The sequence below is a fragment of the Rana temporaria genome, chromosome 2 (assembly GCF_905171775.1).
Source record: "Rana temporaria chromosome 2, aRanTem1.1, whole genome shotgun sequence".
Classification (NCBI taxonomy): Eukaryota; Metazoa; Chordata; class Amphibia; order Anura; family Ranidae; genus Rana; species Rana temporaria.
In genome coordinates, this window is record NC_053490.1 from 198,543,607 (window position 1) to 198,831,964 (window position 288,358).

A 288,358-nucleotide genomic window follows, 5' to 3' on the forward strand; every position below is an offset into this window, starting at 1 on the left:
ATACTGTCACATGGCAATGTATACACTCCGCTTCCATTCCCTCCCATAGAAGATCGGTGTGTGTACATTATACTGTCTGTCACATGGCAATGTATACACTCCGCTTCTATTCCCTCCTATAGAAGATCGGAGTGTGTACATTATACTGTCACATGGCAATGTATACACTCCGCTTCTATTCCCTCCTATAGAAGATCGGTGTGTGTACATTATACTGCCACATGGCAATGTATACACTCCGCTTCCATTCCCTCCTATAGAAGATCGGTGTGTGTACATTATACTGTCTGTCACATGGCAATGTATACACTCCGCTTCCATTCCCTCCTATAGAAGATCGGTGTGTACATTATACTGTCTGTCACATGGCAATGTATACACTCCGCTTCCATTCCCTCCTATAGAAGATCGGTGTGTGTACATTATACTGTCACATGGCAATGTATACACTCCGCTTCCATTCCCTCCCATAGAAGATCGGTGTGTGTACATTATACTGTCACATGGCAATGTATACACTCCGCTTCCATTCCCTCCCATAGAAGATCGGTGTGTGTACATTATACTGTCTGTCACATGGTGTGATGCAATTGCCTATATGCTTCAGTCTAATGCTCTCCCTGCTAACTTAATGCTGTGGGTTACAGGTAACAGGTGTTTTATGTGTGATTCATCTCTTTCTGTAAGGACTGTTCATATGTTAAATAAGGCTAGCTTTTGAAAGGCCTTTAATTATGTGACAACGCTGTCTACAACCTAGTGATTCTCAGAGGTGTTAATAGGTGTCAAACTGGAAGCAGACGAAACGTCTGCTTAGGAAACTCAGTGTGTGAAGGTGGTTTGTTGTTTAAGGAATGTGCAGTGATTAGACATGATAATTGTCGGTCAGTGCCGACCTGTCTAGAATGTTTTAGTAATTAGCCTTAGTGTGTGATTGGGGGCGGGTGGAGATTTCATTGTTGCTTCAATGTCTTGGACTGTATAAAAAGCTGAGAAGAAAAACCATTAAAGTCTGTGTTGTTCAAGCAGTAAGCTTGTCTCATGTGTGGCTTTCTGGGCGATTCCAGGGATATCCCTCCTCGTGGAATATTGGGGTGATTTTCGTTATGGGAAGAAGGGAACGTTGACGGGGATATCATACCGATACCGTCACAATTGGTTGGTAGCAGTGGGATTTTCCCTTCTATTCCCCTTCACACCTGGATTCCAAGCAGACACTGGAAGAACTACTGGAAGTTCGTGGAAGGATTGCTAGCAACAAAACCAAGCGGGTCATCATAGCAGAAGTAATGGAGCTAGACCAGGAGAACGTGATTGCAGCAACGCCAGCAGTACAAGAGATGGAGACACCAGGGATTCAGGAAGAGGAATCACCAGCCAACAAGCTAATGAGAGAGAAGCTAGCGTGGTTCGGCCCGAACCCAACGCCGGATGTGGTGCTGAAAGTGATGGACCTGTTAGTAAACGCAGAGCTACAGTTAAAACTGGCAGCAGTCCAACAAGCAGCCGCACATTCTCCAAACAGTGAGTACAGCACAGCAGACGCAAGGAAGATTCCGTTTAGCGCTTTTAAAGCTTTTGATGAAAAGGACTGTGAGATTGATAACTACCTGGCAGACTTTGAGCGACAATGTAACCTGCACCGAATAGCTAGAGGAGAGTGGGTTGCAATATTGTCAGGCAAACTGTCAGGCAAAGCTTCTGATGCTTTCCGGACTGTGCCAGATCAGGATATCCATAGCTACGCCCGGGTTAAAGAAGTGCTCCTGGCTCGTTATGCAGTAACCCCAGAGTCCCACCGACAGAAGTTCAGGGACTCACGCAAAACCACGAAAGACTCTTACGCGGAATGGGCATGCCAGTTGTCCCTGTCGGCCTCTAACTGGGTTAACAGCAGCCAGGCCACCACCGCAGAGGACATTTTGCAACTAATGCTCCTGGAGCAATTTTACAATCACATCCAGACGGATGTCAAATATTGGGTGAGAGATCGCAGGCCCATGACTCTACCAGAGGCCGCGAAGTTGGCGGATGAATATGCGGATACTCGCAAGACAAACCAGGTCACACCACGGGTACAACCTCCACGACCAACGGCGCCCTCACACCCACCAGCCGCTAGATACCAACCTCCAAACAGACCGATGACATCGAGCCCTCGCTATCCACGCCAGGAGGACAACGAACAACGCTGCTTCCGGTGCAAACAGTTGGGTCACTTCAAGCAGAATTGCCCCCTGAATGACAACACCAGATCAAATTGGTCTCAACCTGGGTACTGCCCACCAGCAGCAGCCCATTGTGTAGACTCGGCTTGGGATCCCCAGGAGCTGGGTCAGGAAGAACCATTGGGCACCCCTTACGAAGCCCTCATGGTACAATCTGTTATTACGGACAACAGGGAACACCATTGTCAGCTGGTCATGGGCGACAGCCATGAGCCGGAGGGGCCTTGGAGGGAGCTGGGCAGAAAGAGGCACCGCCAGCTACCCTCCAAGAAGAAGAGGTCCTGGAAGTCATATAACCAGCGGACCTGGGAGGAGAAGAAGCGACTGGAGGAGATGGAATCGCAGCGGGCGCCCCAGATGCGGGCCGAGATGTTCGCCAAGGGCCCACCAGTTCCTGATGATGAAGGACCACGTGGAGAGCCTGCAGGACATGAGCAAGCAGGATCTGATCCGTGAGTACATAGAGCTGGAGGAGTGCATAAGCCGCATGGAGGAGGAGAACAACCGCCTGAGGTCACAGCAGGCTGACCCCCCCAGGCTCCATGAACTGGAGAGGGAGCTGGAGAAGCTCAAAGAGGAGAACTGGCGGCTGCGGAGGGAGCAGAGGGTGGCTGACCCTATGGGGCCCTGATTGCCCCCCCCCCCAACTCTGAGCACCGGTGCTGCAGCATTTCAACAAATATAACTTTTTCTTTTTATGAATCTCCTGTGACTGTCACTTCAGAGCCATAACCTGCCCCTCCCATAGCGGGACACCTAGATGGCGGCGCACAGACCCATTCGCCGTCTTCACACTGACTTCTGGTGACTTTGCAGATCGCACAAAGACTTGGGGACTGACCGGCGTGTGATCTGACGACCCGGTGGCATACCTGAGTCTGAAGCAGTTGCCAAGGGAGGTCAGTCACGCCAAACGGAGTTAACCTCGGACTAAAAGCTCTGAACCCGTCAACCCTACTGGACCAGGGAAGGTCCAACCGGGTTTGCCGGAGCAGGGAGAAAAGGGGGGGCCATTGTGATGCAATTGCCTATATGCTTCAGTCTAATGCTCTCCCTGCTAACTTAATGCTGTGGGTTACAGGTAACAGGTGTTTCATGTGTGACTCATCTCTTTCTGTAAGGACTGTTCATATGTTAAATAAGGCTAGCTTTTGAAAGGCCTTTAATTATGTGACAACGCTGTCTACAACCTAGTGATTCTCAGAGGTGTTAATAGGTGTCAAACTGGAAGCAGACGAAACGTCTGCTTAGGAAACTCAGTGTGTGAAGGTGGTTTGTTGTTTAAGGAATGTGCAGTGATTAGACATGATAATTGTCGGTCAGTGCCGACCTGTCTAGAATGTTTTAGTAATTAGCCTTAGTGTGTGATTGGGGGCGGGTGGAGATTTCATTGTTGCTTCAATGTCTTGGACTGTATAAAAAGCTGAGAAGAAAAACCATTAAAGTCTGTGTTGTTCAAGCAGTAAGCTTGTCTCATGTGTGGCTTTCTGGGCGATTCCAGGGATATCCCTCCTCGTGGAATATTGGGGTGATTTTCGTTATGGGAAGAAGGGAACGTTGACGGGGATATCATACCGATACCGTCACACATGGCAATGTATACACTCCGCTTCCATTCCCTCCCATAGAAGATCGGTGTGTGTACATTATACTGTCTGTCACATGGCAATGTATACACTCCGCTTCCATTCCCTCCCATAGAAGATCGGTGTGTGTACATTATACTGTCTGTCACATGGCAATGTATACACTCCGCTTCCATTCCCTCCCATAGAAGATCGGTGTGTGTACATTATACTGCCACATGGCAATGTATACACTCCGCTTCCATTCCCTCCCATAGAAGATCGGTGTGTACATTATACTGTCTGTCACATGGCAATGTATACACACCGCTTCTATTCCCTCCTATAGAAGATCGGTGTGTGTACATTATACTGTCACATGGCAATGTATACACTCCGCTTCCATTCCCTCCCATAGAAGATTGGTGTGTACATTATACTGTCACATGGCAATGTATACACACCGCTTCTATTCCCTCCTATAGAAGATCGGTGTGTGTACATTATACTGTCACATGGCAATGTATACACTCCGCTTCCATTCCCTCCCATAGAAGATCGGTGTGTACATTATACTGTCTGTCACATGGCAATGTATACACTCGGCTTCCATTCCCCCCTATAGAAGATCAGTATGTGTACATTATACTGTCACATGGCAATGTATACACTCCGCTTCCATTCCCTCCCATAGAAGATCAGTGTGTGTACATTATACTGTCACATGGCAATGTATACACTCCGCTTCCATTCCCCCCTATAGAAGATCAGTATGTGTACATTATACTGTCACATGGCAATGTATACACTCCGCTTCCATTCCCTCCCATAGAAGATCGGTGTGTGTACATTATACTGTCACATGGCAATGTATACACTCCGCTTCCATTCCCTATGTGTACATTATACTGTCACATGGCAATGTATACACTCTGCTTCCATTCCCTCCTATAGAAGATCGGAGTGTGTACATTATACTGTCACATGGCAATGTATACACTCCGCTTCCATTCCCTCCTATAGAAGATCGGAGTGTGTACATTATACTGTCACATGGCAATGTATACACTCCGCTTCCATTCCCTCCCATAGAAGATCGGTGTGTGTACATTATACTGTCACATGGTAATGTATACACTCTGCTTCCATTCCCTCCCATAGAAGATCGGTGTGTACATTATACTGTCTGTCACATGGCAATGTATACACTCCGCTTCCATTCCCTCCCATAGAAGATCGGTGTGTACATTATACTGTCACATGGCATTGTATACACTGTGCAGGGACCGCTCTGTCAGATCGCCGCTCTCCCCTATGGGGGGATCGGATGAACACGGACCGCCTGTCCGCATTCATCCGATCCGCTCTGCAGACGGATGGAAAAATAGGATTTTCCTCTGTCTGCAGAATCGGAGCATAGCAGACACCGAGATCGGATGTTCATCCGCTGACACCCGCTATCCCATAGGGATACATGTATGTTCGTATTTCATCCCTAAACAGATGGATGAAAAAGCGGACATACGGTCCGCATGTCTGAAAGGACCCTAAAGGGGAGGTAAATAATAATTCATCTTTAATAAGCATGCTAACCTATAAATTCATATATGAAATGATTGTAAGAGCGTGCTTATTTAATCATTAGAATATTATTCTAGTGTCCCCTCTTAGGTGGAATCTTCATTGGTCCTTTTCCTCCCCTGTGGTTGCTGATATCTTCCTTCAAACACCATCTTAAGTTCAGGCCCCTTTCACACTGGGGTGTTTTTCGGGCGTTATTCAATTGTTTTTCAGGCGCTTTGGCGTTAAAAAAAAGCCTGTAAAGCGCCTGAAAGAAGCCTCATCTGCAATCGCAATGTGAAAGCCCGAGTGCTTTTAGAGCCCTTTCACACTGCCAGCGCCCGAAAAACTCTGGTAAAGCACCGCTAAGACCCTAACGTTTTTGCAGTGCCTCAGTGTGAAAGGGTAAGGCGTTTTTACATCGCTTTCAATTCATTTCAATGGAGAGGGGCGTTTTTGGAGCGTTTTTTTCAGCGCCCAAAAGCTGCTCCAAAGATGCTGCTTGCAGGACTCAGTGTGAAAGGGTCCATTGAGATGCATGGAGAGCGTTTTAATAGCGCTATTTTTAACGCTAAAACGCTGTAAAAAGGCTTCAGTGTGAAAGGGGTTGTAAAGGTTAAATAAAAAAATAAATAAATAACAAACATGTCATACTTACTTCTACTGTACAGTTCGTTTTGCACAGAGTGGCCCCGATCCTCGTTTTCTGGGGTCCCTACCCGGAAAAGAGCTAACCCCCCTCTGGTAAGTGCTCTCCCAAGGGGGTTAGCTTGCGGGCACGCTCCCATGATGCACTCAGCCCCGCCCCCCGGTTTGCCGTGTCATTGATTTGATTGACAGCAGCGGCATGACTGCGCTGCTATCAATCATCCAGTGAAGAGCTGTGGGAAAGCAACGCAGGATCGTGCCCACGGAGATTCGGGTAAGTAAAAGGTGGGCTTTACAACCCCTTTAAGAGTCTCCACCAGGGTAGTCTATTTTAGATATAGAGGTTGATTCTATTTCTCTGAGGACCTACCAATGAAGCATCAATTGTTTTGATTACATATTTTTCTTTTGTGTGATGATGTATTTGTATTTAATGTGTAGTGATTAATTAAAATTCCCTTTTGTAGTGCATGTGCAGTATCCATATAGGTTTATATCCTGAAGAAGCTACAGTATTTGTATAGCAAAATGTGTCAAGTAAACTGGATTTACTGCCGAAACACACGTAAAAAACATCTTTTAAAATGTTTTTACAATTTTGTACTAATAAAATTGAATAATTTTATACAACTTATGTTTGTTTATTACACTAGTTCAAAGCCCCATTTCTTCTTCTATTGGTTACTTGTGTGCTTTATAATGTTTACTGTGTGCACTGTGTGCTGTTTTTACTAATCACTGTGTCAGTTTTTACTACCTGCTTTGGCCGGGACCCTCTGTCATTCGTATAGCCGATCAGTGGGTCCCGGGCCATACATTTTTGGCCGGGACTCACTGATCGGTTTAAAGCGGAGGTCCACCCAAGAAAAAATAGACAAAAAGTCTTCCAAAAAAAAGTTTTTTATATACTTACCAGAAATGGCTGTTGGTAGGCAGATCGTCCTAATCTGCCACTTCCTATTCCGCGTGATCTTCTGTCTTCTCCTCCTCGCATTGTCTTCTGGGGAATGGGTGCAGTGTTTTCTGGGACCCGTGTGTCTCAGAAGACAGCTGACCATTCACGACTCGCGCATGCGCAGTAGGAATAGGGCAGTGAAGCCGAAACACTCTCTGTTTCCCTTACTTTGAATGGCGGCGCTGGGACCCGATCCAAAGGACAGATCGGCCTCGGGCGGCCGACATCACGGGCACCCTGGAGAGGTAAGTGTTTGACAGTGTTTGTAGTTGTTGACTTTTAAAAAATAAATAAATTCTGCTGGACCTCCGCTTTAAGCTGTAGTGCATTACAGCCCAAACTTCTGTGCGCGCACGAGCATGTGCAAGAAGACCAGGAAGAAAGCCCCAATGTACAGGTACGTTACGGCGCCTGTACAAGCCGCCCTGCTGCAGTATATGTACCGTACGGCAAGTGGTTAAAGGGGTTGTAAAGGTAAACAAAAAATCATCTTAATGCATTCTATGCATTAAGGTGAAAAAACATCTGCCAATTAGAGGCCCCCTGAACCCTCCCTTTACTTACCTGACCCCTCGAAAGTCCCGCGCCGTGAACGAGCAGGCTTCTCAGCTGTCTTCCCGGCTCTGTCATTGGTTGATTTAAAGCAGCGCAGCCATTGGCTCACGCTGCTGTCAATCACACCCAATGTTGAGTCCTTGTGGGGGGGAGCCGAGACAGCCGCCAAGGGACCCCAGACGACCAGGTTCGGGACCACTCTGTGCAAAACGAGCTGCACAGTGGAGGTAAGTATAACATGTTTGTTATTTAAAAAACTTAAAAAACTTTAGTGATCCTTTAAGTCACTGAGTGGTGTATGTATAGTAAAAGTGGGGGCTGGGGTTAGTTTGTTTTTATTTTGAGCATAGGTTTACAATAACATATACTGTATTTTTTATTTCTTTTATATATATATAAATTAATCATGTATTTATATATTTATTTTCTATTATGTCGTAGATGCTATTCTATTTTGGTTATAATTAAACTATCATTTTTTTTAAATCATATATTTATTAGATCAGGTCTTGGAAAACGTACATTTTAAAAATGGAAAGATAACAATATTAACTTATCAGTGCAAAAATGTGTACTTATGCAGCAGCTGAGAAACTCCTAAAATAGTTTGCTATCTATATATCCACACCCAAGCCAATCCCTTGCTGTGGTAACCCTGGATAGTTATACAGTCAAACAAACATCACTGGTACAGAACAGGTACAAACATTTCCTTTAGGCTAGGTTCACATTTATGCCTGTGCGGTTGATGCAGTTTTTGTTTTGTTTTGCAGCTCGGTTTCCACGTGTTTTGGATGTGCTTTCATGCTTCCTGTGTTTTTTGATAGGAGGAGACTGGTTGCTATACACAAAACTCTACCATAAATGAATGAACATTTTTTAATGCGGTTTCATTGTAAACTATGGAGCCAAAAATGCACTATTCTGCATGTAAAAAAGTCACCTGCACCCTTCCAAAAAATGCATTGCAGGAAACTTCAAAGATGTTAAATGGATTGTAGTGCGCTTCTGCAGATCTGCGAACGCACAAAAAAAATGCATAATGTGAACCTAGCCTTATGCATTAACAACATAAAATAAAGGCAGCAATAACGATCCACGCCCCTCTCCTAACACCTTACTAAACTGTGTAAGAAAGATGTATATAATTATATATTTTCAGGCTGCTCTGCTCAGGTCATGTGTTCCAGATCCCCTCTGTCAGCCAGTACCACTGCAGGGGAGAGGAGGAGGCATCAACAACGTATGGGCCATTGAAGCCTATGGGTGACATCACTGCTCCAGGCTTTACTAGCTGTTGTTGAGTGGGTTCTCCTCTCCACTGCAACCGCTGCAGGGGAGATCACGTGGCCGAAGCATGCTGAAAATAGATAAGTACTGTATACACTGTTCACCTTTCTTACACAGGTTAGTAAGCATTGGTGTTAGGAAGGGACAGTTTTAGAGTATATAAGATTATCCAGGAAATCTACTTTAAAGCTGAACTCCACCCAAAAGCTGTGACTAAAGTGTGACTAAATGCAAAACTTTTTTTTAGTTCTGGACAGAGTGGAGATGGATTAGAACACCTATTAGGTTCTAATTGCAGTCTATGCCCTCATTAGTGACAGTCACCTTCTCTATTTGTTCTGTTTTCTATTATCATTGAAAGGAAATGTCTCCAGACAAGCAATATAGGGTAAATCTTCCAATAGGGACTCTAGTGACCTGGGGCACCCAAAGAGATTCCCTTAATTTGCATAGCTTTCTTCTCACTTTCTGTTTGGGCTGCGAGACAGGAAGTGAAGGTAAATCTCCCCAATGGGACGCAGATGGGGGGAAAAAATTACAGAGGTTATAACCCCCCCTTGCCCTATTCAAAATAAAAAAAAATTGCCTATCTTAACCCCTTTTCCGTCCGGCATATATTATATATAATATGACGGCCGGGCAGGAGCCCTATCATCCTGGTAGGATGTCGTATGATGTCCTACAAGGATCGTGCCTCGCACGCACCCCTCAGGCATGCTCAGGCACCTGCTGTGTCCACTGGGCACAGTTAATTTAATGACAGATCACTGTATAGGCCTGCTGCCGGAGCCATGTGATCACTGTGGTCAATCACAACAGATCACATGACAATTGTACACAATGAAGGGCTTTGTTTCAAGCCATTCATGCTGTACTATTGTGATGGGCTCTGTGATTGGTCACAATGATCACATGGTACAGACAGGGCCAATCACAGCCCACCTGTACCATGTGATTAGCTGTGACTAATCACAATAGTAAACAGTGAATGAATAGTTTTCATTCAGAAAAAATGGTTGCTTATAACTGTAAAGTTCACAGTTATAAGCAGTCACAACGTGTAAAAAAAATCCTGGCTTTTTTTTTTTACATACTGTCACCAGTCAGTGTCCCTGACCACCTCCACACTAGTTACATGATGACACTGTACTGCAGTGGTGGCAGCTTGTAAACTAAGTTTAAAAAATAAATAAAAAATTCTTTCTTAATTTCTTCATTTTCCGATAAATTGTGACACAAAATTACAACTTCAAAAAACTTGCCATGCCTCTTACTAAATGCACTGGACTGTCTACTTTTCAAAAAGGGGGTATTTTACTGTCCTGGTATTTTCAGGCCTCAAGAAATGAGATAGGCCGTCAGTGCATCAGGATTGATCGATTTTCAGATATACTGTAAATACCATAGTTTGTGTACTCTATAACTTCCTCCCTACAGACTAAATAATATACACTGATTTGGGTTATTTTCACCAAAGAAATGTAGCAGTATACATTTTGGCCTAAATTTATGAAGAAAGATTATTTATTTGCAAAATGTTTTATTACAAACGAAGAAAAACGCATGTTTTTTTTAAATTTTTGTTTATTTAGCAACAGTGATTAAAGTGTTACTAAACCCAGGACCTTGGGTTTAGTAACTGGTCTCCCACAGTACACGGAATATGGAAATGCAATAATTTTAGTAAATATAAACTGCTAAATACATTGGGCAAGATTCAGCAAAGAATTACGCCGGCGTATCCATAGATACGCCACGTAAATTCAAAGCTGCGCCGGCATATCTACTTTCTGTATTCAGAAAGCTAGATACGCCGACATTAGCCTAAGATCCGACTGGCGTAATTCTCTTACGCCGTCGTATCTTAGGGTGCATTCTCACGCTGGCCGCTAGGTGGTGCTTCCGTCGTTTTCAGCGTAGAGTATGCAAATTACCTAGTTACGCCGATTCACAAACGTACGTGCGCCCGGCGGTAGTTTTTACGTTGTTTGCGCAAGGCTTTTCCGGCGTAACGTTGCTCCTGCTATTAGGTGGCGCAGCCAATGTTAAGTATGGACGTCGTTCCCGCTTCGAAATTTGAATTTTTTTACTTTGTTTGCGTAAGTCGTTCGCGAATAGGGCTGGACAGAATTTACGTTCACGTCGAAACCAATACGTCGTTGCGGCGTACTTGGGAGCAATGCACACTGGGATATGTACACGGGCGGCGCATGCCATCAGGTCATCATAGATTTACATAAAACACGCCCCCTTCCACATTTGAATTACGCGCGCTTACGCCGGCCCCTTTTACGCTACGCCAGTGTTTCCCAACCACGCAATTGCCATTAAAAGTGTGACAGCGCTAAAGGCTGACAAATGGCCTGAGCAGGAAGGGGGTAAAAAGTGTCTGGTATTGAAGTGGATAAAGAACAAATTCACAAATTGTTATATTTTCTCCGATCCCCACACCATAGTCCCCTTAATACAGTAAACTATGCCAGGGTTTCAATTAAAACATAAATACTCGTGCTACGTGACATTAAATTGGTAGAATAAACATACAGCAGCTGTCCACAAAGTGCTACAACCCTAAAATATAAATATACAGTACATATAATATTCTGCAAGTGTTGTTTATATGTATATTTATGCCAGGGCTTCCCTGGCTGATTTAGGCTGCATTCACACCTTAGCGCAGCGTTTTGTACCGCGATTTACCACGACAAATTGCAGCGTTTTGTACCGCGATTTGCCGCGACAAAACGCGTCGTTTTTTAACCTTGTTTTCGCTGGAGGGGTGATTTACACATTGTCGACTATGCCGAACGCCGAAGCCGCCTGAAAAAAAGGGTCAGGGACTTGTTTTGAGCTTCAGGCGTACGGCGTTTCGGCGTTCGGCGTGGAGATGTGAACCATCTCCATAGAGAACAATGTTAAATCACCCCTCCAGCGTATTTTAGGCTGCAATAGCGTCGGGCTTCAGGCGTTAAAACGCCTAGGTGTGAATGGAGCCTTACACTTCTGATGGCTGTGGTCTCTGTCATGTTAAAAATCTAGGGTTGCCTACTTCTGCACGTTAGTCCAATGGACATGAATGAAATGTGCCCGTACTGCAGGAGCAACAGCCAATTCAAGTTTATTAGTCTCATTCAGAGTTCACACAGTACATACTGATTCTTTCTGTATTTTCATTCTCGCATTCAGTATATAAACACTCACACGTCTCTATCTTTCCTGAAGTGTTACACATTTTTTCCTGGCAGGGCACAGCAATGGAAGGAAGTGGAGTCAGGGTGGGATGGAGCCTTCAAGAAACATCAAGAAGTTTCCTGCTTCTCCATAGATAGCTGAAGAGGAGAGCCAAGTGGAAAGCTCCTGGGGGAAACTCTTTGATAAGACTTCTAATGCTGCGTACACACGATCGGACATTCCGACATCTAAACTGTGGATTTTTTTTTCCGACGGATTGTTCGCTCAAACTTGTCTTGCATACACACGGTCACCCAAATGTTGTCGGAAATTCCAAACGTCAAGAACGCGGTGACGTACAACACTACGACGAGCTGAGAAAAATGAAGTTCAGTAATTCCGAGCATGCGTCAAATTGATTCCGAGCATGTGTAGGATTTTTGTGCGTCGGAATTGGCTACAGACGCTTGGAATTTCTGACAAGAACTTTTGTTGTCGGAAAAATTGAGAACCAGCTCTCAAACATTTGTTGTCGAAAATTCCGACAGCAAATGTCCGATGGAGCATACACACGGTCGGATTTTCAGGCAACAAGCTCACATCGAACATTTGTTGTTGGAAGTTCCGATCGGGTGTGCGCGGCATAAGGAAGTATTTTGGTACTATATGTTGGTAGTAAATGCTTTTGAATCCATATTACATGATGTGTACCATAACAAAGATGATTAGGTAGATTCAGGTACGTTTGCGTAACTTTGCGGCGAATTTAAGCTACGCCGCCGTAAGTTAGCGAGGCAAGTACATGATTCACAATGTACTTGCCTGCTAAGTTACATCGGCGTAGCCTGAATCGGCGGGCGTAAGGGCGCCTAATTCAAATGTGTTTTAGGGGGGCGTGTTTTATGTTAATGGCGATTGACCTCACATTTTTTGCGAACTGCGCATGCGCCGGGCGCCTACATTTCCCAGTGTGCATTGCGGTTAAGTACGCCGCACGGGCCTATTGATTTAGACGTGGACGTAAACGACGTAAATCCCGATTCACGGACGACTTACGCAAACAACGTAAAAAATTCGAATTTCGGCGCTGGAACGGCGGCCATACTTGACATTACTATTCCAATAGGGCCTAGCTCTAACTTTACGCGGCCTATCTCTTACGTAAACGGCGTAAAAGTACTGCGTCGGCCGGGCGTACGTTCGTGAATCGGCGTATCTCCTCATTTACATATTCTACGCCGACCGCAATGGAAGCGCCACCTAGCGGCCATCCAAAATATTGCAATCTAAGATAGGACGGCGCAAGCCGTCGTATCTTAGATATGTTTAAGCGTATCTCTGTTTGAGCATACGCTTAAACATAAGTCGGCGTAGGTTCTGAGTTAGGTCGGCTTATCTACTGATAAGTCGGCCTAACTCTTACTGAATCTACCTATATGTCTAGTAAGTAGGTTTGCAACTTAACTGCTTTCTGTAATATAGCTCCTGGTATTTTTTGTTTGCACAATAAAAAAATTCAGATCTTGTAAGCTAGCCACATCCTTTTCAATTTCCTCTACATGTGCACTGCACACCCTGCTGGGTACTAACGTTCATATTTAAAGTTATGCCGCGTACACACCATCACTTTATGTGATGAAAAAAAATGACGTTTTTAAAAACGTCACTTTAATTGACTGTGTGTGGGGGAAAACGTCGTTTTATGTCTTGTAAAAAACGACCAAAAAAAATTGAAGCATGCTTCAATTTTATGTGTCGTTTTTCAAAAGTGCACTTTTTACTTCACAGAAATTTACCGTGTGTAGCAAAAAACGTCGTTTTCTAAGACGTTTTTTCATCCACGCATTCCCAGAAGCTACTTATGAAGCAAGCTTCAATGGTAAAACGTGGTGGAACGTAACCTCACTTTGCAAGATCATTGTGAGAAAACGATGGTGTGTAGGCAACTTCGTCTTTGAAAATTGAAGTTTCAAAAACGTCATTTTTTACTTCACAGAAAGTGTCGTTTTTTTTCATCACATAAAGTGACGGTGTGTACGCGGCATCAGTCTTTAAAGAGACAAAATCCTAAAGTTTATTTGCAAAAGGTAGGTAAACCTTTGGTGTAATTACATGGTAAGACCTAAATAAAAAAAAAATTCTCTCGTGTGAAATGGTTGTAAATATTATATGCAAAATTTAGGCTGGTAGTTGACTCCTAGATCAAATTGTACACTAGAGTATAAAAAATGCTTTGCAAACACCCTTAATTCTACTTAATTCTACACGACCGCATACATGTTATCCAAATGGCTTGGGCAGTGGGCAATAGCAGTCTGCCCTGTCATAAATTGTACCCACAATCACTGCAGTCTGATTGGTGGCTAAGAGTGGTAACAGTAGCTCCTCCTTTAATTGCCATTTACAGGAGGGCAGACTGATCCTGTCCACTGCCAAGCCATTTGGATCAGAAAAAAACAATTAAGCCGTAGACTTGTGTTTTTTGTGCATGTAAATTATGCACAAGCAGGGGCAACGCTGCAAAAAAATGATCCTGCAGATTGATGCTACTGCTAACAGCAAGAATAAGACAATGGCAGGATCAACAGGCAATTCTTATCAAAAATCTATTAAAATAAAAAAAGGGCACACAATGATCTAAAGAATATATTGTAGGGATTCATTTTTTATTTATTTTTTTGCTTACTGACACTTTAACCACTTTAGCTCTGGAAGGATTTACCCCCTTCCCGACCAGAGCATTTTTTGCGATTCTGTACTACGGCGCTTTAGCTGACAATTGCACGACCCAACGCTGTACCCAATCAAAATCAACGTCCTTTTTTTCCCCCACAAATAAAGCTTTCTTTTGTTGGTATTTGATCACCTCTGCGGTTTTTATTTTTTGCGCTATAAACAAAAAAATAAGAGCGTCAATTTTGAAAAAAAGGAATAGTTTTTACTTTACTTATTGCAAATGCCTTGTTTACATAGGCATCTCCCCGTTCTGCCGCTCCATGTCACGATCGAGGGCCGCCGGTGAATATCGAATTTCGGGGACCGTGGGCACGCTCCCGCAGTGCGCAGCGCTGTTTACAAATTACGAATTACAAATAACTGCCAACATGCATGGGTGTTGGCAAATATAAAGATGATCTATATACCCATAAGTAAGGTATCATACTTATCTGCACCGTACAAAGATTTTGCACAGATTAGCCCCAATCCTCCTTTTCTGGGGTCCTCCACTGGTGCTCCTGGCTCTCCCCCCTTCTGAATGCACTTATAGCAAGCCGCTTGCTATGGGGTCACTTTTGCTAGCTTGATTCTGAGCCTGGCTGCCTGTGTCTATTAACATACACAGCAAGGCTTGGCCCTGCCCCTGCTCTCTCATCACAGACTGTGATTGACAGCAGCAGAAGCCAATGGCTCCCTCTGCTGCCTCCATATCCAGTGAGGAGAGAAAGAGAAAAGAGAGACGCATCTCTTTGGCAAAGCTGTTAATTGAGTTCAGGTTCATATAAGTATTTAGGGGGGCTGGGGGGAGATGAACACAGAAAATGTATTTATCTTAATGCAGAGAATGCATTAGGGGGAAAAATATTTTGCCTTTACAACCTCTTTAATGTTTTGGACAGAGCAAGAAAGGTACATAAAGCCTGTCAGGTTTTTATTGCTGTGGGCGATGCCATTTGGGAAATTCACCCTACTTTATCAATGCATTGTGTAATATGGGGAGCCTGGGATCACCAATGTGCCGCAGCTGGAGAAGCTCAGCAAAAAAGTATTTTGTTTCGTACACACGACCAGTTCTCCCGTCCCTTTCCTGGCTGTGTGTATGCTCCATGCTCCAGGAAAACCGCCGGGAATCCCGGCGGCAAAAATGAGAAAATGTTCTCTTTTTTTCTGCCGCGATTCCCAGCGGTCTTTTCCAGCAGTTTTCCTATGGGAAACACTGCAGTGGAGCATGCGCACGGCCGGGTTTCCCGGCCAAAGCTCTCATGGCAGTTTTCGTGCCAGGAAAACTGGCCGTGTGTAGGGGGAAAAAGCTGCCGAGCCGATTCTCGGCTTTCCCCCCGGGTTTCCCGACGTGTGTACAGGGCATTAGACATTACACATTTTATCAAAGCTGTCAACCACTTCACTCCACTGCCCAGGCAGGTGTTGACTTTTTCCTGCACCTTTTCAAGCTTCCCTTGCAGGTGGGAGGTAACCTTTTTGAGACAAAAGTCCCTGTAATTAGGGTTTGGGGACTCTTTCCTATCCTCTCCAAGTTTCAGGTCCCAAATTAGGATATACCAGTCCTGAGAGAGCTGCCAATCTTTCCAACTGAACTACCCCAGAAACCCCTCACCTTGCATGGGTGAGAACCTTCAGGTGCTCAAAAAGTGTCTGATCGTCCACCTTAAAAGGGACCACAACCCAAATAATTGGGACACAACATACTTCTGGACACGTCACTGGCATCCTGTACAATTGATAAACCTTAGCTGAAGAGTAATCCCCCTTTTCATTACCAAAGCCTACCAATTCAGGGCAGTGTTTACACTTGCGATATTTTCAGTGATTGTCTGAAAGGTCTCAAGTTTGCCATGTTTATCCAAAGAAAATATTGCCTATCCTACGGGCATGCATTGAGCTGGAGATGGGTTGTGGCCATCTCTCCTTATAGCTGTCCTTGGCACAAATGTGCTAACCTGGAAGTGGAAAATGTAATGATTCTCTATGGCAGGGCCCAGCACATCTCAAAAACTGTAGAATTGCAAAATGTAAACACTGCCCAATCCTGGGCACAACCCAAATGTAGTTCTGGGAACTGAAGTTGCTGGAGTTTTAAATTTCAGTAGCTCCACTCTGCATAACCAGGTATATAACCTGCTATGTACATTTACTATTAGAGCCCATTCACACAGGGGCAACACGACTTCCAGCACGACTTTGGGAGGTAACTTAGACACGACTTGAGTATGAATCCTCAGGCAACTTACAAGGCAACTTCAAGTTGCCTCCAGGACAGGAGGTCACTTCCAGTGGCCAATCAAACAACAATCGGCTCTGTGTGAGGGAGGGGTTTGCCTGAGAAATGTATGTTCTCTTCCTGTATTGTTGCTTCTGTTAAGACAGGGATCAGACTTCTGAGGCGACTTCCATTGAAATCAATGGGTACAAGTTGCCTACAAGTCGGATTGAAGTAGTACAGGAACCTTTTTTGAAGTCGGAGCGACTGCAGTAGTGTGCATTAAGACGGCTCCATTCAATTCATTGATTTTTTCATGCAGCGCGTCTTGGGGTGACTTGGGGCGGCTTGAAGTCGGATCCAAAGTCGTCCCTGTGTGAATGGGATCTAACTGATCAATAAACATTTAATAAACACTGATGTATCTGTTTTTTTCTATTCACTAATTGAAATCAACACCTAGAAGCCAATTTAATTTTTATTAATACGTTCATTATTTATCCACACATATTTTTGGTGAATACTTTTCACTTATTGTTTAACCACTTACCCCCCGGAACATATTGCTGCCTAAAGACCAGAGTACTTTTTGCGATTCGGGACTGCGTCGCTTTAACCGACAATTGCGCGGTCGTGCGACGTGGCTCCCAAACAAAATTGGCGTCCTTTTTTTCCCACAAATAGAGCTTTCTTTTGGTGGTATTTGATCACCTCTGCGTTTTTTATTTTTTGCGCTATAAACAAAAATAGAGCGACAATTTTGAAAAAAATGAATATTTTTTACTTTTTGCTGTAATAAATATCCCCCAAAAATATATAAAAAAACATTTTTTTTCCTCAGTTTAGGCCGATACGTATTCTTCTACATATTTTTCGTAAAAAAAATCGCAATAAGCGTTTATTGATTGGTTTGCGCAAAAGTTATAGCGTTTACAAAATAGGGGGTATTTTTATGGCATTTTTATTAATATTTTTTTTACTAGTAATGGCGGCGATCAGCGATTTTTTTTTCGGTATTGCGACATTATGGCGGACACTTCGGACACTTTTGACACATTTTTGGGACCATTGGCATTTTTATAGCGATCAGTGCTATAAAAATGCATTGGATTACTATAAAAATGCCACTGGCAGTGAAGGGGTTAACACTAGGGGGCGGGGAAGGGGTTAAGTATGCCTGGGTGTGTTCTTACTGTGGGGGGGGGGGGTGGCCTCACTAGGGGAAACACTGATTTTCTGTTCATACATTGTATGAACAGAAAATCAGCATTTCCCCTGCTGACAGGAACGAGAGCTGTGTGTTTACACACACAGCTCCCGTTCCCCGCTCTGTACCGAGCGATCGCGTGTGCCCGGCGGCGATCGCGCCCGCCGGGCACACGCACGGGAGTCGGGGGCGAGCGGGGAGCGCGCGCGCGCGCCTCCGGCGGCGCGCACGCGCCCCCTAGTGGCGGCTATACGATAGGACGTATAGCTACGGGCTCTCGCCCAGGAGAGCCGACCTGCCGCCGTATAATGACGGTGGCTGGTCGGCTACTAGTTAATGTGTGATAAGTATTGATTTTCTTTTTATTCCATTATCTTTATACATAATATACACAGCTGCTTTTTGGGGTGGTTTGGGGGCTGTTCACAGATATAAAATCAGCACATGATTATTGGTTTACAGTTAATTAACATGAATGTAATATTTAATGTAATGTAATATTTCTGTTTCATTCCTGCAACGTGATCCAATACATGTAGGTTTAAATAGCTTTTTTATATTTTATAGAAAAATATAACGCATTTATGAATATATCATTCCTTTCATGACCTAAACACAGAATCCTAGGAGCTACGTAATTTGTTTCAAATGTGCAATCGGTTATAAAAGCTGGCATCCTTCTCAGACTGACCTTTTTATTTTTACTGCTGTGAGCTTGTGCTATATTTAGAAATTAGGCTATGATGTAATTCCTGCAGAATAACAAGCAGACTGCATTTCCCCACGTTGCCAGCAGATGGCCAAAGCACTGCTCTCTTCTCTTAATGAAAATGGTGCCTTGAATTATGAACTCACCAAGTAGCTGCATAGATAAGCGACAGAATGAAATGTGTCTATAATGCCTTACAGTGCCTTGAAAAAGTATTCATACCCCTTGAAATTTTCCACATTCTGCCATGTTACAACCAAACATGTAAATGTATTTTATTGGGATTTTATGTGATAGACCAACACAAAGTGGCACATAATTGTGAAGTGGAAGGAAAAAGTGTTTTTCAAAATGTTTTACAAATAAATATATGAAAAGTGTGGCGTGCATTTGTATTCAGCCCCCCTGAGACAATACTTTGTAGAACCACCTTTCACTGCAGTTACAGCTGAAAGTCTTTTTGGGGATGTCTCTACCAGCTTCGCACATCTAGAGAATGACATCTTTGCAAAATAGCTCAAGCTCTGTCAGATTGGATGGAGAGCATCTGTGAGCAGCAATTTTCAAGCCTTGCCCCAGATTCTCTATTGAATTTATGTCTGGACTTTGACTGGGTCATTCTAACAAATTAATAAGCTTTGATCTAAACCATTCCATTGTAGCTCTGGCTGTATGTTTAGGGTCGTTGTCTTGCCGGAAGGTTCGAGGTTCACCTTCCATCAAGTCTTTTGCAGACTCTGAAGCCTCGTACACACGACCGAGTTTCTCTGCAAAAACCAGCAAGAAAATAGCTGGGAGATATTTTTTTGCCGAGGAAACCGGGCGTGTGTACATTTTCGTCGAGGAAACTGTAGAGAAACTCGACGAGCCAAAAAGAGAGCAAGTTCTCTATTTCTTCTACGGGAATGGAGAAACTTGCCTTGTCGAGTTCCTCGACAGCCTAACAAGGAACTCGATGAGGAAAACGATGTGGCTTAGCACTCTGAAATCCATAAAATGAATAAGAATCCCCTTGCGCACCCCTGTTTGTGTTAAAATAAAAATGAATAAAAACAGACAATAATATACAGTCCTGATCAAAAGTTTAAGACCACTTGAAAAATGGCAAAAAAATATTTTTACATTGTTGGATCTTAACAAGGTTCCAAGTAGAGCTTCAACATGCAACAAGAAGAAATGAGAGTGAGACAAAACATTTTTTGAGCATTCAATTTAATGAAAACAGCGAATAAACTGAAACAGGCTGTTTTTTTAGCTGATCAAATGTTTAGGACCACATGCCTTTAAAAGGCCAAATCTGTGCAAATATGTGGATTCATTGTCATTTTCTGTCAGGTAGTCACACGTTGTGATGGCAAAGGCAAAAAAACTCTCCCTTTTTGAACGTGGTCGGTTTGCTGAACTGCATAAGCAGAGTCTCTCATCTAGACACTGGACGATCCTCAACCCAAATTAGGCCCTTACTGGTGCTGACTGCAGCCCCATAACCATCAGACGGCATCTGAGACTGAAGGGATTCAAAAACAAAAAACTTCTTCAAAAACCTTGTCTCCTTGAATGCCACAGAACTGCTCGTTTGGACTTTGTAAGAGAGCACCAAACATGGGACATTCAAAGGTGGAAGAAAGTTTTATGCTCTGATGAAAAAAAATGTAACCTTGATGGTCCTGACGGTTCCAACATTACTGGCATGACAAGCAGATCCCACCTGAGATGTTTTCTACGCGCCACAGTGGAGGGGGCACCATAATGGTCTGGGGTGCTTTTTCCTTCAGTGGAACAATGGAGCTTCAGTAAGTGCAGGGGCGTCAAACGGCCGCTGGCTATGTCCAGATGTTGCAGAGAGCATTCCTCATGACTGAGGGCCCTCGTCTGTGTGGTAACGACTGGGTTTTTCAACAGGACAACGCTACAGTACACAATGCCCGCAGGACAAGGGACTTCTTCCAGGAGAATAACATCACTCTTTTGGTCCATCCAGTGTGTTCCCCTGATCTAAATCCAATTGAGAACCTTTGGGGATGGATGGCAAGTTCCAGACAGTAGATGGCCTTTCCATGAGGTGTCTTCACCACCTCATGGAAATGCTTACATCAAGCATGCCGAAACAAATTTTTGAAGTGATCAACAATAGCGGCCGAGCTACTCATTACTGAGTTCATGTTTGGAAGTTGGATTTCTGTTTTGGGGGGTTTAGTTTTTTTTTTTGAGGTGTGGTCCTTTTGGGGGGTTTAGTTTTTTTTTGGAGGTGTGGTCCTAAACTTTTGATCAGCTGAAAAACAGCCTGTTTCAGTTTATTCGTTATTTTCATTAAATTGAATGTTCAAAAAATGTTTTGTCTCACTCTCATTTCTTCTTGTTGCATGTTGAAGCTCTACTTGGAACCTTGTTAAGATCCAACAATGTAAAATATGATTTTTTGCTATTTTTCAAGTGGTCTTAAACTTTAGATCAGGACTGTATATATAACCACAGATGTGCTGCTGTCAATAATACAAACTCTAAGGCCCCATACACACGATAGAATTTATCCGCGAATACGGTCCAGCAGACCGTTTCCGCGGATAAATCCTCTCGAGGATTTCGGCGGATTTTCATGCGATGGAGTGTACACACCATCGCATTGAAATCCGCGCCGAAATCCTCTGGCGATGACGTGTCGCGCCGTCGCCGCGATTATGACGCGGCGACGTGCGCGACGCTGTCATATAAGGAATTCCACGCATGCGTCGAATCATTACGACGCATGCGGGGGATCCCTTCGGACAGATGGATCCGGTGAGTCTATACAGACCAGCGGATCCATCCGTTGGGATGGACTCCAGCAGATGGATTTGTTCTGCATGTCAGCGAATATTCGATCTGCTGGAATCCATCCCAGGGGAGAAATATCCGCGGAAACAGATCCGCTGGCGTGTACACACCATAGGATCTATCCGCTGAAACCCATCTGCTGGGATTTTTCAGCGGATGGATTCTATGGTGTGTACGGGGCCTAACTATGTACAGTTGGGAACAGTGCAGTGCCAAATTATCAGATTTTTCACTCTGAAATCCATATCCAATTAGGTAAGAGTTATAAAATTTCTAAGGTAGTGTGACAGGAAGTCACGTAAATCTGTGGGTGTTGTCACAGATGGGACATACATTTCTGCCTTGTTTAGACAATACACCAATTGCTATTAGGCGTCGGCTGCAACAGTAGCCAGAAAAGGCTAAAGGTGGTTGAAAAACTTCAGCTGTTCAGAATGAGGCAATTAAGGCCTCTATAAGTAGTCCAGAGGATTACCAATAAATGGCTGCATCCTGAGCCTTTGTGAATAAGGAGAGCAGTACTGAAAGTCTTCTGAGGAGGTGAGGAGATGATTGATTTTTCTGTGTGATAAAAATCAAAAGACTATTGTTTTTCTGCTGTATGACCAGCAGTGTCTGCCCAGCACTAGGCCGTGCCAGACTCCATAGATAGGTTCCTGTGTGGTGAAGATAGACGCCCCAAGTGGCCAGGGTTCATTTTATGTTTGATTTTGTTTATGCTGTTTGGATGCTTGCACTTGTTTCCAGCAAGATGGAAGAATAAACCAAAATCTTTGTTTTCAACTGTCTTCGACTGCCTGTCTGTATAAATTCAGTGTGTAGTGAACCCATCCAGGGGGTCACACACCCCGTTACCGAGTAACCCCTTACAGTAGTTATTGCTGTTTTCAGTTCTGGGACAAGTTAACCCAGCGCCCAGGGCAAACTTTGCCCCCTGTTCATGATGTGCAAACTTAGGGGATCCTTCACTCAGCAGTCACTCGCTTGTCAAAATCACTGCTGCTGTCACTACTCCTGTCAGCCTTGTAACAGAAGGAGGGTGCCCCATCCCTATAGTAAACCATTGCACCCAGGGCAGACCCTGACTGTCTGTGCCCTTACTGGGGAGATTGTCCAGGTAACCACTGTCACTTGGACAGAAAGTGTGGGAAATAACGTGAGGTCTTATTCACACATAATGTGGTGACTGAAATTTTTCTGCACTGGATAAACACCAGTCACCTATATGGAATGTGTTCTACACTGTATATGCCCTAGTCACATTGCGACGCAGCAGGGAAGCACGGTAAAGTGCAGGCATGTAGAATTTTACTGCAGAGGCAATACATGTTACCACACAGCAGCAAGTATCACTTTTGACATGTCAAAGATGGTCTATATTAAAGTTAAAAAAAGTAAACAGTTCAAAACACTAAAATGGGCATCACACTGCCCCATCGCCATGGCTCATTGTAACTACAAACTGTCTGTATCGTACGCGCTAAAAAGTAGCATTTAGTGTTTAAGCAGTATAGAAAAGTCCTGAGGATTTACAGCTTCTTTCTTAACGCTGTCTTTCTTAACTGCCTACCTCCTGGGCCGCACAGGTCATTGTAAAATGACACCTGAGCAGGAGCCCTATTATTTTGGGTGGACGTCATATGACGTCCTTCCCAGAACATACCTTGCACGGCCTGCACTCTGTCACTGTTCTGTCATTGGATGACAGATTGCTCTAGCGTGATTTGTCAGCAGATGACTGATCAGTGTACCAGCCCGCTGCTGGTACCATGTGATCCCTGTGGCCGATTAGTGTACCAGCCAGCTGCCGGTACCATGTGATCCCTGTGACCAATCACAGCAGATCACATGATAATTGTAAACAATAAAATACTTTGATTCATGCCATTCATTGAAGGTTATTTATGAAAGGCAAATCCACTTTGCACTACAAGTGCAAACTATAAGTGCAAAGTGCACTTGAAATTTCACTGCAAGTGCACTTGGAAGTGCAGTTGCTGTAAATCTGAGGGGTAGATCTGAAATGATGGAAGCCCTGCTGATCCAATCATGTGCAAGCTAAAATGCTGTTTTTTATTTTCCTTGCATGTCCCTCTCGGATCTACGGCGACTGCACTTCCAAGTGCACTTCCAGTGCAATTTCAAGTGCACTTTGCACTTGTAGTTTGCATTTGTAGTGCAAAGTGGAGTTGCCTTTAGTAAATAACACCCATTGTGTACACATGTGTCGCTTGCTGTGATTTATCAAATTAATCACATGGTACAGACAGGGCTAATCATAGCCCATTTGTACCATGTGATTAGATCACAGCTAATCACAAAAATACACACTGAATGAATCTATTTTACTCAGTAAAACATATTTTTTTATAGCAGTGAAATTCACTTATATGAGCAACCATAGTGTGTAAAAAAAAATCCTGATCACCTTCCACAAAAAAAGTGACAAAAAATAACAACTTCAAAAAATGCACCATGGCTCCTACTAAATACTTTGGAGTGTCTACTTTCCAAAAGTGGTAATTTGGGGGATATTTGTACTGTAAATTTTCAGATATACAGTGCATACCATAGTTTTTGGACGCTATAACTTTCCTACAAACTAAATAATATACACTGATTTGGGTTATTTTTTACCAAAGCAATGTAATAGAATACATTTTGGCCTAAATTTATGAAGAAAGATTATTTATTTGTGAAATTTTATAACAGAAACAAAGAAAAACTATTTTTTTCCTAACTTTTGGGCCCTTTTTCCATTTATTTAGCACAAAATACAAAACCCAGCGGTGAAAAAATACCACCAAAAGAAAGCTCTACTTTTGTGAAAAAAAAAATGATAAAAATGTCAAATGGGTACAGTGTAACTTGACTGCGCAATTGTCATTCAAAGTGTGACAGCTGAAAATTGGTCTGGGCAGGAAGGGGGTAAAAGTGCCCGGTATTGAGATAGTTAAAGGGGTCCAAAGACTGGCAAAGAGCTGACTCGGGTGAGAATGGCACTGGACCCCTGGACAGGTGAGTGTCCATTTTTTAAAAGTCAGCAGCTGACTTAAAAAAAAAATTCAGACAGGGCAAAAAACTACTTTGAGCAGAAAACTGATGGCTGATGCCCTTCAAGGCACTATGCATACAGAAGGACAAACCCACACCTCATCTCACACCTTCATACTGTCTTGCTTGCTCATGCATTTCCCCACACACCCTCCTTTATTTCAGCATTGGAAAGGGACCTTGATTGAATGCAGATATACAAAAGGTGTTCATTATGACTAGGGTTGTCCCGATACCGCTTTTTTAGGACCGAGTACAAGTACCGATACTTTTTTTCATGTAGTCGCCGATACCGAATACTGATACTTTTTTTAAATGTCATGTGACAGTTTTCAAACCACAATACAGACTAAGGATATTTTCTTTAGAATTATGAAGAACTCTAACTCAAGACATTATAAAAGAATAAAAATGAGTAAAAATGAATAAAAATGTTTTATTTGCTTGTCACGCAGTAGTAAAAAACTCAAAGAATTTTCATAGAACATGTTGATAAATACAAAAAAAGTATTCTATTTAGGTATCGGGAGCATTTGCGCGAGTACGAGTACTCCCGCAAATACTCGGTATCGGTCCCGATACCGATACTAGTATCGGTATCTGGACAACCCTAATTATGACTAATAAGACCAGTGTTTCATCTGCAGATCAAGAGAAAAGCTATACAATTCTTGTGTATCGGTACTGCTACCCTGTTACAGTCCACAGGATTTTCTCATCTGTATTGAGACTTTGCTGGAGATGTGGAAGTGAGGCCTCGTACACACGACCGTTTTCCTCCACAAAATCCATCAAGAAACTTGGTGGCAGAGCTTTTTTGCCGAGGAAAACGGTCGTGTGTATGTTTTTCGTTGAGAAAACTGTTGTGGATCTCGACGAGAAAAAAAGAGAACAAGTTCTCTTTTTTCTCGTCAGGAGTCTCAATTTCCTCATCGTGTTTCTCGTCGGGCTGGTTTACGACGAGAAACACGTTTGTGTGTATGCTTAGAAACCCACGCCGGTAAAAGTAGCGTTCGTAATGGAGATAGCACATTCGTCACGCTGTAACAGACTAAAAAGCGCGAATTGTCTCTCACCAAACTTTTACTTAACACGCAGCAACATGAGATTAGTAAAAGCAGCCCCAAGGGTGGCGCCAGTGGAATCGAACTTCCCCTTTATAATGCCGTTGTACGTGTTGTACGTCACCGCGTTTGAGAACGATGAGATTTTGTCTTGACAGTGTGTACGCAATGAAAGCTTGACAAGATTCTCGACAAGCCTGACAATGAACTCGTTGAGGACAACAATGTTTCTTTTACGACGAGATTCTCGGTCGTGTGTACGAGGCCTGAGCCGGGAACCATGTTGCATATGGTGGGCCTTTCCCCTTACACACTACTTTTGGTTCCAAGTCTTTCAAACTTATAACCCTCGTATGGGCACATGCATCTCCTGCTATTGTTTTACTTTCGATACTCCTAGGCTCTATCTCCGTTGCCAAAAAGGACCTAATTATGATTTTTCCTTTTGCCCACCAGGAATTTAATTCCAAGACACTGGAAAACAACTCTAAACTGGCCCATTTGCAATGCCTAGAAGAACTGATGGTATAATATCATAGCGGGTAATCTACTTATATTGCCTTATCGACAATCTGGAACATTTTCATGAGTTTTCTGAGCTTCCATGGCCTTATCTCCTGAATGATCTTATTGTGGATAATAGCAGGGGTTCTGCTCTCCTGGTCCAGTTACCCACTCCTGTCTCCTTTTCCCTCCCCTATATTCCCTTTATGCTTCCATCTCATTGTCTCCTCTCTCTTTTCTTAATACAAATGCCTCAGAATAGGTTTAGAACTGAGGCCCCCTACACACGACCGGTTTTCTCGGCAGAATTCAGCAAGAAACTCGATGGGAGACGTATTCTGCCGAGAAAACCGGTCGTGTGTACACTTTTCGCCGAGGAACCCGTCGGGAAACTCGTCGAGCCAAAAAGAGAGCATGTTCTCTATTTCCTCGTTGGGAAATGGGAACATTTGGCTCGACGAGTTTTCTGACAGCCGAACAAGGAACTCGACGGGGAAAACGATGTGTTTCGCCCGTCGTGTTTCTCGGACGTGTGTACGCGGCCTTAGACATGTTTCGAGATTCCTTCCTTTGAAATGCATCCTGTGACTCTGTGGTGTAATGGCCAAAATGTCCCGATGCATGACATTTTTTTCCTCTGTGCCATATTCCCAAAGACACTATGAAGGAAGGAACTTTATTCTGTAAAAATAAAACAGCAGTAACACAAATCTGATCTGTTTACAAATGGACAGGTAGAAACAATACCCTCAAAAAATGATGTCGCAAAGGATTGTTAGAAAATAAATTACCAGTAAAGTTAACGCAGAGTTCCACTCGTTTTTACGCTTTTTAAAAGTTAGCAGCTACTAAAAGTGTAGCTGCTGACTTTTAATAAACAGACACTCACCTGTCCCGCAGTCTAGCGATGCGGCCACCCGAATCCTCGCTCCTCTTCCTCTCCTATTTGCGGCGCCGGCATTGCAAGTGTGGGTACCCAGCTGTGACAGCCTGCGCACTGCGCATGCGTGAGTCGTGCTGTGCCTTCTCAGTAGCCGGGCAATCTTCTGGGACCTGTGACGTGTCCCAGAATATTGCAAGGAGGGAGGGGGAGAGGAGAAGTCGTCTAGGCTGCAAGAGCGGAAGTGGGAACTGGGTACCCGCCAAAACTACGTACCCGCTCCCACCCAAACAAATTGCATGCCAAATGTGGCATGTAAGGGGGCGAGGAGTCACTTTTGGGAGGAAATCCGCTTTGACTTTCAGGCTTCATTTCCACTGGCGTTTTTACAACCTACTTTTGTTAGCCTTTTTTACAGCTTAAAAACGCATGTCCATGTTTATTTTGTAAAAATAATAATAATAATAATAATTTTTTTGTGAGCTGGAGCTCAAAAACGCAGTGGTAGCGTTTTTGGGCGTTTTTGAGCGTTTTTGCGCGTTTTTGAATGTCTGGTGTTTTTACAGCTCTATTGCTGGAGCCACAGAACGCCCTGGTCCCGCGTTTTTTTTACAGCTCAAAAACGCCTTTGCCATTTGCAGCTCAAAAACGCCTATGTGGGCATGATGCCATAGAACAGGGATCCTCAAACTACGGCCCTCCAGCTGTTGAGGCCTTGAGGCCTTGTAACACACTAACATTCACAGACATGACAAGGCATGATGGGAATTGTAGTTCCTGAACAACTGGAGGGCCGTAGTTTGAAGACCCATGCCATAGAATAACATGGACAGGCGTTTTTAAGCTGTAAAAAACGCTCAGAAAAGTGGCTGTAAAAACACCAGAGGAAATAAAGCCTTAGTGTTCTGTAAAATAAATACTCAAGGCAAAGAAACACCTGCGGCTACAGCAGCCTTCTGTAAATTGAAATGGATACTAGAAAACTAGAAAACAAAAGTCATGAATTAATGCTTTTCACCTGAAATGATGGGTGTTTTTTTTTTTGTTAAACTGTCAATGGAGAGCCGACAATACTTCCTGAAGATCAAGCTTTTTGTAAATGTGATATTGAACTGTTCTGCTGCTCAAGGAATATAAAGTTTCCCATTGCAATGGATTATAAGTCATCTGAAACCATTCATGTGTAGCACCAGCTGAAAGACTGAGTGGATAAGTAATGATGTCTCGGCTCTGCCAAAAAGAAAATCAGATAATGGCCGACTGAAACATAAAGTACTTGAAGTAGGCTTTAAAAGGAAAATGAATAATTACATTACTGTACAGCAAACTATAAGACAAAAAGGCCAATACATTTTACATGTGTGTCTATTTGTATGAGGCCTCGTACACATGACGGAGAATCTCGTCTTAAAAGAAACGTTGTTTTCCTCGAAAAGGTTCTTGTCAGGCTTGACGAGAATCTTGTCAAGTTTTCCTTACATACTCACTGTCAAGACAAAATCTTGTCGTTCTCAAACGCGGTGACGTACAACACGTACGACGGCACTATAAAGGGGAAGTTCGATTCCACTGGCGCCGCCACCCTTGGGGCTGCTTTTTCTAATCTTGTGTTACCACCTGTAAGTAAAAGTTTGGTGGGAGACAATTTGCGCTTTTCAGTCTGTTACAGCGTGACGAATGTGCTATCTCCATTACGAATTCTACTTTTACCGAAGGTGCGCTCCCGTCTCATACTTTATTCTGAGCATGCGCACGTTTCTAAGCATACACACAAACGTGTTTCTCATCGTAAACCAGCCCGACGAGAAACACGATGAGGAAATTGAGACTCCCGACGAGAAAAAAGAGAGCATGTTCTCTTTTTTTCTCGTTGAGATCCACAACAGTTTTCTCGACGAAAAACATACACACGACCGTGTGTACGAGGCTTCATTCTGTGCAAAATTTTACATCAAGGAATAGTAGTAGGGCTTTTAGAATGATGTCATTGGAAAATAAAAAGATCACTATAATTTCTTTGCAGAACAACCATGCCGAAACTTGTTTGAGGGGGTAGGGTGGTGTTTTGGTTCCCTGAGTGACGATATGATTTACATTGGATCATTTTTAAAAGTAAAGTCCATCCTAACACTAAAATGTATACATTTACAGGCATTCACAATCTAAGACTGACCTATCTAGCCCTGTAAAGAAGAAATCGCTATACATATCTTTTCTGAAGCCACTCTGGTCCTGTCCGACGCTGAGCTGTCAGTGGCGGCTTTGCTGTGGAGGCGGGTGCAGAAGAGGCAGCCAACAACAGAAACCCCATAGTAAGTCTATGGGTGACGTCACTTCCCATTAATTTCACAGCCATTGTCGGCAAGGCTTCCGCCTCTGCAGACCGGACTGGATTGGCTGGAAAAAAGGTATGTATAGAGGTTAGATAGGTTAGTCTTAGATCGTGGATGCCTATAGATGTAGCACATTTAGTATTAGGGTGTACTTCCCCTTTAAGCTTTATTCTATTATTGTGCAAAATACAGAACATATTTATTGCCTTTACTAATTTGTTATGTTAAAAAATATATTGGCATTAGTAAAACTGAATATGGTGCAGCTCTGCATAGTAACCAATCAGCTTCTAGGTTTTATTGTGAAAGCTTAAAGTGGTTGTAAAGTCAGAAGGTTTTAATGCATTCTATGCATTAAGATAAAAAGCCTTCTGTGTGTAGCAGCCCCCCTAATACTTACCTGAGCCCCATCTCAATCCAGTGAAGCCCACAAGTGTCTCAGCCTTTCGGCACTCTCCCTCCTAATGTAGAAGAGCCACTGATGTTATGGTTAAGCATTTAAAGTGGCTGTACACCTCAGACATGAAATATGAACAAATCATATCCTTCTATAGTGTGTACTTGACTCAAATTAAGTGTAATTTCTGTCTTCTGATTTGCTCCTCTGCTATCAGCATGAATCACTTTTGATAATTTTTCCTGACACCAAGAGAAAGATGGTGACAGGGGAGGGAGCTCCAGCTGATTGACAGCCTCGGTTTTAAACCTATGAGCTGTGTGAAGAGGGGTTTGCCCCTTCTTCCAATCAGCAGTCAGAACTTTCCTCACTGAGCTCTGCAGAGTGTAACTTCAGCTCTCAGACCCCTTTTTTTCTGAACATTCAGACAAGCTTTATAAATTCAGCACATCCTCTATGGATGTAGAGTATATAAGACTGCAGATAAACCGGTACACCTTATGCAGGAGGATTTGTTTCATATGTGTGTATCCCCTGAGGCCAGTCACTCCACTGGGTATATGTGAGGAGTTAAAACCACTTTAACCAGTTGCCGACTAGCCACCAACGCTATACGGCGGCAGGTCGGCACGATCCTGTGTACCATCGTAGCTGTACGTTGGTCCCTTTAAGCGGGATAGCAGGCACGCACCCACTGCATCGCGGGGGTGATGATGCTCGTGACTGGCGGTCGCGATGACCATGGGCCACGAGCCTAGTTAGAAACACACTAGGGAACACAATTAACCTAATTTTTACAGTAATCTGTGCATTTTTATAGCACCGATCGCTGTATAAATGCCAACGGCCCCAAAAATGTGTCAAAAGTGTCTGATGTGTCCGCCATAATGTTGGTGTCCCGATAAAAATCACAGATCGCCGTCATTACTAGTAAAAAAAATAATAATAAAAATGCTATAAATCCCCTATTCCCCTATTTTGTAGATGCTATAACTTTTGCGCAAACCAATCAATATACGCTTATTACCAAAAATATGTCGAAGAATACATATCGGCCTAAACTGAGAAAAAAATAGCTTTTTTTTACAAAAAAAAATGGAAAAATATCTATTATAGCAAAAAGTACAAAATATTATGTTTTTTTCAAAATTGTCGCTCTTTTTTTGTTTATAGCGCAAAAAAAAAAATGGCAGAGATGATCAAGTACCACCAAAGGAAAGCTCTATTTATGGGGAAAAAACAATGTCAATTTTGTTTTGGGTGTAGCGTCACATGATCGTGCAATTGTCAGTTGAAGTGACTCAGTGTTGAATCGCAAAAAATGCCTGGGTCATTGGGCAGCAAATTCTTCCCGGGGGTGAAGTGGTTAAAGTAAAGGTGTAATTAAGGTAATATAAGGACTGTCATTGCTGGTCTTATCCTATTTTTTATTTATTTTTTAAATAAAAGCCAAATGTGTAGCATTACATTTAGGCAACTTAAACTTTCTCTAGGCTTACCTTAAATGGCACACTGCTGTGTTCTTTGATGGAAAAAAGGAATGTTTTGGGTTACAGAACCACAGTAATGCAAAATAACTAAATATCCATTGATTGTATTTAAATTGTTACTAAACCCAGGAGCCTGCATTCACTATATCTGGTCTCCCACAGTACACAGAACATGGAAATACAATTATTGTAGTCAATTTAAAACTGCAAAAAACTTTTTCTAATCAGCAGTATATAGCAGTCATGTGACTTCTATCAGTGTCTGGTTAAAGCTTGTAGGAGGAGTTTTCATTCTCCTCTGACTGTCCTATGAGGTTGCAATCCCCTGACCCTCTGTCTGGACAATGCTGATTGGCCCTGTTTGATCACATGCATTCTCCCAAGAAACAAAAAACTCACACCAAACTGAGCATGTGCAGAGTACCCCCAAGGCTCTGTTCTATCAGAAGAAGGATAGAGAACTGTGGAAGAAGGGGAGGATCAGAGAAGACAGGCTTAAACAGCTTTTTTACACAATGCGGAGGATTAACCCCTTAGGTTCCACAGTGAGTATAACAAGCATGGTTTACTGCATATACAGACTGATGTTACTGTTGTGGGTTTAGTAACACTTTAAGCATTCTTAATTGTCTTGGAATATTCATGTTAGAGATTCATATTTCCAAAATGACAAGTGATAAATACTGAAAAATAAGGCTGGGAATAATGAAAGGAAAAAACAGCTCAAGGATATTTCCTGCTAGTATAACAGCTGGCTCTAGAAACGGTAAAATTAGTCAACTAATAAGTGACAAAGCGTCAGCAGGAGGCTGAAAATAGTGCAGAGAACTTGGATGTTGTTCTAGTGACTCATAAGAACCACCTCTTCCTTCTCTGGGAAGAAATGTATTTTTCCTAAGACCTTTATATGAGGACATCACAGAAGGCAAGGCAGATTTTATTGTTTACTTATGTAGCACCAGAATACTGCTCTACTGTTTTAAAGAATTTATTTTGGGCACATCAGTCTCTGCTCAGCGGTCCCATGGGACGGAACAAGATCACTCTTGGATGCGTGGGAAAACATATAACAGTTGGCTTTTAACTAAACACTTGGGGCTGGGCAATGAACTTTCTAATGGTAGACTATGGACTGGAATCAAATCTTTGGGCATCAAGCTTTCCAGTGGGAACGGGCACTTCAATCTACTGTAGGGGTGTCAAACTCAATTTTATCGCAGGCCACATCAGCACAGTGATTGCCCTCAAAGGGCCAGTTCTATCTGTAAGACTATATACATCTATCCAGAGAATAGATGCAGGAACTCAACCATAGATGCAGGGACTCAACCATTGAATGGTGGGTGTGGCCAAATTGCACAGAGGGAGGATCTTATGGGGGCAATAACTACCAGGAGTGAATTATGTGTGGAGCTCAGGGATGCGCTGAGTACAGAGTTGTTCAGGGGTGTGCTACATACAGAGTGTCATGGATATGCAGATATGTTTGTCTGTCAGCTTACCTCCTCCATGTGTCCTGCTTTAGAGGCCAGCCACTCTCACCTGGCTGCTTAAGTAATCTCTGCTCTAGCATGGCTCCACCCCAGGTCCTATCAGGGAACTCTACATTAACCTGTGCACTGCAAGCCAGTCGTGCTGATCAACAGTGTTTGTTTAGCTAGTGTGTGTTTGGGTTCCTGCTTGCCGCGTGCTACATCTGTCTCTGGTTTACCGATCTTGGCTTGTTCTTGACTATCCCTGTCTGCTTGTGACCTTGGCCTTTGGCGTGTCCTTTGTTTATCCTTGTCTGCAAGTTGCCCCAACCTTTGGCTTATCCCCTCACTATATCTTGTATCCTGAGCTGCTGCTTCCCCCCTATCACTATAGCCTATTGTGAGCGTGAGCTGGGGGACTCTGGGGCCGCGACCTGGATCCAGTTGCAGTCCAGTCCATCCTCACCACTAGAGGCTCTGGTGAACATCTGCTGGATCTTAGACTCCGTGCCCTGGGGAATATTAGGCTCTAGCTCCCCGTGGGATCCCTGTTAGTGCTCCAGTGGACCTGCCTTTCTTAGCCACCCAGTGTTCCGTCCACAGCAGTCAGCCGTAGGGTCCACTACCTTTGCGGTGCACTCCTGACCCAGACGGTGTGCATCTGTCACCTGACCGCAGGTGACTTGACACAGAGTGCAGGGTTGAGAAGTGTGCTACATACAGAATGCAGCTTTTAGGGGTGTGCTATGCACAGCATGCAGGGTTCAGGTCTCTTTCACAGGCTGTCCACATCTCACTTCAACCTTTCCTCGGCTCTGACCTATGCACCACTCTCCCCCATCCTTAACCTCTGCACACATCTCCCTCCACAGCCCTCATTCTTCCCCCCCCAAAAGCTTCCTTGCAACTCACCTACCCGGCCGCCCAGCTCTAGAACCTTCCAGGCAGTGTAGGTGGCTTTGCCTATCTCTCTTACTTGCAGGGAGATCAGCTGGAGGTGATGAGCCATATTCCAGCTGAAACAAAGTCCTGGGTGCGAGGGCCACCTAAAATGGCCCGGCTGGCCATATTGTTTTTAACACATGTGATCAACTGGGAAGCAGAGATTAGGCAATATAGTCTGTTTTATTTTCTAGCTATCTTGGCAATTCTATGGTAGCTTGGTGGCTTTCGCTTTCAACCACAATAGTGTAATTTTTTCAGCTACTAAATGATTAAAAAGTATTCCTAAGCAAAATATTTTTGGATATATTGGGAAAGGATTAGATTCTCTGTCAAACTTTTATTGCTATCTGTGTCTTAGCTGGAGATATTAATTCCTCTATTTGTATAGGTGACCACTGTCACCATGAAAGAAAGGGATGGAAATCCAAATTTTTAGAGTTGTCCCCAAAAGAAGAGACCAGGGGAAATCTTCCAATGTTAACGGGTCAACTGTCTAAAAGGAGAAATGAAAAAATCACCTCCTAGTGGGAAATTTCCTCTAACATCATGTTACATCTCTGGGGCAGAAAGTGAAGGGAAATCTACCTAATGATATACAAAGGCAGATCTCATATTTAGACTTAAATGCAAAAAAAAAGGAAGAAGCATGGGCGGAACTGACGTTTTGACGTCACTTCCGCCCTGCTATGCTATGGGGACGGGTGGGGGCCATCTTGCCCTCACTCGCATTCCCGCACAGCACGAGAAAGGACCCGATCGAGGAGGGGGGCCCTCTCCCGCCGCCGATAACGGTGATCTTGCGGAGAATCCGCCACGGAGACCACCGTTATCATTTACAGGACCGCTCACGCTAAAGATAGATATCTCGGTTGTGACAGCAGCTGCTGCCATTACGAGATATCCATCTTTAAAAAAAGGACATATATCTGCGTGAGGGGGTCCTTAAGTGGTTAAAGAATATGTTTTTTGTCTGTTTCTCCAAGTGAGGGGTTAATTCCCACAAAAGTGACCCAGACAGCTGAAAAATCTGGCAGAGGTTCCTACCGTTTTATCAAGAAAAAAAAAAAAAAGTTTTAGTTAATCTTGGGCTCTAGTTCTGTTATCTTTGTATTGAGGAGATATGTATATTGTGTAAGGGCACCTAAATTGGACATGTTTGTTTTATTTTGTGACTCATTGGGGAGAGTTAAAGTCATTGTAAAGTCTTGTTTTTTTTTTCTATTTAAATAATAAACATGTTATATTTACTTCCTCTATGCAGTGTTTTTTTTTTTTACAGAACTGCCCAGATCCTACTCTTCTTGGGTCCCTGGCTGAAGCTCCTGGCCCCTCCCTCCTGTTGAGTGCCCCACAGCAGCTTGCTATGGGGGCACCTGAGCCAACCTGCAGCTCTGTGTATCCATTCAGACATGTAGCCCCGTCCCCTCTCTCTCCTCTTTAGTTAACTGAGTTTGACAGCAACGGGAGCCAATGGTGCAGCTGCTGTGTCTCAGCCAATCAGGAGGGAGAGCCCCGGACAACTGAGGCATTCGGGGACATAAATGGATAGAGACGGGGCTCTGGTAAGTATTAGGGGGGTTGAGGGAGGCTGCTGCACATAAAAGGCTTTTTATCTTAATGCATTAAGATAAAAAAAAACGTATGACTTTACAACCCCTTTTACTAAGACTGGAAGAATCTGGAGCAGCTGTGCATTGCAACCAATCAGCTTCAAGCTTTCATTTTCAAAGCTTAACTGAACAAGCTGAAGTTAGAAGATGATTGGCTACTGTGCACAACTGCACCAGATTCTGGCTGCTCCAGTTTTTATACATTACCTCAACTGAATATGACAATGACATTCCTGTTTCTTGTACCCTAAAATCAGATAAGCAATAGCACCACCTACATTCATTCCCTCACAGGTTCTCATTAAAGTGGACCATTCCCCTCTTTCACTAAAAATGTCATCAGCTTATAGCTCTACGTGCTGATATGCAATTATCTTACATTCATTAGCTAAGCAAATACTGTATTTTTGCTTTCACTTACACTTACTGTTTTTCACTTCCTGGTTACTTGAGGCCCTTCCCCCATAGGTGATGTGCATTGTCTCATGTTCTAGCAATCAGACCCTGAGTTTCAAAAAGTAAAGTGAGGTGCATTCATCTGGCCTTAGTGAAAATAGCCACCGTCAGATGATTTGGGGGAGGGGGAAGAAAAATAAGGTGTGCAAATACTAAAAAGCCTTTAATTATCTATAAGGCTAGCGGTTTGCAGTCTGGAGTCCAGTACGGTTTTGTTCACCGGTTCAGGCAATTCAGTGCAAATTTTTACTTGAAATCGCATCTAAACTGGACCAAAAATCACACAGGGCCCTCTTCAGAAATGGGCTGTGGCCGCCGCGAACATGTTTGAACCAACTCCATTGAAACATGTTATGTGAATTGAATGCGGTTATAAGCACAATTTAATTTGCATATATGTGAACCGAGCCTTAGCATTTGTTTGTAAATTGCCATTGCTAAACAGTTCTCAGGGTGCCTTTGTTGACCTTGTCGTTTCTCTAAAATAATGCTTTATGCCTCTCATAAACAAAAAATGCAGACATGTATGATTTAGAAAATAAATAATGAGGTGATGTTGCTAGAGGGGGAGAGTTGCTAGAATTTGCAGATTTAAAAGTGAAATTTGACCTACCTAACTCATACCTCTTTCGCTACCTCCAATTGAGACATGCTTTAATCTCCCAGTTTGGCGCCACAAAGCTGAAAATTGGGTCTTCAATTCGGGAGACTATTATATTGGATGAATCGATGAAAAAAACATCAGCACTATATAAAGATATTTTTCCTGTCTCTCCCCCCTCGGTAACCAGGTGCAGGGAGCAATGGGTGGCAGAGGAGTGGGACGATATGTGGAGTGTCCCATTCACTCACTTGGCGTCAGCTAAAGACCGCTTAATTCAATTTAATTTCCTACACAGGATATATTACACTCCAGCAAAGTTGTCCGAAATTTACACGGGCACATTGGCAGAATGTTGGCGTTGCTCACAATCTCCAGCCAACTTTAGCCACATTTTTGGGGATTGTCAGGTAGCCAAGGAGTTTTGGTCTGACGTTGGGTGCTGTGTGACGGAGATTACCTCTGTGTCTTTGATGGTGAAAACATGCTGGTGGAAGGCGTGGCGCACTTTGCTTAGCCCCTTACTGTTCCATGCGGGTAAGGCGCTTAATCTCTATTGAAAAAAAAAAACCATGACGCCCTCACTATTGTACTGGAAAGGGCTTGTAAATATTTTTTTTTTCTGTTCTCTAAAGCAACGTACCTGTGCAGGGGATGCCCAAAAAAAATTGACAAAGTTTGGAAGATTTGGATGTGTAGCGCTACCCCCGAAGGAGCCGCTGGTTGATTTGGGATCTACTCTCCTTCGGTTTAGCTCACCCCTATTTAACTAGCTCGAACCCTCCCTTGACACATCAGAAGTCTGGAGAATGAGATATTATGACCCCTGCCGAGCTGAGGTCACAATAGCAAACATGCAATATACAGTGGCAATATAGAAATGAAATTACCTGCGGTTATAGACGGTCCCTCCAGACTAAGGAAAAAAAAGTATACTCCACAGTGAATATGTTTGAATGTAAATTAAAGATAGGTTTACTGTATGGAACTTAAAAGGGCAAGCATACATTCAGGCATAAACACAACTAGCCAGGAAAGGATTGATATGATCCGCAAGGGCCCTTGCAAGGATCTACAATTTATGTAAGCAAGGAAGAACTAACCTATGAACGGTACCATTCATCTAATCTAATGGAAGGCAGTCTATGCTCGCGAGCGCCCTCTAACGGACAGTCCCTCAGAACAGTCAATATCCCCGTTGCGGCCGGTCAGTGCACGTTAACAATTGTAATCCACAGGTGGCAATCGGGGAAAGGGCCTAAGCAACAAAATGTCTAGGGTAGTTGAAAGTTGGTGGATTGTCCGCTCGTCAGCGTCAACCACTTCTGTGCAGCACTAGAACAGTTAAATGTGCCTCTAAGTTCCGGCTAGAGGCCGAACAAGTGTCTGTGGCCTGTGAAATGGCACTAGGTGTTGGTGTTAAACCGAGAGTCTGAAACCGAGCAAATGCTCTCTCACCCGACAGGCCGATCCGCCTGAGTTCTCCTCAGAAAGGGGCGCGCTGACAGGCACTGCTCCATGGCACACATGATCCCGGACGGAGGTACTCCACTGTTTCAGTGTCAGCTGGGCAGTCTCCTCAATCTTCAGGAACACGGGCCGGATGCTGGGGTCTTGCTTCCGTCTGGATGGCTCATCTCTCAGTGGATAGGCCCAGGCTTCTGACCTAACAGCACGACTGTGCTCTGTTAGCGGCTCCGCAGAGGAGAGAAGTGCAGGTCCCGAGAGAGAGAAAAACAGCCACACCCTTTCCTTAAGTAACCTCCCCCATAAGTCTGTGCGGAGGAGTCACATGTTCCAATAGTCTGTTTCTCTATGAGTCAATGGAGTCCATATCTCCTGCTACTTGCATTCCCACAATGCATAACTTTCTTAAAGGTATCCTAAGTATTTACAAAAAAAATGAATAAAGTTCCAGCGGGGATGATCTGTCGTAGGACTTTGGCAGGATGACCCCGCTACAGATGGATAGCCCAAGTAACCCAAATAGCCTAAATCAGTGGTCATCAACCCTGTCCTCAGGGCCCACTAACAGGCCAGGTTTTATGTATTACCTTGGGGAGATGCAGACTAAAATACTGCAATCACTGAGCAGCAAATGATATCACCTGTCATGTATTTCAGTTATCTTGCAAACCTGGCCTGTTAGTGGGACATGAGGACAGGGTTGATGACCACTGGCCTAAATGACTATAAAGATCATACTACTAGGGTGGAGGAAGTCTGGGTGGTGTTGGATACGGGTGCATACAGATGTTATGTGTGTCCTAATACTGGAATTATTTAGGAACTGATTGCTGCTTAAACAACTGTATGTAAGTTTGCTTGATCACCTTATTGCCTCAAGATGGAAATGCGAAAATACTCAATATTTTTGTTTATGATATGATGTTGGTATTCCTGTCCTATTTTTAGGGGACTTGTATCCGGGAAGGTGGAGTTGTCCACAGGGTGGCGTGCCTGGGCCAGGGAATTTTTTATTTTTTTTGTTTTCTGTTTGCAAATTGTTTTTCTAGGAATCCCACCTTGCGTGGGTTGTTTTTGGGTTGTACTTTTTATGTCTTTTGTCTAATGCAGCGTAAAAGTAAATGAATATAATCTGTATATATAATGGTACCAATGTGTCTTGATCACTAGTGAAAAGGTTAACATGTCCAGTACGCAGTATTTTTTGTACCAGTAAATATAATCTTTTAATTTTACAGTGATGTCTGTATAACCTATTGACAATAACTTCTCAGAATGTTTCCAGAGTCAGTATGTACAGTATGTATGAGATACGAAGAGAGGAAATGGATAGCCGCACTCCAATAACCAAAAAGGTTGTCTTTTTATTCAAACGAACAGCAAATGCATCACTGGGGAACAGCCGACGCGTTTCGCACTGAGCTAGTGCTTAGCCATGATTAAGCACTAGCTCAGTGCGAAACGCGTCGGCTGTTCCCCTGTTCCTTTGCTGTGACCTTGTGAAGTGATGCATTTGCTGTTCGTTTGAATAAAAAGACAACCTTTTTGGTTATTGGAGTGCGGCTATCCATTTCCTCTCTTCGTATTTCATGCATGGTCAGTGCATTGCCAGCACCCACGGTATCCTGAGTCAGTCTACTCCACATAGCGACCCACCTGGAGCGGTGATCCTCTTTTTTTCTCTATGTACAGTATGTAAGTCAGTATGTACAGTATGTAAATCAGTCTATAGCAGTGGTCTCCAAACTGCGGTCCTTTGCTGGCCTTTATCCGGCCCTTAGGGCACTGTTCCTCTCACGGATACGAGACACTATTGTTCCTAATGACATCAATGATGGGAAACTATTCCTCCCACTGACACCAACGATAGGTGACTATTCTTCCCACTGACATGAACTTATGGCCCCACTAAAGTCTGAAGGACAGTAAACTGGCCCTTTGTTTAGAAATTTGCAGATCCCTGGTCTATAGTACTGATGTCCACAGTTTACAGACATGATAAATAGAATAGTTAAGTAATTAAGAGAAACGCCCCAGCCTGTCACTTTGATTATAATGATATAATAACCCATAATTATTTATAATATTCAACATGTTTACTCTGCTAATGGAACTGAGAGTCTCTCTATGTGCACTTAAATAAGTGGGATTGCAGTGAAGAATTTGCCTTCTCTGATAGTGAATTAGGCTTACATTAACCACATAAGTTATACTGTGGCAGGTTGGCTCCCCTGGGTGAATCACCGTTCCTGTACGTCGGCCGTTTTAAGAGCTATAGGGTGTGCGTGCTCCTGACAGAGACAGAATGAAGATCCGCCAATGTAAATTGACAGATCTCCGTTCTGTCAGGGGAGGAAAGACAGATCTCCTACTGATTAGGAACAGCGATTGGTCTCCTCCAGGCAGTCCCATCCCCCCACAGAAACACTCCCTAGGTAACACATTTAACCCCAGATCGCCCCCTAGTGTTAACCCCTTCCTTGCCAGTGACATTTATACAGTAATCAGTGGCTATTTTTTAGCTCTGATCGCTGTATAAATGTCAATGGTCTCAAAAAAGTGTGAAAAGTGTCCGCTCTGTCCGCCGCAATGTTGCAGTCCTGCTAAAAATCTCAGATAACCAGCATTACTAGTAAAAAAAAAAAAAATGCCATAAATCTATTCCCTATTTTGTAGACGCTATAACTTTTGCGCAAACCAATCAATATACGCTTATTGTGATAATTTTTTAACCGAAAATATGTAGAAGAATATATCCTAAACTGAGGAAGAAATGTGTTTTTATATATATTTTTGGGGAATATTTATTATAGAAAAAAGTTTAAAATGTTGTTGTTTTTTTTCAAAATTGACGCTCTTTTTTTTGTGTATAGCGCAAAAAATAAAAACTGCAGAGGTGATCAAATACCACCAAAAGAAAGCTCAATTGTCAGTTAAAGCGACGCAGTGTTGTATCGCAAAAAATGGCCTGGTCATTAAGGGGGCAAATCCTTCCGGTTCTTAAGTGGTTAAAACATAACCAAAAAAAAAAAACATATTTGTATATTGCAATACTATGTAAATAATAAAGGTTGTTACCCTAATCAAATCCTAATCCACCTTTTACTTATTAATGAGCCATAAAGATGAATCTCATATCTCTCCCCAGTACGTGACCCTATTTTTTGCTTTGGGCTTCTGTGTTCAGCTATAAAAGGCTGGACACCCAGTACAATGTAAACACTGATGTAGCCAGGGAAGAAGGATATATTTATAGGTAATCAGCACAGGCAACGTTTGACCACTAGGTGGTGCTTCATTTTCACTTTGCAAGTGGCAATAGGCTTTGCATCGTTTGTGCAACTGAATTTGAATTTCTGCTCTTAAAAATTATAAAAAAAAAAAAAAAAGAATAAATAAATAACACTTATACTTCATTACTACAATAACTTGAATCCTCTATTCTCAAACAGGAAATTTGAAATAGAATTTGCATCATAATTTTCTCATTTTCATGAGCAGCACAAGATAGAGATGGACCACTTAAAACATTGAACAGTGAATGCGCCATCCCTCTCCCATCCCTTTGCAGCCTGTAATAGTGGTCATGTAGGCCTAAATTTGTAGTTTTGTAGAGGGGACTACTTTATTTCCCCCTTTGTTCATTTCTATCTTTATTTGTTTTTTTTGTGTGCTCAGTCTGGGATGTGGAGGTAGCCATACTATTTTTTCTTGTGTAGCCAAAGGACCAGAACATCACCTGATTATGGAGCTTGCCTATTCTATCTTGGGCACTTTGGTGTTCCCAGACCATCCAAGAAAACCCTCTGTTTTCTGCTTTTTTTTTATTTTATTTTGCTACTTCCCTCCCTAATCCTCATATCCACTGCTGCCTCCTTAAAAATACTTTTGCAAGTTTGATTGTGACTTTAACTGTGGGCGGCACAGGGAGTGTCACTTGTTGGCTCATAGCAGATTTTTGATGACTTCTGAAAGAGGATTAGGGTGGTGTAGGGACATGCGGAATCAATATAAATTCCATGAGGTTTAGATGCACAATGAGGGTTATTTACGAAAGGCCCATCCACTTTGCACTACAAGTGCAAACTACAAGTGCAAACTACAAGTGCTAGGTTGCACTTGAAATTGCACTGAAAGTGCACTTGGAAATGCAGTCGCTGTAAATCTGAGGGGGACATGCAAGGAAAATAAAAAAACAGCATTTTAGCTTGCACATGATTGAATGATAAAATCAGCAGAGCTTCCCCACATTTCAGATTTACAACGACTGCACTTCCATGTGCACTTTAAGTGCAATTTCAAGTGCACTTTTAGTGCAAAGTGGATTTGCTTTTCGTAAATAACCCCCAATATGTGTGGCACTCACGATTAGTTAAGGAGACTAAATCGGTGTATGCTACATAGAGGGTTATCTGAATGCATTGAGAGAGAGTGTTGATTTTCAGAAGAAACAATGTTAGGCTCCATGCACACAAGCATTTTTTAAGCTCCTGGAATCTGTTATTAGCAATGTTTTTCTGCTCCTAGAAGCTAAATAGTGTTATCCTATGTGTCCATGCACACTGCATTAGGCTATTAGCATTTTTGGAGCTTCAGCATCTAGAAGCAGAAAAAAAATGTTTTTTTGGAGCATTGTTCCAGCAGAAAGAACTCTAAGGCCCCATACACACGACCGAGTTTCTCGGCAGAATTCAGCCAGAAACTCGGTTCAGAGCTGAATTCTGCCGAGAAACCCGGCCGTGTGTACACTTTCGGCTGAGGAAGCCGACGAGGACCTCGGCGAGGAAATAGAGAACATGTTCTCTATTTCCTCGTTGTTCTATGGGAGAACTCAGCCCGCCGAGCTCCTCGGCGGCTCCAGGACTGAACACGCCGAGGAACTCGATGTGTTTGGCACGTCGAGTTCCTCGGCCGTGTGTACGGGGCCTTAATGCTCCTAACAGCTCTTTTGAGCTTTTTTTTCTTTCTTCATGTACTGTAAAACTCGAATAAAATGCGCCTAAAAGCTGCTAAAATGCTTACTACAAGCTGTCACATAAATGTTATTAACAGCATTTTTTCCCCAGCGTTTTTTTCTAGTGTTTTTTTGAGCTTATAAAAACTATAAAGTGCATGGAGCCTTAAAGGGATGTTTCCGTTTGTTTTTTGCCTTAAAGTATGCAATAAATACGTTTAAAATGCCGTGAGGATTTTATTTCTGTCTAGCGAGTCTAATCTTTGTGTGTGTGTAGTACTTGCTATCATGCACACTTGCTGTTTTGCCTAATCCAGGCAAAGTATACATTTTCTTTAACCCCTTCGAGCCTGCAATCTTTTATATAATGTTGCCCAGCATGATGCTCTGTGCTGGGGTTATTGTAAGGATGGATGGATTTGCTTAAGTGTAAGGAAACCAGTGCAGGCTTATGTGCATGCGCACCCTGTTGCCCATAGTTCTGTGCATAGGATAACTGCTGGATGTGCATTAACCAGTAAGCGAATGTGTGTTAGTGTACTCATGACAAAACATAGCATGCACCATCGGCACTGGTATTGGCACTCAGTGGCCTATATAAACTGAAGCACTGCAGAAGGAATTAGCTTAGTGGTCATCAGCTTATTTTTGCTTACCTGCGACCTGATCTACTTTTTTTCTGCCTTTCTGTGTATGACTTGGCATGCCGACCAACCTGCCTCTGGACTTCTCTGGACCTCGACCTGCCTTCTCAACTTTTCATACTGTCTTCTGACTGAAGCCTCGTACACACGACCAAGTTTCTCGTCAAAAACCAGCAAGAAACTTGCTGGGAGATATTTTTTTGCCGAGGAAACCGGTCGTGTGTACATTTCCGTCGAGGAAACTGTCGAGAAACTCGACGAGCCAAAAAGAGAGCAAGTTCTCTATTTCCTCGATGGGAATGGAGAAACTTGCCTTGTCGAGTTCCTCGACAGCCTGACAAGGAACTCGACGAGGAAAACGATGTGTTTCGCCCGTCGAGTTCCTCGGTCGTGTGTACGAGGCCTTATACTTTGTTTGCCTGGCTGTTTCTATCTTTGACTTGCTTCCTGGACCCCTGGACTGTTTTTGTTTCCTGGTTGTACTTTGTTGCTGATCCTGATCTCAATGTGTGCTCTGGGTCTGCCTCTGCTTCCTGATATGAAATGTTAATGTTGATGTCAAATTTCAGTATAGTTTTAGTCCTAATCTTTTTTTTACTAAAATGCCATTTTTATTTTAGTTATATTTTAGTCATATGAATTGTTTTATTTTTTGTCATATTTTAGTCGACTAAAATCTTCAGAAAGGTTTAGTCAACAAAAATCTAATGGGTTTCGTTAAATTGTAATGTATTATTTAAGCATTTCTCTAGAATTGCCAAACTCATTATATACTCCTGGAGTAAAAAAATCTAATAACATGTTATTATTTATGGTATTAAAGGAGTTGTAAAGGCAGAATTTTTTTCCTTATCTTAATACATTCTATGCATTAAGATAAAAATGTCCCCAGCACCCTCTAATTACTTACCTGACCACCTTCTCTCTCCAGCGATGTCCACAAGTGTATTAGCTGTCCCAAAAACTCCTCCTGATTGGCTGAGACACAGCAGCAGTGCCAGTCAGTCAATTAGGGGAGAGAGGGTGGGGAGAGGTAGGGGCTCCGTGTCTGAATGGATACACTGAGCTCTGACTCGTCTCGGGTGTCCCCTGTAGCAGGCTGCTGGCTGAGGGTCACTCGATAGGAGGAGGAGCCAGGAACAGCAAAGAGGGACCCGAGAAGAGGAGGATCCGGGCTGCTCTGCGCAAAACGAACTGCACAGAGGAGGTAAGTATAACTTTTTGTTATTTTTAAAGAAAAAAAAACAAGCCTTTGCAATCACTTTAAGGTTTGAACATGCACTACAGACACAAATGTAGCCATTGTGATATATAACATCTTTATAAATAAACAAACAAAAATATTTTTTTTAACCTGCCCGGTGATATTCCCGAGTACTCGGGGTGAATTTTCAGTACAAAAAGCGGTAACCCTGAGCCACACTTGGGATCGCATCGCAGGATCCAGGCAAAGTTACTTACCTTGTCCCCAGGATCCTACAATGTCTCCCTGCTGTGTGTGCGAGCTCTGTCCTCCTCCGCTCGATTCACACAGTGCCCAGCGAGCTTTGCAACGCACGGGGACAGGGCACGGCACCAAATTCAAAAAGTTAAAAACACACAATACATACAGTACACTGTAATCTTACAGATTATGGATCAAATTATTTCACATCCCTTTTGTCCCTAATGCTTTGTCCAGTGCCCTGCATGCAGTTTTATATTATATATACTGTTCTTTTTGCTTGGAAATTGGAGATTGTCCATGACAACCCAAAAGTGTCCCTTACATCAAAAGCGGTTTTAGACCAGCTAGAAAACAGTGATAATAAATTAGAATCACTTGCAGAATTGTGCGATAGTGATTTGTGGGGAAATTCGTCATCATGCCAGGTGAGACGTTGCCATGCTGTGCTGCGTCTGTTGTGCCTAGAAGACAAAAGCCACACTGGTCCTGCACTCCTTTCAGCTTTGCGTTCACAGGCAGATCAGTGGCTAACAACGCTCAATTTGACAGTTGGTAAAGTGGTGTGCGACAACGGTGCCAATCTGCTGAGCGTGAAACAGGGCAAAATTACACACATGCCATGCATGGCACACGTCCTGAACTTGGTCGTGCAGCGATTCGTTGCCAAATACCCTGGGCTCCAGGACGTCTTGCGGCAGGCCAGGAAAATCTCGGCCCATTTCAGATGGGCCGGGATTTGCTGACATTCAGCGGCGACACAACCTGCCTGTCAGATGTCTTATTTGTGACTGCCCGACGCGATGCAACTCAACATTGTATATGCTTTATTGCTGCTCCAGCAGAAACGTGCAGTTAACGACTAACTGTATGAACTCTGCGGCAGGACAGGTTCTGGGAGCTTGGTTTTTTCACACCGCGCCAGTGGCTGCTCATGCGGGACTCATGCAGACTTCTGCGGCCGTTTGATGAGATCACCAAACTGGTCAGTCGCAGCCAGGGCTCCATCAGTGACATCGTACCTTACACCATCTTTCTGGAGTGTGCATTGCGTCATGTCATTGATCAAGCCGTCGAGGAGCAGGAGCAGGAAGATGAGGAAGTTGCAATGCTGGATGAATTCCCAGGGGGGGCTACTCCACCTGAGACAAGTCAACAAGGGGAGTCTGAAGAGGAGTCAGAGGAGGATGGTGCCGGGGCGGAGGAGGAGGAGCAAGAAGAGCATGCATTAAACCTTTCTGGGATCCCTGGTGTTGTCCGTGGATGGGGGAGGAGAACGAGGACGAAATTATCCTGGATGATGAGCAGGAGCCAGGCCAGTACAGCGCTTCCAGTTTAGTGCAAATAAGGGCCTTCATGCTCCGGTGTTTTAAGAGGTACCCCCGTATAAAAAGCATAAAGGGCAAGGACCAGTACTGGGTGGCAACATACTTAGACCCCCCGTACAAACAAAACATGGCGGAAATGTTACCACCATCACAGAGGGCTATCAGAATGCAGCACTTCCAGGCCTTGCTTTGAGAAATGCTGCATTCTGCTTTTGCGTCCGCTGGCAGAGGAATTTCCACTCACAGAGAAACAGTTTCAGGTACCAATCCAACAGCGCCTGCAAGAAGAGGGCGGTTTGAAGATGTCTTAGTCACTAATTATATGAGATCATTCTTTTAGCCGACCCATCGACAGCTGTCCTCCGGATCCAGCATCAGGGAACACCTAGACTGACAGGTGTCCGACTACATCGGGTTAACGGCCCATGTGGACGCACTGAGAAGTGATGAACCCCTGGACTACTGGGTGGGCAGGCTTGACCCCTGGCCAGAGCTTGCACAATTTGCAATGGAACTGTTGGCTTGCCTCTGATCCAATGTCCTGTCCGACAGGACGTTCAGCGCAGCAGGGGGGGTCGTGACCGATAAGCGCACTCGCCTAGCTCACAACAGTGTTGATACCTCACATTTATAAAAATGAATGAAGCATGGATCTCGGAGGAATTCAACACATGTGACCAGTAGACCATGTTTCATTCAAATTCTGGTGAACGCCTGTGGGCTAATTTTTTGGGCCTGTACTGGCCGACACTTTATTCTGTATCCGGTGAATGCCTAATGTACCACCAGCCACACAATACAAAGTTGTTTGCTGTCAGGTGAACGCTTGTGGCTGTAGGCAAATTTTTGGGGCCTGTAATGGGCGACACTTACTTCTGTATCCGTTGAATGCCTAATTTACCACCAGCCACAGTATACAAAGTTGTTTGCTGTCCGGTGAACGCCTGTGGCCGTGGGCTAATTTTTGGGGCCTGTACTGGCCGACACTTACCTCTGTATCCGTTGAATGCCTAATGTACCACCAGCCACAGACTACAAAGTTGTTTGCTGTCCGGTAAATGCCTGTGGGTGTGCGCTAATTTTTGGGGCCTGTAATGGCCGACACATACTTCTGTATCCGGTGAACGCCTAATGTACCACCAGCCACAGAATACAAAGTTGTTTGCTGTACGGTGAACGCCTGTGGTCGTGCGCTAATTTTTGGGGCCTGTAATGGCCGACACTTACTTCTGTATCCGGTGAACGCCTAATGTACCACCAGCCACAGAATACAAGGTTGTTTGCTGTCAGGTGAACACCTGTCGGCTAATTTTTGGGGCTTGTAATGTCTGGCACTTACTTATGTATCCGGTTTTTCACTTAATACTTCTGGTAGGTCAGTGTCCATGTTGTGGGACTATTTGTGCACAGCTAGTAAGTATTTTGTGGCTGCAAATATGACCTGAAGGTTTTTAATATTCACCTGCCATTAAAGTCAATGGGGCCCGCCGTGAACTTGCGGTTCGCGGACATTTTCGATCGTTCGCGGTTAGCATTCGTGAACCGTCCCGTCGGATGTTCGTCCATCACTATTTAGGAGTGTTAGGCAGGAGATGCAAAAGAAGTTTTCTTATCTACTTGATCTCTACCAGGTAAAATTCTCAATTTTGAGAACCAGAAACTGACTATTCATAAGCCGGTGGCTCTCAATCCAGGCTGTCACTGAGAGCTAGGGATCCCTAATGACATTTGAGAACCAATAAGAGTGGTTCCCAAATATGTTATCACTATGACATAATGATCACATGCATACTGGAGGATTTTCTGACAAATAATTTCAGTTTGTGAAGAAACTGTGTCATCTTTGGGCTGCAGCATGATCTGCCATGCCATATTTTTATTACTGTAATTATCAGATTCATTTGCATAAAAAAAAGAGAAAAAACACATTAAAAAATATATATATATAACAAAATATAAAACTGTTTTGTTAACATTTTTGTGCATTTGTTGGCCTATAATAAAAACAGAACATGGTTTCTTTTTATTAAAAGAGTGTACCAAATAAAAGCTAAAAATGTCTTTAGAAAATATATAAAAATGATTAGGGTATGTCAATTAGCCATAGAGTTATTGTCAAGTTAAAGTGGTTCAAAAGGCTGAAGTTTTTTTTTTTTCTTACCTTAATGCATTCTTCACATTGAGGCAAAAAAAAAAAACGTATGTGTGCAGCATGACCCCCACCCAGCCCTTCTTATAGTTACCTGAGCCTGATCTCGATCCAGCACTGTGCACTAGAGCAACAGCTCTCCCCCTCCTCATACTGTAAGCTCAGAGACAGCAGCAGGATCCATTGGCCAGGATGCTGCATGTGTGTTTGGCATTTCTTTCCAAGCGTGCCATTTTCACATTTGGGGAGAAATGCCATAAACGCATGCACAGGTAAAATGCAGAAGCAATCTGCGTTTACCCAAGCATGACAGCATATGCCATTCATTTGTATCAGTGGCTGTATGTGACATATAGGGCTCCCAGGTAACAGGAAAGCACCAGGAATATTAAGCTTCTGTACAAAGCAGCTGCTAGGTGTCCACGTGCAAGATAAATATAACTGATGTCATGCTGCTGGCTCTGTCTCAGCATTGCCATCATATGTATAAAGATACAATTAAAGCACACATAAGGTTTGATTTACTAAAACTAGAGAGTGCAGCTTTACGTAGAAACCAATCAGCTTCCATGATTTTTTGTCAAAGCTTAAAGGAGTTGTAAAAACTGTTTTTTATTATTTTAATGCAATGCATTAAGATAAAAAGCCTTCTGTGTGTAGCAGCTGCCCCAGCACCCCCTAATACTTACCAGAGCCTCCTCTCTGTCCAGCGATGACCAGGAATCCCTCGACCCTCCAGGACTTTCCCTCCTGATTGGCTGAAACACAGCAGCAGTGTCATTGGCTCCTGCGGCTGTCAATCGAAATCAGTCAGCCAACCAGGGGAGAGAGGGGGGCGGGGCCGAATGGAAGCTCAGTGTCTGAATGGACACATGGAGCTGCAGCTCATCTCGGGTGCCCCCATCGCAAGCTGCTTGATGTGGGGGCATTCGACAGGAGGGAGGGACAAGGAGCAGCAAAGAGGCACAAGAAGAGGAGGATCCAGGCTGCTCTTTGCAAGACCAACTGCATAGGGCAGGTAAGTATAACATGTTTATTATTTTTTTTAACAAAACTTTGCAACCACTTTAATGAACAAGCTAAAGTTAGAAGCTGATTGGCTACCATGCACAGCTGCACTCTCCAGTTTTAGTAAATCAACCCCACTGTGTAACCATAAAATAAAAAAAACTAACAAACATGTCAAGATTCGTACACACGACCGAGGAACTCGATGGGCGAAACACATCGTTTTCCTTGTCGAGTTCCTTGTTAGGCTGTCGAGGAACTCGAAAAGGTAAGTTCCTCCATTCCCGTTGAGGAAATAGAGAACTTGCTCTCTTTTTGGCTCGTCGAGTTTCTCGACAGTTTCCTCGACGAAAATGTACACACGGCAAAAAAATATCTCCCAGCAAGTTTCTTTCTGTTTTTTGCTGAGAAACTCGGTCGTGTGTACGAGGCCTCATACTTACCTCCACTGTGCAGCTCGTTTTGCACAGAGTGGCCTCAATCCTGGTCTTCTGGGGTCCCTCGACGGCTGTATCGGCTCCTCCCCGCAAGAGCTAACCCCCTTCTGGGGAAGCGCTCTCCCAAGGGGGTGAGCTTGTGGGCACGCTTCCGTGAAACAGCCGACGGCTATAGCCGCTGAGTGTATCACTCGGCCCCGCCCCCTGCCACGCCGCGAGGCAATGGCTGCGCTGCTATCAACCATCCAAAGAATGGGCCGAGAAGAGCTGAAAAGCCCGGTTGAGAAGCCTGCTCGTTCACGACGCGGGACTTTCGAGGGCTCAGGTAAGTAAACGGGAGGCTGGGGGGCTGGTAAACATCAGATGTTTATTCACCTTAATGCATAGAATGCATTAGGGGGGGGGGAACATAAACCTTTACAACACCTGTAATTATGAAAAATATATATAACAACAATTTTCCTATTTAAACTGTAAAAAAAAACTGTATATAATCATAAGCAACAATGTATAAAAACTGTGTATAATCACAGGCAACAATGTGTCTATGCATTAAAATATTTGTGAAAAATAAAGTCTCCCAAATGGTAACAAAAAAGTAACAAACAAATGTCATTATACACATATTTTTTATGATCACAAATATGTTAATGCCTGGACACATTGGGGTTAATTTACTAAAGGCAAATACACTGTGCAGTTTGCAAATTGCCGTTGCTCCCCGCAAGTGCAGTTTCTCCAGAACTTAGTAAATCTCTTAGCTCTGCTGACTTCCATCATTCAATCATGTGCAAGCAAAAATGCTGTATTTTTTTTATTATCCTTGTAAGTGATTGGGTATTCTTTACAAAGTTACCTCATTTACTAAGCCCTAAAGCAACTGCACTTGCAGATTGCAACTAACTTTGCAAAGTGTACAGTTTTATTCGCCTTTAGCAGATCAATCCCATTGCTGCCTGTGATTATATCGTACACAGTTTTCATACATTGTTGCTTGTGATTATATACAATTTTTATATATTGTTGCGTGTGATTATACACAGTTTTTGTACAGTTTGAAATATGTTGGTGTTATTATACTGTAAATGTTCTTTCACAATTCATTTAACGGGATTGAAAAAACATATCGAACAAAGAAAAAATAATATAGCGTATACAATTGCGACACAATTATTGAATGTTAATAAAAATGACCTTTCATTTTCAATATGCAGCTCTGTAATTTTCTGAAAATGCAATATGTTATGGCTACCTGGAGACGTTATGTACACGGATAGCTAGATTCAGGTACGGCGGCGCAAATCTTTCAGGTGGCGTAGCGTATCGTATTTACGTCGCCGTAAGTCAGAGAGACAAGTGCTGTATTCACAAAGCACTTGCCTCCTAAGTTACGGCGGCGTAGCGTAAATGGGGCCGGCGTAAGCGCGCCTAATTCAAATGAGGATGAGGGGGGCGTGTTTTATGTAAATGATTGGTGACCCGACGTGATTGACGTTTTTTACGAACGGCCCATGCGCCGTCCGTGTACATATCCCAGTGTGCATTGCTCCAAAGTACGCCGCAAGGACGTATTGGTTTCGACATGAACGTAAATTACGTCCAGCCCCATTCACGGACGACTTACGCAAACAACGTAAAATGTTCAAATTTCGACGCGGGAACGACGGCCATACTGAACATTGATTAGGCCAGCTATTTGTTCGACTAACTTTACGCCGGAAAAAGCCATACGTAAACGACGTAAAAAAAATGCGCCGGGCGCACATACGTTTCTGAATCGGCGTATCTAGTCATTTGCATATTCTACGCCGAACTCAACGGAAGCACCACCTAGCGGCCAGCGTAAATATTGCACCCTAAGATGCGACGGCATAGGAAACTTACGCCGCTCGTATCTTAGCCTAATTTAAGCGTATCTGGTTTCCAGAATACGCTTAAATTTAGGACGGTGTAGATTCAGAGTTACAACGGCGTATCTACTGATACGCCGGCGTAAAGCTATCTGAATCCAGCTAAGAATGTGTACAGAACGCCCCCCAGAAACATCATTTCCTGCTTGTGTGATAGGCTCATTGATTTTCCCAGAAGTCTGCCTAAGATACAAGTCAGATATCAGCAATAAAAAAGTAATTTATGGTGAGATACTCCTAATAGAAAAAAACATCTAAAGAGATGCAGGCCCAGCAGCTTTCCTCATTAGAGCCCTGCAGGTGCAGCAGCTGATTGATAATTATGAAACCACTCCCATTAGATTCACTTTCCCACATGGACACAGACAAACACACAGGGATTTCTTCAGAATAACAAAAGATAGGAATCTGCAACAAAGTTTGTTAACCACTTCATTACCCAGCCATAGTAATATGACGTCCACAGATGGGATCTTCCATCCTGGGTGGACATCATATGACGTCCTGGGCTTTGTGGGGGGATATCTGAATGATGCCTGCAGCTAGAGGCATCATTCAGATATCATTCTTTTGTGGCGGCGATTCTGTGCACGATGATCATAGTGGCAGTTCCGCCGCTTGATCATTCTTATAGGCGGCGGGAGGGGACAGCCATCTGGGGCCCGGAGAAAGAATCGTCCGGCGCCGGATGGGAAGCATAGAGATGACTGGTGACCAGATGGTCACCAGTCATCTCTATGACCGTCGGAGGCCCGGGCGCGATGTGATGATGTCACTCCCGGGTTCCCAGAAGTAAACAAAGCCGCGATTGTGGCTAGTAAGCATGTGATTAGTGAAATTTTTTTCAAGAATTAATGCTTTCCAGCCTGGAGGAGAGATATGGGGTCTTATGGACCCCGCATCGTGCCATAAAGAGGACCTGTCACACACCATTCCTATTACAAGGGATGTTTACATTCCTTGTAATAGGAATAAAAGTGATAAAAAAATAAAAATGTAAAAAGAATTGTAAAAATAAAAAAAATAAGTAAAATAAAAATAAAATAATTAAAATTAAAGCGCCCCTGTCCCCGGTAGCTCGCGCCCAGAAGCGAACGCACACGTAAGTCCGGCCCACAAATGTAAACGCTGTTCAAACCACATATGTGAGGTATCGCTGCGTGCGTTAGAGTGTGTGCAAGAATTAGCACTAGACCTCCTCTGTAACTCTAAACTGCAATTTTAAAGCATGACATGTTAGGTATCCATTTACTTGGCATAACATCTTCTTTAATATTTTACAAACAAATTGGGCTAACCTTACTGTTCTGTTATTTTTTAATTCATGAAACCATTAAGGCGTTTGAAAAATTATTGCGCAAATACTGTGCAAGATAAAAAGTTGCAATGACTGTAATTTTATTCCCTAGGGTGTCTGCTAAAAAAAAACATATATAATGTTTGGGGGTTCTTAAAAGTAATTTTCTAGCAAAAGAATGATGATTTGCACATGTATAGGAGAGAAGTGCCAGAATAGGCCTGGTATTGAGGTGGTAAAAAAAACTGTATTGAAGTGGTTGGTAAATTCACCTTTACAGAAAAATCTGTATGATGAACTTACACAGGTCCCCCTCCTCGCCCCCTCCGGTTCTAAGCCCTGGTCTATCCGAGTCCAGGGCTTAGAAATCCTCAGAGCTGAATGTCCAAAACGTCCCTCATCAGAAGAGATGTTTTGGAGCATTCTAATTGGCCAGCGCCTTCACATGGGTGAGAAAAGAGGTAACCGCTCAAGAGAACCAGAGAATCAAACTCCTAGGATCCGAACCTAGGGTGCAGGCAATGCAATCAGAATGCAGGTTTGAATGAAAGAAAGGGCTGGGACAGCCGCACTCCAAAAAAACTTCTCCTTTTAATAAAAATGGATCACAAAATACATGCCACGGCCAAAAACAGAACAAAAAACTGACGCGTTTCGCACTGTGTCTCAGTGCTTATTAAAATATTTTTTTTTGGAATGCGGCTGTCCCAGCCCTTTCTTTCATTCAAACCTGCCTTCACATGGGTGACGCCGACCAATCAGCAGCCACATAGCCCGTCCTGTCAGCTATTGAGAAGGCGCGTGGATGCAGAGAGGATTTCTAAGCCCAGGACTCCTGGTGCGGATATACTGGGGCTTAGAAGCGGAGATTCCTGTGGTTCAGCTCAATGGGTCTGGGAGGTGAGGAGGGGGACCTGTGTAAGTTCACCATACAGATTTTTCTGTAAAGGTGAACATACACTTTAAAATCCTTGTAATGTACATAGATCATCCAGGGGGGAATGTTTTTTTGTCAACAAAAGTGGAGTTATGCTTTAAGTTTCTTGTGGTCGTGCTTTAGTTGGATCATTATACAGTTAGGTGTGTTGGTAGCACTTTTTATCAGTTACAAAAGCAGGAAATTATATTTCTGGGGGTGTTTCGTACACACACTGTGTACAGAAGGCCTACAGGTTGTCACATTGCATTGCATTTTACAGAAAATGACAGTGTTGCAGATTGTCAAGGAAAGGTAATTTGTTATAACCTTTAAATGAGAATATGGCTTGTGTAGCAACTGTATATGCTATATTTTTTCATTTACTATTTTTTTCCCATGAAAGCAGAGTTACCTTTTACATAGGGCGCTCAATATAAAGTGCAGTAAAACCAGTAACTTTTGGGGGACCATTTTCAAGTATGTGTTCTTTAGTTTCTGATCTCTGACAGAAAAGGACCAGAATACTGATGAATGGAAGGAAAAGAGGCCCAAGAGGGTGAAGGCAAAAGGGGAAGGGATGATATTACAGGCAAAAAAAATTCACCTACTTTTTGACATGAGGTGCTACAAATGCCATGACATGAGGTGCTACAAATGCCATGACATGAGGTGCTACAAATGCCATGACATGAGGTGCTACAAATGCCATGACATGAGGTGCTACAAATGCCATGACATGAGGTGCTACAAATGCCATGACATGAGGTGCTACAATACCTCTAAATGCTCAAGGGTGCTCAAGGAATCAGTGGTGGCCGTCAATAATTTTTTTGGGAGGGAGCGGCAAACAGTAGGGGTCTGGAGCACTTACCCCATTGCTTCTCTCGGGTTTCACCGGCGGCTTCCCCTGCTCGTCTGGGTGACTTCCCCTGCTCTCCACAGGTATCGCGGCAGCTTCCGTTTCCTCCCTCCTCCTCGGCGGCCAATTGGGACTCAAACATGCTTCTGATTGGCCGGATTGAGGATCAGTGTTTGAATAGCGAATATTAATTTGCTGTTGCAACACCTAGGTGGACTTATAGCGTACTGCACTGCGCCATGAGCCCACCTTATTTTGAAGCCTGACGCATTTCACACTATAAATTAGTGCTTAATCATACCCTTATTTATAGTGTGAAACGCTTCAGCTGTTTTACTCCCGTGTAGTGTGCTGTGACTTGTAGTGCATTTTTCCTTTTTTAAATAAAGACAACCATCAAGGTTTTTTGGAGTGCGGCTGTCCATATTTTCTTTTTCCATTTGTTGCCTTGTGCATTGACAGCACCCTTGATCTCCTGAAGCCTCGTACACGACCGAGGGACTCGACGGGCGAAACACATCGTTTTCCTCGTCGAGTTCCTTGTTAGGCCCCGTACACACGTCCGAGAAACTCGACGGGCAAAACACATCGTTTTGCTCGTCGAGTTCCTTGTGAAGCCGCCGAGGATCTCGGCGAGCCAAGTTTCCTCATTGACTAACGAGGAAATAGAGAACATGTTCTCTATTTGGCCCGACGAGATCCTCGTCGGTTTCCTCTGCCAAAAGTGTACACACGACCAAGTTTCTCGTCAGAATACTGCTCCGACCGAGTTTCTGGCTGAATTCTGCCGAGAAACTCGGTCGTGTGTACGGGGCCTTAGGCTGTCAAGGCAAGTTTCTCCATTCCCGTAGAGGAAATAGAGAACTTGCTCTCTTTTTGGCTCATCGAGTTTCTCGACAGTTTCCTCTACGAAAATGTACACACGACCGGTTTCCTCGTCAAAAAAAATATCTCCCAGCAAGTTTCTTGCTGGTTTTTGCCGAGAAACTCGGTCGTGTGTACGAGGCTTGAGACTACACTGATCATCCTAACACAATCCACCTGGAGCAGTAACTTTCTTTCTCTTATTTTGAAGCCTATTAAAGTCTCTGACTCTAATCAGATGCTTCAAAAAAACACCCCCGCCGCTGTAATCATGCGCCCAGCATCCTAAAAGGGGCCGGATGAAAGAATAGGGGGTGGCGGCTGTGGACTGGATAGAGTATGGGGATGGAGGCTGTGGATAGAGGGGGCGGCGGGCGGGTGCCCCTAATGGATGGGCTGCCACTGGAATCAAACATCACCCTAGATGAACGCTGGAATAAAAAGGGGTGAGGAGAGCAGAGATATACTTACCTAATCCACCAAGCCTCTGAGCCAAGACTGGTCCCTGCCTCTCCTGCCCTGACATGGACTGTTTCAGGCTTCATCATGCCCATAGACCAGCTCTGGACGTTGGAAAAGCAGGAACCGTCAACCGCTGGACACAGGGGAGCGCTGTTTTGCAGAGGATCGAAGGATCTGGTAAGTATAGCCTTTTTTGTGCTCCCCTGAACAAAACCAGTAGTTGTGCAGGCACAGCAACACTGCATGGAGACATTCTGCTTTAAATATCCTAAGTACTATTCAAATCAGTAGCATGAATAGGCAAAATTGTACAATGTGATTGTAGGCAGTTAGCTGGCCATACAGAGTGAATTCTAGACAGTTGCTAATGAACTAGCTGAAATTCTGGAGCAGGACTGAAAATTGTCAGATGAATAGCAGCTGCATCCAGTTAGATGTAGCCACTGTTCAGGTATTCTGAAAGCTCTACTGTCAATTGAATTTTTCTTTATTTTTTTCTCTATCTGTATTTGACCTTTCTGTACACAAATCCTTCTTCAAGAGAAATATCAAATATCTCCTGTAGCGTGTTTTCAGTCTCTGACCCTCTCATGTAATAGTACTTGTAGTCTCCTGTAACATGTTCTCAGTCTCTGACCATCCCGTTTAGCATGTCCTCAGTCTCTGACCATCCCGTTTAGCATGTCCTCAGTCTCTGACCGTCCCCTGTAACATGTCCTCAGTCTCTGACCATCCCCTGTAGTATGCCTGCCGTCTCTATATCCTGTAGCATGTCCTCAGTCTCTGACCATCTCCTGTAGCATGTCCTCAGTCTCTGACCATCTCCTCTAGCATGTCCTCGGTCTATGACCATCTCCTGTAGCATATCCTCAGTCTATGGCCATCTCCTGTAACATGCCCTCAGACTATGACCATCTCCTGTAACATGCCCTCAGTCTATGGCCATCTCCTGTAACATGCCCTCAGACTATGACCATCTCCTGTAACATGCCCTCAGTCTATGACCATCTCCTGTAGCATGTCCTCAGTCTATGACCATCTCCTGTAGCATGTCCTCAGTCTATGACCATCTCCTGTAGCATGTCCTCAGTCTATGACCATCTCCTGTAGCATGTCCTCAGTCTATGACCATCTCCTGTAACATGCCCTCAGTCTCTGACCACCTCTTGTACTATGTCCTCAGTCTCTGACCACCCCTTGTACTATGTCCTCAGTGTCTGATCCATCTCTTGTACCATGTTCTCAGTCTCCGGCCACCCCTTGTACCATGTCCTCAGTCTCTGACCACCTCTTAAACCATGTCCTCAGTCTCCGGCCACCCCTTGTACTATGTCCTCAGTCTCCGACCACCTCTTGTACTATGTCCTCAGTCTCCGGCCACCCCTTGTACTATGTCCGGCCACCCCCTGTCCTCAGTCTCCGGCCACCCCTTGTACTATGTCCTCAGTCTCCGACCACCTCTTGTACTATGTCCTCAGTCTCCGGCCACCCCTTGTACTATGTCCTCAGTCTCCGGCCACCCCTTGTACTATGTCCTCAGTCTCCGGCCACCCCTTGTACTATGTCCTCAGTCTCCGACCACCTCTTGTACTATGTCCTCAGTCTCCGACCACCTCTTGTACTATGTCCTCAGTCTCCGGCCACCCCTTGTACTATGTCCGGCCACCCCCTGTCCTCAGTCTCCAGCCACCCCTTGTACTATGTCCTCAGTCTCCAACCACCTCTTGTACTATGTCCTCAGTCTCTGACCACCCCTTGTACTATGTCCTCAGTGTCTGATCCATCTCTTGTACCATGTTCTCAGTCTCCGGCCACCCCTTGTACCATGTCCTCAGTCTCTGACCACCTCTTAAACCATGTCCTCAGTCTCCGGCCACCCCTTGTACTATGTCCTCAGTCTCCGACCACCTCTTGTACTATGTCCTCAGTCTCCGGCCACCCCTTGTACTATGTCCGGCCACCCCCTGTCCTCAGTCTCCGGCCACCCCTTGTACTATGTCCTCAGTCTCCGACCACCTCTTGTACTATGTCCTCAGTCTCCGGCCACCCCTTGTACTATGTCCTCAGTCTCCGGCCACCCCTTGTACTATGTCCTCAGTCTCCGGCCACCCCTTGTACTATGTCCTCAGTCTCCGACCACCTCTTGTACTATGTCCTCAGTCTCCGACCACCTCTTGTACTATGTCCTCAGTCTCCGGCCACCCCTTGTACTATGTCCGGCCACCCCCTGTCCTCAGTCTCCGGCCACCCCTTGTACTATGTCCTCAGTCTCCAACTACCCCTTGTACTATGTCCTCAGTGTCTGATCCATCTCTTGTACCATGTCCTCAGTCTCCGGCCACCCCTTGTACCATGTCCTCAGTCTCCGACTACCCCTTGTACCATGTCCTCAGTCTCCGGCCACCCCTTGTACCATTTCCTCAGTCTCCGACCACCTCTTGTACTATGTCCTCAGTCTCCGGCCACCCCTTGTACCATTTCCTCAGTCTCCGGCCACCCCTTGTACTATGTCCTCAGTGTCTGATCCACCTCTTGTACCATGTTCTCAGTCTCCGGCCACCCCTTGTACCATTTCCTCAGTCTCCGACCACCTCTTGTACTATGTCCTCAATCCCCCGACCACCTCTTGTACTATGTCCTCAGTCTCTGACCACATACTTTAGTCACAGTTCTGTGTATCATGCCATACAGGGAATATTATATGTGGCCCCTTGGTGATGCCAGGGGCCACACTTGCTCCAGCTTGCAGGCAGGCAGATGATTGATGGAGAGGAGGGTTCCAATGACAAAGGAGGAGGTCGCTAGAGCCAGTGGTGTGCTGTGCAGGTTGTGTGTGCAATGAGAAGGCACTTGTCAGGCTGCCAGGGAGGAGAGCGATGAAAGAAAGAGGGGGGAAGAGGGAGAGCCAGGAATAGGAGGAGGAGGAGGAGGAAGGAGGAGGAGGGGGGCCCAGGGAGCGGACCTGCTGCATTTCCTACAGCATCGAGGCGTCATCATCTGCATCTCCCCGAGAAAAGAGGAAAGGCGAAAAGGAGGGATCAGCAGCGGCGGAGCTCAATGTGAGGCGCGGGGATTGCCCAGGCAGCGCTACACTCGTCCCTACACAGAGGGGGGAAGGGGCTAGATTTGGGGGCCCCTGTCCCCCCCCTCAGCCATGAATTCAGCGGAGCAGACCGTGACATGGCTCATCACACTCGGGGTGCTGGAGTCCCCCAAGAAGACCATCTCAGACCCCGAGGGCTTCCTGCAGGCGTCCCTAAAGGACGGAGTGGTGCTGTGCAGACTGCTGGAAAGGCTTCTACCGGGAACCATAGACAAGGTAAGGGCAACCCCCCCCCCCCCCATCTACCGCCTAACCCCGTGACAGCTGGGCCACTCCGCACCGGCACCGCACGGGTTAACGAGCAGCACGCCCCCCCCCCCCAAGGGTTGTGGACAGCTGGGGATGGAGGAGGGGCCCCCCACCATAGACACAGGATAACCTTTACTCTCTTCTCTCCAATATGTATTCCTTAGAACACAATGGAGCTCCTCATTATACATGATTATAGAGTGGGGAGATGTGATCTGTGCCTATGGGAGAGGGGACTGGATCTGTAGGCCCCTGTTATAGATATGAGGAGGGTATGGAGGGGTCTGCATGCTTGTCCTGGGGGGTGGGGGGCGACTGGTGATCAGCCTTGGTATAGATATGAGGGGGGTATGGAGGCGTCTGCATACTTGTCCTGGGGTGATCTGGTGATCAGCCCTGGTATAGATATGAGGGGGTATGGAGGTGCTACATGCTTATCCTGGGGAGGGGGAGGGGGGTCTGTAGGATCTGGTGATCAGCCTTGGTATAGATATGAGGGGGGTATGGAGGCGTCTGCATGCTTGTCCTGGGGTGATCTGGTGATCAGCCCTGGTATAGATATGAGGGGGTATGGAGGTGCTACATGCTTATCCTGGGGAGGGGGAGGGGGGTCTGTAGGATCTGGTGATCAGCCTTGGTATAGATATGAGGGGGGTATGGAGGCGTCTGCATGCTTGTCCTGGGGTGATCTGGTGATCAGCCCTGGTATAGATATGAGGGGGTATAGAGGTGCTGCATGCTTGTCCTGGGGGGGGGGGTCTGTAGGATCTGGTGATCAGCCCTGGTATAGATATGAGGGGGGTATGGTGATCAGCCCTGGTATAGATATGAGGGGGGTATGGTGACCGATCAGCCCTGGTATGGATATGAGGGGGGTATGGTGACTGTTCAGCTCTGGTATAGATATGAGGGGGGTATGGCGATCAGCCCTGGTATAGATATGAGGGGGGTATGGTGACTGATCAGCCCTGGTATAGATATGAGGGGGGTATGGTGACTGTTCAGCTCTGGTATAGATATGAGGGGGGTATGGTGATCAGCCCTGGTATAGATATGAGGGGGGTATGGTGACTGATCAGCCCTGGTATAGATATGAGGGGGGTATGGTGACTGATCAGCCCTGGTATAGATATGAGGGGGGTTTGGTGATCAGCCCTGGTATAGATATGAGGTGGGTATGGTGACTGATCAGCCCTGGTATAGATATGAGGTGGGTATGGTGACTGATCAGCCCTGGTATGGATATGAGGGGGGTATGGTGACTGATCGGCCCTGGTATAGATATGAGGGGGGTTTGGTGATCAGCCCTGGTATAGATATGAGGGGGGTATGGTGACTGATCAGCCCTGGTATAGATCTGAGGGGGGTTTGGTGATCAGCCCTGGTATGGATATGAGGGGGGTATGGTGACTGATCGGCCCTGGTATAGATATGAGGGGGGTTTGGTGATCAGCCCTGGTATAGATATGAGGGGGGTATGGTGACTGATCAGCCCTGGTATAGATATAAGGGGGGTTTGGTGATCAGCCCTGGTCTAGATATGAGGTGGGTATGGTGACTGATCAGCCCTGGTATAGATATGAGAGGGGTATGGTGATCAGCCCTGGTATAGATATGTGGGGGGTATGGTGATTAGCCCTGGTATAGATATGAGGGGGGTTTGGTGATCAGCCCTGGTATAGATATGAGGGGGGTATGGTGATCAGCCCTGGTATAGATATGAGAGGGGTATGGTGATCAGCCCTGGTATAGATATGTGGGGGGTATGGTGATTAGCCCTGGTATAGATATGAGGGGGGTTTGGTGATCAGCCCTGGTATAGATATGAGGGGGGTATGGTGATCAGCCCTGGTATAGATATGAGAGGGGTATGGTGATCAGCCCTGGTATTGATATGAGAGGGGTATAGAGGTGCTGCATGCTTGTCCTGAGGGGGGGAGACATGACAGCTGGGCTCAGCTCTTTGTCACTGGGAGCTCTCCAGTCTGTGTGCTCGCTCAGTTTTTACTGGACGACAGCTGCGCAGCAGCCAATCACAAGCAGGGAGGACACTACAGCGTCACGTGCCCCTTGTCATCGCTGTCTTCAGTCTTCTTTTCACACAACACTCATCTGCTCAGCCCAACTTGTTTGCTTCTCATCCTATGAGAAACTGCGCTTTTACAGGCATTTGACTTGTATTTATTAGCCTGTAAACACACCTATAGCTTAACCACTTAAGGACCGGAAGATTTGCCCCCTTAATGACCAAGCCATTTTTTTGCGATAAGGCACTGCACCGCTTTAACCGACAATTGCGCATTCGTGCGATGCTTTACCCAAACAAAATGCATGTCCTTTATTCCCCACAAATAAAGCTTTCTTTTGGTGCCATTTGATCCCCTCTGCGCTATAAACAAAAAATAGACTGACAATTTAAAAAAAAAAAACAAAGAAAAATATCTTTTACTTTTTGCTATAACAAATATCCAAAACAAAAACAAAATTCTTCAACAGTATAGGCCAATATGTATTCTTCTACATTTTGTTGGTAAACAAATAAAAACGCAATAAGCTTCTACAAAATAGGGGATATATTTATGGTATTTTTATTAATTATTTATTTTTACTAGTATTAGTGGCAATCTGCAATTTTTAGTGGGACTGCGACATTAATGTTGGACAGATCAGACACTTTTGACACTTTTTTTGGGACCAGTGACATTTATACAGCGATCAGAGCTAAAAATAACCACTGATTACTGTATAAATGTCACTGGCAGGGAAGGGTTTAACACTAGGGTGGCAATCAAAGGGTTAAGTGTGTTCCCTGGGAGGTGTTTCTAACTGTATGGGGGCTGGGCTGACTGGAGGAAGAGATCGATTACTGTTCCTAATCACTAGGAACAGACAATCTCTCGCCTCCCCTGTCAGAACAGGGATCTGTTTGTTTACACTGACAGATCCCTGTTTTACCTGTCTCTGTAGTAGACACGGAGTCCGCCGGACCCGCTGGTTGGCTCCCCCGCTCGTGAATGGAACCGCACGCAAACACACAAATCGCCAGTACAACTGCGGTGGGCGGTTGGTAACTAGTTAAGCTGGATACCCATACATTTTTCTGTAGATTTTTTCCTTCAGATTTAACAAAACCATATAATATGGGATCAAACCTTAAGCATTTCAATGTGTATGCAATCAGGCAGGCCCTTTCACTACATGCTTTTGGTAAATCTAAAGGAAATCGGACAACAAAAGTTGTATAGTGTGTATGGGGTCTTAGTCCATGGCTTAATGCACACTCAACGCTTTTCCTAGACGCTCTTTCCTCCTGAAAGTGGTGTTTTGGCAGAAAAAAAAAATGCTTTATGTCAAGCGCTTGGGCAATAATGAACCATTTGCCCTGTGAAAGGTTTTACCCCCCTTTCGGACCAGGCTATTTTTTTGCGATACGGCACTGCGTTACTTTAACTGACAATTGCGTGGTCATGCAAAGCTGTACCCAAATAAAATGTTTTTTTTTTTCCCACAAATAGAGCTTTTTTTTGGTGGTATTCGATGCAGTTTTTTTTATTTTGCGCTATAAACAAAAAAAAAGAACGACAATTAAAAAAAAAAAAAAATTTCTGTTATAAAACATATTCAATAAAGAAATGTAAACAAACAAATTTCTTCATCAATGTAGGCCAATATGTATTCTGCTACATGTTTTTGGTAAAAAATCCCAATAGGCGTATATTGATTGGTTTGCGCAAAAATTAGAGCATCCATAAACTATGGGATATTTTTATGGATTTTTTTTTTTTTTTTTTTACTAGTAGTGGTGGTATTTAGTCAGATTAGGCGTTCCTTCAGATTTTGTAATGGAAGTGATGTTCCGTTGCCGCCACCTTGCTACACCCTGCACTCTTCCACAGTTAGGATACAGCGAGATGGCGGCAAGCGGACATCTTGTTACACCCACCAGAGTCTTGCATTTCACACTTATTTTTAACAGTAAGCTGAGCTTATATAGTGAAATATAGTGAGTATTTCCAAATCCATCTGACTTTGAATTTTAAAAGCAGCGGCAAGCCTTCTGTTCTTACAGCTTTGCTAATCTGACAGAACCCCGCTACTTTGAAAAATCAACATCAAAACAGTCTGATGGATTTCAAAATACTGAATTTCACTATATAAGCTCAGTTTACTGTTAAAAATAAGTGTAAAATGCATGACTCTGGTGGGCCTGCCGCCTTCTGAAGCCTCGTACACACGACTGAGGAACTCGACGGGCGAAACACATCGTTTTTCTCGTCGAGTTCCTTGTTAGGCTGTCGAGGAACTCGACAAGGCAAGTTTCTCCATTCCCGTTGAGGAAAAAGAAGACTTAGGCCCCGTACACACGACCAGTTTCCTCGGCAGAATTCAGCTTCCGACCGAGTTTCTGGCTGAATTCTGCCGAGAAACCCGGCCGTGTGTACACTTTCGGCCGAGGAAGCCGACGAGGAGCTCGGCGAGGAAATAGAGAACATGTTCTCTATTTCCTCGTTGTTCTATGGGAGCTCTCGCCCCGCCGAGCTCCTCGGCGGCTTCAGTGCTGAACTGGCCGAGGAACTCGATGTGTTTGGCACGTCGAGTTCCTCGGTCGTGTGTACGAGGCCATACTCTCTTTTTGGCTTGAGGGGATCCTCGACAGTTTCCTCGTCGAAAAATGTACACACGACTGGTTTCCTCAGCAAAAAAAAAAATCCCAGCAAGTTTCTTGCTGGTTTTTGCCGAGAAACTCGGTCGTGTGTACGAGGCCTGACTGTTTATTTACTGCGGCCGAGTGTGGGGTGTAGCAAGATAGTGGCGACAGAACGTCATCTCCATTTGTCCACTTCATTCGCTGACACCCACTATCCCATAGGGATTAATGTATGTCCGTATTTCATCCAAAAACGGATGGATGAAATACGGACTTACTGTCCGCATGTGTGAAAAAGGGGCCTTCTTTGAAGATTCTCTTCAGGAGTAAAAGTGGTAAAGAGAAAATAAACAAAGGATTCAGTTCTCACTGTGATTGTCCATGATGTATCTTACATGAACGCAGGCTAAGACGTTGTGTTTTTGCACATTTTGTTGTGCGTCTTGTTACAGCGTTTAAGTGTCTGGCCTTTTTGTATTAGCCTATAGAGAACAGTATCATCTGTGACATCACTTGTTGCTGTGTAGACATATTATGCAATATGGAACAATCAGCGCAAATACAATTTTATATCAGAAATTTTGCAAGCTGAACACTTTAGGTTAATCACATCACCTCACAGAATATACAAAATAGAAGTAAGTGCAGCACAATAATAAAGGGGTAGATCCACACTCAGCGGCGCATTATTCCGCTGGGCGTAGCGTATCAAATATACACTACGCCGCCGTAACTTAATTTTTTTTTAGAATCCTCAAAGAATCCGCGCCGTAAGTTACGGCGGCGTAGTGTATCTTTGGCGGCGTAAGGGCGCGCAATTCAAATCGTTGTGATGGGGGCGTGTTTTATGTAAATACGTCGTGACCCGACGTAAATGACGTTTTTTTTTTAACTGAGCATGCGCCGTCCGTGGGGGTATCCCCGTGCGCATGCTCGAAATTAAACCGGAACAAGCCAATGCTTACTACGGTGACGTCATTCTACGCAAATCCCTATTCGCGAACGACTTACGCAAACGACGTAAAAAATTCAAGTTTCAACGCGGGAACGACGGCCATACTTAACCTTGAGTACGCCACCATATAGCAGCTTTAGCTATACGCCGGAAAAAGCCGAACGCAAACGACGTAAAAAAATGCGCCGGCCGGACGTACGTTCGTGGATCGCCGTAACTAGCTAATTAGCATACTGGACGCGGAATTCGACGGAAACTCCACCTAGCGGCCGGCAGAAAAATGCACCTAAGATCCGACGGCGTACTAAGACGTACGCCTGTCGGATCGATCCCAGATGCAGTCGTATCTTGTTTTGTAGATACAAAACAAAGATACAACGCGGGAACTTAAAATTACGCTGCGTATCAATAGATACGCCGGCGTAATTCTTTTGTGGATCTGCCCCAAAATGTCCGTGAATACAATGTTCACAAAGGAACTACAAGTCCCAGGCAGAAGGAGATGAAGAAACATCGTGATGAATATCAGATTTCTGTGCGACACCACCTTCACCAGCTGATAAAAATTGGGCGCTTACCAGATCCGATGGACCTCTGAACTAACAGTAGGTCAAACAAGCTTGTATCCACAACGGGAGGAAAGTAACCAGCACTGCAATGGATCAGATCAGCCAAAAATGGTATAAAAGAAAGGGACACAATCTAAGTGCTCTCCGTCAAAAAATTTGTCATTTATTTAAAAAGACATATTACCAGGTTCCATACAGCGATAACAAGTTTAAAAAAAATCAATCGATCAGTAACATCCAGCGTGGATGTCCGATATTAACAATAGTAGCAACATGAGATACGATGACAGCAGGTGACGTCCACAAAATAGCTCCTACCCGTACGCGTTACGTCCTACGGGACTTCGTAAGCAAGGGCAGGGCTATCACGTCACCTGAGAATTTAAATACGTGGCTCATCTCCATGGAGACCGTGGGAAACAGGAAGTTCCTCTTGTAAACCACGATTGTATATACCAATGGGGACAGTGTAGACATATTAGCCTAAAAATGGGCATTTGTACGCACACCAGTGCAATTCCATGGTATTGTAAACTCCCCAAAACCCACCAATCTGCTCAAATCAAGCTACAAAAGTAGCTCCAAAACTTTGAGCTTCAGGCCTTTTTGAGTGGAGAGGTAAACCATCACCATAGAGTTGCATAGACTTTTTTCTCCCTGATTGTTTTGGAGCTTCAAGTTTTACACTACAAAACGCTCTGCCATGATTGAGGTCTAAGGTCTCTTTCACATGGGTGGAACGATCAGGTCCATTTGTCAGTTTTTCAGGCAGACCTGATTGGACCCTCCATTGTCCTCTATGGAGCGGCAGGTGTAAACGAACATGTGTCTGTATTCACCTGTCGACATCCAATCCGCTAAAAACAGACGTTCCCCATCCGTTTAGCGGATTGGATGGAAGTCGGGTGTAAACGGACAGGCGGTCCGTTTACATATCACCACCCATAGAGAGGAGAAGGCTGTGTCTGGTCTGCATAAGAGGATCGGACACGGACCATTCATCTGCCTGCTAAGAGGGAATTAGCAGACAGATTGGCTCTGAGCAGGCGGACTCCTAGCAGAGTCTACCCTGTGTGAAAGATGTAGACCTGTTGGAATCATCTCTATATACAATCTTTTACAATTTTTACCTATTTTCTTTGCAGTGCAAGAAAAGCTCATTTGCAATCCAGCATCTGGCACACTGAAAAGAATTGTCTTCCTCCACTACATCATGCTGACTGACAGCACAGCTAACGGAGGAAATTAGGGGAGGCAGTTATTGTATTGTGTGAGATGAAGGCTTTTTTCTGGTTTTGGATCTGCTCAGCTCTGACATCCCAAGCAGAATAGCAAGGGATGTCATTTTTTTAATTCTTCCTGTCTGATTGTTCGAGGCAGGATACCACACAGTAGTAGGGGGCTGTGTGTGTAAATAGGAAAGCCACGTGGACAATGGGGCATATTTATAACAAGCAGATATATTTCGGTACCTCCCATGGCCTAGATTTATCTTTATTTATTGTCCATTCACCTGACATCTTTGGAAAGGTTATAATCTCCTCAGGCAGCTGGTGCAGAGGGTGAACAGCTGTTAGGGAACCTCTTCACAAGTCACTGGCCCCACCAGAGTGGTCGCTACTGAGCACAGCTGGAGCAGAGAAAGGGCGCACTACACCAGAGTGGTCGCTACTGAGCACAGCTGGAGCAGAGAGAGTGCACACTACACTAGAGTGGTCGCTATTGAGCACAGCTGGAGCGGGGAGAGTGAGCAGCACCAGAGTGGTCACTTTTGAGCACAGCTGGAATGGGGAGAGTGCGCTGCACCAGAGTGGTCACTTTTGAGCACAGCTGGAGTGGAGAGCGCGCACTGCACCATAGTGGCTGCTACTGAGCACAGCTGGAGTGGAGAGAGCACACTGCACCAGAGTGGTCGCTACTGAGCACATCTGGAGTGGAGAGAGTGCACTACATCAGAGTGGTCGCTACTGAGCACAGCTGGAGTGGAGAGAGTGCACTACACCAGAGTGGTCGCTACTGAGCACAGCTGGAGCAGAGAAAGTGCACACTACACTAGAGTGGTCGCTATTGAGCACAGCTGGAGCAGGGAGAGTGAGCAGCACCAGAGTGGTCACTACTGAGCACAGCTTGAACGGGGAGAGTGCGCTGCACCAGAGTGGTCACTACTGAGCACAGCTGGAACGGGGAGAGTGCGCTGCACCAGAGTGGTCACTTCTGAGCACAGCTGGAGTGGAGAGTGCGCACTGCACCATAGTGGCCGCTACTGAGCACAGCTGGAGTGGAGAGCGCGCACTGCACCATAGTGGCTGCTACTGAGCACAGCTGGAGTGGAGAGAGCACACTGCACCAGAGTGTTCGCTACTGAGCACAGCTGGAGTGGAGAGAGTGCACTACACCAGAGTGGTCGCTATTGAGCACAGCTGGAGCAGGGAGAGTTTGCAGCACCAGAGTGGTCACTACTGAGCACAGCTGGAGCAGGGAGAGTTCGCTGCACCAGAGTGGTCACTTCTGAGCACAGCTGGAGTGGAGAGAGCACACTGCACCATAGTAGTCGCTACTGAGCACAGCTGGAGTAAGGAGAGTGCCCTGCACCAGAGTGGTCACTACTGAGCACAGCTGGAGCAGAGAGAGTGCGCACTGCACCAGAGTGGTCGCTACTGAGCACAGCTGGAGTGGAGAGCGCGCACTGCACCATAGTGGCTGCTACTGAGCACAGCTGGAGTGGAGAGAGCACACTGCACCAGAGTGGCCGCTACTGAGCACAGCTGGAGTGGAGAGAGCACACTGCACCAGAGTGGCCGCTACTGAGCACAGCTGAAACGGGGAAAAAGCACAATGTGTCAGAGTAGCCGCTTCTGAGCACAGCTGGAGTAAAGAGAGCGCACTGAATCAGAGTAGCTGCTACTGAGCACAGCTGGACCGGGGAGAGAGCGCACTGCACCGGAGTAGCCGCTACTGAGCACAGCTGGAGTGGAGAGAGTGCACTGTACTAGAGTGGCCGCAACTTAGCACAGCTGGAGCAGAGAGAGTGCGCACTGCACCAGAGTGGTCGCTACTGAGCACAGCTGGAGTGGAGAGAGCACACTGCACCAGAGTGGCCGCTACTGAGCACAGCTGGAACGGGGAGAAAGCACAATGTATCAGAGTAGCCGCTCCTGAGCACAGCTGGAGTAAAGAGAGCGCACTGAATCAGAGTAGCTGCTACTGAGCACAGCTGGAGTGGGGAGAGAGCACACTGCACCAGAGTAGCCGCTACTGAGCACAGCTGGAGTGGAGAGAGTGGGAACGGGAACGGAGATCGGCGGCACAGGAGGACGCTGTGTGAATCGAGCGAGGTCCCGCTCGCTCACACAGCGCGGTGACATCGCTGGATCCAGGAGAAGGTAAGCCAGCGCACGCTGCAGGCTCTGCATAGCTTACCCCGAGCGTGACTCGGGGATACAGATCGCAGCAGAAAAAATCAACCCCGAGTCACGCTCGGGGATACCGCCAGGGGGGTTAAGCTTTAACTAAAGTTATAACAAATGGAAAATGTGGCGAATAATGGCAAACATGGCAAAAATGAGCTTTTTAACCCCAGTGGATGATGGTGAAGAACTCAATAGTGGGTATCAACACCTAATAATTGGTAATGGTAATTCACAGCTTTATAAATATCTCCTTTTCTATGAAATAGCAAATACCATAAAGGGGGTTATTTACTAAAAATGGAGGGTGCAAAATCTGTTGCAGGTCTGCGTAGAATCTTCCAGGCTTATTGCCAAAAGCCTCGTACACACGACCGAGGAACTCGACGGGCGAAACACATCGTTTTCCTCGTCAAGCTCCTTGTTAGGCTGTCGAGAAACTCGACAAGGCAAGTTTCTCCATTCCCGTCGAGGAAAAAGAAGACATGTTCTCTTTTTGTCTCGACGGGATCCTCGACAGTTTCCTCGTCGAAAATGTACACATGACCGGTTTCCTCGGTGGAAAAAAAAAATCCCAGCACGTTTCTTGCTGGTTTTTGCCGAGAAACTTGGTCGTGTGTACAAGGCCAAAGCCTAATTGAGGCCGGGTTCACATATGTGCGAATTGGATGCAGATTCCCTCGCATCCAATTTGCATTACATGTGAGTGTGACCGGCTTTCAATGGAGCTGCTTCACATAGGGGGGCCGTGGTCCGAAATTCCAAAAAGGCCCATTGTGTGTGCTTGGGTCCGGTTCAGGTGTGAATTCAGACAACAATTTGGACCTGATTCGCACCAGAACAGGTTACTAAAACCGGAGAGTGCAAAATCTGCTGTAGCTTTGCATAGAAACCAATCAGCTTCCATGTTTTATTGTCAAAGCTTAATTGAAAAAGCTTAAAGGGTTTGTAAAGGTAAAAGTTTTTTTACCTTAATGCATCCTATGCATTAAGGTAAAAAAAACATCTGACAGCACCGCCCCCCCCCCCCGAGCCCCCGTTTTACTTACCTCACCGTTCGAAAGTCCCGGGCGCGTGCTTGTCATCCTGCTCGGTTCCCAGCCTGGCCGTTGATTGGCTAGGCTGGGCGGATTGATAGCAGCGCAGCCATTGGCTCGCGCTGCTGTCAATCACAGCGGATGACGCGGCGCGCCGGGGGGCGGGGCCGAGTGATACAGTCGGCGGCTATGGCCGCTGCTGTATCACGGGAGCGCGCTCGCAAAAGCTTTCCACCATGCGAGGGAGCTCGCATGAACGTGGAAAGCTTTTGCGAGGAGGAGCCGAGACAGCCGCCGAGGGACCCCAGAAGACACAGATCCGGGTCACTCTGTGCAAAACGATCTGCACAGTGGAGGTAAGTATAACATGTATGTTATTTAAAAAAAAAAAAAATTGTACCTTTAGTGTTCCTTTAAGTTAGAAGCTGATTGGCTACCATGCACAGCCCAAAAAATAACCCTAATAACTCTCAGTGTTGATGACCTACACATGTTAAACTTATTAGAATCTTTGAAAGGCAGTGCGTATTGGATGCTCAGAGATCAGAAAACAGAATATGCATTAAAAAGGCAATTATAGTCTTATTTTCCTTTAAGGATCATGTGATCCATAGTATGTAAATCAACTGTTTCCCTTTACATGTCATCTTCTTTGATTCATGGCAGTCTGAGAGCACTGTAAGTATTGTTATTACTAGAAATAGCTCACAGATCTTTTCTTGACCGACACTAGTTCTAAGTAGATTATATTTTCATTCAACATGATGAATTGATGTGTGCCTGGGGGCATCATTTCAGACGGTCCAATCTCATTGTCAGTGTCATTGATAAAAGGACATTTAAAAATAGCTCTGCTTTTTCAAAAGGTCAAATAAAAAAAAAATACATTTTTTTTTGCAGCCTTTTTCACATTTTAACCTAACAGCATATATTTTGGTGTTATTAAAAAATGAGAATGGATTTCATTAATCCAATGCAGTAACGCGATATTTTACAAAGTGAATTAAACTCTCAAGGTCAACTTCAAAAAATATCCCTATATGTATAGCTTTCTGCATGCATACTTTTACATATAGCCAGTAAAGTGATTGGCTTCAGGTGATACACAGAAATAAAACAAATTCTCCTACATAAGTTGTACCTGTTTGTACTCTCGGCAGCGCTCCTGGCTCCTCCTCTTCTTGAGTGCCCTGTTGGAGAAGCGCTCTCCCCGGGGCACTCTTGCGGGCGGCTCCCGTGTCCTGCTGCTACATCTATTGACACAGACAGCAGGACTCGGCCCCGCCACTCGGCTCCCCGTGTCATTCGATTTGATTGAAAGCAGTGAGAGCCAATGACTGTGCTGTTATCAATCTATCCAATCAGGACTTCTTCTCGGCGCTAGGAAGACCAGGTTTAGGTAAGTAAAGGGGGGCTATGGAGGGTGCTGCACTATAGAAGGTTTTTCACTTTAATGCATAGAATGCATTAAGGTATAAAAACACAAGGGTTTACAAGCCCTTTAACCATCTGAGCCCCGGGCCATTGTAAAATGACGGCTTCATTGTGGCTCTGAAAATCCAACAGGACGTCATATGACGTCCTGGATTCCTCCGGCCACTGGGTGGGCGCGCGAGCAAACGCACAGGCGGCGGCGCGCACCTGCCCGGCGCGTCCCCGAGATGCCGATGCGCGTGCCTGGCGGTCGCGATGTCCGCTAGGTACCCGCGATCGGTAGTGACAGAGCAGGGACGTGGAGCTCTGTGTGTAAACACAGAGCTCCACGTCCTGTCTGGGGAGAGAGGAGACCGAATTGTGTCCCTTGTACATAGGGACACAGCATTGGTCACCTACCCCAGTCACCCCCCTTCCCCCACAGTTAGAACACAATACAGGTACACATTTAACCCCTTCCTCACCCCCTAGTGTTAACCCCTTCAATGCCAGTCACATTTATACAGTAATTAGTGCATATTTATAGCACTGATCGCTTTATGAATGTGAATGGCGCCAAAAATGTGTCAAAAGTGTCCGATGTGTCCGCCATAATGTCGCAGTCCCAATAAAAAAATCGCAGATCGCCACCATTACTAGTAAAAAAAAAAAAAAAAATAATAATAATAATTCTGTCCCATATTTTGTAAGCGCTTATTGCGATTTTTTTATTTTTTATTTTTTTTTACCAAAAATATGTAGAAGAATATGTATCGACCTAAACTGAGAAAATTAAAAAAAAAAAAATCGGGCTATTTATTATAGCAACAAGTAAAAAATATTGTTTTTTTTTTCAAAATTGTTGCTTTTTTTGTTTATAGCGCAAAAAATAAAAACCGCAGAGGTGATCAAATACCACCAAAAGAAAGCTCTATTTGTGGGGAAAAAAAGGGCGTCAATTTTGCCACGTCGCACGACCGCGCAATTGTCAGTTAAAGCGACGCAATGCCGGAAGCTGAAATTTCACCTGGGCAGGAGGGGGGTATATGTGCCCAGTAAGCAAGTGGTTAAGGTACAATGCACATCTGCGGTGAGGACTTGGAGGGATGTTGGTATTTTGGACAGTCATACCATATATAGTTTGCATCTGTATTCCTATTGTGATTAAGAGAGCATAGAGTGTCAGGTGACCTCCTTCTTTGAGACCACTTGTCCCTACTTGTTCCATGATTCCTCACAACCAGCCTCTATTAGCTGCAGGTGGTGCATTGGGACTACTCATGCACAACCTATGTTGTGTGAATGCCTGTTCTTATCAACATCAGGGAGGCCTCTTAGGCCTCGTACACACGGGCAAGAGTCTCGTCAGGAAAAAAACGTTGTTTTTCCTGACGAGATTCTTAGCAAGAGTCTCTTGCCGCCCGAGTGTACACACTGACCTTTTCAAAAGAACCACGGTTCTCTTGAAAGGCAAGAACGCGGTGACGTCATTGCATACGACGAGCACGTGCTTGTCACATTCGATGCCGTCGCCGCCATCTTACTTCACCCTACCTATGCCGTGGAAGCTACCGCGCATGCGTCAAAGTCATTTAGAGCATGTGCAGGTTTCCACGGCGACAGGTAAGTATACACACTCTCAGGTTTCTCGTTGGGAAACAGCCCGACAAGAATCTCGACGAAAAAATAGAGCGCAGGTTCTCTATTTTTCTCGTCGAGATTCAGGCCAGATTTCCTGACGAGAAACCTAAAAGCTTGGTACACACGAACGGTTTTCTCGGCAAGAAAGCTCTGCCAGCAGTTTTCTTGCTGGTTTTTGCAGAGAAAAACAGTTGTGTGTACGAGGCTTTACCCTACAGCCCAAACTGTCCATGTATGCAGGTTCTAATAGGGGCTGCAACTCCCAGACCTTCAGAGTCTCGGCTGGGAGAGGGCACATCAGGGTAGATCCAGGGAGACTACATGCCAGTGGAGCCACCATACCAGGGCCATAGATCTTGTTGAACATTGGGGGTTACAGTAAAACCTTGGCTTGAGAATAACTTGGTGTTGAGAGTGTTTTGCAAGACAAGCAAAATATTTAAAGCAAATAAAAAAAAAAAAATCCATGATTTTTCTTCTAATCCCCTTGTGGAGGCTTCCATTTGTGGATGGACATTTTATGGTTACACAACCTATCACATTGCTATTATCTTTTTATATGGACTATAAACTGAAGGACTTATGAATAAATGGTTGTGGAACGAATCATTTGAGTTTCCATTATTTCTTATGGGGAAATTTGCTTTGATATACAAGTGCTTTGGATTACAAGCATGTTTCTGGAACAAATTATGCTCGCAATCCAAGGTTTTACTGTATTTACTAAATATGGAGAGTGCTAAATCAGGCTCACTTCTTCATAGAAACCAATCAGCTTCTAACCTCAACTTGTTCCATTAAAGCGGTTCTCCACTCTAAAGTGAAGTCGCGCTGATCGGCACCCCCCCCCCTCCGGTGTCACATTTGACACCTTTCAGGGGGGAGGGGGGTGCAGATACCTGTCTACAGACAGGTATCTGCACCCACTTCCGGCCCTACGATACGGACAAAGACGGGTTTTTTCCTTACTTTCCGTCACCCCCCCGTTGTGTGCTGGGAACACTCGGCTCCCAGCACACAGCGGGAGCCAATCGGCGGGCGCAGCGCGACTCGCGCATGCGCCGTAGGGAACCGGGCAGTGAAGCCGGAGCGCTTCACTTCCTGGTTCCCTCACCGTGGATGGAGGGGGGAGCAGCAGGGTGACGAGCGATCGCTCGTCATCTGCTGCGGACGGCGCTGGACTCCAGGACAGGTAAGTGTCCTTATATTAAAAGTCAGCAGCTGCAGTATTTGTAGCTGCTGGCTTTTAATATATTTTTTTAGTGGCACATCCGCTTTAAACTTGGGCAATGATTGGAAGCTGATTGGTCTCTATGCAGAAGTTAGCCTGATTTTCCACTCTTCAGCTGTAGTAAATCAGCCCCATCGGTGGTTGATTTACTAAAGGTAAATAAACTGTGCACTTTGCAAACGCAGTTAGTAGGTTGTATTATTTGGGTAATTTTTGACGTTGACAAGAGTGTCTATAAAAAAATGGGTAGACAAGCGGCATAAAAATCCAAGGTTATTAACAATCCCCCCTCCAATCATTGTGATTACGCTGTCTAGCTTGTCTAGCATATCATACTACAAGACAGGAAACATTTGAAGCAACTCAGAGATACAATGTAGCTGCCACAACACCACACTTCATGGCAAAGTGGCAACATGTAGAAATATTACAAATGTTGCAGAATGGGACCATTTTATCATTCTGCATACAAGTATACATTGCTCATAGCTGTATGATTCTCCTTTAAACCCTCTGCCCTTTGTCACTGTTCAGTTGTCCCTGAAAAAATACCTCTAAAAACACTTCTTCTATTTAATGAGAAAAAGTGTTATGGACCTTGGCAACAACCCAGTCAGTTTTCTTTTGTACCTAAATGACTTCCCATTGAGAACGGTTCACACTGGGGCGACACGACTTCCAGCATGACTTTCAGAGGCAACTCCAACAGACTTCAGCATGAACCACCAGGCGACTTGGGGCGATCTGGGGCGATTTACAACACCACTTGAAGTTGCCTCCAGGACAGGGAATGTTAGAAGTGGCCAATCCGAGCTTCTAAGCTCTTTTGACATCATTCTTCTTCCTGTTTCATTTCTTATTCCCTGTTACCTGTTTTTCTGTGTCCAAAATGCTCCCTGTGCGTTAAGTAATGTCAGCTGTCATAGCAGCTGGTTTGGCAGTATTAATCAATAAGGATCTATTGATCCTGCCAGGGATATACTGTTGTTAGGGATCTATTGTTGTCAGGGAAACTAGTGTTCCTGTCAGGGATCTACTGTTGTCAGGGATCTATTGTTCCTGTCAGAGATCTATTGTTGTTGTCAGGGGAACTAGTGTTCCTGTTAGGTATCTACTGTTGTTGTAAGTGGATCTATTATTCATGTCATGGATCTATTGTTCCTGTCAGGGATCTACTCTTATCATGGATCTATTGTTGTTATCTGGGGAAAGTGTATTCCTTTTAGGGATCTACTGTTGTTTTAAGGGAACCTATTGTTGTCAGGGGAACTGGTGTTCCTGTTAGGGATCTACTGTTGTGAGGGATCTACTGTTGTCAGGGATCTACTGTTGTTGTCACAGGAACTTTTGTTCCTGTCAGGGATCTATTGTTGTCAGGGGATCTAGTGTTCCTTTCGGGAACTACTGTTGTTTTAAGGGGATCTATTGTTGTCAGGGGAACTGGTGTTCCTGTTAGGGATCTACTGTTTTGAGGGATCTATTGTTGTTGTCACATGAACTATTGTTACTGTCAGGGATCTACTGTTGTCATGGATCTATTGTTGTTGTCAGGGGATCTATTGTTCCTGTCAGAGATCTACTGTTGTTATCAGGGAAACTAGTGTTCCTGTTAGGTATCTACTGTTGTAAGTGGATCTATTGTTCATGTCATGGATCTATTGTTTCTGTCAGGGATCTATTGTTGTTGTAAGGGGAACTAGTGTTCCTGTTAGGGAGATCTACTGTTTTCAGTGATCTATTTTTGTTTTCAGTGGATCTATTGGTCCAGTCAGGGATCTACTGATGTTGGAAGGGGGATCTGTTGTTCCTGTCAGGGATCTACTGTTGTCAGGGAACTAGTGTTCCTGTTAGGGATCTACTGTTGTTCTAAGGGGATCTCTTGTTGTTGTCAGAGATCTACTGTGGTCAGGGATCTATTGTTCCTGTCAGGAATCTACTGATGTTGTAAGGGGATCTATTCATCCTGGTAGGGATATACTGTTGTCAATGATCTATTGTTGTTGTCATGTGAAATAGTGTTCCTGTTAGTAGGGATCTACTGTTGTTGTATGGGGATCTATTGTTCCTGTCAGGGATCTATTGTTCCTGGCAGGGATCTACTATTGCTGGCAGGGGATCTTCTATTGCTGGCAGGGGATCTATTGTTGCTGGTGTGTTCTATTGTTGCTGTCTGCAAGGTATCTATTATACTGCTTGTCTTGGTAAAAAGTTCTATACAAAACTGTTAATAGCACAAATGGCCAGAAGGGGTAGTCTTTGGAGGTGAGTAGGGGTTGGAAACAAGGCATGGTGCCCAGAGCTGGGTAGGGATGTAGACAAGGGGGAGTTCATGTACCCATTCTCTGTAAAAAAAAGTGTCCTGTATGGAACTACAACCATCATGCCTAGTCAGGGAAAACAGACATATAATAAAGGTTACACTTACATTTGGCAGTGCGGTCGGTCTGGGACAATACATCCCAATCCTCAAAGGACAGGCGACAAATATCCAGCCAGGCATTGTCCCTCTTCAGTTGGTCCTTGTAATGTCTGTCTTGTCATACAGACACGGTCTCTCCTTGATGAACCTTATAAGGGACTCATTATCCACAGCCTCTCTTCTATTCCCTTCCCTGGCTCTGGTAGACATGGTGTATAGAGGTATACAGAGACATTGTCTAAACTGAAAGTAATCAGTGTCTAGGAAGGGGGGGGGGCTGCCTGGGGACAGGGGAGTACCTGGGTGCTTCTGGGTAAATTCCTCTCTGCTTCCTGCAAAGTTGCCTCATTATGTACAGGGATCAGACTTGGAGGCGACTTGCATTGAAATCAATGGGTACAAGTCGCCTAGAAGTCTGATTGAAGTAGTACAGGAACCTTTTCTGAAGTCGGAGCGACTGCAGTAGTGTGTATTAAGACTGCTCCCATTCACTTCCATTGCTTTTCTGGACAGCGCGACTTGGGGAGACTTGAGGCGACCTGAAGTCGGATAGCAGATCGGCGAACCGGCTAAGGGCCTATTTACACTGGCGGCAGCCCTCACCATCCCTCTGAGAAGCAATCCACAGTGGATAGCTTTTGAGAGGGTGGGTGACAGGTGACTGGGAGGCACTAGGTTTCCTTCCCCTGCGCCTGTTTTAACTAAAATTCTGCACCACTGCCCTGCAATTGCCTTTATTACATGACTTGAATGGGTCATGTTTGGCAGCGGTACTGCCCATCAAACGTGGCAGGGGGTTACATTTCTTTTGGGGGTTTTTTGTGTATTACTGCACGTGTACAGTTTGCATCCAGGGCTGATCAACTGCAGGTAATGAAAGCTTTAGCCTAGGGTCACACTGCTGCGATTTTGCCACGATTTAATGTAAATCGCGGCCCGAAATCGCAAAAGGTAGTACAGGAACTACTTTTTTAAATCGCAGATGCGGCGTCGCACTGATTAGGACAGTGCCATTGCCGACAATTGCCGCCGATTTGAGATGCGATTTGACATGTCAAATCGCATCTCAAATCGTTCCAAATCGTACCCAGTGTGAACCAGGGCTCATTGTGTTTAGTAAATACATCTTGATATATTTATACACTCAGCAGCTCCTCAGGCCTCGTACACACGACTTGCTGGGTTTTTTTTTTTGCCGAGGAAACCGGTCGTGTGTACATTCGACGAGGAAACTGTCGAGGATCTCGACGAGCCAAAAAGAGAGCATGTCTTCTTTTTCCTCGACGGGAATGGAGAAAATTGGCTTGTCGAGTTCCTCAACAGCCTAACAAGGAACTCGACGAGCAAAACGATGTGTTTCGCCCGGCGAGTTCCTCGGTCGTGTGTACGAGGCCTCAGTGTCAGTTTTTAGTGCAGATTGGGACAAAATCCCCCTGGGGCGCCTTCACACCTTTATATTTGTTAAATCACAAAACACTTTGCATCAGGGCAGCCTATTCCTTTTTAATGGGTTCTCAATACACCTCAAAAAAAGCAAAAATTCCCCTGCCCGATTTGTTTCAATGGTGCAGAATGAATGCACATACACCAAGCAATGCAAAAGTCTGGAGCCAATTTATTGGGTATTTGTAAGAGTTTACAATCACGTTAAAGGGGTTGTACAGGTTTGTTTTTTTATTTTCTAAATAGGTTCCTTTAAGCTAGAGCATTGTTGGTTCACTTACCTTTTCCTTCCATTTCCCTTCTAAATGTTTTTTTTCTTTGTTTGAATTTCTCACTTCCTGTTCCTCCTGAGTAAGCTGTTCTGGCTGACTAACCACCGCTCGGATGATGGTGTGAAGCTTACTGAGGAGAAACAGGAAGTGAGAAATTCAGACAAAGAAAAAAAAAACATTTAGAAGGGAAATGGAAGGAAAAGGTAAGTGAACCAACAATGCACTAGCTTAAAGGAACCTATTTAGAAAATAAAAAACAAACCTTTACAACCCCTTTAAGTGTTAATAAACCCTACTAAACAAATTGTATATATAGCACCAAACCTCGTCATTTTATTGTTGCTGTCTCCTTTGTCTCTTCAGCCTGCAACACAATGGGGATTATTTACTAAAGGCAAACCCATTTTGCACTTCAAATGCACTTGGAAGTGTAGTCGATGTAGATCTGAGGGGGACATGCAAGGACAATAAAAAACAGCAATTTTGCTTGTACATGATTGGATGATAGAAATCAGCAGAGCTTCCCCTCATTTCAGATCTTCTTTTCCCGCAGATCTAAAGCGACTTCACTTCTAAGTGCACTTGCAGTGCAGAGTGGATTTGACTTTAGTAAACAAACCCCTTGTTTATAGTGATCTATGATCCAATGGGGTTTATTTACTATTGCTGGAGAGTGCAAAATCAGTCTCACTTTTGCATAGAAGCCAATTAGCTTCCAGGTTTTTTTGCAAACGCTTAATTGAACAAGCTAAGGATAGAAGCTGATTGTTTTTTTCTGAAGAAGTGATTTTACACTCTCCATCTTTGGTAAATAAACCCATTGTTTCTTGTAATCTGTAATCGATTGCTTATACTTATCAATGATCCATTATTTATCATAGCCTATGATCCATTATTGTATCGTAAGCTATGATCAAATGCTTATTGTAATGTTTGATCCATAGTTTGCAGTGATCTATTGTTTATAGTAATGTATGTCCATTGTTTGTAGCGATCTACAGTATTATTGTTTATAGTAATGTATGATACATTGTTTGTAGCGATCTACAGTATTATTGTTTATAGTAATGTATGATACATTGTTTGCAGTGATCTATTATTGTTTATTGTAATGTATGATACATTGTTTGCAGTGATCTATTATTGTTTATAGTAATGTATGATACATTGTTTGCAGTGATCTATTATTGTTTGAAGTAATGTATGCTCCATTGTTTCTCACTTGATTACATGAATGAAATTGGGAAAACAATGCAGAATAGTTTTGGGGGAACAATCAGCCGATGTATACGTTGTGCTGGATATGTAAGCCTTTGGGACTCTTCCAGGGTCTGTCCCCGTGTTGCTCCTCGGAATTCTGTATCGGAGGAAAATGACCAATAGCGTGCGGTCCGGCGGTGATGGGGTTAAGCCGGGCGCTCAGGGATTGGTCGGGCTGGGTCTGGTTGTCTCCTCCGGTGGTTCCCGAATCAGGTAGAACTCACAGCATTGGGGGAGCCGAGCTCTTCCCAGCACGTCATTTCCTGAGCTGGAATTCGCTTCCTGGTAGAAGGTGCAGGACAGGCATTAGAGGAGGGAGGAAGGGGCTCCTCGGGTCCGTACACTGGAGGCTTTATACTGTATATAGGAAGTGCACTGTACATGTCTGACTCTGTGTGTCCCCACAGGTGTACCCGGAGCCGCGCACAGAGACCGAGTGCCTGGGAAACATCAGGGAGTTCCTCAAGGGCTGCAGCGCATTCAACTTGGAAGTGAGTCTGTCCTCTTCACTCTCTCTTCAATAAAAGTGACATAGGGATCAATGTTCATCGCATAGGGATCAATGTTTATCACATAAGGATCAATGTTTATCGCATAGGGATCAATGTTTATCACATAAGGATCAATGTTTATCGCATAAGGATCAATGTTTATCGCATAGGGATCAATGTTTATCACATAGGGATCAATGTTTATCGCATAGGGATCAATGTTTATCGCATAGGGATCAATGTTTATCGCATAGGGATCAATGTTTATCGCATAGGGATCAATGTTTATCGCATAGGGATCAATGTTTATCGCATAGGGATCAATGTTTATCGCATAGGGATCAATGTTTATCGCATAGGGATCAATGTTTATCGCATAGGGATCAATGTTTATCGCATAGGGATCAATGTTTATCGCATAGGGATCAATGTTTATCGCATAGGGATCAATGTTTATCGCATATAGGGACCAATGCTCGTCGCATATAGGGACCAATGCTCGTCACATATAGGGACTAAGGATGAGCTCTGGCGTGTTCGCATAGAACACATACAGAGCCCGCCAGGTAGTGTGCACGGCGCTGCGCTAATAACAGCCAGGGAGACATTTCACGATCCCTGCAGCCGAGCATCGGGACAATTTCTCCCTGGCTGTGATTAGCACAGCGCCGTGCACACTTCCCGGCGGGCTCTGCACGTGTTCGATGCAAACACGCCGGAGCTCATCCTTAATAGGGACCCATGCTCGTCACATATAGGGACCAATGCTCGTCACATATAGGGACGCATATAGGCACCAGTGCTCGTCGCATATAGGCACCAGTGCTCGTCGCATATAGGCACCAGTGCTCGTCGCATATAGGCACCAGTGCTCGTCGCATATAGGCACCAGTGCTCGTCGCATATAGGCACCAGTGCTCGTCGCATATAGGCACCAGTGCTCGTCGCATATAGGACCAATGTTCATCACTAAGGATGAGCTCCGGCGTGTTCGCAACCGCATGTGCAGAGCCCGCCAGGAAGTCGGTACTGCAGAGTGCTTATCACAAGCAGTGAGGTGTTTTCCCGATCTGCAGCTGCAGAGATCAGGAAATGTCTCACTGTCTGTGATTAGCGCTGTACAGTGCCGACTTTCTGGCGGGCTCTGCACATGCGGTTGCGAACACGCCGGGGCTCATCAATGTTCCTCACACAGGAGGGATCAATGTTCCTCACACATGGGTGCGCAACCTGTGGTCCTCCAGCTGCTGCAGAACTACAAATCCCATCGTGCCTCAGCTTTTGGAAGTCATGCATGTAACTGTCAGCTTTGCAATGCATCATGGGACTTGTAGTTCTGAAACCACTGGAGGGCCACAGGTTGAGCACCCATGCTGTAAGTGTAAAGGGTAGTGTTTTTTTGTCTTGGTCCTTCATTATAGCAGCGTTTCTTTACCTTTTCCCAGCTGTGACACCTCTACAGCAGGCATTTTTCAGCCAATGAATTTCAAATAGTTGGCAAACACGCTGGAATGCAGAAGTATGACAGGCTTCATTTTTAGAACTGTGCCACACCAAACCACATGGTATTGCTATACTATGCTTTTTGGTGGCCCAGAATGCTGAATGCATATAGGGGGCGCGTTGGGAATTAATGTTACTCACGTATATCTCCAGAGTTAAATGTTAATTTCCTGTACTGCAAGTGGTTTGAAGCCGCTCTTAAAAGTATGCAAAATCTCCCCAGGTACCCCAGACTAAAATGTCAAATACTTCAATGTTACTTATCAATGGCAAGCCTGCCTAAGACAATGCACACAACTGCCTTGAGGAACTAAACTTCGCATCAGAGGTCAACCCCCCCCTCTCTTCCGCATCAGAGGTCAACCCCCCCTCTCTTCCGCATCAGAGGTCAACCCCCCCTCTCTTCCGCATCAGAGGTCAACCCCCCCTCTCTTCCGCATCAGAGGTCAACCCCCCCTCTCTTCCGCATCAGAGGTCAACCCCCCCTCTCTTCCGCATCAGAGGTCAACCCCCCCCTCTCTTCCGCATCAGAGGTCAACCCCCCCTCTCTTCCGCATCAGAGGTCAACCCCCCCCCCCTCTCTTCCGTATCAGAGGTCAACCCCCCCCTCTCTTCCGCATCAGAGGTCAACCCCCCCCCCTCTCTTCCGCATCAGAGGTCAACCCTCCCCCCCTCTCTTCCGCATCAGAGGTCAACCCTCCCCCCCTCTCTTCCGCATCAGAGGTCAACCCTCCCCCCCTCTCTTCCGCATCAGAGGTCAACCCTCCCCCCCTCTCTTCCGCATCAGAGGTCAACCCTCCCCCCCTCTCTTCCGCATCAGAGGTCAACCCCCCTCTCCTCTGCATCAGAGGTGGTGTCCCGTCCCCCCCGTCTCCTCTGCATCAGAGGTGGTGTCCCCCCCCCCCCCCCCCCGTCTCCTCAATGTGTAATGTTTGTGGCATATGATGAAATAGTAGTAATTGTTGTGGTACACTGCCTGTGGACTACTTTGAAGTTTGAGTAATCTGGCCGCTGCCTTTCACAACTGTGTGTGTACCTGCCTGTATACACTGTTTTTACCCTGCAAGCTTTTATAATAAAAACGGTATTGCACTATCTCCATTTTTGTGGCTCATTGCGGTGGAGCCGTTTTTTAATTTTCCTAGATTGGATGATTGGAACATATATTTCTTATGAAAGGAGTCATCTGCATTTGGATCCATTGGGAATTGATTTTATCTGGGAGAAATTGTGAGCGCATTTTGATTGTCACTTTGGTTGAAGCACTTTATTATGTACGCTGCACTTTCTGAGAGCACGGTGGTTGGGGTATAAATCTGGAACACAGAATTTTCATTGCCAGTTCTACATTTGCATTTTTTTCTGGACTTTTTTTATTTATTATTAATTGGTGTTTATATGGACATTATTTTACACTTGCTGCGCCCTTATGTACCATTTTCTTCACAGATTATTAGTCACCCACACATTTTTGGAGCTGCACTTGTATTTTTATATATTTTTTCACTTTTATTTTTGTTGGCGCCGTTTTTCATTTTTTTCATATGCACAGATATGGTACTCATTGGAAGTTATGGGGTAAGACTTGTCATGCGACTTTGCAGTCCCAAGTCACAGGACAAGTTGCACAAGTTTAAAAGGAGCTTTATTGTGAATGATGGAGGGAAGGGGGTGCACTTTGTGGGTACATAGAATTAAAGGGATTTAGGGGTTCAGATATCTGATATGCAGGTATTCTTGCTGCCCCTTGAAAGACGGATCATGGCAGATCACTTTTTAGTGGACTTTTGATGGGCAGTGAGGAGGCGGATATATCACCATCTCACTGCCTGTTTTGGGCCATTGACCCACTGTGCTGCAGCCATGTGCATTCCACGCAGTTGCAGCCTTGCCCTGTTATGTTATGTTTTGCCATGGCCATAAAACAAAGCATTGCAGCCATTACATGTCTATAGTGCTGAGCACCTGCATCTCCTTGTTCAGGGGGGTGGTAAAAACGTGGCTCAACTGCTTGCTTTTACTACCCATGGAAATAAACCCTAAGGCCTTGTTTAGACTCGCGGTCGGTGGAGGTGGAAAAAATGTGTTTTTACTGCGCTACTAAAATTATCCTCTGTAGTGTTGAACTGACAGGCAGTACTGTCCGCTGAATGTAACCAGTGCAAGTGAATGGGGTTGAGCTTCAGGTGCCCGGCAACCACGTGCAGTGCATGTGGTTTTGGCCCAGTGGTGCAGGATTTTAGGGGGTTAAAAAATGTCAGTGAGGGGGTGACCTAATGTCTCCTCACTGCCTGTCAAATGCCCTCCAATCTAGTGTGAGCCACTCTTCAGAGGGTTTTTGCGCAGCAAATTTAGGCCAGACCATTAATTCCAATGGGTTGTGCTTTGTGATAAAAACGCACAAAAGTGCATGACTTTTTTTTAATTCTTAAGCATCGAAACGCATGGTAGCTTGTTACCTGTTAACAAAGGCGTGTGGGAGTGCCGTTAAGAATGAATTGCTCCATCGCACACCTGCAAAGGTGCAATGCCCAAATATGAACCTAATCTAAGAGAAGGAGGCGGTTATGGGGGTCTGAGGAAGAAAGGGGAGGTCTGGGACTGAGTTATCCCCCTCATTCTCTTTGTACTCACAGATTACTCAGATTAACAATGTACCTGAAGCTTGAAGGCCGCTTCTCCTTGTTTCGCTCTGCGGTCATGTGATATGTTTGCACACCGAGACGCTGGCTCTCTGAAGCCCTCTGGAGGTGAAAGCCGAATATTCCTTCCAGCCGCAATGCCTGCTGTTCCTTCTGTCAGGAGTGACACTGCAGTCAATTATGTCAGTGAGGAGCCCATAAGTTCTGGCCCAGCATATAGCTTATAACTTATGCTGGCCATACACTCCACGAAAAATCGTCCGAAAGAACTTTCGAAAAACGAAAGTTCTTTCGTGAGTGCAAACGATAGTGCCATCATGTAATGGGCGATAAATCGTTCAGTGGACATAAAAAAAAAAAAAAAAAAAAATGGTTCGTTTTTTTTACATATACCTAGTGCAGAAAGTTCGGACGGGAAACACATTAACCTTCCGATTTATCGTTCGTTCGGCAGAAAATTTCCAAACTTGTCCTTAGTTTTTTCGGCTCAAAAACGTCCAAACGATTTTTCGATTTTGTGCCCATTAACTGTCCGAAAAACGAAAGATCTTTCTTTACGACCGATTTTCGGCCAAATTTTCGTATAGTGTACGGCCAGCATAAGATACTGTTTCTTGTACTGTACCTCAAGAAAAAGGTTTTGCTGGCAAATCAAAAGTCTCTTTTTTTTTATTTAAATTTTTTCTCACTTTCTAAACACAATAAAAGTGTCATGAGGTGATGTCGCCTAATCTTAGTGATTCTGTCACTGCTGTCACATGGCCCTTTAAGCGAAAATAAACTCTAAAACAAAAATGTATTAAATTGCAGCTATCCAGTTCTTAGATATGATGGATGCATTTGTTTTATTTTTATCAGGGCTTTTTTCATTTATTATCCAGCCAGTGAGTCAGGTTTATTTTTGTGTTCTGGTGTGCTTACATTTATTGTCAGAATTATTTTTTTGCTGAGCTAACTTTATGGGTTTCCAGTTGCATATAGCTTTGTTTAAAGCCCAACTCCCAGGCAGAATTATATTCACAGGTTTCCAGCAAGCAAACTTTGTAGTGCAGGGATCTGAGACCAGTGGTGTTTGCAGCAGTTACTTTGACAGGTTTGCTCAATGAGAACTCTTCATGGTAATACTACCCCCAATTCCAAAAAAGTTGGGACTCTGTGTACAATCTATGCCTGTGATCTTCTGGCTCTGTCAAGGCATGGAGATACAATTGGGAAGCCCAAGTCCGGGCAAAAAAAACTGCATGGTCCAGCAGTGAACTATTCCTGGTCTGTGGAGCCTGCTCTTGGCTTGATGACTCTAGTAACAGTCAACAATTTAGGATCGCTGGAGCGCGGAGGTGTTGGACCAGTCTTATGCTGGGAGGATTAGGTAAGTAAATATTCTTTCTCCTCTCTCCTAGACAAAAACAAGATCAGAAGCGATCTTATGCGAGCGATTGGCACGATTTAACTTTGAGAGATGGCAGCCTCCCATTGCCGCGTACACACGATCATTTTTCGGCATGAAAAAAACGTTTTTAAAACATTTCATTTAAAATGATTGTGTGTGGGCTTCACATCATTTTTCGGGTTCTGAAAAACTAACATTTATTTTTACGAACATGCTGCATTTTTTAACGACGTTTTAAACAATGTCGTTTTTCGGGTTGTAAAAAATGATTGTGTGTGGGCTAAAATGACGTTAAAAACCTGCGCATGCTCAGAAGCAAGTTATGAGACAGGAGCGCTCGTTCTGGTAAAACTACCGTTCATAATGGAGCAAGCACATTCATCACGCTGTAACAGACAGAAAAGCGCAAATTGTCTTTTACTAACACGGAATCAGCTAAAGCAGCCCCAAGGGTGGCGTCATCCGCATGGAACTTCCCCTTTATAGTGCCGTCGTATGTGTTGTACTTCACCGCGCTTTGCTAGAGCATTTTTTAATGCAACGTCGTTTTATATATGAAGTTGGAAAAATGTTGTTTTTTCTACATGCTTAAAACGTCTTTATTTTCATCGCGAAAAATGATCGTGTGTACGCGGCATTAGAAGGTTAATATAGACCAAAGAGATGAGCAGGAAAGAAGTGAGTAGCGATGGCTATATTCTGATTTTCGTGTGCCACATCCCCAGAATTTTGCTGAACAATCAGGAGTTTTCCCCAAAGTGGAACTTTTTAAAACACACTTTTGAAACGACATACATCAATGTCAATCTCAAAGATAAAATATATATAGTTTATAAAAATGTACATTTAAAATACGGCATCAATTTTAACTGGTCAATGACTACCCTCAATAATGTGTGTGATGCATAATGTCTTCTGTCACCCGATACGTTTCAGAGAGAACAAATCTCTTTCGGGTGGAGACGGGATCACTTTTAGTCGAACAGTGGGAAACAAAGCATTGCTGTACACAATTATAATGCATGCATTGGTTCTTGGTCCTGCCCGATTGCTCAAAATGCAATGTATAGAAGGGGAAAAAGTCACAGTGGGCACTGGGGCCAAAGCTGCCAGTCCTGTGAGGTTTAAGCTGTACCACTTGAGGTAGGGATTCTCTGTGTGAGTATCAGGAGTGATGTTAACGCATCAGAAGCGCCCCAAAGGTGTCTAAGTATTATTGTCTCTTCTAGCAGCCATTGTCTGGAACTACCAGCCAACATAATCAAGCTTTTTTCTATCTGGGCAGAAACAATAATACTTAGACACCTTGGGGGCACTCCTGATGTGTTAACATCGCTCCTGATACTCATACAGAGTATCCTTACCTTAGGTGGTACAGCTTAAACCTCACAGGACTGGCAGATTTGATCCCAGTGCCCACTGTGGCTTTATCTTTCCCCCTTAGCATGTTGGGCAATTGGCAGGACCAACAACTGATGCATGTTTTTTAATGGTGTACAACAATACTTTGTTTTCCACTGTTTAGCTGACTAAAAGTGATTCCATCTCCAACTCTGATGAAGGAGATTTATTTTCTCTGAAATGTGTCGGGTGACAGAAGACATTGTGCATTCTCACACATTATACAGGACAGTCATTGACCAGTTAAAATGCATGCTGTATTTTCTATGTAACGTTTTATGAATTTTATGTAAATAAAATAATTATTTATTATATAATATAAAAAATATATATTTTTTTTTAAATTGACATTGACATATGTTATTTTAAAGTGCCATTTAGCCTAGGATCACATCGATGCGATTTGACATGTCAAATCTGCGTCTGTTTCCGGCAATGGCGCTATCCGAATCGATGCACAGATTCCCAAAAGTAGTTTCTGTACTACTTTTGGGGTGTAATTTGGGTATGAAATTTCAATCCTGCTGTCATTGTGAACCTAGGCTTAAAGTCCTACTTTGGGAAAAAAAAAAACCTTGTTTTGTTTAAAGCTATGAGAAGCTGCAAAGCATGTTGGGAATTCAGAAGGTTGTGGAAAGAGATGGCCAGCAGAGAGCCATCAAGTGGAACATAAAAGGACATATTTCAAGTAGGCTTGTATTGGATTGTCAAAAAGGCTTATTTTTTGTATTGCAATTACAATGCTGATGTTTTAAAATGAAAGTGTATGCTATGACTGAGGATTTCCTTGACACAAAAGTCAGATTATCTATAGCTAAAAGTAGATAGAACAGTGGATGGGGAGTCTAATTTAAACATAAGGTTGGTAATGGTATTTTTGAAATGGTTGTGAAAAATATTTTTTGTCTTTTCAGTTCATTGGGAAGAAAAGTGAGGTCTGGGATTAGTCTACCTTTTAATAGGCAAGCGAACATATTCAATTCCATTAGGAGTTTAGAAGGTGAGGTAGAAAGTCTGGGCTGGCTGCCAACTTTAGGGCGATGAACAAAATATGTAAGTGCAGCGCAATGAAAGTCCATATAAAAATAACTGAAGATGACACCCAGTGATACAGCGAAAACTCTTCAAACGAAAGTGATGTAACCTCCACCAACAAGAGAAATGCTTCCTTACCAGATGGGATGGACAATTTGCATTAACAACTGGTCAAAACAGCTTGGTCTCAGCATAGGAGAGAAGATGCGGATGTATCCAGCAGAGTGGTAAGTAATCCGATCAGATATGAAAAAACAACAGAAAACACGATCTCAGTGTAGACTGTTTGTATTTCATTCCAAGGGTAAAAAGGTTCACCATACAGCAAAAATCCTGGACTGAACAATAGGCACAGGGAAATCCACTGGAGGACTACCGTCTGGTATAGCGAATGAGATTAAAACCATAAAAAAGCATGGCATGTAGCCGTGGTGTACAGCCGCAAACGGCAATGGAAAGGACGTGGGTGACGTCACGCGGGGGAGGAGCTTTGTGACGTCAACCGCGTCCTTTCCATTGCCGTTTGCGGCTGTACACCACGGCTACATGCCATGCTTTTTTATAGTTTTAATCTCATTCGCTATACCAGACGGTAGTCCTCTAGTGGATTTCCCTGTGCCTATTGCCCAGTCCAGGATTTTTGCTGTATGGTGAACCTTTTTACCCTTGGAATGAAATACAAACAGTCTACACTGAGATCGTGTTTTCTGTTGTTTTTTCATATCTGATTGGATTACTTACCACTCTGCTGGATACATCCACATCTTCTCTCCTATGCTGAGACCAAGCTGTTTTGACCAGTTGGTAATGCTAATGGCCCATCCCATCTGATCGGATTACTTACCACTCTGCTGGATCCATCCGCGTCTTCTCTCCTATGCTAAGACCAAGCAGTTTTGACCAGTTAACGCAAATGGTCCATCCCATCTGGTAAGGAAGCATTTCTCTTGTTGGTGGAGGTTACATCACTTTCGTTTGAAGAGTTTTCGCTGTATCACTGGGTGTCATCTTCAGTTGTTTTTATATGGACTTTTATTGCACTGCACTTACATATTTTTTTTATTTGCTACATTTGAAGTTGTGATTACCTTTTTTTGTGTTCAGCTTGCAATATTTTTAGTTTAATTGTATTATTTGTGCGCTGGTTGTTGCTTTTTTTGTTAACTTTAGGGCGATAACCAACATTTAGGTTCCTTTAAAGCGGAGTTCTGGCCACAATTTCACTTTTTAAATATAAATACCCCTGTAATACACAAGCTTAATGTATTCTAGTAAAGTTAGTCTGTAAACTAAGGTCCGTTTTGTTAGGTTGTTACAGCATTTAGGCACTTTATAAAATAGAAATTGACTGGGGCCATCTTAAGTGTGGGCATCATGAAGCCAGACTGTATGACTTCCTGGATTTCAGCCTTGCAGATCTTGCACATGCTCAGTGCTGCACAAGCAATGTAATAGTTTTCAGATCAGGTTTCAGCACCTGTACTGTCCAAGTCACATGATTCTTCGAGACTGGGGAGTGCACAGACTCCTGGAAAGTTACACCCACTACATTCCCAGGAGTCTGTGCGGTGAAGCTTAAGCACCTAGGTGCAGGAAGAGGGAAGATTAACTATTCTGCCTAGCAACAACACTTTGAAGGCATCTAAAAAAAAGGACTAATGACATTTTTTTAAAACTACTGATGTAATGTTATATTTATGGGTGGAACTCCACTTTAAGCTAGTGCATTGTTGGTTCACTTACCCTTTCCTTCGATTTCCCTTCTTTTTTTTCTTTTTCTGAATTTCTCACTTCCTGTTTCCCCTCCGTAAGCTTTCCCCCATCATCCGTGGGGGTTAGTCAGCCATAACAGCTTACTGAGGAGGAACAGGAAGTGAGAAATTCAGACAAAGAAAAAAAAAACATTTAGAAGGGAAATTGAAGGAAAAGGTAAGTGAACCAACAATGCACTAGCTTAAAGGAACCTATTTAGAAAATAAAAAACAAACCTTTACATCCCCTTTAAAGCTGGCCATAGATAGTTTTGCCATTCACGTAAACCTAGTGGATGGAGGAATCCCCACCCAGACAATGTGATCTGACAGTGGGACGCTCTGCTGTCAAAATACACTGCTCAGCAGCTGCTCATCGAGTTGAATAGGGACAACCACACACGGAAGATCATTTGGCTGGTTCCTGCTGAATTTTGATCCATCTATGGCAAGCTTTTCTGTAATAATGAATGTTTACTTATGACAGAATAAACCTAGAAAGATTAGACTTTCATCATTTCACTGTACAGACGTATTTTTGTGTCTGGAAAGCCCTAGTGGGGCAGGGTTGAAGTATTCTTTTAACCTTGGGCTTGTGATTACTTAACTATGTTTTTGGTTGCATACTTTAGTTAATGGTTAATTTACAACAAAAAATCTGCGTTGTTAAAATGAATGCGTTTTTAAATGTAATCACAGCAAATGACTGTATTTGACCTGCTTTACCTTCAACACAAAAGCATTTTAGTGGGACATGCTGCATCCAGGGAGAGGTGCATGCTGGGCGATTTTTTTTTTTTTTTTGGCACATTAATGATCAGAGACTCCTGGGAAATGAGTGTCATCATTTCCCAGGAGGCAATGGGGTCATGGGACAGGAAGTTGAACCACCTAGGACCAGGAACCAGGCAGATTATGAATACTGCCTAGTAACAGCCAGATAGAAGTGAGTAAAACTTTTTTTTTAATTATTTTTTATTAAAGGCAAGCTGTTAATAGTTAATTTTTAGGGTGGAACTCCGCTTTAATTTGTGTTTCAAATACAGAAACATGCATTATTGCACAAGCTCTTACCCATACTGGGAGGACAAAGGGGAGAAGGGAGGGAACCATGAAGGCCACCCCACAGGGCAAGAGTTGCAAATGGAGAACCAACAGCGGGATTAAATTTGATAGCGTAGACTTTATTGTACAAAATTACCAAAAAATTCAACAAAAAAAAAAAAACGGATATTTGGAGGGGCGGGGCATTGTGCCTGCCAACTATCAAATTGAATTCCGTTGTTGGTTCTCCATTTGCACCTCTTGCCCTGTGGGGTAGCCTTCAATTTTTCCCTCTCTTCTTCCTTTTGTCCTCCCACCTGGTTTTATGTAAAACCTATAGTTGTGGAGGTACCCCGTCCATTGGGACGAATCGGTTAAGCTAACATAGTGACTTACATGTTGGTATGAGATCCATCTTTAATGCCTTACCCACACATGGCCCAATAACCTGAACAGAGGTTTTCACTGGATATTTGGGTCCATTCACATCTATGCAAGAGCTCATTCAGTTCAAAGAGGTGCATGACCCTTTTTTTAAAACTGCACTGTACTAAATTGCATAGCCTGCATTAGCAAGGTGCTTGGGGGTGACATTAACAATTTTTGGCACAGCTGTACGCTGTGCAAAAGGGATGCCTTTTTGTGCATTGATTTTTTTTTTTTCACCCATTCCCACACCGCACAAATGTGAACCTAGCAGTGGTGTTGCGTCCATAAGGGCGCACAAGCGCCCCCTCTCTCCAGCCGCCCCCTATGGATACATTCATGTATAGCATGAACGCAATACCGTAACATTTGACACTGCTATATGCAGATTAGAGGGTTAAGGTTAATATGGCAGTATGTTTGGCATTTGAATAAGGCACAGAGAGACTTGATAGAGTAACAAAGACCTTGCTGTGTCTAGCAGTTCAAATTAAGAAAATAAGTTAAAGAATGAATGGAAAGTTATACCATGATAACATTTACAGGTATGTTAAGGTATATGCTTTGTCTTGTTATATTTATCCTGAGGTATAAGGTAGTATTGGCAGTAATTCTTAAAGTGTATGTAAACACAAACCATGAACTTCTTAGTTACACCCTTTTGAACTGTTAAAGGATATGTTAAAGTTTTAAAAACAAATAAATGCACATCTTTTTTGCAAGTAGAACTAAATGTAAGTTTTATTAATATTATTTTGTTATTAAGAGTCTGTAAAGCATTGCATGCACAATCAGCAGATCATGAGTGCAATCTCAGGCTCTTTCATACGGTCAGTTTAGCTGTTTCTGAATGACAAGAAACATCAACGAACTACCTAGAGCGCTCATCCGCACCCTGGTAGTCCGTTGAGAGCTACAATGCGTCCGTTGCAATGACTGATGGTAATTGTAGTTATCCCATTCACAGAACTTTGTAAATTAATGATAAAGCCAGGTGGGTGGAGTCCCCTTATTTATTTTGACACAATTTGGGGGGGGGGCACTTGGGCGGCAAATTGTGTTATGACAGCTGAACCTTTTCTTTAGGTATAACACTATTGGAAGTTTTTGTTTTTACAAGAAATCTTGTAAGCTGATAACTTCCTGTACTCTCTCTAGACCGCATAACACCTCCTTCCTATGTTAGAGGTGAGGGCATGTGTTCTTTAGTCTTGTCCTACTTGATAACTCTGCTCCTCCATAGATGCAGTGCAGTTAGGCCCCTTTCACATTGAGGAGTTTTTCAGGCGGTACAGCGCTAAAAATAGCGCTGCTATCGCGCCTGAAAAACTCCTTCACTGCAGACTCAATGTGAAAGCCCGAGGGCTTTCACACTGAGGCGATGCGCGGGAGACAAAAAAATCTCCTGTCAGCAGCATCTTTGGAGCGGTGAGAGGAGCGGCATGTATACCGCTCCTTCACCGCTCCTTCCCATTGAAAACAATGGGAAACCGCAGCAATACCGCCCGCAATGCGCCTCTATAGAGGCGCATTGCGGGCGGTATTAACTCTTTATCGGCCGCTAGCGGGGGTTAATACCGCACCGCTAGCGGCTGATACCCGCGGCAATTCTGGCGGTATAGCGCCGCTATTTTTAGCGGCGTTATACCGCCACCGCAGCTCCTGCCCCAGTCTGAAAGGGGCCTTAGTGAGGCCGGGTTCATACCTATGCGAATTTGTTGCGGCTTAAACCGCATCCAATTCGCAGAACATTTTTAAATTCATTGTTTTCAATGAGGCTGGTTCACATATGTGCAATGCATTCGCACTGCTCATTGCCCAAAAAACATGTGCATTTTCTGGGCATTGTGGTGTGGCTCAGGTGCGAATTCAGGCCCGTTATCTTCTATGGGCACGCATTTGATTTGTACATGTGTTGTGTTCTGAACAGGAATCATGAGGGGGAACTCCACGCCAAATTTCAAATAAAAAAACGGCATTGGTTCCCCTCCATGAGCATACCAGGCCCTTAGCTCTCCGGTGCTTTCTTTCTTCTGCCGGGCACCACTGCATTCTTCTTGCAGCTCATTTACTAGGGGGGCCCGGTCTTCCTCGTCGCCTTCTTCCCTCTTCTCTTCTTGAGATGTTGACTCGACGCTCCGTCCCGCTGTAATGGCGGTTGCACGGTGCACAACGATTTATATAGGCATTGGCGTGGTCACCAGGTGATGCCACCCGGTCACCATGCCCCAGTATGACCTCACAGTCCCGGGGAATGATGGGACTGTGAGGTCTGTGGCGATATAAATCGTTGCGCACCGTGCAACTGGCATTACAGCGTGACAGAGCGTTGAGTCAACATCTCAAGAAGAGAAGAGGTAAGAAGGCGATGAGGAAGACCGGGTCCCGCTAGAAAAAGAGCTGCAAGAAGAAAGTGGTGGTGCCCAGCAGAAGAAAGAAAGCACCGTAGACCGGGAGGATAACCGGAGAGCGCGAAGAAGGCACTGGAGAGCGGGAGACGAGGCCGGAGTGTCGGAAGAGACCCTTGAAGTCACAAGAAGACCCCCGAAGTAGGAAGATGACCCCGGAGCTGACCAAAAAATTACTTTAAAAACCTGTGTAGTGTTTTTTATTTTATTTTTTTCCACCAGGGGAATAAGTAAGTGTACCATGTACCCCATACTCATTCACATAGGGTGGGGAATCGGGATCTGGGGGTCCCTTATTAAAGGGGGCTCCCGTATTCTGATAAGCCCCCCGCCTGCAGACCCCGACAACCAACGGCCAGGGTTGTCGGGAAGAGGTCCTGTATTCATCAAAGCACCCACCCTCCCATGTTGAGGGCATGTGGCCTGGTACAGCTCAGGAGGGGAGCGCTCGCTCGTCCCCATCCCCTTTGGGTTTGGGTGGGACCCCCACGCTGTTCTTTTGGCGTAGGGGGTTCCCGTTAAAATTTATACCAGACCTCAGGGCCTGGTGTGCTCATGGAGGGGAACCCATGCCGGTTTTTTATTTGAAATTTGGCGTGGAGTTCCCCCTCATGATAACAGCGGCAAGACTTCCCTTCTCTCTCCAAGGTCATCAAATCCTCAGCTAAAACTCAGTGGATCTGCTGAACAGCTGATTGAGAACTTGGCAAAGAGAACGGAGCTTAAAAACCTCAACGCACAAGTGTGAATCCGGCCTGAGTGTTACCATCCTAGGACAGAAAGTGTGTCACAGGCAAGGATTACCAGGTAAAAATTAAATAAAGCCTGATAAAAGAAAACAAATGCAGCCTCCACCACATTTAAGAACTAATATATACACACAGGGCCGATCCACCCTATAGGCTCAAGCCGCTTAGGGCTCCGCAAAGCTGCGGAGGGCCTCCCAAATTACTAGAGGCCCCGCCTGGTGAGACGTAATTTTCAGCCCCTCACCCCGCTTCTCAACTAACTCACTGGCTGCATGGCAGAAGAAGTAAGAAGTCGGCACCCCCCGCTTCTCACTTTAATGTAAGATGTAATTTTCCGACAGCAGAACACCCCCTCCCCCTGCTTCTCAACTTTAATCTTTAACCACCTGAGCCCCGGGCCATTGTCAAATGACGGCTACACGGTGGCTCTGAAAATCCAACAGGACGTCATATGACGTCCTGGATTCCTCCGGCCACTGGGGGGCACGCGAGCGCGCGGCGCGTCCCGAGATGCCGATGCGCGTGCCTGGTGGTCGCGATGTCCGCCAGGTACCCGCGATCGGTAATGACAGAGCAGGGACGTGGAGTTCTGTGTGTAAACACAGAGCTCCACGTCCTGTCAGGGGAGAGAGGAGACCGATCTGTTTACCTTGTACATAGGGACACAGCATCGGTCACCCCCCCTCCCCCCACAGTTAGAACACAATACAGGTACACATTTAACCCCTTCCTCACCCCCTAGTGTTAACTCCTTCAATGCCAGTCACATTTATACAGTAATTAGTGCATATTTATAGCACTGATCGCTGTATAAATGTGAATGGCGCCAAAAATGTGTCAAAAGTGTCTGATGTGTCCACCATAATGTCGCAGTCCCAATAAAAAAATTGCAGATCGGCGCCATTACTAGTAAAAAAATAAAAAATAATAATAATAATTCTGTCCCATATTGTGTAAGAGCTTATTGCGATTTTTTTTTTTTTTTTTTTTTTTTTTTTTTTTTACCAAAAATATGTAGAAGAATACGTATCGACCTAAACTGAGAAATTTTTTTTTTTTTTTTAAATTGGGCTATTTATTATAGCAACAAGTAAAAAATATAGATTTTTTTTTCAAAATTGTTGCTTTTTTTTGTTTATAGCGCAAAAAATAAAAACCGCAGAGGTAATCAAATACCACCAAAAGAAAGCTCTATTTGTGGGGAAAAAAAGGGCGCCAATTTTGTTTGGGAGCCACGTCGCATGACCGTGCAATTGTCAGTTAAAGCGACGCAGTGCCGAAAGCTGAAATTTCACCTGGGCAGGAGGGGGGTATATGTGCCCAGCAAGCAAGTGCTTAATGTGACAAGATACTGGCCCAACCCCCCCCCCCCCCTGCTTCTCAACTTTAATGTAACATGTCTTTTTCGGCAGCCCCCCCCCCCCCCCTTTCTCAACTTTAATGTGACAAGTTAATTTTGCTTAGGGCCCCAGGGAGGTCAGGATCGGCACTGTGTGTGTGTATGTGTATGTATATATGTATATATATGTGTATAGATATATAGATATCGAGAGAGAGAGAGAGAGAGAGCTTGTTACGGCCCCAAAACATAAATACAAAAATATCGGTTTAAAGAAAGCCCCAACCCAGGAACCCCCCCCCACCCAACCTGCCCTCTTCTCTCCGACCAACCATCATGTGTCATGACTCCCTTTGCCTATTGCCCTTCCTGCTCTATACCATCATGTCTGCAAATCTCTGTGACAGCTTATATTTTACCCAATCTTGCCATTTCAGTTTAAATCCCCCTTCTCCTTCCTCCCCCATAAACCTAAGCTCTTCTGTATAATATCATTTATCTAAGGCTTCTTTCACACTAGGGATTGTATGTCCGTTTTATAATATCCGTATTACACCTATTAACGGACGTTTATTAACGGATTTAATAACGGATACATACGGATAAATATTTTACCATTCTTCCTTTATTGAAAACGGATAATGTTTATCCGTATATATCAGTATACATCCGTTATATCATTCCTTTCTAACGTCCGTTAATAAAAACCATTTCACCCTTTCTTGAAGTCCAGCTCCAGAAGTCTTTACTGAGCATGCTCAGTAAAATTAACGTCCGTTAACATAACGGACATTTACGGAGACATTTACCAACGTCCGTGCGCCATAGACTTCAATGTTAAAATATAACGGACGTTAATATATCCGTTACTTGCAACGGACAAAAAATGGACAAAAAATAGTGCAAGACCCGTCACATATTCCGTTATAACTAACGTCCGTACGTTATAACGGACTATTACGGATCTTTACGGAACATAAAAAAATCCCATAGACTTTAATGATATTTTATAAAGGACGTATAACGTCCGTTTTTTAATATTATCTGACGGATTTTAATACGGATTATTAAAACTGATTTATTTTGTAGTGTGAAAAGGGCCTTACAAAGCCAGTACCTTACCGTAGGGGTCTTAAGATCCTTCCACTGTCTGGGAATCAAACTTTTCGGTGCGTTTAGGAAATGGGGGAGCAAGGTTCTCATATACTGTTTGTTAGACATTTTTGTCCCATGAAACAAGCATACCCACAGCTCAGCTGTTATTTTAATTCCTGTAATTTCTTCTATTACTAATCTCACTTTATTCCAGTATGCTTTGATTTTAGGGCAAGTCCACCATAGGTGTGTCATAGTTCCCGGTTCCACACAGCCCCTCCAACAAAATTTAGAGGTTTCCTTTTGATAGTGGTGTGCTATGTCTGGGGTTATATACCAGCATTTGAAATTCATTTCTATCAAACCACAATTCGTTGATGTGATATGCGTCATCTTTAATATTTTCCCAACCTCTATCTCAATTTCGCCTGTTTCCAACTCCTCTTCCCAGTTTTTAATATACGGAGGTGGCTCCGAATTTTTTATCCCCATCAAAATTTTGTAGATTGAGGAAATCCCACCCCTTCCGTCTGGCGCTGAGCACAAACGCTCTAATGGGAGCACATTACCCCCTGGCCTAATCGGATAAGGGAGGGATTCGACGAAATGTTTCAGCTGTGCATACCGCCACATGTTTAGGTCAAATATTTCTTTTTTTATACTTCGTTCCCGATGAGTGCAAATTTTTAGTATGTCCCTTAGTTGTGCATCCTTCTTTTTTTTTTTTTTTTTTATCCAATTACCAAACAAATTTGCTTTCCCCGGTGCAAAATAGTTTGTATCATTTAGTGGGGAATTATATCTCCATTTTTCCTTTTTGTGTACCCTATCCCAAATTGTCATTGATGTCAGTGTGATCATGTGCATGTGCTCATTTTGCTGTCTAAAATGTGCTGGAATCCAGATCTCATTTCCTAATATTGACTTATTTATACTACTTTCTAATTTAACCCACCTTTTCTCTTTATTTTTTATTTTTTACCCAATCAACCACCCGTGCCATATGAATAGCCATATAATATGTGTTAATGTCCGGTACCCCCAGACCACCGTGTGCCTTATCTCTAGTTAATATTGCCATACTTCTGCACAGTTTTTTATTATGCCAAATAAACTCGCCCAATAACTTTTTGAAGTATGCTTCCGGGAAGTAAGATCGGTAACATTTGTAGTTTGTATACAATTTTGGGGACGGTTAGCATTTTAAAACTGTTTATTCTACCTAACATAGATCTCTGTCTGGATGGAATTTTTTTTTTTTAAATCCATTTTAATTTCATTCAACAGTGGAATGTAATTATGTTGGTAGATTGACTCAGCAGATGATGTTATATTGACTCCTAAATATTTTAACTCGGTATCCCTCCAAATAAATGGGAAGTCTTGTTTGTATCTAAGTTCCTCCTGTGCTTCGATGCTTATATTAAGTATTTCTGATTTAAAGGGATTAATTTTAAAATTTGATATATCACCATATGCTTTAAGAGTTTTTAATAAATTAGGGAGAGTTATCATTGGGTTCATTATGTAGAGCAAAATGTCGTCTGCGTACGCCGCAAGTTTGTGTTCCTCATCTTCTATCTTTATCCCCATGATGTCGGGATTATTTCTAATCCCTGCCATCAATGGTTCTAGAGATAGGATAAACAATAGGGGAGACGGGGCACCCCTGTCGTGTCCTGTTAAACATCTCGAATGGCCCCGATACCGTCCCATTTACTTTGACTCTTGCGGTTGGGTGATTGTAAAGAGCATTTATCCAGCCCAACATCTTAGGTCCCACCCCATAAGCCTCTAATGTGTTGTGAAGAAATCCACAGTCTACTCTGTCGAATGCTTTTTCAGCGTCTATTGACAGAAGTAGACCTGGAGACTTTATTTTCTGTATCAATAGGAGCGTTCTAATGCTATTATCCCTACTTTCCCTACCTGGGATAAAACCCACTTGATCGGTATGTACCAGATCCTTCATGATTGCCTTCATTCTGCCGGATAATATTTTAGCGAACAGCTTTACGTCCGCGTTCAGTAGGGAAATGGGTCTATAACTGGAACATAAAGAGGGATCCTTGCCTACCTTGGGAATTATCGTGATTGCGGCCTCCAATGCCTTGCGGCGAATCTCCCAATTGGTGCCAATACCGTTCATGTAGGAACACATCTTGGGGACTAGGATATCGCTAAACTTCTTATAGTATACGGTCTTTAACCTGTCAGGGCCTGGACTTTTCCCTGTGGGGGATTCTTCTGAATTTTTCTGTATTTCCGCTTCTGTAATGGTATACACAACCCCTGAAATCGCAAGAGTATTCCAAGAATATTATGGGAAGCTATACTCAATAACCCAAAGTGACCCTCCAGATAAAGTAAAAAGGCGATTAGATAATACTAAAAAAACTATTAAAAGAATTAAAAAAAAAAATACCTGCGGATAAAATTAGTTCCCTAGAAGACCCCATTTAAGAACTGTTAAGCGGCAATAAACTACATTTTTGCTTGTTGGGTTTATATACAAGTCAACTGCAGTAGCCAATTTTTTTGCTGTGTTGGCTGCATACAAAATAGTGTCTCTTATTCATGTATAGCTTTCAGTACATAAAAGCATTAAAAGCGGTTTCTTTACACTAAATGCTTTCAAAAGTCTGAACAATAGCTGAATAGTAGCTTAGAGCAGCTTTCATAGGCTTTGTGAGTCATATTCCCACAGTATTGGTCTACTGTAAGCCTAACCTGTTGAAGCTGTGGGAATGTATGAAAGCTTTGTACCAGATCCAGTTTGGGGCGTTGGCTTTCATACACCGTATAACAGTACTTCTTGCGTTGATAGTTGTACTGTAGATGTACATCTCCAAATACACAAATACATTCATGTACTTATATCTGTGCCAGTACCTAATTTTTTGCAGATTTGCACTACAGAACGTGTTCCATAGGAAACCATGTTAAAGGATCACTAAAGGAATATTTTTTTTAGCTAAATAGCTTCCTTTACCTTACTGCAGTACTGGTTTCATGTCCTTATTGTTCGTTTTTGCTTTGAAGTGGCTGTAATTCTGCTCTGATCTCCACACTTCCTGTTTGTCTTTTTCCTTATAACCATCATACTGGGAGCTTTTCACTGTAGGTCTAAGCTGTCATTACTGTGTGTCTAAAACTTAACAGAACCAGATTCATTTCAAAAACAAAACACTGCCCTGGATTTGTTTTGTTTTTGTTCTGTGTGTCTCTCTAGTTCACAGGAACATGAAAACTGTTTAAAAGTGAAACTAACCTACAGGCACATTTATATTAGGGTTGACCGATACCGAGTATTAGCGGAAGTACTCGTACTCCCGCTAATACCCCCGATGCCAAAATAGAATACTTTCACCTCCACCCCCCCACGCTGCCGCCGCTACCGCCGCCGTCGTGTGTCGCAAAGCCGCCACCGCTGCCTCGTTAATCACCGCGGCGCGGGGAACATTACAGTCAGCTTTCGTTTGAATAGCTGTTTTTCCCGCCGCGCATAGACACTCCCCCTTGGACGGATCTGTCCAATCGCGAGCAAGGGGGAGTGTCTCTATACACAGCGCGGCGGGGAAAATGGCTATTCAAACGAAAGCTGACTGTAATGTTCCCCGCGCGGTGATTAACGCGGCGGCGGTGGCATCATTTACAGTAGGTACAGGGGACATGGCTGCATATGGGGGGGGACATGGCTGCATGTGGGGGGACATGGCTGGATATGTGGGGGACATGGCTGCAATATGTTTGGGGACATGGCTGCGTATATGGGGGACATGGCTGGATATGTGGGGGGACATGGCTGCATGTGGGGGGACATGGCTGGATATGTTTGGGGACATGGCTGCGTATATGGGGGACATGGCTGCATATGTTTGGGGACATGGCTGCATATGTGGGGGACATGGCTGCATTTGGGGACACATTTAAAAAAAGTATCGGTATTCGGTATCGGCGAGTACATAAAAAAAAAGTATCGGTACTTGTACTCAGTCCTAAAAAAGTGGTATCGGGACAACCCTACATTATATGATTGATTTTTTTTTTATCTATTTGTAATCATTTTTAAAAGGAATCCGTTAACTTTTATGTCTCTATACCCTGTAAACAGTCATTTCAGCAAAAAAAAAAAAAATTCCTTTAGTGACCCTTTAAATGGGCTGTAGTGCAAATCTGCAAAATGCAAAAAGCACTAAAACTGCATAGATGTGAATCCAGCCTTTGGCCAGATCATTTTCTCATGTGACATCTGTGGTCCTTTAAATCTGGAGCCTTCACATTGTATTTGTTGCCTTTGCTGCTTATAGGCTTCATGCACACCGCTACCTGGAATAGTACGGTGTAAAATTTGGGTGTATTTCTCTGTATGGGAGCTACAGGTGCCGGGTACATCTCCCCATAGGAAGCAGTTGCTGTGTGCGGGTATGCAATGATGCAGACAGTATGTGGGCTGGTTCACACCAGATGAAATGCATTTTTTTATTCTGCTTTAAAATCGCATGGATAGTGTTTTACATGGATTCCAGTGGCTCTAGTTCACAGCACTGCAGGTAAAAGTAGAACATGTTGCATTTTTTTTCTGTATCAAATGCGGCAAACATATCAAAAACACATTGGAATGCTCATGTTCTCAAATGAGATGAAGAAAAAAACGGGGTGAAAATGCACTGAGATGCATCATCCTCGGAATGCATCAATTTTTTTTTTAATCCAAATTTTTATTCAGATTAATCGCATGCATAACTTGACTGAGGAAAAGAAGAAAATAAGCAAAGTCAGAAGCAGTTTAAGGCCCCATGCACACGAGACGCTGGTAAATGCGTGTTCAGACGCAGTTGGACAGCTTTTTCAACTGCCCCTGAACACATTGAATGTTATCCTATGTGTCCATGCACACAGTCTCGTTTATTGACGTTTTTAGGCAGTTGCGTTTATCCACGTTTTTCCAGAAGCAAAAAAATGGGTTCAGACGCAAAACGCTGCTAAATGCGGCAAAACGGGGTACCGGCGTTTTGCCGCAATTTCGTTTATAGGCGTTTTTTAAAGTTGACCTATTTTTTACATTAGAAATCTCAAAAATGATGGCAAATGATGAATAACCATTAAAAAAACATAAAAAAAATAATTGCTTGCATTGCATTGTGGACAATCCACAACTTGTGGCAGGTGACGTGGCCAGTGGACAATCCACAACTTGTGGCAGGTGACATGGCCAGGTGACGTGGCCAGGTCATGTGGCAAGTGGACAATCCACAACTTGTGGCAGGTGATGTGGCCAGGTGACATAGCCTGGTGACGTGGCAAGTGGACAATCCACAACTTGTGTCAAGTAACGTGGCCAGGTGTTGTGGCAAGTGGACAATCCACAAATTGTGGCAGGTGTCATGGTCTGGTTACGTGGCAAGTGGACAATCCACAACTTGTGGCAGTTGACGTGGCCAGTTGACGTGGCAGGTGACGTGGCCAGGTGACATGACAAGTGGACAATCCACAACTTGTGGCCAGGTGATGTGGCCAGTGGACAATCCACAACTTGTGGCAGGTGGCGTGGCAGATGACTTGGCAAGTGGACAATTCACAACTTGTGGCAAGTGGACAATCCGCAGCTTGTGGCAGGTGATGTGGCAAGTGACACGCTAAATACAAGTACACTGCTGCTCTCTCAGCTGCTACTCACTCCGGTCTAACAACATGGCTGAAATGGTTAAATACTGTTTTTTTTGAGCTTAGGAAGGGTCTTATGATATTTCTTAACTAAAACGCAGCGAAATTCGTGGCAAAACGGGCGTTTTTAAACGCCGGTCTTAGCCTGAAAAACATGTGTTTAGCAGAGTTTGCACCGGCGTCCCGTGTGCATGGGGCCTGCAAAGCTACTGGCGTTTTTTTATAGCTTTTTTTTTTTTTTTTAGCTTCTGTGTGCATGGAGCCTTATACCATTTAAATGAACCAAGCCTGAAAGGGCTACTTATTTGTATGTTTATGTATATTGCCATCCTATAGGCGGGCACAGTCACTCCTGTCTTTGGGTAAGGCTCAGTGCTGGGAAATCTGCCTAAATTGACGTAATACAACTCAGGCGGCCACGTGCATGAGGTCACAGATCTGATAGAAATGTTGTATTGTGTTTACATTGAGAGGGAAAAAAAGTCATAAATGCTGAGTGATATGTGGAAGGGATGAAAGATGTGTACGTTTTGCTGGTTTGTTCTGTGAGGGCATACTAAGTTCTGCTTCTGTAGCCAGCACAAAAGTCTCTGTGTGTGTTATATATATTCATTTACTAGTTTAATTTTACAATATAATACAGCTATAAGGTATGCTACATTTGGTTCACATGGTTTACTAAACCTCAGAGTTTAAAGGGGATGACTGTAAACCCTTAAGGTTTTTCACCTTAATGCATTATGGTGAAAAACCTTCTGTAGTGCAGAAGCCCCCCCTTTTACTTACCTGAATCCGAACGTTCCAGCGACGGGGATGAGCACAGCAGCTTCAGCCGCTGTCTCCGGTCCTCATTGGATAGATTGATAGCAGGAGCCATTGGCTCCTGCTGCTGTCAATTAAATACAGTGATACGGGACTGAGGGGGACGCGACTGAGTCCTGCTGTCTGTGTCAATAGAAGCAGCAGCAGGACTTGTGAGTGCGCCCCCACAAGTACCCTCATGGAATACGGCTCTCAGAGGGGGCACTCGAGGAGACGAGGAGCGCTGCTGAGGAACCCCAGAAAAGGAGGATCGGGGCCAGTAAGTATGTGTTTGTTATTTAAAACAAAAAAATTAAAAGAAAACAAACCTTACATCACATTAAAGGGTCACTAAAGGAAATTTTTTTTTTTTTGCTAAATAGCTTCCTTTACCTTACTGCAGTCCTGGTTTCATGTTGCCATTGCTTGTTTTTGCTCTGATGTTGCTGTAAAACTGCCCTGTTCTGGACACTTCCTGGTTGTCTGGCTCCTTATGAAAAAAGTCATGGGAGACTTTAGTTTCGTTTTCCTAGCCATGACTCTCTATGGCACTGTCCAGCACAGAGGCATAAAATAACATGCAAAGACTGAACTACTTTCAGTTTTGTTTTTGCATCTAAGAGGCACATTATATGATTGCTTTTTATCTATTTTTAATCGTTTTTAAAAGGAATCAGTTAACTATTATGTCTCTATACCCTGTAAACAGTCATTTCAGCCAAAACATTTTTTTCCTTTAGTGATCCTTTAACTATCATCACTGTTGGTAATAATCAGCGCAGTTCTGCTTTGGCACAGTCTTTTTGTATAAATGGGTTCTCTTATTGATAGGGGCACCTTGGCCCATTAACTGTAAGTTACAAGATAATATATATATATATATATATATATATATATATATATATATATATATATATATATATATATATATATATTAATTATATATATAAATTATATATATATATATATATATATATATATATATATATATATATATATATATATATATATATATATATATATATATTAATTATATATATATATATATATATTAATTATATATATATTAATTATATATATATATATATATATTAATTATATATATATATATATATTAATTATATATATATATATATATATATATATATATATTAATTATATATATTACGCATACTCCTTACAAGACTGTTACTGGAGTATTAGGAAGGCATTAATTTGTTTGTTTTAGGTTTGGCGCTATTTGTTGTAAAATGCTTTTGATTACCTTCCTAATCAGACGCTGACCGCCAGTTCACTTCCTTTTATGTCTTTTGTCCTTACTCCAGTCTCTGTTCCTGTCATTGTTTTATGAATGAATTTTAGTAATACTTCCCACTTCTGAGGGAACAGTTACTCTTGTATCTGTGGAATCGTGATGGAGACGGACATTTTTTTTTTCTATCTCTAGCTTTTCCTGTTATTTTTAAGGGGGAAGTGAAGACAGTGTGTACATTGGAAAGGCATATGTCCTTGTTTTTAGCCGAGTTTCCATTTAGTTTTTAAGGGACTGTTCTTCTAGATTGGGGTAGGCTGTTTCCACCAATCACATTGTGCCTAGCAATGCATCTCCTGCCTGTATGCCCAATGAGACAGGAAGCACACAGAAAAGCTGGAACATCCTGTTATTCATTTTGTTGCTGGATGGGATTTGCCGAACACCATCGCTTTTCTGAAAATCCACCATGAAGGTTTAGATGCTTTTTGTGTTTGATTTTTTTTTTTATGTGCTAATTCTGGTTCATATTTTTTCTGTTATGGAGCCTTCGTGTTGCAGTAGTAAATATGTGTAACAAATTCAGCCTATTAAGAGCTGTGGTGGGGTTGTGTTGCCGCCATAAGTGGTCAGACCTAGAAATAGGACAGTTGAAATCTAGTTGGCTTCTGCATGAAATGACAGTTGTTGATGGAATATTCTCTTAGCATGTTCAATAAAAATTCAGAATATATAAAAGTTTAAACTGTTGGCGTGAGTCATGGACAGGATTGTTTGTACTCTGTTTTTATAGGATGTTTTTTTTTTTTGTTTGTTTTTTGATATATAGGCTTTCATATAAATTCTGTAATGTTGTAACATTCTTTGTGTTTAACCACTTAAGCCCCGGACCTGGCCAAGACCAGGCAACTTTTTGCGATTCAGCACTGTGTCGCTTTAACTGACAATTGCGCAGTCGTGTGACGTGGCTCCCATACAAACTTGGCATCCTTATTTTCCCACAAATGGAGCTTTCTTTTGGTGGTATTTGAGCACCTCTGCGGTTTTTATTTTTTGCGCTATAAACAAAATGGAGCAACAATTTTGAAAAAAAATCAATATTTTTTAACTGTTTCTATAATAAACATCCCCAAAAATATATATAACTTTTTTTTCTCAGTTTAGGCGATGCATATTTTTGGTCAAAAAATTGCAGTAAGCGTTGGTTTGTGCAAAAGTTATAGCGTCTACAAAATAGGGGATAGTTTAATGTCGTTTTGATATATATATATTTTTTACTAGTAATGGCCAGTGATCAGCGATTGTTTTTTTTTTATTGTGACTGCGACATTATGGCGGACACATCAGACAACTAAACACCCATTTTTGGACCATTGTCATTTTTACAGCGATCAGTGCTACAAAAATGCACTATTTACTGTAAAAATGACACTGGGCATGAAGGAGTTAACCTGTAGTGGGCGCTGAAGGGGATAAGTGTGTCCTAGGGAGTGATTCTAACTGTTAGGGGGCGTGGCTAAGAGTGACACATCACTGATCGCTGTTCCCAATCACAGGGAACAGATGATCAGTGACATGTCACTAGGAAGAATGGGGAGATGTTGTGTTTACACTGACATGTCCCTGTTCCTCAGCTCGGTGACCCGATCGCGGGACACCGGCAGCCATCGAGTCCGCGGGTCCCGTGGGCACAGTTACGGAGCTTTTGCGATAAGGTAGCGAGTGCGCTGACACAAGGCGGCAAATTAAAGGGGACGTACCTGTATGCCCATTCGCCCAGCCGTGCCATTCTGTTGACGTAAAAAGTCCTGCGGCGGTCCTTAAGCAGTTAAAATATAGTGCACATTCATTCCTGAATGATTCGTCTATTCATTGTTGTTCACTCCTGGTACTGTTCTATTTTGATACATTTTTATTTAGTTTTAAGAGTAAACCTAACAAAAATAAAATAAAAGAATACCACCATTGTAAGCAATACAGTATCTGAAGAAACAATGTAGTACTACAAGGTCTCCAGTCACTTTAGCTCCTAGTACTCTTGCTCATTAAAAATATTGATGTGATAATGTTTTAAGATGAAAAAGGTTATTTTCCTGATTTTGAGACAGGCTTGGATATTCAAATTTCTAGAAATGTTTTGCTGGATAAATGACCGATGTGTTTTTCTATTTCAGACATTTGAAGCCAATGACCTGTATCAAGGACAAAACTTTACCAAGGTGCTGAATTCCCTTGTCCTCCTAAATAAAGTCACAGCAGGTATGTACGGTCTGTCAAGAAGTTGCTTTTTTATAGTTAGTGTGCCTTGTGTGAGGAAATCTTCCTTACGTTATTGTATACTCAATATTGTATACTCAGAACATTTTTCTTATGCTTTTACATATTTGTAAGATGTTTCTATCTTTTGTAATGTAGATTGCAGACATAAACTAAACGCTGAAGCCTCATACACATGGGTCGAATATTGGCAGACATCAGCTGGTTAAAAAAATGGACTACAATTTTCCTGTGTGTATGGTGCCCTGTCTGTCAGAAACCAGCTGTTTGGCCGGCTTCTGTCAGACAAGCATGCTGGAAAACCAGCAGCCAACCAGCTCTCGATCAGGGCATCTCGGCCAGTGGTGGAGATCGCTGATTGGAGTGTTCTTGGGGGGGGGGGGGGGGCCACGTCCCCCAGTCAGAACACAATAGCTAAGCAGGGGGCGATCAATGTGCTAAATTCGGATAGTTAGTACAGCCGCTCCGACCGGAGCTGACTTTTTTTATTTTTCTTCGTTCAATCCAAAAAACTCAGTGTGTACGAAGCATAAAATTCGCATCATACATTATACACGTTCAGGGCAGCTGCAGCAATAATTGAGAGCATTTTTTTTTTTATGGCCAGTGATTTCCTTTAATGTAAAAGTAATCCTGGTGGAAGCCGCTGGCTTACCTTTACAGGTGGTAAAAGGGGGTCCCACCCCTCTCCCGCCGCTGCCTCATTCACTAGGCTCTCCTGCACGATCTGGGAGCCTAATAATGATGTCATCTGGGGCATCTTGTTCCTGTGAGAGGAACTGAAGTTTTTCCGCCCACTGTGTGACGTCAGAAACTGGAAGTGACAAGGATTTTGCCATTTCTACACAAGCTGTTACTGGCTGCGGCTTGGCCCTGGCCTCTCTCTCCTCATTGGCTCACTGGTTGTGACAGCTGGAGCCAGTGAGGAGGGAGAGTCCCCTGAGAGCCAAGGCTCTCGTGAACATTTATGGATCACCATGGGGCTGGGGGAGGGCGGGCTGCAGCACAGGGAATTTTTATTTATTTTATTTACCTTCATGCATAGAACTTTGAGACTTTACAAGCACTTTAAGTCATTCTGAATGATAAACCGGATTGTTTGTTTTTTTAGAGCTCATGCATTACAAACATGTTTGGGAAGCCTGTCTGTGTGAATTTAGCATCTGCTTTGATTATGAACATTTTTTTTAATAGGTACAATGTTTGTAATGGGGTTGTCTTTGCTTTTTTTTTTTTCCTTCACATTTAATATGCCTGTGGCTTCTGAATTGTCTTCCAGCTGCTTCCTTTTCAAGCAGTATTTTTTTAACCAGCAGTAATGAACAATGAGTATGCAAGTCAGGGCAGCGGTGGAAAACGGACATCCTGTTCATCACCAGACATAATTGGCCATATCTATTTACGCACTTCTATTTAACCCTTCCTTTTCTATACCAACATGCAGTATGACAAAAATGTTCATAATTTTTGGTTTCTTATTTGCATATGTCTATAACCAAAACTTTTAGAGCCCATTCACACAGGGGACTTTGGGGGTGACTTGGCAAGGTGACCTGAAGACGACTTCAGAGGCGACTTGCAAAATGACTTCTGTATTGAAGTCAATGCGAGTCGTCCCCAAAGTCGTCCAAGAACCTTTTTCTAAGTCAGAGTGACTTGCGTCGCTCCTATTAGAACGGTTCTATTGAACAGAGCGGGACGCGACTTGTCAGGCGGCTGTCGCCCCTGTGTGAATGGGCTCTTAGTCTTTGTTTTAGGTTTTGATAGAGGAAGGAAAGCGTTAAAGTAAACACTGTATGCAATTACAGAAATATTTTATTAATCTTGTACTAATCATTTTTAATGATCCTTTTAATAGGATAGGGATATGCAATTAGCGGACCTCCAGCTGTTGCAGAACTACAAGTTCCATGAGGCATAGCAAGACTCTGACAGCCACAAGCATGACACCCAGAGGCAGAGGCATGATGGGACTTGTAGTTTTGCAACAGCTGGAGGTCAGCTAATTGCATATCCCTGTAATAGGAGGTCTCTAACAGTAATATTATCATAGATGGTAGCCCCCCAATAGGGTGTTTTGGAGATTGTTGGTAGATTTCATTTTAAAGGGGTGGTAAAAAAAAATCCCCTAAATAGCTTCCTTTTACCTTAGTGCAGTCCTCCTTCACTTACCTCATCCTTCCATTTTGCTTTTAAATGTTTTTTTTTCTTCTGAGAAATCCTCACTTCCTGTTCTTCTGTCTGTAACTCACCACCGTAATGCGACACTTTCTCCCTGGTGTGGAGAAAGCCTCTTGAGGGGGCATGCAGGAGGGTCAGGACACTCTCTACTTTGCAGATAAAGGAGCTGTGTGTTATTGGGCATCCTGACACTCATGCTTGTCCCCTCCCCCCCTCAAGAGGCTTTCTCCACACCAGGGAGAAAGCCTCGCATTACTGTGTGTAGTTACAGACAGAAGAACAGGAAGTGAGGATTTCTCAGAAGAAATAAGGACATTTGAAAGCAAAATGGAAGAATGAGGTAAGTGAAGGAGGACTGCAGGTAAACAACTCCTTTAACATATTCTAAATTTGTTGTCTGATTTTTCACTATATTTGAAGCCATTTCATGTCCTGTTGTCCCAGTGAGGGGAACGTTTCCATTAAATTCATGTTTTTTACTACACATTTTGGCATAAAGAAACTTATGCTGAGAAAAATATGCAAGCTGCATACCTTTTTATTTTTTCTTAAAATACTAATTTCCTGGCTGTCCCTCTGTTCATCTAAAGTTATGAGCAGGGTTCCCAATGACATTTGCACACTTATTTTGGGTCGGTGGCTCAGAACATTTTAATTGGACAGATTTGAGGGACAGTCAACAGGTTCCCTTTTTAAAGGAAAACTTTCATGAGGGAAAAATGTAGGCTGTCAGTTTCTGAACATGCTTGTTCCCTGGCTGTAATGCTGACCCCATGTTTCAAAATTTGATTTGCTAGGAGTATGCAGATCATGTATCCTGGCTTGCTGCCTGAGTAAGTGAAGCAGTGTTTTAAAACAAAAGGCATGGCAGCCAGTCAATAAGCATTTTAGGAGATGGTCTGCAGTGGCAGCCTAGATGTTCCTCTCATAACAAGTTTTTCATTTACCTTTTGACTTTTTTTTATTTTATTCCATTACTATACCTTACTTTTGTTTCATTCTTTTTACTTCAGGAACTTTCAGTTCCATAATGTTGAAGAGCTAACTTGTGTTTGAGTTTTTAATGTAACCGTAAACGCATTGTGTGGTTTCTAGATATTGGCTTGGGAAGTGATTCTGTGTGTGCCCGTCCGTCTTCACATCGGATAAAGTCCTTTGATTCGCTTGGGTCACAGTCTTTTGTAAGCCGCTCATCAAGACTATTGCAGGGTCAATATCGAAGCCTGGTAAGTACATGTGTATGTATGTTTGGTATAAAAAGAAATAGCAGTAGGTGCAATAGTACTTTGCTGTTCTCAGATTTATAGTTGAAAATATCCAATATTTTATTCGGGTCATACAAAACTTGCTGAAAGCACTAATTGGGCAGATTACCACCATCGAAAAAAAAGGCCACTCTGTTTTACCTAAAAACCACACAAGCAGCTAGATATATTTTGCTCCTCTGTGGAATAAAGGAACGAATTCCTTTTCAGTCTGAATCTTCCTTCCAAAAAGGGACATCAAAAAAGTTTATTGGGGTTTTTAATACCAAGTATACTATGTTGTCATTCCAGTAGGAAGTAACATGTTATTATATATTCCCTTTTATCATAAATTAGTTCATTCTACAACTTCAAATAAGCCACTTGCCCTTTTATATATTACCATTAGAGAAACCGTTTACAAAGTTCTTGCTAAATATCTAAATTCCCGCGTTGCTCTGCAATGCCATGATTCTAGACACTTCAATCTCCTTCGTAAAATTGTATATATTTGCAGTTATGCCCCATTTAATGCTTATTTTATAACTCATTAATGGATGCCATAATTTCCACAAGGCCACACTCCAGCATAAACATAATTTCTTTGTAATACTGCAATAACCTATAATCTTAACTTTTCAGCTCATTTCCAGCATTCCATGGAAACATAAATTGCTTCCTGGTTGATGTAAAATTCAATACTTTCCCAATCTTTTGTTTTTCTTTGATTGTCAGTACAGTAAAACCTTGGTTTGAGAGAGTAACTTGGTTTGAGAGTGTTTTGCAAGACACGCAAAATGTTTTAATACATTTTCCCTTGATATACAAGTGATGTCTTGATATAAGAGTAGTGTCATGTCACAACTGAGTATAAAAAAAGAAAGGAGCCTCTAAGTGTAGCAATTTGGTTACATTTAATAACTTATTGCTACACTTAGAGGTGCCTCTCTTCTGTTTTATACCCTGTAAAAAAAATACTTTGATATACAAGTGCTTTGGATAACAAGCATGTTTCTGGAACGAATTATGCTCACAAACCAAGGTCTTACGGTATTTGCACCTAACCCAAGGTTTAGATCTTTAATGGCAAATGAGAATGTTCTTACTTGGTCCTAAGGAAAAAAATGTCCACAGTTCTTGCATCTTGTCCACTATTAGACATAAGAGTAACAAGTTATTCAATTCCATACTGTTGGTTGCTTGTTTGCTGTTCCTGCTTGGTGGAGAATGCAAAACTCCACTGCATATTCCCCATTCGTTAAACTAACAGACACATACCCTCAATGTGCAAACTATAGATGTGTTATCTTCTCATCAACCAACATGATACGTCTTAACCTGAGTTTGTCAGGACTTGGCTAATGTTTTTATGCAACCCAATAAACATGGCCATGTTTCCTTTAACACTTCCCCACTCTTAATGCTACATACACACTAAGCAGTGTACATACAGTCCCTTGAAAAATTATTTTGCCAGCAAGTCTGGTTGATTTAGAAAAGGCCAAGGCTTGTCTGCCTGGCGTTTGAGTATATCTGCGCACCACAATCTTCTGGTTCAATTTAAAAGATGAGACCAGGTTACCACAGGTCCATACTGTACATTTCCCCCATTAGGTGGATATATGTAATGGCACCACCTTGTCTCCTCTACTCTACAGTAGGTCTTATAAGCACCCCTTCCCATTTAAAAAAAGATGGTTGCAATAACTTTTGGTGTAGTGTAAGGTCATCCAGAACATATGCCCTCGTATTCACAGTTTTTGACATTCTGTTCAGAACCAAGACACATCCATAAGGTGAAGTAGCTGAGAAATTTCTATATGGTTTGGTTTCTGCTTTGGTGCTGCTAGTCTAGTAAACTGATAATTGCAAATTTTTAGTTTCAACAATACACAAGTGATTGTTGCTTTAGAAGTTATATTACTTGGTTCCATCCACTTTCTATGCTTTTGTCATTTCCAGGACATGACCGATAACAGCAACCATCACATAGTGGTGAGAGCAAAGTTTAATTTTCAACAGACCAACGAAGATGAGCTGTCATTCTCTAAGGGAGACATAATTCAAGTTACACGGCTAGAAGATGGCGGCTGGTGGGAGGGAACATACAGTGGCAAAACAGGATGGTTCCCAAGCAACTATGTCAGAGAAATAAAGTCCTCTGGTAGGTGTATCCTGTATTTTTGATTGCAGGTGTGGTCACTTTTTAACGGTGGTCATGCGTTTATTAAAGTATCACATTAAGAGGTTTATGAATAAGTGAAAATTGAAATATTGTTAAATACATTTTTCTTGGCTCTGTAAATTACAATTCAAAGTCTAGCACGTGATACGTATAGGTTCAAGCCCATTCTTCCATAAAGCATTTTGGTCATACTGTTCTTTCCTATGTTCTAAAATTGTTTATCACAGAGCAGCTAGAATATAATTCTGATGCTTTCTAGTATTTTGTTAGTGCTTGTAGGTTTCCCTAAAAGTAGTCTTTGCCTGATAATTCAGTGTTTGATACAATCATGTATACCTGAGGATCGTGACCTAAGCAGATTTCTTTAAAAAATAAAACAAGTGTGCATCTCTTATCCACAGAAAATCAATGCTCAGTGGTTTTAGTGAACATAAGTAATCCAATGACGTGAATCAATATGTAACATTAATCGCAGTACATGCAAAAATATAAACATTTATAAGAAAATTCATGAAATTCAGTCCAAGGATAAGTCCAATCTTGAAGTGAAAATCCAAGTGACTGGTGCCCACATAAACAACAATAGAGATCTACTTTACTCCAAAGCTCTAGCCCCCACTGGTTCTCCACAGGTTTCGGCAACTTGGGGAAAAAAATCCCTTCACACCCGGTCTCAATACTGTTGTTACCCCCATTTAATCGGCTGGCTTTACATAGGGCATACAGATGCTGAATCTCGGTTAAGCGGCAACCAGAACTTGCAGTTCTCCTGAGCCAGCAGCAGCAGATACTACTTCGATGCAGCAGCGCTCTTACAGGGCCACTTAACTGAGATTCAGCATCTGTATGCCTCATGTAAAGCCAGCCCCTTTCCCTGGGGTAACAGTATTGAGACTGGGTGTGATGGGATTTTTTTCCCCAAGTTGTCGACACCTGTGGCGAACCAATGGAGGCTAGAGCTTTGGAGCGACATGGAGCTCTATAATCTAAGATCATATATTTCTGGCAAGAGGCGTGATTACATGTAGGGATCGCATCTCTTTGAGCACTTTTACGTTGGGCACCAGTCACTTGGATTTTCACGTTAAGGTTGAACTTATCATCTTTGGACTAATTTTTATGATTTTTTGTTAGTTTTCTTTAAATGTTTATATATTTGCATGTATTGTGATTTATTATACATATTGATTCACTTCATTGGATTACTTATGTTTACTGAAACCATTAAGCATTGATTGATTGTGGATAAGGGATGCGTACTTATTGTCTTCTTTTTGTGTATGAGTCTTGTATTCAGGCTTACATAAGTTACAGTAATCTTTTATTTATTTTTTCTTTTATTGAGTTAAGCACAGGGTTGCATTTGGTATATGTTAAGCAGATTTCTTGTTTGGGATTTGTTTTGCATATAAGCAGGGCTCGACAAAATCCGGGAGCCTGGTCGCAATTGCGACTAAAATTAGCGGCCTGGCACCCTGGGAAGCTTAGGCCTGCAGAAGGCCGCGACCTCGAATATCCGGCCCGACGTGATCATGCGGGCGCACGGATACACAGGATACCCCTTCCTGTGTCTCCGTGCACCCCCACCCGATCGCGCGGCAGGGCTAAGCTTCCTTCTGTGATCTGGCGCCATCTTGTGGTGGCCTTGGCATGACAAGTAAACCAGCAATTCTAATGGAGCTTCCCCAGTGTTTTCACTGCCATCTCCTTCCCTCTAATTGGAGCCCCCAAACATTATATATATTTTTTATTCTAACACCCTAGAGAATAAAATGGCAGTCGTTGCAATACTTTCTGTCACACCGTATTTGCACAGCGGTCTTACAAGCGCACTTTTTTGGGGGGAAAAAATACACTTTTTTAATAAAAAAATAAGACAACAGTAAAGTTAGCCCAATTTTTTTTATATTGTGAAAGATAATGTTACGCCAAGTAAATTGATACCCAACATGTCACGCTTCAAAATTGCGTCCGCTCGTGGAATGGTGACAAACTTTTACCCTTTAGGCAGTTTGAAATCTTTGAATTATTTCAAAGCTTCCTCTTATTGGCTGGTGCAGGGATCGTGACACCTGCCTCCCTCTCTGCCTCAGCCAATCGAAATCAGAAGTATGTGTTTTTTTTTTTGTTTTTTTTTTAATACAAATTGTGCACATTCATTTTAACCCCCACGTTATGAGAAAATCTACCTGTGATTAATGGATTTTACGTTGTAAGCAGACAAGAGCTAAGCAGCCCCTATTTTAACTGTTTTTGGTCATAAGGCTCAGACAGATGGGTCACAGATTATAAACCCTTGCTCAATTGTCGTTTCTCTCAAGAGGATTTCAGAAATTTCTTGGCTAAACATTTGTGCATATAGTGACAGTGCCCGGTCACTGTGTGGGAATAGGCAAAAAACACACAGGATTTGCAGTAAGGCAGAGTGCGAAGCTCCAGCGTAATGTGTCTGAGTTGAGAAGACTGGGGTTTGTTTTCTCCAGGTTTTGTAAACCCAGATTGGGGTCTGGAGCTTCATAGTGTGTCTTGCTTACTCCTTATAAGCAAGGAGCTGGAATTAACTCAGGTCCCCTTCAGTCATAAGTTTGGTTCCAGCCAGAAGGGACTTTTGTTCTGCCAGGAGACAGAGGTGCTCTTCTAGAGAGACTCCACTCCATGTTGGAGAGATTTCTTGTCCATCAGACTCAGAGTTGAGGAGGCTATGTGAGCCCGGGAGACAGAGAGTCGGGGAGTTTTGGAAAGCTGGGACATCTAAATGAGTCAAGAGAAACTGTCTCAGAGGAGTGAAAGAGCTTGGGGTATCAGGAGAACCCCCCCTATCAAAAGGCAAGGAGTAGACCCATTCAACAGGGAGCCGTAGCTAAAGGCTGAATGAACAAGGGGTGAGTTCAGTCCCCCAGGTGGTGCTGGAGAGCTGGTGGGATAATCTGTAGGACTGAGTATAAGAGCAGTGGTGCTGCAGAAGGGAGAATAAGGTGACTTGGTATTTTCATGTGCCTGTTTGGCTGTGTGAAACCGAAACTCCTGCATGGGCAATTGTGTTTGTGGGCTTTGCTTTTTGTTTCCCTACTAAAAAAGCAGGCAAACAAGCCCTTAATCCACAAGTTCGGAGTGGCGTTTTTCTTTCTCCCCAAATTGTATGTAGTGCAATCAGTTTGAGTACTGCTTTACAATATAATGGTAAACCGTATTAAAAATTAAAATAGAATTCAATGCAAAAGGTAATAACTGTATAGGGATGAGTTAATGAAGGAAAAGTTCAGTTGGAAGGAGACAGGTTAGGCTTCCCTGAAGTAACGAGGTTTCACAAGAATTGTCTTAAGGTGGGCAGAGCTGGGCAGATTTAGAGTAGAGAGTTCCAGAGGCGAGAGACTCTTTAGAACTCCTAGATATAGAGTAGGTGGTGAGCTAGCTAGAGAGCATGAATGAAGTCTTCAGAGAAGCAGAGAGAACAGTTTGGGTGATATTTTGAGGAAAGGTTGGTGATGTTGCTCAGAGCACAGCAGTGGACGACTTTGTATGTTAATATTTTGAATTTTATTTCTTGGGTAATTGGAAGTCGGTGGACAGATTGGCAGTGTGAGGTTGGGGGGACACAGCACTTGGTAAGGTGAATAAGTCTGGTAGAAGCATTCATGATGGATTAAAGGTGGGGTGGCCTGTGTAGAGGCAGGCCAATAAAGAGTGAGTTGCAAGAATTGGGATGGAAATAGCAAGGGAGTAAATGAGTAGCTTTATGGTTTCATTGGTTAGGAAATCCGTGTTTTTTGGCTGCTGCCAGAGGAGGGAGGGTTCCGGGTGTAGGGGCGATATCTGTGGTCCAGAATGGGGGTTCTTTCCCTAGAATTGAGGAGAAGCCTTAAGTGAAAATGAGATCAAGGTTTGTTTGTGCTTCTTCTTCAAAAAAGCTCACATCTTGAAACCCCAGTTTCTCTTTACCAGGGAGAGAGACCTTGTTGATGCACTATAACTACTTTGTGTCTTGTTGCTGTACTTAGTCTTGCTATGATGTATGACCTGTGACATGAAACTGTCTTCCACAACCTCACCTTAGTAGCAGAGTTTGGCTGTTCCTTACCCAGCCTACACAGCTGTTTCAGTTAACCTATGTGTGAAATTGATGATCATTCGTGCCTGCCTGGTATTATTGGTTAATTGTACACCTGACTGTAAACCTACAAAATCCCTGACTTTGTGCAAGAGTACAAAGTGTGCAATTGTAAGAATTGCTGCTGGGTTGCAGCCAAGGATTTGATTTAGATGTTTCTTCTGTTTTGGTCACTTTGCATTTTGTAAATTGATAATAAACAATTTAAAATATATATTTTTGACAGCATTCTTTCTTTACAGTATTTTTTTCACACCTGCCTAAAACTTTTGCACATGCCTCAATGTCCTGGTGTTGGCATATGGGTTCAGTATGAGCAAGAGGTGGCCAGTGCAGAAATAGGGAGATGGCAGATGCAAGAGTGATGTATACAAGCAGTGTGGGGAAGAGGGGGGTAAAGCAGAAAGAAGTTTAGGATACTAAAGAATACTAATATGAGAAGTAAGGGTGGGGGGAACATATTATGGGGTGGCGAAAATGGAGTCTGACCAGAGTTTCTCTTTTTTTTGTTCTTTCTGCTTTCATTTAACATAAGCTGATGTAAAGGGGATGGGGTTAGGGAGTAGTCATTAATTAGGCACTGATCAGAGTGGAACAGTATAAAAGCAGTCCCAAATACAGGCTACAGTCACAAAGGTAATCTGCGCTTTGATCACTAGTGACAGAAGGTAATTCTCATTCCAAAAATATAAACAAGTTTTAACAGTTGTTTGAGAACAGTTACCATGAAGCATTTGTTAGTAAGGTGTCAGGTTTTTCATTCATACACACTATGGAGATTAATATGAATATTCAAAAGCAGCTGCAGTTGCTTATGAAGGAACAGAGAAATGATGATGGTAAAATAAGAGCTTTGTTAAACTGCTTGAGATACAGTATCTCACAAAAGTGAGTACACCCCTCACATTTTTGTAAATATTTTATCATATTTTTTCGTGTTAGAACACTGAAGAAATTACACTTTGCTACAATGTAAAGTAATGAGTTTACAGCTTGTATAACAGTGTACATTTGCTGTCCCCTCAAAATAACTTAACACACAGCCATTAATGTCTAAACCACCAGCAACAAAAGTGAGTACACCCCTAAGTGAAAATGTTAAAATAGGGCCCAAAGTATTTTCCAGCACTGCCTTAACCCTCTTGTTCGAGTTCACCAGAGCTTCACAGGTTGCCACTGGAGTCCCCTTCCAATCCATGACGACATCACGGAGCTGGTGAAGACCTTGTGCCCCTCCACCTTCCATTTGATGATGCCCCACAGATGCTCAATAGGGCTTAGGTTTGGAGACATGTTTGGCCAGTCCATCACCTTTACCCTCAGGTTCTTTAGCAAGGCAGTGGTTGTCTTGGCGGTGTGTTTGGGGTAGTTTATCATGTTAAAATACTGCCCTGTGGCCCAGTCTCCAAAGGGATGGGATCATGCTCGGCTTCAGTATGTCACACTACATGTTGGCATTCATGGTTCCCTCAATGAACTGTAGCTCCCCAGTGCCGGCAGCACTCGTGCAGCTTCCTTCTGGGACAACAGCCATGCAGACCAATTTGATGCAGTGTGCGGCGTATGGTCTGAGCACTGATAGGCTGACCCCCCCACCCCTTAAACCTCTGCAGCAATGCTGGCAGCAGTCATACATCTATTTCCCAAAGACACCATCTGGATATGACGCTGCGCACATGCACTTAACTTCTTAAGGCCTGTTCTGAGTTGAACTTGTCCTGTTAAACCACTGTATGGTCTTGGTCACTGTGCTGCAGCTCAGTTTTAGGGTCTCGGCAATCTTCTTATAGCCTAGGCCATCTTTATGTAGAGAAACAATTCTTTATTTTTTTTCAGATCCTCAGAGTTTTTGATTTTGCTGCGATTTGCATTTTTAATTTTTTTTGCCCAATTTGTTGTTGGCAGATTAAAAAAACATAAATTGCTGCAAAAACGCATTGCATGCTTTTCTGCAGCTTCTCCATTGAAGTATATTGTATATAAGTATATCCGTGCCCTTTCTAAATTTGCAGCAGCTGAAAAAAGCATGGACGTGAATGTGTCCCATAGGAAACCATGTAAATGAACTGTAGTGGGTTTCTGCAAAAAGCACCAAAAAACACAGAGGTGTGACCCAGGCCTGAGATGTTTAGTAACATAATGGGGTTAAATAAAACTAAAATGAGTACAAAAAGAGCAAATAAAAAAAACATTGTCACTTGGGAGTGTTGTCACATGAAAAGATATATTAAAATATTTATAAAAATGTGAGGGGTGTACTGACTTTTGTGAGATACTGTGTATATAATCTCTCACCATTTTTTATTTTTAAGATTAGATCTTGATTCCATGTTTGCCTAAATACAAAGGTGATATACTTAAACAAATGACACACAATTGACCCAGTGTATTAATTTTCTCAATTTTTAAGATCTAAATGAACAAAATGCAGATTTGTCATATGGACATTTTATCACCACTTTATTACCCCAACAAAAGGAATCATGTGTTCCAGATGTGATGCCAATGATAGAACATCATTGGGTATTATGCAGGTTGGAACATGTCTTATTTAAACCTTTAAATATCTGGGGCTCTGGTGTTTTTCTTTACTGATGGCAGGTGTTTATTTCATGCCAAGACCAATAGAGCTCTCTAAAGCCCAGTATACACTATAAGAAAATTGGAGGAACGATCGTCTGGTTTTTCTCAAAGTTTCACAGCAGTCCGAAACCGAGGATGGTACTATTGTACGAAAATTCTCATACGACAATGGCTTTTTTTTGTTGATTGTTTCTGATAATGCCAAGTCTTTTGTATTTAGTTTTTTTTCTTGTACAAAAACGTACGCATTAAATGAAAATTTGTTAGTTCTGTTCACATTCGGGAAAAATTTGGGGATTTTATCCCTTCGGAAATTTTCGTTTGGATGATCGAATGGTCGTGCCTCGTATGGAATTTTTCTTCTGATTTATTTTTCTCAGTGTGTACTCCACTTTAGAGCCCTCTGAAAGATTGTTGAGTAGTTTATAAATTCTTTAAAGTGAGCACAGTACCGGGTAAATTGGCATTCAATGACAATGGAATATGTGGGAACTGTTGTATACCATTCACATGGTATAGGTCATAGTTCAATCGAGGTATGTCTACAAACTATGATATACGGACTGGCAGGAAAGTCTTTACAATATGGTGTTTATGGTGATTTTCCACATAGAAAAATCAGACCATAGCAGGGCCTGGTTATAGCCTAAGTATTTAAACCATGCAAACCCAGGGGAGAAACTGTTAAAAGGACAAATGTGAGGATAAAAGTAAGGGGATGTAGAGTATGGCAAGGGAAAAAATAAAACCTAGGGTTGGAGGGAGGATTTGAAGAAAGAAAATAGGACATGGGGCGGTGGGGGAGTCTGGACCCCTGACCCCACTCCTCCCAACAGCTCCCCTAAGATCTATGACCAGTCAACTTACAGGGAACCTTTGCACATCAAAAAGGGTGTCCACATTTTAGAAAGCTTTTCAAATTGATTTTGGAGAGAGGCAGTAAATTCCATAAGTTGCATGTTGGAAGCTCTGGCGTACCAGTGTTCTATAGTTGGTTGCCAAATGATTTGAAATGCGATTTTCAATTGTAAGGAAACACATCCAACATGTGACATGAATGTACAATGACTGACTATTGGTCCAGGATTGTCTAGCCCAGCAAATTCAACCCAAGAGCTGACTGTTTTTTGATGCTAAAAGAAGCCTAAATGTTATTGTGGGGTGTTCAGGTAACTCTTTTAACAATTGCAGTCAGTGTGTATGCCTCTACATTAAGAAATGGATTACACCAATTTAACCTGCATGCGAGGTGTACCAGGAAAAAGCCTTTGCTGTCCAAAGAGAACATTCGGGCAAGATTACAATTTACCATTGAACATATTGGCAAACACCAGCCCTTCTGGAACAATGTGCTGAAGATTGACCAGTTGGAGATAGAGGCAATGGCAGACATGCTTTCTGCAAACCAAAGTACATTTCAGGAGAAGGACCTCCTAACAACTGTTAAGCAATGAGGGGGGAATGTTATGTTTTGGGGTTGCTTTTCTGCATTAGGGCCTGGGCAGCACAAAGTTGTCAAGCCAGCAATACATTCTACAATCATATCATAGTGTGGTAAATGAGAATGTGAGGCCAGCTGCCCAATATGAATCTGATATTGATCCAAAGCACACTAGCAAATATATCAGGGGGTGGTTTAAAAGAAGCAATAGAGGGTTATGGACTGCCCTAGTCAAAGCCCTGATTTGATTCCCATTGAGGTTTTGTAGGGGGATTTTAAAATTGGCATTTAATGCAAGGAAAGCCACAAACCTCTTTCAAAAGGATTTTGCATGGAGGAGTGGTTGTAATTTAAAAAGCCAGATACTAATCTCATGGATTTGAAGTGTTGGTAAAATTTGCATATGACAAATTTTTGCATTTTATTTATTTAGATCACAAAAATGACTTTTTGTATATTACAAAAGTATATTGCCTTTTTATTTGTAGGCACAATTTGAATCACAGTTTAATATTTGCCTGTTTTAAATAAGTGAACAGTTTACTTGTGGTGTGCTTTATTGGTGTGTGTGTATTTTTTATTTATATATAAACAGGTCTTTAGGTCATACATGGTAGCCATTGATCGTATTACACGTGGCCCAGCTGGATGTTATAGAGCAAAGATTAGTATTGTTTTGCAGTGCATAGTGACCCGTTTTCTGTTTTTATTTATTATGCACTGGTGAGGGTTGATGTGCTTTTTGTTTGTTTTGTTTGTTTGAAAGACCGCCATCTGGCTTGACCTTGTAATTACATGAGGCAGCAGATAGTATGTGAGCTATGATTCCATCTGGCATGTTGTGTTGGCTGCATTACCCATTAAGTGACAGTGGGATGAGGAGACAGTTCTGCATTGTTAATTGCTACTTAAGATGGATATTCTTGCCTCGAATGTTATAGCTTGTTAGGCACAAATGTGTTTTGTGTATGCATTTTTTTAAGCTGATTTTTTTTTTTTTGTTAATCAACTTTTATGGTGACGCCATTGCAGAGCTTTATGTACAACCCAAATTCAAAAACAGTTGAGACGCAGTATAAATTCTACAAAAAAACAGAATGCAATGATTTGCAAATCTCAATAGAAAATGGAAAACACATCAAATGTTTAAACTGAGAATATTTACCCATTCATTTACAAAATACAAAGCTGCCTATAAATGGCTAAGCGCCACTCTTGCAGACTCTCCTTTTGCTCAGGGTGTGTGACCGAAAGTCTGTCTCGCAGCAGGAACTTAGAGCCAGTGCCGAATGAACGCCTAGTACACACTAGGGCTAGTACACACACAGAGGAAAAAGGAAAAAAACAAATTGCGTTTTCTAAGCATTTGTACGATAGTTTGTTAGTACACAGTTTTTGAGAGCTGATCACAACTGTGTATGAGGCTTTAGTTAACCACTTCAGCCCGACCATTTGGCTGCCAAATGACCGGGCCACTTTTTGCGATTCAGCACTGCATCGCTTTAACTGACAATTGCGCAGTCGTGCGACGTGGCAACCAAACAAAATTGACATCCTTTTTTCCCCACAAATAGAGCGTTCTTTTGGTGGTACTTGATCACCTCTGCGATTTTTTTTTTTTTTTTTTTTTTTTTTTTTTGTGCTATAAACAAAAATAGAGCGACAATTTTTGAAAAAAAAGGAATTTTTTGCTATAATAAATATCCCCCCCCCTTTTTTTTTAAAGCAAATTTTTTCTTGGTTTAGGCCGATAAGTATTCTACATATTTTTGGTAGAAAAATCACAAAACGCGTATATTGATTGGTTTGCGCAAAAGTTATAGCGTCTACAAAATAGGGGGTCGTTTTATGGCTTTTTTTTTAACTTGTTATGGTGGTGATCCTGTGATTTTTTTTTTTTTTTTGTGACTGCAACATTATGGCAGACACTTTTGACACTATTTTGGGGCCATTCACATTTATACAGCGATCAGTGCTATAGTGATTACTGTATAAATGTAACTGGCAGTGAAGGGGTTAACCAGTAGGGGGAAGGGGTTAAGTGTGTCCTAGGGAGTGATTCTAACTGTTATGGGGCATGGCTTACTGTGACACGTCACTGATCACTGCTTCTGATGAGAGGAAGCGGATGATCAGTGCCGTGTCACCAGGTAGAACAGGGAGATGCCATGTTTTTCAAAAGCATCCTCCCGTTCTGCCGTTCCTGTGACCCGATCCTGGGTCCCACGGTCACGGAGACAGTCTGTTAGCGGTTAAGGGAGTAGTGGGACTTTTTTTTTACCCTAATGCAGGGAAAGCATTAACAGGTAAGTAACTTTTGTTGAGAGGAAAAAAAACACTCCCCTCTGGGTGGTCAATGTACATTGCAAGGATTTTAACAAACCTTGTTGCAGAGTCCCACATTTTGTTATTCTGAAGAAATGGCTTTGTGTCCATATGCATGAATCTGTAAGGGAGTGGTTTTATAATTCTCTATTAGCTGCCGCATCTGCAGGGCTCCAATGAGGAAATTGGCAAGGTCTGTAGGATTTCCTGTTGGAATCTCTCGTGGATGTTGTCCAGCAGCTGTATAGCCGCTGATCATTTTCTTCTGCATGGTTCTTGGGCTCTTCTGCTCTTACTGGGAGCCCAGGACCGTGTCTGAGGGCTTCAAAATGGCGGGTTGGAAGAGACTGAGGAATATTTGTTCCTTGATCTCTTCTTCCAAGAATGGAACGAGAAGGCACAATGATTTTGTCACTTATGGTATCAGTGTTGTCTTTTTCTGGCAACCAGGGAAGCATTTGACTGAACAGATCTCTGCTAGGTTGCATGCTTTGGAAGGCAGGGAAGATTCTGGGGTCATGGGCGTAGCACAAGTGGTCGCTATGATGACTCTGTATTTAGCTCCAAGAGGCCCGTGGCTCCCTGCTGTCTTCTGACATGCTTCCAAAATCCTGGAGACAGAATCCAGGAACGATCCATCCTGCACCTCTCAGGGCCCCTGGCCGAGCTCTGTAATCCACTCCCAAGCTTACAGTTTGTCCTCTTCCCAGGCCTCAGTCCACACCCCTCCCCCTCTCTCATTGGCTGGAGAGAAGCCATGTGTGCCTGAGTTTCCCCTGAGGATCGTATGCAGCCTGGGACAGCAAAGTGTGGTGCTGGCAGTGTGCTGACAATGGCAAGGGGACAGTGAGCTGCTTCTCTGCCACACAGAACAGAGTCAGGCAGGAGAGGACCAAGACTCCTGTTGCAGATTCCTACATTTTTGTTGTTCTGAAGAAATCCCTGTGTGTTTGTCTTTGTCCATGTGGGAAAGTGAATCTAATGGGAGTGGCTTCAGAATTATCAATCGGCTGCAGCACCTGCAAATCTCTAATAAGGAAAGCTGCTAGGCCTGCATGCCTTTAGATATGATTTCCTATTGGGAGTATATTACCAAAAACTATTTTTTATTTAATTAAGAGGATGCCTGAAATCTGATTTGTATCTTAGTTCAGACTTATGGGAAAACGGGTGAGCCAATCACACAAGCAGGAAATTATGTTTCTGGGGGGTGTTCTGTACACCATCTTTGTACCAATCCCCTTCAGTAGCCAGATTGCATTGCGTTTTCAGAAAATTACAGAGCTGCCGGTTGAAAAGGAAAGGTAATTTTTAATAACATTTAGTTACAATATGACTTGTGTCACAATTGTATACACTATATATTATTTTCTTTGCTATTTTTTTTTCTTCACAAAAGTGGGGTTACCCTTTTTTAAGTTTTTAGGTATTTCTAACCTACTCCAATTTTTTGAGAATCTCGCACATGTACGTTGAATTCTGTGACACATGTTTACTGAGCCTGCCTTCTGAACTATGTCATATCTGTTTGAAGGCAGTCAGGTACTATGGGATATATAGTTCTTAGAAATACAAGTAAACCTAAGGTATGAGCAGTGGAAAAGCTGCAAAGCATGCAGGTTATCCAGAAAGTTAAAGCGGTGGTTCCCCCTTAAAAACAACATTTTTTTATTCCACTGCCCCCCCACATTCCATCACGATTAAGGCTCTTAATATTTTTTTCCTGCTGTACATACCTTAGTACAGCATATTCACCCGTGCATCCGGGTTGCGAGTCCCGCGGGAGTGGGCGTTCCTCACAGGCTTTTGAATAGAGAGAGCAGACTGTGCAAAGGACAAAACAATACCAAAGCTGCTGAACACTGAGGGTCAATAAGTCCTTGGTCAGAGTATGTAAAAAAAGCAGTGCAGCGCTACTAACAAAATGATGAAAGTCCAAAAAAAAAAAAAAAAAAAAAATTAATCAAAATGAAGAGAGGATAAGGGTGACTTCTGGAACCTCAATAGGTGATCGGATGAAGACTCCTTATAAAACAGTCAAGTATCCTTAGATAAAAGTACAAGCCGCTCACCTTAGCAGATGGACCTGTGGGTGAGCAGCAGGTCGAATGCGCTGTCCCTCTTAATAAGGGGGTATTATAAGATGATAACGGTGCCTCCTCGGTCGATCCTTTTCTCCAAACCGACTTTCAGTGGCGGATGGTCATCTGGTATACTCTCATGCAGTTGAATGGCATGAAAAAGTATAAAGTAGACACATAGTGCTCTCCGTATAGTAACCAAAATACAATAAGTTTATTTAAAATAAAAGTACTCACAAAAGAGGCACTATATCCTAGTGCGTAGAATATGAGCATATATCGATAAAATACCAAGTAGGTGGCTGTCCTGACATCAAAATTGGAAGCCCCCCGCACGCGTATCGTCCCAAGGTACAGGACTTCTTCAGCGGATAAGGGGCTATGGTGTCAGGATTCAATATATACCACCAGGACCTAATTTGGCCAATTGGACAAAACCCCGCCCCTCAAGGTAAGGAAACACCCATGGACATGCATTTAAAAGACAACAACAGACAAAATAAAGAACAACAGATAAGCAGAAAAACTTATGCTACCGGGATGTGCAGGCAAACAAATTAGCCACCATAACCCATCATATGGCTGTAAACAGACAACACGGATCTAATGTACATAAGCAATACTTAAATGAAATAAAATAAATAACCAGTACCTACTAGAATCACAAGATCACGCTGTGCAGCTAAGATAGGCATACATACACAGATGACCAGTACCTACTTGCATAGCGATGACATATTGTGTGGCTCAGATAACACGGATCTAATATACATAAGCAGTACTTAAATGAAATAAAATAAAATAGATAACCAGTACCTACTTGCATCACAAGATCACGCCGTGCAGCTAAGATAGGCATACATACACAGATGACCAGTACCTACTTGCATAGCGATGGCATATTGTGTGGCTCAGGTAGACAGACAAACCAAAGGATGTGTCCATAAACAAACAGTGTCCACCATAGGTCACATGACCGCAACCAGTCAATTGCATGAGAGTATACCAGATGACCATCCGCCACTGAAAGTCGGTTTGGAGAAAAGGATCGACCGAGGAGGCACCGTTATCATCTTATAATACCCCCTTATTAAGAGGGACAGCGCATTCGACCTGCTGCTCACCCACAGGTCCATCTGCTAAGGTGAGCGGCTTGTACTTTTATCTAAGGATACTTGACTGTTTTATAAGGAGTCTTCATCCGATCACCTATTGAGGTTCCAGAAGTCACCCTTATCCTCTCTTCATTTTGATTAATTTTTTTTTTTTTTTTTTTTTTTTTTTTTTTTTGGACTTTCATCATTTTGTTAGTTCCTCACAGGCTGTTGATTGACGTTTTCCCCAAAAACGAGCTCTCCCCCCGTCGCGTAAGCTGCGTCACGGTTGGCGAAAGGAGCCGAACGGCGATGCGCATGCGCAGTATAGCGCCGACTCGCCGTTCAGCTCCCTTCGCCAACCGTGACGCGGCTTACGCGACGGGGGGAGAGCTCGTTTTTGGGGAAAACGTCAATCAACAGCCTGTGAGGAACGCCCACTCCCGCGGGACTCGCAACCCGGATGCACGGGTGAATATGCTGTACTAAGGTATGTACAGCAGGAAAAAAATATTAAGAGCCTTAATCGTGATGGAATGTGGGGGGGCAGTGGAATAAAAAAATGTTGTTTTTAAGGGGGAACCACCGCTTTAAGGAAAGGGATGACTAGTAGACAGGCAGCAACTGCAACACGTAAGGAGATATTTCAACTAAGCAGAACTATGATTTGCATTGGTATTACAAAAAATGATATCAAACTAAATACTGCCGTCTTTCCCATTCTATTGTATTTATTCTATTCTCTGTTCCACAGAGAAACCAGTGTCACCCAAGTCTACAACACTGAAAAGCCCACCAAAAGGGTTTGAAACGTCTGCAATCAACAAAAGCTACTACAATGTGGTAAGTACTAGTACGTGTTTAACCACTTAAGGACCAGAAGGATTTTCCCCCTTAATGGCCAGACCATTTTTTGTGATACGGCCCTGCTTCCCTTTAACTGACAATTGTGTGGTCGTGCGACGCTGTACCCAAACAAAATGTATGTCCCCCCCCCCCCCACAAATAGATTATTCTTTTGGTGGTATTTGATCACCTTTGCATTTTTTTTTTTGTTAACGCTATAAACAAAAATTGCTTTGGAAAAAAAAATAAAAAAATATCGCCTTTTTTTTTTACTTTTTGCTATAACAGGTATCCCCCCAAATGCTGTTATGTATTCTTCTGCATATTTTGGGTAAAAAAAAACAAAAACATAGAAAGCGTATATTGATTGGTTTGCGCAAAAGTTAGTGTCAATAAAATAGGGGATAGGTTTTATGGCATTTTTATTATTATTATTTTTTTATTTTACTAGTAATGGCGGTGATCAGCGGTTTTTAGCAGGATTGCGACATTGTGGCGGACAGATCGGCCACTTTTTTTGGGACCAGTGACATATAGACCGCGATCAGAGCTAAAAATAGTTTACGCGTAGAGGTAGAGCCTAGCGGTGAAATGCGTAAGACCTGTTGGATTTTAAATATGTTATATGCTGTTTTTTATTGAAATAAATGTAAGTGTAATAGATGAAGCTGGTTGTGTGAGGCTTATTCCATTTAACACCTGGTACTACGCTATTGAAGGCATTTTTTATTTTTGCATGTCAGTCTGGAGTTTGCTGGTGATCATCACGGAGGCAACCTTTAAAGGAGAAATATATGAGGTTTAAAGCGTGTTTGATCCCTGCAGGACCTTGGTGGGAACCATTAAAGAACAGTGTGGAGCCTTTTTCCTGACGGGAATTATTATTAGTTGTGAGCGAGTTTGAACCTTTCAGGGTCTAAGAAGGAGCACATGCGTTTATTGTACATCAATATTGGATTTACATTTTTATTTTATTTTTTTACTTGAGAAGAATTTTTTTTTTCTCAGTGTCATTTGAAACATGTTCTATAATATTTTTTGTTTCAATCAACTTTTTATACATTTACTATTGGATTGTATATTCAGCACATGCGTTTATTGCACATTGTTGGATTTACGTATTTGTCAAATTGCAGCAGCGCTATCACATTTTTTAGATATTCATTCATTGTTGTTCTGTGATAACACCCCGGTGATGGTAGCAGCTAGATTTATTGCACATGGTATAGGTCACACTTTTTCTGGAGGTATAACTAGGTAACTGTTATAACCTGTGTTTAGTAACAACGCCGTTTCTATTTATCTGCCAACCACCTCCTGGTTGTGTTTAAAAGATAATACACAAGGAGCCCATTTGCTGCTATTCTCAGCCTTGAACCAAAAAGTCGTCATGTTTTAATGAGCAAGCAATGAAAATCTGGATTATATAGCAATGGGAAAATACTTATTACCTTTTCACATTAAACATAAATGCCTGTTGGGCATCCTTCACGCCATGTGCAGAGACATGAGATTTTTTGCACACATTCAGCAAGGGCACAAAGAAAACGATTGTTCTTTATGTGCCCTGTTCACACCACAACACTAGTATCACGTGCAGATTTTTTCTCTGCGACGTGTATAAAACTTACTGAAACGCACATGTAACCTAATGTATACTTAAAGTAGAAGTCCGACCTAAAATTAAAATCCCTGCATCTACAGACCTCCACGATCTAACACTAACCTATCTGTAAAGAAGAAATTAGTATGCATACCTTTTCTGAAGCCAATTCGACCCGATCCCCTGCTGAACTGCCAGTGGCGGCATCTCTGTGTTACGCATTTGCAGAAGGGGCAGCCGACAACAGATGCCCCATAGTATGGGTGACATCACACCCCATTTATTTCACAGCCATTGTTGGCGAACTCTTCTGCAAAGCGTTCGCCGCAGAAAACCAGACCGGATCCGCTTCAAAAAGGTATGTGTACTGATTTCTCCTTTACAGGGCTAGATAGGTTATCGGACAGAGTCCGTGGGCCTGGCAAATGGAAGGGTGTACAGATACAGAGCAAGTAACCTAAAAACGGTGATTGAGTAGGTACAGTCCTAACTGAACTGTATTGCAATAAACACAGTGAAAATACTACAGTGAAAAAAACATATATAAAAATCATATATATATATAAAAAAGCAACAGTCCTGGATTGGTTCAAACAAGGGAAAAACCACAGTTCCAAATAAAGCTGATGCAGAGGTGGATGAGTGAATGGTTGAAAGTGAAAAGTTCCAAACTCAGATGGGTGAAGGTGTGCAGCCCAATCGAATCCACAAACCGTTCAACCCACACTGTTAGTGACCCTAGCAGCTTACCTCCCGGCTGTCACTCAGAGCCAAATAAATTACCAGTGTTCCAGCCTCCTATTGGGTGGATGTCTTCCTGTCAGGTCTCAGTGATTGGCCATACATGTGGAAAGAATAATAGAGATACTGTAGCCTTGTCCTCCTGCCACATATGAAGGGGGGTTTTGCAGAATGAGTAAGTAAGTGTACACTTACACAACTTACACAGTGTGTAGGGAAGGAGTGCCTATCTCCACGAGCGCCGAGCTCGTCTCCTTAGCTTCTCACTGCCACAACTCTATCCCCTCAACATCCGTAGAGCCGACCACTCATATCAAAGTGGAAGAGGCAGGGGAGGGAGAAGAAGAGGGGGGGCACATCGCATAAAACTGTACAGCAAAAATTTAATAAAGCGTAAAAACAATCGATAAAAACTCACATAGGGCAGTCTAAAGGCGGTCACATATCCACGAGCACCGCGCTCGTCTACCGTCCGTCAGGTGCTGCTCCCGTTTAGTGCTCTGATTCCCGACGCGTGTTCGTCACATCATGTGACTTCATCAGGGGATGTTTTTATCGATTGTTTTTACGCTTTATTACATTTTTGCTGTACGGTTTTATGCGATGTGCCCCCCCCTCTTCTTCTCCCTCCCCTGCCTCTGACAGCCGGGAGGTAAGCTGCTAGGGTCACTAACGGTGTGGGTTGCACGGTTTGTGGATTCGATTGGGCTGCACACCTTCACCCATCTGAGTTTGGAACTTTTCACTTTCAACCATTCACTCATCCACCTCTGCATCAGCTTTATTTGGAACTGTGTTTTTTCCCTTGTTTGAACCAATCCAGGACTGTTGCTTTTTTATATATATGATTTTTATATATGTTTTTTTCACTGTAGTATTTTCACTGTGTTTATTGCAATACAGTTCAGTTAGGACTGTACCTACTCAATCACCGTTTTTAGGTCACTTGCTCTGTATCTGTACACCCTTCCATTTCCCAGGCCCACGGACTCTGTCCACTCACCCCTCCCCCCACCCTTCCTCCTCCCTCCATCCATTTATTAGTAATTTTCACAGCGCAGACACTCACATTTTTTGCATTATCACTTGTGTCTCAATAGGGCAGACCCTCTTTTGTTTGCTGCAGTGCCCACATCCACCTTCACCTACCTCCCCCTCCCCTTTTCCATCCATCCTACACAGCGCAGGAGTTTCACTTAACTCTACATATCTAGATAGGTTATCGTTGGATTGTGGATGTCTGTAGATGCAGGGATTTTAGTGTTAGGCTGGACTTCTACTTTAAGGGCTAATTCCAACTGTCATGTATTTTGTTATGCTTCAGAAGTCAAAGAAAAAAATAAATTCATTGGTTTGGGATCAGTTCTGTATGCTGCAATGGTTAAATGGGATCCTTCAGAAATGCATGTTGTATTTTGCAGTGTATGTGTTCTAATGGTAATGAGACCACTGGGCTAAGAACTCAGCTGTTGATTCAAAAGTCAGGTGAATCTATTGTTGAGACATTGTTTTGTTTCCTCCACTATGGCATTCTAAAGCCGAGTACACACTACTACACACTTAACTGAGAGCTAAGGTTGGAGCCGCTTTACTAACAATCCGTAGTTGGCAACAAACACTTTGGTCAGTGCTCCCAGCCATTGGCTAAGGGCGCTGATTGGGAGCTGGTGAGTACACTTTTTTCGTTCATGACCCTGTTGGACCGGCTGCCGAATGTCGTCCAGTTTTTATTGAACCAGCCGATGCCCCCCCCCCCCCCCCCCTACATCCGGCCCATGTGTACTAGGCTTAAACTGATTGTAAAGGTTCGCATTTTATTTTTTTTAAATAACAAACATGTCATACTTGCCATCACTGTGCAGCTCGTTTTGCACAGTGTGACCCTGAACAGCGCTTTCTGGGGAACCCCGGCAGCTCTCTTGGCTCCTCCCCGCTTCAGATGACACCCTCTGGGAAGCGCTCTCCCAAGGGGGCTACCTTGCGGGCGAGCTCCTGAGTCCTGCAATTTGGCATCCATAGCCGCCAAGTGCAAGGCTCGCCCCCCCGAGGCCTGCATCATTGGATTTGATTGACAGAAGTGCGAGCCAATGGCTGGGCTGCTATCAATCTAGCCAGTGAAGAGCCAAGAACCCTGAGCAAAGGAAGAGCGCGTTCGTGACGCGGGACTGTCCAGGGCTCAGGTAAAGTTAAGGGTGTTATTTTGCGGAAAAATAAAATGTTTCAGGCTGGCTTCACACCTGTGTGTTACAGTGCCTTGCAAAAGTATTCACCCCCCCCTCCCCCTCTTGGCATATTTCGTGTTTTGTTGCCTCACAACCTGGAATTAACATGGATTGTTTGAGGATTTGTATAATTTAATTTACAGAACATGCCCACAACTTTGAAGATGTTTTTTTTTTATTGTGAAGCAAACAACAAAAAGGACAAAATAACAGAAAAAGTCAATGTGCATAACTATTCACCCCCCTAAAGTCAATACTTTGTAGAGCCACCTTTTGCAGCTATCACAGCTCCAAGTCACTTTGGATAACTCTCTATGAGCTTGCCACATCTTTCCACTGGGATTTTTGCTCATTCATCCTTGTTAAACTGCTCCAGCTCCTTCAAGTTGGATGGTTTGCGCTTGTGAACAGCAATCTTTAAGTCTTTGACCACAGATTTTCTATTGGATTGAGGTCTGGGTTTTGACTAGGCCATTCCAACACAATTACACGTTTCCCCTTAAACCACTCAAGTGTTGCTTTAGCAGTGTGTTTGGGGTCATTGTCTTGCTGGCAGGTGAACCTGCGTCCTAGCCTCAAATTAGACACAGAGTGGTGCGGGTTTTGCTCAAGAATATCCCTGTATTTAGCACCATCCATCTTTCCCTCAACTCTGACCAGTTATCTAGTCCCAACTGCTGATGGTGCTTTGGGTGATGTGATGTAATGTGTTGGGTTTGCGCCAGACATAGTGTTTTCTTTGATGGCCAAAAGTAACATTTTAGTCAGACCAGAGCACCTTCCTCCATACATTTCGGGAGTCTCCCACATGCCTTTTCGCAAACTCAAAACATGCCATTTTGTTTTTTGCTGAAAGTAATGGCTTTCTTCTGGCCACTCTGCCATAAAGCCCAACTCTATAGAGTGTACAGCTTATTGAAATTCTATGTACAGATACTCCAGTCTCTGCTGTGGAACTCTGCAGCTCCTCCAGGGTTACCTTGGGTCTCTGTGCTGCCTCTCTGATTAATGCCCTCCTTGCCGGTCCGTGAGTTTTGGTGTGTTTGCTGTTGTACCATCTTCTTTCCATTTGGTTATGATAGATTTGATGGTGTTCCTAGGGATCATCAAAGATTTGGATATATATTTTTTTTTTTATAACCTAACCCTGACTTGTAATTCTCAACAACATTGTCCCTTTCTTGTTTGGAGAGTTCCTTGGTCTTCATGGCAGTGTTTGGTTAGTGATGACAGATCATGTGACACTTAGATTGCAAATTTTTATGGGCTTCGTAACAATATGCACATGCCAATTATCGTATTTTTATTTCTAAAAAATAGTTTTATGTATATATTTTTCTATTTTTACTTCACCAACTGAGACTATTGTGTTCTGATCCATCACATATAATTCAGATAAAAAAAACATTGAACTGATGGCTGTAATGTAACAAAATGGGTAAAAAGCCAAAGGGGGGTGAATACTTTTACAAGGCACTGTATATCCTATTTTTTTATTTTTTTTATTATCGCGGCAGATATGTGATTGTGTCCTGCTCTTACCACCCGTCTTTACCATCAGTAGGACCTAAAAGTGTTTTTAAACCCCAAACCAAAAGTGTAATATATTGCAACTTGCCAATCATAAGATGTGGTGGCTGCATTTTTTTTTTGGTCTCTTTCCCTCGGTTTCATCTGGTGTTCTGGCCAGTAATATACTCCCTCTATTGGAAAGCTTCCACTCTGAATGAAGACACACTGGGTGTACAGTAGACAGAAGCATAGTCAGTCTGGAGGGTGCCTCATGAGTGCGCTCGCGGGGCCCGGGAATTCGATGTTCCCCGGTGGCCTGCGATTGCGATCGGCAAAGACAGAACAGGGGGATGCCTTTGTAAACAAAACTGATCATTGTTGGCAACCCAGCCAGTGTGGTTTGCCTCATCCCTGTAAACGAATACATCTGGAGAGCTTGTTCGTTTGCTCTTTGGAAAAACAATCTTGCTGGCTGGATCTCACCAGTTGGAAAATAGAAAGCCTTGGGACCCGTTCATACTTGGGCAGTAAGGAATCGCGGGCTGAATCAGCACGATTCTGCCTGTGATTGCAAATCACAGAAAAATGCGTGACACACAAGATTGTCGTGTCTGTAAAATTGCACCTGGCTCAGGGCCAAAATTTGCTCTCAGCCTTTTTAACGCAACAAACTCACATAGGACAGCCCATTCACCTAAATGGGTTTCCCTATTTGTGACATTACAAGTGAGTAGCACTTTTCAAATCACTATTGAGAATACACGTTCCTGCTAAGTGACATGTGCATGGGCCTTAAAAAAACAAACCCCCCCAAAAAAAACGAATGCAGCCATCACACCTATGACTTATTTTAATAGTGGTTTAAACAAGTAGGCGTGTGTATAGAATACAGTATCTCTCTGCCTTGCTAAAGAATCTTCACTTAGGGGTGTACTCACTTTTGTTGCCAGCTGTTTAGACATTAATAATGACTGTGTGTTGAGTTATTTTGAGGGGACAGAAAAATGACACTGTTATACAAGCTGTACACTCACTACATTACATAAAGTAGTGTAATTTCTTCAGTGTTGTCACATGAAAAGGTATAATAAAATATTTACAAAAAAATGTGAGGGGTGTACTCACTTTTGTGAGATGCTGTGTATGTGTATCTGTGTATGTGTGATCTATCTATCTATCTATCTATCTATCTATCTATCTATCTATCTATCTATCTATCTATCTATCTATCTATCTATCTATCTATCTATCTATCTATCTATCTATCTCGTCTCTGTCTCTCCTATTTTCAGACCAGCATGGCTGCAAGGGAGAGAAGAGCGAGCGGACAATGCATGGGCCATTGAAGCCTATCGGTGACATCACTGATCTGCGCTTTACTAGCTGTTGCTGGAAAGCTCTCTCCTCTCCCTTACAGCATGGCTGGCTGACACGGGAGTTCACGTAACCAGGCCGACCAGCCTTAGGTGCACATGAGAGTCAAAATTGCTGCATGTTTTTATTTTTATTTTATTTTTTACCGATTTAAAATTAGATGCATTATTATCTGTGGAACCATGCACACAGTTGAGTACAGATCAGGAATACAGTGATTGATAAATACAGAGCATTTTTTTTATTTACATTTAAGTGCAGTAATTTACTCGCATTCACATGTTGACTCATCTATACGCTTATACACCTTTACTTGCTCAAGGTCTTTCTTTTTTTTTTACTCACAATCTTTCTGTCAACAAGTCCCTGAGTAAACATCTGTAAATTGTGTCCCTGTGCAGCTGGCCTGAGTGTGAATTAAAGTATAAGGGCCCTTTTACATATACGGATCCCGTGGGGATCCGCACATGTCTTATCCGCTTGCTCCCCGCTGAGCCGGCAGATGACAGGGCGGTCCCCGCACACTGTGCAGGGACCGCCCTGTCAGATCTCCGCTCTCCCCTATGGGGGGATCGGATGAACATGGACCGTATGTCCGTGTTCACCCGATCCGCTCTGCAGAAGGATGGAAAAATAGGATTTTCCTCCATCTGCAGAATCGGAGCATAGAGGACACTGATGACATCGGGTGTCTGCGGATATTCATCCGCTAACACCCGCTTTCCCATAGGGATACATGTATGTTGGTATTTTATCCGAAAATGGATTGATGAAATACGGACATACGGTCCACTGGTGTGAAGTGCGAGTGGGGACTTTTCTTCTTTTTTTTGTGTGTTGCTTGTGTGATGCATAGGCAGGCTTTTTGCTCATCTCAATGGCATCAGTTTGACATCCATTTGACGTACTCCTGAGATCATTCAGAATTATAGGACGGTGTGTTTGATCTGCAGCTATCCCTCTGTCCTGCATTAACTGTTTTAAAGTGAACCAAAGCCAATTGACACAGCCCACAACTCTGTTTTGTGATGAAGCAAGATTGTAGGGATCCAGTGGATTTAGTTTAAGCAGGAAGCATGTTATGAACACCATTGTGTATTTTAAATATTGTATACCTATGTGGTCATATAGGTTTGTTTAGTATATTGTATTACTGGTGCCACAAAGAACACAGCTCTTTTTTTATTTTTGTATTAAATTGTGTGGAAATTTGTGCATAGTATTGACTGCAGTCCATAATGGATCTCAGTCTATTGTCTCAAACAAGCTTTGAGCTCGGTACTAAAGAACAAAGAATGGTAAATGCACAAGTTTACTTCAGGTTATGAAGACTACAGAAATCAGTCCAGCAAATTAGATTAGCTTGAAGGACAATAATGCCCTCTTGTGGTAGAAGTACTAGAAGTTTTTTAATGTGCTGTTTTTTTGTGTTTTGTGGTATCACTTTCATAATAACTAACTGCTTATCAATGTTTTATTAAATGTTAATCATTAGTCATCACTGATCATACCACACTAAACTGTCAAAACTATTTGTCACAGTCAGTTTCCACAGTCAGTGATGGTTTTGGGATCCATGTCTCCTGCTGGTGTTGGTCCACTGTGTTTTATCAAGTCCAAAGTCAGTGCAGCCCTCTACCAGGATATTCTAGAGCACTTCATGCTTCCCTCTGCTGACCAACTTTATGAGATGCTGATTTCTTTTTCCAGCAGTACTTGGCACCTGCCCACACTGCCAAAAGTACCAATACCTGGTTTAATGATCATGGTATCACTGTGCTTGATTGACGATCAAACTCGTCTGACCTGAACCCCATAGAGAATTTGTGCAGTATTGGCAAGAGAAAGATGAGAGGCACCAGACCAACAATGCAGATGAGCTGAAGGCCACTATCAAAACAACCTGGGCTTCCATAACGCTTCAGCAGTGCCACAGGCTGATGGCCTCCATGCCACGTCATTTTGATGCAATTCACGCAAAAGGAGCCCCGATCAAGTGCATATTATACTATACATGGGCATACTTTTCAGTAAGAGCCGGTTCACACAGGGGCGACCTGGGATCTGACTTCAGGTCGCCCCCAGTGGCCTCAAGTCGTGCTGCATGAAGAAATGAATGTAAGTGAATGGGAGCCGTCTTAATGTACACTACTGCAGTCACTCCGACTTGAAAAAAGGTTCCTGTACTACTTCAATCTGACTTGTAGGCGACTTGTACCCATTGATTTCAATGGAAGTTGCCTCCAGGTCGGATCCCCGTTCACAGTAAGGCAACTTTACAGGAAGTCGCCGCAGTGTGAACCTGTTCTAAGGTAAACCCCTCCCTCCAACAGGGGAACTCCACGTCAAATTTTAAATATATGGGTTCCCCCTCCATGAGCATACCAGGCCCTTGGGTCTGGTATGGATTTCAAGGGGAACCCCCTATGCCGAAAAAACGGCATGGGCCCCCCCCCAAATTCATACCAGAACCTTATCGGAGCATGCAGACCGGCCGGTCAGGAAAGGGGGTGGGGACGAGCGAGCGCCCCCTCCTCCTGAACTGTACTAGGCGGCATGCCCTCAACATGAGGGATGGCTGCTTTGGGGCAGGGGGGCACCCTGCGCGCCCCCCCACCCCAAAGCACCTTGTCCCCATGTTGATGGGGACAAGGGCCTCTTCCCGACAACCCTGGCCGTTGGTTGTCGGGTCTGCGGGCGGGGGGCTTATCAATCTGGGAGCTCCCTTTAATAAGGGGGCCCCCAGATAACGGCCCCCCCCACCCTATGTGAATGAGCATGGGGTACAGTCCCAGCATGCTTCGGGTGGTGACGACATAAGGAGGCGGGGTTATAATGTCGTCACCACCCGGAGCATGCTGGGACTGTGACGTCATAAGAGGCCAATATAAATCGTTGCCCACCGCATATCCGGCATTACAGCGGGAGGGAGCGACGAGTCAACATCGAAGAAGAGAAGAGGGAAGAAGGCAACGGAGAAGACCGGGCCCCCACTGGTAAAAGAGCTGGAAGAAGACAGCAGTGGTGCCCAGCAGAAGGGAGAAGTAGGAAGACCCCCGAAGTCGGAAGAAGACACTGGGAGCTGCCTAATAAACTGCTTTAAAAAACCTGTGTAGTGTTTTTTTATTGACATTTTTCTTCCAGGTGAATGGGTAGGGCTACGATGTACCCCATACTCACTCACAGGGTGGGGGCCGTTATCTGGGGGCCCCCTTATTAAAGGGGGCTCCCAGATTCCGATTAGCCCCCCGTAGACCCCGACAACCAACGGCCAGGGTTGTCGGGAAGAGGCCCCTGTCCCCATCAACATGGGGACAAGGTGCTTTGGGGTAGGGGGCGTATGTTTATTGGTTGATGTAATATTCTAATTTTCTGAGATGCTAAAGTTTGTGTTTTCACCAGCTGCAAGCCTTAATCATCAAAATGAAAAGACAAATGCTTGAAATAAATCACCCTGTGTGTAACGCATCTATAATATGAGTTTCACTTTTTGAATAGAATTACTGAAATTAACTTTTTGATATTCTAGTTTTATGAGATGTACCTGTTGCCTCCTTTATTCAGTAATTATTTTTTGGCTAGAAATCATTTTTTCCAAGTTACTCTGGCTGGTATCTAGGCAAACATATATTTTTTTTTTTCAATGACAGACAAGAAATACTTCCTAATTCAGAAGATTTATGTGGTTGGTAACATAAAAATGTTCCTTAATGATTGATCTAAAGAACTTAATTCAATGGTATAAATAAATAAGGGCTAATGCCGCGTACACATGGTTGCACATTCCGACATCAAAACCGTGGATTTTTTTCCGACGGATTGTTTGCTCAAACTTGTCTTGCATACACACGGTCACACAAATGTTGACGAACGTCAAGAACGCGGTCACGTACAACACTGCGTCGAGCCGAGAAAAATGAAGTTCCAATGATTCCGAGCACGTGTAGTATTTTTGTGCGTCGGAATTGGCTACAGACAATCGGAATTTCCGACAAGAACTTTTGTTGTCTGAAAAATTGAGAACCAGCTCTCACATTTGTTGACGGAAATTCCCCTCCCCTTTTTTAAAGCAGCCCAATCATTGGCTGGTGTAATATGGCACCCCGGCCGGGTCCCGCCCACCCCCACATTGAGCTCAATTCTGGCAGCTCTCTCTTAATTTCACACAGTTGGTTACACTCAGCTTAGTGTGAAACATGCCAGTGCCAATCGGTGCCATCTGTCAGTGCCACCAGCCAGTACCACCCACCAGTACCAACCAGTGTCACCCGCCAGTGTCACCCACAACTGCCAGCCAGTGCCACCGCCAATCAGTGCCACCTGCTAGTGCCAAGCAGTTCCAATTTTCAGTGCCACTGCCAATCGGTTCCACCTACTAGTGCCATCTGTCAGTGTCACCAGCCAGTGTCACCCGCCACTGCCAGCCAGTGCCACCTGCCAGTGCCACCGTTAATCGATGCCACCTGCCAGTGCCAACCAGTTCCAATTGTCAATGCCAATCGTGCCATCTGTCCCAAACTAGTACCAATAGTGCCATCTGTCAGTTCCAAACCAGTGCCACCTGTCGGTTCCAAACTAGTGCCACCAACCGGTGCCATCTCTACTGAGGACATTAAGTGTGTGCTAGAGTGACAGGAGCAAGCAGGAAGGAGTGGAGTGGGTGAGGTTGTTTGTTTTTTTTTGTTTTTTTTAATCGGCCTAAAAAATCAGCCACAAAAATCGGCATCGTATATCGGCCATCCCAATTTCGAAATACTGCATTGGCCAGAGAAAAACCCATATCAGTCGACCTCTAGTTACAATGTCACACTGGCAAATCAGATAAAATATTTCTGAGACTGGATGAGGCTAGCAAGTAAATCCAGCTGTTTCACTTGCATTTTAAACAGAGCTACTAGTGCATTGTATTAAATGGATATACTTTGGCAATAGATTGTCTTAGGTTGTTGTGTATTGTTCTATGTACAACCCTAATTCCAAAAAAGTGGGGACACTGTGTAAAATTCACATAAAACAAAATTCAATGATTTACAAATCTCAAATCCATATCAAATGTTTAATCTGAGAAAAGGTACCATTCTAGGAAGAAATAAAGTAATTTGGAAATTGATGGCAGCAACACATTTAAAAAAAATTGGGAGAGGGCAACAAAAAACTGGCAAAGTGGTACTAACAAGGAAAAGCTGGAAAAACATTTTGTTACTAATTAGGTTAATTGGTCTGTTAAAAGAGAAGTACAGCCTGAGCTTATTAGGCTGGACTTCTCCTCTGGGCCACAGGAGTGCAATTCATTTTGCAGTCCTGTGACCCGTTTACCGGCGAGACCACTAAGCAACTTATTCACTCCCTTGTTATCTCTCGCATTGACTATTGTAACTCCCTCCTCATTGGCCTACCTCTCCGCAAGCTATCCCCTCCTCTATCATAATTGTTACTGCCAGACTCCACCTTACCAACCGTTCAGTGTCCACCACTCTTCTCTGCCAATCCCTCCACTGGCTTCCCATTGCCCAACAAATAAAATTTAAAACACTGACAATAACATACAAAAGCCATTCGCAATTCTGCCCCGAGCTACATCACCAATCTTATCTCCAAATATCACCAAAACAATCCTCTCTGCTCCTCCCAAAACCTTCTGCTCTCTAGCTCCCTTGTCTCCTCCTCCCATGCTTGTCTCCAGGACCTCTTCAGAGCCTCTCCCATTTTATGGAACTCACTACCCCAATCTGTCCAGCTATCTCTGTCCAGTTTTAGGCGATCCCTGAAAACATATCCCTGCATGGTGGGCTATCCTGCCTCCAGCTTACAACCAAATCTTCCACTCCCCTCATCAGTTCATCCCTCAGAGTCACTACCTTTTTGTTTCACCAGCCCCTCCCTGTATATCTGATGGTATGGTGGTGCAGTCTGTATGGAATCGGCAGCTTACACATCTAAAAAGGTACCATCAATGCTGAAAGATATATCTAGGTTTTAGAGTAGCATATGCTCCCATTCACATGACATCTTTTTCAGGGAAGGCCTTGCATATTTTAGTAGGATAATGAATGCTAAACCACATACTGCATCTATGACAAAAGCATGGCTTTGTAGTAGAAGAGTCTGTGCACTTAACTGGCCTGCCTGCCGTCCAGACCTTTCACTAAATGAAAATATTTGGTACATCTTGAAACAAAACCTACGACAAAGAATACCCAGAACTGTTGAGCAGTTAGAATCCTGTACCCGCAAGAATGGGACAGCATTGCTCTCCCAAAACTCCAGCAACTGGTCTCCTCAGTTCCCAAATGTTCACAGAGTGTTAGAGGGGATTCTGCAAAGTAGCAAGCATGGCCCAGTCCTGACTTTTGAGACATGTTGCTGCCATCAATTTCAAAATGTACCATTTTAGGAGAAAAATAAGGTTTAAACATTTAACATTTTTTTTTCTATTGTGAATAAAATATGAGATTTGCAAATCATTGCATTCTGTTTTTGTGTTTACACTGCGTCCCAACTTTTTGGGGCGTGGGGTTGTAAACTTTTTTTTTTTTTAAATGGTCCTATAGTTCACACCATAAAATCATGGAAATGGCTGACTTTGATTTTAAGTATAATAAAGGGCTGCTTGACCACTACCATACAGATTGAGCTAAGGAGATTGTGACTGATCTTGGTACGCACGAAGAGTATGTCCATCGTATAAGCTTCCCTTGCTCAGTAACAGAGCAATCGAAGATCCCGGTCTCCCAGTTTCTTGTCGGGCACAGTCTAGGGTGGCGCTAAACATCAACTGTTTATTGAAACACAGGCACAAAGATAGATGCACTCTGGAACAACCCCCCCCTTCCTTGTATGACACAGGGTGGGGTAAACTGTACATTCAGTAACATGAGACACAGGTATATTCAAGCTTTTCAACAAATAATTAAATCAGTAACTGGGCACATAGACAGCCTTATCAGCAGGAAGGGCTGTTGGAGAAATCCTCCCCTCGAGCAACTAATAGCCAATAGTGATTTAATTAACCTGTAAACTAATCCACATAAAGATATAACATCCCACAATAGTTTGCGACCAAGGTGGAGTGCACCTTATACTAACGGACAGAAACAATAGGTGACCCAATTAGAAATTAACAGTGGGAGAGACATACTTGGCAGAAAAACATATACCACTGTAATAAACAGACTATAGCAGGAAACCTATTTACAATAAACACATTACAAACCCCACCCCACCTCAGACTATCTGGTAAAGAGTCTACAGCAGTCTATTAGAAAAACGCCTACAATATTGCAGCAGTCTAAAAAGGTGGCATTCATTTATCTTCATAGATTTCTAAAGGAATATTGTTGATAAATTATTACTGTCCCAGGTGAAGGAGCCTCTCCATTTTTTAACACAAACCATACATATGACCCAGGATAACAGGGGTAAAACTAAATGCTGAGTCTGGGGATTAGTATATCTAGGAGGGGCAAGGAGGGTATGTGTGCTTGTACTGTGTCTGGTTAGGGCAGACCAGACCAGACTGGGATTTGTGGTCACCCTGTGCCCCTAAAAGACACAGGGTGATTTGCCCATAAGAGCTGAAAAAGGAGTTTCCCGACCTCCCTAAATAAAGCTGGGTTCCACGGGCCCCCCACCCAAAATGACTCCCATCACAGAGATTATGTAAAACTCTGAAAGTGGGATTGTTTATAACTAACAAACTAAGGTTCTGTCTGTCATAGAAGCAAAAGGACCTTATTAGTAGCTTGATTGTTTTTGCACAGAAATAGACTGTACTCGGATGCACAGGGGCAGGGTCTGCTTGGTTGAAATGTAACAAAAGAAATGGCAGAAGTTTAAAACAGTGGGGTTGATTTGCTTGAAGGCAGATATACTGTGCTCTGAAAGTGCAGTTGTTTTAGGTCTTAGTAGCTGGGGGGGAAGCTCTACTGAGTTCTATCATCCAATCATGTACAAGCAAAATTGCTGTTTTTCCTTGCATGTGATTGGTTATCCTTTGCAAGGCGAAGCTTTACCTCATTTGCTAAGCTCTGGCGCAACTGCACTTGCAGTGCATGGTATATTTGCCTATAATAAATTAACCCCAATGTCTTAAACCCCTTCCATGTTGGGTCTGCTGAGCATTAGCGCTGAAGCACGCACGTTTTAGGCCACTAGCGAGGCACTTTTACCCCCACTTGCGGCCAAAGAAGGCATTAAAAGCACCAGCGTTACAACGCTTTTCAGGCGCTTTGGAAGCGCTGCCCATTCATTTTAATGGGCAGGGCGTTTTGGGAGCGCTGTATGTGTATACAGACGCCCCAAAGATGCTGCTTGCAAAACTTTTCCTAACGTCCCGCAAGCGCACCACTCGTGCGTTTAGAGGCTAAAATGCCTGAAAACCACCTCAGTGTGGAAGGGGTCTTAAAGTGACCCTAGACAATATCTTTATTCTCCAAGAATACACATTTACTATTTGTTGGCCCTGTAATCTATTTATCACGCAACTGTTTCTCATTTTTTTTGCCTTGTAATGTTCTCTATGAGCTCCCGAATGTCTTCCTTTTCCCCTCACTTTCATCTGTTTGGAATGAGCAGTGGCAGTTGGTTGCGATCATGTGCACACCTTGCATAACCATGTCACCTTGCTGTACTTTGGTGACTTGAGAATAAAGGTTTATGTTGCATTCATTTTGAATCTGCCACAACCCATGGCAACCAATTAATTTATTTCACTTACCTGCCTCCAGTATGTACAAAACTGGGATTGTGAACTTTGTACATAGTCATTGCTGTCTGCACATTATTATTTAATTATCCTACTTGTTGTAGAGGTTTTATTAGAGAGAACTGTGAGCCGTTTGAAAGAATCTTCTTTTTGTATACTGGGATGTCTCTAAGCTGAGATGTCTTTGCCATTCATTGCCTGTTTGGCATAGATTGTGTATCCTGCATTTCAACAGCAAGCCTCTGTCTTAGTACTTGTCAGTTCCTCTAGTGCACTAAAGGAATGGGGAGACGATTTGGTTGCAGTGTCATGGGTGCTTCTGTGAGCAGCTACAGTGCTTGTAATCCACGCAGAAGGACATGGCTGAAGGGGGCAGCAAGAGAGGTGATTTGACATTTTGCTTCATCCAGTAGTTGCATGATTGTAGCAATGTTCTATAAACTGTTCTGAGATTTTCTGGAATTGCGATTTCTTTTAATGTCTGATGTGTGAGATATGTAAGTTGAACACAGGGTAATGTTATCTTTGTTTTTTATGGACATATTATAAGCATATTTGTATCAAGTTTTTGAAGGCCGCGGTCTGAACTCCAGGCAGATATAAAACCACCATTTAGTTCAGTATTGACTTGGAAACATTTTATGACGAGTAGCATTATTTGTTTATTTGAAAAAATTGTGTATACTGGTATTTAAAATGCTGTAAATTTCATATGATCTACAGTATGCCACCTGCCGAGCTCTAAACTTCATGTTTGAAGTACAGCTATACAATACATTTTGTGATCCTTGAGAACAGAATAGATCTTTACCTAAATAACAGGACTATAGGTATCGCCTTCTAGTAACATTTTTATTATTAATCCAAGAATATGTAATTATGTGTGTATTTGCGTGTATTCTACTTCGGCAGATTGTAATTCTTTCATATTCAGAAAAATAATTCACTTGAGATTTTTCAGGTTTCTGTAAGGGCCTTTTCACACAGGCATTTTGATCAGGTCTGCCTGTCAGTGTTTCAGATGGACCTGATCAGATGTTTCATGTAGCTCTATGGACCTTCTTTTTTTCTTACCTAAATGTGACCAATTGGTGGTAACCTGATGTCCACCAGGCACAGATGTAAAAAAAAAAAAGACATCTGTCCTGCTCCGCTCCAGTTCAGCATGGGGTTTTGCTTATGGGTCCCTTGCTGATCAGAGCAGACTCTGCTCCATGTGAAAGGACCCCAGTGTGTACTGCATTTATTTTTTGTGGAATGTGCCTCTCATGGCTTTTTCAACAGACATGCACGTTACAAGTAGCCCATGCCATTTTTGCTATGCCCAGCTAACTACTTTGTGACATTGCTGAGGCACACAGATACAGAAGCATAGAGTCCGTTTTACTGTGGAGGTCAATAATTGGTTCTTCAGCTGCAAATGAACTTGCAAAATGCAACAAAAATGTTCTTATTCCCCACTGTGAAGTTTGAAATGAATGGAAGCATTCAGTGAAAATGAACAGCCTTTAGTGTATTCACTGAATAAAACATCAAGGCTTCCTGTTAATGCTGTCCAGTCACTGAAACAGGCACAGTCAGAAATGGGAACATTTAACTTTTGGAAATGTATGCTGAGTCTGTCCGTCCATTATATTAAGTCGAGACAACAATTTTAACATTGCCTGTACATTGATGATGCAAAAATTTATGGTGAAAGTGTGGGTAGAAGTTCTCAGGAATTATGTATGTCATCTGTTGGTGTTATTGATATTTCCACGGTAAGTTGAAATTATATTGGAGCACATATTATACTACATATTCTACGCATATTATACTGGAGTACAGCATTAGTGTGGTAATAATAAGGTATTGTGATAAATCAAAAAAATGTCCACTACTCAGTCAGCATCTAAACTAATCGGGCAACATAAGTCCTAATACTACTACTTTATGAGCCATTTACAAAACTCTGGTTTTAAAAAAATATATATATAAAACTCTCCGTGTGTGTGTGTGTGTGTGTGTGTGTGTGTGTGTGTGTGTGTGTGTGTGTGTTCTTAGTGGTTGTAAAGTCTAAACATCTTATACCTTTTTTTTTTTTAAAGCGTTTGTTAACCAAAAAATAAATGTAGGTCCTGTTCCTTTAAAGCATGTTGTACAGCACAGTGCTTTTGCTGTGTCATTTGGCCCCCTTTAACACCTACAAAACCTGGATATAGAGAAATTGGTTTTGAGGTCCCCAAACCAGAGAGCCAAAGAAGGGGGGGGGGGTGGGGCCTGGTTCTGTCCTCCCCCTTGTAAACTGACCACGGTATACCACGGCTGCTGATCCCTGACAACGTGGTCAGTTTACGTGTCTCTGTCATCCGCAGCCTGCTACCTGTCTCCTACGTCCTCTCCCACCCCCTCCTTCCTGTCTGTGAGCTCCGTGTCCCTGCTCGCCCCCTCCCCTTTTGCTGCTTAAATTGGGGTACAATTTACATTATCCTCTTGGTTGATGAATTTAAAGTGGTTGTAAACCTGGATAACAAAAAAATAAACACCTGCAAGACAAAGCCATAATGAGCTAGTATGACTAGCATACTAGGTCATTATGCATTTCTTACTTTATATCAAAGCTGTCCTCGTCTCCCCCTCCGGCCGCAGACATCGCTCCACAGATACCCGGAAGGTTACTTTTATTTTTATATTTTAAGCCTAGAATAAGGCTTACCTCTAGGTACTGTACATATCTCCTAAACGTGCGCTGTTTGGGAGATATTTACTGTATACTGTCATTGGCTCTGAAGGAACGGCCGCCTGTGCCGTTTCTTCAGAAGTGTGTGCCATGACTGGTGGCATGCCAGTTTTACAGCCGGAGTCTGCAGCCCTGGAAGCAAGGTGGGCATAGATGGATGCCGCCTCCAACGGGGAAGATGCAGGCTTTGTTTGCAGGTAAGTGTCACATAATGTGGTAGTATGTGATGCATACTTGCACATTTATGCCTTTTTACTTTGCAGGGAAGAAAAAACAAAAACAAAAAAAAAACCAATTAGTTTACTTCCTCTTTAAGTGCAACTGCAGACAAAACGTTGGCTCTCATGCACACCGGGCTTTTAAAAATGCCTTTCTCCTAAAAAAGGGAAAAGCATCTTTAAAAACTTGCCTAAAGCAATTTAAATGTGTTCAAGGGCATCAAGCATTTGGGCTTTCGTTTCATTGGCCAAAATATTAATTCTCTATTGTAATGGCACGTTGGGCGGGTTTTTTTTTTTGCCCAAATGTTCCTCGCTCAACACAATTTTGGCACATTCAGATTTTTGCCCCTAAACACCCCTGCCTTTTTAAATGCCTGTAAACACCTAGGGGTTCGTGGACACATAGGCTAACATAGAAGAGCATTTAGAGCAGTATTTTGGAGATGCATGTGCCTGGCGGCCGCGATGTCCGCCAGGTGCCCGCGATCGGTGGTGACAGCAGGGACGTGGAGCTCTGTGTGTAAACACGGAGCTACACGTCCTGTCGGGGAGAGAGGAGACCGATCTGTGTCCCTTGTACATAGGGACACAGCATCGGTCACCTCCCCCAGTCAGTCCCCTCCCCCCACACAGTTAGAACACACCCAGGATACACATTTAACCCCTTCTTCACCCCCCTAGTGTTAACCCCTTCACTGCCAGTCACATTTATACAGTAATTAGTTCATTTTTATAGCACTGATCGCTGTATAAATGTGAATGGTCCCAAAATTGTGTCAAAAGTGTCCGATACGTCGGCCGCAATATCGCAGGCCTGACAAAAATAAATAAATCATAAATCTATCCCCTATTTTGTAGGCGCTATAACTTTTGCGCAAACCAATCAATTTTCCCCCATTGCGATTTTTTTTTTTTTTTAACAAAAATATGTAGAAGAATACGTATCGGCCTAAACCGAGTGATATTTTTTTTTTTTTTTTTTTAAATGGGATATTATTATAACAAAAAGTAAAAAATATTGTGTGTTTTTTTTTTCTCAAAATTTTCTGTCTTTTTATGTTTATAGCGCAAAAAATTAAAATCGCAGAGATGATCAAATACCACCAAAAGAAAGCTCTATTTGTGGGAAAAAATTGATAAAAATATAATTTGGGCACAGTGTTGTATGACCGCGCAATTGTCATTCAAAATGCGTCAGCGCTGAAAGCTGAACATTGGTCTGGGCACGAAGGGGGTTTAAGTGCCCAGTAATGAAGTGGTTAAATATCTCATCCTAATTTTTACTAAAAGTATGATTTTAAATGTATTCCTTGGCTAATATAGGACCACCCTTTAACGTTATAGAATCTAGTAGCATTATTACACCATGCTAGTGAAAAGTACTTTATGTAATGTGACAACATCGTTTTGGATTATGATAGTTTAATACTTCCTCCTTCCCTGTGTTTGTATTTTGGCATATGATTTAATACAAGGATCCTCAAACTACGGCCCTCCAGCTGTTGTAGAACTACACATCCCATGAGTCATTGTAACATACTGACATTCACAGACATGACTAGGCATGATGGGAATTGTAGTTCCTGAATAACTGGAGGGCCGTAGTTTGAAGACCCATGATCTAATAAATATATTTTGATCTTTGCAGGTGCTACAAAACATTCTAGAAACTGAGACTGAGTATTCCAAGGAGATACAGAATTTGTTATCCAATTACCTTCGTCATTTACAATCCAGTGAAAAGTAAGATTTCTTACCTTTTGAGTAAGAAAATATTGTGTTTAATACGATCATTGTTTAATTTTACAAGCTTTGTTGCACGCTGGATTAAAAGTCTAAAATAAATTGAGCTAAAATAGTTTTGTCTATTTAGAGCTACTATAAACTGACCATACACTATACAATCTAATGGTAGAATCGCCTTCAGATCGAACAACTATGTAATATAAGGGTTTACGCAATTGGATTCAAATTTGAATAAATTGTTTGCTTAGGTTTGTCTTTACATTGCATAGCTTTGTGAAAATTAAAGTAGGTTGTAGAAAAAATTTACAGTCGTATTGTAGTGTGCATGATTCATTTTTAGACATTTCTCCCCAGTTTAACCCCCTGGGCTCAGGTGCTTTTAATGTTGGTACTCTTATGCAAGTGATAACCAGTTACTTATTAGGAATTTACATGCTTCCATTTGCTTACATGCTGAAACAAAATCTGGGCTCATTTGGTTAAAGCTGGTAAAAACGAGCATTATTTGTACGGCACAGCAAAAACGAATCAGATGGTCAGATTGCATAGGCCATTACGGACAGGTAAAATTGAGATAACACATTATATTTGCTACACATTCTTATTCACATTGCATAATCAAAAGAAAAAACTGCTGCTTACGTTTTGTTTACTCTTTTTTTTTTTTTTTTTTTTTTTAAACTCCACAACTGAAGTTTTCTTCTGGGACTGGAGAGTTGATGTTCACCATAATTAACCCTGTCTGTACTATTTTGGCAGATTTAATTATCAGTTGTAAACTAGATTTAAACGCCTCCTTCTCAGCTTCCTGTCATTTGAAATTGTTCAGACTATCTTGCAGTATGAACATAGGCCCGTCCAAACACACACCTGGAAATGTAGGAAACATTGTTTTAAAAATTAATTTTAGGTATGCTGTGTGAATGGGGACACATAATAAACATATAGTAAATGTTCTGGATTTCTCAGAAGAAATAAGGACATTGAAAAGCAAAATGGAAGGATGAGGTAAGTGAAGGAGGACTGCACTAAGGTAAAGGACGCTATTTAGGGAAAAATATTTACCTTTACAACCCCTTTTAAGTCAGTTGTTTCTTGATGTCAACTTGTAAGATGTTTGGTCCTCAGACTTCACCATTGCAATTTCATTGGTCATAAATACCGGACAATTTTTTAAATCTTAGGCAAGACATAAGCGCAGAGATAAGTGTTTCAGTATACAAACATTCCCACCTTTACACATTTCTCAACTTTGATGTAAGCTTAATTGATATATGTGCATCAAACTATTTAATTTGCTTTTGATTGTTTATAACCCTAGGGTATGTTCCTGAGCTAATATTGTATAACTAGCTCTAAAGTATGGATAATATATTTTCTATGGTAATAAATTTCCTTACACATGTGTTTCTTTAAGGCTTAGTCCAACTAGTATCTCTAACTTAATCGGAAACCTGGAGGAGATTTGCGCCTTCCAGCAGATGTTGGTCCAGTCTTTGGAAGAATGTACCAAGTAAGTTCCCCCCTCCCATGTGTAGCTCAGTAGTATCCATGCCAATTTTAAGTAAACAATTCCTAGATTCAGCAGGAAAACTTAGGAGTTTGGTTTAGTTCTTATGAAGGTTGCAGTTGTCAAAATGGATTTTTGGGAATAATGTACTACTAGCTATAAAAAACATCCTTCAACCCTTCCTTCAACATCCTTCAAAACAAAAATGATCATGAAGATTTTCAAGACCACTGTAAATAGTGGTCTTCAAAATCCTCATATCCATTTTTTTAAGCTTTGGTATGCACTGGTTTACTCAACAATGACTTTTAACTGCTTACAAATAAATGATTTTTAAAAGTTTTTTTTTCTAGCACATATGGCTTTTTTTTTCCATTTGTGCTTAATACAGGAATCTTACATATGCATAGGTTTTTATACATCTCTCCATGCTGTATGGCACATATGCATCAATGGCAGCTGAGGTTTTTGTGATGCGGGCCCGTGCACTCCCAGCACATTGAGCTGTTGCAAACAGCTCATGGTCTGATTAAAATTGGGTGGCTGTCTGGATGGGCTTCTGATCATGTAACCACTGTGACAGCCAATCACCGTAATCGTGAAGTCTGTCCCGCCTCCCTATTAGGCATCTTTTTCATTAACAACTAAAAATGAAAAAAAAAAAATACTCCCTGTTGTGCTAACCCTCAATTAATGTGAATACAAATCAAATAACCTGATTATATAAAAACTGATACAATCTAAAACAGAGTCCCAATTGTGACAGATATGTGAATGCAAGTCCAACATAAACTGTGAAGTGACGGTTATTCACTCGTGTAAGTTGATAACCATGGCTTGAAGACAAAGTAGGTATCCACCACCCAATAGATTACCAAAAAGCTATGACCTTATGAGACGAAGGTCAGACAACACCTCTGTTTGCCAGCTGGTGTTTCTGTGTTGTGTTATTTAAACACAATTTTAATGTGAACCTTCAATCTTTGTTTTAATAAAGACTTGGTTTTATGGGTACACACTATGTGGATTTTTCTCTACCCTTTGGGTACATATAATCCTCTGATCGAGAATTTAAAGAGGCACCCTAGGTGACAAGCGGCATCAATTCTAATCTTATTAGAGAGAAAAAAATGGCCTTTAAAAATTATAAAGCGGAGGGGGCATTATCAGCATTCCAACAGTACAAGGCATGAAGAATGAAATCGGGATGGCTAAAAAAGAACTAGGAGAGACACATAGCAGAGGAGAGTAAAAAAAAATCCCAAGGAATTCTTTTGATTTATTAAAGAGAAACTGCAGTCTGCTCACATTTATAATAAAAACATCTTTGCCAGTCTGAAGCTTCCCTCCAACCACTTTGCATATACATTTTTTTGACAGTACTGTGATTCTGTACTTGCCAAATATGCTGCAGAATTCTCCCTCCGCTAAGTCTGGCTGCATCCCTTTTAACTGTGGGCAGCTGAAGCTGCTGCCTGTTCACTTCCTGGATTTACAGACACACACCTCCAGCTCTACAGCTCACATTTGGCCCTCTTATGACTCGCACCCCCCCTCCCTGACATACTCTCACAAGAGTGAGAGATGGAGCTGTGCATGATGTCATAAGCCTAGGCTAATGACAAGAAAAAGTAAGTGGGCTGTATAAGGTATTTACTGGCCGAAAAAAATGTTTTACTACCTAAAGTTAAAACAACAAAGCAGGGAGCTGCGGTGGCTCAACGCGATTGGCACTGCGCTGACAAGCCATTCACCTCTGCAGCTAGGGGTTCGGATCCCGGTCTCAGCTACATGTGAATTGAGTTTGGTGGTCTCAGCCCAGCTCCCAGTGGGTGTGCTATGCGAGGTAAGCCTGCGCTTAGTACGCCCACCCCCCCCCCCTCCCACAAAAACCACCACACTTACACGCACTCTAAATTGGGTTAACATGCACGCACTTTGACCACGCGGTCTCTAAAAAGAGAGGCGAAGGACTAACGGGGCTGGTTGAGCGGGCTAAATCCTCTCACTCCCTTATAGGGAGTCCCTCTGCCCCGTTGGGCTTCAGAGCAGGTAGGGCGGGCTGTGTGGGAGGACCCCCTCACACACCCACCATTGCCACCCGGGGCATGGAAAAAGGTGGCAGATTGCCTCTGGGGGAGGCCTGCCTACTCCAAACTCCTGCAGTCCGGCTCCTCTCTCGAGTACACGCACAAAATACACTTTAGAAAAAAAAACAACAAAGCAGAAGATTTATTGTATGGAAAGATGAAAGGTCCGCTCTAACAGTAAAAAAATAAAATCGGAGCACATTGCCCACATAAAAGACAATGATGGGATGATGGCTACAGATAACACAGTAAGCAACTGTACTAAATGATGTACTGACCGTCAACAACAGAATTGTTAGTAACACATCACATAATATACCCTTGTGGCTAACAGAGGCTGGAATCGAAGGAAAGACTTGATAAGCTTAACACAAACAAATCACCAGGACCAGATGGCTTACACCCGAGAGTTCTCAAAGGACTCAGTCGGGTTATATCTAGACCATTGTTCCTAATCTTTACGGACAGCATACTGACAGGAATTGTATCAGCTGATTAGAGAAAAGCCAATGTGGTAACAATATTCAAAAAAGGGCATAAACATATTCCTGGAAGCTGCAGGCCAGTCAGCCTAACATCAATAGTGGGTATATTATTTGAGGGGGCGATAAGGGACTATATCTAAGAATTTGTTGATGAAAACAGTATCATTAGTAGCATGGATTTACAAAGGGTCGTTCTTGCCAGGCCAATCTGTTAACATTCTACGAGGAAGTGAGCTGCCATCTAGATAGGGGAAGGCCTGTGGATATGGTGTATATCTGGATTTTGCAAAAGCATGCGATACAATTCCCAATAAACTATTAATCTACAAGGTCTGCAGGCCTAAACCATAAGGCTTGTTTTTGGATAGAAAACTGGTTACAGGGGTGCGTCCAAAGAGTAGTGATAAATAACGTGCACTCAGACTGGTCTGGAGTGGTATGTGAAGTACCACAAGATTCTGTCTTGGGACCAATTTTGTTTAATTTATTCATAAATGATATAGAGCAGGGATATGCAATTAGCGGACCTCCAGCTGTTGCAGAACTACAAGTCCCATGAGGCATAGCAAGACTCCAGCCACAAGCATGGCACCCAGAGGCATGATGGGACTTGTAGTTTTGTTGGAGGTCCGCTAATTGCATATTCATGATATAGAGGATAGGATAAATAGCCAAATCTCAGTTTTTGGGGGGGCAATACAAAAATAAGCAGGGCAATAAGACCTTAATAAAATAATGGAGTAGGCAACTACATGGCAAATGAGGTTTCATTGTGGAGAAATTTAAAATAATGCACCTGGGGGCTATAACATAAATACAAACTACTCACGGGGGGGGGGGGGGGGTTGAGACTCTCTGGGGCAGTCAAGGATGGAGAAAAGATCTGGGGGCCCCCAGTGCAAGATAGCCTGTGCAATAGCATGCAATGTCAAGCTGCAGCTACCAAAGCTGACAGACTATTATAATGCATAAAAAAGGAATATACTCCAGAGATAAAACTATAATCCTGCCACTTTATAAAACTCTGGTCCGACCACATCTGAAATATTCCAGATCAGTCCTCAGAAGAGATGTGCTGGAACTGGAGAGAGTCCAAAGAAGGGCAACTAATTTAATAAGAGTACTGGAGGACCTCAAATACGAGGACCAACAACAAGTACTACATTTATTCTCACTGGATAAGAGACACTTGAGAGGGACATAATAGCGATTTACAAATATCTCAATGGTCATCCCTGCATAGGAAAAAAGCTATTCAATCTTGGGGGGGCCAGTGGGGGTGTGTGAGAGGAACGGGCCACACAAGGAGATTGGAGGCGATGCGGTTTAACGTTAAGCTGCGCAGGGTTTTTTTCACTGTCGGGGTGATAGAAATGTGGAACTCTTCTCTTCCACAAGTGGTGGTGTCAGCAGGGGAGTATTGATATTTTTAAAAGACACTTGGATGTGCAACACTGGTTAAACTGGATGGACTGTTGTCTTTATTCAACCTTACTAAGTAACTATGCAATACCAGGAGGATCCAAGATCAAAGGCTTTCCAATTAGCCCTTTTGGGGTAGAGGCGTTGTCTGACCTTCCTATCAAGGTCATGGCTTTTTGGTAAGCCGTGGTGGATTCCATACTCTGTCTTCAAGCCACTGTTACCACCTTTTTCTTACCTGAGTGAATAACCATCACTTTACCGTTTTTTCACAAATCAAACACTAAAACCAGCGCTCATGAGACTTAAAAATACATATAGGCTTAATAGCAAAAATCGAAAAAATATGTCCATTTATTAAATAACAATTGGATATGATAGATCCAATCCAAACATAAATGAAAATAAAGATTATCTATATGATAGTAATCACAACTTGCAGTTCACAATTGATAGTGCTGACATCCACAAAGAACACAGCATCGCCTATAGGGCAGTCCTTTCTGGTAGTCAACTCTTTCTGCCATAGGCAGCCCTGTATTTTCTGCTTAGTGTTAGGAGTTTAGACCTAGCTCACTACTGGAACCTGTGTTTATCAAGCTGTTTCCCCCTTTTTTTTTTCTGGATTTTTTTTCAGAGAGTATCTTCTATTAACAGCCAGTCTGGATAATCTAGATTCAGCAGTCACCCCAGCCTGGCCAGCAAGCACATGCGGACCTCTAGCTACATGCAGGGTCAGCTGTGATGGTTCCATCCTGGACTGAAACAGCTAATGAGATAAAAGTCTTGTGGGGATACATGACTAGGCATCTTACATCTGAATGGATTCCATCTTAAAATGTTGTACTTTCACAAAGCAGTTCAGGGCCTTAAAGTTCAGTATCAGATGGACTCATTTTTTTGGTCTGGCCTCCGATCCCCGGGTGTTTTACCATTTTGCTGACTCGGGTCCTCGTGTTGCTGAGATTGCCCTGACTGGCTGTCTGAACAACTGCCTCCTGCAAGCAGAGTCTCACTCTGTGCTGATGGACAACTTGGCGATCACCATGCACACTCTACAGGAGTTCCAGCTTAACCTAAAGAAGCTTGCTCTGACCCCATCTGGGCATCTCAAATATCTGGGGCTGATCCTTAATGTGGCACAGGCCAAGGCGTTACTTCCGCTGGTCAATCTTTGGAAACTCTGGACTGCGGTTCATTTGCTGCTGTCCTATCTTTATTTTTGCATGCAAGTTCTGAGCCTCATGGTGTCCACCCGAGGCAGTCCCATATGCTCAGCTTCACACGATCGTCCTGCAGAAGGAAATATTCTCCAAGTAGGACAATCTCCTAGGTCCTTGGACAACCAGATCCACGTGGGACAAGGTTGGCTTGGGGCCGGTCGATGCCGACAGAGTATTGGCTCTGTATAAATGTCCTGAAGCTACAGGCGATCAGACTATTTTAACTCAATGGACAGAAATTCTTTGAGGGTGCCTGATCAGGATTCAATCAGACAACGCCATAGCAGTGGCCTATGTCAATCTCCAAAGCAGGACAAGGAGCTTGGCAGTGGCACTGGAAGCCTCACACGTTCTTCCGTGAGCGGAACTTCACATGCCGGCTATCTCTGCCGTTCACATCCTGGGTATAGAGAACTGGTAGGTTGACTACCTTAGCCATCAGTTGCTGGATCAGGGACAGTGGTCTCTGCACCCAGATGTTTCATCAGATCTGCCTATGATGTGCATCTAAAACATGGATCTTCTGGCATCCTGTCTCAACAAGATTCATGGCAAGAAAAAGGGATCCTCTCACTAATGTGACACACTCTCTGGTGGTGCCATAGAGTTATTATCTGCTCGATTACACCTTTCTTTCTCTCAAGCTTTTTCTCTGTCTGCTGGGCAGAATCGAGACTGAACGGATCCCAATCATTCTCCAAGCTTTGGATTTGGCCTCGTCGACCCTGGTATGCTGACAAAGATCTCCTCCTTTGCCAGAAGATCTTCTGTCCCAAGGACCAATCTAACACTATGCTTTACCTTTGCTGGCTTTAAAGGCAGGTTCTGAGACAGGGGGTTGCCAACCTCTGTCATTCATACCACGTTTAAGGCGCTTAAAGCCACCTCTCGCAAGATTTACCATCACACCTAGCTGGCCTATATATCTAAGGGCTTTCATCTGCGAACCTTTTTTGGTGTCTCGAAATTCAGCCTTTCTCCAATGAGGCTTTGATCATAACCTTGCCCCGAGTACCATTAAGGGCCAGGGTTCTGCCCTTTTGATTTTATTTCAACGTCCTGTGGCCATGCACGTTTTGATCCATACCTTTTTGTTCAAGGGCTTTAGCAGGTAGCTTGTACTGTACGGTGTCCTTGGGACCTGACTTTTGTTCTGTTGGTTCTTCAGAAGCCTGCCTTTGAGAATATATTATATCTTCCCTTGGTCACTCTCTCCCAGAAGGTCACCTTTTTAGTTGCTTTCACATCGGCATGTTACACATAGGAGCTGGCGGCCTTCTCCTGTGAATCTCCCCATTTGGTTTTACATATGGATAAGCTGGTCCTCCTGCTGTGTCCTTCCTTCCAAAATTGGTATCTGATTTTCATGTAAAATGAGGACATCGGCCTTCTATTCCTGTGTCCACATCCTTCACATCCTAAGGGAGTTGAGCTGAAGTCCTTGGATGTGGTTCGAGTATATCGAACCACATCCAAGGCCTCCTTTTCAGCAGTTTCATTCTCTTCTCTTTTTTTTTGGTGATTGCAGATGGCCCTCAAAGGCCTGTCAGCCTCCTGCTACTATTTCTCGATTGACTGTGGTACTGTGGTTTAGCCCCATGCCTTTAGGAGTCTAGCTCCTCCCTCCCCGTCACAGGCATCTGTATCTCAAGTTTACAAGGCGACTACCTGGTTGTCTGTGCACACATTCTCTTTTGGATGTGTGTTTCACCCGCTAGCTTTTGCAGACAAGGGTTTGAGATTACTCTGGGGGATTTTGTGTTTACCCACAACTCATCAAAGCACTGCTTTGAGACGTGCCTACAGTCAAGATTAAGAAGAGCTGTGTCCAAGGAATGCAAGAGGAAACAGGATTTTTACTTCCATTTCAATACCATTCTCCAAGATCATTGAGGACACACAGCGCCCATCGTTTTCTGTTATTTTGTTTTTTAACACTGTCCTGCTTTGTGAGATTTGACTACCAGACTACAGCACATAAATTCCCTTGACTCCAGATTCTCTTTTCATTGTTTTTTATATGTTAAAATGAGAAATAAACAGCTCTCCTGGCTGACATAAAGTCCAAGTTCTGTGCAACCCCCCCCCCCCCCCCTTTCCTACTTGCACCTTTATTCTTTATCTTGCCTATCTACTTCTATTGTAGATACCCTCTGTTGGCTTGTCAGCCACTAATCAAAGCTATCAGTTTGTTCAGCAGAGTCTGCTGAACAGTTTTGCTATAAGCTCTTGGTCATTAAAGTGACCAAGTTTTTTTTTTTTTTTTTTTTTTTACAATCACTTCAGAAGGATAAAGTGACCCTACAAATTATAGTTATAGTGGCATTGTAGGCGATTTTAGGCATGCTGTTGTATGAGACAGGAAATTGTACACAGTTAAATAAATAATCCTACCCAGCTCTATTGATTACATATAGAAAGCTCTCAATCAATTTTTGATCAGAAAAAGTGACTAGATAAATGCAACCTTTTTTTTCTCTTATAGATTTAAAAATATAAGTGGGTTGTGAAAGTTTGCCTAGATACAGTATATTCATATGTTTATGAAAGCCATTTTTTTTTTTTTTAGAAATTTTCATTTATATGGGCACTGTTTAGTCCCTAAACAACTGCTTTGGATAACCTTGATGCTAATGTTAATAGTGTTGTGCAGATTTTTTTAGTACAGAAAAACACGAACTGAAAATATCTGCAACTAGTACAAATGTTTCTCTGTTAAATTCACTCATGTGTCATAAAGACTTTGTTTTTATTCTGTATAAACATGCATTTACTTTTTGGTTTCCACCCTAGATTGCCTGAGGGTCAACAGAGGGTTGGAGGATGTTTTATGAACCTGATGCCGAAGATGAAGAATCTTTATATAGCTTATTGTGCCAATCACCCTTCTGCTGTAAATGTACTTACACAACATAGGTAAGATTTTAATATAAGTGAATATTTTTTTTTGATTAAAGGAGAAGTCCAGCCAAAGCTTGTTTGACTGGGCTTTTCCTATGGACTGAATTCCGCTCTCTGCTGACGTCACAGAAATCAGTCCAGGCACTGCATCATTCCGACAATGGAAGTCTGGCTCCGCCAGGTGCCTGGACTGATAACCGTCTCGGCCTCTCAGCGAGCTGCTGAGAGCCTGAGACAGCCGCTCCCCGCCCCTCTACAGCTCAGTGCTCCAGTGAGCGAGGAGGAGCAGAGCAGAGAGCTGCTGATTGATAGTCAGCAGTTCTATGCTCGTGGAGCTGTGAGAACCAAGCCATCGGCAATGTTCGATCGTCCAGTTCTCAATGTAGAGGCCGCAGGGGACAGATGCAGCATCGGTAAGTATGAATAGGGAAAAACCCCCAAACCCATACGTCTTTTAAACAGATACTAAAATGTATATATGTTTTTATTTGATGTATGTTTTAATCTGTTTTCTGTTGAGCGGAAATAGTGTTTTGAGACTATATTATTTTAAATGAAATACCATGATTCTGTTACCTTTTTGTTTGCAAGGTATAGGTGTTCCAGAAATTTACGTTTGAGTGCAAGTGGAACTATACTCCACCTTGGCTCCAGCAATGGGACATCCTGAAGCTCCCCGCCAGCTGCTGACTCCTTCGAGCGAACGGCTTCCGGGTATTGAATGCCGTTTGCTTCCATTGCTTGGGCAGGAAAACATCACTCCTGTATATGCGCAGGTGTTCCGTTGGCTCCGGCCATGTTGCATTTCTGCAGTGAGCTGTGCATGCGCAGCTCGCCATACAGGGGCAGACTGGTAGGTAAATTTAATGCGGACAAGACAAAGCATGTCTCTTCTGAATTAAAAATCCTGCCTTTTTGCCCATTTTTATTTAGTACCTAAAATTCCACTTTAACATGGCCACAGCAAACAGATTTATTAAGAAACGTGTCAGATGCTCAATTGGCTGCTTCTTTAATCCCCTTCACGGTTTGAACCATTTTTCATTTTTGTACACATAATATAATGCCTATTGTAGGCCTGAATGTTGCTTGAACCTCTAAAAACATATCTTTCTGAAAGTAGAGGTCCTTTAGAATAAAATGTCAGTAGTTGCAATTGTTACATAAAACTTTTCTTCATGTTTATCAAATCTACACTGATCAGCGATAACAATATGATACGATCACTGACAAGTAAAATGAATAACATTGATCATCTTGTTACAATGGCATCTGAAAATGGGTTGGATATACTAAGCAGTACGTGAACATGTTTTCCCTGAAGCTGCGTTAAAAGCAGAAAAGAATTTGAGCGAAATTGTAATGGCTAAACAACTGGGTCAGAGCTTCTCCAAAACGGCAGCTCTATTGTGGGATGTTTGTGGTCTGCAGTGATATGGACCTACCAAAAGTGGTCTAAGAAAAGAAAACTGGTGATTCAGTGACTGTGTCATGAGCAGTCAGAGTTCATTGGTGCATGTGGGGAACAAATGCCTGTGTATTATGATCAATTTGAGCTACTATAGATTAAATTGCTGAAAACTTTAATGCTAGCTCCAAAAGAGAGGTTTTAGAACACAGTGCTGTGTTGCCGCAGATCGGTCAAGGTGCCAATGCTAACCCATGTCCACAGCTAAAGGTGCCTATAATGGGCACATAAGCGTCAGAACTGGACTAAGGAGCAAAGGAAGAAGGTGGACTGGCATTATGAATTCAAGGATTTCAGGGTGTTGACTTTGCCTCCAAATTCTCCAGATCTTAATCTTACTTTAAGGAAAATCGGTGACAGGATCATGGGCGGTTAAGGCTCGTTGATGCACTTGAGGAGTGAAGACTGCCCCTTGTAGTCTGATCCAATAGAATAGGTACTGTAGCTCAGATTGTTAAAAAAGTTGATGCCGTTTCTGGTAGAAAGGTGTCAGAACAAACAGTGCACAGCAGTTTTGTTACGTATGGGCTTCCATAGCTGCAGGCTGCTCGGGGTGCCCATGTTGACCTGTGTCCACAGCCAAAAGTGCCTACAATAAGCACATGATCATCAGAACTGGACCACAGAGTAATGGAAGACTGTGTCTTTGAGGTGTTGATTTTGCCTCCAAATTTTCCAATCCAATGTTCTGGCAAAAAAAAAGCACTGAGCCATGGGGAACCTCACAACTTAATGACTGAAGGGATTTACTACTGATTGTTTGGTGCCAGATACCTCAGCATACATTCAGAGGTCTAGTGGAGTCCTCAAATTGTGTGTGCCTGCGAAACAGTAGAAAAACTGCATTACCACCAATTTCTATAGGCCAGGATTTGACAAATTTGCTTGGAATCTAGGATCCAGCCAAAAAAGTTAGGAGCCAGAAAACGCGCCCCGTCCTGCCTAGCTCTAGCGCAGACGCGAACCCATACGTAAGCAGCGCCCGCATATGTAAACGGTGTTCAAACCACACATGTGTGGTATCGCCGCGATCGTTAGAGCGAGAGCAATAATTCTAGCTCTAGACCTCCTCTGTAACTCAAAACATGCAACCTGTAGAATTTTTTAAAACGTCACCTATGGAGATTTTTAAGAGTAAAAATTTGACGCCATTCCACGAGCAGACGCATTTTTGAAGCGTGACATGTTGGGTATCAATTTACTCAGAAACAGCGCTGCCGGAAACAGCACACGCTGCCGGACTTTGCCGGAAAGAAGTCTCCCGCATGCATGCGTGGGAGTGATGACATTGCAGCTCCAGCCACTCACAGCGCTGGAGCCGCGATACCCAGAAGACACGCCAAGGCAACATGTCGGCTCCCTTGCGTGGACCATGTGAGATACCGACGCCTCGTTCTAGGGTAAGTATTTCACAATGAACTAATATGCGGTGCATACTAGCCCATTATGCATTTTGCCTTACAGGTGTATTAAAAAAATAAATACAATTTGGGGGGTATACAACCGCTTTAAAAAGCGTGGGAACATTCTGATGTTTCCAGGGCTTTTTAGGCGTTTCCATACGCTATGAATAAGGCTGGATTCACACCTATGCATTTTTAGTGCATTTTGCAGATTTGCTCTACAGAATGTGATCCATAGGAAACCATGTTAAATGGGCTGCTGTTCAAATCTGCAAAAAGCACTAAAAATGCATAGGTGTGAATCAAGGCTAAGCGCTGTTAAAGTGTGAAACTTGTTAGACCCTTGCCCAGGTCCCTCTGCTTGATGCCTTCTATTTTATCAAGATAAAGCACCCTGCCTCACTGCAAAAATGGTTTGAGAAACACAAGTCTGAAGTACTGACTCCAAATTCTCCAGATCTCAATCCACCGTGAATCTGTGGGATGCACTGGAAAAAAAAAGTCCAATCCATGGAGGCCTCATCTCACAATTTACAGGACTTGTAGGATCTGTTACAGACAGCTTGGTGTCAGATACCACAGCATACCTTCAGAAGTTCAGTGGGGTCCATACTTCTATGGGTTGGCTGTTTTGGCAGTAAAAGAGGGACCTACTCCATATTGTGTGGGTGGTCCTAAAATGATGTATTCCTTTAAAATTGTATCTCAATGTAAATCGCTCTACCTATGTTGCCTTAGGCTGGCTATAAACTAGTAGAATTTTGTTTGAAATTTGTGTTTGTTTTAGCCTAGGTTCACACTGCTGCGAATTCAAAATCGCGGTAAAATGTGCGATTTTACCGCGATTTCACGGCTGCGATTTTGCCGCGATTTTGCCGCAATTTAATTCAAATCGCGGCCCGAAATCGCAAAAAGTAGTACAGGAACTACTTTTTGAAATCGCAGATGCGGCGTCGTACTGATTAGGACAGTGCCATTGCCGACAATTGCCGCCGATTTGAGATGCGATTTGACATGTCAAATCGCATCTCAAATCGTTCCAAATCGTACCCAGTGTGAACCAGGGCTCAAGAACGTTTGTTCAATTTTCTAATTGGTGGGGTCAAATTGATGTTGTTTTTTTACCACAGTTCGAAGGAGCAGGATGGATTTTTTTTTAAACAATTTAGAACGGTGCATGTGGTTTTCGTTCTTGAAATTACGTTAATAAAATGTTAAAAGTAAACAGTACTTTTTTAAATGATATTTGTCCAGTCATTGAATGCACAGAGAATTTTTATATGAACATTCGTATGAATATTTGTACAAATGTTTGATTGAAAATCTTCTACAGTCAGCTTTGTGTAGGTTTACCACATTGATGACATTTTCTGGTAGATGTAATGCTTGTACATTGCATCTAGAGCACAGTGCGGTTTTGCCAAGCTGTGCTGGTTAAACACATATTTGTCAGTTTTGGATTTGTGCTCATTGCCTCCACTTAGTCAACATATAATAATCAAAGACCTTTACCGCTCTATTTGAAGGTAGTTGCTTTGGGCACCAAATAGTTTATCTTTGTGGCACCTAATGCTAAAGTAAAGACACTGCATAGCTAGATATGTTTTGAGCTTCTTACCATGCATATTATGTGTAGTTAGTTAATGCATAGCGTATTTGTGGAGTAACTGAAGCATGGATAAGCAAGGCAGTGACTTCTTTGTGTCTCCCTCTTACTGCTTACTCCGTGCCTGGCTGTGTGCTGGAGAGGTGATGTCATCCTCCCATCAGAATCTAGGAAAAGGAGCCCCAGCCTTCTATCAGAACACAAAACAAACTGCTCATAGTCTGTTGCAGCATTGTGCGTTGGTTCTCTGTACAATGCGGTGCCTGTGTGCCATCCTGAGGCCAGTTAGTGCTGAAAGTTCCTGCTCCATCTACTACAAGCAACAGTCAGCTTCACAAGTGTGAGTTGGATATGACATTTGTGGGAAACGACTTTTGTACAAGTTAACACATTTGCTGTGTGTAAAGATTGTTCTTACACCTGGAATAACAGATGTCCTCATCTTGGTTATGCTAGGCGTTGTACACAGGATAATGCACTGTAGTCTTATGTTTAAATTGTGTGAAGATGCTTTTGAGCATGTAGGGAATTGGTAACTCCAGTACTACACGTTAAGAATATTTCAGGAAATTTGCATAGATGTTCCCTTTTATTAGATGTAATGTAATAAACTCAAAATGTGCATATTGTTGGTACAATGCCTGTTCCGAAATGGCACATATCAGGTTGCTGAGGACTACAGTATTGTACAGTCATTGCACTTTGTAAATCGGCTTGCATTAAACACTCACTGTCAAATGTGCCTAACTGTGTATTTCACAGTGCATAGAACTCACTGTATTAAAATGGGAGTTTATTATATCCCACCATAGACATGTATTGTTTAAAGTAATGTGGAGTTGCTGCCAATTAGCATTGCAAGAGCTGGGGCGAAAACATGGCAAAAATCGGATTCCTCGTGTTGGTATAAGTATCAGTATTGACTGATTTGTATAGAATTTTAGGGGCACTTTAAAGCGGGAGTTGATATGCGTTTTAGGCTATGAAAGCTCAAAACACAGGCGCAGTTGTGTATAAATGGGTGATATACTTCCATCCGTAAGATTGAACTATAATGGGTTTGATTTGCGGTCATTAATTCTGAAACCGTAGGTCATGTTTTGCTTATGAGTTGGCGCAATGAAGAGAATCACAGAGTTCTTTATGGCGATCGGATGGAATTGTTCCTGTTTTGTGGGTGGTTTGCTTGTTTGTTTTATGCTTGTTTCCCATTGTGTACCCATTAGACTGCAGTGTCTGCAAGCTCAGCACAAGAAGATGGTCTAGGCAAATTTTTCAAGCATCAGAACAGACTGCATGAAAGAATGGTTTGTTCTTTGTGGTGCGGCTAGGAAGTGTTATAATTTTACTGCAAATAACCAACATACTGTGACAACTGAACTATTGGGGAATTTCCCTTTGCAATTCCCTGTTTATTCCTCCTACCACCTGCTTCACATTTAAAAGAATTCACAATACTGTTTCAAGATACATGTAACCATAGTATGCTTTGTTAAAAATTTCCAAGTAGAACTCATACAGGTTTACTCATTAAAAGTCTTAAAACTACTACATCCAATGCCAACAGGCTTGTAATACATGCTTTTATCTGCGCAAGGTTTCTTGCTGGATTTTCCCAGTGTGTTCATGCTTCTTTCTTTATTAGTAGTTGTGCGCTGTGCATTAGTGAGACCTGTACCCATAGCGTTACAGCTAAGGAGTGCTAAAGCTTCCAGGTTTAAAAAAAAATATACCCCCCCCCCCCAAAAGGATCACCTCCTCAGCATTTATACTTAAGGGGCCAGATTCAGGTACATTGGCGTATCTTTGTGCCGGCGTAGCGCATCTCATATGCGCTACGCCAACGTAAAAAATTGAGAGGCAAGCTGAGTATTCACAAAGCACTCGCTCCCATATTTGCGCTGGCGTAACGTAAATGGGCCGGCGTAAGCCTGCCTAATTCAAAGTAGGCAGGTAGTGGGCGTGATGTATTGAAATTAACAGTGACCCCATGTAAATGAATGGCCGATCGAATGGCGCATGCGCACGCATGCTCAAAATCGCGTCGCATATACTCCCTAAGATATGACGGCTCAATGCGTACGACGTAAACGTAACCTACGCCCAGCCCCATTCACGTACGACTTACGTAAACGACGTAAAATACGACGCTGTTCCCGCGCCCATACCTTAACATGACATACCCCTGCTTTATGAGGGGTAAACTTACGCCGGACGTACGCCTTACGTAAACAGCGTAGCTTACTGCGACGGGCGCAAGTACGTCCGGGAATCGGCGTATCTAGGTCATTTACATATTCGACGCGTGAATCAATGGAAGCGCCCCTAGCAGCCAGCGTAAATATGCACCCAAGATAAGACGGCGTAGGAGACTTGCGTCGGTCGGATGGAGCCAGAATTCAGGCATATCTGGTTTCAAGAATACGGCGCATAGATACGACGCCGCATCCTAGAACTTACGCGGCGTATCAACAGATACGTCGGCGTAAGTTCTCTCTGAATCTGGCCCAAGGTGTCCATTTGGAAAGCTTTTATTATCTCAAGAAGTTCACCTTTAAACCTATTAATGACTGTAGGTAACCAACAACCTAATTTGTGGGGTGTTCCCATGAAAGGACATTGATCTGCCACCCAAATATTCATGTGACACATACTCCCATGTGCACCGCCTGCTCTGGAGAGTGTGCCTAGACATAATCACAGCTGTTTCTAGCAATCTGTCTGGCAATCATATGTCAAAGCAGTGGCTATAAAAATGCTTCTTTTGTCTACATGCATCCAGCGCCTCTCTTTCCTTTTTCTTTTTTTTTTGACAGAGCGGAGGGAATGATAAAATTTTACTCGTTCATCAGTGTGTATATATTGTTTTAAAAATGCTTTGACAAAAGCAATATCTGTCACTAAACAAAAAATATATATTTTCATTAATTTGCAAAGTAGCAAAAAAAAAAGAAAGTTATTGGCAAGTAAATTGAAACACTAAATTCTTAAAAAATGTGCTTAGTTTCTTAAGGGATAAAAGAGCAAAACTAGATACCAGGAAAATCGGTTGATAAACTACTACTGCTATCACAGAACTGCTGGAGCTAGGCTAGTTAGAAAGTGGAAGCCCAATCACTATTTCATGTGTAATCTTAACACATTAATGCAGTGGTCTCAAAGTACCGGCCCGCGGGCCATTTGCGGCCCGCGGACCAGTTATAAATGGCCCCCAGGCAGGGTGGAAGTGAGGGGAGCAAAAAAAAAAATTTTTTTTTTTTTTTTTTTTTTAGCTGGCGCCATCTGGTGGTGAGCCGTTGGTATTACAAGTTATTACCACCAGATGTGAGCTGGCGCCATCTGGTGGTGGCCGTTGGTATTACAAGTTAAGCATTACAAGTTAAACAGCAATTCTAATGTCATTTTACACTATTTTTACTGTCATCTTCTTCCCTCTAATTAGAACCCCCAAACATTATATATATTTTTTATCCTAACACCCTAGAGAATAAAATGGCAAAAGTTGCAATACTTTCTGTTACGCCGTATTTGCGCAGCGGTCTTACAAGCGCACTTTTTTGGGAAAAAATTACACTTTTTTTAATTAAAAAATAAGACAACAGTAAAGTTATCCCCATTTTTTTTAATATTATGAAAGATAATGTTACGCCGAGTAAATTCATACCCAACATGTCACGCTTCAAAATTGTGTCCGCTTGTGGAATGCCGACAAACTTTTTTACCCTTTAAAATCTTCATAGGCGACGTTTAAAAAAATCTACAGGTTGCATGTTTTAAGTCACAGAGGAGCTAGAATTATTGCTCTCACTCTACCAATCGCGGCGATACCTCACATGTGTGGTTTGAACACCGTTTACATATGCGGGCGCTGCTCACATATGTGTTCGCTTCTGCGCGCAAGCTCGTCGGGACGGGGTGCGTTTTCTGGCTCCTAACTTTTTTAGCTGGCTGCTAGATTCCAAGCAAATTTGTCAAACCCTGACTTACACCAGTGCTGGTGGTAATAATGCGCTCGCTGACACCAGTGCTGGGGGTTAATAATGTGTTCGCTGACACCAGTACTGTTGTTTTTGAAGTTTGAAAGTTTGCACGCGGCCCCCCATGGGATATGAAAACTTGTCTTGTGGCCCTCAGGTAATTTGAGTTTGAGTCCCCTGCATTAATGTAACAAAAGTAATGTTTGATCTCAAGTTTCTAGCTTTCGTTTAAAATGATACTCGTTGATCATGTCATGAATGTCTTTGTTCAGGCACTTCCTGTTATAGGAACACTCTGTCCCTGTCTCAATTTGCTTTTTTGCATTGTCACCCTGTTGCATATGCTTCTGGTGAAAATCATAAGAAGCAGTGTCATTGTTTAATCAAATAGGCATGTTCTACCTTTGCCACCATTATTAAGCATAAAAATGACTTGCAGCAACTACTGAAGCATGTGAATGCAGACAGGAAGTTATTGCATAACAGCTAGAGGTATACACTTAAAAGAAATGTGGAGGCCTAGGAATCCCAAATTTAATTGCTTACTATCATGCTGCACAGATAGACCAATTAGCAGTCACCACTTCCCCCTGGTCCGACTCCTCTGGGTTTTACATGCTCCAAAGGCTCAATTGCAGCTATGATGTGAATTCCTGGTAAATTAAAGGGGTTGTATGGCTTCAGTTTAAAAAATAAAATAACAAACATGTTATACTTCCCTCCACTGTGCAGTTCGTTTTGCACAGAGTGGCCCCGATCCTTGTCTTCTGGAGTCCCTCAATGGCTGTCTCGGCTCCTCCCCGCAAGCGCCAACCCCCTTCATGGGAAGCTCTCTCCCAAGGGGGTTAGCTTGTGGGCACACTCCTGTGATACAGCGGGCGGCTATAGCCACCGACTGTATCACTAGGCCCCGCCCCCCGGTGCAACACATCATTGGATGTGATTGACAGCAGCGCAAGCCAATGGCTGCACTGCTATCAATCTCCAATGACGAGCCACCTCAAGCAGGGGGAAACCATCACGGGAACGAGCCCATGGAGTTTCGTGGCTTAGGTAAGTAAAACTGGGGGGCCCGAGAGTGCAAGGTATTTTTTCACTTTAATGCATAGAATGCATTAAGGTGAAAAAACACAAAGCGCTACAACCCCTTTTAAGACCCCCAATCTTATGTCCTAGTCTTTCATTCTCTTTATCAATTTGGGATAGACATTATATGAGAAAATATTTGTTCACCCTCATACACCTTTAACGCCTTTGTTTGACAATCCTGAATTTATATCTGGATTATCTTCTTAACTTTTTCAATAGGGGTTTATCACGTATTCTACACTTCTTATCTGGGAATAAATTGTATTCACTGGATTATTATGAATCCGTATTACAATTCCCTCCCTCGACACAGCCTAGTTACTTTTATTCTTACAAAATAAACTTAGTAAAATGAATGAACCACACCTGTTATTGCCTTTTGAAAAATCTTGTACTACTAGAACTCCAATAACAGGTTGTATTTCAATTATATACAGTATTTTGATTTGATCCCAGGCATAAACCCCCATATATGGAATGTTGGAGGAAAAAAAGATAAAAAAAAAATTCTTGAGAAGTTTTATACTAAACAATAATATCGATCAATAAGTCTTTAGTCCAATCTAATTACAAAATTCCACTAAATTGACAAAACTCTTCTAAATGCTTTAGGAGCTGTGGTCTAGAAGATTCTATGGTACCAATTTGATGACGTCGTCCCAAAATTTTGGAGCAAAATATTTGAATTTATACATGAAATTACCAAAATATATATTAATAAATCCCCAAAGATAGCTCTCTTTCAAAAAATGTATATGAGCTTACCTAAACACGCCAAACGCTTAACCACTTCAGCCCCAGAAGATTAGATTTGGCTTCTCAATGACCAGAGCACTTTTTACAATTTGGCACTGCGCTGCTTCAACTGGTAATTGCGCGCTCATGCAATGTTGTACACCCCCAAAAAAATGCGTCCTTTTTTTCCACATATAGAGCTTTCTTTTGATGGTATTTGATTGCCTCTGCGATTTTTCATTTTTTATCTTATGCAATATAAACCGAAAGACAGAAAATTGTGAAAACAAAAATTATATTTTCTAATTTTTGTTATAAAAAAATACAATAAGCTCAATTATAGTCATACATTTAGGCCAAAATGTATTCAGCCACATGTCTGGTAAAAAAAAATGTCAATAAGCGTATATTTATTGGTTTGCGCAAAAGTTATAGCATCCCCAAACTAGGGTACATTTTCTGGAATTTACGCAGCTTTTAGTTAGACTGCCTATCTCATTCCTAGTTGCTAAAATGGCAGGGCAGTACTAACCTCCCCCCAAATTACCTCATTTTGGAAAGCAGACACCCCAAGGAAATTTCTGAGAGGCATGTTGAGACCATTGAATATTTTATTTTTTTGTCACAAGTGATTACTAAATGATATATTGCTCAAACATGCCATGTCATATGTGAAATTACACCCCAACATACATTCTGCTGCTTCTCCTGAGTACGGTAATACCACACGTGTGAGACTTTTTGGGAGCCTAGCCGCGTACAGGACCCCAAAAACCAAGCACCGCCTTCAGGATTTCTAAGGGTGTAAATTTTTGATTTCACTCCTCACTACCTATCACAGTTTTGAAGGCCATAAAATAGCAAGATAGCGCAACCCCCCCCCCCAAATTATCACATTTGAAAAGTAGACACCCCAAGTAATTTGCTGACAGACATGTTGAATCAATGGAATATTTTATATTTTGCCACATGTTGAGGGAAAATTACAAATTTATATATTTGTTTTGCACAAAGTTGTCACTAAATTATAAATTGCTCGAACATGCCATGGGCATATGTGGAATTACAGCCCAAAATACATTCTGCTGCTTCTCTTGAGTACGAGGATACCACATGTGTGGGACTTTTTGGGAGCCTAGCCGTGAACAGGACCCCGAAAACCAATTGCTGCCTTCCGGCTTTCTGAGGGTGTAAAATGGTGATTTCACTTCCTCACTACCTATCACAATTGTAATTTTGTGAGCACTTGAGGTGCAGAGGAGAGCCTGAATAACACTGCCCACATTGAAAGTGCTGTATTACCACAGAAGCATTGGTTTGATGGGAATATTGACATTGGCATCTTGAATTTCTATAGATGCAAAAATTCCCCCCATCTCTGATCACATATGCAGAATTTTGTGGCCAAAATCTTAGCCTACTGAACATGCTTGTAGAAAATATTTTCTATGCATGCCTTTTTGATCGTGAAAGCCCTTTTTGGAATCCCTTGACAAATCGGTCGAAGTCATTGGGGGAAATTGCCCCATGAAAAAAATCAAGTGTTGGTGAGCCAATGAGGAGAGAGGAGGTGGGGCCAAGTTGTGGCTCCATTTTGAAATGGACCCAGAGTTGCCTCCATAGCAAGCTACTTGCTGTGGAGGCAGGGGCCAGGAGGGTCGATGAGAGACCCGAGAAGAGGAGGATCTGGGCTGCTCTGTGCCAAACCACCAGGCAAGTATAACATGTTTGTTATTTATATTTAAAGTAAACATTTCATACAGAGAGCACTACTAGTATTCATTTTATCTTTTGGAGAATATACAGTGCCTTGAAAAAGTATTCATACCCCTTGAAATTTTCCACATTTTGTCATGTTACAACAAAAAAACTTAAAGTGGAGGTTCCATCAAAAAAACAATTTTGCTTTAAACTGTAGCTTACGACAAAAAAAAGAAAAAAAAATAAGATTTTTTTATTTTTTTTACTCATCTGGAAATGCCTGTTGCTATGCGGTCCCACGAAATCTGCCTTTGAAACCACCTAGGATTCTGACATCATCTCCCTCTAATGCTCCTGGAAAATGTGTGTCATCATTTCCCAGGATGCAGTGCGCTGTCCAATTATCACTCCCCATCCAAGACTTCCAGGAAGTAAATGCCTGTAGGCCTCACAATGCCCACAAGCAAAATGACAACGGTGTAGATATAGTTTTATAAACTATCTTTTTTGAATATCTATGCGGATCGGCGGCGGATTGTAAAATGGTAATTGACCGGATTTATATTATAAAAACGCAGGATGAAAGGACATACATTTAAAAAATGCTAATTGTGGTTGGAACTTAAATATATTTTATTGGGATTTTTATGTGATAGACCAATACAAAGTGGCATATATTTGTGAAGTGGAAGGAAAATGATAATTGGTTTTCATTTTTTTATTTTTTACAAATAAATATGTGAAAAGGGCGACATGCATTTGTATTCAGCCCCCCCTGAGTAAATACTTTGTAGAACCACCTTTCTCTGCAATTATAGCTGCAAGTATTTTTTTAGGCTTTTGCATTCCATTGTAGCTCTGGCTGTATGTTTAGATGCGTTACCCTGCTGGAAGGTGAATCTTCGCCCCAGTCTCATCTTTTGCAGACTCTAACAGTTTTTCTTCTAAGATTGCACTGTATTTTGCTCCATCCATCTTCCTGACCAGCTTCCCTTTTCCTGCTGAAGAAAAACATCCCCACAACATGATGCCACCACCATGTTTAACAGTGGGGATGGTGTGTTCAGGGTGATGTACAGTGTTTGTTTTCCACCACACGTAGCATTTTGCTTATAGACCAAAAAGTTCAATTTTGGTCTCATCTGACCAGAGCACCTTTTTCCACATGTTTGCTGTGTCCCCCACATGGCTTCTTGCAAACTGCAAACAGGACTTCTTATGGCTTTTGTTCAACATTGGCTTTCTTCTTGCCACTCTTCCATAAAGGCCAGATTTGTGGAGTGCATGACTAATAGTTGTCCTATGGACAGATTCTCCCACCTGAGCTGTGGATCTCTGCAGCGCCTCCAGAGTTACCATACCTTTTGGCTGCTTCTTTGCCTGGCCTGTCAGTTTAGGTGGACGGCCACCTCTTGGTAAGTTTGCAGTTGTGCCATACTCTTTCCAATTTCAGATGATAGATTGAACAGTAGTCTGTGAGATGTTTAAAGCTTGAGATATTTTTTTATAACCTAACCCTGCTTTAAACTTCTCCACAACTTTATCCCTGACCTGTCTGGTGTGTTCCTTGGCCTTACTGATGCTGTCTGTTCACTTAGGTTCTTTAACAAACCTCCGAGGGCTTCACAGAACAGCTGTATTTATACTGAGATTAAATTACACGCATGTGAACTCTACTAATTGGGTGACTTCTGAAGGCAATTGGTTCCGCTAGATTTTAGTTGGGGGTATCAGAATAAAGGGGCTGAATACAAATGCACGTCACACTTTTCACATATTTATTTGTACAAGATTTAGAAAATAATTTATAATTTTCCTTCCACTTCACAATTATGTGCCACTTTGTGTTGGTCTATCACATAAAATACATTTACGTTTTTAGTTATAACATGACAAAATGTGGAACGTTTCAAGGGGTATGAATACTTTTTCAAGGCATTGTATTTGTGCCCACTTTCAGTGTTTAAAACCATCCTTTAAAGGGAAGGGGTGCTTATAGGACCTACTGTAGAATAGAGGTAGAATAGAGGAGACAAGGTGGGGCTATTGCATATATCCATCTAATGGGGGGGAAAGGTACAGTATGGACCTGTGGTAAACTGTTCCGATCTTTTAAATTGACCCAGCAGATTGTTGTGAGCAGATCTACTCAAACTCCAGACAGACAAGCCTTGGCCTTTTTTAAATCAACCAGACTTGCTGGCGCAAGCCCCCCTACTCCATCCTGCTTTTCAGTCCCTGCCTTTTTAGGCACCAAAGTCCTATTGGATAAGGGGAATTTATCTCTACCTTTCTCAGTGAATGGGATTTGCTCTTATAGATACCCCTGATATCGTTGTTAAGGAAGTATGTGCTTGCAAAAATATAGTATAGTGGTATACATATCCCTGTCCTTGGTAGAGAGGACTAACTGTTCCAGTCATTGTTACCAGAGAGCATGCCTTTGGTGATTTACGCACTGGGAGGTACTGCTGATATTGCTTCCCACACGGAATCGACCACCTTTTTATTAGGGAATAAGTCGTTTTCTGCGCTATGACCTACCTCCTACTTACCTCTTTAGCCCTTCCAAACATGCCTAATGTGAAGTGTAAAAGTGTTGTAAAGCTACATTTTAGATATTAGTATTTTTGTTTTAAGTCAAAGGTCATAAAGTAATAAATTGATACATAAATGTTTTTATTTACCATCTCTTCCAGTAAGCTTTCAGCATTTTACATTTTAATTTGGTCAGATCTGTAAACTTGGATATGTGGTTGCTTAGACTCTTTACTGTGAGCATTGTTTACCGCTATCATTGTTCTATATTCTTCATGCAGGTGATCCGCTTTTACTAAATTACATCTTTTTAATGTTTCTGTTATCTCAGATGCTCATTTAACTACCTTTGTCTAAACTGTATTACATGTTAAAGTGGATGTAAACCCACTCTCATCTTTTCTAAGCTACTGCTATAGTGCTGATCTATAAGGATATACATGCCTCCTGCATGTATCCTTACCTGTCAAATGTCTCCCCTCTGTCTGTCTGCAGATTCTGTGGGTGGATCTGTTGTCTGGAGCTCGGTGGGTGGAGTCGTGATGTCATCAGGCTCCCCGCCCACCTCTACACTCCCCTGGTCAACATGCATTTTCTCCAGTGTATTCCTTACATTAAATTCTGCTATGATCACTAACATCCAGTCAAAATCCAGAAAAGTAACCACATGACTTCAGAAAAGGAGTGGGGGTGGGAGTTAAAAAATAATGCCTGTCTCAGGCTAGTGCATGAGATATGTAAATAACCTGTCACTCACAGCAAGGGGGAATAACAGACAAAAAATTCTCCTGTTTGTCTATCGCACTGAAAAAAGAAGAGGATTGCTCAGAGCTGCATTAACTTTGTGGCAAGACTGGGCACAGATGACAGGAAATCATATACTCTACATTGTGACAGCAAAAAAAAAAAAAAAAAATTGGGGTTTACATTCAATTTAAGTTAAAATCCATTTTTTTTTAGCTGTTTAGCTATTACAATGTTAAGATTACCCTTTTATAGGAAAGACTAATTTGAGTATACTGTGTTTAAGCAATTGATTTTTTATTTTTACATGTTTGAACTAAAACCTGACTTCCATTAGATTATTATTTTTTCTTCTAAACCCCAAAAAAGGACTGAAATTCTTTAAATACCTGGGGTTTATGTTGGGGGCGTGCAGGGGTGGTAATTGTGAACTTTTAATTCCCTATTGTTTTTGTTTTGTTTTTTTGTAAATCAATCATAATCTGTAGATCTACAAAGTAATATTAGAAAAGGAAGCATTTTTTCAGAGATGAGAAACTTTTTAAATGTTTTTTTTTAAGAGAGAATGACACTGTCTGAGCTGGCATTAACAGCTAAGTGATAAGTCTCTTCTGTATCTTTATCATTGTAGTGAAGAGCTTGGAGAATTTATGGAGATGAAAGGTGCCACTGCTCCTGGTATTCTTGTGTTAACGACCGGCCTTAGTAAGCCATTTATGCGTCTGGACAAGTACCCAACATTACTAAAAGAGTTGGAACGACACATGGAGGTAAAAAAAATAATGTTTTTCTCCATTAGCATCACATTGAATGCAGAGTGATATATTGAACATGTTTTAATACCCAGTTAATATACATTTTTTACAAATAAACAGTTTATATTTAGCGTCTGCTGCCAGCAGTTGGCGCTCTAGGGTACTCAATCACTAGACCATTACTACTATGCTGTTAATAGCAGAAGCTTCAATCAAAAGGCAATTTGCATTACCATGATAATTTAATCAATAGTATACAGGACTCCATGTTACTAATAAATGCATTTCCAAATCTAATGCTAAATTCACTTTATTGTTATTAGCTGTTTGAAACTACCACCCATTATGATGTTTTTACTCCCAAAATATTTGCCACATAGCTCATTGTGATTAGAATTCATATTAAAATATAACAATGTTATTAATCATGAATCCTAATATACAGTATGCACATCATGTCATTTCTGCTTATTGATGTTTGCTGTTTGGTGGGTTACAGTCAACCTTTTTTTTTCCCCAAGGCTGTGCTCAACTAAAACAAAACTGGAATGATTCTCTTGTTGAACCCTGTGATTGCTCTCTTGTGCTGCTAAAACTTCCAAAGGATAATTAATATTTATGTATAATATATATACATTCACACACTTTTAAGTGGTTGTAAACCTTTGACTTGAAATATGCACAAAGGATATTCCGCTGTACTTGTCTCAATCCAAAGCACTGAGAGTCATTTCTGTCTGCTGCCTTATTCCTCTTCTAGCATGAGTCACTTCTGGCAAGTTTTTCTGTCACAAAAAGGTGATGGGAGAGGGAGCACACGGCCTGTGATTGACAGCCTCAGCTCTGTTCTGTGTGCTATGTGAAGGGGGGGGGGTGTCCCTTCCCTCCCCTTCCTTCCCTCCCCTTCCTTTCCTCCCCTTCCTTCCCTCCCCTCCAATCAACTCTCCCTGAGATTTGCAGAGTGTAAATTTATTTCCACACCACTTGCTTTTTGGAAGCTCAGCCAAGCTGTATAAATTCTGCAGTTTGAACAGCTTTACGGAAAAGGAAAGCTGCAGAAAAACAGGCACAACTTATGTAGAAGATGTGTTTAATCTCTATCATCTGAAGCTAGTCGCTTCTCTGGGTATATGTAAGGGTTTAGAACCACTTCAGCTCTCGTACCAAAAAAAACCTTTATGGGCCATAGATTTGTTGTACTTTAGCAAGGGACTCTAGACACCTGTGCTTTTGCTGTAACTCAAGACACTTTGTCTTTTCTGTCTTGCTTTTACAACACTAAAATTATGCCTCAGGTTTAATGTGTGGAGAATGTGAATGTTTGTTAGATGCAGACTTGTACATTGGCATTCTGACTATTCTATTAACATGCAGGATGCCACACGAGATGGCTTTCTGCATAATGCAGTATTAAGCATGCAAAAAATGCCTAATTTACTATCTGTATGAAGAAAGTGGGCAGCGGGGCTGGCATATGCCTATTTGTGTGTAAAGGAAAATTTGCTGGTCCCACCACTGCTCCGTTACATTGTACAGTAAGCTAATTAAGAGGTGGGGTAATCGGGCCTTAGGTGGCTGAATGATCCACCATAATGTAAGTCCACCACTGACTCTCCTCGTCTGCTACACATATAGCCCTGTATGTACTTTGCTTGCCAAATAAGCCCAGATCCATCATTTGATGCTGACTGGGGGAACAAAGTCGATTTAATAATTTATCAATATTATTAGGGCTAAGCTTGTTTTGAAAATGTTGTGATTACAATTGAAAGCACATTAAAGCATATTAAACTGTTCTTGAAAATATTTGAAAAGCTTATTTAATTCATAGGGTTCTCTGTTTTTAGGATTATCACCCAGATAGACCAGATATACAGAAATCCATGACGGCTTTCAAGAACCTGTCGGTAAACAGTCTGTGTGAAATTTATTTAATTTTGTGCATATGGCTGTTTGAAATCGCACAAATTTTCAGTTTTCTTCAAAATGATATACTGTGTGTGCATGTGGATGTGTGGACGTGAATTCTTAAAGAAAAACTCCAAGGATGGCTTCTTTTACCTTTTACATAGTAACATTGGTCCAGTGTAACTATGCAAATGCTATGCATGTGGTTTTCTAGTGGAAGCTGAATATCACTGTAGACATCCCGCTACTCCAGTGATCTCCACATGCTTCCTTGTCCTGTGCAATTTGGCTGCCCTGCTGTATTGTGAACACAGTGTGTTACCATGGGCATCATTTAGAGAATGCTTTGCTTTTTCTCAATGACTGCAAGGCATTCTCTAATTTAACCAGGTGGACAAAATGACGGCCAAAATCCTGAGTTGTGAGTTCAGCAGGCATCTACTCGGGTTGGGACCCAGAAATTGGGTGAAGATTACTGGAGTAGCGATGTCCACTATAGTCTTTTTCAGCCTCTAGAGAGATCCCACACGTATGGTATATGTATAATTAGATTGGTCCAAGCTAGAACAGAGTAAAAAATTCTATATCTGAAATTCTTCTTTTAACTTTTAGCGCTGTCACATTTTGAATGAGGCTAGGTTCACACATGTCCTGTGTGAATTTCCAATCGGCTGCGATTTTCAAATAATGTTTCAAAGTGACTCGTGCCCCTGCCGTGGGCTCCGCGACCGCGGACTCAATGTCCGCCAGTGTCCCGTGATCGGGTCACAGAGCTGCAGAACGGGGAGAGGCAAGTGTAAACGTGCATCTACCTTTTTTGCCTAGTGACACTGTCACTGATTGTCTGTTCCCTGTCATCGGGAACAGCAGTCAGTGGCGTGTCATGTAGCCCCGCCCCCTAACATTAAGAATCACTCCCTAGGGCACACTTAACCCTTTCAGCACCACCTAGTGGTTTACCCCTTCACTGCCAGTGTCATTTTTAGTGCATTGTGGTTCACTGATTTACAGGGATCTGCCCCACACAGCCGTGCAAGGAGAAGATCCCCGGCTCGCTGTCACAAGGGGGTGGGGGGGGGGATTGGGGGGCAAGGGGTCAGATGCTGAACTCATCCTTTAACCACTTGCTGACCAGTGCACGCACTTTTACGTCGACAAAATGGCATGAACAGGCAAAAGGGCGTACAGGTACGTCCCCTTTAAATTGCCGTCATGTGGTCGTTTGCGCACCGCCTGCGGGACTGCGCCTGCGGGACCCGATCGCCGCCGGTGTGCCGTGATCAGGTCACAGAGCTGAAGAACGGGGAGATGTTGTGTGTAAACAAAACATCCCCCCCCCGTTCTGCCTAGTGACACTGTCACTGATCGTGTTCCCTGTCATCAAGAACAGCGATCAGTGACGCGGCAAGCCACCAAAAGAAAGCTCTATTTGTGGGGAAAAAGGGACGCCAGTTTTGTTTGGGAGCCATATCGCATGGTCGCGCAATTGTCAGTTAAAGCGACGCAGTGCCGAATAGAAAAAATGAACAGTCTAGTTCTGGGAGGGCGTCCTCACGCTGATACAGCATGTGAGGAGAGGAGGGAGAAGCTGCAGCAGCGTGAGTCTGCTTGATATTTATGTGCTGATCAGTGCCACATCAGTCCCCACAGTGCCATCTGTGAGTGCTCATCAGTGCCACTCTATCAGTGGATCCTCATCAGTGCCCACCAAAAGAATGCTCTATTTGTGTGGAAAAAAGGACGAAATTGTCATATGGGTACAGTGCTGCAGGACTGAGTAATTGTCATTCAAAGTTTAACAGCACTCAAAGCTGAAAATTGGCCTGGTTAGAAAGGGGGTATAAGTGCCTAGTGCGCAAGTGGTTAAGAGGTGGTCTTGATGATGCACAGGAATTTCATTTAAAGCCACTGTATTTTTTTTCTTGCAATCCTAATTGGAATAGACGTGTTATGTAAATTGCACAAAAACGGTATACTGGACTTGTATTTACATTGAGACATTATGGCAGGTCATTGTGGTTATGAATGAATTGTGACTAGCCTGTTTTATGTTTTCAGGCGCAGTGCCAAGAAGTGAGAAAAAGAAAGGAACTGGAGCTTCAGATTCTGAATGAAGCTATTCGTGGTTGGGAAGGGGAAGATATCAAGACCCTAGGCATTGTTCTTTACATGTCACAAGTATTGATACAGTGTTCAGGAAGTGAGGTAACTATAATTTAGAATCTGTTAAAGACCCTTTCCACAAAACTTGGATTTTTTTTTTTTTTTTGCTATGCTTTTTTTTAATTTAGTTTTTGTAAACTGGACTGTAGATTCGTACTTTTAAGCTCAATTTAATTACATTTAATATATATTGGTCTTAAATTGTATATGATATTCTTAAAACTTGCATTATAAAAAAATGTAAATGCATAATAATATATAAGCCAACACTGTGCATATTATCTGGCATTGGCTCCTGGGAATATTACAAAAATGCCATTACAAGTTATAAAGAGGCAACCATCTGTTATGAGGGTGCTGTATGGTACTAACTGGAATTTCCTTTTAAATGCTTTTAGTGCTTGTATGGCGCATTGTGCCTTGTTTTAGTTGTGGCATGGACTATATTTTTCACACGCCAGCTGTTTATACAAGAATGAAACGTGCCACCTGTTGATAGTCAAATTTGATATATGGCATACTAAGACTTGACATCCAGTACTCAGGAATTCATTATTCAGACATTAACTAAAAAAAAAAACTGCAGTAGCTCCCAATGAGCAAAGCGCTATACATTTGCAGGACTTTACAGTATGTGAATTAATAGTATTTCCTTTTAGTATTTAGGTAAACATTTTCTGGCAATTTAAATGTACATGAATATTCATGGTTACTGTTTTTTTTTAATTATTATTACCCATCTTATTTAAGGCAGTTTCAGGCATTCCCCTTTATTCCTAAATTCTGGAACCATCGCTTTAGTCCACAATTCCTATGGGTGGTTGTAGAGGAAGTGCCAGGGTCACTTTCATTCGTATAAAGAGCTTGCCTTCAAACAGTTTTTTAGAGAATTCTTACATAACATGTCATAACAGAACATTTAAATGTGCTTTTGTTTGCTTTTAATGTTTGATTTTGTCATGGGTGGACTTTACAGGTCAACAACCACATACCGTACACTGCTAGAAAGTCTTTATTAAAGAAAAAATTTAGATTCAGCTCCTTTGAAAAAAAAAAATTGTCACTGTAGTGAAAAATGGACATTGGAATGAACAAACTTTCTTTTCCTAAGAATTTTCACTTGAAACTCTACCCATCTATGCCATCTATGGGCCAGCTTAACTTAATTCCTCCAGCATGATGATGTCTAAAATGATGTCCTGCATTGGACAATGCAGAAATAAGCTGTGGCTTACCACTTCTCTAATTCTGTGAAGTTTGAGTATTTTTCTAGAATTTTTTCTGCACTTGAGGGGCAAAGAGCTGGCCTGCTTTTGAAGAAAATAAATCCCTTTAAATAACCACCTTTTGCCAATTAATATGATATTTGAATAAATGTGTTTTTAATTTATTAATAAATGACTTGCTGTTTATATTTTTGCCTCTTCTACAAGGAAAAGAATGAACGGTATCTTCTACTCTTTCCTAATGTGTTATTAATGCTGTCTGCAAGTCCAAGAATGAGCGGTTTTATCTATCAGGTATGTAGAGGTTTGTATTTCTGGCCCTTATTGTTATTAAATGTTAATACATTTATGATTTGAAGACTTCTCTATAAATGATCAGTTTGGTCGCAACTTTAGTATTTAGGTTTAATAATATATTTGCAATGTGGGCCTGTTCGAAGTACAGTATCTCACAAAAGTGAGAGTACACCCCTCACATTTTTGTAAATATTTTTTTATATCTTTCCATGTAACACTGAAGAAATTACACAATTAACCCAACACACAGCCATTAATGTCTAAACCGCTGGCAACAAAAGTGATTACACCTCTAAGTGAAAATGTCCAAATTGGGCTTAAAGTTTCAATATTTTGTGTGGCCACTATCATTTTCCAGCACTGCCTTAACCCTCTTAGGCATGGAGTTCACCAGAGCTTCACACGTTGCCACTGGAGTCCTCTTCCACTCCTCCATGATGACATCCCGGAGCTGGTGGATGTTGGAGACCTTGCTCTCCTACACCTTTCGTGTAAGGATGCCTCACAGATGCTCAATAGGGTGAGGATGCCGCACAGATGCTCAATAGGGTTTAGGTCTAGAGACACCTTTACGTTTTTCTCCATCACCTTTAGCCTCAGCTTCTTTAGCAAGGCTGTAATCGTCTTGGAGGTGTGTTTGGGGTCATTATCATGTTGGAAAACTGCCCTGCGCCCCAGTCTTCGAACTGAGGGGATCATTCTCTGCTTCAGTATGTCACAGAGCATGTTGGCATTCGTGTTTCCCTCAGAGAACTGTAGCTCCCCAGTGCTGGCAGCGCTCATACAGCCCCAGACCATGACACTCCCACCACCATGCTTGACTGTAGGCAAGACACACTTGTCTTTGTACACCTCACCTGGTTGCTACCACACACACTTAAAACCATCCGAAACAAATACATTTATCTTGGTCTCATCAGACCACAGGACATGGTTCCAGTAATCCATGTCCTTAGTCTGCTTCTCTTTAGCAAACTGCTTGTGGGCTTTCTTGTGCATCATCTTTAGAAGAGGCTTCCTTCTGGGGCGACAGCCACACAGACCAATTTGATGCAGTGTGCGGTGTATGGTCTGAGCACTGATAGGCTGACCCTCCACCCCTTCAACCTCTGCAGCAATGCTGACAGCACTCATATGTATATTTCCCAAAGACATTTCCCAAAGACAACCTCTGGATATGAAGATGAGCATGTGCTGGTCATGCACATGCTGGACCACCAGGGATGGCAAGGCCTGTTCTGAGTGCAACCTATCCTGTTAAACCGCTGTATGGTCTTTGCTACAGTGGTGCAGCTCAGTTTCAGAGTCTTTGCAATCTTCTTATAGCCTAGGCCATCTTTATGTAGAGCAACAATTCTTTTTTTTTTTTCAGAATCCTCAGAGTTCTTTGCCATGAGGTGCCATGTTGAACTTCTAGTGACTAGTATGAGAGAGTGAGAACGATAACACCAAATTTAACATACTTGTTCCCCATTAACACCTGAGACCTTGTAACACTAACAAGACACATGACACTGGGAGGGAAAATGGCTAATTGGGCCCCAATTTGGACATTTTCACTTAGGGGTGTACTCACTTTTGTTGCCAGCGGTTTAGACATTAATGGCTGTTTGTTGAGCTATTTTGAGTGGACAGCAAATTTACACTGTTATACAAACTGTACCCTCACTACTTTACATTGTAGCAAAGTGTCATTTCTTCATTTTGTCACATGAAAAGTTATAATAAAATATTTGCAAAAATCTGAGGGGTGTACTCACTTTTGTGAGATAATGTAGCTGTTTCAGAATGGTAACTTGAATGTCCTTAGATAATGTGACTTGTGATTTAATTCTAGAGTATAAACGATCTCAATAGTAAGGCTCTAGATACATGGGCTATGAATGTCTAATATTGCGTCATACCAGAATTTTTATTTATTTTTTATGAGAACTGTGCTATGGCACCTAAAATGCTCCTCAAATATGGTGGATGTGTGTGCATGCTCACACCAATTAAATCTGAACTATGAACAAAAAAGCTTTGATTTAAATATATTTGCAAACTGTTGGCACTATGTAAATCCTGTATAATATAATAATAATCATCAGTTACCCCAAACGATGTAAATCTATGTTTCACAAAATGCCCTTGCAAACCAAGAATATAGCTTAAATATAGCAGTGACATATTTACTGTGTTGCATGTATTCTGTGGCTAAAGCTATGGGGGAAAGGGAATACAAGTCGGTCACCCTGCACAAAGAGATCAGCAGCAACTGGCCATTTTTTAAGGAAGCTTTTGCACAGGTGCAAAGTGCAGGAGTTGTTTCATTCCAGATTACTGCACAAATCTGGAGTAAATACAAAAGTGAAAAGTGAACTTGTTAATTTGTCTAGTGTGAGCAAAGTACATGCTCACTTTAAACAATTGTATAGAAGGAATACATTTTTTTGTGTGTAAGTTTCATTTTCTTCCCCACAGGGCAAACTTCCTCTAACGGGGACATGCATCACAAAGTTGGAAGATAATGAAAATCATAGGAATGCCTATGAAATTTCTGGTAACCCCTTCCTCTCATTATTTAACTTGCCTTGCTTCTGTGTTAAGATAAAGAAATGTTTTACTTTTTATTTCATGAAAGGGTAAGGCTTCCTGTACACTGCTGCTGGTAAATGGACGTTTAGTAGCAGTTGGGCGTTTTGTTTTTCAGCTGCCCCTGAACTCCCCTCTATGTATCTTATTAGTACATGTACACAGAGTCATTTATAGTAATTTATAGGCAGTTGAGTTTAGAAGCATTTTTTGGAAAGCAGGATGGATGTCCAGAAGCATTTGAAACGCCAATTGCCTGTAACAGCCTGTAAACGTAGTAACTCTTGTTAAGCCACGTTTTGTTTACAGACGTGGAGTTAAATGTTAATAGCTTTGTGTGCTTTAGCCTAGGTTCACACTTCTGTGGGATTGAAATTGTGCGAGTTCAGCAAAACTCTCACAATTTCATACCCGCATGTCAGTCCGACTTCAGGGGCCATTTTAGAGATATCTGTGTGGGTTCCTGCACAGATGTCTATTGAAATTACACCCAAAGTGACTCTGTCGGTGACTTTATCCATTCGGGAAAAGAAAGGAGACAGTAAATGACATGTATATCGGCTCCTTCTTTCACTCTCCGTCCTAAAAGATCTGGGACAGGTGAGGGCGAAGGAGCACAGAGGGGGAACCGGAGGAGCACTGGAAGGAGCGCACGGGGGAACTAGAGGAGCGCATGGAGGAGGAAATGGGGGGGAATCGAAAGAGGACATGGCGGGGGATCAGACTGGAGAACACAGAGGAGGACATGGAGGGGGACCGGAAGAGGATACAGGGGACAGTTGAGGGCGATCGGTGGGGTTAGTTACAAGCACCAATCTCCCTGTGTGGCTTTCAATAAAGCAGCTGAAGGCCACGGGGGGGGGGGGAGAAGTGGCTGTCAGATGCTTTATTGAAAGCCACACTGGGAGATCTGTGATTGTAACTCCCCTACCGTTGCACCGATCGTCCCTGACTGTCCAGGTATTGGGTCAAGCATCAGAGCATTTGCACGAGTGCAAATGCTCGACAGCGATACTAGTATCAGTGCAGCCCTAGTTAAAATTGTTGCAGCCAGACTCAGTGGAGGGCTATTTCTACAGCATATTTGGCAAGTACAGAATGACAGTATATATAAAATAATATGCAAAGTGGTTGGAGGGAAGCTTTAGAATGTCAAAGATGTTTTTATTTAAAAATTATGTGAGCAGACTGCAGTTCCTCTTTAAAGGTGTTTCGAATGGCTGAAGGTTTATTTTTTACCTTAAAAGCATTCTCTGCATTAGGTGCAGACACCTTCAGCCCTCTGTTGCCTTAGGACATGGGTCTTCAAACTATGGCCCTCCAGCTGTTCAGGAACTACAATTCCCATCATGCCTAGTCATGTCTGTGAATGTCAGAGTTTTACAATGCCTCATGGGATATGTAGTTCCGGAACAGCTGGAGGGCCGTAGTTTGAGGATTCCTGCCTTAGGAGAACCTTGTCCTTACCTGACCCCAATCTCGGTCCAGCGATGTGCACGAGAGCAGCGGCTCTCCCTCCTAATAGGCTCAGAGACCACAGTGGGAGACATTGGTGACTTTTAATCACAGCCAGTGAGGAGGGAGTGGGGCTGAGCTGGCTTAGGAGCAAGCTTGCATGTGTGCCACCATAGAAAGTGGCTTTGCTATGGTGAGCACTCGACAGGGGGAGGAGCCAGGAGTGCCAGTGGGGGACCTTAATGCAAAACCATTGCACAGAGCAGGCAAGTATAACATGTTAAAAAAAAAAAAAAAAAAATTAAGGGTTTACAATCACCTTAATTTTGTGTGCACAAGTAAAAATCTTTGCCACGTGACCATTTAGTACCCATTGTTGCACTTTATTACAACCCACATGGCCAGCCAGCACCTATTATGTTGTAATGTAAGTTGAATGAGAATCTACTCTGCCACAACTAAAAAACCGTAAGGGTTTATTTATTTTTTGTTTTATTTGTAGGTAACATGATTGAAAGGATAATTGTGTCATGTAATAACCAGCAAGATCTACAGGAATGGGTGGACCATCTACATAAACAAACTAAATATACCTCTATGATCAATCCTACAATAAAGCCTCACTCTGTGCCCTGTCATACAGTAAGAACCTCCTTTTATATTTCGGGAATATCACTGTATCTTTCCTGTCATTCATGTTCAGTATAATTGTGTAAAACAGCAATATTTACTGTTGCAAGACCTCAATAATTATTATTGTTAGGTGCAAATCTTCAGCAACTAACGTTTTGCATGTTTGACAGTTTAGCTAAAAACTGTATGTCTTGTGACATTGTTGCTAATCTCTGTGCCAGTGCAAAAATATATGAATATTTACTGTGGCAGTTATGGTGTGTGTGTAATATATATCTCTGACAATGTTGTCACCCTATAGACAGTCCACTAAGCATCTACATTGATAACCTTTAAACCGGAGACAAACAAATTAACCCTAACTGCAGCAACCACTTTTATACTTTTACAGTGCTGTTTTTTTGGGGGGGGAGGGGGTGTTTAATCCTTATAGTGCCATGTGGTTTGCCCCAACCCCTGTAACTGCCACTTTTGTTGGGCAGTATAAGCTGTTCAAGGAAATGGAAAATGAATTGCTCCGCTGGCAGGATCAACAGGTAATGAAACTATGTTAGAGGGAGCTAATAAAATTACAAATTGCTGGATGGGTTAATGCTAGTGACAGACTATAAATATGGTGTTTTTTTTTATTTGTCTATAATTACAAGCATCCATGCATCCCTAACAGTTCATTGTTTTGTTGAATTGGGTGCATGTAAATGCTTAGTCTTTGGTTTGTTTACTCCCTGTTGAAATAATTAATCAGTCATCTAGCAGACTGGATTGCGGGGACAAGATTCTATTCCTTTAATACTCCTTTAACACTACCGATGGACCGTTTTAATCGGTTAACCAATGAAGCTGACGGACGGTCCGTCACGCCTACACACAATCGGTTAAAAAAAAAGATTGTGTCAGAACGCGGTGACGTAAAACACAACGACGTGCTGAAAAAAAACGAAGTTCAATGCTTCCAAGCATGCGTCGACTTGATTCTGAGCATGCCTGGATTTTTAACTGATGGTTGCGCCTACTAACGATCGTTTTTTTCTCCATCGGTTAAATTTAAAACAAGTTGGCTTTTTTTTAACCGATGGTTAAATAACCGATGGCTCCCACACACGATCGGTTTTGACCGATGAAAATGGTCCATCAGACCATTCTCATCGGTTTAACCGATCGTGTGTACGCGGCATAAGGGCGTTTTGCAGGCGCTATAGCGTTAAAAATAGCACCTGCAATCCGCCCTAAAACAGCTGCTCTATTGTCTCCAGTGTGAAAGCCTGAGGGCTTTTACACTGGAGGGCGGTGCGCTGGCAGGGCGTCAGGAAAAGTCCTGCCAGCAGCTTCTTTGGAGTGCATTAACAGCGGTGAACTCACTGCTGCCATTGCGCTCCTGCCCACTGAAATCAATGGGCAACGCTGCCGTGCCGCCGGCAATACGCCGCTGTAGCGGCGCATTGCGGGTGGTTTTAACCCTTTCTCGGCTGCTAGCAGCGGTTAAATTGCCCCGCTAGCGGCCGAAATGCACCACAAATCCGACTGTAAAATAGCGCATTTTACCGCCGACGCTCGGGGCGGCACCAGTGTGAAAGGGGTCTAAAGATTTTAAAGAATAAGCAGAGTTGGATTTGTGAGTTTTTAAAATTACAATTGTAACCTTTTTTAATGTCTTTATCCCAACAACTCTCCTACCAAAACCATCATATGGAATAAATAAAAAACAAAATAAACCCATGAATTATGTTTCATAGGGGTTTTCCCATCAAATGGATCAACTGTGGGTATTTAGTGTTGTGTAAAAGGAGTTTTTTTCTATCTATTATTTCTATTGGTTGATCGTTTTACCAACCTAACCATGTAGCTAATTAAAAGTGCTGTCAAACCTTAGAAATATGTTTTTACTTCTGTATTTATATGGTTTAACATTTTGTTTCAATGCATGCGTTTGAAGAAGTATGTGATCTTTTTTTTTTTTTGTTAATACACTGTGCGAACATCAACATTTAGCATAATTGTTTGTGTTCACACATAAAGGTTACATTTACATATGTTTTTTTCTAAAGGGTCAAAACCCGGCGTTCAAAATTATTCAAGTGGTACAATGCCGTCTGTGACCCTCCAATGCACTGAATATAAGAAAATGTAATGCATGCTTATAAAGGACCCAAACACAAACATTGAAATGTAATATATTTATATTTCAGGTTAGCTGTTGACATATACAATGATGGCATAAATTTGGACTAGATTAATATGTCTTTACCTTACAGTACAGAACACAGGCATTCGTATTCGTAGACCCTTTTTTTAAAGGGCTCATACCTTACAGTGATTGGACACTGGCAAGGTTTTCGAGGATACATCTGGGAATGAAACCCCCCCCCCCCCATAACTTTTCCTCACGCAGTGAATCCCCTGTTTTCTCTATATTACAGTAGAAACTGTGCATCCAAAAAAAATGTTGGGAGCTGTACTTGGACTGTGCGGATGAACTGTAATGTTTCTTCAGGCACTGGTTCCTGCAGGGACATGGACACTCACCTTGGCACGTAGTGTAATATGTTGTAATCAGCCCCAGGATAATGTACAGTTCCTAGGCCCTGGTCCATTTATATGGAACCCAAATCCTGAAGACCACTTCAGGGGTATGCCCACCGTGATGGGCAATGCCTGAACTCGCTACATGGACCATTGCCATGGGCGATTAAGACCTATTTCTGACCATTACTATAATCTGAGGTTATGTTTTAAATGTATTTCACATTCTGTGTAAACTTTTCAGACTCGGAGCTTAGGCTCAAGTGGATGATATTGCATCATACCATTTGCCATGCATGCACTTTGTCCTGGCTACAAGACATGTCGGTGGCCTTCAATATCTGATCTTATGGATCCATATATTTAAGTAACATTAGGCCCTTCATTTTTTTTTTTTTTTTTTAATAAGCATGGTTTGACATGGAATTGAACTGTATCAGAATGAGAGGTCTATATCATGTACCTTAGATAATTATGGATAATATCTAAATCATTCAGTATTTTCCATAGATCGAAAGATCTTTGGGCAGTTTCTTATCAAAGACAATAAGATCTAGCAAGTTAAATTGCATGGCCCTAGGTGGTCAACAGAAGAGGGGTAAAGATTACTTTCTGCAACAAAGCTTAACTGCAGAAACCTGACAATACACAGAATGCAGCAGGGTTTTAGGGGAGGTGTCTAAGGGTGGCCTGTTCTCAAGGGCTCTGCCAGAGCCCAGTCATCTACAGGTACCTATAACCCAGGGTCTATGAAAATTATACCAATGTTCTGTGCTGTACTAAAAGGTATGGAATTTGCAGGCAAGTCAAATTACTTCTTTGTACTTGTATGCTGGGTTGTTGTCATTCGCAAATCTTTAACCGCTTTTAAAGTCAATTTGGACAGTTCATTCTGAGCATAAAATCAAAAATGCATAAGTACAGGTTACCTCCTAGTGAAACTACATGTGGAAACAGTGGATCCAGCAATAGATGTATAATTTGAGACTATCCCATGCTTTTCCCTATCTTCCTCCCTCCCAGTTGGTAAGCGATGCCTCATATCACAGTAAAGGACCAACAGGGAGGCTCAGGGAATATAAAGGCTCAGTTAGGTTATAAACTGATCTCTTGCCTTTTTTTACATCCTGTCTTGATGTATACACTAACCCCATATTGGAATTTTTCATGTTTCTATTACTAGCTATATTCAGATATTTAAGTATTTGTTTTATTAATAGTTGTGTTTTGTATACAGCTTCCTTCTCACCCAGTTACCCCATCAAGCAAGCATTCAGACCTCAAGCCAGCACCTCACACACCTGCGTATCACACATTGCCACACCTCTCACACCATGGATCGCCACACAGTACCATCAGCTGGAGCCCACTGGAACCACCAAAAACATCAAAGCCTTGGAGTTTAAGTTGCTTGCGTCCTGCCCCTCCACTCAGACCTTCTGCAGCACTCTGTTATAAAGAGGTAGGGGAGAATGGAAGTGACAAATTTGAAATTTGTGTAGCAATTTAAGTAAAAAGGCTTTAACTTCCAGTGTACTATCACACTCTGTTAAAGTGGTTGTAAACCTCAGACATGACATATGAACAAAGCATATCCTTCTAAAGTGTATACTTGTCTCAATTAAGAGCACGAAGTGTCACTTTTCTCTGGTGCTTTTTTTCTTCTGCCATCAGCATGAATCATGTCTGACAAGTTTCCCTGACCCCAAGAGAAAAAAAGTGATGGGAGGGATCTTCAGCTGATTGACAGCCTCAACTCTGTTCCTTTGCTGTGTGGAGGGGGTGTTTCTCTTCCCTCTAATCAGCTCTCAGAGCCCTCCTCACTGAGCTCTGCATAGTGTAACTAGAACTCTCAGAAAGCTTTATAACTCTGCGTTTTGAACAGATGTAGAGGAGAGAGGGCTGTATATAGACAGGTGCAAGTCATGTAGGAGGATTTATTTCATTTCTATGTATCACCTGAGGCCAGGCACTTCACTGAGTTATATGTAAGGGTTTACAACCACTCTAATGTGCACAACAGTCGTAAGTGTATAAAACGGCTTCACCCTGGTCTCCATCCGTAGGAGAACACACCTCTAATACATTTTACACCTATTGAGGGCTTAATCGTTGAGATGCAATTGGCTGTTATATAAAACAAATATCAGTTTTAAAAAGTTTTTTAGCGTGACTTCTGGTTTTTAGAACACCCATGTGTATGCTGTATGCCAGCTTGTTCAAATCCATTTCTCCCAGCACTTTAAACAGCCTGATGATAGGTGGCACTGCAAGACAGGAATCCTTTTCAATCGCCCCTCTGCACAAACCTTTCTCCATGGCTCATGATTTATTTAATCGTAATAATAGTTATGGCTATGTGCACCTGTACTGTTAAAGTGGTTGTAAAGGCAGAAGATCTAGATCCAGCGATGTTGCGCAAGAGAATTGGCTGTCCCTCCTCATTTGCTGAGACGGCAGTGTGGTGCCATTGGCTCTTGCTGCTGTCAATCAAAGTCAGTGAGCCAATGAGAAAGGGGACTGGAGCACTGAATGGACACAAGGAGCTGCGGCTCAGCTCTGGTGCCCCCATAGCAAACAGAGAGGGGCCAGGAGCACCGAAGATGGACCAGAGAAGAGGAGGATTTGGGCTGTTCTGTGCAAAACCACTGCTTAGAACAGGTAATTATAACATGTTTGAAAACAAAAATGAGACTTTACCCCTAAGCCCTCAATTTATTATAAACTTATTTACAGTTACTTCTACAGCTCTGTCAATGTATGCAGTGCTTTACATATATATTGTACATTCACATCAGTCCCTGCCCTCATGGAGCTTACAATCTAGCTCACATTCAGAAACATACTAGGGCCAATTTTAGGCAGGAGCCAGTTAACCTACCAGCATGTCTTTGGAGTGTAGAAGGAAATAAGGGTACCTGGAGCAAACTCACGCAGGCACAGGGAGAACATGCAAACACCATGTAGGTAGTGCCTTGGTTGGGATTTTTGAACCGATGATCTTAGTACTGCTAGGTAGAGATGCTAACCACTTTACCTCTATGTTGCCCACCCTCAGAAGGGTGAAATGTTGGTGTTCGCCCATGGGTGGATACCAGGCTGAACGCATTGAATACACTCGCGACTGTGGTACACATGTGCAGAGATGCTTCATCTTGCTGTAGACCTACTATTGGGCTTGACGAGCCATACTAGCTGAACCAGCACATGGTAGCAGCAATTTAACTGGATGGAGGGACATACTGGGGCATGTGGGCAGTGCTTTGCTTTTGGGGTTTCTGCCAGGGTTCTGCCCATATAGTTACATTTTCTGTTTTGACTATGAAAAACAACTGTCAGTGACTGTTGTTTTGATTGCCAAATTGTTTAGACAAATTAATGCTGTGGTCCAAAGTTTTGGGTAAAAACTAATGATTAATAGGTACAAGTTTGTGGAGGCCACTATTCTTCTTCTTTTTTTTTTTCTTTTAATACATTGTATAGATGCTACTATTCTGCAACAAGTTGTTTGTTATTAGCAGTATAAATACTTTATTAAATTCCTTACATTTCTGTAAAAGGATTAAAGTAATAGAAGTTCTAGGCCGACTACTAAATAATTTGGTTGAAATACATAGATAGTAACAGTTTTTTCTGTCGGTTGACCTGTAATATTTTTCTGTCAGTCTTGTTAGTTGCACAGCATCTTCCACATGGCACAGGTATGGGAATGTGACAAAATAGATTTCGATTTCCATATCTACCTAGATCACCTGCCTCTTCATTGAGCAGTAGCTTAGGAATGTAAAGATGCTTTGATCCCCATCTAGGTAACCGGATACTGCATAGCTGAAATGACTGTGACACCTAATTGGGTACACAGCGCAGCCAGTGTTTATGAATCACAAAATTATTATTTTTTAATCCTTGCTTTATGCAAGTTAAACATATGATTAAAAACCCTGTCTAGTGTTTATTCTAGTCAGAGCCTTTGCTGGGGAGATTAATCAACTCTGTATGTCCTATAAGTATTGTTGTCACATGAAAATTCATGGAGAAAACGTCTTCCAATGGGAAAATTCTTGCAGTGACAACTTAAGCCCTGTATACAGAGTGCAAGGCTTTAGGTCCATGTGTACAGCTAACAGAAGCTGGCTTCTGCCAAATGGACATGCTGGAAAACCATTCGTGTATTCTGGTAGTGGGGGGAATGCTCGCCTGTCGGAATACAATGGCAAAGATTTACTAAAACTGGGGCACACAGAATCTGGTGAAGCCTAGTAACCAATCTGCTTCCAAGTTAGAAGCTGATTGGTTACTATGAACAGATTCTGTGTGCACCAGTTTTAGTAAATCTACCCCAGTGTCTTGGCAGATGAGAATCCCACATCAACATCTCTGCTGCAGGGATCTTTTATGTGTTATTTTTTTGGTTAAATTAAAAAACAAAACGAATGCCGTGTACACACTGGTTTTTTTTCAATGGAAAAAAGTCAGATGGACTTTTTTCATCTGAGAAACCGATCGTGTGTGGCCCCCAAAAAAAATAGAACATGTTTTAAATGTTTTCGATAGTAAATTCCGATCGTCTTTGTGGAACTCCATCAGAGAAAAATCAATGCATGCTCAGAATCAAGTCGACGCATGCTCGGAAGCATTGGAAGTGTTTTACATCACTGCGTTTTGGCACGGTCAGAATTTAGTCTGATCGTGTATATGCAAGACTGATGAAAGTCAGCTTCATCGGAATTCCGACGAAAAAGTCCATCAGATTTAATGCCATCAGAAATCCGTTCGTGTGTGTACACGGCATAAGTGTATACACCCAGCATAAGAGATGATTTCCCTCACGTTGGAGGGGTTTCCTCATTTGCCCTGTTGTGCCTATGGGATGTGAACTGAAGGGCTATATCCCCAATGGAGCACAGATGGCAATATAAAAAATAAATAAAAGGTTTTGACTCTTCCATACTTTAATGGAAACTTAAAAAAGCTTTGGCTGTAGATGTACTGTATGGTTTTGAATGGAATCTGTGTTGTACATAATGGAAGATATACATTAACTAGCTGCCAGCCAACTTGTTCATCGCTTTGTTTTTGCTTCTTTGTTTCCCTCTGTATTAGAGGATGTCTTGTATTCTTAAGGTAAGGGGTAGACATACCTTTGTCCCCTTGGCATGTTCTGCTGTAGAGCATATATTCTGCACATTGTGGCTATATCACTTTTGCTAGAGGTCTCCTCCCTGTCGATAAAGACCACTTGTTTTCCACATATGGTAAACAAAAGATGTCAAGCCCCCTCCCTATTAATGATCCTCACTCCACGTCTTTTCCTACCTTTTGTTCCTTAATAGTTGAATTTTATTGATTTGTCCCTAAATTTGACACAATACCTTCGTGCTCATCTGTCACTTGCAGTGTTCACTTAACCCAAGTAAGCATGAGACTGCCTTAGCATAGCTAACCTAATATACATGTTAACACATATTCACAATGTTTATTTGCTATTAAATAAATATAATTGTTTTCAATTAGAGAAACTGAGAAGAAGTGAAATCTATATATACATTAACAAGTACCATTGATCAACCTGTTGGTCTGTGTGTACCTAGATATCCAAATGCTTATATGCAGGCCTCATGTGCTAATTTGTATATAGTAAACTTGCTTCTTTTGTACGTGAAGATATTTTAAATAGCCTTGTTTTTCCTACAGGATCTCAGTAAAAGTCCCAAAACAATGAAAAAATTACTTCCCAAGCGCAAGCCCGAAAGGAAACCATCTGATGAAGAATTTGCACTGAGAAAAAGTAAGTTTCTGAATTGGCTGCTGAAAAGAACTCTACTATATGATGTATGCTTAACCACTTAAGCCCCGGACCTTTAGGCAGCTAAATGCCCAGGCCAGGTCTTGCGATTCGGCACTGCGTCGCTTTAACAGACAATTGCGCGGTCGTGCGACGTGGCTCCCAAACAAAATTGGCGTCCTTTTTTCCCCACAAATAGAGCTTTCTTTTGGTGGTATTTGATCACCTCTGCGTTTTTTTTATTTTTTGCGCTATAAACAAAAATAGAGCGACAATTTTGAAAAAAATTCAATATTTTTTACTTTTTGCTATAATAAATATCCCCCAAAAACATATATAACTTTTTTTTTTTTCCTCAGTTTAGGCCGATACGTATTCTTCTACCTATTTTTGGTAAAAAAAATCGCAATTAGCGTTTATCGATTGGTTTGCGCAAAATTTATAGCGTTTACAAAATAGGGGATAGTTTTATTGCATTTTTATTAATTATTTTTTTTTTTACTACTATTGGTGGCGATCAGCGATTTTTTTCGTGACTGCGACATTATGGCGGACACTTCGGACAATTTTGACACATTTTTGGGACCATTGTCATTTTCACAGCAAAAAATGCATTTAAATTGCATTGTTTATTGTGAAAATGACAGTTGCAGTTTGGGAGTTAACCACAGGGGGCGCTGTAGGAGTTAGGGTTCACCTAGTGTGTGTTTACAACTGTAGGGAGGTGTGGCTGTAGGACTGACGTCATCGATCGAGTCTCCCTTATAAAAAGGATCACTCGATCGATACGCCGCCACAGTGAAGCACCGGGGAGCGATCGCGACGGAGCGGCTATAAACGAATAGCCGCGCCGTCGTCCCGGATCGCTCCCCGAGGGAATCCGCCAGCCGTACGCAGCGGAGGGGGGCCCGATCGGACCCCCCACCCGCTAGAAGGCAGGGACGTATATATGCCCATCTGCCTGTCCGTGCCATTTTGTGGACGTAAATAGTCGTGCGGCGGGCGTTAAGGGGTTAAAGGGGTTGTAAAGACAAAAATATTTTCCTCTTAAATTAAAGTCTGACAGTAGCTGATAAAGTAAAAAGTAATGTTTTGCATTATAACTAGTTTAATACCTGAAATCGAGCTGTTTTATTAACCTCCTTCACTCTTTATTCGTTATTCTCACTGACTTCCTGGTTTGCGGTGCGCATTCATTCTTGCTACATCACGGCCTAATGGAAACTACAGTTCCCATTAGGCTTAGCCTCCATGCCTGTGAGGGATAAGAGAGCATCTACACGCAGGGCTGTAGTCATAGGGAGGGGGTGAGCACATTCTGCTTTCCACCATGCAAAACAGCTCAGATGCTGGTGGAAAGCAAGAAGAGGAGAGACAGGAAATGGCATTTTCAAACCTGGATTACTGTATTTTGGAGGTCAAAAGGAAAAACGAGGTAAGTGATATTTAAATGCTCTTGCTTACAGCAATCAATTGATCTAATAAAAAACGAACCTTTAGTGTTCCTTTAATGTGAATGATAATTTTGATATCTTTACTTGTATTAACAGGTACATTTTTATCTTTGCCACATTTTTTCAATATTGTTTACATGTAAAGCAGAATGCTATACATTTTATTTAAGCGTGGCGTACTAATATGCCTTGCTTTGAAAGGTTTTGTTAAAATCCACTGATACTATTGCTTGCTACAAAACTAGACATGCTGGAAATGGGAGGGGTTGTACTGGGCTGTCCTTTTTTTACCTTTGTTTGCCAGTTTCCAATCTCCTGAAGGAAGCAGCATAACCCAAGGTATCTGAATACTCATCTTGTGTCTTGTAATCTACTCGACAAAAAGGCAGTATAGCCTATTTTCTTTCAATGTAGTATGCAGAGAAATCCAGGAACTGGATGCATTTTTTTGCAAGGGGTGCCTAGATCAAAAGACTGGCAAAACAACATAACCCTCTGCCTGCTAAAACTATTCACATGTGTTTTTTTTTTAAGTTGTGTGTTTATCATATTGTGTGGAATTTAGCTTCAGTTCACAAAATCATTTCAAAGTCCAAGAGTGATCCTTAGAAATGTTTTTTCCAGGTTAAGAGCTCATCTTGAAAATTAATATGTGCTTTGCTAAAAAGGCATTCTTAATTTGTGTTCATCAGGCACAGCAGCACTAGAGGAGGATGCCCAGATATTAAAGGTTATTGAAGCCTATTGTACAAGTGCCAAAACACGCCAAACTTTAAATTCCAGTAAGTGCATTTTTGTTTCGATCCCTTTGCTTCTCTAGTTTTTGCAATTGTACTGCCCTGTTTGCCTTTAATACACATTGCATGTATAATTATGGGGGTTATGTGTTTGAATGTAAACCTCAAGAAAGATGCTAATTTTAAATAAAAAATAACGTTTTTACAGCTGCTTGATATGTTGAATATGTTATGGAGTATATATTTTTCCTCAATTTTAAATCGGAACAGCAGCTGAGATAAGCCTTCCACATCTTGCTTTACCAATCAAGTTGGTTTTCTCTAAATAGTACAACATTTTAATTGACCGTTTTTTAATCTGGATACATACCAGCATCTACAGCACATTTAGGACCAGGGTTTTACACTTTGACCACTGAGCTACATAAATAAAATGGGTAGGAACTTATTGTTCCTTGTAAACCTCAAACTATGCCAATCGCTGACTGACAAAAATCATTCCGTACATTCTAGTTTAACTTACAATGTTGTATTATTGACTGTTGCTCATTGTGAATTCAGATAGTATATATGGGTTGAGAGGATATGTTGAAAAAAATTGAGAATTTAAATAACTAAACTAAATGTACTTTCTATCATGCTGGTTCTGGGGTAGCTATATGATATATTCTACAAATGTTAATGACTTTAAAGCAAAGAACAGTGAATTGTATGTTTTAACACATGGGTCTCCCTGAAACGTAGTCCCCTACTGACAGAAAACGGGTTTCCTAAATTATTATTTTTTTCTTTAAAAGCTCATAACATGGTGTAAGCTTGTTACATAAATGTATATTTGACCTGCCTAGTACTATGTTCAAAAACTAGGTGGCGAGTGTTTTAAATACATCTGTTTATTTCTTATGGCTGGTAGGATGGAAGTGTTTAATTTTCAGTACTGTTTTGCAGCAGGTAAGCAGAGACGTCTGTGTTGTGACATCGTTATAGGAAATGCAACTACCACACAAGTTTTTCATGACGGCAGTATACAGTACCGTCTTTTATGTTACCCTCTGATCTGCTTAAATATCACTCCCTAAAACAGCTTTTTCCATGTGCTTTGCAGATGCTGTTTTTAAGTTCGACAAATAATTGTGGCAACCACAGTAAAGAATAAAAAAAAAAATCATATTTAATTCAAGCTTTTCCATTATGCTTTTACCCTTCATGTTTTACACCTTTCGACCTTGCTTCTTGATGGCTGCGATATGTCTTTTTTTCAACCTGTTATACCTGTTTCTAGTGCCATCTTAGAATAGTCCTGTCAAAAACACCGACTTTAGATCCAATTAGCTTCTACACATTTTGTCAGACTTACAATTCCTAATAAAAAAAAAAAGACAACAGTGGCAGCTGAAGGCCGCTATGAAGCAAGTACAGTTTCCCTTGGGATTAATAACGTTATCTGAAGTACAGCAGTCAGTTTATTGCCTACAGTTGAGGAAGGCATTTATAGACAACATTAGTAACATTACAGCCATAAGAGCTAGTGCTTAATTTTTTTTTAATAAATATGGAATTTAGTGTGTGTGTGTAGGGGGCCACAATAATTATAGATGTGAGACATTTAGCCTTTTGAGTTTCAGTATTTTCCCAGTATAATGCCAATGGTTGGTGCAATATTGCATTTATTCCACATGTTGCAAATGGCAGTTAGATATATAAAATTCCTCATTATTTGTGCAAGTTTAATCTACCAATCATTTACATATAAATATATTTGTCTGTATTTTCTGATGAAAATTGAATTTATGCAATCCTTTGAACTATATATGTTGATGGTACTGTGTGTAAGTGATTGGTATACGGTCTTTCTCTTTCAACTGTCCATAAAAAAATGGTACTCTGGCTAACAGAAATCCTGACATCAAAGTGAAATAAAGTCCTTCTTCACTTGCACTAAACTTCTTCTATAGAAGTTTTTCTTCACTGTTTTCTTTTAGAATGAATGCTTGTTTCATTGCACTTTGCCGCTCTATAATATACCATACTGCTACAGAACCATTAGAAGCCTAATTTATGGCGTAGAATCCCCCTAGACCGGGCATGATTCTGTCCCCAGAATGCATTTCAGAGCCGCAGTTGCTGCAAGTTCACAAAATGCATTCACATGCCAAAGTAGTTTATATTTACTCCTGCCGGCACTGTCTTATCTCATGAACAAGTAACTAATGAAATCTGCAAAGCTTTGTTCTCCTTTTTTTAACAATATTTTCTTTTTTTCCTTCTCTTCCCATCACCCTTCTTTTTGCTTTTTGTTTTGTTTCATGTTACTGTTTTGGTTGTGGCTTTTTTCCTGTCCTGTTCTATTCCTTTTTTGTTCTTTCCTTTCATCTTTGCCTCCCCACCGTTACCATTTCATTTCACCCATACATCATCCTTAGCATGGCAAGGCACTGACCTGATGCATAATCACGTCTTGGCTGATGATGACCAATCAAGTCTAGACTCCTTGGGTCGTCGCAGTAGTCTTTCTCGTTTGGAGCCTTCAGACCTCTCCGAAGACTCTGACTATGACAGTATATGGACAGCCCATAGTTACAGAATGGGGTCTACTTCTCGTAAGAGCTGTTGCTCATATATCTCTCACCAGAACTAATGCACTTCTAAACTCTTTTCTTAACAAAATGCTTGTTATACCACAACCTACTTTTTCTTAGATGTTTACTTGTGTTTTATGTCTCCTTTAATGTGATTGTTTAAAAAACTGAGATCATTTCTGGTTCTTTTGTATGTGTGGATTCAGGTTCCTTTTCCAGCTGAACAAAAAATCTATATATAATCTGTCCACAAAGGTAAAGTGTACATTGGAAATATACCTCACACTCTTATAACGCTTGCAGTGAGTTCCTAGTTTTATGTAAGAGAATATGAGGATTTTTTTTTATTAATTTATTTTTTACATACGGCAGATAAGGTATTCTGTCTTTGTTTCTTTTGAAGTGATCATTTTTCTGTGCATTTTTGTAATTTAATGACACTGAAAACCACACAGATTTATGAGGACTTTTTGTCAATATATAATTTTGTATAGAAATAATTCATAAATCATAAGTTATGAAAAAAAAGATTGTTGTATGGGAAGCTCCTGCTGCTCACCTCATGTGACTGGCATTGGGCAGCATTTGCACAGCTGTGTGTTTGAAAGTAATTTGGCACAAGTACATTGGGTGTACATAATACTCTTCAGGTGGCACACAGAAACAACTTTTGTCATGTCACATTGCTGCTGCCAAAATTTCTCAGTTTTTATTTTATATTTGGAAATTGATGTATATTATCTTGCAGTATTTAAATTATTTTCATATTTTATTGACTGTGTAAAACATTTCTGTATGCAATTAAGGACCTTCATTCCTCATAGCTGCCAGGAAAGTGTATTTTGGAGTGGAAATTGGTACTATCTCGGGCTGTCCTTTTTATTCAATCCGTTTCCTCCAACCCCCTCATGAACACTTGATTCCCCACATGAGCCCCAAACCATTTTCTTCTAACAGGTCTTGCAGGAAATGTATATAGAATAGGAGGGCTTTCTTATCTATCCTTTTAGTTGTGGAAACTGTAGAGAGGAAGTATTTATTCAGCCCTGTCTGCACATTCAGTGAAATCGGTGGAAAGCTCTCAACTTGTCAACTTGCCTTGTGGCAGGTATGACCCTTAGGCTAGGCATTAATTTTATTGTCACTTTTATACATTTTAAGGTTTTGCTAGACATCTTCATACAGGGAATCTGCTAGTGCATAAGATGTTCTTTTAATTAATGGTATAGCATCTTTTGCCTCTCCTCTAGCTCTTTAGCTAAGATGAAAGGAGAATTGAGGTGAACACACTGGCGTACACAAGCTCTTACTGCAGTATTTTTATTCATTAAACCCTTACACAGTAGCCTATTTGTTCAACCTCTTAGGTCCATGGATATGCAATTAACGGACCTCCAGATGTTGCAAAACTACAAATCCCATCATGCCTCTGTCTCTGGGTGTCATGCTCATGGCTGTCAGAGCCTTGCTATGCCTCATGGGATTTGTAGTTCTGCAACAGCTGGAGGTCCGCTAATTGCATATCCCCGTCTTAGGTGATTGCTGCTGGCATTTTATAAATCCTATAAAAGCTGACGTTTTCTGGGAAGCATTGCAGGGAACTTTCCTTCAATCACTCTGAAAGTAATTTTGATCATTGACTGGGTGTCATTCTGCATTTTATGACACATTTACACCCTAGAATATTCTAAGCAGTGCTTGTCCTGCAGTTTGACTTATGGTTCATTCAGATATAATAGGGCATGTTTCAACAGGCTTTAAGCTTGTGTGGATGGCATCAGTTTGAGATGCTCATAAGATCCTTCAGAATTCATTAACAGGTGCATTTGACCTGCAATTTGACCTCCTTCAGACGTTCAGTTTGGTATGAATAGTAGAATTGTTTGCTTTTAGCCCATGGTTAGAGACCACTGACATGTGGCATGTAGCAAAGGGAAAATAATACTGAATTAACTTTAGTAAACGTAAGCCCATTTCTTAGTCGTACATTACAGGATACAGATCGTTATGGGTTGTATGCAGCTTCCTTTAGGTGGTTTTGACACTGGCAAAAAAGCCACAGGCACATCCCTTTGTTTAACCCCCCTCACTCCAGATAACCCTATTTTTTGTGTGAGAGAAGATGATCTTTCATGTGGATGTTTTTGCTCTTGTAGATTCTTCTGTCAAGATTCCTGATTCCTGTCTGCAGCATAGCCACTGTGATCCATTTGTGCAGCTTTCCAATTGGTTGACTCTTTGGATGAGCCTTTGGGGGGGAACATGACCAGCAATGCCTAAAATAGATGCATGGCCAGACTGCAGTGTTGCTTTGGGCACTGAATCATATTATTGGCAGGCCCCTCCATCCAACCTGTAGTTGTCTGACTTTATTTGTCTATTGCTAGGTCTCCCTTCAAGAATCTAGTCTGACAGTGCAACAGCTTTGGCCTCTTTCAACCCTTCAGAAGTTCCCCTTAGAACTTTTTTAGGGTGTTCTTTTATCTAACATCACTCACAAGGTGGCCTGTCTTGTTGTGATCACCTTTTGTAGTGGGTATCTAACTTAACAGCTATATCCTGTAAAGAATCCTTCCTGGTTATGCACAAGGACAAGTTTGTCCTGAGACCTAAATCTTAATTTCTCCTTATAGGGGTTTCCCTTTTCCCCCTAACCAGAGCACAGGAGGTTTCTACAGGGGTTTCCCCTTTTCTTGCTTTCCATTCTAGGAGTGAGGTAGTGGTGGGTTAAACAGGTCCTCATTTCAGCCTATAGTCTAAAGCAATGGTCATCAACCCAATTCGTCAGGGCCCACTAACAGGCCAGGTTTGCAAGATAGCTGAAATAAACCACAGGTGATATCATTTGCTGCTCAGTGATTGCAGTATTCTAGTCTGCATCTCCCCAAGGTAATACATAAAACCTGGCCTGTTAGTGGGCCATGAGGACAGGGTTGATGACCACTGGTCTAAAGGATAGCATTTCTGCACACTTGACCAAACTTGTTAGTGCTTCGATCTGTTGGAGCTTAAGAGACTTTTCAACATCAGACATCTGTTTCTCAGATCTCAGGCTACCACTTGGTCTTCTGTTCACAAACGTGAGTGTTTCTAGGTGTATTTTTAAGCCTCCTTAGACACCAGTTTTATGCAAAAGGTGCTACAATCTGCTCTGTGAGTTCTGTTGAGAGCTTTTGTTGTGTTGCCCATCCCTCAGTTTGATTTCTTTTGGACATCCTTCAGTTAAAGACTAGCGATTCCATGTCCTTTACTATACAAAAAAAAAAAAGAGTTTTTGACTTGCCAATAAAATCCTTTTCTTGAAATTCTCTACAAGATAAAATTCATCCCCTCTGTTCTGCATGATCTACCCATTACTTGCTACAAAACTGATGCTAGCTGGGAATGGGATGGGTTATATTGGAGATGTCCCTGCAGCTTTTGTTTTGCCAGTATCTAATCACCTGAAGGTGGCTGCATATAATATACTGTAAAGACTAACGAGCTTGTGTCCTATGCTTTACTCCAAGAAACAAATTTTAGTGGTAGATCAAAAAAAAATCCTATTTTCACACATCCTTTTTGTACAGTTCTTCTCATGAAATTCTTGGAACAAGAGGCTTACAGGAGTATGAGTCTTGTAAGTCAAGCACCCACTTGGTTTAGAGCACTTGTGTTTTCTTTTATTCACAATTTTTATGGTTGCACTTGACATCCTTTAAGGACATATGCCACTGCTACCTAAAACCCAGTTAAGCCAAAACTGTTTTTAAATTATTTTTGTGTGGGAAAGGCACTCAACCTCTGTCAGTGTTTATTGGTGGTCGGTATCAAAAATTTATCTTGCCCTCGACGTCTAAAAGAAAACACACATTTTCTCTGTAAAGGGCTATTATTAAAGTAGAACTATGGGCACAACTTTTTTTTTTTTTTTTTTGATAGAGTAAGGGCAGGTTATGACCACTATCACTTTTGTTTGCCGTCTGTCCCATAGCCAAAACAGGAAGTGAGAGGAAATCCCTGCAAATTAAGGGGATCCGTTGGGGAGCCCCACAGGTCACCAGATCTAGTGTCCCCATTGGAAAACTTCTCCTTTGTTGCTGTTCTGGTAACAACCGCAAATTTGGGATTTCCTTTTTACTCTCTCTTAAAGATAACCATAAACAGGACAAATCTCCCTAACAGATGGCAATAAAAACTGACATGTTCTAATCTATCTTCACTCTTTCCAAAACTTAAAAAAGTTTTGTCTTTAGTTCTACTTTAATGTCTCTTTTCTGTCCCTGTGTTAGCCAATCCAGTAATTTCTTGCCCGGCTAGAAAAACCTTCCCAAGTTTACTGTTTTTAAGTCTTTATCTAAAACTGTGGTTTCTAAGGTTCTGCTATTTAGCCAATTTTTATATTTTTGTGAAACTACATATGTTTAAATTACCAAGTGTTCTTTTATTTTCTTATGTTTAAAGTATGTGAAATTTTTTACTACAGGTTTGTGCCAATTTTTTTAAAGAAGTATAACAATGAAAGTTTAAGGTTTTACTCTGTCTCAAGTTTTGACATTGCAGTTGACAAAATTTATTTTATCACTGCATTTTTGCAATACTTCTCTTGGCTTGGTAGTATGGACAGACAATTCTGAGGCCACAATTAAGAGAATAAAGAAAACAAATGATCGAGCTGCACAAAGCCGTGTTATTTTTCTTCTTTTTTTCTTTTTTTTTTATATTCGTTATTTAAACAATTTTTGTACAGACAGGCATGGGAGAAACAATATTCAGGGAATGGCCAAACAGATTCAGCTCAAACAGGGCATTGCTGCAAAAGAAGATGCTCGGTATCAAAAGACATGTTACAGTATCTTGATTACCACTAATGGATGGCATTAATGTTCTCACCATCTAGTTCATACTTCCAAAGCAGTGGTTTTTAAAATAATGTTAGATATAGATATGTTGGATAGATGAAATGGGAAAACTGCAACAGAGTAATAAAAACCTTTAACTTCTATTGTGCAGGCAATTTCAAGTGACCTTTATTATCTTACTATGAATTTACACTAAAATGTGTTTTGGCTCCCTGAAATGCAGTAATCTATATATAGATTTTAAATGTTTTTTTTTTTTATTTAAGTAAAATCAGCTAGTGCATTTTCATGATGGGCACTTTTGCACAATGTCTGCCATTATGAAATTCAGTGCTACTACCTTTTTGAGCACTAATTTAATTGTTTTTAGTAGTCAAACTGCTTGAACACTTAATATTTTATCACTAAAAGCAAGCTAGTTAGCACTTGCCTAATCTTACAATATGCAGTATTTGGCATACAACAGTTCTGTGGCTTTCAGAACCCAGTGGTCACTTTAAATTTGCCATTTACTATGCCAATGTAGTGTCATAATAGTTTTGGTGTTGTGATTTCACAGTTGATGGAGCTGAATACAGCCTGTTACAATACTCTTGAACCTGCATGTCAATAAATTTAGCTGTGTGTGCATAGTGCATGCTGGAGGTTTAAAGGCTACATTCACCTTGAAACATGTATCCGTATTTAGGGTGTAACCTGTTCCAGCTCATTCCCCGTTCACCCCTTCACCACTTACTCTGTGATAGTGGGAAGGGGATCCTCTCCCCTGTACTGGGTGTCACATTTTAAAAACAATGTAATCTGGTCATTCGTTCAAAGTAGTCTGACTGAAGAAACTACAAGTCCCGCCCTCACTGGGGAAGACAGCTTGTAATTCTCAATGAACGGTGGGGGTGCTGATGAGTGCCTTTGTAGTTTTGATTATTGTTCCAGCTTTCACTCAACCTTTACAGAGGTATGAGAAAGACCACTGGAGTAAGTGTCAGCAGGAGCCTGACATTGCACCCATGATCAGTGGATCACAAGTGCAATGTGTTACAGGCTTTTGTAGGAAAAAAATAAATGCACATTTTTTTTCTCTGCAAAATGTGTCTTTCTTTCTTCCTAAAAATTAAGCTTAGCCTTTAAAAACTTTTTTCCTGCTGATTTTACGAGGGACATAGAGAGCCACAAAAATAACATTTTCAGAGCACACAGCACATTGGGTATTGTCTATTCCTGTTTAGTTAAAGTATTCCTTGAAACTACAAAGAAAAGGTACATTCTCTTTTATGCTTTCCCAAAATCCCATGAAGTCAAGTGACATACATAGCCTTTTCTTTTGCCAAATATGCCACTAAAATTTACTACCCATAAATACCATGTACTTGTATTATCTAATTACAATTAAAATGGAACTTCATACATCTGTTTTTACCAGGCTGGTACATTTATTTATTTATTTATTTATTTATTTATTTATTTATTTATTTATTTATTTTATTTTATTTTATGTTTTATTTTATTTTTTATTTAACCAAACTGATTGTATTATTTAAGGAATTATCTAAATTTTGGTGTTTGGTATAGTTGGTGGAAACCTTATTCTAGTCCTATTAACAACAAACTAGTATCCTATCATACAGGTGAATTTCAATGTGTATATTTACACATTGACCAGTCTGTTGCAGAAAACCAACTCCAAGTAGTTGTAGTGTAGTTCCATGTCATTTTTAATCTTTTAAATAATAATTCACTTTTAATATACAGTATCTTTTATAGAAACAATGCTTGTTTGATGTATTGCTAATTGGAGAAAAGGCTATGGGGTCTATTTATAAAAAAAAATTGCATAGGCATTTATCCAGTGAATTGACCTGTGTGTTTGTTTAAATTAGGGAGAAATGAATGCTATTTAGCATATTTTCTCTTCTAAAGGGATGTTCTTTTATTATGGGCAGCCTTTGTAACAAGAGATACAATATAATAATTCTAGAGGAAATCGGCAAATGTAACCATTGCTATGCAGATTTTTTTAAACCTAGACACCTATGTATCCGTGCATTAAATCTAAAGTTACTGGTTATGTGTAGAGGTAAGTAACAGTACTTTTTTTTTCTTTTAATCCTGAAGCAACATTGCTTCAACAGGCAATTCTGTATGCAGGATCAATTTGCACTGAATAGGCCTTTGGCAAACCTTTAGAATAGAGCAAAACGTGTAGTTGCCAATTGGATACATCGATTTCCACATAGAATGGTAGAGTTTATTTATGCCATGTCTGTTGAGATGCATTTTCTGTACACTCACTTACATGTATGTTGTAAAAAGAGCACATTTTCTGTGTGGCTTTTTCACACTATACATGTGCAAGGGCATGCCAAAAAATGCAGCTCAACAGACGTGTAGTGAACAAGCCTTTAAAAGATGATCTGTATCACATACTATGAATTATTAATTTTAATTTATACATAAAAAGAGCACTTTGTCGTGCTACCCCCTAAAGGGATTTCAAAATACCTGTGACTGTATCTGATTACATGCCATGGTTCAGCTGAAAATGTTCCATCAGACTCCTTCGACAAAATATTGCCCAAAATGTGCGTGTTGTAATGACCATTCATCACCACATGGGAATAAGTATCTTACAGAAATAAAGCCGGGTGTGGGGGGGGGGGGGATTCCAGTGGCACCTTACTCCCAGATGGATTGATTGGTCATATATATATACGAATAGAAATCGTGGAGCGTTTTTGAAAATGGTGGCACAGTGAGTAGTATTTTTTTCATGTGAAAAAAAATAAATAAAAATAGTTTAAATGGAATACATAATTTCACAATTTTGAGCTCTGCCTATTCATTTGTTTTTGGCTATTGGCTGTAATGCTAGGTTTGCAGACTAAAAAATCATGCACCTAAGTATTTTTGGGAAGCATTAGCAATGCTGAGGGAATTCCCTACTGTAACGTTTGAGAATCTTCCTAACACTGGGTATGTTCTTTTTTTTCCCATTTGTCTGAGCTTTTAAAATTCTAATACTATAAAGTATCAGTGTGTGTATGTATATGTGTGTATAGCAGTACTTCAAACTGGTGTCTGCCGAGTTTGAAGATTTTACAGGGTAAGCAGATTTAAAAGTATGTAGCCTATTCTCCCTCTACTTGGATACACAAAAGCCTAACTTCAGGAAAATTCACCTCCTTGTAGTGTGTAGTCATCCCCCAGCACCTGCACTGCAAGAGTTGTTTATTTTTATAGCTAGAGGAGAGATGGGTGCTGGCTCTGTCCCTTATACAAATTCCATCTGGGTGGTTCTAGCGCAATCCTCTTCCACTAAAAACTACTATCTGTGGGTGGAGACTACCATCATCCTATACCATACAAGGACATTAAACTTGTGTGGAACACAGAAGGCTGTAGTGTGACCAAATATCAAATCCAATTTTTTTTTTTAAATTAAAGGAGGCGCATAAGCTGATTGCTTAACACATATGTGGCATGGTCACATGCGCAAGAGTAAGACCCCATACACACTATTAGATTTTCTGCAGATTTACCAAAACCATGTAGTGTAAGGGCCTGCCTGATTGCACACAAATTGAAACTCTTAAGGGTTGACCTCATATTATATGGTTTTAGTAAATCTGAAGACAAAAATCTGCAGAAAATCTAATAGTGTGTATGGGGTGTAAGAGGAATTATTCTAGATCCATTATTTGTCAGCTTTCTGAACTGATAGGTTTTTAAAGTGCTGCCTATTGTAAAATTTTGTATGCTAGTTTGTTATTTTGTAGGTGCACCCAGTTTGAGGCCTGACATATGTGGTATTAATTTACTTTCAAGTTCCATTTGTTAGTTTTGCAGGTTCTTTGTTTTCAGAAAATTAGGTTTTCAAAGTTCCATTTGTTATTTTTACAATTTTGTTCTCAGAAAATATGTTTAGAAGTTCTAGTTTTTCATGAGGGCAAGTAAAAAGTGCATTTTAAAATGTGCAAAATGTAAAATTGAAAGCATTTTTTTTATCTTTTAAAATGATTGTAAAGGCTAAACATTTGAGACAATTGAGAAAAATAGCTCAATCCCTCCCACAGAGCTATTATGTTTTCCCGGCTAGTGGGGGTGCAGGGTGCCAGGAGAAAACAGTGATTACCGCTGACCGCTTTAGCCACTGCCAATAACCGCATGCTAGAAATCCTACATGCTGGTTGTACCCAGGTGCATTTCTGGCACATTGACCAAGTATTTTTCTGTACATGCAGGGTCTTTAAAAGGCTAAAAAATGAACAAATGTACATAAATGGCAGATAAGTACTGCATATTTTTATTCTGCCCTGATGTACACTTTAATTCTCTACCACATCTGAGTGCATCCTACTTTGTTAAATACTTGGCTTTCTCAGCATTTCAGCTTTCTTCATTGTGTAGCCCTTCCTGACACTGCATAGCCTCACCAGCGCAAATGTACCCGTCAGCGCCTCTTATTGTGCACAGTCATTGTGGCCCTATTAAAGCAGATGTAAATGTCTTTGGCGTAATTTGTAAGTATTGCAGATTATGGCACACATTTACATACTTCTTTGCTTTTGTCCAGCCACTAGGCACCTCTAACTGGTTCCATTTCCATGCCTCCACTTCTGCTGCCACAAACAAAGGAGTTGCTTTGTCTCTGGCACCTGGCCCATTTCCAGCATTCTATTGAAATGGGGAGAGTGCATGTGCCTTACACAGATGTTTTTTGGTAGAATAGACTTTGCATGTCAACTCTGCCAAAAATCCCTACTTACTAACAATATTTTATTTTTATTGTATTCCACTCAAATGCAATTAGGTTTTGGTGTATTGCAGCAGTAAATACAGTGTACCCATAGAAATTAATTGGGCTGTGGCATGATGATGGGGTCAAGTTGGTCGGGGTGGCTGTGCGATGCTAGTCAGAACCACACAGTAAAATGGTTGGAACGGGATGGAAGGCAAGTATTTAACAAAGCAGGTTTCTGTCAGGGGGGGTTCTATGGTCATTGCATACACTTTAATTTTATATCATCACTATTGTAATGGCCTACTTGTCTTTTGTATACACGTTTTCTCCTGTCAAAGCCTATGCTTTCTTTATCTAGGTTTTATAAAGCCATAAATTGGTAAAGCTGAACATTTTAATAATGCCCAGTGCCTGCCAGTTTTTCAAGGTGGTGTACTAAAGGGCCAGTATGGGAGCAATCTTATCATTTTTGGCCCCAGCACTTGTCACTATTAAGGGACTCATTTTATCTCCCTATAATCCTGAAAGTGATAAAACTCCATCATTCTGTCATGTAAGCCACAATAAAGGACATTTTAAATGGTAACGGGATTCCAAATTAGAACAAACCGTAAACATGTTTGGGAATCATGCAGCTAAACCTGTAATCCCTTTTGTATTCACTAGTATAGCATGATTAAGACTGGGTGAGAAAATGGCAGCATTCCCAGCCAATCAGAAGTGCATATCTACTTTTATGAACGGACATCTTCCACATTCTGTCTCTCCTTCTTTGTCCAGTCAGCTGGCTGTGGAATTGATTGACCAGTGTTCATGACCAAACTGTACTAATGTTGCAGTGAAGGTAGGGCATCTGGTTATGCTGTCTCTTGGGATCACAAAACTAGCTGCTCATAATTTCAAATATTTTCACAAATAAAACATATATGCAGTTTCTCTTATATTTGTAGGACATGAGGGAAAGGCATGTTCAACTTATTCTGTAAATTAAACATTAGTGTTTTTAAGCCATAGCAGCTAAGCCAATGTCGTATTTTCATCATGTGCTGTGTGTTACAAGCCTACCCTACCGAAAAAATAATTTCCTGTTCCTCTGACAATTAAAAATGATCTGTGCATTTTGTTTTACTGTAAACTGTTCTAAAGTATTATATAAAAAGGTTTCTTTTTGTTTTGGGAACTTAAGGACGTGAATGGTATTAAATCTGTAGTGGTTCTATTTTTGTGGGAGTTAAGTGAGCAATTGTTTATATAGTTCTGTAACATATATACATATAACAATATACATATATACATGTACATAATTCTGCATTGAGACAGAGGGCATTAGATCCAAATAGTGGTTCGAGAATTGTCTAAATCCTCTTCTGCCTGAATGAAATGATCTTTGTTGCACTGTATTTCTTATTCTTTATAAAGTGGTCATTTCTGTGTTCAGTGTTTTGTTATATGATGCAAGCACATTACTTCGTGTTCCATGCTGTAACTTCCTCTGCATCTCATCTGCAGAAGGGAAAAGCCATGTCTAGTGGGACATTGCCTTCTTAAGACAACAGATTACAAAATACACATATATTTCTGAATGTTGTATTTTACAGTATACATATGCCTTGTGGTTCAGTATGAAGCTGAAGTATTTGCTTTATATAAATAAGCGACATGAGAGAGAAAGCCTTTGTCATGTACAGTTTAAATAAATTTTGCCTTTGCTAGCCTGTGCCTTCAAAAGTCAATTATTACTTGTGGGAAGTGACTACCTCTTCAATTTATTATGTGTTCCCAGAACACTTTTGTCTGTTTTCCATTAAAAGTTGGCCTCAGTTGAATATGTTTTTTTACAAAGTAAGAGTTTTACCTTGAATTTCAGACTCCTAATTCACCTAGGTTGATAGAACATGAACCATTTCAACTGTTTGTTTCAATGCATTTTGGCCAAAATATCTATGAAAGTATTCCTTGGAGAAAATGCCCATGGTAGTTTCCAGTACGAACATTGCTTTGTGCTGAAAACCAAGTTAAATATTATTTAGCATCCTTTGGCATCCCTAATCTAAATCATCCATAACTATGTAGAAGACCCCAACATGTACCCTCCCTTTAGGCCTCATTCACACACGTTTTCATCTGTGCCTGGTGCAAGGCCCTATATTACTGGTGTTGTGTGCATCTCCGTGCCAGCAGTTCAATCCGTGTCTGTTGAGATGTAGAAGCTACACACACAGCCGCTGCTCACAATATGACATCCATGCAGGTGCACGAATGTCACATTGGGAGCAGTGGCTCTGTTCTTGCAGCAACTATGCCTCAATTGCCTGATGTAGAACTGCTGGCATGGGGATGAACCAACACCTGGGCATCACTGTGCTACACTGCCCTACATGGAGCAAGCATTAAATCTCCACATGTGAACAAATCCTAAGGCTCCTTTCACACAAGCGTCATCAGTTCAGTCACATTTGCTAAGAAAAAAAATGATGAATATGGATTCAGGTTACATCAGTTTTCACATATGTCTTTCAGTTTACCCTGCAGTACAGTTCAGTTCACATCAGTTTACATCCATTTTTTCCTTATTTTTTATTTTTTTTTGCAGAAGCCAAAATGTATCTTGTCTAAAAACTGACACAAACTAAACGAATGTAGATGGATGCCATCCATATACATCTATTCAGATCTGTCTAAACAGTAAAAGGACAGGGACTAGAGAAACAGACCTGAACAGACATGGATGTAGCCGGATGTCAATGGATGATCATCCATTAACATCTGCCCACCCATAGACAAACATTGTGGTTCAGTCTTTGTCTGAAAAACTGACAGATCCAGACTGATCACCCGTATGAAAGGACCCTTATGCCTACAATCAGTTCACAGCTCTTAAATTCTCTCATAACGCTTAAGATGCACAACACGCATTCAAATATGTATGCATTGATGTGGATACATTCACATTAAAATGTATATGACAATATGCCAACATTAGTTGCAGTACCCTGCATTACCATGCAGTTTAAAAAGTGCTGTGCTACACTTTGAAAGGATTCAATTACATTTGCTTAATTGGGGCCCACATGCTAATGCATCTACTGTATTTTTTTCGGTGTGCGAAAACTTCAGTAACGGCGACTCCTATATTGCTTTGTTCACAGGCTAACTTTATTCTTGAAAGGAAATTGTCAGGAAAGAAATGTGGGAGCTACATCTACTGATTTGCTGGTTTTAAAGGATCAAGAGTCTTCAAATTCATTCATTCTTTGTTACTAGGATTCCTTCACACTTAAAAATAGACAATTAAGCTGTCGTTTTTTTTTACAGTGCTTCCCCCCCCCCCACTCAAACCTGAATATTTAAGAAAGTAAAAGTGAGTTTTTGGCTTTCTTATGAGAATATCTGTGTGCACAATTATTGGGCAACTATTAGTGTGCATAATTATTATGCAACTAAATGAAAAAATTGAAAATTTTCCACCTCACTTGTTTGTTTACATCTGGTAAAGTGGGAATAATAAACAAACTCCAAAATTTCCAACTAAAAATTTCTGGCATTTAAAAAAAAAAGAAAAAAAATCAGTGACATTTTATAGCCACCCTTCTTTTCAATAACTGTCATAGACCTACAATTCATGTAGTCTGTCAGCTTCTTGATCTGTTGACAATCAACTTTTTGTGCAGCAGCAACCACAGCTTCCCAGACACTGTTCAGAGGTGTACTGTTTTCTTTCACAAAAAAACTCCAGTTTAAGAAGGGCCCACTAGTTCTCAATAGGGCTTAGGTCAGGTGAGGAAGGGGGCCATGTCATTATTCTTTCTGCTTTAAAGTATTTGTTAATGCATTTATATAAGACTATGCCAGCTCCTTTATTAGAGGTTGCTATAGCACATTATGTAAGTTGTTATGAAAAAGGAGTGTTCTAAATACCGAATTTCAGTTGTCTTCAGGCCTGTCACGTGACTCATGGCCTCTTTACAGCTCTGATGGATGTCTTCTGCGGGAGGTGCCGTGATCTCTCTCTGACGTCAGCTGGGGGAGATCACGTTGCCGCTCATCACCGTAGAAGCCATCCATCGGAGCTGTAATGCGAGTCACGTGACAGGCCTGAAGACAGCTGAAATTCGGTATTTAGAACACTTGTTTTTCAAAACCACTTATATCATGTGCTATGCCAGCCTCTAATAGAGGGATTGGCAGTGACAATTTTAGGCTTTTGTTTTCCAATAATAGCTGTGGGGGGGCCAGGGGCAGAGACAGACAGAGAGGGAGGCGGCAGGAAAGGGGGGGGTGAGGGGGGAGGGAGGAGAGCTGAGAACAGGGCAGCATATGACAGAGGGACCCATTCTGACCATGGTGGTTATGGCTCGGCAGCCATGATTTTCATGGTCGGCGCAGAGGACATACAGGAAGTGGCAAGTTCAGGGAGGTTTTCTTTTTTTACAGTTTAGAGGTGGCAGATGACACAGCAAACATTTCTTGGTATACTGACCAAGCCCAACCCCTGAAATACAACCCCACACCATAATCCCCCCCCCCCTCCACCAAATGATTTGGATCAGTGCACAAAGCAAGGTTAAAAAATACATGAATGAGCGATTTTGAGGTGGAGGAACTGGCCTGCTCAGAGTCCTGATCAAAACCCGATAGAACACCTTTGAGATGAATTAGAGCGGAAACTGAAAGCCAAGCCTTCTCGTCCAACATCAGTGCCTGACCTCACAAATGTGCTTCTGGAAGAATGGTCAAACATTCCCATAGACACGCTCCTAAACCTTGTGGCAGCCTTCCTAGAAGAGTTGAAGCTGTTATAGCTGCAAAGGGTGGGCCGACTCAATATTGAACCCTACAGACTAAGACACCATTAAAGTTCATGTGTGTGCAAGGGCAGGTGTCCCAATACTTTTGACAATATTGTGTGTGTGTGTGTGTGTGATATATATTCTCTTTAATGCCCAACTGAGCCTTCAATTTAAATCTTGATGAAAAGAATTCCAGTTTCATCAAAATAAAAGAGGGTCCCTTAAAGGAGTTGTAAACCCTCAAGGTTTTTCACCTTAATGCATTAAGGTGAAAAACCTCCTTTTATGCAACAGCCCTCCAGAGCCCCCCTTTACTTGAACCCGGTCTTTCCAGCAATCGGGATGAGCACACCAGCTCCAGCTGGTGTCTCAGGTCCAGATTGGATACATTGATGGCAATGTAGCCATTGGCTCCCGGGGGGTGGGCTGTCTGTGTCAGTGGACGCAGCAACAGGACACTGGAGCACACCCGCACGAGTGCCCTGAGGGAGAGTGGCTCTCCAAACCGGGCATTAGAGAAGAGGTGGATCCAGGAGCGCCGCTGAGGGACCCCAGAAGAGGAGTATCGGAGACACTCTGTGCAAAACCAACTGCACAGAGGAGGCAAGTATGACATGTTTTTTTTTTTTTAAACAAACCTTTACATATTCTTTAAGCTGATAATAGATTGTTGGTTTTCTTCGCTTTTTTTTTTCTTCTTCAAACAGGCTGAATGGGGGGAATGATTTCTTCATCCACTGAGATGAATATATAGTACAGCATTTATGAATGGAGCAGGGGGGCAAAAGGGAAGGCATAGTCTGCACTTTTGACAAGAGCCTGTGACTGGTCCAGTGGCTTATATTAACTCTTACAGCACCAGAAGATCACAAGTGTGGGGGTGTAGGTTCAAGAGGTGGGCAGAGTATGAAAATTTTTACTGAACAGAGCGACAACCAATACATTGGAAAATTAATATAAGTATAGTCCCTGGTGCTGATTAAAAATATATATAACTAAAGCTTTAAGAAAAATATTTAAAACAGGGTGTTTATTTATATGGTCAATATAAGTTTCCAACATCAGTCACTCTTATTTTTTTTCATAAACATATGTATAATATATGAACTTATGCAAAATAGCATTTTTTTTTTTTTTTTTACATATGCTAAACGTTTTTGTGATGAGCATGACACTTAGGCAGAACTGGGAATTTTAGGAATTTCTCGCAACTGGTGTTTGTAAAATATTCATAGAGCAAGGATGTAATTTAACTTGCCAGCAAGTGATTAAACCTGCAGTTCAGCATACCATTCAGTCATTTAGATTTGGTTGCTGCATTAGTTTTCTTGTTTAGATTTTTTTCCCCTCTGTTTTCTTTTTTTCATAATTTTTTTTTTTTTTCTGTATATTTCTTTATATCACATACATGTATACCGAAAATCCCCTGGGGACAGAATACATAACATTTATAAATACAAACAAAACAAAGATAAAAAAGGAGGAACAAAAAAAAAGTGGGGGATAAAGGGAAAGGGAGGAAGCAGTGCTTATCCACCCCCCCCCCCACACACATAGATTATAGCAAAATTACTCCTCATTAAGGTATCCCCCCTTTTATATTCTTGTGCACTTATCGTGTTTGTGTATTCCTATTTCAAAGTGTGGGAAAAAAATAAGAATAAAAAGAATACATACACACATATATATATACCTACACACACACACATATATATATATATATATATATATATATATATACACACACACACACACGCGCATACATATACATACATTATATATATATATATATATATATATATATATATACACATACATACATACATACATACATACATACATACATACATACATATACACATACATATACATACATTTTAGGCCCAATTCAGGTTTATTTTTATTTGTGCTGTCTATGTGTTTGTGTTTATTTTATGTGTATAAGCATCGGCCTGTGTCTCTAGTGTTTGTGGAGTTCTCTTAACTTCGACCTTCTTTATATTTTCCTTTGTGAATTATATACATACACAATAAAACCCCATTCCTTTCCCCTTTCAGTCTCCATTTCCTCCCCTCTCCCTTCCTATGGAGATAAAGGAGAGGGCGAGGAGGAGTATATATAAAAAAGAAAGGAAAAGTAAAACAACATTCACCTAAGATTGTAGTTTGTCTTTCTTACTGAGCATAAAGTGTATTTTTAGAGAGAGGAGTGAGTATATGCGGCTAAGAAAAAGAAAGAGAGAAAAAAAAAAAAAGAGAGAGAAGTGAACTCCCTCCATTACTCCCATTATATCTGTGGGGAGTGGTGTTTCCAACCTGCCCATATGTTGTTAAATCTATCCCGTTTATCTCTAATCTTATCCACCCATCTCTCTGCCTCCATTATTGAGTTGACTTCTTTTTTCTATTCCATAAGGGAGGGGCCTTTCCCCTCTGTTTTCACCTGGTGATCTGGCCAGTAGCACACCTTGTGTATTAGAGTGCCTGCACTCTGGATGAAGACACAGCATTGTCAGTCTGGTAGGAAGTGTTAGATGTATGAGCAAATTCAAATACATTAACTAATTGAAGCCAAACTCCAGCTAACATCTTTATAAGCAGTGATTAATGTTTTATGTACAAAAGTTTTAGGCAGGTGTGAAGAAATGCTGTAAAGCAGGGGTATGCAATCAGCGGACCCCCAGCTGTTGCAAAACTATAAGTACCATCATGCCTCTGCCTCTGGGTGTCATGCTTGTGGCTGTCAGTCTTGCTATGCATCATGGGACTTGTAGTTCTGCAACAACTGGAGGTCCACTAATTGTATATCCCTGCTGTAAAGTAAAGTAAGTGCTTCCAAAAATATTAATTTACATATATATTTTTTTTAATCGATTTACAAAATGCAACGTGTGTGAAGAAAAATCTAAAGCAAATCCGTACTTGGTGTGATTACCCTTGGCTTCAAACAAGCATCAGTCCTTGCACAAAGTTAGGAATTTGGAGGATTAGTGTCGGGTGTATGATTAATCAATTATACCAAGCAGGTAACAATGAAACACAGCCATTAACTGAAACAAACCGCTGTGTAAGAGGCGTAAAACTGGGCGAGGAACAGCCACACTCTGCTACCAATGTGAGTTTGTGGAAGTCTGTTTCTTGTCACAGTTCTTACACCATGACAACACTGTGCACAGCAATGTCTTGTGTCTTACAAGGTAGTTATGCTGCATCAGCAAGGAAGGTCTCTCACAGTCAAAGATTTCAAACCAGACTGGGGTTTCAAGATGTGCTGTCCAAGCTCTTTTAAAGAAGCACAAAGAAATGGGCAACATTGAGAAAATTTAATAAAAGGCACTTGATGCTTATTTTCCTTCCACGTTGGAAGATGTCCAGCAGTGCAATCAGCACAGAACTGGAAGAAACTAGTGGGACCCAGGTACACCCATCTACTGTCCTAAGAATACTGGCCAGAAGCGGTCTTTATGAAAGAATTGTGGCCAAAAAGCCTTACCTCTGACATGGAAACAAGGCTAAGCGACTCGAACGGTGGAGGTTCCTTGCAAGTTTGGTGCTGCATTTCTGCATATGATTTGATGAGCCGCTAACTTGTTGCATAGTAACCACATTGGTTGCTCGCTTGGCATGGGCGCAATTCACAGACTGACTTGCCAGAATGAATTCAAGGCATTCTTTGATTTATATGAGGTGGAGATGCAGAATGGAGACATCACAATCTCCAGCTCGTCCAATCAGAGAAAGCTTATATTTGAGAAAATTGCAAGGGGTTCTGTGAATGGCATCCACACTTAGTGGGCAACCCATGTGGTTAGTAGGGCAGCCACTTGACACAAGACCTGGAAAGCTGTAACCACTTTGGTAGCGGCGACTACTACAATAATCCTCTGCTTCCACAGTGTCTTACAGGTATGGTATATGCTTACTGATCCAAACTGGACCAGTGTAACAATGTAATAAAATCCATACTTGGAGTTCAGATTTAAATTAAAGCGGAGGTTCACCCAAAAATCAACTTTCTGCCATTAGATCCAGCATACTGCTGACATCTGCAGTATGCTGTTTTTTTTGTACTTATCGTTTATCAGCCGTTGTTATCCGGTTCCGAGCGGGGATTTCTGCGGGGAATAGGCGTTCCTAAGCCAAGCGGATTTGATTGACTGGCTGCTAAAGCACGTCACGCCTTCCGAAAATACCCGAAGTCACACTCGGGTGTTTACGGCGCCTGCGCCTGCCGTATAGAGCTGACTGCGCAGGCGCCGTAAACACTCGAGTGTCACTTTGAGTATTATCGGAAGGCGTGACGCGCTTTAGCAGCCCGTCAATCAACTCCGCTTGGCTTAGGAACGCCTATACCCGGAAGGAATCCCCGCTCGGAGCCGGATAACAAAGGCTGATAAAACGATAAGTACAAAAAAAAAAACTGCATACTGCAGATGTCGGCAGTATGCTGGATCTAATGGCAGAAAGTTGATTTTTGGGTGAACCCCCGCTTTAAGCTAGTGGCAGAAAGGGATTTAAAAAGTAAATGCACTCCTAATTATCAAATATGAGTATATTTGCGTAAATCGTGAATAATAATAATAAGTATATGATTACTAATTTATGAACTAAACCACTGAATTTAAAAAAATGTTGTCAACATACCCTGTGTTTGTAATAATTGACATCCAGGTATCGCTTACTTCAGTGTGAGGGGTGGCTTTATAAAGACCTGTTAACAAGATGGGAAATTGCTTGTATGCACTTAAGAATTTTAGTTAAAAAATAACAAAGATTCGTAAAATACTGGCTGAAGAGTTGATAGTTACCTCATTAGTTTGTCATGCAAATTTCGTCATAATACATTATTGATGGAAAGGCCTGGAGGTGATTTTAAGGCTTCTATTTGTGTGCCTTGGCCTTAGATATTGTCTGTAAAGTAAGCCAGTTCAAGCCCTAGGTACGTCAGACAGAACACAATGATAAAAACATAAGATGATAACTTTACTGAAAACTGAATGTCAAAACATCTAGCTTTAATGTGACTTATAGGGACACTTGGAAGGTGGTTGGGGAAAAAAAGTTTAACTTCTACAGGAAAAGTTTGAAATTGTACTGATCAGTTTGGCATAAAGGCAAGGTTTACATAAAGGTAATCTCTGCTCTTTGCAGTTTACTTTACCTTTCATAAGCTAAAGATATTAAACTGTGGGGTTCAGTTTTTAGTCTCAATTTTTTTTTTTTTATTTACTTTACTACAAAAGGATTTGTTCTATAACATCCATGCTTTGGTAATTTTATACTGATGCCTTCATAGTCGGTGTTTAAAAATATACCACAATGCTCTTTATTATACCATAACACTGATATTTCATGTACATATGGACCACAACATTTTCCCCGTATGGTATATGACTTCAAAGTGACTTAAAGCACCTCTAAACCAAAAACAAACTATGTTGCTACCAGTATAAAATATACAGAAGAATTTCAACGGTGCATACCACAACAGCAAAAGGGTGTTGGCTTTCAATCCCTAGGATCATTTTTACATATTTCTTTAAAAACCTGCACTGACCTTACGCCCGCCATAATTGGAGATAAATCGATACCTTTATGTCCAATGTTATGAACTCCAGACTGATGGAAATTTTTTAGGTTGTGTGAAATAAGCCTTGTGTAATTGAATTGAATATTTTTGTTAGGCCGGGTACTCACGACCAAACATGTACGATGAAAGCGGTCCGTCGGACCGTTTTCACCGTACATGCCTGCCAGAGGGCTTCTGTACGATGGTTGTACACACCATCGTACAGAAGTCCGCGCGTAAACAATACGCGGGGCGTGTCCGTGTCGATGACGCGGCGATGACGCGGAGACGTGGGCGGGCCTGCCATTTAAAGGCTTCCACGCATGCGTCAAAGTCATTCGACGCATGCGAGGGACGGCGGGCGCCTGGACATGTACGGTAGGTCTGTACTGACGACCGTACATGTCCGAGCGGGCAGGATTCCAGCGGACGGTTTTAAAACACGTCCACGAATATTTGCCCGCTGGGAAAAGGCCCGGCGGGCAAATGTTTGCTGGAATTCGGCCCGCTCGCGCCTACACACGACCAAACATGTATGCTGAAACTGGTCCGCGGACCAGTTTCAGCATACATGTTTGGTCGTGTGTACGGGGCCTTAGTGGTTCACTTTTGCTAGATCTAACTTGTTGACTGTCTAATGAAGCATATGATAACAATTACTTGGGTATAATTTATATTGATACTATTAGAAGAGAATGATTTAAAGGAGTCCTTACTCTGAAAACTTTACATGAATACATGAGTATTAAGAGTAAATATTGCCCAGTTTATCATTTTTAGAAAATAACTTTTATTCAATAAGTACAGTCCATTATGACTCAGCCTGTCTCTTGCAAGTATGATATTACACTGATTACTGTGATATGCAGTCATTTTGAGTTTAGCTGGTTACTGGTCAAGCCTGTCAGGCTTGTAAATGGGGTGGGTTGTCTCTAGACACCATAGACTAAATGTGTGCTATCAGCTGAGTATGAGAGCTTACTGGAGGAATAATTGCATGATTAATGTAGAACTCCAAGTACAACTTCTTTGTGAACATGGGCAAGTTAGAAATCACTTCAAAATAAGAGGTTTTGTGTGTCTGCACCACAACAGGAAGTGAGGAAATTCCCTAAATGTGCACAACGATTCTCATAACAATTTAGAAACTTTCTCTCATTTTCTGTGGTTTCTGGGAGAGAAGGTGAAGGAAAGTCACTGCAAAGAAACAAACTCCGATAAAAATTTGAGAGCAATCTTAACCCTTTCCCTATCCTATCAGAGAAAATAAGGTCTGGTGTTTCACTCAAAAGTTTTACTGATGTTACTTATTGCTTTTTATTGTTATTTTAATAAACACTTTCTGCAGTGCTCTACTGATTGCAGAAATTGCAAAACCTAAAAAGATTAGCCAAATGTAGCAAACCGTAAATTAAAGATGTGTTGGTCTTGTCCACTAAAACTTAATCAAATCAGTCTTAGAAAAAAAAGTTATATGTTGCTGTGCTGAAAGTTATGTTCTAATGTGCTTGGCTATGTTTTTAGGAGTACCCTAAAATAACACTATAGTCTCTTCAGCGCCGAAGAGGTTATCCTGCATGCTACAGCTTCACCATCATATGTGTCTGACACTTCCTCTTTCATGTTGATTAAATGTGTGCGTCTCTGCAACCAGACCCAGCTTCACAAGCTTGCAAATTGTAACAATGTTGTTTTTCTGTTTTTACATTTTGTGTTTCCTTTCAATTGCCTGTTTAGGTAAGTCTTTACTGTAAAATGTTTGCGTGTTGTAACTACATTTGTAACATTCGTCATTGAATTCCTTGGTGCTACAAAAGAGACACATTTTAAAAATCATGTGTGGAATTAAAATGGCACAAGTTATTTTTTTCCCCCCGTTTTTGCAAAATTCCTTTTTTTTTTTTTTAACTTATGCCTAGTATTTTGGAAACTATTCACAAGTTGCAGTTGTCTACTGACTTCATAAGGTAATACAGGCACCATGTTTTTTATATGGATGTGTGTATTTATATATATATATTTTTTTTTATCATCTTGTGTCTTCATGTATTTCTAATATTAGATTATTTTTCACATGGAAGATAAATGCATCTCATAAAGCATATAAAAATGTTTTTACTTTCTGGGATACTATGTTTACCTTTTATTCTCTATCTTCTTGCTGTCAGGTTCACGCAAAGAATCGGCTCCCCAGGTTTTACTTCCAGAAGAGGAGAAAATAATTGTAGAGGAAACAAGAAGTAATGGCCAGACTTTTATAGAAGAAAAGTGAGTACAGCTGTGTTATAAACTATGGTTGTTTTCACATTGCAGTCATATACCTGTGCATTGAGTATGGCCCTGTCCTTGCAAGCAATGCATCTGATTTGAGCCATGGGGTGACTACATAGTTGCTAGAAACAGGCACACTTCCCCTTTTCTAGATACAAGAGTCTTCTTGAAAAGTTGCTTTTTCATATGACAGCAAATTTGCACTTTAACTGGCTCCTCTGATCCTTTCCTAGTATGTTTTCTTGTGTATTCTTGTAGATAACAGCTGTAGCCCTGAGAAATTAAACATTGGACACAAAATAATATAGAGTGACTTAATACAATGATGGAAAATGTACCGCTTTGCTGCATACTGGATCAATTTATTTGTCTTTAAACAGCAGTCATGTTTTTTTCACTGATGATTGCTAAAAGTGTGTATCCCTAGAAGTAACCATATTGGCTGTGATTGCAAGTTATTGGGAAGAGGATATGTTCTGACTGGGTAACATTGAGTATTTTATAATGTACTGATCTTCATATTTACCTATTTTCTGGGACGGTTTGTTTTGGAGATTTTGATCATTGATCATCATTACAACAGCACTGCAGTCTTTTTTATTTTTTTTTTTAAGGCCATAACCTTGGATTCCTGCAGTAGGATAATATGGGGCTTATACCTCTTGATAAAGTCGAACACCAGAGATCTTTTCACTTTTGAGTTCAGACCTTGCACATTCCAGGACATCAAGCTTATCTTATCCGCCATTTATATCTAGAGGAGATACATGCAGCATATCTGGGGGAACGGCCAGTAAACAATCAATTATCAGTTTATCTAACCTGCAGAGGTCAGAGCGGAGAACAGCAGCAGCACATAACAGTAACACACATTAACCCCTCCCTTCCCACCCTGCACACAACCCCAACTGTTTGAATCCCATAATAATAGTATACAATCGACCTCGGGGGGGGGTGGGCACAGGCCTTTAGAAAGAGAGCATCCACCGCATATCAGCATGTCTTGAAGGAGCCAGGAACCATCCAGACCCACAAAAGCTCTCACACAGTTCACCCTTTAGTGTCCAGAAATACAGTACCAAGAGCTAGGGCCCAAAAAAAAAATATAACCGACTGAACCTCAAAAACAAAGAAAAGGGCAAAGAACAGGGGGAGTTTCCCCTTTCCACTTCATGGTGTCTGCAAAACAGGAAGGAAAAAGTCCCCCAAGGATACGTTCCAGGGGATAGACGGTCAAACAATCCGAGGAGCAAAAAGGGAATCCCAAGAGAAAACGAAGGAAAAGTTTTCCAGATATGAACGTTGTAAGAGTTTTGTAGCAGACTTTGCCTCTGTCCACCGCCCTCAGTTTTGCTGGGTACAATATGTTATAAGCCTGTTGTAAGTCCCGGAGCCTCTTTTTCACCTGAACAAAACTGTCTTTGCTTCTGCGTAGCTGCAGAGAAGTCAGAATATATAGATGTGTGATTTCCATTATAGTGTAATTCTCCCATAGTTTGGGCTGCACGGAGGATGTTTTCACAATCTCTGAAGTACAGAATATGGGCTATCATCGGGCGTGGATGAAAGCCAGGAGGGGGAGGTTTTAGATGGGCTCATGTGTGCGCTCTCTATGGAGAACAAGCATGCAAACATAGTGTCTGCCATATTATCCTTAAGTCACAGTTCCAGGAAATCCTCAGGCTGCTTTTTCAGGAAAACCTACAAAGCGAATATTGTTCCTCCTCTGACGGTTTTCCATGTCTCCAAGCTTATCTGTGTGAGCATTCACCTTACAGTGTATATTCTGCACCTTATTCTCTAAAGGGTGGACTACATCTTCCAAGTCACTAATTCTCTGTTCAGCTTCAGTCGCCCTTTCTCTAATGGTCTACACATCATGCTTTAGAAACAACATTTCAGCCCTAATACCGTCAATATTTCAGTCAGTGTGGCCTGGCAGGTGCATATGGCCTCCATGATTTGTTTCAATGAGGGCTTCCCTTCCCCCTCTGCTGTCGCCGTTTCCCCCAGTTCTTTACTGGGTAGCCTGTCCAGGGAGAGTCCTCTTCCCAATCCCTTAGTTCTAGAGGGCAACTGGCTTACCTTGTCAGAGTGAGTGGGGGATCATTCTGCTGTGTGTTGCTTGGGCCTTGCTCGTCTGCCTCATGGCCGCCGCCTTCTAGAGATCCCCAGGCATAACGAGACTGGTGCTCCGCAGTGGATTCCATGGACGCTGGCCTGTATTTTACCATATCGCTGTGATCTGCCAGGTCCAGGGAGTATGGGGGTGTCGGTGCTGAACAGAATCGGTGTCCCTGACACTCAGGATAGTGGAAGGATTATTCGTCCTGGCCGGAGCTCTGCCTCAGCGCTGCTTACATGTCAGCCGTGAGCTCTGCCCCCCCCAGCACTACTGTCTTTAATTTGATATTTTTTTTTCTTTTTTACAATTTATACTTACATTTTTTTTAAAGGGCTCCAGCAAAGTTTAGGTGTCCTTGGACATTGCTTTAAATGTGTTGTCTATTGTTATTCTAATTGGCTTCATACACAGCCACATTTTTTATCCTAATCGTATAGTACAATACACAGGCTGGATATTCATAGGTTAAAAGCTGCAACCTTCACGTGACTGGACACTGGCAACGTTTTTGAACTCCCCCCCCCTTGGGTACTGCTTGGGCACTCACTTTTTCACTTGTATAGTTAGCCACAGGGTTGCTATATAGGTTGAGGGCCATAGTCCATTTCTACAGTTCCCAGACCCAAGCCTGGCGTTGCAAAAAAATAGCAACAAATTGATCTATAGCACTAAAGCATTTTCACCTCAGAATGGGAAAAAAAATTGAATGGAAGTTTTATGGACTAGCCTATTCAAAGTTTTGATCTGAACTTAATAGAGGTAGCATGGTTTCATCCAGAAAGTCTTTTGGGATAATATTATATTGTATGTGAAATCCTACTATTGAAATATTTGAAGAGTGTCGTTGCAATCATTGCAGCGAAAGGTAGCTCAACCAACAATGTGTACAACAATCCATTTTTTTTATTTGCCAAATACCATAGGTTTAGAAGAAAATGTGTTATTTGTCCTTTCTTAAAGCAGTAAAAACCCTACACCAAATTTTTTATATTGGAGCTTAACCACTTGACGACCGCCTCCTGCTACAGGGGGGATTGACTGTGCAGAATCACGTAAATATACATGATTTGCATTTCCGGGTAGGGGGGGTCACCGCTATTACTAGTATATAAAAAATATTCCTGTGTGTGTATATATGTGTGTGTGTGTGTGTGTATGTATGTGTGTGTGTGTGTGTGTGTGTGTGTGTGTATATGTATACATGCATACCATCGTTTTGTAGACGCTATAACTTTCACGCACACCAATCTATATGCCCTAATTGGGATATTTTTTTTTATCAAAGATATGTAGCAGACTACATTTTGGCATAAATTTGATGCCCTGGTTAACCTATTGGTTTGTTCTTTGTGGACCTGTTGACCTTTTGTTTGTTGTTGCCCTCCCTTCAGTTGGACTGCTTTTAAAGTGGTTGTAAAGAACTGACTATTCCTATGCATGTTAAATGTCTACTACGAATATTATACTTTCTTTATCGTACATCACGGGACACAGAGCGGCATATTCATTACTATATGGGTTATATGGAGTACCTTCAGGTGATGGACACTGGCAATCTCAAAAACAGGAAGTGCCCCTCCCTATATAACCCCCTCCCATAGGAGGAGTACCTCAGTTTTTACGCCAGTGTCTTAGGTGTTGGTCATGGTTTAGCTTGCCTCCACATCCTTGGGATTAAGGTGGGCTAACCGGTTCTGTCCAAAGGCCTCAGTGCTAAAGTGGTCAGTAACCGGACCCCAAACCATTGGGGTATAGCCCATAATGCTTTCTGTCACAGAGAGCTGGACTCTGGGCCCAGAACTTAGAAACCTTTGGGGGCCTAATGTTTCTGTTGCCAGGGTGCTATATGGGCCCAGGACAGTGGATCCTTCATAGGAACCCAGGGCCTGAAGGTCTAGACGCCCCACGGAGATGGGGGAAGATTGGACCTCTTGCTGTGCAAAGTCCTGCGGCATGGAGCAGGTAAGTGAAGGGGAAACTTGCGGAACTTGGTTCGCAGCAGGTTTTTTCTGGGGGAAGGTCACAGTGGGACATGCCTATGGTTTATGCGCTGCATCTGGCAAGGTGAGTCACATATCTTAGGATAGGATGGCTCTGTATGTATATATTCCCCATAATCGTGACCTCCCTGGTAGTATTGCAACTGGTGCTAGAAAGCATTGAAAAAGGGCCTGTGTGTATAGTGACAATTCTCTCTAAGAGAAGCCCCTGGGAATCTACTGAGGTTTCTTATGTAAAAGGGAGTGAATGCTCCTACCTGCAAGCCTGCTCAGAGAGGTCCAGGCGGTTGCTGCAGGAAAAAATGCCGCTCTGTGGATCCTGGCCTGGACGGCAGGATCAGCCTCTGACCTCCTCGTGTGGTCCCCCCCCCCCTCCGCGGGCGCGCGCGCGCGTCCCCGTGATATGGGCGCAATTTCGCGCCGTTTTCTGACAGGGGAAGGGCGGGCCTGTAGGTAAAAGGAAGGGGCGGCCCTTCCAAAAAGTTCCCAGCTCAGTGAAGTGTTGGAACTGAGAGAGGAAGGACCAGAGCGGCAGAGTGGGGCGCCGAGGACACACAGTGGCCAAAGAAGAGTATTACAGTCTTCAAAAAGACTGTCTTTTACCCTAGAGATAGGGTTTCTTTTTCAGCAGTTTTTTTTTGGCAAATACTACTAAAGGGGGACAGAATGGTTTTTCTTTCTTTGGTTTAAAAAACAAAAACAAAAAAAACAAATTAATAAGGAAGGCATTTTTTCCCCCAGAAAGGCCTTTGGGCAACGACTATTTATTTTCCCAAACACCGTTAAGTAGCGGGCGTACCTCGGTATTGTACTATGGCATCTGGTTCAGAGGGTACAAGAGGTGGGGATTCCCCCAGAGGGTCTGAGGTCTCGGACAAGGTCATACCGCTACTTTCCCCAGAGGGAGCCTTGGTGGGACCATCGAGATCTGGGGCTGGAGCTGGCACGGGTCAGTCCAACCCTAGGGTGGTCACGGACGAGGTACTGTCCACCTCTCTAAGGGAGATGGAAAAAAGAATGGAAAAAATGATAGCCAAGGCTATGCGGGGCAAAAAACGGAATAGATCTCCGTCGCCCGAGCGTGAACCCTCAGATGAGGAGGTCCCTTACGCAGGGGAATTGGAAGACCTCTTGGACAAGGACCAAGTAGGTTCAGGGATCGAGGATCCGGGTACGGAGGAGTCTGGCGCAGCCTCCCAAAGGGAGAGCTGGTGGGTTCAAGTTTTAACAGACTTGGTCCATAGGACGTTCAACTTGCCAGTACCAGATCTCCAAGTATCAACGGTCTCAGCTTTGGGCTCACTAAGAGCGCCTCAAACCAATGCGGTTTTTCCGATCCATCCTCTACTAGAGGAAGTTATGTTCCAAGATTGGGCCAAGCCAGATAGAATCTTTGTACCACCAAAAAGATTCTCTGCCTTATATCCTATGGAAGAGAAATTTTCCAAGAGATGGGCAGCCCCGGCTGTAGACGCGGCCATCTCATGTGTTAACAAATCTTTAACATGCCCTGTAGAAAACATACAGGTGTTCAAGGATCCGGTTGATAAACGCTTGGAAACGCTACTTAAAACCACCTTCACTACTGCAAGGGCAGTAGTGCAGCCAGCTGTGGCTGCAATTGGGGTTGCACAAGCATTATCGGATCAAGCTATGCAGATGCTTAAACTTATTCCTGCCCAGCAGGCAGAAGAATTTTCGGACGTCCCTAGGGCCATACGCTTTACGGTAGATGCGATTAAGGATTCTATCCAGCAAGCGTCACGTTTATCGTTATCCCTTATCCATATGAGAAGACTCTTATGGTTAAAGAGCTGGGAGGCAGAGCCCCCATGCAAGAAGCTCCTGGTAGGGTTCCCCTTCCATGGAGGACGACTCTTCGGAGAAGACCTGGACAAATAAATCCAGACCATTTCAAGCGGAAAAAGTACTCTTTTGCCCACCAAGAAGAAGTTTCGGGGGCCTGCGTTTAAACGACAGTACTCCCCTGGGCAGGGGCCTTCCAATACCAAACAGTATCGACGGCCTCCTGCAAGATCAAATTTTAACAAGTCGCAGGGACAGGCCGTCGCAGGCAAGAAGCAGTGGTTTCGCAAGCCAGCAAAGCCAGCCCCCAAGCCGGCCTTATGAAGGGGCGCCCCCACCCTCGAAGGTGGGGGGAAGACTGCGTCTCTTTGCAGAGGTTTGGGAGGCCAGCATTCCCGACAGATGGGTACGGTCCTCCGTGGCTACAGGCTACAAACTAGACTTCCTAAAGTTTCCTCCTCCTCATTTTCAGGAGTCAAGAGTACCAAACGATCCGAAGAAGGGAGCCGCATTAATAGCGGCATTGAATCATCTACTCTCTCAGGAGGTAATAGTAGAGGTACCAGTCCAAGAACAGGGGCTAGGTTTCTACTCCAACCTATTCATCATCCCAAAGCCCAACGGCGATGTCAGGCCAATTTTGGACTTAAAAATGGTGAATGCATACCTAAAGGTCCGCTCATTTCGGATGGAATCCGTGCGGTCAGCAGTTGCCGCACTTCAGAAGGACGGTTTTATGGCATCCATAGACATAAAGGATGCTTACCTTCATGTTCCAGTTTACCAGCCACATCAAAGATTTCTACGCTTCTCGGTGGCTCTACGTCATTTCCAATTCATGGCGCTTCCCTTCGGGTTGGCTACGGCCCCCCGGGTGTTTACGAAGGTCCTAGCTCCAATCCTAGCCAATCTAAGGATCCAAGGGGTCACGATCCTAGCATACCTGGACGACCTCCTAGTCATAGATCACTCGTCTCCTGGCTTGGAACGAGCAGTGGCCCTCACAGTTCAGTACCTCGAGAGGTTCGGCTGGGTCCTAAATCGAGAAAAATCAGCATTCCAGCCCACAAGGCAGTTGGAATATCTCGGCATGAGATTAGACACAGAACAACAGAGGGTGTTTCTGCCTCTGATAAAAGTCAAAGCCATCAAGGAATTAATCCTACTGGTTCTAAGCAAGAAGGAACCAACTGTTCGCCTATGTATGCGGTTACTAGGCAAGATGGTGGCCACATTCGAGGCGGTACCGTACGCCCAGAGCCACACTCGCATCCTGCAGGCAGCCATCCTGTCAGCATGGAGCAGGAGGCCACAGGCCTTAGATATCCCTTTGCCGCTCTCATCAAGAGTCCGACAAAGTCTGTGTTGGTGGTTAGACCCTCAGAATCTACTGAAGGGGAAGTCTTTCAGCCCAGTGGCTTGGAAGATAGTAACCACAGACGCCAGCCTGACAGGCTGGGGAGCAATTTTGGATGGTTGCACTCGCCAAGGCACTTGGGCAAAGCCAGAGAAGCAGTTGCCCATCAACATTTTGGAGCTCAGAGCTGCTCGACTAGCCCTCAGGGCTTGGACGTCCAAGTTGCAGGGGTTCCCGGTAAGAATTCAATCGGACAATGCCACGGCAGTGGCATACATAAATCACCAAGGGGGAACCTAGGGTCAAGCCGCTCAGAGAGAGGTGAGCTTGATTCTCCTATGGGCAGAAGCTCATGTGCCCTGCATATCGGCAATATTCATTCCAGGAGTGGACAACCTTCAGGCGGACTTTTTAAGTCGCCAGACTCTGTTGCCGGGGGAATGGTCTCTACATCCACAGGTCTTTCAGACACTCTGCCAGAGATGGGGAGTGCCGGACGTGGACGTCATGGCATCAAGACTCAACAAGAAGCTAGACAGGTTCATATCCCGCTCAAGGGATCCGATGGCCTGCGGAACCGATGCGCTGGTTTGCCCTTGGCATCAGTTCAAACTTCTTTATGCTTTTCCCCCGCTCCAGTTACTACCCCGCCTGCTGCGCAGGATCAGGGTGGAGCACATACCAGTCATCCTGGTAGCTCCAGCATGGCCCAGAAGGGCATGGTATTCACTAATCCTAAAGATGGTAGTGGGAGACCCTTGGACTCTTCCTCTACGGCCAAACCTGCTATCGCAAGGTCCGATTCTCCACCCTGCCTTACGGCATCTAAATTTGACGGCCTGGAAGCTGAATCCCTGATTCTCAGGGGTAGAGGTCTGTCTCAGAAGGTAATCTCTACCCTAATCAGAGCCAGGAAACCGGTCTCTAGGGTGATTTATTACAGGGTCTGGAAGGCCTATGTAGGCTGGTGTGAGTCCAAGCTATGGCTTTCTCGTAAGTTTACCATCGATAGAGTATTGAGTTTTCTCCAGCTAGGAGTGGATAAAGGACTGGCATTAAGCACTATCAAGGGACAGATTTCAGCTTTGTCAGTGTGGTTTCAGCGGCCGCTGGCCACCCACTCGCTGGTTAAGACCTTCATGCAGGGGGTCTTGCGTATTAATCCTCCAGTTAAATCCCCGCTTTGTCCGTGGGATTTAAATCTGGTTCTGTCAAGTTTACAGAAACAACCTTTTGAGCCGTTGGCTGAAATTCCTTTGGTTTTACTGACAAGGAAGTTAGTATTTTTGGTCGCCATAGTTTCCGCCAGAAGAGTATCGGAACTGGCAGCCTTATCCTGTAAGGAACCATATCTTATTTTGCATAAGGACAGGGTCGTTCTCCGCCCTCATCCTTCCTTCCTACCAAAGGTTATATCCAGTTTTCATCTAAACCAGGATTTGGTATTACCATCCTTCTTTCCTAAACCTACTTCCAGAAAGGAAGGGTTGCTGCATACCTTGGATATTGTCAGGGCCATGAAGGCCTATCTTAAAGCTACAGAGAAGATCCGGAAAACAGATGTGTTGTTCATTTTACCGGATGGGCCCAAGAAGGGGCAGGCAGCTGCAAAATCCACCATCTCGAGGTGGATTAAACAGTTAATCACTCAGGCCTACGGCTTGAAAGGGTTGCCTCCTCCGTTATCATTAAAGGCTCATTCTACTAGGGCCATGGGCGCCTCCTGGGCAGCACACCACCAGATCTCTATCGCTCTAGTTTGCAAGGCAGCAACCTGGTCTTCTGTCCACACGTTTACCAAATTCTACCAGTTGGACGTAAGAAGGAATACTGATACAGCCTTTGGGCAGGCAGTGCTGCAGGCTGCAGTTTGAGACCCTCGGATTCCGGGGGCTGCCTTTTGAGTTAAATTTAAAATTTAAAATTATTTTTTCTCAACTAAGTTGGATTTATTATGATTTGAGTATATCTCTAAATTAAATCCTTTTGTCTTGGGAAGATGTTCTCCCTCCCCTCATTGTAAGCATTGCTTTGGGACATCCCATATAGTAATGAATATGCCGCTCTGTGTCCCGTGATGTACGATAAAGAAAAAGAGATTTTTAATACAGCTTACCTGTAAAATCTTTTTCTTGGAGTACATCACGGGACACAGAGCTCCCACCCCTCTTTTGGGGACCATTTTGGGAGGCATACTGCTTGCTACAAAACTGAGGTACTCCTCCTATGGGAGGGGGTTATATAGGGAGGGGCACTTCCTGTTTTTGAGATTGCCAGTGTCCATCACCTGAAGGTACTCCATATAACCCATATAGTAATGAATATGCCGCTCTGTGTCCCGTGATGTACTCCAAGAAAAAGATTTTACAGGTAAGCTGTATTAAAAATCTCTTTTCTTTGCTAAGAAGACTATCCTTCTGTCATGGAAAGGAGCAACTTGCCCTACTTTAACCACTTGCCGCCAGTTGATAAACGACAGTCTATCCTTTTATACAAGCTCACGTTTCAACTTAACAAAAAAGCCCCGTCTCTTTGACAAGTGGATGTCCAGCCCTCTTGCCCTGACAACGTTCGACTTCGAAACTTAGAATGGGTCCCTTTATTTGATCTTTGACACTGTTGGCATTATAATGCAATTCAGATTTTTCTGAATTTCCCACCGCTATATGTAATGAAGTCTCATGTACAACGCCATTCTCTGTGCCATTAATGATCTCTATTGGGACAGGGGAGGCACGGCTAGGCTGTACTGTACTTGGGTTGCTACTGTTGTTTTTTTTTTTTTTTTTACTTTTTTCTTTTCTTGTGCAAAAAAATAAATAAATTAAATATACCTCATAAAAAAGGGGTTGTAAAGGCACAAGTTTTTTTTACCTTCATGCATTTTATGCATGAAGGTAAAAAAAATGTGTGCAGCAGCCCCCCTAATACTTACCTGAGACCCCTCTCGATCTAGCAATGTCCATGAGAGCTTTGCCTCTCAAGGGACTCGCACTACTGACTGACTTTTGGCAACAGCGGGAGCCATTGGCTCCCACTGCTGTCAATCACAGCCTAGGAGTCAATCAGGAGATGGAGGGGGCCGTGCAGAACCATGGCTTTGTCTGTGAATAGACACACAGAGCCATGGGTCGGGAGCGCGCCTGCTTGGTTCCCCCAGAGCAAGTCGGTTACTCTGGAGGCATTTGACAGCAGGGAGGAGCCAGGAGCACCAACATGGGACTCGAGAAGAGGAGGATCTGGGCTGCTCTGTGCAAAACCACTGCACAGAGCAGACACGTATAACATGTTTTAAATGAAAAAAAACAAGGTCTTAATATCACTTTAGGGCATCCCATTGGTTCAAGAATACTACTTTCTGTGTCCTGTAATGTACAATTAAGAAAATTGTATTTGTCTTACCTGTAAAATCCTTGGTCGTACAGGACACTGGTAAAGTTTTCATAAAGTTTTTGCAAAACTTTTGAGGATGCCCCCTGGTCACCTCCCAATTACCCTACCCCATACTATGAGTCATCAGTTTTTTTTACTAGTGTCCTAAGGTGATGGACCTCACAGCCGACATCATTCCCAGAGTTTCTTCTGGGTTCATGTGCTCCGGCGCTGGGATTGGTCGGAGCCGCAATAACGTCACTCCTGCGCATGCGCACGGGAACCACAGTTTACGACAAGGGGCTCAGAAGGAACGATACTCGTGGACATTCCTTCAGAGCGCATGCGCCAGTGATGCCCCTGGCTACATGCAATGTGAATATATTCTATTCTTTACATGTTTTGGAGATATTTACACTACCTATAGGTAAGCCTTATTATAGGCTTACCTATAGGTAAACGTCTGCAGAGGAAGTTTACTTTCTCTTTTAAGCCCTATTCACGCTTGCGCCTTCTGTGGACGCACTATAAAAAACACAATACAAACGCATATTGCGCTTGAAGTGACATTAATTCTTAATGACACCCCAAACGCGACTAAGAGACATGCTTGGAGTGCTAAGCTCACAGCCCTAAAAGGTTCGGTAGCTCTTTGGCACATTTGTCACCCATAGGACAGCCCATTAAAGGGAAAGTGCATGGCGCTAAATTTTTTTATAAATAAACGCAGGTGGGAACACGTGTTCCCTCTAAACTTAGTGTGAATTGGGCATTGGAGTACTTCCTCCCACCCTTTCACCAGGAGGACTTTGCTATGGGACAGTCTACATCTGCATTGGTGCGTACACCTTCCAGACTCAATTACCCTTTATTTCTCACCCTACTCTGTCAGTACCCTACACGGAATACGATCACCTGTGGCTATGGTGGAGACCAGGCAAAAGTGAGCCACAACAAAACCTCAGGGGATTAGTTGCTTTGCAGATGGTCCACACAACACTCAACCTCGGCGTAGAGATGCTTTCCTTGCATCAGAACAAGAACTGGTATTACCACTGGTCGTCCAACTCCAAGTTCTATTTTAGACATGCAACAAGGAGTGTATCTGACAAAAGCAGAATTCTCTCCATCTGTCACAATCCCTAGAACAGCTAATGGCCTTAAAGGGGTTGTAAAGGTAAATAGCTTTCTTTTACCTTAGTGCAGTCCTCCTTCACTTACCTCATCCTTCGATTTTGCTTTTAAATGTCCTTATTTCTTCTGAGAAATCCTCACTTCCTGTTCTTCGGTCTGTTACTACACACAGTAATGCAAGGCTTTCTCACTGGTGAGGAGAAAGCCTCTTGAGGGGGGAGGGGGCGAGCAGGCATGTCAGGACACTCTACTTTGCAGATAGAGAAAGGAGCTGTGGGCGTCCTGACACTCCTGCTCGCCCCCTCCCCCTCAAGAGGCTTTCTCCACACCAGAGAGAAAGCCTTGCATTACTGTGTGTAGTTACAGACATAAGAACAGGAAGTGAGGATTTCTCAGAAGAAATAAGAACATTAAAAAGCAAAATCGAAGTATGAGGGAAGTGAAAGGAGGACTGCACTAAGGTAAAGGAAGCTATTTAGGGGGACAAAATTACCTTTACAACCCCTTTTAGTATTTTTTTTTGTTCTTGCTGCAGTTTCAGTATGATAAAATGCAGAAAACTGCACTAGGACAATGAATAACCAACATGTTCCTGTTTTTCAGGACTTTGCTTTAACAGAGAAATTACAACAATTACATTCTGCTCTTTTGTCTGAATGCCCTAGATGTGATGAGACAAATTTCCAAAATGGCTCTAATGTTCAGTCACATGCGCATATTCTTGTGGCTCAAAGCCAGGCTAGCTAAAGTTACTTGTAGAAAGCACCTCACTCATATGCCCCTTTTTAAGGCAGATTTTTTTTGAGAGGCACTTGATCAGTTAATAAATCATCTCACAGGAAGAAAGGAAGTAAATCCACAGTGTAAGATTTCAAAAACGTTTTCTCAGGAGGCATTACTTTCTCAAATCGCAGAGCACCTTATCACCCTACTCAGACTACAAATAATAAAAGTTCAGCCCTTTCTTTCAGTCCAAGACGTAGGCCATAAAGCCCACAAAGTCTTTCCCAAAGTCCTCTTTCCAATGAAAAGGCGCTCTCAGAAAGCACGGTTACAGTTTTACCTCTTTCTGGCACAGGGACATTACAGACCTGTAGGTTCAATTGTTGGTTTCAATAGCGGTACAAAGCAGTTGGCCCAGTACCCCCACAAGACCAGTTCAGAGGTTTCTACGAAAAGGTCAGCCTATTCTGGATTTAAAATCCCTCAACAATTTCCTTCAGTTCCCTTGCCTGGCCTATTCTTTGCTCTGAGTGTTCACAAAGGTTTTAGCACCACTACTTGCCCTGCTTAGAACTCAGGGCACCCAAGTCACAGGCTACCCAGACAACCTTTTTCAAAGGACTCCTTGCATCTATGGGAAAATGTCCACAGGACAAAACCTGATATCCAAGAGTTATCCCACATTAGGATTCTCCATGAGAGTTCTAAGCCTGATGATGACCTCCTTGTAAGCAGTTCCATTTACCCAAATACATTGCAACAAACAGGCTTCCTCTCTTAGTTACATAGTTAGGTTGAAAAAAGACACAAGTCCATCCAGTTCAACCACAAAAAAATAAAAAACATAGTACAATCCCATACACCCAACTCCATACCCACAGTTGATCCAGATGAAGGCAAAAAAAACAGCAGAGCATGATCCAATTTGCTACAGCAGGGGAAAAAAATTCCTTCCTGATCCCCGAGAGGCAATCAGATTTATCCTGGATCAACTTTACCTACAAATCTTAGTACTCAGTTATATTATGTACATTTAGGAAAATATCCAGGCCTTTCTTAAAGCAATCTACTGAGCTGGCCAGAACCACCTCTGGAGGGGGTCTGTTGATTTTACGAATGCTCCCGTCTTGCCAAGCAAGGAACTCCCTATTTTGACTTGCCTGTAAATTTCATTTCTTGGATTGCAGTACAAAATACAGGCCACCTTCCTTTCCATTTCTTAGTTATTCTACATGGTATGGGGTAGGGTTATATGGATTTCTCCCAGAGGGCATGTCCTTGAAAGTTTTTGCCAGTGTCCAGTCACCTTAATGGGCCAGCCTATATACAGTGTCTGTGAATATTTTGCCTGTGTCCTGCACTGTAACCCAAGATATGGAATTTTACAAGCAAGTCACTTGCATCTTTGCCTGCTTCTAAATTGAGGCATGCTGGGAGGAGGAGGGTTTATATTGTGCAGACCTTACAGCTTTGCTTTGCCTGAATTGAATTCTCCTGAAAGTGGCAATAGAACCCAGTGGTGGTTCTAGAATATTTCACTCTGTGTCCTGTAATGTACTCCTAGAAAACGTATTCCAAAGGCAAAAATCATGTTTTATGCAAGATTTTGGTTCTGACAGAGCTCATTAGAAATTTCCACCATTATAAAAAATGGTTAATTTGTATATTTAACGCTTTCAAAGATTTTGACATTACTGTACAATGTGTGCTTTTTCTTCAAGGAGTCTTGTCGACACAGTGTATGCATTAAAAGATGAAGTTCAGGAGCTAAAACAGGTCTGTATGCTTTAATACATTCTAATACATTAGTAATTACACTTAACAAATTAGGGTATTTACCTTGATAAATAACCTGCATCCCTATTATTAGTACATCTAGTGTGGTAGCAGGTTTTCTGTTAAGAGAATACCTGTGATGAGAGAATTATTTAAGAATGGTCTTCCCGTGAAAATGCTGATCCTCTGGCTTTAGTACTTTGACCTACTGTCCCTAACTAAGTATGCAGCAATTAGATGAAACCCTTGAAATGTTTGTTTTGGATCATTGACACTCAGATTCTGAAGCCAGAAGATTGGATTGGCAGGCAGGCAGGCAATTTTTCATGAGGTCAACAGTGGCAACCTGGATATTTCAAAGGACATTTTACTTTAAAGTTGCACAAAAGCATATTGGCCATATCCTTCCTACCCGATCATATATAAGCATGATGTTGGTACTTTAATGAACACTAGTTAGTTTGGTCCTGCAAAGTCAGTGTTTTAAAACGTTTTCACTTTCCCCCTTGCTCTTCATCTCTCACTCACTTTCTATTCTAATCTTAATTCAGTTGTTTTGGAATCTTCACCCAATCCCTTCTTAATATAGAGCTCTCTCAACTGTGTTTTATTGCCATCTGTGTCCCGTTAAGGAGATTCATTCTCTTAAATAGTCATGATCACCAATGTCACGGGGAATGAAAGTGAAGGAAAATCTAAAATTTTAAGTTGCCATCACAACAGGAATAGAGGGTAAAATATTTCTAAGTGGACATTGGTTTCCAAGAGAGTTGCAGAAGAGGGGGCTTCTCTCATCATGAATATGCCCTGCTCTATCCAAGATCGAAAGAAAAAGTTTTGGCTTTAGTTATACTTTCAGCTGACAGCACACATTTCTTTTAGATTTAGTTCAACAATGTAGTTTGAGGACCCATCTTAAAAACCCAATTAATTTGTATCTAATATGGCAAGCTCTTGCACTATATTGTTGGTAAATTTAAAGGACTTTGTACAATCAAATTGCAACAAGTTTGGTTAGGTTATGATGTATGTTTCTGAGTTGCATACAACCCTTGGTGTAAGGTAAAAAATAAACCTATTTAGAGCCAATTTTTAAGTTTGTAAACTGACTCCTTAATATAATCAACAGGACAGCAAAAAGATGAAGAAGTCTTTAGAGGAAGAACAGCGAGCTAGAAAGGATCTTGAAAAGCTCATCAGAAAAGTCCTAAAGAATATGAATGACCCCTCATGGGATGAAACCAATTTGTAATGCAGCACTCGTGTCTTTCTTATTCCATACCAGGGATCAAAAATATTTGGACTTTTGTTACATGTGTGTCCATGTGAAAACAGAAACACTGCAGTTTAAGATGTAACTGGATTGTAATATGACTATGTTGTACTGTACAGAATGCTTTATCTAACTTTCTTCAGATACTCCTTTCAGCAGTTGCAAAGGGTGAAGTTGGTAAACGTTGAATAGCACCAAATCCAAACTATCAACTTTACGTGTTGATTACCTCATTTTGCAGAAAGAGCAGTTGCTAAGAGTCAGACTTTTTTTTTTTTCTTTTTTTTTAAGTACTGCTGTTTTTAAACTGGTAGAGACCTGTAATGCTCCCTTTTATGTATATAATGTTTTGAATTCATATGTAAAAGGCACTAAATCATCTTTTTACTTTGTTTTTTTTTGTTAGTTTTGCATAACAGTCAGGTGTAAATATTTCCAAAACAAGTCTACCTTTAAAAAAAGAGAAAAAAATACCACATTGACATGAGATAAACAGGCAAAGTCTCGTAGTACATGTTCGCATAGTCAGGCCATGTATTTAATTTATTTGCCTTATTTATGTTATATGTCAAAAACATATGTTTTTAAAACAGTCAAAGCAAGGGAGGCTAAATCTTCTTGTCACTAACAACTTATGATTTGTGTTTATACAAATATATATAAATATATTTATTATGTTTACCTTTAATGTGTTTGGGGGGCATATAAAATTGTATATATCTACATGTATTTTTGTTCCAGTTTATATCATTACTGCTCAACCTAATGGAAAGTATACATATTTGCTACTTGAGTTTTTCACCTGCATCCAATTAAATATGAAATATAATCTGATTTTTAGTTGGGCTGAATTCTCCCTTTTGTAATGTGCTATAGTTGAGGTTATTGAAATATTCCTAAATCATCCAAAGTAGTGTCTGAACAATATTAAGCATTTGTCACCAGTCCCTACCAGTTAAATGATAAAACCTCAGGAACCAATAGTGCATGTTTCCCCTGCACATCCAGGTAATAAGTAGCTTTCCCGAAGACTACATGCACTATTTAACTCTGGATATTTGAGGAGACATGAAGCGTAAGGGCTGGCCATAAGGACTGCAGTTAAAAAGCAATGACTTACACTTGAAGACAGAAGTATGAAAGCATATAAATCACCTGTTTCATTGACTAATAAAATAATTCTCTAGGATAAAATTAGAAATTTCATTCTGCTGAACAAGTCTGTTAGCACTCCTTTTGATTTACAGCAGAAAATAATTTTACTCTGCTGTTTTTCAGTGGTTCAGCAAAGTAAATAATGTAGATACAAATCTACTGAAGTGAGAAATCCTTTTTTTTTTTTTTTTTTTTTATTAAGTATTATTTATGGTGCACAACTTTTACAATTTTTTTTTTTTGTAAATTGCAGAAATTACCCCATTTGTGTGATTGTCAACCCCGTTTTACTGACCATAACATATACACACAATGGTACAGCAGCTTGCATACAAGGGAACTGCAATAATACTACAAAATGTACCATTCTGCTTTTTTAGAAATGACAATCCATCCCAGGCAATGGCATTTCTTTGTGAAAATTCTATTCACTTTTATATAACATCAGATGTAGCCACTCTGCTGATTTTTAAAATCAACTTCTTTCATTCTCAGGACATTTTTCTCTACTAGATTTCCAAACTGCCTAAAGTCTTTTCTGCTACCAGCAAATCAATATATAACTGTAGGTAGAGCTGTTATGTTACAAAATGTTCTTATCTCAGTACATTGGAAGCCATATAGGGAATTGCTATGATTGTAAAAAAAACAATTTCTTTAAAAGTATAAATGCAGTGGCGGTGCCACTGACTGCAGTTTTTTTATTTTTTATTTTATTTTAAACTGTGACCAAGTTGGATGGATTATTTCTTACTGAGCTGAAAAGTGTTTGTGATGATATGCTGTTAGTAGTTAAAGCAAATTATGAGAAAGGGTCCCTTGATATACAGCAGTAACATGTAGCCTTTTATTTCAGCTAATAAAAGTGTTGTTTTTATATCTTGCTGAGTGGTTTGGGATCATGGTGTGCAGCTTTATTTTGTGCGAGTACAGACTGAAGATATAATCGTACGCTGGCAACTATAGCCATGCAATTTAAAGGTGAAATTGGACACAGATGCAGACTTTTCTTCAGTTCGGATGCCCTCATGAAATGTTTACATGTATGAATAATAATTGGCGGCTTGTCAAAATTTGGGAGCATGTCTTTTATATAGACCTTTGTGTACAAGAATCTCAGCTTTTTCATGCAGTATGGTGGGAATGCTGGAGTCTACCTGTGTTTTTACAAAGTGAGAAATAATTGATTTGATTTATTTCATATATTGGAACAGACATATATATATATATATATATATATATATATATATATATATATATATATATATATATATATATATATGGCTTTTACTGACTTTTACTGAATTTTCGTGTTCGATTAATCGATTTTTTTTGAATCGATTAATTATAACGCACATACATTTTTCAGATCACCATCATATATAGTCCCCACTGTAATATCCACAGACATCTCCCCCCACTGTAATATGGTCCACATCTCCCCCACTGTATAGGAAGATTAGAGCTTGCTTAGTCTTACCAGAGAAGCCAGCCGAACACGAGCAGTTGAGGCCGGGTGATAACGTCAGCGCCTCGCTCTAGGCTCACATAGGCCGCCGCCAGGTGGACCAAGATGGTCGCCGCTTCGGAAGCTAGGCCGAAGCTGCGGCCTTTCCTATGGCCGAGGCAGCAGCGGAGCTCCATGGATCACGTGGTGTGCCGATCCGCATATGGTGACCCGTTCGGATCACGGATCATTTACGATCCGTTGCACCACTGGTACAATCAAAAGAATTTTGATCGATCAAAAAAATTCAAGATTAATCGAGGAATTAATCTTTAATTTCCACAGCCCTAATTTAAAAAAAAAAATATATATATATATATATATATATATATATATATATATATATATATATATATAATTTTTTCATAGGCCACTTTATTAGGTACACCTTGCTAGTGTGGGGTTGGACCCCCTTTTGCCTTCAAAACTGCCCTAATTCCTTATAAAAAAAACACACATAAAGCACCAATCACTGTGGGAAAAGGAAGAGAAGCGCCAGGCAAATCCTAGTGCAGCATTATTTTATTTGATTAAAAAACAAATTGTTGACAGTATAAGGTGCACTTACATAGTGCTAGTGAGGGTAGGTGTTTTCCAGATCCAGCATCACACAAGAGCTTCTGGGGTGTCCCTGTGGAAGTCCACGAGTACCGTGTAGGAATTTTCTGGAGCTGTCAGAGTAGGGAGCTGCACTTTCAATGTAATTTCAACTGCACTTTGCACTTGTAGTGCAAAGTGGATTTGCTTTTGGTAAATAACCCCCCAATGATCTCTTAACACAATTTTCTGGACCCAGAGCAGCATGGCTTTACTGAGAGCAGAGAATGTCAGACTATTTAGAATTTCTCTTTTTGTTCATGGACGGACACAGCCTTAACCACTTGACCACTGGGCACTTAAACCCACTTAATAACCAGACCAATTTTCAGCTTTCGATGCGTTCACATTTTGAATGACAATTACTCATACAACATTGTAATCCAATGAAATGTTTGTCCCTTTTTTCACACAAATAGAGCTTTCTTTTGGTCACCTCTGCGGTTTTTATTTTGTTCACTATAAATGAAAAAAACTAACATTTTGTAAAAAAAAAAGATTTTTCTTCATAAATTTGGTCAAAAATGTATACTGCTATATATCTTTGGTAAAAAAAAAAAATGTGGATATTATTTAGTCTGGGTGAAAGTTATACAAGCTATGGTGCCAATTACTGAAAATGTATTAATTTGATCACACCTGATGTACTGACAGCCTCTCATTTCTTGAAACCCTAACAAGCCAGTAAAGTACAAATACCCCCCAAATGACCCATTTTTTGGAAAGTAGACATTCCAAGGTAGTTGGTAAGAGGCATAGTTAGTTTTTTGAAGTTGTAATTTTTTCCCACAATTCTTTGCAAAATTAAGATTATTTTTTTCACACCATGTTGTCATTATAACAGGTTATTTTTCTCACATGGCATGTACATTCCACAAATTACACCCTAAATTATATTCTGCTGCTCCTCCTGAGTATGGCGATACCACATGTGTGAGACTTTTACACAGCCTGGCCACATACAGAGGCCCAACACTGAAGTAGCAACTTCAGGCGTTCTAGGAGCATAAATTACACATCTAATCTCTCAACCACCTATTACACTTTTGAAGGCCCTGGAGCACCAGGACAATGGAAACAACCTCAAAGTGACCCCATTTTGCAAAGCTAACACCCAAACATATAATCTGAGGCATAATGAGTCTTTTGAACGGTTCATTTTTTTTCCAGATGTTTTTGGAAAATGTGGAAAAAAAATGAAAACGCATTTTTTTTTTTTTTTTTTTTTTACACAGTTGTCCATTTATAGGGTATTTCCAACACATAGCATGTACATAGCAAAAATGACACCCCAAAATATATTCTGCTGATCCTCCTGAGTATGGCGATTCCACACGTGTGAGCTTTTTTTTAACAGCCTGGCCACATAGAGGCCCAACATCCAAGAAGCACCATCAGGTGTTTTAAGGACATAAATTACACATCCAATTTCCTTACAATCTATCACATTTTTGAAGGCCCTTCATATTTCTAACACCGCATGTACATACCAAGAATTACACCCTAAAATACATTCTGCTGAGAATTGGGTAAAAAAAAAAAAGATTACCTGTGGTTTTAGTAGTGCAATTGTCCACAGGAGTAGAGCCCCGATCCAGGCAGAAGGCAGGGACGTGGTCAGCGACAGTGAATGGAATTGTCCAGGCAGCAGACAGGAATATTGTCCATAGTCAGTACAGGCAGGGATACTGTCCATATCCAGTCCAGGGCCAGTGCAAGTAGAGACATTGCCAGCAGTGCCAAAATATTGGTCCTGGTAGTAAGCAGGAACATGGTCCAAGTAGCAGGCCAGGAAAGAATGGGGACAGGGGTAGAGGCTTCTCCCACCCAAATCTCTTTGAAGCCTCTGAGTCTCCAGACCCTAATCCGGGAATGAGAAAACTAAAAAATGTGTTTTCTTCATCCAGAAAAACAATTCTGGAGCCCCTCACATATTGAGACCCCTGTGTTCCCACTAGCATAGCAGGGTAAAAGATCAATCCAAGAGGCAGGAAAAAAATGTGGTCAAACAGTCCAGGGTCAGTTCCAGAGCAGGCAGAGGTAGGTACAGTTTAGCGTTAGGCAGAAGCATGGTCGTATAACAGGCCAGGGTCAGTTCCAGAGCAGGCAGAGGTAGGTACAGTTTAGCGTTAGGCAGAAGCGTGGTCATATAACAGGCTAGGGTCAGTTCTGGAGAAGGCAGAGGTATTTTTAGCATTAGGCAGAAGCTTGGTCGTATAATAGTCCAGGGTCGGTTCCAGAGAAGGCAGAGGTATGCACAGTTCAGTGCAGTGGCATAAGGGGTGTGGAGGAAAATGACAGGAAATGAGAACTTCGTTTTCCATACTTCCCTAATAATGTTGAGCAGTATGTTAACGGCGGAAACATACACCTATACAGAGGCCTGGTTGGGAAGGACAATCGGGACAATAAATTGTGGTGTCTCCTCTGGCACACACCCAGCATCTCTTCTGACGTTTGTGTCCTGTTTCACGGGGGGGGGGGGGATTTTCTCAGGAAAGTGGCGTTCGTGGAATCTGCTCACACAATCGAAGCGAATATTTTCTGGTAGGCTTTCAGGGTACAAAAGGGCTGTGATAACTTCTTCTTGGTAGTGCAGATATGATACGGGATTCTGTGTTGATTTTTTGTAAATAACATAAGTGTTGTACATGTCCAAACTGAAAAAATAAATGGACACTTTCTTATACCAGTGGCAGGATTTCTTGAGGGAAGGTAGGGTTCAATCATCTGATCGTTGAAGTCCACTCCCCCCATAATCAAATTGTAATCATAGACACAAGATGGTTTTTGGATTGGGACGTTTTTTTGAAGACCTCCACGTAGGTGTCGTGGATCCTTGCAAGCATGTGGACGTGTCGTCTGTCCCTCCACTTGACAGCCAATAGCTCCTGGTTCTGCAAAGATGTCGTCTCCCCTCTTCGTATCTTTTCATTTACCAGTTTTTGCAGGAAACTCTTTCTATTGGCTGTTACTGTGCCACATGCTGGGGTGTCCCTCTGGTGAAGATTGCGAAACGGGCAAGCTAGTATAAAAATTATCCACATAAAGGTGGTATCCCTTTCCAAGGAGTGGATAGACAAGCTCCCAGACAACTTTTCCGCTGGTTCCGATGTATTCTGGGCATTTGGGGGGATGCAGTTGGGAGTCCTTCCCTTGGTACACCAGGAAGGAGTAGATGTACCCCGTGGCTCAGTAGCAAAGTTTGTACATTTTAACCCCATATCGGGCCCCTTTGCTGGGGATCAACTGTTTGATGCCCAGCCTACCTGAGAATTTTATAAGGGACTCATTCACGGAGATATTCTGTTTGGGGGTATATAACGGGGAATTTTTCAGAGAAAAAATTTAGGAGTGGCCGAATTTTTAATTATTTGTCAAAAGCTGGGTCATTTCGGGGAGGGCACTGGGTGTTATCATTATAGTGGAGGAACCGCATAATCATTAGGTATCTTGATCTGGGCATATGGGATGAGAAGACTGGCATGTGGTGGATGGGTTTGGTTAACCAATAGGAGTACATTTTTTTTTGAGAGACCCATATTGCAAGTTAGGCCTAAGAATATTTTGAATTCCTCTACGGTTAGTTCTCTCCACTCAAAGGGACGGGCATAACTGGAACCAGGGTTGCTTATTATGTACTGTACTGTACTGCAAAGAGGTTGCAGTGGGCCACAATGGATGATAGTAATTCTTCGGTAAAAATCAAATGAAAAAAATCAAGCATGGCAAAATCATCTGTGTTCACCTGGACACCTGGCTGGGCGGTGAAAGGGGGGGGGGATATTTGTTGCTCCGGAATTAGGTGGAAGCCACAGGGGGTTTTAATGGCCATAGGGAAGGCTGGCATGGCCCCTATCCCTTTGGGGCGGAGAGGACACCCTATTGGTGCCTGGCCTTTGTTGCAGTGGCACTGCTCGCGAGGTCGAAGGCACTGCTCTCAAGGTGGACGGCACTGTGCTGCTAGTAGTGGGCGGCTGCTGCTCCACTCCAGAACGCCTTCTTTTAATGTGCACACGTTCCTCTTCCGATTCTGTATCAGACCCGCTGCTTGTAACGGGTTCATAGGCTGAATCCGAATCGGACTGAGACTGAGAGCTCCCCGCTGCTCTCATCGGTCATGCATAGATGCTGGTAGGCCTCCTCGGTGGTAAAATATTTTTTGCCATACTGGTGGCTGGTGAGGCGGCACTGCAGAACACTGTGGTGGCACTGGTGGGCACAGGTGGCGCTGATGTGGCACTGCAGTGGCGCAGGTGGAACTGATGGGCAAAGGTGGCACTGGTGTGGCTCTGGTTGCACTGCTGTGGCTCTAGGGTCACTGATTAGCAGACGGCACTGGTGGGCACAGGCAGCACTGGTGGGCACAGGCGGCACTGGAGTGGTGCAGGTGGAACTGGTTGCACTAGTGTTGCTCTGGTGGCACTGATGAGCACACAGGCGGCACTGGTGGGCACAGGCAGCACTGATGTGGCGCAGGTGGAACTGATGGGCAAAGGTGGCTCTGGTGGGCACAGGCGGCACTGATGGGTACAGGCGGCACTGATGGGCACAGGCGGCACTGATGTGGCACTGAAGTGGCGCAGATGAGCACTGGCCACTGGTGGGGCACAGATGTGGCACTATTGGGCACTGCTGGGGCACTAAAAAAAAAGCACTTACAATTGTCTCTAATTGCTCTGCTCTCCTCTCCTCTCACGCTGCATCATTGTGAGGAGAGCGATGAACTCAAACTGACCCCTTGTCCCTGTTTGTTTACATTTGTGATTGCGCCATCATTGGACGGCACGATCACATGGTAAAGGGGCCACGTTCATTGGCCCTTTACCGCGATCCTTGTTGCTGTGGGTCCCGTGAACCCAGCGAGCACAGATGATCGCGTGTGCGCGCCTGAGGTAACGATTCTCTGGAAGGACATCCATGGACGTCCTCCCAGAGTTAAGGAACCGCCTTGTAGCCGTAATTCGGCAAAGGGGTATTAGCCTTCCTTTAGGAGTGACTAGGCAGAAAGTGTTAACAACTTCAAAGCTAAACAGCCCTGCCCAGGGGGTCGTCCTACTGGCTATATACCCTCAGCCTGCACTAAGCAGCTCGGTTTTTTCTGCCTAGTTAAGGAGAAGACATGGCTCCCTTCGGGCCCATAGGCCTGGAGTTTTTTTATTCCAGAGGGAAATTTTATTATTTTTATTTTATTTAATTTTTGTTCCTGTGATCTTCGATCAACTGCCGATTGGGCGACAGGCTGGATCCCAGATACTTGTAGTCCCCCCAGTTTCGGCCATCGAGTATGTGTCGACCATAGTTACGCACTGGGTCTTCCACGACATGTCCATCGCTCTACAGGTGGCCGGTGAGCTAAACGCTCCAGGGCTTGCATAGGACCGGTCTACAGGGCCGAGTCGCAGTAGCCTGGCTGACAGTCACCTCCGTCACCATGCGGAAGATGGTCTGTCTGGGATGCTTCCAGCACAATCCTCAGGAAGGATAAGTATAATCCCCTGCTTCGGCAGGAAGACAGAGCTGGGCATTCCTGGAGAGGTGAGTAAAGGGTTCTATCCTTCCCTTTTCCTTCCTCCCGTCCTTCCCTCCTCCTCAGGCTCTCTGAGCTAGCTGTGGGACAGGGCTTCACCTGGGAGAACTGTGCATATACGTCCGCTAAAGCATTGTTATAAGCTGCTTAAATAGATTTTGCTTACCTGTGTGTCCTGCTCTATGCTGTCGGTGACCATTTTTGCTGTGATCCATGCTGTATTGATCTATCTGCACTGGCGGCCATGTTCTTGTGGCCGCGCTGTATTTGACCTCTATCTACCGCTTGGCGGCCATGTTTTTTGTGATCCTGCTGTGTTAACTTTCTACTGCGCTGGCGGCCATGTTCTTGTGGTCCGCGCGGTGTTTGGCCTCTAGCGGCCGCTCAGGGGCCATCTTTGCTGTGATCCAGGTGGTGTTTGACTATTCATGCTCGGCGGCCATGTTTTTGTGGCCGCGCTATGTTATGCCTCTAGCGGCCGCTCGGCGGCCTTTGTTCTGGGCTCCTGGCTCTATCTACACCCAGTGGTCATGTGCTTGTGTACCGCGGCATTGGTTGGTCTTGTTTTTCCCTGAGATCCATGCATTGGCTATGGTCAGCGGCCATATTTTTGTGGCCTCACTCTGTGGGCTTCTAGCTGCTGCCCGGCGGTCATTTTTTTGGTGCCATCACGCTCTACACTCGGCGGCCATGTTCTTGAACGTTATTGGCCTCTAGTGGCCGCTTGGCGGCCATTTTGCCATCTATCAGACAGCACTTAAAAGGCGCAGACTAACAGACACACGCTGCTGAAGGGTCAGACTGCATATCTGACAAGGAAGCAGCTCTACTAAGTGGCGGACGGTGGCATACTACTGTTCCAGGGTGGTGAGTCCTCTGAGTGGGAACCTCCTCTTGTCTGCTGCAGCTAGAAGGGTGGGTTACTGTGCCTTTCCTTGAAGTCCCTGCGTCAGGCGTGTGCGTCAGCATGGCGTCAGAAGCAGACGCTTTTTCCCCTGTAACACCTGAGCTTGAAATTGATGCCCATGCACCCAATGTATCGGTGAACGCTATGCTTTAAGGGCGATAGACTTTTTGGAGCTTCCCTGGATGACATAATTAAAGATGCCACAGGAGGTAAGAGCACGCTGCTCCCACAATCCAAAAAGGGGAAGGAGCCACACCATAGGCAAGGGCCCTTCACCGCGCATAAGCATTTTTTTCGTCTGCCCAGTGCGACAGGTAAAAGACCCCAAGCCGATAAAGCGCCTGCTCAGGGACGGAGACGTTCCTGGTTTCGCAAACCCAACAAACCTGTACACAAAGCTATGTCAGCATGAAGGTTTGCCCCCACCCATATCTCGGGTGGGGGACGTCTTCGCAATCCGGTGGACATCTCAGGTCCCCAACCAGTGGGTTTGCGAAGTAGTGTCTTCAGGGTACAAGATAGAATTTCTATCTTGCCCACCAAACAGATTTTTTCTCTCTAACCTCCAGCTACAGACGACTCGTCGGGAAGCCCTACTTGGGGCAGTTCAAGACCTCCTGAAACGCGGGGTGGTTATTCCGGTCCCAGTAGAGGAACGGTTTCAGGGGTTTTACTCAAATCTGTTCATAGTACCAAAGAAGGAGGGCGTTCATCCAAACCTGGACCTCAGGGCCCTCAATTGCTTTGTGAAGGTACAAAGATTCCGGATGGAATCGGTTCACTCTGTCGTCACTGCCCTCCAGCCTAGGGACTTCCTGGCATCCTTGGACATCAGGGATACCTATTTGCATGTACCCATATGCACCAAGCATCAGAGATATCTGCATTTTGCGGTCAGGGAAGACCACTATCATTTTGCGGCTCTCCCCTTTGGCCTGGCATCGGCACCAAGGTGCTTGCCCCAATTCTGACCCTACTAAGACAGCGTGGCATTGCTATCATGGGCTACTTGGACGATCTTCTTCTGAGGGCCACTTCAAGCTCAGAATTTGAGGTGAGCGTGTCTATAACCTGTCAAACCCCCCGACACTTTAGTTGGGTACTGAATACTCAAAAGTCAGTAATGGTACCGACTTAACGCCTAGTATATCTGGGGTTGATTCTGGACTCCTCAGAGGCAAAGGTTTTTTTCCCTATGGAAAGGTTGCAGACCCTTCAGGCTGCGGTGCGGCAGTTGACATCTCAGAAATGGTCGCCACTCCGCTTTTGCATGCGAGTCCTGGGCCTCATGGTGGCCTCCTTCGAGGCGGTAACCATATGCGCAATCTCACATGCGAGTGTTACAGAAGGAAATTCTGTCCAGATGGGACAAGTGCCCATCATCCCTGGATTGTCAAATCCGGGTGAGCCACCTGGTCAGGACCTCCCTAGTTTGGTGGCTGACCTCACCGACACTTCTGTCCGGGAAGTCGTTCCTTCCCTTTCACTGGATAGTCAACCCTGACGGACGCCAGCCTTGCCGGTTGGGGGGGAGTCTGGGAGGTTCGTCAACCCTGTCCTGGAACTTCGGGCGATCAGGCTGTGCCTCTCCACATGGTCTCAGAGGCTACAGGGGCATCCAGTCGGACAACGCTAGGCAGTGGCATAGGTCAACCATCAAGGAGGAACAAGAAGCTCAGCTGCAGCATCAGAGGTCGCTCACACCCTAAGGTGGGCAGAAAGGATCGTACCAGCCCTGTCGGCCGTATACATTCCGGGCGTGGAAAACTGGCAGGTGGACTACCTGAGTGGCCAGATGCTGGACCAAGGAGAATGGTCTCTGCACCCAGATGTGTTTCAGCTCCTTTGCCCAAGTTGGGGCGCGCCAGACGTAGATCTCCTGGCGTCTCAACTCAATCGGAAGGTATTGAGGTTTGTCCCAGGTCAAGAGACCCATGGGCAGACGCGACAGATGCGTTAGTGGCACTGTGGTGTCAGTACCGGCTAACCTATGGCTTCCCTCTTCTAAAGCTCCTTCCTCATCTGCTTCGCAGAGTGGAGACAGAGGGGATTCCAATGATCCTAATTTCTCCGGATTGGCCTCAGTGTCCTTGGTACGCCGACCTAATGCGTCTAGTAGCAGACGCCCCTTGGCGCCATCCATACGCCATCCTGTTTTACAGTCACTGGCTTAACGGCAGGACTATTGAGAGCCAGGTGCTAAGAGACTGGGGCCTATCAGACTCTGTGATCTCTACCGTGAGGAGTGCTAGGAAATCGTCCTCCAGGAAGATTTACCATCGCACTTGGAAGACCTACATATCCATTTGTGAGGAAATGAGGTGACATCCACATGCTTATTTGGTTCCCAGAGTCCTGGTGTTCTTACAGCATGGGGCGGACCAAAAATTTGCTTTAAGTATAACTAGGGGGCAGATATCTGCCCTGGCTGTCTTTTTTCAACGACCCCTGGCGGCTCACTCTCTAGTGAGAACGTTTGAATAAGGGTTCGGCATGCGGCCCCTCCGGTCCATCCTCCGCTACCTCAGTGGGGATTTAAATAGCAGACGTCCCTTGGCGTCTACTGCTACAAGAGTACCTGCTGTCGCAAGGTCCCATACGTCATCCTGCTTTACAGTCAATGGCTTTAACGGCATGGCCTCTACATGCCTCAGAAACCACTGTTTGAGAACAGGAAAGTTCCCTTGTTGACACTTTCTCAGAAAGTGGTCCTTTTGGTGGCTGTTATGTCAGTTAAGATGGGTTCTGAGCTGGCAGCCTTGGCATGCAAGGCTCCTTATCTGATCTTCCACAAGGATAAGGTGGTGCTGCGTCCGCAGCCGTCTTTTCGTCCTATGTTCATTTCGACTTTTCATCTCAAGAAGACATTGTACTGCCATCCTTGTGTCCTCATCCGTCGAATCCTAAGGAGACGACGTGGCATTCCTTGGACGTTGTCCGATAGTATACTTGTCTGTTACTGCTCCGTTCCGGAGTTCAGACTCACTGTTTGTTTCGGTGGCTGGTCCCAAGAAGGGCCCATCGGTCTCACCAGCCACCATTTCAAGGTCGGGCGCCTCCCTGTCATGATGCATTCGACCAGGGCAATAGGTGCCTCTTGGGCTTTCTGACATCAAGCATTTGTTTCCCAGGTGTTTGATGGCGGCGACCTGGTCGCCCGTTCACACTTTCACAAGTTGATGTGAGTGCATCTTCGGATGCTTCTTTGGCCGCAGTGTTTTGCAGGTGGCTGTTTAGAGTTACAACTCCTCAGTTGAGGAGCTCTGTTTTGTTTTGGGGTGAAGTTTAATCTTATGCAGTTCCCACCCCTCGTTTTGACACTGCTTTGGGACCTCCCACCTTGTCAAGATTAAGGCTGTGTTCATCAATGAACATAGAGAAAATAGGATTTTTATACTCACCGTAAAATCCTTTTCTGAGTTCATGGACGGACACAGCACCCACCCCTCTTTTTTTAAGTTTGTACTACTTTTGACGAAGGAAGCTGCTTGGTGCAGGCTGAGGGGATATAGCCAGTAGGACCGCCCCCTGGGCGGGACTGTTCAGCTTTGAAGTTGTTAACTCTTTCTGCCTAGTCCCTCCTAAAGGAAGGCTAATACCCACTTTGTCAAGATTAAGGCTGTGTCTGTCCATGAACTCAGAGAAAAGGATTTTACGGTGAGTATAAAAATCCAATTTTTTTACTATATCACAAATGTTTTGGACCATGGTGGTGCTGTAGACATACCCCATTTTGATTTCATCAAAGTATTTCATACCGTTCCAAATGATACATCATAGTGTAGTTGTAAATAGGGTTGATTAAGCACAGACTACTCATTAATGGTTTACCACAAGCCTCTGCACTTGGTCCTGGTTTCTGTAAGTGATCTAACTAAATGTTTCTTGGGTAAGGGATGTCTTTCTGCTGCTGACACAAATGGTTAATGGGTTGATATACCTGGACCTGTAACATGGAACATAATCAGGCATTGCTGGAAGATTGGTTAAAGCAGTAGAAACTACTTGAGGCCGAGGAAGCTGTAAAAAACCTTGAAACGTATCCTATTGCGCATGTATGAGGATGACATCAGAGGAGGGTGGATCTGGGTCCCGTGATTGCACTTTCTTGCTTTTCAGCTGTCCTCACCTTCTGACAGTGGTGCTAACTCTCTCACTGAATCATCTATGCTTTCGGCCGAGGCATGGTGTCCCTTTCAGAGATCGCTGGCTTTCTCACAGTGCAGTTACCCAGCAGTATTCCACCCTGTGAGTGGATTTCTTAATTTTTTTAATAAATTTATTAATACATTTGCCATGTTTGACATATTATACTACACAATTTTACAGTTGATTTAATGACATGGTTGGCCAGCTTTTAAATGGTTGGTGTGATGAGTGCTGTTGATCATGTGGAGGTTATCATTGGGATTATTTGAGATTTTTTTTATATTTTTATTTAAAGATGCACAAAAGATGGCAATTAAAAGTAAACAGCAAGCGGCTGGTGTACCAAGAAACCATACTATCAACAGGGTAATAACATTAATCGTAAATATGAAGAGATTGCGGGGTAGTGGCCACAAACGATTCGATCTAAAATGGGCATAAGATTATTTAAAAGTATTGAGAGTATTCATTGGAGAAACAAAACTGATCCCAGTAAAACTGTCTGGTCTTTGTTTTTGTCCGGGAGAGCAGAGGTCAGTTTTGCCATGCTTTCTATATCATTCACTCTGGTGAACTATTGGGCAAGGGTAGGATGAGATTGTTGGTAGGAGGACACTATTTTAGAGTGTTAGGTGGAATCAGAAATGCTTTAAAAAGACAATCTGTATTTGACTATATTGATTCTTTTCATCTTGCCCTCGTCTGTCTGCAGGAGACACACGCCACACCCAGCATAACCATATTTTTGAAGCACAGACTACTCATTAATGGTTTACCACAAGCCTCTGCACTTGGTCCTGGTTTCTGTAAGTGATCTAACTAAATGTTTCTTGGGTAAGGGATGTCTTTCTGCTGCTGACACAAATGGTTAATGGGTTGATATACCTGGACCTGTAACATGGAACATAATCAGGCATTGCTGGAAGATTGGTTAAAGCAGTAGAAACTACTTGAGGCCGAGGAAGCTGTAAAAAACCTTGAAACGTATCCTATTGCGCATGTATGAGGATGACATCAGAGGAGGGTGGATCTGGGTCCCGTGATTGCACTTTCTTGCTTTTCAGCTGTCCTCACCTTCTGACAGTGGTGCTAACTCTCTCACTGAATCATCTATGCTTTCGGCCGAGGCATGGTGTCCCTTTCAGAGATCGCTGGCTTTCTCACAGTGCAGTTACCCAGCAGTATTCCACCCTGTGAGTGGATTTCTTAATTTTTTTAATAAATTTATTAATACATTTGCCATGTTTGACATATTATACTACACAATTTTACAGTTGATTTAATGACATGGTTGGCCAGCTTTTAAATGGTTGGTGTGATGAGTGCTGTTGATCATGTGGAGGTTATCATTGGGATTATTTGAGATTTTTTTTATATTTTTATTTAAAGATGCACAAAAGATGGCAATTAAAAGTAAACAGCAAGCGGCTGGTGTACCAAGAAACCATACTATCAACAGGGTAATAACATTAATCGTAAATATGAAGAGATTGCGGGGTAGTGGCCACAAACGATTCGATCTAAAATGGGCATAAGATTATTTAAAAGTATTGAGAGTATTCATTGGAGAAACAAAACTGATCCCAGTAAAACTGTCTGGTCTTTGTTTTTGTCCGGGAGAGCAGAGGTCAGTTTTGCCATGCTTTCTATATCATTCACTCTGATGAACTATTGGGCAAGGGTAGGATGAGATTGTTGGTAGGAGGACACTATTTTAGAGTGTTAGGTGGAATCAGAAATGCTTTAAAAAGACAATCTGTATTTGACTATATTGATTCTTTTCATCTTGCCCTCGTCTGTCTGCAGGAGACACACGCCACACCCAGCATAACCATATTTTTGAAGCGCAGATCGGTCAGAGAGGCATACCACTCGCTCTTCACCTCCCATTCAAAGGGGGTCACTGTTCTGGTGTATGCTGGTGTGGTATTCTCCTGTAGTAAGACTATGGTAGACGAAAATGGCAAATACATTTTTCTACAATGTAAGTTGGATGATCTTGAGTTGATCCTGGCCTCTATATATATATATATACCTCCCCCATATAACCCAGAAATATTTTGTCGGCTCATTTACTTTGCAGGTGTTCACCCCAAATTCCAATATTGTGACTTGGAGCTTTTAATAGTGTAGTTGATACAAGATGGGACAGATGCCCAGCTCCAAGGTCAATGACCGATGGGCATCTCTCCCCCTTTGGACGACTATGCAGGGAATTGGGACTGTATGATATGTGGATGAAGCTACATCACAAAGAATGTGCTTATACATGTTACTCGAAAACACACAACACATTATCAAGAATTGATTTGGCTTTGTGTTCGGCTGATCTCCTATCATATATATCAGATGTACATATCGAACCTTCGAGGGATTTCAGACCACTCTCCTCTGTTGGTTACTCTAACACAGTGTTTCTCAATTCCAGTCTTCAGGCCCCCCCAACAGGTCAGGTTTTCAGGATTTCCATTATTTTGCACAGGTGATTTGATCAGTTTCACTGCCTTAGTAATCACCACTAGGGATGAGCCGAACATACCCGGGTTCGGTTCGCATCAGAACGTTCGAACAGACCGCGGGTTCGCGCGAACATTTAGAACCCCATTGAAGTCTATGGGACTCGAACGTTCGAATTCAAAAACGATCATTTTAAAGACCAATATTCAATTTAATGTTGGTAAACGTCTTTCAGAACCCGGGTCTTGCCCCAGGGAACATGTATCAATTAAAAAAAATATTTTAAAAACGGACGTTTTTGCGGAGCAGCGATTTTAATGATGTTTAAAGTGAAAAAAAAACATGAAAAATTCCTTCAAATATCACACCTGCTGTGTGTCTCTAGTAGTGGCACGTGTTTAGAAATGTCCCTGCACAACATTAAATTATTATAAAAACAAAGTAATTTAATACTGGTTGCGCACGTGCTGTGTGGGAACAATATCTCGAAAAAAGGGCACCCCTCAAACATACTGTAATTGTAGCGCAACAAAGAGCCACGTGCAAAGTATTGCATCAAAAATTGTTATTAGGCGCCCTTGTTACACAGGGTCATAAAAATGTGTCCGTAGGCGCAACATAACACTGCAACCCCTCCCAATATCTGTAATTGGAGCGCAACAAGGAGCCACGTGCAAAGTATTGCATCAAAAATTGTTATTAGGCGCCCCTGTTACACAGGGGCACAAAAATTGTGCCTTATGCCACGTGCAAAGTATTGCATCAAAAATTGTTATTAGACGCCCCTGTTACACAGGGGCACAAAAATTGTGCCTTAGGCCACATGCAAAGTATTGCATCAAAAATTGTTATTAGACGCCCCTGTTACACAGGGGCATAAAAATTATGCCTTAGGCCACGTGCAAAGTATTGCATCAAAAATTGTTATTAGACGCCCCTGTTACACAGGGGCACAAAAATTGTGCCTTAGGCCACATGCAAAGTATTGCATCAAAAATTGTTATTAGACGCCCCTGTTACACAGGGGCACAAAAATTAGGCCTTAGGCCACGTGCAAAGTATTGCATCAAAAATTGTTATTATGCGCCCCTGTTACACAGGGGCATAAAAATGTGTCCGTAGGCGCAACATAACACTGCAACCCCTCCCAATATCTGTAATTGGAGCGCAACAAGGAGCCACGTGCAAAGTATTGCATCAAAAATTGTTATTAGACGCCCCTGTTACACAGGGGCACAAAAATTAGGCCTTAGGCCACGTGCAAAGTATTGCATCAAAAATTGTTATTAGGCGCCCCTGTTAAACAGGGGCAGAAAAATTAGGCCTTAGGCCACGTGCAAAGTATTGCATCAAAAATTGTTATTAGACGCCCCTGTTACACAGGGGCACAAAAATTGTGCCTTAGGCCACATGCAAAGTATTGCATCAAAAATTGTTATTAGACGCCCCTGTTACACAGGGGCACAAAAATTGTGCCTTAGGCCACATGCAAAGTATTGCATCAAAAATTGTTATTAGACGCCCCTGTTACACAGGGGCACAAAAATTAGGCCTTAGGCCACGTGCAAAGTATTGCATCAAAAATTGTTATTAGACGCCCCTGTTACACAGGGGCACAAAAATTGTGCCTTAGGCCACATGCAAAGTATTGCATCAAAAATTGTTATTAGACGCCCCTGTTACACAGGGGCACAAAAATTAGGCCTTAGGCCACGTGCAAAGTATTGCATCAAAAATTGTTATTATGCGCCCCTGTTACACAGGGGCATAAAAATGTGTCCGTAGGCGCAACATAACACTGCAACCCCTCCCAATATCTGTAATTGGAGCGCAACAAGGAGCCACGTGCAAAGTATTGCATCAAAAATTGTTATTAGACGCCCCTGTTACACAGGGGCACAAAAATTGTGCCTTAGGCCACATGCAAAGTATTGCATCAAAAATTGTTATTAGACGCCCCTGTTACACAGGGGCATAAAAATTATGCCTTAGGCCACGTGCAAAGTATTGCATCAAAAATTGTTATTAGACGCCCCTGTTACACAGGGGCACAAAAATTGTGCCTTAGGCCACATGCAAAGTATTGCATCAAAAATTGTTATTAGACGCCCCTGTTACACAGGGGCATAAAAATGTGTCCGTAGGCGCAACATAACACTGCAACCCCTCCCAATATCTGTAATTGGAGCGCAACAAGGAGCCACGTGCAAAGTATTGCATCAAAAATTGTTATTAGGCGCCCCTGTTACACAGGGGCACAAAAATTGTGCCTTATGCCACGTGCAAAGTATTGCATCAAAAATTGTTATTAGACGCCCCTGTTACACAGGGGCACAAAAATTGTGCCTTAGGCCACATGCAAAGTATTGCATCAAAAATTGTTATTAGACGCCCCTGTTACACAGGGGCATAAAAATTATGCCTTAGGCCACGTGCAAAGTATTGCATCAAAAATTGTTATTAGACGCCCCTGTTACACAGGGGCACAAAAATTAGGCCTTAGGCCACGTGCAAAGTATTGCATCAAAAATTGTTATTAGGCGCCCCTGTTAAACAGGGGCAGAAAAATTAGGCCTTAGGCCACGTGCAAAGTATTGCATCAAAAATTGTTATTAGACGCCCCTGTTACACAGGGGCACAAAAATTGTGCCTTAGGCCACATGCAAAGTATTGCATCAAAAATTGTTATTAGACGCCCCTGTTACACAGGGGCACAAAAATTAGGCCTTAGGCCACGTGCAAAGTATTGCATCAAAAATTGTTATTAGGCGCCCCTGTTACACAGGGGCATAAAAATGTGTCCGTAGGCGCAACATAACACTGCAACCCCTCCCAATATCTGTAATTGGAGCGCAACAAGGAGCCACGTGCAAAGTATTGCATCAAAAATTGTTATTAGGCGCCCCTGTTACACAGGGGCACAAAAATTGTGCCTTATGCCACGTGCAAAGTATTGCATCAAAAATTGTTATTAGACGCCCCTGTTACACAGGGGCACAAAAATTGTGCCTTAGGCCACATGCAAAGTATTGCATCAAAAATTGTTATTAGACGCCCCTGTTACACAGGGGCACAAGAATTAGGCCTTAGGCCATGTGCAAAGTATTGCATCAAAAATTGTTATTAGGCGCCCCTGTTAAACAGGGGCAGAAAAATTAGGCCTTAGGCACTGGTGGCGGAGCACAGAAAAACAAAATTTCTTACTAGCTAACAGCATGAAAAGTGAGGAGGAGAAGGATATTCCATCAGCAGCACAACAGGACAGTCACTCAGCATCAGCAGTCTCAAAGGGATCTGATATTTCAACACAAAATTCTTATTCAGTAACATCAGCATCAGGTGCTTGGTAGCCGGTGTTGATCCAAGCCTGATTCATTTTGATGAAGGTCAGTCGATCAACAGAGTCGGTGGAGAGGCGTACCCTGTGATCGGTCACAAAGCCTCCAGCAGCACTGAATGTGCGTTCTGAAAGAACACTGGATGCAGGGCAAGCCAGTAGCTCAATTGCGTACTGTGCAAGCTCTGGCCAGTGATCCATCCTCAAGACCCAGTAAGCCAGAGGATTTTTCGTGGGGAAGGTGTCCAAGTCGGATCTTGCCGCTAGGTATTCCCGGACCATGTAAACCAGACGCTGGCGATGGTTGCTGGAACCGGTCAGACCTTGGGGCTGCGGACTAAAAAATTGTCTGAACGCATCGGTCAGACGGCCACCTTCTCCACCGCTCCTTCTCTGACTCACCGAAGCCTCAGCAAGACGTCCAGGGCCAGGTTTTGGTAATCCCCCCGGTTCTGGGAATGCATTGCACAGACCCTTCTGCAAGGCCTCCCGCAGTAGTTTCATCTTCTGCTCCCTCTGCGATGGCAACATAAGATCCGTTACCTTACTCTTGTAATGTGGATCAAGGAGAGTTGCCAGCCAGTAATGATCCCTCTCCTTGATAGCACGTACACGAGGATCCTTACGCAGGCTTTGCAGGATCAGGGAGGCCATGCAGCGTAGGTTTGCAGAGGCATTCGGGGCACAGTCCTCTGGGTCACTGAGGACGACAGGATCCTCAGCCACCTCATCCCAGCCACGTAAAAGTCCAGGTGTTCCTTGGGACTGTAAATGATCCCTTGAAGACTGCTGCTGTTGATGCTGAGTGCTAGGCTCCACCTCCATGCTGCTGATACAATCCTCCTCCTCCTCCTCTTCCTCATCCTCCTCCTCCTCTTCCTGTGTTCCAGGTGGGCAAGCAGGAACAGTGTCTGGATAAAGGGGGCCTTGAGAGGTAAGGAAGTCCTCCTCTTCATCCCTCTGTTCTGCCTCAAGGGCCCTGTCCATTATTCCACGTAGGGTGTGCTCCAACATGTGAATAAGCGGGACAGTCTCACTGATGCATGCACTGTCACTGCTCACCATCCTTGTGGCCTCCTCAAATGGTGACAGGACAGTGCATGCATCCATGATCAAGGCCCACTGGCGTGGTGAAAAAAACCCAAGCTCCCCTGAGCCAGTTCTGCTGCCATATTGGCACAGGTACTCATTGATGGCCCTCTGCTGCGTGTGCAGCCGCTGCAGCATGGCCAACGTAGAGTTCCATCTGGTGGGCATGTCACAGATTAGGCGGTTCTTGGGCAGGTTGTATTCCCTCTGGAGGTCTGTCAGCCGAGCAGTGGCATTATATGACCTCCGGAAATGCACACAGACTTTCCTGGCCTGCCTCAGGACATCCTGTAAGCCAGGGTACCTGCCCAAGAACCGCTGCACCACCAAATTGAGAACATGCGCAAAACAGGGCACATGGGTGAGTTTTCCACGTCGCAGGGCAGAGAGGAGGTTGGTGCCATTATCGCTGACCACCATTCCAGGCTTCAGCTGGCGTGGCGTCAACCACCTCTGAGCCTGCCCCTGCAGAGCTGAAAGAACCTCTTCCCCAGTGTGGCTCCTGTCTCCCAAGCACACCAGCTCTAGGACCGCATGGCATCTCTTGGCCTGCATTCCTGCGTAGCTCGTCGTACGCCTACGGAGCACGGCTGGTTCTGAGCCAACATCACCACAGGAAGAGGCCACAGAAGAAGAAGAAGAGGAGGGGGTGGAGGAGAGAGGTGTGTCACAAGCAGTTGTAGTGTTTTGGAGGCGTGGTGGTGGAACAACCTCCAAAACTACTGTGCCTTGACCTGCGTCCTTCCCAGCTGCCAGCAGAGTCACCCAATGGGCCGTAAAAAAGACAGGTAACGTCCCTGTCCATGCCTGCTGGACCATGAGTCAGCGGTAAGATGCACCTTACCACTGACCGCCCTGTCCAGCGAGGTATGGACATTGCCTTCCACATGCCGGTAGAGAGCCGGAATCGCCTTCCGTGAAAAAAAGTGGCGTTTGGGTACTTGCCACTGAGGTACTGCACATTCCACAAACTCACGGAAGGGGGCAGAATCTACCAACTGAAAAGGTAGCAGTTGAAGTGCTAGCAATTTTGCTAAGCTAGCATTCAACCGCTGGGCATGTGGATGGCTGGGAGCGTACTTCTTTCGGCGCTGCAGCAGCTGGGGCAGGGAAATTTGTCTGGTAATATCAGTAGATTGGCCGGATGTACTACCACTACTACGTTGTGACACACCTATTTCTACACCTTCGGTGCAGGCTGCAGAGAGGACTAGGGGTCTAGTGGGGTTTGAGGTCACAGAAGGGCAAGGGGAGGACCGCTTTGGTCTTTGGTGTGGGTCTTTCTGGTATGCCTGCCAACGAGCTGCATGGCAGGTCGACATATGTCTGGACAAGCATGTGGTGCCCAAGCGGGTGATGTTTTTGCCACGCGAGATACGCTTGAGACATATGTTGCAAACAGCAAAGGTAGCATCTGATTGACAGGTTTCAAAAAAGGCCCACAACCAAAGAACTTTTGCTGTACCGTTGAGACACAGCAGCGCCACGTAATGCAGTTGGTGTACTGCCCTTAAGCTGACCCCTGGAGGGCTTCCTGCCTCTTTGAAGATGTGCCTGTGCCTCGTCCTCTTCCTCCTCCTCCTCTCTCCTACCAGGCACCCAGGTAGAGTCAATGACCTCATCATCCCCTCCCTCCTCATCATCACTGGCGACAACCTGGCAGTATGCTCCAGCTGGGGGAACATCACTCCCAGATTGTTGTCCCTCTCGGCCACCCCCTCTCCCTGGGCTCACATCAATGCCTTCCTCTATCAGTGTTCCGTCATCGGAGTCTTCAAAACGCTGTGCATCTTCAGCTAGCATGTACCCAACACTGTGTTGAAACAGTTCGGGGGACTCCTCAGGAGGACACGGTGGGACTAGGGAAGGATTGTGTGATCCCATTGTGCAGAGGGTAGAGGACGCCTTGGCAGCTGCTTTGCCAGACAAACTATAATCAGTCTGTGTGAGAGAGGATGAGGAGGATGAGGACGGCTTGGTCATCCACTCAACTAATTTCTCAGCATGTTGAGGCTCAACACGGCCAGCTCCCGAAAAGAAGGACGAGCGGCCACGGCCACGTGCTGAAGAGGATGCACCACATCCATCACCAGCGTTACCTCTAGATGCAGAGCCTGCTTGCCCTCGTGACTCTCTGCCTCTCTTTGTCCTTCCAGCCATAGTTATGCGTTCAGGTGTTATGTAACAAAATAGTCGCTGTCACACCGACTGCGTTCAGATGGTATTAAACAGCAACCACACAGTAAGAGCGACTTGGCTCAAGTGTAAAGTAACAAAATAGTCGCTGTCACACCAACTGCGTTCAGATGGTATTAAACAGCAACCACACAGTAAGAGCGACTTGGCTCAAGTGTAAAGTAACAAAGTAGTCGCTGTCACACCGACTGCGTTCAGATGGTATTAAACAGCAATCACACAGTAAGAGCGACTTGGTTCAAGTGTAAAGTAACAAAATAGTCGCTGTCACACCAACTGCGTTCAGATGGTATTAAACAGCAACCACACAGTAAGAGCGACTTGGCTCAAGTGTAAAGTAACAAAATAGTCGCTGTCACACCGACTGCGTTCAGATGGTATTAAACAGCAACCACACAGTAAGAGCGACTTGGCTCAAGTGTGAAGTAACAAAATAGTCGCTGTCACACCAACTGCGTTCAGATGGTATTAAACAGCAACCACACAGTAAGAGCGACTTGGCTCAAGTGTAAAGTAACAAAATAGTCGCAGTCACACCAACTGCGTTCAGATGGTATTAAACAGCAACCACACAGTAAGAGCGACTTGGCTCAAGTGTTATGTAACAAAATAGTCGCTGTCACACCAACTGCGTTCAGATGGTATTAAACAGCAACCACACAGTAAGAGCGACTTGGCTCAAGTGTAAAGTAACAAAATATTCGCAGTCACACCAACTGCGTTCAGATGGTATTAAACAGCAACCACACAGTAAGAGCGACTTGGCTCAAGTGTTATGTAACAAAATAGTTGCTGTTACACCAACTGCTTTCAGATGGTATTAAACAGCAACCACACAGTAAGAGCGACTTGGCTCAAGTGTAAAGTAACAAAATAGTCGATGTCACACCAACTGCGTTCAGATGGTATTAAACAGCAACCACACAGTAAGAGCGACTTGGCTCAAGTGTAAAGTAACAAAATAGTCGCTGTCACACCAACTGCGTTCAGATGGTATTAAACAGCAACCACACAGTAAGAGCGACTTGGCTCAAGTGTAAAGTAACAAAATAGTCAGTCACACCAACTGCGTTCAGATGGTATTAAACAGCAACCACACAGTAAGAGCGACTTGGCTCAAGTGTTATGTAACAAAATAGTCGCTGTCACACCAACTGCTTTCAGATGGTATTAAACAGCAACCACACAGTAAGAGCGACTTGGCTCAAGTGTAAAGTAACAAAATAGTCGCTGTCACACCAACTGCGTTCAGATGGTATTAAACAGCAACCACACAGTAAGAGCGACTTGGCTCAAGTGTAAAGTAACAAAATAGTCGCTGTCACACCAACTGCGTTCAGATGGTATTAAACAGCAACCACACAGTAAGAGCGACTTGGCTCAAGTGTAAAGTAACAAAATAGTCGCAGTCACACCAACTGCGTTCAGATGGTATTAAACAGCAACCACACAGTAAGAGCGACTTGGCTCAAGTGTAAAGTAACAAAATAGTCGCTGTCACACCGACTGCGTTCAGATGGTATTAAACAGCAACCACACAGTAAGAGCGACTTGGCTCAAGTGTGAAGTAACAAAATAGTCGCTGTCACACCAACTGCGTTCAGATGGTATTAAACAGCAACCACACAGTAAGAGCGACTTGGCTCAAGTGTAAAGTAACAAAATAGTCGCAGTCACACCAACTGCGTTCAGATGGTATTAAACAGCAACCACACAGTAAGAGCGACTTGGCTCAAGTGTTATGTAACAAAATAGTCGCTGTCACACCAACTGCGTTCAGATGGTATTAAACAGCAACCACACAGTAAGAGCGACTTGGCTCAAGTGTAAAGTAACAAAATATTCGCAGTCACACCAACTGCGTTCAGATGGTATTAAACAGCAACCACACAGTAAGAGCGACTTGGCTCAAGTGTTATGTAACAAAATAGTTGCTGTTACACCAACTGCTTTCAGATGGTATTAAACAGCAACCACACAGTAAGAGCGACTTGGCTCAAGTGTAAAGTAACAAAATAGTCGATGTCACACCAACTGCGTTCAGATGGTATTAAACAGCAACCACACAGTAAGAGCGACTTGGCTCAAGTGTAAAGTAACAAAATAGTCGCAGTCACACCAACTGCCTTTAGTTGCTATTAAGCAGCACACACGCAGTAATAGCGACTGCGGTCAAATGCGATTTAACAGCACGCACGCAGTGACACCAACTGCCTTTAGTTGCTATTAAACAGCACGCACGCAGTAATAGCGACTGCGGTCAAATGCGATTTAACAGCACGCACGCAGTGACACCAACTGCCTTTAGTTGCTATTAAACAGCACGCACGCAGTAATAGCGACTGCGGTCAAATGCGATTTAATAGCACGCACGCAGTGACACCAACTGCCTTTAGTTGCTATTAAACAGCACGCACGCAGTAATAGCGACTGCGGTCAAATGCGATTTAACAGCACGCACGCAGTGACACCAACTGCCTTTAGTTGCTATTAAACAGCACGCACGCAGTAATAGCGACTGCGGTCAAATGCGATTTAATAGCACGCACGCAGTGACACCAACTGCCTTTAGTTGCTATTAAACAGCACGCACGCAGTAATAGCGACTGCGGTCAAATGCGATTTAACAGCACGCACGCAGTGACACCAACTGCCTTTAGTTGCTATTAAACAGCACGCACGCAGTAATAGCGACTGCGGTCAAATGCGATTTAACAGCACGCACGCAGTGACACCAACTGCCTTTAGTTGCTATTAAACAGCACGCAGTAATAGCGACTGCGGTCAAATGCGATTTAACAGCACGCACGCAGTGACACCAACTGCCTTTAGTTGCTATTAAACAGCACGCACGCAGTAATAGCGACTGCGGTCAAATGCGATTTAACAGCACGCACGCAGTGACACCAACTGCCTTTAGTTGCTATTAAACAGCACGCACGCAGTAATAGCGACTGCGGTCAAATGTGATTTAATAGCACGCACGGAGTGACACCAACTGCCTTTAGTTGCTATTAAACAGCACGCACGCAGTAATAGCGACTGCGGTCAAATGCGATTTAACAGCACGCACGCAGTGACACCAACTGCCTTTAGTTGCTATTAAACAGCACGCACGCAGTAATAGCGACTGCGGTCAAATGCGATTTAATAGCACGCACGCAGTGACACCAACTGCCTTTAGTTGCTTATTAAACAGCACGCACGCAGTAATAGCGACTGCGGTCAAATGCGATTTAACAGCACGCACGCAGTGACACCAACTGCCTTTAGTTGCTATTAAACAGCACGCACGCAGTAATAGCGACTGCGTTTCTGTGCAATTCAATAGCCCAGTTGCATTAACAGCGACTGCGCTTCTGTGCAAATAAATTGCACACGTGCAGTAACAGGTAATGCGTCTGTGTGTGCAATTAACTAGCACACGTTAAATAACACAGAATAATTATATTTAAAGTAAATCCCTAATGCAGGCAATACAACACGTTAGAGCGCTGCATGTAGAACAATCTCCTGCCTGACAGATACTAATAGATAAACTAGCTGAGCTGTACAGTTTATAAATATATTGACAACGCCTAAGGATGTGAATATATTCTCTACAAACTGTACTTTTAACTATACTGACTACACTTCCTACTCTATCTATCTATCTATCTATCTATCTATCTATCTATCTATCTATCTATCTATCTATCTATCTATCTATCTATCTGGTTAAGACACTGTGTCTCTATCTCTCTATCTCTCTCTGTCTGACTGACTGATCTTCTCTAGAACCGCCAACACACTACACTAGGCAGCCGTGCAGGCTGCCTTTTATAGTGGGGGGCGTGTACTAATCCCCCTGAGCCATAATTGGCCAAAGCCACCCTGGCTTTGGCCAATTATGGCTCTTCGTTTTTTGAGCGCTGTGATTGGCCAAGCATGCGGGACATACAGCATGCTTGGCCAATCATCAGCGCTCAACGCCCCAGTGAATTATGGGACGTTTTGTGTCATTCGAATTTGGCGCGAACGACCCGTTTTGTTCGATTTTCGACGAACGATCGAACGACCGATGTTCGATTCGAACATACGTTCGAATCGAACGCGGAGCTCATCCCTAATCACCACAGCCTTTTCATCTGAGGGAAATCCTGAAAACCTGACCTGTTGGGGGGGCCTGAGGACTGGAATTGAGAAACACTGCTCTAACATCAAGGCATCAGGCATCCAATATGTCATGGCGGCTGAACCCCTTTTGGCTGGAATTATTTCCCTAAGAGGATGCCATTTCCACTCGAATTGTGGATTTGTGGTCCCTCAACTTGGGCTCTGCTTCCATACGAGTTGTATGGGATGCTTTAAAGGCCTATCTTCGGGGAATGTTAATCCAGAATATAAGTGTCAGAATGTTTATACTGAAATAATAAAACCGTATTGTATTTATGCAAATCTTGGTTTTGGGAGATTTACCTTTTTCCATAAATATCAACAAGAAATTCAAGTTTGTTTATCCGTGCTATTTTGAAGACAAGTGACACAAATGATATCCTTTAAAATATATATTAACTAAAAATACAGTGCAAATTAATATCAGGTATATTTCATGATAATACAAATAAATGGATATACTTCTACATATCAAAGATAAATGATGATTTAGATAATATTCATTTCTACACAAGCTCTATTGGTAAAATACCGCATTTCAATTCTTGAATGATACTTGTACATTTTAACTTGGTTACTTGTGAATATCTCATGTGGTTTCACAGACTTGTGTAAACAATTGTTGTTTACCTTAACACTATGATGCCTTCTCAAAACAAACAGACCTTCTACTTAACCCTCCTCTTATGTTAGCTTTCTGTTACTATCCATGATGTTAACGGGTCGGTTTTGACCCGTGTCTTAAATCAGCCATAAAATACCCTCTGAACAATTATTTATCATCCAATTTGTTTCTTACCTCTTGGTTACCTTGTTAGGCCTCTTTATCCTTGAAAAGATTGGTTTTAATATTTTTGGTGTGACCCCTTAGACCAGGGGTCTCAAACTGGCGGCCCCTAAGATGTTGCAAAACTACAAGTCCCATGAGGCATTGCAAGGCTGACAGTTACAAGCATGACTCCCACAGGCAGAGGCATGATGGGACTTGTAGTTTTGCCACAGCTGGAGGGCCGCCAGTTTGAGACCCCTGCCTTAGACCTTTCTTTTGATAGCATACCTCTCATTTTCAAATTTAAAAAAAGGTAAAATAGTCAGCAACTCTGAAATGTATCGGTCCTATGTTTCTTTAGAGCCGGTTCACACTGGGGCGACTTGCGATCCGACTTCATGTCGCCTCAAGTCGTCCCAAGTCGCGCTGTAGAGAAAAACAATGGAAGTGAATGGGAGCGGTGTTAATACACACGACTCAAGGCGATCCGACTTCAGAAAAGGTTCCTGTACTACTTCAATCCGACTTGTAGGCGATTTGTACCCATTGATTTCAATGTAAGTCGCCTCAGAAGTCGGATCACTGTCTTATCTGAAGCTACTTTCCAGGAAGATAACATACATTTCTCAGGCAAATCTCTCCTGCCCCCCTCCCTCTCCCAGAGCTGATTGTTGTTTTATTGGCCACTGGAAAGTCTCCTGTCCTGGAGACGACTTCAAGTCGTGTTGTAAATCGCCCCAGATCGCCTTGTGGTTCATGTTCAAGTCGTGTCGGAGTCGCCTCTGAAAGTCGTGCTGGAAGTCGTGTCGCCCTAGTGTGAACCGGCTCTTACTTTATTTAGAGAAGCAGACAAGCAGGCAAAGAGATAGGCCCTCCCTAACTACAGCTCACAGGGTTGAGAGGTGATTGGCTGTCAGTGTTACTAAGCAGAGAGAGTGTTTATGATTTCAGTTTTGGCACTTATTAGTGTCCTATAATCCTATATTATAACTGGGTCAGAATTGACCCTAACACCATAAACGTCTTAATTTTCACCACAGTATTTTATAATTTAGTGAAAATGATTCTTTTTCTATTACATTGTTTAAATAGAGGTTCCTGACAAAGTAAAAAAATCTTGATGCAATATACAAATTTATGTGATACTTATAGACATTCAAAACCTGAAAACGGGTCGGTTCTGACCCTGAGGCCTCGTACACACGGCCGAGGAACTCGACGTGCCAAACACATCGAGTTCCTCGGCCAGTTCAGCCCTGAAGCCGCCGAGGAGCTCGGCGGGACGAGAGCTCCCATAGAACAACGAGGAAATAAAGAACATGTTCTCTATTTCCTCGTCGAGCTCCTCGTCGGCTTCCTCGGCCGAAAGTGTACACACGACCAGTTTACTCGGCAGAATTCAGCCAGAAACTCGGTCGGAAGCTGAATTCTGCCGAGGAAACTGGTCGTGTGTACGGGGCCTAACACAAGAGGAGGGTTAAACTTTAAACATGCACAGACAACATGTCATATTGTGCACAGCTTGATAATGCAATCAAGACGTATGTTAAATTTAGGATGAATCAATTTCTAAACATATATTATAATAAAACCATTGTATAAACTTTAGCTTTGGCTTTTTAAAGACAGACAACTGTGTATGTCTCTTAATATTTGGAATATAATTATTTCATACTGCAGTTAAAAATAAAACAGCTCTAATTTTCTTTGCCATATATTTAAATGGTTTTAGTAATATACAGTCCTGATCAAAAGTTTAAGACCACTTGAAAAATGACAAAAAATCATATTTTACATTGTTGGATCTTAACAAGGTCCCAAGTAGAGCTTCAACATGCAACAAGAAGAAATGAGAGTGAGACAAAACATTTTTTGAGCATTCAATTTAATGAAAACAACGAATAAACAAACAGGCTGTTTTTCAGCTGATCAAAAGTTTAGGACCACATGCCTTTAAAAGGCCAAATCTGTGCAAAGATGTGGATTTATTGTCATTCCTCTGTCAGATAGTCACACGTTGTGATGGCAAAGACAAAAAAACTCTCCCTTTTTGAACGTGGTCGGGTTGCTGAACTGCATAAGCAGGGTCTCTCATCAAGACACTGGACGATCCTCGACCCAAATTAAGGCCCTTACTGGTGCTGACTGCAGCCCCATAACCATTAGATGGCATCTGAGACTGAAGGGCTTCAAAAACAAAAAACAAATAGAGCTTTCTTTTGGTGGTATTTGATCAACTCTGCGGTTTACATTTTTTGCGTTAAAAAAAAAAAAGAGCGACAATTTTGAAAAAAACACAATATTTTTTACTTTTTGCTTTAATAAATATCCCGTTTAAAAAAAAAAAAAAATCTCAGTTTAGGCCGATATGTATTCTACATATTTTTGGTAAAAAAAAAATCGCAATAAGCGTATAGTGATTGGTTTGCGCAAAAGTTATAGTGGCTACAATATAGGGGATAGAATTCTGACATTTTTTTTATTATTTGTTTTTTACTAGTAATACGGCGATCTGCGAATTTTGTCAGGACTGCGATATTGCGGCGGAGACATCGGACATTTTTGACACATTTTTGGGACCATTCACATTAATACAGCGAACAGTGCTATAAAAATGCATAAATGTGACTGGCAGGGAGGGGGTTAACACTAGGGGGCGAGGAAGGGGTTAAATGTTTATCCTGGGAGTGATTCTTACTGTGGGGGGAGGGGACTGACTGGGGGAGGTGACTGATGCTGTGTCCCTATGTACAAGGGACACAACATCTGTCTCCTCTACCTGACAGGACATGGAGCTCTGTGTTTACACACAGAGCTCCACGTCCCTGCTCTGTCATTGCCGATCGCGGGCAGTTGGCGGACATCGCGGCCGCCAGGCATGCGCATCGGCATCTCGGGGACGCACCGGGTGCGCATGCACCGCCGGCGGCGTGCACGCCCCCCAGTGGCCGGAGGACGTCAAAAGACGTCCTCCCGGATTTATAGAGCCACCTTAAGGCCATCTTTTGACATACGCCCGGGTCTCAAGTAGTTAAACATATTATCCATTCAGATCAGGTAGGATTCATGACTAATAAGTCAACCACATTCAATATGAGACGCGCATATTTAAATATGCAGGTTCCGGCTCTGGGCCACTTAAATCATGCTTTTTTGGCGTTAGACACAATAAAAACCTTTGATAGTGTCGAAAGGCCATGCCTATGGGCCATCCTCGAAAAATTTGGACTTGGCTCTGGCTTCTGCCAGTGGGTGCGGTTGTTATACTCCGCTCCGGTGGCATGGGTTAGGGTCAATGGCCTTCAATCTCTCAGTTTTAGACTCTTCCAGGGCACTAGGCAGGGGTGTCCACTGCCCCCCCTGCTTTTTGCCCTGGCTATAGAGCACTTGGCATGTCTTATGCGGGCTTCTTCCGATGTTACCTGTTTGATTAGGGGAGATATGGAGGAAAAGATATTATATGCAGATGATCTTTTTTTCTTGACCAATACCTTCTCATTCCTGCCAGCGGTAATATATATTAAGGAGTTTGTCAGGTTTTCCAGGTTAGGCATAAACTGGGAGAAATCCATGCTAATGCCTCTGTATCCCCTTCCAGATTCATTGCTATCTACACTTTCTCATCTTAAGGTTGTTTCTTCTATAAAATATTTGGGTATAACTATGTCTGACTCCCCACAGTCTTTATTGTGGATAATATATTTCCATTACTTTCTAGATTCCAAAATCAAAGTAAGGCCTCGTACACACGGACCAGAATGTCGTCAGGAAAAAAACTGTTTTTCCTGACGAGATTCTTGGCAAGAATCTCTTGCCGCTCGAGTGTACAGACTCTCCTTTCAAAAGAACCACGGTTCTCTTGAAAGGCAAGAACGCGGTGACGTCATTGCATACAACAAGCATGCGCTCGTCACATTTGATGCCGCCATCGCCGCCATCTTGCTTCACCCTACCTATGCCGTGGAAGCTACCGCGCATGCGTCAGTCATTTCGAGCATGCACGGGTTTCCACGGCGACAGGTAAGTATACACACTCTCGGGTTTCTCGTCGGGAAACAGGCCGACAAGAATCTCGATGAGAAAATAGAGAGCAGGATCTCTATTTTTCTCGTCGAGTTTCTGGCCAGATTTCCAGACGAGAAACCTGAAAGCCTTGTACACACGCTCGGTTTACTCGGCTGAGCGTGTGTACGAGGCTTCAAACCTGGAATAAGCTCCCCTTATCATTAATAGGCCGTATTAATCTAATTAAGATGATATGGATGCCTCAGCTTTTTTATTTTCACACAATGCCCTGATTTGAATACCCATATGGATATTTATTAAGATTAATACCATATTTAGGCGATTAATATGGCGGAACAAAACCCCTCGCATTAAATTGGAGATTCTACAACATCCCAAAAATGCGTGCGGTCTGGCAGTTCCTAATCCAAGGTTATACTTTTTTGCATCCCAACTACTGCACTTTGCTGGATGGGAGTCTGTACAGACACTTCTTCCTGCTCAATGATTATTTTGTTATGCATTTAGGAGTCAGTTACCACTCTATGTCCTAGATGGTGCAAGAAGGGGTGTCTCGCTTACCGATATGCCTACCTGCACATTAATATGTAAAATATGGGATAAAGTTAAAAAAATACTGGTTGTCTCTTATCCTACTAGATACACCCCTACATGGGAAAATGATAGAGTTCCTCAAATTTTGGCCCTTAGAGGCTTTCAGAGATGGGGGAAATTAGGACTAGCAACTCTAGCTCAGTTATATGAAAACGTATGCTTAAATCCTTTGAAGATCTAAGGGAGAGTTCTCTTTACAATCTAATTGGTTCTATCAATTTCTCCAACTAAGGTATGCTTTACATGCTCAATTCTCTTCTGCTAGGATATTTTTCCCCCCTATCCTTGTCCTTGATAAGATAGTACAGGCAGGGTCAACAAAAGGTCTCACCTCTGCTACATATAGGGTAATGTTTACTGAACTTTCTCATTCGCTTTAGTGCTGGCTGGGAAAAAGATATTGGTTCTATCCCCGAGGAAGTCTGGGATGATATTCTTCGGTCCTCGCCCCGGGTGTCTCTTTCTCCATCACACAGACCGACAAGGATCTTTATTCTTCATAGAGTCTATAGAACGCCCCAATTTCTGTATGCAATTGGATTGAAAACTGAGCCAGCCTGTGCTAGATGTGGTAATACAGGTACGCTAATACATCTTTTGTGGCGGTGTCCGAAACTTCAAAGACACTGGGCGGAGGTGATTGGTACCCTAAATGGGCTATTGGATACTAAAATTTCCAGTTGAACCACTTCTATGCCTATTGGGATACTGTGATACGTCTATTTATACCTCCTCTATTGGTAACACTTTTTGTTGCCTGTAGGCAGTTTGCTCTTAAGTGGACATCTCCCTAACTGTATCTGAGTGGATTTTAGATCTCAATAGGATTATTCTTTTTGAAAAACATACATACTCCCTAAGGAATTCCATGAGTAAGTTTGATGCTACCTGGTCAAGATGACTTCAATTCATGACCTAGATATCATGTAAACTAATAGGTATTATATACTTTGTAATATTGGATGCTGTTTTTTTTTTTGTCCTTCTCTTTCTTTTTTCTCTTCCATACATACTTCAAGAGCAAATTGGAAAAGTAGGACTTATGCAACTGTTTTTTCGTTTTTCATGGGCCATGAACTTTTTTGTCACTGTGGACACCTGGGTTGGATATTTCTGATGGTACCTATATATTAAGATGCAGAGACCCAGGGCTGGGGAATAAGCCTCAAGCAGATCATACAATCTGGCAGCAATTTAGTGGTGGGGGATTCCTTTTCATAATCTATATGACTCCTTCTTGGGTTCTGTATATATGTCACCGTGGAATCTGGGTGTGAGGAATCTACATTTTGGAACTTTCATCTGGAATTTAATTTCTATTTTGGACATTTCAGTGTGGATTGGACATTGTGTAGGGTTCATCAGCCCTCCCTTTTAACACAATTTTTTACATAATTCATACAGAGACTATGATTAGTGTTAATGTTAACATGTTGCACATGTTAATTGTATTATCACTTAATTTTGCGCAGCTTATCATTTTTCGTTATACTTCAAGAGCAGGTTGGGGGATGGGGTGTTTTGGGCTGTGTTTTGTTTAATGTGATTTTGTTTGTATATTGTATCTGTATTGTCTTAATGTTGTTTGCATACACAAATAAAAAAAGATCTGATTTAAAAAAAAAAGAAATCCAAAAGATTTCTATAGGTTACAAAGGTTTTTCTTTCTCATCTATTGAGGTTCACAGGAAGTTGCAAACCTTTGATGATATCCTGCTGTCTGCAAGAGAAATGGCTGACAACAAAAAAAGTTTTTGGCGTACACTGCATAACACTGCTAAAAACCAGCATGCCTCAGTTTCTTGGTCATACAGGACACTGAATCTTTATTCTTTAATCATGATTTATGTCCAACAACCTTTTAGATGGTTGGACAATGGCAAGAAAAAAGCAAGGGCAATATTGCCCCTATATGACCTCTTCCAGCTGGCGTCAGTCTTCTGCTGGTGTCCCTAGATGTCGGACAACTTCTCTCTACTGAGAGACGCTTGCCTCTTTACTGTGTGTTTTTCCTAAAGATTCTTCTATCAAGATTCCTGGCTGCACCATAGCCTCCACAGCTCTTTTTTTTTCCTAACCTCCTTATCGGTTGATTCCTTGGCTGAGCCTTGAGAGAAAATATAGAACACAACTGAGAGAAGATGAGGATGTGGCCTTTAATGTTTGCTTTGGACAATGGATCCTTCCTGGGCACTCACCTTGGCATGTTGTGCATTGTGTCGAGTTAACCTTGGGGTGCTATATAGGTCAAAGGCTGTCTCAGAAGACTCCTTTGGTGGTATGTCCTTCATGGTGAGTTAGGGCAAGATGTGTTTCTTATCCTTTAAATCCTATCCAGGATGTGAAGACATGTCCTGTGGTAAATGCAGGGATTGCACCTGTAAAATCTGTCCCAGGACGATGGGGCTCCTATTTCTTGGGCCGGTGTTTCTCAACTTCAGCTGTGGTATTTACTAATGCAGTGAAACTGATCAGATTATCTGTGCAAAATAATGGAAGGCCTGAAAACATAAGGAGCGCAGAACACAACACTTACGGCCCGCTTGCCGTCATTATACTGTAACTGTTTGAAGAGGAAAACCGCTGTTACGGCAGTATATAGCTGCTATAACCCTGTATTCTCCTCTTCAGTGGACAGTCCGCTTTCAGATAAAATTGGTCTCAGCGGTGGATTCACCGCAAAATCACTTTTATCGTGAGAGGGGCCCCTCACCGCACTCCACTCATCTCTGCCGCCTACCACAGCAGTCGGTAGCGGTGGAGACGATCGGGTCCTGTCACATTCACAGCCTGGAGCCAAGTGAGGGAAAGATGGCCCCCACTTGGCTCCATAGTATTGGATGGCAGAAGCAACGTCAAGCATCACTTCCACCCAATGCTCTTGAAGGGGATTTTTTTTGCATTCTAGTGTAAATATGATATCTGAGGCCTTTTTGACCCCAGATCTCATATTTAGGAGGTCCTGTCATGCTTTATTTTCTATTACAAGGGATGTTTACATTCATTGTAATAGGAACAAAAGTGACCCAAACTGTTTTTTTTAAAAGGACAGTGTAAAAATAGGGCCCTGTCTCGCCAACCTCGTGCGCAGAAGCGAACGCTTACGTAAGTCGCGCCTGCTTATGAAAACGGTGTTCAAACCATATATGTGAGGTATCGCTGAGATTGTTAGAGAGCGAGAGCAATAATTCTAGCAATAGACCGCCTCTCTAACTGTAAACATGTAACCTGTAGAAATTTTAAAACGTTGCCTATGGAGATTTTTAAGGGTAAAAGTTTGTCGCCATTCCACGAGCGGGCACAGACCGCTGTGCAAATACGGTGTGACGCAAAGTATTGCAACGACCACCATTTTATTCTCTGTGGTGTTAGAACCCCCAAACACTTTATATTTTCGAACGTCGCCTATGGAGATTTTTAAGGGTAAAAGTCTGTCGCCATTTCAGAATTTTGAAGTGTGACATGTTGAGTAACAATTTACTTGGCGTAACATTATCTTTCACAATACAAAATAATTGGGCTAACTTTACTGTTATTTAAGTAAAAAAAAGTATATTTTTTCCATAAAAAAGAGTACTTGAAAGACCGCTGCGCAAATACGGTTTGACATAAAGTATGGCAAAGACCACCATTTTATTCCCTGGGTGTTAGAACCCCCAAACACTATATATTTATTTTCTCAGTAATTCTCTAACAAAAAAAATGACTTGTAAACAACAAATCTCAAAAATATGATCGGTCCTTAAGTGGTCAATGGCCACTTAAGGACCGATCTCAGGCTTTAAAATTCCCCATGGCAATTCTGTCGTTCTTAGTAGGGTAGATGTTGTGCATGCACTGGTATCCCTGTGAAATGGTACATTCTGTTTTTTTGAGAAACAGATTCTAAAACTCTAAAATGAGTGTAATAAAATATAAGCAGCGCTGTAAACAATGTAAGATGAAATATCAATTTTCACAGGTATTCAAAAATAATGCTAATGTCCATAAACATCACCATGTGACAAAAGTGAATATGTGCACAAATTCCAAAACATATATATAAATGTGTTTAAATATTAATTAAATAAAAGTCCATATATCACATCAAGTAGGTTTGTGAAAAAATAATGATAATAGCTTTCAATCTTCCACCACACCCGGTGTCAGTGAATCCTCTCCCGTCAGATGTAAAACTCACCAACTCAATTTGCCTAAGGCCCCATACACACGGGAGGATTTATCCGCGGATACGGTCCAGCGGACCGTTTCCACGGATAAATCCTCTCGAGGATTTCAGCGGATTTCTATGCGATGGAGTGTACTCACCATCGCATTGAAATCCACGCCGAAATCCTCTGGCGATGACGTGTCGCGCCGTCGCCGCGATTATGACGCGGCGACGTGCGCGATGCTGTCATATAAGGAATTCCACGCATTCGTCGAATCATTACGATGCATGCGGGGGATCCCTTCGGACGGATGGATCCGGTGAGTCTATACAGACCAGCGGATCCATCCGTTGGGATGGATTCCAGCAGATAGATTTGTTTGGCATGTCAGCAAATATTCGATCTGCTGGAATCCATCCCAGGGGAGAAATATCTGCGGAAACAGATCCGCTGGAGTGTACACACCATAGGATCTATCCGCTGAAACCCATTTGCTGGGATTTTTCAGCGGATGGATTCTATCGTGTGTATGGGGCCTTACACTCTCGTGTTCGGCGTGTAAACGTGTACAAAAAGACCTCACTGGTAGGTATAGCAGATAATCCCAGTTCCAACCAATTCACTGCCAGAAAGTTCTGCATGTAAATAAAAGAAGTTGCTCAAAATAGCGTGATACCGTAAAATTAGTTTATTAACACACCGAAATCTTCAAACATACCACTCACATGAATCTAAAAAAATAGAGCAATACACTGCACAGCAAACACTCGAGAGATGAACTGAAAACCGAGTATATTGGTCGCGGCGGACCCAAGGTGTCAACTGATTGCTCACCACTTCCCCGCTGTTCCTCCCTGGATCTCCATTTCCTTGATACGTCACACGTTCACTTCAGATGGTTACCGCACAGCCACGCCCCAACATGTCGCCACCCAAAAGAACCACGAATGCAATGGATATGCTGGATAAAAAAAGACCAAGATGGCACCAACATGTGCTCTGCAGCAGAACATCAGGGTGCAGACACAGCCAAAGTACTGGAGGCCATAGCCACCCTCCAGGGGACACTTACTACGAAGATCGATGAGGTTAAAATCGATATCCCTGCTTAGACAAGATCTTTCTACTGTGAGGCACCGGGTCACAGAGGCAGAGACCCGCATAGGAGCAGCAGAGGATATACTGCACCCCTTAAAGGAACACTAAAGGTTTGTTTTTTATTAGATCAATTGATTGCTGTAAGCTAGAGCATTTAAATATCACTTACCTCGTTTTTCCTTTTGACCTCCAAAATACAGTAATCCAGGTTTGAAAATGCCATTTCCTGTCACTCCTCTTCTTGCTTTCCACCAGCATCTGAGCCGTTTTGCATGGTGGAAAGCAGAATGTGCTCACCCCCTCCCTATGACTACATCCCTGCGTGAAGATGCTCTCTTATCCCTCACAGGCATGGAGGCTAAGCCTAATGGGAACTGTAGTTCCCATTAGGCTGTGATGTAGCAAGAATGAATGCGCATCGCAAACCAGGAAGTCAGTGAGAATAATGATTCAGGTGTGACGGAGGTGAATAAAACAGCTCGATTTCAACAGGTATCAAACTAGTTATAATGCAAAACATTACTTTTTACTTTATCAGCTACTGTCAGACTTAATTTAAGATGAAAATATTTTTGTCTTTGCAACCCCCTTAAGCCATACTGCAGAAGACATGGAAAGGCAAATACAACAACTGCATGCACATCAAGATGAAATGGAAAACAGGCTGAGAAGGTGCAATCTTCAGTTCATAGGACTGCTGGAAAGAACTGAAGGTAACAATCCCACTGAATACCTAGAGTCACTTCTCATTGATCAATATGGCAGGGAGACTTTCTCTGTCATGTTTGCAGTGGAGAGAGCTCATCACATCCCAGCAAAACCCCCTCCAGCAGGAGCCCCCCCAGGACCTTTATTGCAAAGTTTCTAAATTTTAAGGATAGAGACAAAATCCTGAGGCTATCCAGAGAGAAAGGAAATATTCAGCTTGATAACAGTCACGTGGCAGTCTTCCCTGATTTCTCTAACGAGGTTCAAAAGAGAAGGGCACAGTTCCAAGATGTTAAAAGGCGGCTTAGAGCACTACATCTCAAATATGCCATGCTGTTCCCTGCTAGACTAAGAGTAGAGGAAGATGGCCATGTACAGTTCTTTGAAAATCCCAAGGCAGCAGCAGCCTGGCTGGATCAACACAGATAACAAGATGTAACACGCTGACTACAGAAACTGAGTGAGTACAACTACCTTTGCCCACAAATGATGGACGATTTACCCCCCACAGCTCTCCCCATTTCCCCTGTGTCACTTTACACATGGATCCCCCCCCACAGGACTGTCTGCAAAGGGATGGGGATTGAAAACATTAAATCATGCTCCGCACAAGGGGGGGTAAAGACATGAGTCTTTATCTCCTTTGGGAACAGTGCCCCCATACACAGGGCATGCATGGGCAACAATGCTCTATGACTAACATTAAGTCACACTGTGATAAAATCTGACCCACCATGAGACACTGCTGAACTATATGGTCACATAATTTGCACTCAAGTGTTCCAGAATCCTGAACGGCAAGAGACTCGCTCGATTGAACATAGTACTTCACCTGCTCCCTTCCCATGCGCTGTGAAGTGAGAAATCATCCCCATCTCACATATACAACCTTTTTTTTTTGTCATAGCTTTTTTTCATGCTATAACTGGTTCAAGTAGAACACCTCCAGTCAGTTTGAAAGGCTGGAAGAAAGTCCGAGCACTGGTTCATGGGTATTGTATGCTTTCACCAAGTTGGGGAGGTGAAAAGCTGGGAGGGAAGGAAAATGCCAGATCAGCAGATCAGAGCATTGGGAAATGTTGCACTGTTGTGCATAAGTTTTTATGTTGGAAAAGAAGCCCAAAAATGCATGGTTATTGTGTGAATTGTAGTGATGCTCTTAAATGAATGTACAATATGTGTTAGTAAGTGACGCTACCCTGCAGGTATATGTACCCCAAATAAGCCATGTCCAACGGGGCAGATATTAAATTCATGACATGGAATGTGTGAGGTATGCGTGATAAAATTTAACAAACAGCTGTACTAACATTTCTTTAAAAGACAAAAAGCAGATATTATTGTGCTGGTGGAGACCCATGTCACTGGGCATTTACAGGCGGTGCTGAAGCGCCCCTGGGTAGGATGGGCGTATCACAACACCCATACAAACTTTTCTAGGGGGGTCACGTGCTAGTGGCTAAATCCACCCCGTTTGAATTGATAGCTGTGGAGACTGACCGGCAGGGTAGATATATCTTTTTACATGCACTTGTTGGAGGAGCCCCCTTGCTGATTATAGCCAGATACACCCCCCCATACAAATCTGATGTAGTTACAGAGGGCCTAGCGTTTATGGCGCAACATCCGACCATACCAGCAATTTGGATGGGGGACTTTAACAAGGTAATGTCTCCATCTCTAGATCGACCAACGCAAATAGGGGACCAACCGGGTGTGCCCGTGCAGACCAGACTATCTCGTACCATGACAGAGTTTGCCCTAGTGGATGTGTGGAGGCAAAACAACCCCACAACCAGAGCCTACACATGACATTCCACGAGCCATAATACCATGTCTAGAATAGACTTTGTACTGGTGCCCCAGGCTCTACTGCCTAAGGTCATGGGGTCGGGGATTGCACCAAGGACGTTGTCAGACCATTCCCCTTGCTGGATGACAGTATCTCTGAGGAGTACCCCCCCTGTACGCACATGGAGGTTGAACCCCCACTGGCTGTCGGCCCTTACAGATCATGATTCCATTGAAAGAGAGATTAAATACTTCCTGGACAGACCTAGAATCCCACCCTCCCTTAACACATTCTGGGATAAATTTAAAGAACAGGCCCGATGGATTCTTACCACCAGAATAAACAGACTTAAACAGTCATCTAATCTAATACTACAACTAACAACTGATAAATTGCAAGAGCTGGAAGCAACTTATAACTCCAATCCCATCCCTGGAAATCTAGACAAGGTAAAACTACAGTCCCACATAGTAACACAATTATGCACTGAAAAGGCCAAACAAAGTATTTTTTTCTGCAAGAAAAGGGTTTATGAGCAGGGGGAGAGGGCAGGCAGGTTATTAGCATATCTAGCCCACATGGACGATAGGCCTCCAGTAGTAGTCTCCTTAATAGACACTGGGGGAAATAACATTACGGACCCCTCTCAAGTAGCATCCTAGTTTTTACAATTCTATAGAGACCTTTATAAATCCCATACTACACATACACAAGGTGAACAATCGAATTCCCTAGGTTAAAACCAGAGCAAGTAAAATTACTAGATGCACCCATAACTACACAGGATATTGCTGATGCGATTGCCCAACTGGCTAAGTCTAAAGCCCCTGGACTAGAAGGACTGCCCCTGGAGTTTTATGCAACATACTCCAAAACACTCATAACTAAACTCAAGGTTCTCTACTAATCCATATTTGACACAAACACGCTCCTCTATTCATGCAGGAGGCCCAAATAATCGTACTCCCCAAGCTGGGCAAAGACCCCCATTACCCTGAGTCATACAGGCCTATCTCACTCTTACAAGTAGATATTAAGATACTAGCTAAAATACTGACCAATCGCTTGACTACAGCTATACTCGGGCTAATACACTCTGACCAAACAGGCTTTATGCCAGGGAAAAACACTGCCATGAACATTAGGAGACTATATATGAACATACAGGCTCAACATGACAATGCAGGAACCAGGGTGGTGGTAGCGCTAGACACTGCCAAAGCTTTTGATTCCCTAGAATGCCCGTACTTGTGGGAGTGTTTGCACAACTATGGCTTTGGTCTACAGTTTATAAAGTGGGTTAAGCTTCTTTATCAGACACCTAAAGCAAGGGTATTCATCAACGGCTGGCTTTCGGAGCAGTTCCCTCTGGAAAGGGGTACGAGACAGGGATGTCCATTGTCCCCCCTACTGTATGCCCTGGCAGCAGAGCCGCTGGCAATTGCCATCAGAGCAGACACTAATATAAAGGGATTGAGAAAAGGACACACAGTAGATAAAATAGGTCTGTATGCTGATGACTCTATTTTGTACTTGGCAGATCAGGGACCTTCGTTAAAAGCCGCGCTTGACATCATTGAAAAAATGGGTAGTTACTCTGGATTGCGTATCAACTGGGACAAGTCCCAAATCCTCCCACTGGACATCTTCCCCCCCCCCTAAAACAAACCCAACTTTACTGTTATTTAGAGTATCAAAAATTAAGTACTTGGGGGTAGAGGTCACTAGGCCCAGATTCACAACCGAGATACGACGGCGTATCTCCAGATACGCCGTCGTATCTCTGAGTTGCGCCGTCGTATCTATGCGCCTGATTCTTAGAATCAGTTACGCATAGATATCCATTAGATCCGACAGGCGTAAATCTCTTACGCCGTCGGATCTTAACTGCATTTTTTTTTGGACCGCTAGGTGGCGCTTCCGTCGAATTCCGCGTCGAGTATGCAAATTAGCTAGATACGCGAATTCCCAAACATACGCGCGGCCGACGCAGTAAAGTTATGATGCTTACGTTAGGCTTTTCCCGGCGTAAAGTTGCCCCTGCTATATGAGGCGCAGCCAATGTTAAGTATGGCCGACGTTCCCGCGTTGAAATTTGAAAAAGTTACGTCATTTGCGTAAGTCGTCCGTGAATGACGTCCTTGCGGCGTACTTTGGAGCAATGCACACTGGTAAATTCCACGTACGGCACATGCGCCGTTCCGAAAAAATGTCAATCACGTCAGGTCACAGTGGTTTTGCATAAAACACGCCCCCCTGATCCAAATTTGAATTAGGCGGGCTTACGCCGGCCGATTTACGCTACGCCGCCGCAACTTACAGAGCAAGTGCTTTGAGAATACAGCACTTGCCCATGTAAGTTGCGGAGGCGTAACGTAAATCAGATACGTTACGCCCGCACAATTTTACGCGGCTCTACGTGAATCTGCCGCTAGGACTTTAACAGACTGCACACACATGAATGTCACACCCTTATTTTACTTAATAAAGTCCAAAACCCAGACAGACCCAGGTCCAGGTTGCCACTAGGGGGGTGATGGGACGTATAAATATATATGTTACCCAAAATACTATATATGGTTTGGCATGCTCCTCTCTATGTCCCTTTAAAAGTCTTTAAACAAATGGAAGCCATTCTAAACTCATTTGTATGGGGAAATGGCAGACATAAACTGGCCTGGCATGTTCTGAAGAACCCTGCGGATATGGGAGGAGTGTCCCTTCCTGACTTACAGGATTATTACTTGGCAGCTCTACTCTCCCACATATACCACTTTAACAAAGTGGAAATGCAACGCTATAGGTCCCTAGTATGTAATAAACCGGGTCACCCAGCATTTACCCCGCTCCAAGCTATCCTCAGAGGGAAACAACTCACTAAAAAAAACACAAGGTATAATATGGGAATGCTACTCCATCATCAAAGAATATGGGAAATCACGTTGAAAAAACAAAACACTGGGAAAATTCACACCCACACACCACTATGGTTCAACAAACACCTACCCGAGTTAGAATCTTTCTCAGATTCGACAGTATGGGCTACACATGGCTACACATGGCATAATACACCTCCATCAGGTGTTATATAACTCCAGAATCAGGCAGTTTCAAGTAATTAAGGAAGAATATAAACTCCCTAACCAGATCGCCTTAAAGTATCTACAACTGCGCCATGCATTGAAAACACAATTACCAAACATGGAGGTAGTGTCAGATTCTCCCCCAGTTCTGGATGTAATAATGGGAGAGGAACCCTCTAAACTCATATCGACCCTGTATCTAAAGATCAGAAACCGTAGTTCAAATGCCATTGCACAAAAGGCAAAAATGGAATAGAAAAAAGACATAGGCCCTATGGAGGAGGAAGACTGGGATGAAATATTGGAAGGGACCAGACTGACATCCCCCAAGTTATCTGACAGACTGACACATATATACATTGTACAGAAAGCCTACCTGACTCCCCTAAAAAAGGCGAAATTCCTCCATACTTATGACCCGACATGCCATTTGTGCCACGCAGCACCTGGAACGTTCTTCCATCTCATATGGAGCTGCCCAAACATTCAGACATACTGGACGCAGATTGTCCAGTTTTTAACTATGTCTTCTGGGACTTATGCCAGACGTAGAAATTGACAAATACCAAGCTACATTTCTAAATGAAACTCTGTTTATGGCCCGTAAGGGCATAGCCAAGGTATGGATGCAGGCTCAGCCTCCCTCCATACGTCAATGGAAGAGGGACATTTATGATGCACTACCATTTAAAAAATTAGTCTATGCCCATAGAAAGTGCACGCATAAGTACTCAAAGATGTGGGATAGATGGTTAGAGGATGGAGAAACATGTGCCTAAAATAATCCAAGCCCAGCAGACAGGTATACTTAGATGAACGTAGAAAGTGACTGTCATATGAAGGTGTTAACCATGACAATCTTAATCAGAACTGTATTGGTAGCTGAATGACATGAAGTTTCTTATATACTGGTTGTTTATACCCTCATAAACCTGTGCCTTAACATGTATGTACAAAGAATCTCACACAAAATGACTGTTATAATGTACTGTTTTATTATTCTACATAAGCAACTACTTTGTAAAATGACTTTTATCCAAATAAAGTTGGCTTTTTCCAATAAAAAAAAACAAAAAACTGCCTGGTTCATTCCTTCCGTGCCTTCACCTTGGTCAAACATATCTGGAGACTCTCTGCTGTGTTTCTGTTGAAGACTTGCCTGGCTGATGTCCCTTCTGATTTCTGATTCTGTCTGTTGCCTCCAACTATGCTGATCTCTGGCTTCCTGATTACTGGCTCGTTCTGACTACCCGCTTTAGCTACTGTACCCTGGCTATGTTTTGACTAAATTTACTATTTGTACCATTTTTACCATTATATTAAAAGGTGTGATTTTAACTGCATTTTCTGTCTCTGTCTGATTCATGGTTCCTGACATTACCATTGATATTCAAGAAATTGACTAAACAGCCTTTGCAAGGAGTCAATAAAGTTCATACATAGAAAGTGCCAGTCCCATTCTATATACATTTTTTCTTACTTACCATTTAGAACATATTACTCTGTATTATCTGGGGGAATTATCTGGGGCGAGATTTTTTCACCCTGTAGGATATATACCTGATTTTCTTTTATACTTCACAGTTTATGGAGGGATCTTTCTGGTTTCCATTTGTTTCCAGTATGGCCTACTAGTACTGATGAGGCTGGCTCATTCTATGCATGAACTTTAGTGACTCCTTGCAAAGGCTGTTTAGTATATTTTTTTAATATCGATGGTAAGAGTTCCTTGGGTGCATCCTTCTTCACAATGTGGTTGATTTGTATATTGAATGATATTTTTGTGATATTGATCTGTTGATTGAGTATTTTCTTTTTCTTCTTTTGAAAATGTATATTGTGTTTGTTGAAATAAGTGTATAAAAAAGTGTGTCTTAATACATTGAATTTATGTCTTTATAGTTGTGGCAATACATATAGGGCCAGATTCACAGAACAAATACGCCGGAGTATCTACTGATACTCCGGCGTATTTTCAAATTTGCCGCGTCGTACCTTAATTTTTGATTCACAAACAAGATACGACGGCTTTTGGCTAAGATCCGACAGGCTCGCGGCTTTGTACGCCTTCGGATCTTAGGCTGCAATACTTTGGCCGCCGCTGGGTGGATTTCGCGTCGTTTTCCTGCTTTGGGTATGCAAATTAGCTTTTACGGCGATCCACGAAGCTACTCGCGTGCGTAACGTTGTTTTTTCCCATCGCAAAGTTAAGCAATCTTTTCATTGCTTAACTTTACACCAGCCATGTTAAAGTATGGCCGTCGTTCCCGCTTCGAATTTAAATATTTTTTTTTTCGGTGTAAGTATGTTACGCACGTCGCCATTCACAAACACGTCGGGGCGCCATAATTTCGCGCAAAGCATGTCGGGAAAATTGCGAACGGAGCATGCGCAGAACGTTCGGCGCGGGAGCGCGCCTTATTTAAATGGTACACGCCTCATTTGAATTAGGCGGGCTTGCGCCGGACGTCTTTACGATACACCGCCGTAAGTTTACACGCAAGTGCTTGGTGAATCAGGCACTTGCGCTGAAAACTTGCGGCGGTGTAACGTAAACATGATACGTTACGCCGCCGGAGTTTTCTGTGAATCTGGCCCATAGTACTTTATAGCTCCTGAAGAAGCCGATTTTCGAAACATGTCGAGCAAAGAGCATAAGAATTTGTATATGATAACACTTGTTTTTAACATTTGTTTGTATTTACATATTTTTAATGTTGCAATATAATACAAATTTAATATTTGATCTGTGTTATGGCACCTTTAAAGTCTCTATTCTAAAAAAATTCTTTACTACGATGTAGGTGTCTTTGATCCCCAGGTTTGAGTGGTACATTTAAAATTTGTAAAATAGTTGGATAAAACAATAACTGTGTCTGTCTTAATTTCAGGCTGAAAAGCAACAAAGTGTGATTATTTTAAAGGGGGGGGGTTATTTTATATACCCACTGTATTAGCCAGTAATAGGTGGCCCTCCACTAACTAGATAATTATTGGTGAGACCTACATGGAAAGTTCTGCAAGGAAATATAACTGTCATAAAAAAATTATCTATATACATGGTATAAAGAAATAACTAGTTTAGAGCTGTAAAATTCAGGAAATTGTATTTATGGATGACTTGAGTGTGTGAATTAAAGTAAACGTAATTTCAATGAGCTGCCTGTGATAAAAGCTTGCATAGCGTATAGAACTTTTCTTTCCTGAACCACCCCTGGAGAAAGTTATTAGTTTGAGCATTCACATCAGCAAAATTTGCCTGCCTACCAGAGAGAGCAAGTCAGGTCATATTGGCACAGAATGCCTAAGGTTTCTGTAGCTGTACACAGTTTCTGTAAACAGCTTGCTCCCAATAAGTTGTTCACTTCGCAATATAGGACACCGTATAACTAATATTTACCTGCAGTGTGACTAAAATGCACACAGGCATCATAATCTTTTTACACTGACCAGACATTGAATTTCATTGTTGTAAATACATTTTTTTTTACTATAAACTCTCTACAAACTAAAGACAAATAACAGTTAATTTACATTTGTATGTAAAAACTATGAGCTAAATAACCACATCAATAAAGTATGATACTGTTTATTTAGCTGTTTACCTATTATAGACCAGAACAATTTTTACATTTCTGTTATGGGCTACTTAAGATAATTGCCAGTATTTTGTGGAAGGATACAAACCTTGTCCAATTACAGTGAGGGATAAAAGTATTTGAACCCCTGCTGATTTTGTACGTTTGCCCACTGACAAAAAAGTGATCAGTCTATAGTTTTAATGGTAGGTTTATTTTAACAGTGAGAGACAGAATAACAAAAATATCCAGAAAAAAGCATTTAAAAAAAGTTATAAATTGATTTGCATTTTAATGAGTGAAATAAGTATTTGACCCCATCACAAAACATATGTTAGTACTTGGTGGCAAAATCCTGGTTGGCAATCACAGAGGAAAATGCTGCTCACATAGGTCACGTGACAGTGATGTAACACGTAGGACGCAGGCATACTGACACCGGAAGTGACGCAACAAGGTCCCAAGTTCGCTGCTCGTTTTGATGCAATGCACTTTATATCATTTGAAATGTGAGTACCTTTTTTATCTAAATAAATTGAGAATTTTAAAACACCAAGAGGCTCTGTATTCTCTTATCTCTCCATCCATACTCGAGCCCCCGAGTGGCCCCCCCATCCCGCATCCACACATTACTGGAAACGCTGGAGAAGGAAGGAATCCCCTCCCCCACTTGGAATGACCTAGCATTCCACCATATCTTTCCATGCTGCTTACCTTACAGCAGTAAGGTAAGAAGGTAGTACACCCACGGGTGTTACTTACACAGAAGAGCCACCTCTCACAGAAGTCACAGTTACAGAGCACCAGCAATACTACACTCTGCACCCTGGATCCAGAAGAATTGATTTTCACCTTCTGAGATTCGCCAGCACTTTAGCACCTTTTGCTACACTCACAATGGACTTTATTTCCATTTGTTTCTAATTCTACACGCATTGTTTTTTATTCTACGTATTATAAATTTTTGAATATTTATTATCATTGCACTTTATATCATTGCACCTGTAGTCACTTGTTTGCAGCACAGCAGCACTTTATATATGTATTTATATAATTGTATATAATATATTCTCTCTGCATTCATATATCTAGGTTTATATGATATATGCGATTTTCCCCTTCTGAGATTCGCCAGAGATAGGGTAATTAACATCTTGTTTAAGGGCAGGAAGTTGGTGACAAAGATAATTTTATCTAAGATCTGGTGTAACCAAAATAATTGTCCACTATACTGGGTATTTTAAAGTTTCTTCAAGAGGGGATTTATGTCAGTCTGGTCCTCAGTACATTGCAAGTTAAAATTTTAGCCCTGTCAGTCTTTCCAGATAGGAAACTTGCAGAGGATCCACTAATTCATAGACCTTTGTCATCAGAGAGCTCTGTACACCAGTTTATCAAAAGGCTGTGACCCACTGGGATATTTTTACTTTTATTAAGGGATTAACCAAACTCTTATTTGAGAATTTACAGGAATCATCATTTAGGGATTTAACACAATTCCTGACAGTGACCACAGCTAGAAGATGGGGCAACTTTAAGGCCTTGTCCATTAAAGGATCATATCTGACAGTCATTTCAGATTGGGTAATCCTAAGAAATTACCTGATGTACCTGCCAAAAGTCCTTTCTTCCTATCACAGGAGTCAGGAAATCTTTTCACCTTCACTTTGTGAGAACTTTTCATTGCTTAGATGTTTGCGTGTATGTTTTTTTTAACAATACCGGTAATCGGCTAAAGATTTCAGAAGATCAAATCATCTTTTGGTACTCTTAAGTGGCCCTTGTAAGGGTCTTCAAGCACTTAAGGGTCCAGGGACTAAGTGGATATGAGATACAAAGAAGACAAAAGTCTTTATCTACAAAGAAGACAGAAGTCAGCTTCCATATTCAGTTAAAGAGGAAGTAAACCCTGATGGGTTTTACTTCCTATTTTGATCCCTGCAAACCCAGCCAATTAAAAGCATAAGCTTAAGCCCATTATGTGACACTTACCTGCAAACGAAGCCCGTGCTGTCCCCTGTGCAAGCCGCCTCCATCTTCGCACCTCTTCCTTCAGGGGGCCACAGACTCTGGCTCTGAGATTGGCAGGAGCCACGTGATGTCATTACCAAGCAGGAGCTGTCAGTCATGGCACACACTGGGGAAGAAATGTCACAGAGGTCCGTTTCTTCACAGCGCATGCGCCGATGAAGACATTGGCACGCTACAAGTGAAATAACTCCTAAACGGTGCATGTCTAGGAGATATTTCCACTACCTATATGAAGAAGTCCCACAAAATAGTTTACAACCACTTTAAGGCACATCCCACTGATTCCCTGGCAATGGCATTGACTGAAAGAGAAGTATCATCAATAAAACAGATCTGCAGGCATGCAACATGGTCCTATCAAGACACCTTCATCAAGCATTATAGAGTGGGGGTTCTCTCCCCGCAAGACCCTTTGGCACAAAAGTTCTACAGAGTGTCGTTCTGTTCTGAAGTATGAGTTTTTCACTTGCTTAATCTCTCATGTTGTCCTGGAAGATTTAATTGGGGAAATCCCTCATAGTCTTACTGGTAACAGTATTGCTAGAAATCTTCCAGGACAGAATTCCTAGTTCCCACCCTTTGATTATGTTTCAAGTTTTTATTAAATTCTTCCCATGCACTAGTGGAGGTACTCTGCTTTTAAAGACAAAATGTAGAAATAATTTGGTGCTTGAGTTTTGAATAAAAAGCTAACCAGCTGCCACAACTATACCCAGATACAAGGTAAGAAACCAAATCAGTAAATAAATAAATACAAAAAAAATAGTGATTTTATAAATGTGAGCAATCTCTCCACTAGGGATGGGCCGAACACCGCTCGGTTCGGTTCGCACCAGAACACCACGCACAGGCGAAAAGTTCTAGCGAATATGAGAACCCTAATAAAGTCTATGGGACACAAACATGATAAATCAAATATGCTCATTTTAAAGGCTCATATGCAAGTTTTAGCCATAAAAAGTGTATGGGGGGGTGAATGCGTGAGATCGGGGAAGATGTCAGCATAATCTTCCTGCTCCGCGCCGTAGGACCTGATGACACCACGCAGCACTCAGAGGACAGCCTGCTCCAGTTTCCTTCTGACCTGGTAAGCCCCACAATTACAGACTCTGAAGCTCTGCTCCACAAATTCTGCAGTATAGTGAAGGATGAAATAACCTCATCCTCCTGCAATCTCTCAGCAGAATTAATAAGGGGCCTTATAGAGCTAGGACACCATACAGATCAATTGGAGCAGCGGATGGACTTAGCAACAATAGTGTTGGAGGGGCATGAGGATGAATTGGATAAATTAAATGCTGAACTTGTGAGTTTGCAGGAGAAATTAGAGGACTCAGAGAATAGGGCCTGCAGAGATAACCTCTGCGCAGCGGTGGTGCGTCCATAGTGGTAGCAGGAGCGCCACCCCCTCTCTTCCCTGCGCTGTCACTCAGGTCTACAATACATAGATTCATGCATTGCATGAATCTATGTATTGTCGCCGGCGCCACTGTTGCCCCCTATTCAGATGGCTAGCCTCCTGGTGAGCGCCGGCCATCTGAATAACAGCAGTTTGTTGGTTTTTGGAAGTGTCTATCAGAGCCAATGGCAAGAGGGAGGCTGGCTGACCCGAGAAGGGTAAGTGCAGACAGGGGGGAGTAATCTGGCAGTTTTTGAGGGAGCAAACTGGCAGCAACTAATGGGCACAGTGGCGACAATTGATGGGCACAGTGGCGACAATTGATGCCACAGTGGCTGCGTTTGATGGCATGGCACAGTGGCGACAATTGATGGCACAGTGGCGACAAATGATGAGCACAGTGGCTGCGTTTGATGGCACAGTGGCGAAAAATTGATGGGCACAGTGGCGACAATTGATGGGCACAGTGGCTGCGTTTGATGGGCACAGTGGCAGCAATTGATGGGCACAGTCGCTGCGTTTGATGGGCAAAGTGGTGGCAATTGATGGGCACAGTAGCTGCGTTTGATAGGCACAGTGAGGCTGCAATTGATGTTTTGTTTGTTTTTTCGTTTATTTGTGCCCCCCAAAAATGTTGAGCACCAGCCGCCACTGCCTCTGCGTCCGTGGGCATTTGTAAGGGAAGGACACAGCCTTCTTTCAAGAACTGGCACCTGATATCCCCCAGAGTGCCTGGAATTCGACTGCATACACAGGTCCCCTGCCCCTAAACCTACTGAGGGTCCCCCCCAGAGACATTATTATTAAATTTCACTATTATAGGACCAAAGAAAGGCTCCTGCAAGCTGCAAGGGACCTTCCAGACCTCTCCTTCCAGGGTAACACTCTTGACCTATTTGCAGACATCTCTAGAGTCACAATAGCTAAAAGGAGGAATATTAAGCCCTATCTGCAGATTCTGCAAGCCCAGGGTATCTGATATAGGTGGGGGTTCCCCTTTAAGCTCTCCTTCTACCATCTTGGCCGCCAATTTCATGCCTCCTCTCTGCCTGACCTCCAGCGACACTTGCAAGATCTGCAGTTTGACCTTCCCTCCCAAACAGAGTCTTTTGCCCGCCCAAGATGTTCTCAGACACCCCGCAGGTCCTCTCAGATGTCTCAACAAGGTTCCCAAGCTCTTCGATCAATGCAAGCACAGCGCTTCCAGGATGTCCCTAGGGGTGACAGCATTGACCTACCTTGGATAATTTGGATGCCCTAGAAGGCTCTCCTATTCCGAGCTTGTTACTCCAACTCTCTCTCTCACCTCTAACTGTGGACTTGCTCCTACATTTCACCTTTGACCTCATCATGCAGGGGCCCAGCCGGAAAACACAGACATTTCTGTTCCATGCCTTTTAACTGATGACTGCCGTTTTTTTTTTAGCTGGTCGCCCCCCATTCCTCTCCCCCCGTTCCTGCACAGTTTGCCCCACAATGGATCACTTACCCTGACGTCATCGCCCATAGGACAGGTGTACCTTTTTACTTTGATGTTTGTAAGTACATTCTGTTCTTTATATTTAACATAATGCATACAATATTACGCAATGTGAGCGTTCTTTTTCCTGATACTGCATGAGGTTATCCCGGATAGTGTGATCATTTCCATCCATTTGGGCACATTTCCTTGCTGTATGAATAACACCACCTTGTAGTTTGATTGATCGAAAGGCACATTCTAGTTTGTGATCTGGTAAGCAGGCTTGCTTATTCGTTGAAGGTGCACGTGTGTCATCGGGTGATATTGCAAAGTTTTTTTATACACTCCTATCACTTTTGGAGTTGTTGCTGATTATCATCTACAAGGATTTTTAATTCTGGTTTTCATTCCTTGTTGGTATTTGGACTTGATTTTGGCGTAACACCATCACAGTGTATTTCCAATATTTATTTATTCATTTTTATATTTATATTTTTTTATTTCAGTTTATTTTTTATGTGTATTCTTTACATTTATAAATTCATGCTTGATTTACAGCACAGTTTATTCTTTCTTTATTTCTTAATCCCTTACCCTGGGTTGCCCCAACTGTGTGATGACAGCATTGGGTTATGCAGAATCGACACATTACTGTTGATATTCTGTGGATTATGCCCTATGCTTCCCCTTCCCTCCTTTTTTTCCCTTTTTTTATTATTTTTGTTGTTATTAATGATTGTCACTCTTGGTGAGAGTTTTCGCTCTGTAGCTCAGGAGGGCCCTCCACTTGTTGGGTTGGATATCCCCATTCGAGTTATGGGTGTGTCCTGCCCATCACAGGCTACAGACTGTGGACTCCATGTTTTCAGCCGCAGTCTGGCAGCCATGGACTCTAGCGTCTGGTATTATTATTAACTCACAGCATTCTACTTTGTATCGTAACAGCATTTATTTGAACGGGCTATTAATGCGGTTTATACGCTGCGGGTCAGTCTTTCGACTCTGGACCCCCCAGTCTGTAAGTGGGTGCTCCTGGGTGTGAAGCCAGCTTTGGTTTACAGTTTAAAGTTTAAAATGACAAGTTCTATAACTAAGGTTTAAAGGTTGTTCCATTTCCTTTTTTGGTTGTGCCTGTCACAGTTTTCTATATATACTTTATGGCCCGGATTCACAGAGAGCGGGCGCACATTACGCCGCTGTAGCGCATCTCAATGTACAATACGCCGACGCAGCACAGAGAGGCAAGCATGGAATTCACAAAGCCAATGCTGCCTAAACTGCGCTGGGTTTCGAAAGCGTAAGTCGGCGTAGGTGGAAGTGGGCGTGAGCCATGCAAACCCATGCAAATGAGGTGTGACCCCATGCAAATGATGGTTTGAGAGCCAGACAAGTACGTTGAACGAACTGCACATGCGTCCTGTCGTGTACGCATCCCGTGCGCATGCTCATAACCACGTAGGAACAACTACCTAAGATACCGCCTACGCCATGAACTACGTAAAAACCGCGGGCTTCTGTCTGCTGCTGAGTTACACCTCCTTTATGGGGCTTAACTTTACGCCGGAGGTACAACTTACGCGTACCTCTCGTAGCCTGCGTCAGGCGGGCGCAGGTTTGTGAATCGCCATATTTTCCTCATTTGAGTGGCTAATCAATGGCAGCGCCACCATGCGGCCAGCATAAATGTGTGCCCACCCTACGCCAGCGTAGGCAAGTTACGTCGGCGGGATTAAGCCTGTTTTTAGGCTTATCTTAGTTTGTGGGTACGGCGCACAGATACGACGGCGCATATTTGCACTTA

At 42.7% G+C, this 288,358-nt stretch overlaps 1 protein-coding gene across 2 annotated transcripts; it reads left to right on the plus strand.

Moving 5' to 3' along the window:
- Positions 1–59,177: 59,177 nt before the first annotated feature.
- ARHGEF7 (Rho guanine nucleotide exchange factor 7) lies at positions 59,178–235,621 on the plus strand. 2 transcript variants are annotated; one of them, XM_040336224.1, is made up of 22 exons: positions 59,178–59,505; positions 80,241–80,324; positions 107,002–107,086; positions 110,381–110,511; positions 112,492–112,693; positions 127,101–127,189; positions 147,937–148,031; positions 149,452–149,547; positions 157,558–157,680; positions 173,558–173,696; positions 175,529–175,588; positions 177,648–177,794; positions 179,186–179,272; positions 181,739–181,817; positions 183,807–183,946; positions 187,695–187,919; positions 192,152–192,245; positions 194,389–194,478; positions 196,857–197,033; positions 219,119–219,218; positions 233,460–233,514; positions 234,644–235,621. In XM_040336224.1, exons 1-22 carry the CDS (start codon positions 59,341–59,343, stop codon positions 234,764–234,766), a joined length of 2,586 nt encoding a protein of 861 aa, XP_040192158.1. In that variant the 5' UTR covers positions 59,178–59,340; the 3' UTR covers positions 234,767–235,621. The 2 variants fall into 2 exon arrangements, with proteins under 2 accessions (XP_040192158.1, XP_040192159.1); XM_040336225.1 differs by lacking the exon at positions 196,857–197,033 and having other exon boundaries at positions 59,179–59,505.
- Positions 235,622–288,358: the final 52,737 nt, after the last annotated feature.

Coding starts and splice junctions, on each gene's coding strand:
- ARHGEF7 (XM_040336224.1), top strand. CDS start 59,341: ATGAATTCAGCGGAGCAGACCGTGACATGGCTCATCACACTCGGGGTG. Junction 107,087..110,380: donor CCTAAATAAAGTCACAGCAG/GTATGTACGGTC, acceptor TGTGGTTTCTAG/ATATTGGCTTGGGAAGTGAT. Junction 194,479..196,856: donor ACGCCAAACTTTAAATTCCA/GTAAGTGCATTT, acceptor CATCATCCTTAG/CATGGCAAGGCACTGACCTG.